This window comes from Poecilia mexicana, unplaced genomic scaffold (assembly GCF_051168715.1).
Source record: "Poecilia mexicana isolate PSO_F unplaced genomic scaffold, ASM5116871v1 scaffold_21, whole genome shotgun sequence".
NCBI lineage: Eukaryota > Metazoa > Chordata > Actinopteri > Cyprinodontiformes > Poeciliidae > Poecilia > Poecilia mexicana.
The window spans coordinates 4,401,367-4,689,724 of record NW_028263390.1 but is presented as its reverse complement, the minus strand read 5'-3'; the positions used below and the strand labels follow the sequence as shown (position 1 = coordinate 4,689,724).

Genomic DNA, 288,358 nt, shown 5'->3' with positions numbered 1-288,358 from the left:
TATGGACAAAAGGAGAACTATATTTACTCACAGGACATTTAAAGTATTGCATACAATTAAAGCAAGAAAATACGTACATCCAGGCAGCGATTTGGAACTTAGGTCTTAAAGGGTTAACAATCAGGAGGTTTTTGAAACAGCTCATCTTCCAGACAGCAAAAAATGTCAATCACTGAACAGCTTAGCACCACAATACACTACAGATCTGCTGTTGTTGTTTCAACCTTCTGGTTCTGGTTCTGCTCTGCATCCCCAGAACCAGAACCAAACATGGAGAAGGAGCATTCAGCTTCTATGAACCATAAATCTGGAACAAACTTCCAGAAAACTACAAAACAGCTGAAACACTGAGTTCCTTAAACCCACCTGTTTACAGTTACTTTTGTACCATAATAAATGAATCACTAAGCAACATTTTGATGTATAATGACGGCACTCGGCAAAATGCAATGTTTCAATTGTTGATGACTTTGTATGTAAAGCACTTTTTTATGAAATGTGCTATACAAACTTGAATGATTAATTGATTATTGAAAAAAAAAATGAGTTTTTGGGGGGGTTTAAACGGACAGTTTTTAGAAGCGGTAGAGGAAGTATAAAAATGTCCAAAATGTGAAATTTGCATAACAGGTCCTCTTCCAAACCTCTGAACAGACGCTAACCTCAACAGTTATGAACCATCCCTTTAAGCCGGCTGCAGCAGAGTGCACCACAGATTGTAGCATCCATCCAAAGCAAAATACGAACAGAACAGCAGAGCATCATCTAGCTCTTCACTTTCACTCACACACGTTCCAGACCAAGCCTCGCTATTTCCTCCCCAAGTGCAGATCAATAGCAATCACAGGGTCACAGTAGCAGAAACACACGCTCGACTCACACTAACAATACACACTCTGCTGCAGTTCAGTGCTGGACTGTAGAACCGTGAAAGTGAGCAGAACTAAATGTTTTGACTGTGTGGAATATTGTGCCGTCGCTGCCATCACGCCACACCGACCCCCCCTAGAGAGGTCCGTTTGGGAATATCCAAATATACATTCGAGCGCCGCCTCACGTACAGATCTACCCGGACCGTAGTCTCCCTGCTTTGGCGCTGAGCAGAGCTGAAAGCGGAGCGGGCCGAGAGAAAGGACAATAAGAGGATTTCACAGTCTGGTGTTATGACACAGTGCCGTGTTATTGTTTTCCCCCCCTAACCCTGAGCAGCTCTAATTAAATTGGCGATGACTGAGCAGCAGACCTGTCTGGGAGAAACAAACAGAAGCGTTGGTTGAGTAAACGGGACCCGAGCTGAGTCATGACAGCAGTTAGATCAAATAAAGAGACCCCGGTGTGGGAGGTGGGATGCTCTGCAGACAAGCTGTCCGGAGCTCTTAGCGAAGGTTTGTTGTCGCCTGTGGGCTTGGCTTGGATCCAACATTGCAACTGATGTCAAAGCCATTGATTGATGTTTTTCTTTGTTGATAATATCATTATAAATATGTCTCACGCCTTAATATGCAAGTGTATCTAAAACCCCTACATCACTGCATACAGTCCTACTTCTTTAATCTTCCTAATACAATTTACAAACAGTTTGTCGTGATTCCTTTAAGGGAAGAGCCATTCCTCCTCTCTTAAAGCTCGTCAGCTCATTAAGTTGCTGTGTAAGAAGACCAGTGGAAGTCCCACTTATTGCCGGACTGTACAACTACAGTTGTGTTAAGGTTCCCACTAGAGATGTGTCAATCAGGTTTGTTCCTGCCGATTCCGATTCCGATCACCCATGAGGGCCGATCTCGGCCGATCACAGATACCGATCACATAATTATTATTTTTTTAATCATAAGCACTACCGGTTACATTATGTGGAAAAAGGAACCATGAATTCACCTTAATTTAGACAAAAACTTGTTTTTAATAACTTTTTCCAAGAAAAAAAACGAAGCAGGCATTGTGGAAATTATACTGCTATCGGTAATACTATCTTTAACAGACTGACAACATATGAAGGCTCTGAAGAGGCTAAATAATGCAAAAAGTCAAAATAAAACCTCTCAACATTGCCAAAAGATTCAAGTATAAAATTTAACATTCAAATACAGGATCCATTATAATAAACAATCCAGAGTTACTGAATGAAAACTTCCTGATAGCATGGCGGCTAGCTGATTACTGCTAGTTCTGATTGGCTGTTTCTGACTGAGTGGAGTAATTATGCAGAACAGGGAGGAGATCGATTATTTTTTCAGAGATTATTTGTCTCATGTTAGGACAGCGAAAGTTTTAATACATATGTAAAATAAATTTTTTTAAAGTTAGATGCTGCAGCTTTAAATAGGTTCGGTGTGAGAGTCACTACCAGGTGGAGCAGAAGCGGCGCTCCGTCTGTCAAATATTACTACTTGTATCGTAGCAGCGGTTCAACAGAAGAGCAGAACCAGCGTCTTACATCGCAGCTCGAAGACTTAAATAATTTTGCAGGTTATTTGTTTAGCTTTCTGACCGTCATACTAATCCGGGTGAATGTTTGTAGCTGCTTTACCTGCTAAATGATTCTCCATATGTCTGTTTTTTACTGCAGTGAGCCTAGATGTAGCCAAACTCCGTCAAGTATGGCATTGTTTTTATGCGCAGTGATCACCGATGATATACTTTTTCACGGAAATCGGCCGATTATGATCGGTGGCCGATCGATCGGCACACCTCTAGTTCCCACTTAATCAGGTTCACTGTTGTACTCTGTGAGCCGCACAAGCTGCGTTTCCATTGACCATATAACTGCACAGTTTGACATTTCGAAAATAAATTTGCTTGATGGAAACACAACAATTCTGAAAAACTCTCATTCATCATCCTGCCGCTTTAGGATGGTGTATTTATTTTTTTGTTGTTTTTGTTTTTTGGCCATTTCGAAATTTCGCAAAACTCGTAATCAATAATCATGATGTTGCTACTGGCAGAAACCACAAAGAAAAAGGCAACAGGAAGTAGTTGGAGGATGACAGCGAAGCATGCTTTTTAATGTCTTGATGCGTGAACAAACACATTTGTGTATGATTTTAATTGGGTTTCTTATTTAATGGAAACACCGCAATTGCGAAATTGTCCTTTTGACATTAGTTGAAAATTTTGCAAACATTCGCAATGAAAGTGCAGCTACTGACTCCTCACATACCGTCAACGGACGGTTGACATTTCATAGTCGAACGTAGCATTTGTCTACATTTCTTGTGACAAATTCCTTCATTTCCCACAATGCAAATGGATGCTAGCAAGTTTGACCATTTCTTCTCCACCAATGCAGCCACCATCAGCAGTCACACCACTCATCCTACGACTATTTAGTGCTAGATCTCAACTTTATCAGCTAGGTGTTGTATACAAAACATTTTAATGTGAGCACTGTTTCCCGCCGAATATTTTACTTTATGACAGAGAGTACGTGGTTGTAAAATTTTACCTTCATGGCATGATGGCTTCTACTGTCCACAACGTCAAGTGTTGTGGGCATCAGTGAATTCTTTGAGAGAGTGATGAGACTGACAGATATTTTTGGGAGTCCAGATGAGTGTGTGGTGCCTGAATCAGGGCCGGGGCCTATCAGCTAAAAGAATGTAGGTGGAACCATTTAGTAATGGCCTGAATTAACAACAGAAATCTCCCATAATTCCATTATGGTACTTCATTACTTACATGCTTACAGTACCATTTTAATCCTCCCACACTCTGAACGCTGGCCTTTTGTGTCCCAGCTGTCTCCCGAGCTCAGATTTGATACTAAATACAACACTCTGCAGCTCAAATATGAACATTGTAGAGAAAAAAAAAGAAAAGAAAAGAAAAAAACACATTTTCATCAGAATCGGTGACAATTCAAGAGGACGTTTAAAGCCTCTAATGGATGTCCGGTGAGTGCGGAGTCGTTCCAAATTCTCTAACATGTTCATGCGGGGCCGATTAAAACAGAACACATTCAGAGTGTGCGTTCGCACTGTCACTGAGCTGACGTGAAAATGAGGGGCTGTCATGAATTCCCAGAAACCGATGACTAATCGCTCGCTGCCTCTCAGCTAACCCTGCAGGCATGATGGGAAACGGCGGTAATCTGCAGAGGATACTCACTGGGGAATTTGTCCCCCCTATCTTCGGGGGACCGCGGTTTGGTTTGTTAATCCGGGTGAAAAACAGACACCGTTTTAATGAGTTGCCTCTATTAATAAATGCTATTAACCCACAAGTCAGACGCTAAACATCACGGGCCACGAACTGGGGAGTTAATCTATTTTGGAACGACTCCCGCCGACCGACTGCTGCAGAAATGTGATGCTTTAAATAGTATGACATTAGCCTCTTCTTCTGAAAGCTGACCCCGCGTTACAACTGGGAATGTACTGAACGGAAAACGGATGCTTTTTCTGAGTAGATGTGACTGCTGCCGGCTTTCCGAGACGGTATTATCAAATATTTGATGGCTGAGGCAATCAAATAATGCTTATTCTGTTGTAGGGCCGTGGCTTAGTGCACTCGCAGTGTGATGCTTTGGAGAAGAAGGCTGCAGTCAAAAATAGATGACACATCAGCAGCTTCTCTGTTTCTGATCAGATCTAGGATTGTTTTTTTGTTGTTGTTTTTGCCGAGCTCTGTGAAAAGTTTACCTAATAGGGATGCCAGGCACACACCTCTTGTCTGGTGAATGATATTTGGACTTTTTCCTCTTGAGTAGCCAAAAACTTTTTAAACTAAATCCTTATAAAAAAAAAGGGCAGCTTTATGCATTTTCCAAGCACATAGAGCTATTTTGTACACACAGTCAAGTAACTATCCTAACTTCAGTTCAGAACACCTGTCCAAGACATAGGTAAACTATAGACTAGGGTCCGCTTAGTGGAATTTTTTTATTTTTGTAATGATTTCTATATGATTATATGGCCAAAAACAATTTTATTACAAACTTGTGGATTTTCTTTTACATAATAATATATATTTGTACAAATTCTTTATACATGCAAAAAGAAAAACAAAATTGCTCTTGGGGGCCCCCTGGTGGCTGTGATAGGTCACGTTCCACCGATAATATGAGCTGCCGTTGAAAGCACCGGTGGTACGGAGGACCAAAACCGACATAATAAGAAATAAAAGCATAAATATATGTTTTAATAAGAAATAAAAGCATAAATATATATTTAGTTTTTCCTTTTCCTTACATATGAGTTTCCGTCAATTAATGTCTATATTTTCTTTTTTATTTCCCCTAAACATGCGTTTCTGTCAAGAAAAATAGATATTTTGCTTGTCTTTTCTACTTGGTAAGTTTACAGAAAATCAGAGGAGAACTTTTCCTTCTCTGTAAAGGAAAAGTTCTCATCACGATTCGAAGGTTTTATTTTCAAGATTCCTACATGTGGTAGGAATTGTGATGGAGAGCGTCCAGGCGCCGCCATGATGAACTAAGAAGGTGTGATGGAGACATCAAACCCCTGCTGTGCAGACAGGACCACAGCAACGCAGCTGCACTCCACGGGTACACCAGACATGACCAGTCCGGTGCACGCACACCGCCAAACTGCCAACGGTTCACGGAGGTGAACTGGGAATGATCATCTGACTACAGAGAGGACGCTACTGGCGTTCCCAAATCGGTTCAGGAGTGATGGAAGCAGATCACCAACAACTGGCTACAGAAGTCAGGTGAGAGGCCCAGGCCCGGTGTTTAATCAACGGGGTGCAGCCCCTTCACCCCCACAACTAGTGGGTCCCCTGTCTGATGATCCTGACTTTAAAGTAAAAGTAAGAATCCTACATATAATAATTAAAAATGTACATCATCTAATAATGAGACTGAGCATTATCCGCTACTGAAACTCGACCAGCATCTGACCGCAGTCATGGTGTCAGCCTTTCCGTCTCAGCCTACCAGAGATATGATAGCTGGCAACGCAAAGGACTGGACTTTCACCAAGAGACCACTACCAACACTGTTTAGACTAGGAGGTTCCGACTTCATTTGGGTTTCAGAAAAAAGACTGGGAAGCCCCATTTGAAGTGGCCTCTAAGTGGACCAGGCGTAATTTGGTCAGACGCCTTAAAAATTAGACTCCAGACCACGTCAGGGCCACCATTCTGTCCAGGTTGTAGGAGTGGGAGAAAGACAGAGGGGTGGAGGGAGCAACAGAGACAGGACAGAGCTGCTGGGACCAGCAGAGCCACTGAGACTGCAGGTCTCACTGAGTCAGGTGGGGACGCAGGACTAAATAGATGCACACCGACTGGGTCCGACCTCAACCCCTGAACTCCATCACTCCACCATCCTGCGACTGGGTCAGCAGATTGGATATAATGTAAACAGCACTGTCGGAGATGCAGAGAGTTTGTAGCAGGTGTCCGAATGATCTAATCTTATCACAACACCCTGTGATGAATATAACCTGGAAAAACTGTTTCTGTCTGGTTTGGAACCAGAGACCTTTTCCGTGTGAAGCAAACATGATAATCACTACACTACAGAAACTGATCTTCTATGGCTTGTTCCTTTAAGCAGTCTCCTGAATCTAATCGAATCTCAAATAAATAGTAATGTAAATACCCACAAGGTATGCTGCTGGCCTCTCTAAAGAGGAAACAGCAACAGAGAACAGAAAAGCAACTTTGTCCAAATTCAGGAAACTGCTTCTCTTAAGTTGATCCACAATGTCAGGGAGCAGTGTTCAGTTATCCACCAAGTGTAAGTGAGTAGGGATTATCCCTAATACCCTGAATTTGTCCTGCCTATTAATGTAATTTGCAGTTATAAAGTCTTTCTCCATCACTGCAATGGAGTAGTCAACAAAATACTGTTATTTACACCCTTTGAACTGAGTCATAGTTTGTCATGTTTCACCTATTGGTTGTGTATTATAGTTTAATACTGATATTTTATTGGGGAATCAAAATAATCTTATAATTTTACTTATTTATTTTTTAATTGAAAAATCTGGGGTGCATTTGAGTAGTCTTTATTACTTAGATACCCCAAAATAAAATTGAGTGAAATCAAGCACTTTCAAAGGTAACCTGTAATAAAAAAGTCAGTCTTTGTCATAGCATAAACACCAACGTTTACACTGTTTTTCAATGCTTCCATGCAATGCATGCAAGGCACCTATTACTCTACACCTAAAAAAACACAAAATAATTAATTTGGTGTTAAGAGATGAGCGTTTTCTACTGGTACCACAAAACAAACAAAAAAACAATACTTTTCTGCAAAATTCACCAGCTGCACAATTGTTATTAAATAGTGTAAGATAAGTAGTATTTCAAAAGAGCAGAACAAATTTTATGTTTTTGAACAATAACAATATCTGTTGGTAATCTGTTGCTAAGAGATTGAAATAGATGCACTTATTTTGCAGGAAAGAATTTGGGATTAAAATAATTACTTATTTAAGCAATTAGAAATATTACTTAGAAAACGGTTTGGTATTCCACTGGTACTTTACTTCCAAATACATTATTTCAAATTTCTCCTTTTAAAGTTTTGTGAAAGATGACAAAACATATCGATGACTGTCTCCCTTGCAAGGAGAGGTTGCAGGGTAAATTTTCCCTAACAGAAGTGAAACAATGAATGGATGAATGCCGGTAGGTTTTTCGTATCCTGCGTGTATGTTTTTGTTTCATCATACAGAATAATGTTTCAATGACTGTATGAATATGTAATGTCTTAAAATGTATGGGGTCATTTTTCATTTCTCACCATAAAAATTGTAGAAATGTCCTTTTATATAAGACTCATGTGTTATCTCTGCCTGGCAGAGCTTTCTATCCACAATTGCTTCATGAGTTGCCTCTGAGTTGTGCACAATTCATAAATAAACCTGATTGAGTGATTTTACCTGAACAGTGCTTGGTAGTAGTTTTTTTCCACAACAATGGACAAAAACATTAAAGGCACTCAAGTAAAAGGCGTAGCAGTTTTAGCTAATGTTGGACCCAGGAGCCCATGCTAACATTAGCATATTAGCCTGCAAAGAGTTTTATGCATGATCTTTTTAAAGAAAAATCAACCTGTAACCATATATGCGAGTAGTAAAGGCATACATGACACATGAAAATATATTGAAGACGAATAACTCACCTTTAGAGAAGCTCTGCTTCTTCCAATGTGCAAGTCCACAACCGTTCTGGAAGCTTCCTGTACTTTACTGTGCACTGCTGAGCTGAAGCATTTGCTCCAGTAACAAAAATAATCAAATCCAATTTACTCAAAATGACTTTGTCCTGTACCTTTCTCAGACCAAACATGTACATTACTCACATTACTTGAGTTGAATAAACAATATAGTGAGACTTGAGTAAAGCACACAAACCTAAATTAAGTAAGAATAGGTATTGCCTTTTAGAGACTCTAAAAGGCAATAAAGCACACTGTTTTATTATGGCATTAATGTTGTTTTGTAGCTGTCTGACATCTATAATAAAAGGTTGCTTTAGACATAAATATACTTTTTATCGTGGTGTTAGCCAAGCAGCTGGATAAAACAGTTATTTTTTCATCAGACAAGGTGAATTTGCCCTTCATGATACTTTAATCCACACATACAAGCCAATGCCTGTTCGTTCTCTTTTTCTGTGAGAGCTTTACTTTCAACATTTTCTTAAAATGAAGCTCCTGCAGTCCCCATTTCTCCTGAGCTGTGTGGTTGTCCTGTGAAGCCTAAGCAACTGGGTCCCCCTAGATCCAAACTCCATAATGGTGAGCCAAAACATGAGGAGGCAAAGGTGATGAAACATCCCTTTTTGCCAGGCTGAAAAAGCATTACAGTTTCCATAGGAACAGATCTAAAAGTAATTATGCATGACACGCAGAATGAAGCATGATGAGCCATTGTTCAGGACTTGTTCTCAAAATTCCACTGCAGACATGTAGAGTGTGCTTCTAAATCCTTTAATTTCTTCATTTTTCGTTATTTGTTTCTTCTGCCTTCACATTCCCCCACTCAACAGATGCCATTGTTTTAAATACGCTTTGGCCCTTATGATGGGGGCAACGCATCTTTTGACCGGCCAGCATGTCTGAAGTAGAGATTGATGGGATCGTTGTTGGAAAAGGGGAAAAGGATGATGAGGTGGGCCGGAAAGCCTAAAACGGTGACTTTTGGAGGCAAGGGAGGAAAATTAAAAAAGGAAGAGGGTGAAATTGGGACAATCCCAAGAAACTGAACAAAGACTTGGACGAGGAAAGATGAGAGTTGATTGTAATACAAAGCGGACAAGAAGAGTGATCAGTGACCCTTTATAGGGGCTGTAGTCAAGGCTCCATTAAGCCTCATTTCCATAATGTTTCTCATGGCCCCATTAGAGATAAGCAGAGGTATTGTTTTGTATTATTCTGGCAGATATGTGTGATAGCGTCTTCTCTATCACACATATAGCAGCAGTTGGTTTCAGTTACACTCTAAGTTTCGGCAGTTGGAAATTTCGCTCGTTTTTTGCTTTTTACTTCGCCATGGTAACTCCGATTCCCAATAAAAATAATAGCTTCGCAAGGCAGTCACTGCCTTTCCCTATGTAATGCTATGGCAGGCCCCAATTAAAGAAACGCCTTATTGGGTGAAGAATAATAGGTTCCTACCATTCATTGCATGGGCAGGCCCCAATCATAAACGCTGTCTGTTTTCATCTCCTACATTTTCTCACAAGAAAGTCTAAAAAATATATTAGTTGCAGTGATACGTACATCGTTTTTAAGAACTGGTGCATAGAATGATCACACACTAAAATCACAGCTAAATCCAGGGTTGATACATCGTTAGAGCTGCTGAGGTGACACAATTAGGAAGCACTACGCTCAGCAGCACACCAGTATTGATTTTGATCAGTAACGTTTGATTTGTTCAGAGCTGCTCCAAATATTATCTGTTGCTCGGTTTTAATTTGTTTTGCTCAGAGACTCTGAGTCAGCTTTCCTCCTGGTACTTAATTGGGTGTATTTATTTTATTTGTGGAGCCGAGGGAGGCTGACGGCGTTGTCACCGAAACCGTTTATAGCCCATTGATTCCACGGACGTATTCTCATTCCACACGAGCCCCCGTGATTCAGTGCTCCCTCTCACCTAGCCGATCATTGATCTTTGTATTGCGCGGCAGTCTTGGCCAAACATAGCTGGCCTCAGATGCCCCGGGCCTTTAGAAATGTACAGATGACGGATGTACGCCGGTCAGCCGGAGCATGAGATCTGGACACTGCAGGTTAAATGAATAACATTGATTATCCTGTTACAAAATCATTTATCAAATGTGTTTGAAATACTAAGCAATGTGGAGGTGGTTTGACAAGTGGACGAAAGGAAAATCAGGCAACCACGACAAACATTTGAGTATCACTTGATGCAAACTTTGCTGTGACAAAACGTTTTGGGGTGTCATCTGCTTCCTATTTTTGGAGCAGTCTCCAGTCCTTTTGACAGTCGAACTGCACCAGAGTTCACTTCACCCAAAACAAGACCTCGGTTTTTGGAGGACCAGAGTTCGCGTTTTTGGTCCACATCAGAGTTCGGTTCAGCATTCATGCCTCCCCAAACAAATTGGACTTTCTAGACAAACAAACTGGACTTCGATTAATGCAGATTAGACAGGACTGGTGTGAACGCTGACAAAGCAATGCTGAACTTTTGTGGCATGCTTCACAAACAAGGAAACGTATCACCTCAAGTGCTGTTAAGAAATCTCCTTCCTACCTCCTCGACTATGGGTCTTTCCTTGGCAACACCAACGTCAGTGTTAGAAATTATGATTTGGATGAGTTGTGGAGGGGTAGCCGACCCTGAAAATGAAGTGTGCTTTGAAGAGCTCTTTGAAAGCTGCCAAGAATGTCAGTGCCTTCCAAAGGGATGGCAGTGATGACATTGTATCTTTGGATACTGCTCGTTTTCACCAACACACAGGAAGGAAGGGCCGTCCCAGTTCTATACCAGAAAGGAAGGTTTCAACACCACCTTCTGCCTTGAACAAAATGTAAAGAAGAACCACAGCTACAATATCAGACAGCACAGAAGTATTTGACGTCCTCCTGAGGTTTTGTTGAAACACTGACCCAACATCACACTTGTTGACTCGCAACTGTCCAGGAGATGGCTGATTTACCGCGCAGGGAGAACGAAGTGTTGGAAAAATCTTTGTAAATCACAGAGAAGCAGACAGAAATTCTCCCAGATTAAATGAAAGGTTTTTGGGTGGATGCCTGTGTTAGTGCAGAGGACTAATATACTGCCTTGGTCTGGATGAAGACATAAAAATCCCTAGGAATGTGTGAGGTATTAGCGCTTTCAATGAATTAAAACAGAGTTTCAGCGGATTTATGAGTCTATGGAAGATAAAGATGTGCGGTTATGAGACTATTTTTTTTCCCCACCTCAAATTAAAAATGGAAGAATCTAAGAAGAACATCTCATCAATATTTATATTCAAGCAGAAGTAAGAGCAAAACGATAAATCCAATTCAGTCTTCACCGTGTGAGAATAAAACCTCTTTAATTCCAGGAGTTAAATCACTCTTTAGACAGCCACGTTTTTTTTTTTTTTTTTAACTCTCGCTCCTTTCCAGAGAGTACACCATGAGGGAACTTCTGCTGCAATGCAGCAAAAACAAATAGCATGAATCTATTAAATGTTTGTGATTGTGCGTACTGCCAGCCTCCCCCTTGCTTCTCTCTCGTTTTCACTCTGCTCCGTCCCCTCACCCAATCAAACTGAGGACAAAACGTTACCGTAATCAAACACCGAATATTTCCCTCTCTTTCTGTTTGGCACGAAGGTTGTGTATGCATAATGAAGAATCTTTACGTATGCCGCCCACATTAGTTCTGCGGTGTTGCAGGAGCACACGCCTTCAGGGCTTCCACGTGTTCTGCACGTAGAGTTCCTACACTCAGGGTTACCAACAGGCCAAACCTCAGATAACAGACTGCTCATGATAAATGCTTTCATCTGAAAGCCTAAAGAGAGAGTAAGAAACAATGTTTCATTTTTGTCATTTCCATAGTACAAACTAGGGCTGGACATTTTATCTCTTTGTTTATTCATTATCGTGAAAATTTTCTTATCAAAATAAAAATAGCGATTTAGTGTTGTCTCGATAAATTCCAATAACGTAAAGAAAAACATCGGAAATGTTATCTTTACTATGTTCTCCACTTTCTGTTTCACGAGAGCGTCAAGGAATAACACTTTCTTGAAAACATGATTAAATGCTGATTTAAATCACACCTCTTTAATTATCCAATATGAAGAATCCCATTTCAAATGGGAATGTTTTTCAAGAACAATATTTGTGTTTGTGGTGCTATGAATGCTGTGCCATGCAGTCACAGCCATACGGTCAGCTAATAAAGAAGCAATGATGGTTTATTTTTAATCATTTTTATCGTTAACACTATAGTGCCAAAAAATCAATTTCTCTCACCACTAGTGTGAACCAACAATTGATTTCCCAAATTCTTGCTTCGGATAGAAATTTATTTGAACTGCTCTCTCAAACTTAACCTACTTTTTTTTCCTACATGTTTGATGCAATAACTCTGCCATGACAGAGTTTAGGAAACGTATACCATAGAAAATGTTCTGTTTCTTCTATAGTCTTGTTTCCCGGTGGACTCTTTCTGACATTTCCTGCAGGAATGAGCCTGCATGTAAAACTCGCCTGGTCTTTCGTTGACCTCGCCTACATGTGCCACACAGAGCCCGTCAATATTTCTCTCTGCCTCAGCGCTCGCAGTGGCAAAAGGCCACATGGTGATGGGAAGCAGAGAAGCGAAGCAGCCGGAGTTGTAGCAGCACGCAGGTGTACAGGGTAAAGCCTCTGCAAAAGCTGACATGTACGTGTGGATAAATGTAAATCACCACAGCGAGATGTACACCCACTAATAGTTGAGTGGAACATTTTTTTTAAAAAGATATAACCTCTTATGAGGAAGACATAAATTTTTAAGGTCGGTTCTAAGGCACCTGTACAAAACACCCGTAGTGACATTTTAAGCTGTTCTAATTGATATCTATAGCATGAATAATTTGTGGAAAAATGTGGAAAAATTGTGTCACATCAAACTTTTTTTGTTTTTATTCTTTGAATTGCTAAACCATTTCTGTGTCAGAAAAGGTTTGGCCACTTCTGACTTTAAAGTCTTTTATGCTGTTTGAGTAAAGTCTGGTGCGCAGAAAAAAGAGAAGAGAAACTTAAAGGTTTGACTGAACTTATGAAAAAATATTTTGGGAAAAGTGATTAAGACGCTGAAAAAAAGGAGAATGTCAATCTACAACGTCAACCTTGGGCGAAGTTTGAAATAGAGCTGCTATTAACATAACCATCTTATCAGCCAACTCTAACTTTTACATCTGTTATGTTTTTCACATTGCTCTCTACTATTTAATTATTTTTTGTTCATAGAAATAAAAAAAATTAAAATCAGAGCCCTGTCAATTACAAAATTAATCATATTGTATTTTCAAAGATTGATTTTAGCAGTAAAAACTTAATGTTCCAACTACCAGATCAAAAAACACACATCCATATTTGCCCTGAACACCCCCCCTATCTGCATTAAATGGTTCGTTCCTGGTTGGAGCGCTTGAGAGTGACGTCAGTGGAACGATTGTGGCAGTTACTATGCTGCTAAGAAAAGTTAGAAAATCAGGTTTTCAAAAAAAAAGAGAGAGAGAGAGAAAGGCAAGAGTGTTAATTTATAACCCAGTTTTTCTCCAAGAGAGGGTAGATTGTGTAAGATTATCAACCATTTAGCATAATTAGCTTAGCTACAAACTACTGTTTACCTCCTTTTCATTAGCATTTAATGAATTAAGGAAAAAAATGACCAACATATTCATATATTGAACTTGTCCCTGGTTCCTTTTACCACTTAACAACAGATGAGTCGAGTCAGTCAGCAGCAGCTCTAACCCACGTCCCTCCTGACCTGTTCTCGCCTAAGTGAAATTAAAGCTACAGTATGTCACTTTTATATAAATATTTTTTCACATATTTTTTTAAAACTGTCATTATGTTGTGACAGTATGGTATGAGAGGTAATCTGTGAAAAATCTATTTCCTCTGTTTTCTCCCAGTGCTAAAAACAACCAGTCAGTGGCAGGAGAGTTTTAGTGCTGTCAATCACAATCTCATATGGTGCTGCTCATCTTTCCTCCCCTTTGATTTGTGCTGAAACTAGCATTGCATAGAGCTGTGCAGATTCAAACTGTGAATGCTCAGTTTAGTTAAATTGTCGTGGCAGGAGATGAAGGACCCCCACCAACCCTCTGGAATGCCTGGTACGCTACAGTCCAACGCTGTTGTCACAGTTGCCTAGAGACGGACACTACGCAGCCGCGGTGAGTTGCTATCAACCCACGTCTTTTAAAATGTCCTCGACCCGATACTCCACCGTCCTTAGAATAACTCTGGCAGAAATACAGACGTGAGTGGAGAGACACACATTCCAGATTGAACAATGTCTGATTCCAGGCTAAACAGGCAGTTATTTAAAAAATGTGTCCATCGTGATGCTGTGTATGATGTGAGGGTTAGGTGTATTTTTCGGCCTCCCTCTTGAAGTAGTCCAGCTGTTGAAGAATACTCTTGTCGGTTGTAACTTTGGAAGAGCAAGAAACCTTTGATACACCTGTAATCTGTAGTACGTTTCTTCCATGGTCACGTTTGACTTGCAAGCGACGTTCTTTTTCCAACATTTTTTGCAGTTTTTGAATCTCCTCTTGCTGTGATTTGACTTCAGCCTGATATGCAATCCTTCGGTCTCTTTCCTCATGGAGTTCAAAAAATCTTACTCTGCACTTCTTTTTTAAGATCATCTACCTGCTTTTTGAGATCTTTGAAGTGTTGACTCGTCTCTTTCAAGTCTTCCACTAAGGGGGTGATCTTGAAGCCAGCAGAGGGAGTCGTTTTCTGCTCGACTTCCAATAATGTTGGACTCTCCAAGTCGCCGGAAGGACCCGATTCCCCCTGGACCTCTGCTGATTCATCTTCCGGCTTAATGGGGCTGTCGCTGTCATCTTCCAAAGGGAAAATGATAGCACCGTAGTCGACTTGGATGTTGAGGTCCATCATGTCGACCCCATGAAAGCTCAGCTGGAAAAGCTTCATGTTCACAAGCAATCTGCTGTTGCTTCATGTCGATATTCTGGTAAATTCTCACTTCTCTGAAAGGCGTGTAATATCTGGAATCGATATCCGGCTCTTTTCGATAAAATTCGAACGTGCTCTGAAGAGTGATCTGTCCTGATAGAACTGTGGAACAGGTCTGAGAAAACGCTGCCTGTGAGCTACATTCAAGAGAGAGATTCCCTTATGATATCATAGAGTGATGACATCACTGCTGATGTCATTGATACCATTGGAACTGAACATTCTATTGTAGCCTGACGTAAAAACATTTTGCTAGACAATGTCAAACATTGAGAAGTTTTAATTTTTGTTATCAAACATTATGAAGCCAAAAGAAGAAAAACCTCAGAAATACACAGGGTAGGGTTGCCACCGGTCCGTAAAATACAGAATCGTCCCGTATTTGATAAATGTTGTGTCCCGTATGGAACCGATATGGGACGCGATTTGTTCCGTATTTCTATAAATGTCCAACAAAGTTTTTGTCAGGGGGCCCAAGATTCCTGGCAGCTTCCCTGCTGAAAATTAAAACCAATCTACAAAATCTCATCCAGCAGGGGAGGTTATTATTCTATTTGAACATTTGTGCCATCAACCTGATACAAATTTCAACATTATGCTGGTTCATAAACTTTCATTTGACGAGAACTTGAGCACTCTTTAAATGGAGAGTGAAACCATGATGTTTAGCTGAGACATTCAGTTGACGAGAAATTCTTCCTGTATTTGTTATTTATGTTCCCCAGCTTTTTGAAAAGCTGGGGAAACACCCTGGTAAAATCCTGCATCACCGGATAGTTAATCATTTGAACTCTTACTGTGTTCATTGAACCAACTGCTTGCCACTCGATAAATCGTCTGTTCATGTTTTTTTTTGTTTTGTTTTTTGTTTTCCCTGCCAGAAGTAGATACATGATTTGACAAGACTGGAGGATTCAAGGCTATACATTTTCTGCGACTTTGCTTTATAGTCTGCCGTTCTGCATATAGTTTCGCTCTCCGCCCGTGGTTCACTAGCTGTAGTTGTCTTTCATCTCCCCAACATCAGCATCAATTTTTCACCGCCATAAGTCCCAGCCACAGGCGCATCAAGCCCCATTATGCAACGGGATTCGTGTCAGCACGTTTTTAACAGCAGTGAAACGTATTCCTCCCAACAGCCCGGGATCTCCGGAGCATAAGTTACAGCAGTGTGAATATAAATGAGCGCCGTGACTAAGCATTATCTCCCGTGTCAGCGTTCAAGCAAACAGCAGATCTTGAAGTATCGCCGCTATTATGCGGTTGGATAAACCCACTTCGCCGCGCGCGTGAGGCAGAGGCGGCGGAAGTGAAGGGAGAGGAATCTTAATGTCAGAACCGGAGGAAAAACCGGCTAAATTACGTTCGGCAGGTCGACGAGGAGCTCATTGCCATGGTAACAGGCCATGTGCCACACCACCTCCCGTCTCCAGCCTTCGTTCTCACTCCATTCTTCCCTGCTCGCCTCCTACAGCCATCACTCATGAGAGGGAGATGACACCGTTGTCTTTCGGCTGTCGCTGCTCTTATCTGGCCGCCGCATGCCGAACATCCAACCCGAGCGACCCACCTCACATCACACCCTCTCATTAACGGGACCCTCCGAGTCTTTGTCTCTTCGCATCCGTCTTTCACGTGTTATCTGCCCTGGCATGACATGCTTTCAGCAAAAAACACTAAATAAATAAATAAATAAATACCACCTGTTGACATGGTAAACAAAGGGGAAGCTTCATGCTTGTTTCTGTGCAAGCTCTGACTGGTTTGTAAAATGCCTTGTAAAGGTATTTCTAAAAAGTTTTCCACATTATGACATTGCATTATGTATTATTATTGGATTTCCTGTGATAGACCAACACAATGTATAAGGTGGAAGAAAAGAAAAAAACTTATTTTTTTTTTATCTATAGATAAAAGTCAGAAAAGTGTGACATGCTTTCGGGACTCCACAATAAACTTGAACAAACAGATGCTTTACCCAGAGCTGACCTAAGGCATATGCAAGTTAAACAGCTGCTAAGGGCCTCCACACCACCAGGGGGTCACCAAGAGCACCAAGTTGGCATGGTAAAAAAAAAAAAAAGATATATAGAGCGCTGGAAAAAATGAAGAGACCACTTTACTGAACCCCATTGAAAACCTCATGGTTATTCCACCAAATATTGATTTCTGAACTCTTCCTGAGTTAAAACATTAGTATTGTTGTTTCTAAATTAACATGAACTTGTTTTCTTTGAATTATTTGACGTCTGAAAGAACCGCATCTTTTTCGTTATTTTGACCATTTCTCATTTTATGCAAATAAATACTACATTTTTGCTTGGAGATGTTGTCAGTAGTTCACACAATAAAAAAAATGTTCATTTTATTCAAACATATACATATAAAGACTAAAATCAGAGAAATTGATAATTAAGTGGTCTCTTGATTTTTTTCCAGAGCTGTATAAATATGTGCAGGACACTATTCATGCACAAACCACCAATGATGGTGAAGAAACAGTATCATGACCAAGCAGACTTAGGAACACATATCATTTCGACTAATATCAAAAAATGGAGAGAAACCATCGCTACTGCAAAACGGCCGACACATGGCCGTTCACCTGAACTGACAGGTTGAGCAGGAAATTAACGTTTTGATCATTCCCACATAGATTATTCAAGTTCGTCTAGTCCAGCAGCTTGCAGTGTGAACATAGGTGTGTGTGTCTCCTGCCTTGCCTTTGAGACTCTCCAGACAATTATCAGCAAGTCAAACACAGAAGACGCAGCTATAAATGAATGACGTCTTCTGTTGAACTCGGCTTACAGCTAAATTTCAGTGACCCTAAATGTAGCTGGGTATAAGCAGGAAAGACAGAGTCAGGAAAAGTGGAGAGAACGAAGAAAAGTGTGTAGCTGGCACATGCTGTGTGTGGGCAGCTTAAAGCTTCCGTTGAGCTTGCTCAAAGACCCGATGAAAGTTTAATGAAGTTCTGCTGCTGCAGCATAGAAATGCTCAGTCTCAGGGGTGTTGGAGATAAGGACTGGCTGGAGCCTGCCTCCAGGTTTGTGTTTCAGCTGCCACTTTGCTACTTAGAGCAGTCTGGTCACTCCGTTTAAAGTGTCTCTCCTTCAGGGCTTCACTCCGCTGAGGGCCCATAGATGAAGACGGATGCCATGTTGGTTCTGAGAGAACAGCTGGCCTTGTCACTTGTCAAACAAGATGATAAAAGACAAAGAGATTGAGAGATGTTATTCTGCTTACCTGATTTCTGGACAGGTGAGCAGAAAGTATAGGAGGTGGACAAAGAGACAGAAAGTGACATGATTTTTAGGAACAGTTTAATAGCTATTACTGATGATTTGCACGATAAATCCCTGATTTATAATAGAGTTCATCTGTTGTTTAATTTCATTGTCAAGTGCAGCCAAGTGCCAAAGTCCCCTGGCTGAATACCAACCCCAAATCATAAATCCCTTGACAGTTGGTATGAAGTATTTTTGCTGATGTTTTATTAGTTTTAGGCAAATTTTCTTGTACTATGAGGTGACTTGTCCAAAAGAAATTCTTCTAGAAGTTTTGCTTTGCTGCTGTTATTCGAGAAAAGATGGTGTCTTGTGGTAATACTCGCAAGAAACTCATATTTCTTCAGTCTTTTTCAAAGTGCACACTTCTGCCTTGTTCACATGGCAAGGTTTTTATGTCTCTCTCTTTTAACCACAAACTGTCGCCATTGCTTCTTCCCAGTCGGGCATGTTTGTTTCCTCTGGACTCACGTTTGGTTTCAAGAGGTTTTGCGAGATTTCCCATTTCAACATTGGGGATTGAAATCAAACCGACTGTGTTGTGTATGACCAAAGCTGTTATGATTTTTAGCGGCGTCTCTGGTTTCTCGGATTTTGAAAATCTTGCTGTGTGAAGCGGGCACTATGGGAATGATTCTGAAAATTCTGATAAATGTTTTTGGGTTTTTTTGTGTGTTTTGTTTTAAACGATCTAATTTTGGGGGGACTCATCTGCGATGTACTTTTCTGGGAAGCCTAATAACTCTCTTTTATAACTGTCTTACAAAAATACTGTTGTGTTGTAATTGGTTAACTTTTGTCTCCATCTGGATTTTTAAAAAAGAAAACACTAGTGGCCTTCATAAACAAGAAATGACCTAAGACTGGGAATGAAACCCAGGACAACCACATCGAAGGCTAGAACGTCTACACATGGTGTGTGTGTTCTAGCAATGGATCCACCCAGTGCCCTGTTTTTTGCACCATCTGTGTAGGTCTTGTAGCATCAAAACAGCTCAATAAGTCAATATAAATGATAGTTTTTAATGTAGCTCTGCAGATTTTTCCATGGATCCCCATAGAAAAAAGCCAACATTTGCCACCAAAGTCTTATAATGTTGCAATTATAAAACATTGCTGGAGCTATTATGTAACTCCAGCTGAAGTAAAAAAAGAGAAAAAAAGCCACTTATTTTAATCAAACCCCAATCCTTTACTTGCCTTCTTCTTCCTAAATGCTTGATTAAGCTAAAGGTCACAATATATTGCACCAGCAAGGCGACTTTTTCATTTCCATCTCTCTCCAGTGACAAACTGATGCTACACCAGCCCAGTCAAATAGAGCTGAATGTTATGGATTCTGTGTTTTCCTCAATCACTTTTATCCTCTTTTATCTGCTTACACGCACACGCTGCGGCTTACATAACCATGTTTTTGTGTATCTGTTCCATTTGTATGACATGTTTGGCTTGTGACATTTAATCATTTTTCAGCATTAAAGCCTGTTTTTTTTATATATATAACCAAATCTCATTATTTCTCAAGGTAATTTACACTGAGGGGTTCTGGTCGGGTCCTGAAACTGGTAAATAAACCCAGTTGGTGCACAGAGACTAAAACGAATGAACTCCAGCACTAAGTTGGAGGAGATTTTCTTAGTCTGTATTAGAAATGACACTTTTAGAATATAATGCTTTTCCTAATTACTTTTTTCTTTTCTCTACAGAGTAAAAATGGATTCAAAGCAAGCTGCCCCAAGCCTTGAATTACATTTACTCAGCGAACTTAAAGCGCCACTCAGTCCATGTGCCTGTCCTCTCTGGGGTTCCTTTCATATGAGCAGTAAAACGAGACTTTACCTTTCTGGAACACATCTGTGAAATAATATTAACTCTAAGCTAGATTGTGCAATAAAAATACATTTAGGCTTACATATATTCCACATATGATATATTAAAATAGATACAGTATGAGACATACATTCTAAAAATTATTTCTAATTCTGGGTTTGTAGCTTTGGAGTGACACCAGGTCACTGAATACTAGTATTCAGAAGTATTATGTATAATTTAGATATAATTGAAGAAATATTAAATTCAGTGCATGTATTTTGATAATGCAATCACAGGATTACTTCAGATTTCACAAATAATAATGCATGAACAAACATTTACATAATTTCATGCCCTAATGTGATATATTTTATTGTTAAATAGGAGATAAATTCTTCTAGAAAAGTAGTGAATGGATCTGTTAGCACTATTAGTACACTACAGAACGAACACCAACGACTGCTCAAAAACTATATGCTGAAATTCAATTTGTAGCTTATTTCATATTGCAAAATTGTGCCTGAAGGTTTTGTGCAGTGAAAGACTTTTGCAGTATTTAAAACGTTGCTCAAAAACATGTATTTTAACTCAATTTCAGTTTTCTTTGAGCAATAGCTAAGAAATACGTTGAATGAACAGTCTGCTTCATTCCTTTGGTGCCTTCTGAACCATACCTAAATTTACAATAATGGTGAGTTCAGTGATCAAGTTAATAATATCCAAATTTAGCATCTCATTGACAGCAAAACACAAGCAATATTTATGTATTTTTATTATTTTTGCACAGTTGGATTTATATTCATATTAGCAATAAGGTTTTGATGGTTCTTTTTCTGGCTAATAAATAAAATCAGTTGAAAAGTCTGTTTCTTATCTACTCAGGTTATTTATTCTGATATTAAAGTTATATGTAGTATTTTAAAAATTTGGTTTTTATGAGGGAAGATCTCACAGGAACAACATCCAAATTTGAATAAACTAAAATATGTTCTACCTTTTGAGCTACAGTTAAAGATTTAGTGATGAACTTTGCTGTTTTGAGAACGATGCCGTATTTTATTGTTCTTATGTAAGCCCTGCAGTGTTCAGTGGAGCAGACTGGATTTAAAGGTGCCCAGCTACATACAAATAGGAGAAAGGTATTTTTCCATCTCTGACTGATGAAACTAAACACAAATGTGCACACACAACCTTCCAGACCGCATATGTTATGAATGCAGAAATGCCTTCGCAGGGTTAGGATGGCCTGATTGCAAGCTTTAAGTCAGCAGGTGTTCACGCGGCATGCGAGGATTTCTGGGTTAACCTCATGCCTGCCGTCTGTTTTACACACAAAGCATGAAATCCCCACAGTCCGTGTTCACACAGCTCCTGGCAGAAGATGTTCTTTCTCCAGCCAACATTTCATCTGATCCCGTAGTGCTGTGGGTGGCACTTTGCTCGTCTCCTTTCTACTGTTACGCTGCAAGAAAAAAAAAAGAAAAAAAGGGAAAATGCAATCAGGCCGGTATGACGACTCATCGCTTAGCAGAAATGCATTTCATGCACGTCCAAGTCAAACGCGACCGACAGAGACGCTCATATGAAGAGACGGGGTAAATACGTGCTGCTCCGTGTGATTTCACCCGGCAAATGCGAAGCGAACAAATTAAACCTGATGTGTTTGGGAATATAGCTAAGCTAAATAAAATGTGACTGGATGAGTCTGATTATACCACACTCTTGTATGTCAAAATTTGGGGTCTTGTGTCAAAGGAATGTTAAAGCATTCTGTTATTTTCAAGGCTCAACTCTGTTCTTTTCACTTGCATCTATATATTCTGACCTAATTTGCTTTTAAATGGCAGCTTAGTTTATGTGGAATAGCCGGGAGTAGTGACTATCTTACCACTGGTAAAAGGAGAAAAGCTAAGCAAATGAAAGTCAGGAGGAGGGACAAAAGTGGAGGGAATGGCCTGATCTAAAAAAGAAAAAAATATATTAAAGGTTAAAATCATGTTTACACCTTATTACTTTTGCACCAGACAGTTGCTTATCTTTCATTATTTTGTAAAACAAACTAGGGCTGTTTCACTACTTCCTCATTGGATGTGCTGCTAAATGCCAGTAGTTATAAATAACATTATAAATATATATACATATACACACACACACACACATCTTTCATCACTAAAACATCAAGAAAGGCAGGACAGATTTCCATGATTTGCACATGTTGGTGGGAGGCATTAACATTTAGTTTATTTATGCTACTGGCAGACTCTCTGTTGCCATTTCTCTAACAGGATGAAGTGGAGTGCAAACATATTATCCTCAAGTACACTTTTTGAATGCATCATGATCATCAAGCCTGAAGCCTGTGTCATCTCAGCAGCAAGCTGAGTAAATGCGATGCGCTCACTGTAACAGCGTTTTCTCGTATCTTTTCTCCAAAGGCTGCTGAGCGGGAAGAAAAGAATATCTTGACAAGAATTGTGCAGTTCTTGACATTCTGGTCTGCTCCACTGAACATTACCCCATAAAAGCCATCTGTGGGTGTTTCGATTGTGAAGGAAATTATATTAGATTCCAATAAAAATTCAACATGGAAGAGATTCATGGCCCATTCTGACAATAAAAGTCATATTTTATATCCCCCTAGAACTCTTTATACATAAAGAAAATAAATAAAAAAAACACATAATTAATCCACAATTTCTAAATCATCAATAAAATCAGATCTAAAATCTTTATATGTTTGTGCCTGTGTTTGTGCTTTATGAAATAAGAAACAGAATTAGCACAGCATAACGTCGACACTGCTGTACGCAAAAATGAAAATGGAAAAATGTGTGAGGAAGCTGTAGGACGAGGCAACCAGTTCACAGATCTTATTTAAGGGGGACATTTGCTCTCGCAGCGTCTCTCTCCTCACTGATAAGACACCAGAGCTGTACACCAGGTGTAAGATTACTGAACTAAGCAGACAAAACTGGAAAATGAAGAATCTCTCAGGGTAGCAATACAGCTGCTCCCTGCTCGGGTTACTGCAGCTGGAACCGAAGGCAGCAGAGAGGAAAAAGCTGATACTCTGCAGTGCTTCTAAAGCACAGCTTCTCAGATAGAGGAGCATCAATGTGAGTGCTTGGACCTGAGTAAATTTTATAATGATTTAATTGTAGGTCTGTGTACTTTTTTATAACATGTATTTTGTGCTATGCTGTACGCCAGTGTGGCTTTTGGTCAAGTCTCCCTCAATAAAACTATTTCATCTCAAGGGATTTTCCAGAAAAATTGTGTTTAAATAAGGTTGTTTTCACTCCAATAGACTTGGTTTGATTGGTGGACCGAAATTCCAACTTTTGTTATATTTGTCGAAACTCTTTGAAAAGTTTGTTCCCCTTCTCACCTGTGGTGGCGCTGCACCAAGAACCACTCCAGGAAATGACATGAAAACCTCCGAAGAAGACACAGTGCAAAATGTGAACAAAACTTGAGCGCTGTCAGATTTTAGTGGTTGTAGGATTTCACTTTTCTCTTTGGTAAAAGACCACAAGCCATTTCTAGTGCTAGCGCTAAGCTCGTGTTTATTTTTGGTTGTATTTACCCAGAATGCCCTGCACTGTAGTTCACTTCCTAATTCCCTGTCTGCTTGGCATTCACGTGCTAGCGCTAAGCTCGTGTTTATTTTTGGTTGTATTTACCCAGAATGCCCTGCACTGTAGTTCACTTCCTAATTCCCGGTCTGCTTGGCATTCACAAATGTATTCAAATTGAGAAAAAGTTCAGTTCAGCCAAACCGAGACCTAGGTTTTTAGGCGAACCAGAATTCACTTTTTTGGTCCTTTTTTTTTTTTTTTTTTAAAGAAAAAAAGATTATATTTATATGTGGTTTTAGCATTTTAGCATTACTATCGCTTGGCTTTTTTTTGTTGTATTTTGGCTTTTGTATCTTGTCGGCTATTTTGGGCCATTCTAGTTGCTGCCTATAATGAATAAAGGCATCCACTCAGCAGGGAGTAAACATGCTAACATTAGCTTAGCTGTTCAGCAGTGGACTTTAGATGCAGACACTTTCAAAGTCAGGCTTTCCTACATGATTTAGGTGTTCTTTTTGCTGCCACTTACCAGTGTTTTACATAAACTAAAAGTTAAAGCAAATCTTGGCAAGTCTTAGAACTGCTTCAGTTTTTTCATTTTCCTTGTTGACCTTGTTGATTTCTGTGAAATCTCTATTTTTAGGAACATTTAGTCTTTGTAATCAGTACAAGCCTTACATTTGTTTCTTTACATAATCGATTGGCATTTCATATAACACAGCATTGATTCTGCATATCTTACCAGTATTATGTAAGTATGATTCATGCTTGTGTACTTCATGCACAACAGTCTGTTTTAAAAATGCATACATACTGGAATACAGCAACATTTGAAGAAGTAAACGGCTAATTCCTGTCAAATGAACACAATATGGATCCGATGGCTTTGGTGTTAGATTTGTACTTTTTGCAGAGTTTCTACCAGCAATTGATGGAAAATAATTGTGACGTCCAAGTTTTCAAAGAATTTACCAGTTGCATTGTTTTTACTAGATTTCTGTTATTTTCCAACATGTTTTCGTAACAGCTTGCTGTAAACAAAGTACGGCTCTCAAACGTAAAATTTACATACATATTGTGTATGTTGCCATCGCATCTTTTCTGTCCATTTTGTTCTCATTCATTATTCACAACGTGTTTATACATCCATGGGACGATAACCTTGACTCCACATGTCTGACAGTGGTAGCGTTTTATAATGACATTGCGTAAGAATAACGGGGCCAAACAAATTAATTCAGCCCTGATCGACTGAATAGATACTTTATTTTTTACCTTCATGAATACTGACTGAGATAAAACTTAGAGTCGACCCTAGTTTTTAATTTATCTTGTCTTGTCCCCTTGGGCTGAAACATGCTGCGTTAAATTGGATCTACACTGTAAAAAGTAAGTTATAACTGAACTGGCAAGAGTCCCACGCTGAGGAACAGCAGATGCTACTGTAGCCAAGTCGGGGTCTATGAAAATTGGTTGGGTTATTGTTGGAGTACATTGTGTACTTCTGGGGAAAAGCTCCAGCTATGCTGAAAGATTAAAGGGATAGTTTATATATTTGAAAGTTAGCAGCTTTCTTGTATTAAGGAGATGATGTCATATTGAAGAAAAGAGAATAAATCCTCAGAGATGGCTCACATTTCTAAGTGAAACATATAATATAGATTATTTACTCACAGACTGATGTTTCCAAGCCTTTAATTATGTTCATTATGATGATTTTCTGCTTATAGCTAATGAAAACTCAATATTAAAGATTAGAATATTACGTCAGACCAATAAAAAGCATCAATTATAATAAAATGTGAGCTTAATGAAATGTTCATCTGCTTGAAATTACTTTTTCAAAAAGTAATTTCAATCTGATCCACAGACCTCATCAGAACTTATGTTCTAATTTATTGAATATGACTGTATTAGCAGATGTTAACATGTTGTTAAATACTGTTTGGTATTTTATAACCAAACAATATTTGTGCTGCTATGGTGAAACAATGTTAGCAGAAGGAACTAAATCAGTCCACTTTGTAATTAAACTTAACTGTCCTATGAATATGTAGATGGTCAATTATCACTAATATATTGCTTTGTCCTAAAGATGATCCTTGAAACTTTTGGTTTTTCAGTTTGAAACCGTTTTGTGGTTTTGTGTACTTTTTAACTTTTAAAGTATTGAATTAGATTCAGACGTAATTGTACTTTTCAGCTGGCTTAAATCCATCTAGTCATCTTTTTTGTAATATTCTTGTTTCTGGGCTTTATGCCACGTTTTTTTCTGGGTATTGTATTTGGCTGTGGCATAACTTTTAAGTTTTGCTTTGTTCTACAACACAAGTTAATCATTAGGTGGAGAACAGTCGTTCAACAGGCTGTTCCTGACAAAGAAAAGATGTTGATGGGATTTTATTGACGTTGGATGTAGCTCAACGAGCTGAACTTGCGACTTCCTTCCCTCCGGTGGATCTGTCAGATTTCTTCCTTTGTCCCATTTTGAAGAACAGCTAAGCAAAAGAGGCATGTATGTCCCATCATATTTATGTTCCACAGAATTGAGAAGTAGAAATTGTTTGGTGCATTTTATCTTTAAGGATTAGCCGTCCATTTTTTAAACGGAACAAAACTAGAAGATGGAAACGTTCCTGCCGTTTGTTTCTAATCAAACCGACCAATTCCTCTACGTGGCCCATTGTAATGAGCTGCGCAGTGGCATCATTTGCTTCATCAAACTCCCTGGGAAATGATGCTGACATATTGAAAAAGTGGTCTGGGAAACGAAGCGCTAAAGCTGCACAGTGAGGGAAACTGGCAGGACGGTCGGTGGGGGGTGGAAGAGCTCAGCTGCTGCTGGCTACGTCCGCATGGTTATGAAACAAAGATGAAGACTCAGTGACGTGATGCCTTTCAGACCAAGCTGCTGACATCCTCAAGCTTTAGCCTGGAATCATAGTAATGACTTCCTTCTAAGACTAAGATTCAATACTTCAAATGGGTTGTTCTGTAGTCGCATTTTCCATTACAAATGTGTGCAAAACTTTGCCAATGTTCCTCAAGTGTTTCCCGAAAATGCGAAACCACAATTTTGCAATTGCATTGTTTCCATTAAATAAGAAACAAAACAATCACATGTGAATTAGTTTGGTCACATAAGTCATTAAAAACATGGCGCTCCATCATCCTGCCACTTCCCATCGTCGTCTTCTTCGTAGTTTGTACCAGTGACAACGTCCAGATGTTGATTGCATGAAGCAAAAAAAGTGTTTTCTACTGCAGTTTTGTAAAATAAACCAATTTTTATATGGACAAGAAACCCAGCTCACCCTACCAGCAAAACTTTTTGCTGAAAATAGAGGATTTTTTTTTTCTCAAAATTAATGTTTCCACTAAGCAAATTTATTTTCGAAATGTCAAATTGCACAATTATATGGTCAGTGGAAATCCAGCTACTGTAACTTACAAGATGACTCGGAAACAATGTTTATTATTAAAATCCAGTCAGCCAAATTAAGAATGATATAAAATAGTTTAGAGCTGATCCTTCATTTGGTTAAAACTGCCTCCATACAAGAGGCAAACAGACAAATTTAGATACCCAGCTCAACAAAAGCAAGTCATCAGTCTATGGATTTTTCTGCTAAGACACCTCCAGTGTTTATCGTTGAGTAATGCAGCCACAGGTCGCAAAAACAAACCCCAAACCACCAATATGACAGTGACTCATCCGTTTAAGCAACTTATATCGACTATAAAAATGCAGCCACTGGTGAGGTGAGCTCTGGTGAGAGTGGTGCCAGCTTCCTGCTGTAGACTATTAATGATACACAGCGAGCACGGTTAAAGAGATCAAATCAATGGTCGGCATTTTAAATGGGTTTCTAAAACATAGCTCTACTGTGTGGCTTCTAGATGAAGGTAAATGATATATCACTTTGTGTTTGTTGGTGTTAAACATTAGCATGAGCAAAGCTAATGTTTGTGGTTAATGATTTAGGGTTAGCGCAGCTAACTTTTCAGTTGTCTACCACTGGTGACTCATGTTTATTGTAAGATGTCTCTTTTCGGGGAAAGTTAGCTATGCTTAAATTAATAAAGATGTATGCTAGCTAAATGTGCACGGACAGTGACTCCCACATTAGTTTTCATTTTCCTCTCCTGGCATTTTGTCTTTTGAGCTTTTAAATTTGCCTTGCGGTCTCAGGGCAAATTTCAATGCCAGGTGTAAAACACCCGTTGTGTTTTTATTCACCTGATCAACCAGGACACGTATATGACATCTGAAAAGTTATTTGCAATACCCATTTTTAAATCTACATGAAGTAGGATAAATTCAACCAGAGAGCAGCTTGTTTTTCTGCTTTAGATTTTAAACCACGAGTATCTGTATCAGACCCCTGATGGTTCTAACGTGAGTTGTGGACAAATCCTGGCATTTATTCTCAGTTCTGTTTCTCCCCCTCCGCCGAACCCTCATTAAAACGAGGCGAAACACGTATTTTGTGTTCCAACAACACAGCTGGGTACGTCGAGAAGGCCAGACTTCATACTGACTGATTTTGACAGCCAGTGCACTGAGCGCCACTCCGCCAGATCTAATCACACACCAGTCTAATTTGACGAGGAAATGTGAACGAGGACTCTGATGAGGCTCGGAGCACCAGGGGAACCGCGGCTGCTGAAATCTGTAATTACAGCCAGACAAAGAGAAGCAGGAGTGGGAAAAGGAACCAGCCAGTGATCTGACGACTTTCTGATGGGAAGGCCTCACAATGCAAGAGACTGATTCTTAATTTAGGGAGACAATTTATTACTAATTAAGCTTTGTGATAGGTCTTCGCCTACAATGAGTCGACAGTGAGGATTTTTTTTTTTTGTTAATTTAGTTGGTTTCTGCTAACAACTTAGAAATAAAATCGAGGGTGTTGTAGTGTGAAGTTACAGCTTCATTCCCTCATAAAGACAAATTATGAGATTGTTAAAACTTTTACATGTCTTAAGGCAGCTCCAACGACAAAAGTTATTTAGCAGTTGAAACATGGAGCTATTTAATGTGCTTGCGCATTTTTAACACATCTGAAAATCACATTATTTAACAGATGATGCTAGTGCTAGCAAGCTAGCGCTAGCATACTCAGCAGAAGCCACAGATATTGTCTGCTACAACTTTGATACACCAGAGTGCTGTACATCTGATATTTTTAACTTGGGTACAAAATGGCTGAGTTATTAGGTATAATGTTTAAGTCAATAATGTCTTCATGGTAGATCAAAGCTAAATGAACAACAGTACCTCTATCAGAATCAAAATACAAACACACATTAGAGTGCACCAGATTTGAGTCTGGTTCTGGGGCGTAAAAGTTAGCTTCAACTAACCTTACTGAATTAGTCTTTACAGAAAGGCTACAAGAAAGCTAAATTCTGCCTTGGAAGAACGAGCTTCGATGTGTTTCTAAAAGAGGATAATGAAGGAGATATCAATAAGTTGCCGTTCCCAGAGCATCTACTTCTATGTTTTGTGCCGATAGGTTTTGTTTTTTTTCTTCAATAATCACCAGGACTTCCTCTGGTAATGAACAAGCACTGGAAGGTTTGTTATTCAACCACACTAATTTAGTTTTGACGAGTACAACTTATATGACCGTATATTATTACAAATAATATATGCCAACCGCTGCTAGCATATGTTATTTGTAAGAATAATATATGCTAACAGTGGTTAATTCGCAAGCAGTGATCTTCCACTGAAAATGTGTAAACACATAACTAGTAATTTGATGAGCCCAGTTGTACTCATGAGTCATAAAAACTCTTTTAGTCTAAATTATGCTGCAAGATGCTTGGCAGTCTGATCATTTATGGCTTTTTATCATCGCAAACGCTTTCTGAGAACATCCGTGGAAAAAGTTTTAAGACGTCCCTTCCATATTTTACCCACATTTTGCATCCGTTTAAACTCACAGCTGAATAAAACATTACTTGTTGTGAGTTGCGTTAGCATATCAAGTCGATTTGTTTCTAAAGCTGTTGTCACACACCCACTATGTTCCCACTAGCATTAGTAGGAACAAAAGACAATTTCCTACACAGCAGTGTAAATGTCAGTGCAGGAAAAGCTTTTACATCAAATGTTACAGCATTAAATTTTGAAATCTTGCCCCTCCCTTTAACATTACAAAGCTTTATTGTTTGACCAAGGCTTGCCTTACACTGTGAAAATGATGTATTTCTTGTAGTTTCTGAGACTAAGTTGTAAAAAAACCTCATCTGCTGAAGTGTTCATTAATAAACCATCATGTGGTCTCTATGTTTATATTAATATTGTTGTCGTTGCTGCCCATAAACACCACCTCAGGCGCTGACAGCAGTAGGTAGAATATTGTTAAGCTAAATGAAACGTCCCCCGAGGGCAGCAATAAAATCTGCTAATTTATCAGAGTCCTCTAACATGAAGTCAGATGCCGGGTTCTTTTTAATAGAAGTAATAGATCAACATAATACTGTAACAAACTGTGCCTCCAATCTCCAGTAGCAATTTAAAGCCTTCAGCAAGTGGAGCATTTATTTTCTCTGCAGCCCTGCGTGAGTGTGTGTTTGTGTGCGAAAGCCCGCATTAATTATGGCATGCATGCCTGGCTGCAGGAAAACAAGAGAAACACTAAAAGTCGTGGGTGCAGTGTCCACCCCCTGTGCCGCCACCTATCAGTCGTTGTGGTTTGCCTGACCTCCATTGCTTCGTCAATGACCCGTCTCTGACCTCGTTCCGTTACGTCACACAACCCAGGAAGAAAAGTGCAAATACACCCACTCATTCTCCTTTTTTTTCTATTAGGAGAGTGTTGTATGTATGCTTTTTTTTTTTTTTCTCCAACTGAAACAGCTGAATAGCATGTCTGGCGGCTTTTCTTCTTCCTCAAGTCTTTCTTTCACACCAATGCTCTGATGAAAATCCTGAGCGTGCCTCACTGTTCGTCAGTTTATTTTCAGCACAGGAGCAGAAGGGCACACACACTCAATGGAAAGGGGGGAAGAAAAGAAAAAAAAAAAAAAACGAGCTTGTTCCTCCACTTAACAGCTTGTTTGGCGCCGAACGTCAACGCGAAATGCCAGCGAGGAAAACTTTCTCACTCTAGTCTGAGCAAAGTGGAGGGACATGACGCCTGCCCACGCAGAAAAGCTCGAGTGGCGAAATAAATGTGTCGTAGCTTCATGAGATTAAAAACTTGACAGGTGTGCTCCGGCTAATGAAATAACTTGCTAATGTGGATGTAATGGGTCGTGACAACACATTTTCACACTTGCACTCAGAAGAGAAGGCGGTTCAGAGCAAGTACGCCTTGGAATTTAATGCGGAAACCAACCTTTTCGCTGCGCTGCTAACTGCTGTGCTTCATCAGCCTGATGCCGGGTTTATTTCAGGACGTACTTCGCTGTTGGCTGCTGGTGTAGGTGTTGGGGAAAAAGAGCAGTTGCAACATCAAAAACATTAGCGTTCTGGTTTAGACATAAGTCATGTCCCTTGATGACAAGGGGAACCATTGTATCTCTAACTATTATTCATCAGAGGAGAAACTCCTAGCCACTGGCGGTTCTTGCATGAGGGCAACAGTGACAGGAATTCAACACACAATCAGTGGATTGCCGGTTCCGTCTATTTCCATTGTTACGTCCTTTGTCAAGACGCTTTACTCGCCTAGCCTGCTGGTGATGGTCAGTCCCATACTGTGCAGACCATTTACCAAACAATCGAACAATCAAAATGCTAAAAGTCATCTGAAAGAATCATAAAATCCAGTGTGGTCTCATTCAAGCCCTTTCTTCACAGACTTTAACAGGCTTTTCCCCAGTCATCTCTGATCAGATTCATCTCCATTCACAGGTTTTTTTGAAAATGCCTCAAGAGTGGTAACAGCCAGACCTAGCCGGTCTGTTACCTGAATTAGCCGGGTACTAATTCGGCTACTGTGAATTAGTACCCGGCTAATTCACAGTAGCCGGGTACTGCACGCAAGCAATTTGATTGGCAGAAGACCGCATTCGTTGATTGCCCCATGGATTTACATCAAGAACGACATCTCAACCACCATTTTCAATCCGTGATGAAGCGAGATGGCGAGCAGCAAATCAATAATCACATGGTCAAACTTTGAGGTTCAAGCCTCTAGTAATTGTGGTGGAAGACCACGTACAATGTCAGCTAGATAAGGCAATTTGCTACGCACAAATAGACCCAAGAGATTTGGAGAAACTGGCCACCCAAGGGTTACATGTGCAAAATGTCATTGGAGCATCAACCTTCGCGAGAATCAAACCAGACATTCAATAGAGAAGGGGGTTTGGAACGCATAAGCTACTAACCTTATATTTAACATTAAGTAGGGCACTACAACTCCCCATTGACTGCATGAATAAGTGCAATACAATAAATCAATAAAATTCACTACTTTCAGGGTACAACTGGCAGAAAAATAATAGTTGTTTCCATGTGGTGTTGGTGGAAATGGGATTTGTTAACCAACTGCAAACCTACATGGTCAGAAAAGCAAAGAGTCTGGAGCTTTGGGTGGGTCAATTGGTAGAACTGGCTATAATCCTTGACACTGTTGTCCTAAGTTTGATGCTCAGCCTTGGGCCACTGCAGCTCATTTTTCTCTCCACCCTCTTTCCTGTCTTAGAAACTAGCAGACCGTCTTCTCTGGTTTAGACCAAGAGGCCCATGGCAGCTCTGACGGGGCTGAAGAGATCCATAGTCTGGTTGGGAGGATCTTTTAACAGGACAGCTACTAATCAGTCACTGCACAAATTCAGCCTCTACTGAGAATTGCTTAGAAAAGAAAACATTGTTGAGTTAAAGCCATAAGAAGTCCAGTTTGCAGTGAAGTCGAATGAATTCCCTCCTCAGCATTGAGCCACTCAGTTCCACAGAGTCCTGGTAATGAGTCATTCATTTGATTTGGACGTGACGAAGAAGGGACTCATCACAAGTTGATGGATAGTATCTCTCCAGGATTGGAGCTGGGGACCCTTTTCCTGGATGTTAGCTTAAATGTGGGAAGTAATAAACCGTGCCAATGAATGTGACTCATACTATAGTTTCCTTGTCAGCACAGCAATAAAGCGGCACTTGAAAAGGCAGCAGTACTGAAAGTAGACAGAAAAACTTTGTCTACCAGCCTCTTGGAGAGAAATAAAGTTCATTTTAAATATTCAAGATTTGTGCATGTTTATGAGAAAGCCTGTTTTCCGTTTGGTATCTATCTAACTGAATGTCAAGAGAGTCAGACTGCAATTTTCTACCCTTTCCTCTAAAATTTATGTTAATAGAATTTTGTGCTCGGTACAGCTCCTGCTTAGATAATACAAGGATATGTTTTAAAGCATGTTATCTGGGCCATGTGTTTGAATATTTCATTACAAGGTTAGGCTGCTCCATTAGGCTTGCAAGCTTGTTGACAAGAAGAAAAGGAAGTCCTGAAAGGTCAGCGGACCAAAAGCTGACAGTTTGAGGATACAGCTCAAGCTACGAACATTTGTTCTTAAAATACCAACATCTTTTCATCACCGAGTTTAACCTGTCAATGTAGAAAAAAAACAAAAAAAAAAAACACAACTAACCACAAAATTCTTCAGACTTTCATCTCAATGGCTCATTCCCTTCACCTTATTTATCTTACTCAGTTTTTATGAGCTGCTTTACAAAATAAGATGCACCATTTCTGATGCTGTTTGTTGACGGCTCAGTTGTGGTTATGTTGCCGTTTTTTTCTCTAATCAGTCAAAAAGTTCTGTCAGTAGAACAACTTTATGCACTGATATAGAAAGTCGAAACTCTAATAAAGGCCTGCAGGGTTGTGTAAAGTTTGACTCCCTCCACATGTCGATGGAACATGTTGAGAAAAAGCTGGTGCTTTGTGGGGGGTTTTAATTCCTCTGAAAGCACCTTATCTTTTTTTTTGTTATTTTGATCATTTTTCATTTTTTGCAAATAAATACTACATTTTTGTTTGGAATTTCAAAGACATGTTGTCAGTAGTTCATAGGATAAAATAACAGTTGAGTTCATTTTACTCAAACATATGAAGAGTAAAATCAGAGAAACTGGTAATTTTAAGTGATCTCTTAATTTTTTACAGAGTTGTACGTAAGGAAGCAAAATAATCCAAATTAAAGTCTGAATGTGAGCAAGAACACATTTTTTCCCCAAATATGAACGTGTTTCCAGCCTCCAGGGATCAAACAGGGATGTGTCTAATCAGGAAATTCATATATGAATCCAACAAGTTCAGATATAAAACACGCTGGGAGGTTACCAGCACCGACTGCAGACATGAAAAGTAACAAGCCTGGCTCTTACTAATGTCAGCCAAATATCTGTTTTCCTCATGAAGACCTAAGAAGCTGCATCACTTCACTTCTCCAGCACTAATGAGAACATCAGCCAGTCTATAATTACAGTTTGGATTATGTTCAAAAGCCTGAAAAGTTTCAGCATCTTAAATGATGCTTTGATTTTTTATTTTTTATTTTTTTGCCCAGCAGCTCTTTCATACACACAGATCTGCTGATATGGTCTGCAGTGGAGGCAGTGAGATACAAACAAACATATGAGCTGGGATAAACAGGGCATGTGTAATAAGATCTAGCAGTGAAATCAATAGCATATACCTCTGTTCTGACACGAGCAGCAGATAGAAAGAAGGGAGCGTTTGACTCCCTGACACTGTTTCACCCGACCTGGAAGGGAATCCCCAAGAGAATAAATCAATTACAATAGTATTTTTCTTTTACTCGATTATCTGTTCAAACTTTTACACATTACATATCATCTGAACACAAAAATGAAAAAATAATGAAAACGTTGCAAAATAGAAAGTATTTATGAGTCGCGTTTTTAGGGGGAGGGGGTTTTGTATTTTAAAGAAATTGTAAAACACATTTTATTGATGAGTTTTTAGGTCTTGTACCCACATAGCCTAGCCTTCATAAAACCACATATGCTTGCCACATGATTCTAAAAAATAATATCGTACACACGAAATCAGTTTCAGAAAGGTTTTCATCCACATGAACCTGCAGAAAGCGTTGTTTTAAACATGCCAAACTCATAGGGGGCAGCGCAGCAAAAAGCTAAAACCTATGTCAGCCAATTAGATTGCTTCAAAACAACCACAACTTCCTGTTAGGAATTAAACATGGAGCCAAGAGGTTTGTTTGTGAAAACAGATTTATAGGTTGAACTACAATTTAGTAACACATTAGAATATGAAGCTAATAAAACACAAGACAATGCTGATTGGGAATTGTGTCAAAGCCAGTGTGGCACATTATTTGTCGCAGACTGTAATTCACGGCTAAAAGAACTGCTACATAAGGCCAAAAATATGAAAACCAGCCTTCAGATGTTTACTTGCAAAAACATTAAAAATATTTTTCCTTCCATGTCATGTTTGGTCAGTGGTTTGCATTAGCCTACAAAATTAAATCCCAATTAAACATGTTGAAATTTGTGCTTTTCTACCATTTACAGCACTAGAACAGCACCGCTTTAGTGCAGTGTGCTGTAAATACTTTTGCAAGGAACTGTGTATGTGTTTTTCCAAAAGTGCAACAAGCAAACTCCACGCTGGAGGTTGTTACCAACTGCACCGCCGTTCATTTCAACAGCAAGCCAAAATATGTGTGTGGATTCACATAGTTGTTCTCAGGTTCCAGTGGTGAGGGATGCCGGGTTCTCTGCCAGCAGCCCTGAAAGAGGCAGACCTCTTGGATCCTTCATTTTGTCCTGAAGGATCCAGCTCTGTGTGTGTGAGAGCTTATCGTTGGGGACTGAGCAGCGTTGTTTTCCAGGAGGCTGTTTTTCCTTTATAACCACTGACACTGTGACATCAGCGGTTAAATGGCTTGAATTGTTATCTAACATCGCATTAGAGGCGAGTTATAACCTTTCTCAAAGATGCTGGCTGCCTGATGCTGCGATGCTTTATCTGTACAGCACATATATAAACTCTATAAAAGGCATGCTTTGCAGCATTACTTCAAATTATGCGAGAAAAACTGCTACTACATGAAAAAAAAATCCATTTATATTCCATTCTGGCTGTTATGTGGTCAGTCAAACTAAAGAACAAATTAATTTTGCATAATTTTTATAATGAAATTCTGATTTATTGAAGGAGGGAATATAAAGCCTGGTAGATAATTGCAAATTAGCCTCAAAGTCTGCTGTTGTTGTCCAACAGGAAAAATCCCCATGTAGTTAATTAGCTCTGCACCAAGAAAACAGCACAGAAAATAAGCAGCCCAAGGTTTTTATCATAGTTTATAGCTTACATGCATGACACGACTGTCTTCACGTGTCTAAACCTGGTAGTGCATCTGGAAAGCATTTGCAATGTGCCACTTTTTACATTTTTGTATGTGTGGCAGCCCTATATCAAAAAGGGGTTAAATTCATCCTGAACAACCTCAGATCAACACATAGCCAGGTGAAGAGGTTAGCTTAAAAAGTTTGCTAAGTTATTAAAAAAACAAGAGCAGAGGAAAAATCTTTCACCTGAATCTCCAAGCTTTCTTGTCTCTAGGCAACCAGGCATCGCATGGCGAACAACATTTCAATAGATTAAACATATGTTTTACAATAATGACTACTGATTAGATTAGATTTAAAAAAAAGATTAAAAATTAATTTTTTGAAAATTTACATGTTTTTTTTTTCACTTTTTTTCTCATCTTCTCTCCGGCGCCCCCTGGTGCCCCATTTTAAAATCTACTGGTGTCCATTGGTATTTGGGTCAGCTTGCTGGCCGAGTCCTTTCTTTCCTGTGGTTTAGTACAAATAGTATTTGACTTACAATCAGGAAGTTGGGGGCACCTAAACCCAAGTTGCCTCCTAATCTGTGAATCAGTGTGTGAGTGTGTGGGAGTTGTGAGAGCAGCAGGGTGAAGCGTTTTTTACTCTGGAGTAAAAATGCTTGAAGTGGTTGCCATAACTACAGTTCATTTACTATTCCCTGAATAATCTGGTCGGGATCGGGAAGCCGTTTCCAGGGAGGGTCCCATTGGTCACCACCAATACGACCAAATAAAAATATCGTATGTGATGCGATATTTTTCATATCAATCTAGACTCAAGACAGTTTCTTTGAATCCCTGTTCCGATATCCACTGATGACTCTGAAATCTTATAGAGATAAATCTTCAATTAACTGATTTTACCACAAGCTTTTTTTTTAAAATATGGATGTCTTTTTCATTTTGTCATTACGTGGCATTGTTTGTAGAATTATAACAGACTTCATAACTCAAGTTGTGTCTGGAAGTTAAAGCCTGTCGCTCTGAGGTACACTTTTTGTCATTTTGTAGATTATTACCTTCTATCTGTAAAAACTTTGACACCAAATACACTGTGATGAATTATTAAAGCTGATCATGTGTCTGGGATGAGCGAGAAGATTTGGTGAAAGGATATGAGCTGCAAGTCCCCTTTACCGACCTCTCATAAATCAGGGGGTGTGGGGATATTCAGGCGAGTACAACTGGTGCTCAAATGAGCAGAAAGCAGCAAATCATGGGTTAATGAACATATGTGACGCTGAGCACTCAGATTCATTCCTAAACTATAGTTTTAATTGGTTTCCTTCTGTTTCCTATGTGAATTAATGCGGATTTTTGACCAGTGACTCATTCTGTGTTTAATATTTTGATTTATATTTAATATTCTATGGACACAGATCTATAAAGAACTGTCCAGGTGTCTGTCAACTGGTCAACTGGTTCAGCCTGTTTGTTTTAGGGTCTTGCAGAGCTCCATTAAAAGAACATGAAATACTAACCTGAATAAACTACAAGTGTATCACATAGCTGGAAAACTATCTGATATATAGGAGACACTTTTGACAAAATGTAAGATTTTAAGCTTTTAGCAACAAACTTGGCAATTGATTTTAACCCTTAACTCACCTTGACCAGGTTGTAAGATTTATTTTTATGCAGATATTCTGTTGATATCCCTCCAGGCCACTAGGGGTGTAATAGTGCCATTTTCAACGTTCACCTCTACCAAAAATAATGAAATGTTGCTTTAAACTCTCAAATGCAGAACATTTATAGACAAAGTTAGATGAAGAAATTCAGTTTTTTTTTCTCATAACATGGGATACCCCGCATACTTAAAACTGAACAATGTTAGCACTTTATTCGGAAAGACCTTTTCTGGTATTTGCTAGCCTTGTGAGGTATGTTGTGGGTTAAATTTGGGCTAACATTACAGTAAGTGTTAGCATAAAGGCAGGTGATTAAATAAACAGATGTTTATTTTGTGTTGTGTTGCCCCTGAGAAAGTGTGGGGAATTTGTCTAAAAAAAACCTAGAAATGTCACAAACCTGTAGCGTGGACATTCCAAGTGTGATGATGGAGGGGAAACAAAAAAAAAAATGTGGTCGTGTCACATTTCCTGACACCAAAGCAGAAACTGTACATACACACTTAACATGCAGATAATCAGAGTAGCTGTACCTTTCATTTGATTCTGCATCAGGGAGGGAAGAAAAGCAGTCACAAAGTCTCCCGATTTCATTACTTTCAGTTCAAATTGGACCTCTTGCAGCTAAGCTACCAGTCATTATGTACAGTGCTGTTACTTTAAATCTAAATTGTGCTCTCAGGGAATAAAAGTGTCACTTATAAATAAAAATCCTAATCCTGCTGGAGACATGGAGATAAAAACGACTGGCTGAGAGCAAGCAGCCGAGTTTCCATTAAACATTAAGTCCAAAAGAGCAGCGCTGCCATTTAATGTCCGCTCATAAACCAAAGTCATAATGTGGATCCTCTTCGCTCCATTTGGCTTGCAGTGTTCAGACTCCACAGTAACTCTTACGTAAAGGCTGCTATGAAGAGAGAGGGAGGGATACGCAGGGTGATGAATGGGTTCAGTCTGCAGAGACGAGGATGGAGATGGAGGAAGAAAATGTTCAGCGAAGCAAATCTGCCTCTATCCAAACCAGCGCAGAAGTATCTTTGTGTACACGCTTTTTTTTTTTTCATTTGCACTCTCCTCACAGAAATGCCTCAGAGTAACAAGCAGCATCTATCTGTGCTGTTTGGTTTTTTAATAAAGACAAATCCTCCTACAGTTATATATTCACGCGCTTGTGTGAATAAGGCCCGCTGGGTTATTCAAGCAGGATTATTTTATCCTCAGATGTTACACATGTTACCCATTTTAACGGCACTGCAGCTACTTCCCCATTAGCATTTAGATACGTCTGATTACTGCAGTGCCTTTCACCCTCCAGATCCGTTCAAGTTATTCAAATGTTGAATTTCCCAGGCTCTACATTTGGAGGGTTTGGCCAGCCTGGAGACAGTCTGTGCCCAGCTTGGTGAAATCCACTCTGAGGAGGAAGCTTTCACACATCGAGCTCCGATGTGTTACCGTGGAAATCATTTCCAGCTACTCCCTTTTTTTTTGTTTTTCTTACTTTGGCGGATATGTTCAGATTGACAACAGTACGGCTGTTGTATTTTGTAGAAGTTTTGTTTATTATTACAGCAGAACAGCTTCAAAAAAAAGAACATGAAGGTTGATTGTAAAATTCAAATTAGAGTGGAATAAGTACATTCATCTGTGGGTATTTTTATTCCCATAAGAAGAATGATTTAAAGGGGCAGTGTTATGCAAAACCCACCTTTTTGAGCTTTACATCATGTTAAAATGTTATTCCCTCATCAAAAACACACAGAGTGTTGCTTTGATTCTTTCATGCATGTTTGAGAAATCCTTCAATCTCCATGGCAACCACTCAGCTGTTCAAAACGCCTGGGTGGACCTAGCCCCGCCTTTGATGACGAAGCTCCTCTCAGTTGCAGTTTCTACGCTTCAGAGCTTCCTCCTCACAGAGCAGCCCTTCCCTGCAACTCCCCCCCACTCAGCTCCTTCAGACTAGCCAGCAGCAATTAGCAAACATTTAGTGGAATATCTGCAGAGCTCATTATACTTCTCAGTGAAACATTAAAGGGTCAATAGAGGAGCCATGTTGTGATGACTTCCTGAAGGTGGAGTTTCAGAAAGTTCAGAAGGTTTTAAAGAAACAGAAGCCCAATTTCAAGGTGTTGTATTATAAATGTTTCTTTTAAGTCATATTTGACACATGTAGCATTTTTATAACAACTGAAGGTAACATAGTTACATGATGTTACTATTAAATAGCCCCATGTGCCTGGAAAAACACATAATACCGCTCCTTTAAAAGTTTAAAGGGGCAGTGCCTTGAAATGGTATTCCTACACATAGAATATAGGATAAATGCTAACCCACTTTGGCATATCTTGGGTTCTTTGAGGAAGGAGAACATCATTCATTGAAGCCAAGAGACTCATAGTAACTCTGGATGAACTGCAGGAATGTAGAGCTCAGGTGGGGAAAATCTGTTAAGAGGACAACAGTCAATCATTTTTGGCTAAAATGATTGACTAATCGTTTTTAGTCAATGACTAGTTTAGTCAATAATCTTTCCTCAGTGATGTATCTAAATTGAGATGAGTACAAGACCTCAATAATTTCTGAATTACTTTGGTTAAGCCAACAGAACCCCTGAGCTGTTACGCTGACTTCTTTATCTACTCATATCCATTATATGCTAATGCTGTATAAAATATTCCCTCATTTGCTCTGTGAACCGTGCTACAATACCAGGAAGCAGAAAACAATATTTCAGCACTGACTCAAAGGTTGAGCTGGCTTCTGAATATCAAATAACTTCTCTCCCACACATCAGATCCCAGTCTTAGAGTTAAAACATTAAGAGGCACAACCGTTTAGTTCAGATGTCAGTTTAACAGAGGCACTATTTATAACTGTGTAGAGTTGTTTTTCTTCATACCTAATTGATTCAGCATAAGAAGGATAAAATTGCATTTCATAACCTTCTTCTGGATATAAAATCCATTTCTAGGCAACATCTGCATATCTATAGGAAGAAAAGATGCCACAGTACTGTCCACACTGGGTCCCAGCTGTTCTGTTTTGGTCAGCTAATAACAGGAAATTGAAGCTGCAATTCACACAGGCGTACCAACATTGAGCAAACACATATTGGAAAATTGCTGCCTAGTCCAATCACTGCTTATTTCAGCTTCAGCATTTGTTTTATAGAGCCAGAGTTTGGTGAAAGCTTAGATCCATTCTGCCTTGAATCGACAGTTCAGGCTGGTGATTGTGATGTAACCGTGTGCTTTGGCAAATATTGTTTAAATGCCATAGAATTGCTGCTGACCCTGTCCGTTTCTGCATGACCGCAGTTTACCAGCTTCTCCAACTGCTTCAACAACCTTCGGTATGTGACAGAATGGGAGATTGGCATCATTAGACAATTTTCAATCCAGTTGTCATAAGAATTCTAAGCAAACTTTTTAAGTGTTGCAAAGGAAAATGTGAATTTGGCGTGTTTCCATTTGGTTTGGAGCGAATGAAGCACCCCAAACCTCTGTAACTTTGCAATTTACAATTTGTGAAATTCCTTGAGCTTGAACTTAGAAATTTCTTAGAGTTTGTGTGTCTGGTAAGGCACAGACCTAACATTGGACGGGAACATTCCACCAAACCCGTCCCTTTTGCCGGACACCATAGGCTATAGTTCCTCCCTCCATGCTGGAGGTTTGGACTTTGAAACTTTCAGAATTTCATGCCTCTGGTAAGGTACAGACAGACCAACCAGCAGATGGGAAAATTTGCTACATCAGAGCTTATTCTATAAATGTGTTTCTAACTCCACTTTTGCTAATTACCGGTAAGTGTTTTTCAGAAAAGCCAAAAAAAAAAAAAAAAAAAACGTTTTTGTGACATTAGCTACATTTGCATTACAAATGTGCGCAAAACTTTGTCGATATCCTGCTAAAAACACATGGAAAGCGTACCTAATAAAGAGGCTGATGAGGATATAATTTAAACAGCTCCTGAGACAAGATATGAAGAATTACATTTTGGTATTATTTGACTCCCATACAGTTAACACTTAGTTACTCCTGCCAATTTAACCCAAGATATTACTAAAACTACATCTACAACAGGGCTGCACAGTGGCACAGTTGGTAGCGCTGTTGCCTTGCAGCAAGAAGGTTCTGGGTTCAATTCCTGGCCCTGGTCTTTCTGCATGGAGTTTGCATGTTCTCCCTGTGCATGCATGGGTTTTCTCTGGGTACTCTGGTTTCCTCCCACAGTCCAAAAACATGACTATCAGGTTAATTGGCCTCTCCAAATTGCCCTTAGGTGTGTGTATGCATGGCTGTTTGTCTCTGTGTTGCCCTGTGACAGACTGGCAACCTGTCCAGGGTGACCCCACCTTTCACCTGGAATGTTAGCTGGAGATAGGCACCAGCAACCCTCCTCACCCCACTAAGGGAGGAAATGGATGGACATCCATCCATCCAAAATCTTGTGAAGATTTTCATCTTTCCTCCCAAGAAATGCGCTCTCTTCATTATGTAAAAATCATTGTTATGCTGGAGCAGCTGCACACTGAGCAGTAGGATTAAATAAAGCTAAAAATACAAGCATGACTCAGAATCACAGCGGCATCTTTGGAGTATTTTGGAACGTTTTGGACAAACTTCTTGTAATCATTTGTGGTTCACATCCTGTAAAGCACGTTCACCTCCAGATGGGAATGATGGTCATTCATTCAGAACACAGCTTCAAACCTCATTATTAACATGTATTCTTCATTGAAACGATGCCTTTGTTGGGCCTATATTAGCTAATTTCCTGAATGCGCCTAACTTATTAAACATGTTCCTGCTTATTAGAGACACATAAACTTTGATAAATTTAAATTGACAACACTTTGGCATCGAGCCTTCATTAGGACAACAGGCATTTTCATTGAGAGACACTCAACTTGTCAACAGGGTGAAACTAATTAACGATGTCTCCTCCATTAACGCAACCAAAAACGTTCTCAAACTGGTATTCAGAAGCCAGGTACTTAGAAAGTCAAATTGTTTTTTCTTAGAAAGGCGCAAAATCGTATGCTTTTTGTCATAATGTGTGTAGATAAAGTAGGAAAAGGATTTGTGAAAGGTTTAATGAAAGACAAGAAACATAGGCAGAGTAATGAGAAGAGAAACAGAAGAATCCAGTAATGAATAATGGATAAAGCAGGTGCTTGAATACTGAAGCAAGGGAGAAAAAGAACAATAAGAACCAGACAAACTAATCATAGGGAATGAGAAACAGCTGTGGGAGAAATGCAAGCAGGGAAACTGAGGGAGAAAGACTAATGAACAGAGGGAGATAAACTAAAACTCAAGGGATCTACAAACCAAAAGAGAAAAGGCCAGACAATAATCTCACAGAAATACTAGCAAGTTCAAATGAACAGAACACAAAACACAAGAATAAACTCATATGACAAAACCTTACAAACAATAATGAACACACAAAAAAAGAACTTAACATGAAAAGCAATGTAGGACATAAATACGGCAACAAGGGAATGATCAACACAGAAAAACTAAACCTTGACTCCTAAGGATTGTAACTAACAGTCTCAGAATCCAAACTTCTATCTCCTCTGTAGCTGTTTCCATTAATCATAAAATTGCACAACTTGAAATTATGGAAATAAATTTGCTTAATGGAAACACGTCAATTCAAAGAAAACACGTTTTTTGATAAAGCTATGGTGCGAGGATGAACGTGTTGATTCTACAGCTCTTCTGTAAAATTGCTGCTCAAGTAGGCGGGGCTTGTCGCTCCAATGCTGAACAAGACGCCGACGTCTCCTCTGATTGGCTGATAGTTGATGAGAGCCTGTGCCATGGCTGAATTATGAATATATCTTATGTAACTGTGTACACCTGTCACCACCGTGATTTTTAATGACTTATCACGTAAACAAGCTTATTCACGTGATTTTAGTTGCATTTCTTATTTAATGGAAACACCGCAAATGCAAAATTGTGTTGTTGTTTTTTTTCAATATTAGCAGAACATAGACAAAGTTTTGGGCTCATTTTGAAGGAAACGCAGCTGCAGCTTTTTGGTTTTGACCAAAAGATGGATCTCAACTGTATTGACTGGGTGATGGGCTAACAGGAAAAGTGACATCCTGCGTTGATATGACGATCTAAGTGCTTACCTCCGCCAACCTCCTATCTGTTGTTATGTAACCAGGTTTTTGAGCTTGTGTGTGTGTGTGTGTGGGGGGGGGTGTGTGTGTGCGTGTGTGTGTGTGCGCGTGTGTGTGTGTGTGTGTGTGTGTGTGTGTGCGCGCGCGCGCACAGGCTCTAATCTAAACAGCATCTTCATTGAAAAACTGAAGTAATTATTAAACAGAGGTGCGTCAAGCAGAAGGTTGCCACATAACAAGCACCTGTTTCTCTTTCAGTAAAGTTTTGTCTTCGTCGCTTTGTGCTGTTGACAGTGTGATCCAGCGTTAGATACTTTACTAAGAAATACCCATTTGTTTTCATGTTACTTCCTCTTAACGGTCCTATCCTACATCAGAGGATCCGCAGATAAGAAACCAGCAGAATAAAATAACAAAACACAATTTAAGTAGGAAGGAACAGGTAATGAACCGGGTAGTTTGAATTTATTGAATTGCGTTTCTGTGAAGGTGATGTCAGCAGTGAGACGGGGAGCTGCAGAACCAGAGGAAGGCTAATCAGACGGGAGCAGGTCTAATAATTCACCATTTTACATTTTGCCACATTACTTCCACAGCAAAACATACATTTCAACTCATCCATTTTTTAACAAAAATACATCTCAAAATTTATTTGATTCATAGACTTTTTTTTTAATAGGAAACAACAATCATGTAGTCATTTGAATATTTAGCATTTCATGAATGGCTTCTGGTGAGGTTACAGAAACATCCACAGACACTTAACAGACATTTCGACATTCATTTAACTTTCTTTGTGAAAACAGAAATATCAAATTCACCTTCATATGCATTAATACACACAATGGAAACAATCTTGGCACTCCATTCTTAGAGTTACAGCCAATCAGCTGCAAAGAAAATAGATACTGTAGTGTGTCACATTATGCCTCAGTATTTCTGTTTGCTAAATTGCATTTTTTTCTTGAATATTTTAAATATGCTCAACATATATGCTCTAAAAAATTGGCAAATAAGCAAATTTTATACAAGTAATTTGAAGTTACAGAGCCACACTGTTTAGAGCACAACAATGGAAAAAGCTAAATATGACACAAAGTGTTTGTCTTTTTGTAACCAAGCTTTTATAATAAGTAGACTCTACTCTACTCTACCTAGTAGAGCTATGTCTATCCAGAGACTTGTACTGAAAGTCCGACTTTGCTGGACCCAAATCAGCTTGTATCAAATTTATTACACTTGGTTAAATATAGCAAACATTTTGAAATAAATCCTGTTCTTATCGATGAGAATGAATATGTTCAGTTCAGCCCAAAATAATTTGAAAACTAGATGTCTTTCTTTTAATGAAATCCTTTTGAAGTTTAAGAATGAATAACATCCATTTCCTACAAAAAACAAACAAACAAAAAACAATCCAGAAAAAAAAAATCACACTACTTTATTTACTTGATTTTAGTTTTAATAAGTATTTTTGACTCAGCAATTTTGGAAATAGTGACAAAAAGTTCACAAAACCCATAGTTTGTAATTTTTTAAACTTAACCTTTATTTGTGAAAGCCCAACAAAAAAAACATCTTGAAAAAATACCAAAACCTTACATGACTTGTTCTTACGTTCCCATTATCTCGTCTTGGATCACAACAGCCAACACTTTAGTTCCTGTTCTTCTTTTCTAAGTAACCATTAGCACGGTTGTTCTTTTTTGTTGTTGTTTTTTTTCTTTACCATAAGACTGTTGCATTTTCATAAACTCCATCAATGCAGCAGATGTTTTAAAAGCACCTTCAGACCGGTGAAAAACATATCGTAACGTATCGACTGTGACAAGAACAAAACTTCCCTGCTTGTACTGTGTGTGGTGCATAGTTGGCAAAAAAAAGAAAACACAACCAAAAGCCAGTTAATTGTTGTTTTGTTCTGTTTTAATGTAGCCAGCTTGAAATCTTTTAATCAGAGTATTGATTGATTGACGCTCATCTGATTGAACCTCATCTGCGATGTAAATTCCACTTTCTCCGGGAGCCTCCTTCACTCAGCTGGAGTGAGCAATGCATAAGAACAGCTCTTTCTCCATCCACCACGAGTTGCTTAAGATGCGGCACTGAATATTTAATGGAGGCTCTCTCTTTTGAATGCCTATTTTTATCGGCTCGGCTCAATTATTCAAAGCGTATGTCTCCTGTCCTCGTGTGGAACAGAGTGTGGGCTTTGTCTCGTTGGGCCTGTATTGTTGTGTTTGTCTTTGTGAATGTGTGGAGACCATTTTTTTTTTTTTTTTTGGAAAAGGTGTTGCGGTAAAACAAGTACTTAGTTTTGTTTTATGAAGCAGTTATGCTAATCCATGCGTGTACGCGGCCATTGCTTTTCAGACGAAGAGACATCGTCAGGAAGATGAGCCAGCGGCTGAAAGGAAACACTTTTTGTGTGCTTCAGTCACTGACTTCCCCCACCCCCAACACTCTGGACTCCCCACTGTCCAATCAAAGACACCCAGCCGAGGGAAATAATCTAAAGATTTGCTTGGTTCTGATCCATCCAGCTCTGTGGGGCTTCCTTCATTTCTCCTTTTTGAAAATCTGTGATCTTAAGGATATTTCAACAGGGATGAGAGAACATCATAATGGCAGACTGAAACATTTATTTTATTGTAGCTTTGAAGTGCAGCCCCCCACACAAAGTCGGTCTCCCCCTGAGTCCAGCATGTTGAGCTGATAATGGTCCGTTTTAGAAAAATAAAAGCCTAATCAAGCTCCGACAGCCACAAGCCTAGCACTTGACCTACAATCAGTCGGACAAGGGAGTAATCAAAGAGCTTGTTGTCTCTTTTTTTCCACCTCCAGTCCAATCAAGACTGTCAAACAGTGTTCGAACGCCGGAACAGATCACATTTAAGATGTGATATCAATCCCGCCGTGCTTCCGTCAAAACTGTACCGTAGCATTTCAGGTCGTATTTAATCAAATTAACTCCAACTATGTTAAAAATTTGTGGCCAATGGTTAAATAAACTCTGTCAAAGGGGCAGTATTATGTGTTTTCCAGGCACATAGTGTCATTTTAGAGCACAATCAGGTAACTGTGTTATCTTCAGTTGTGATAAAAATGCTGTATATCAAATATGACTTAAAAGAAATTTGACTTAGTAATTTAAAGCCTTGAAATTGGTCCTCTGTTTCTTTAAGAAGCTCCAGCTCTTTTTGAAACCCCGCCTTCAGGAAGTCAGCATGAAGGCATGGCTCCTCTGTTAACTCCTTATCAACGTTTTTACCAGGGATCCATCTTGGGGCCCCTCCTATTTCATATCAACATGCTCCGGTCAGTTCAAATAGATTATAAAAAGTAATATCAATTACAATAATTTTGCAGATGACTATGAATCATTTCCTTTAATGTGCCACTGTGATGTTTTTTGTTAGTTAGCTGTTCTGTCTTCATCTTGTCAGGCACTTTTTAACTGCTTTGTTGCTGAAACGTGTTAAACAGATAAACTTGTCTTGTCTAAGCTGTGAAGCTCATAATGGGGAGGTGTTTATATAAATTTGAGCAAGTATGTTTTTAATTCTATTTGTTGTTTAGAGAAAATCTACAATCAATCCAAAGTTGTGCAGCAGCTTCTTTTTTTCTTTTCTTTTTTGCAAAAATGACTGAAGCTATTTGTTGCATGATCATTCCACCATGAAACTGAATCAGCTCAAACAAATCAAAGCCCAAAAGTCATTTGTTTCTGTTTATCCCTATGATAAGTGTATGTAAAGCTCTCCCAGGAATTTGTAATTACCTGCGCAGGAAAAGAAATTGTGCATACAAATGAACTTCTGCAGTAGCGCAGAGATGGAAATGTGTGCACTTGGCTGTGAAAACTGTCGTGTTTTCACCCGGTTCTAATAGAAACAGATGGCTCAGGTTCCCTCCACGCCCATGTTTGAGTTCGGCTCCCGCCGGGGTATTGCGTCGCTCGCTGCGTGCGCGTTCTGCTTGGCGTGTGTTCTTCTTTGCGTGTGTGTGTGCGCGGTGGCGTTGTGCGATTCTCTGCAGAGACCGGGATGGGTGCTGCGGTCCCTGATGGCATCAGGGAGGGAAGCGCCAGCAGACGGGGGAGCCTGGACTCACATGGGAACGCTGCAGACTGCACACAGGGAAGGAGATGGTACATTGTGTTTTATGGTAATGTTGTATGCAAAACGACATTAAAGCGAACCGATCCATTGCCTCGCTGTCATTTTTGTTGCATATGATTCTTGAGAATAGGGACAAAATGGGTTTTAATTTTCCCATATTTTTTTTATTATTTCTCAACCTTATGTATGCAAATATGACAAATAATGTTTAGAAAATATGAAGATGCTAAGGTACAGGCTCCCAGTTGCGAATTTTTTTTAAAAAAAATTACATTTTTAATTGACCTGACCCAGAACTTTGTCATCACCATCTGACAAAAATAAATCTAAAATGATTTTTAAAATACCCCATTAGTGATATTTTTACTCAATTTACAGACAAATGCTTCTCAAGAAATAAAATAAATATTATTTAAAACAAAAAACAAGAAAAAGTCCATCTGATGGAGTTGACAGTGCATGACGGAGTTGACACAGAACTGAAGGTGGTGACAAACTAGTGAATAAAATGAAAAACTTGGTACATGTGAAGTAATGCAATTCATGTAAAATAATGTATAGCTATGACTTAACAGGATTCAGACAAATGACAATATGTCGCTTTGTTGCACTTTAGTTTATTGATTCCCCTTGTATTGAAGTAAAAAAATGTCCACATTGTTGCAGTACGTCTTGGTAATGTGACGGATGGCATCCAGTCAACATCACAGTAGTTTAAAGTTTTGAGAGGTTCAGGATCTAGACCTAGGTGCAGAAGAAAAGAAGGTACGCTTCAGTTGAGGTAAGTGAACGTAAATCTTTCACGAGAAATGGAAGAAAGTTGACTTGAAGACACTAGAAGGCCAGAGACTTCCAATACGGTTGATCACCCAGCAGAGAAAGCTTGACAGCTCCTTAAATCTTTGGTGACTTGAGGAACACATAAGGTGTGCAGGCCGCACCGAGTCAGTCGCAGCCCCGGCAAAGATCCTCTGTTGAAGTGAGACTCAGAAAAAACCCACTGACACATGAGAACCATGTCAGTTTCAGTGACCTTGTTGAAACTCAATGACAGAAAAGTCTCTGCTTACCTTCGCAAAATATGAGGGCAATGTCAGAAAAGTTGTTTTGAAAAATGAACAGGAGTGTTGTCTTGTGATTCTGTGTTGATTTTGTGTTCTTTGTTTTTTCTCCACATTTCCTGTGTGTAGTGTGAATCTCCCTTTGCAGACGGAGTCAAAGAGAAGACCAGTCACAGTTTTCTCTTCATGTTTGCAGTAATCTAGCCTTTCTGTTTTGCTAACTTCCTACTCCCCACTCTCTAGCAACACTCACCTGCAGCTTGCCTCATGCCTCCTCTGGAGCTTCCTCTCAAAACTGTCATCCCTTCCTAGTTCTGTCCTCGCTAACCTGCAAAGAGCTTTCCACTGGTCCTCCATGTTCATTCCACTCATCTGAAGGTAAACTGTCTCCAAATTCATTAGAAACAAGTTATCATTTATGGAAAGATTCAAACCATTGTCATCCGACATTCTTCCTCTAAACAGATACAAAGAACCATTTGCTTAATAAACAAGAAACACTCCAAGAATGATACAGTTTTATCAATATAAATGAAACGGAGCCAATGAGGTTTTCTTGTCCTTCAGACCATCCAGGCTTTACGGCTTAGTCACTGTTACCCGGAAATTAAAGCTGGATCTTTTTTTTGCCTCAAATTGTTTTTGTTTTTTTTGTAGCTGGGTTATGCATCACATGAATCTGTTGTTTTGATCTCCACTAGTCCATGTAAAGCAGGGTACACAACAAGCAGATAGATGCCTTTAATACGGATTTAAAGGAGCATTTGATTTGATTTTCCTTGACCTTTCATTCCGTTGGCGAGTAAGCACTTCCACAGTTGGTGATGTGGTCAGTCATAATGGTTTTTTAACAAGCCAGCACTGAGATCTTATTGCAATGTAGTTCATTAGGCAGTCCTCAAAGACATCCCACAGCAAAATGTAAAGTTATTTCTTATAAATCAAGAAAACTGAGCTGACTTGAGCCGATTAAGATTCTAAGAAGTTTTTCGAGAACACTTGGGAAATTAAATTTCCTAAATCTCCTCTTTTCTCTTGAATATGCAATAAACATTCAATACAGAATGTGTTTGGTTTAGCTAACTATAACTCTGTAATACAGGCTGGAGTCTGCTTTCCCACAGCTGTTGCTCATTCAATTAACTAGAGCACCTGCTGATTGTGCCAAATATTACTTGGGAAAACATGAGTCATGGGAACAAAGTGGAGACTGGGAGGCTTGCCATCACAGATTTGGATGGCAAGTGAGATGGTAGTGAGAAGTTGTGTATTTGGTGTCATGTGAAGATGCTAATAAACACGATCAAAAACCACCTGCATGTTCGATGAAACAACAGGATAAGGTTACAGGGGTTAACTAACGTAGGGACTTTTGGTCACCAGGTTATAAGAGACGGAATCGGTCTGTGTGCATTACGTTTTTGTAATTACAGGGTTGAAACTTTGAAATTTGTTGGACATGTCATTGATGTCGAATATGTGCATAAATATATGAATGTGGAAATGAAAGACTATTATTCTTCCCTCAGTTACAAGCTGGTACGGAAGAGTTTAAAAAGAGGGAAACTATGAAGAACGACAATCTGTTAATCTCCAAGAAATTCTTTTTATGTTTGCACTTCTCTGGAACAGCAGTCAACACCCATCTCCCATTCTGTTTTATTATTCTTATTATTATTATTATTATTATTATTATTATTATTATTATTATTATTATTATTATTATTATTATTATTATTATTACACATGAATTAATAATTACTGCTGGTTTTAAGTAGTTTTCATGACTTTCCCTGATATAGGTATTTTTCAAATTTGATTCAAGTAATATAAATAGGTAATTCTAAAGTTTTAATATCTAAGCTTTTATTGACAGTTTATATTTCACTCTTTTGGCACAATCAATCAGTCAATCAATCAAATTTTATTTGCATAGCACATTTCAGCAGCAAGGCATTTCAAAGTGCTTTACATAATTAAAATAAAAACAGCATGTGATAAAGAGAAAAAGATTTAAAAAACACAATTAAAACATAAAAAGAGAAATATAAAGCTGTAGAACTTTAGTTGAAACGCCGTCAACTGGGACTCCAACCCTTTGGACTTTAGTCAAAACACCGTTTGACAAGGACTCTAACCTCTCGAACTTTAGTCAAAACACAAGTCAGTTTTGTGTTTGGCTGGAAAAGTAGAATATTAACCATTGTGTGCTGTCTGGTAGCAAGTTGGTGTTGTTGGCGATCCTCAAGGAGCCGTGTTTAGTCCTTTTTTCTGGTTATGTCAGAATTAATTTTAGCTTTATACCAATTTATTTTTTACTAGTCAGTGTTAAGATGTTAATATGTGAATATGTGCAGACGACATCTGGAAGTGAATAAGACTGACTCCTCATGAATCCTCATGTCTCAAGTCCAGCAGGAAAAAGAAAGGTCTCTTTTTCTTCTTAAAACGATAGAATCGTCTGGTGTACATATTCTTATTACATGTGGAATAATGTAATTTATTTTATTTTATCCTAGTTTTGAAATACTTGACAACAGACATGCTCCTTTTTAGAATCAGGGAATATAAAACTGGAGTATCAAAGCTAAACTACTGGAAAATTAATGCAACGTAGTGAAAAGGGAAATATTGCGTACAAAATCAGAAAGTTAACTATATGTGAGACTAAATTCAGATATAGAGAAATTTATAATTGACAAAATGATTTCACTAGTGAATGTGTTTGAATAAAACCTCTTTCTTTCATGTCCTTGTCTAAGCTTGCTTGCCCTTCACATACGTCATTATCACTGCAGGTAAAATCTTCCTACATGCTTTCTGTATTATTATCCCTGCAGGGAAAAGACTGAAGTGAGAGCGGGTGTGACACATGTAACCATTAATGAAGAGAGAATTGGGTTGAGGGGGCGAGGCAGAAAGACAAACACCAATGAGAGCAGGACAGTCTTGGAAGACTGGGGAGATTTTTTTTCTAAGGTGACACACGACAGGTGAAGAGTTGCAAGGAAGAAGCAGATGAAGGTCACACAGAGGCTGGTGTAATAAGAGCATTAGAGAGAGCGAGGGATGGATAAAGGATGAGACAGGAGGAGGAGGAGGAGACAAGACATAAAATAAAAGATGGCAGATGAAAGAGTGAGAGACGGGACTGTAATAAGGTGAAAACGGTGGGAGACCAAAGGGGAGAAGGAAAAACTCAGAGAGGCTTTAATGGGAGAAAGACCAAGAAATAAGTGGCTTCATCGAGGCAGAGACAGATGGAGAGCGAGGCTGTTGGTGTGTGTGGTGGGAGGAAAGAGGCAGTGCAGAGAGAGCGAGAGAGGGGGGAAGCCCAGCAGATCTTGTCTAGAGGGGAAATTGCATTGCTAAGGATTTATTGCTTTGTGTGTAATTGGGTTCAACTAGCGCCAGGAGAGAAAATCCATTGAAGTCTCCTCTCTGCAGTGGAGAGCGAGTTGTTGATCTGCTGCTGCTTTCCAGAGACGCTACTGCACAGATGAAGCAGGTATCATCTGCCTGAAATAGACACACCTGACCAGGAACGAAGGAGCAGATCTAATAAGAAAGACCAAGAGTTTTACATCGATGTCTCTAGACATAGAGATAGGCTGCTGTTGGCTTGCTTTAACTATATTCTCCCATAATGTTGTCTGCAATGTTCTGAATTCCTGCCCAGTTACCTGCAGTGTCTAAATCAATTCTGCCTTAGGGTCAAAGTTGTGATCTTGATGGTTTTATGTTTACTCTATTGAGATTTAGGGGTTTCGCATTCTGACTTCTCGCAGTCTGTGCAGCCTATCTAGTTAGGTTTGTTTCTTCCTTAGTTTTTCTTTGGCTCCTTGATGCATAAGAATCATTTTTTGTCCAGATTTGTTTCAGGAAAATTCAGTTCAGAACTTAACAGTGGCATTGCAATTTCCATCCACTAATTTTTAACCATTTGACAATTTTTTGTATGTATTTTCTGAAGAATTTTACAATCTACATAAATTCTCATCCCATCTGATAAACACTTGTCAGAATTATTCATGTTGCCCACAGATACAAAAACCAAACGATGGATGCGGCGGACTAGTTGAATATCAACATTGCTGCCTGAGCACATTTCCACATAAAAAATTTCCGACCAATCACAACAGGCCGCACAGAGCTGTGTGCAAAATAGCTTGACCATTGCCTTGTGTCACGAAGGGGAGGAGAGTGCCTCCCTACAAACAAGATTACACAATTTAGGTCACGTAACTCCGTCGATGAGCGTCAATTTTGAGTCTTTAAATAACCAAAAGGGGACATTCACGTCTATAATGTCCAAATACCCAAGTATACTTGGAAATACTTGGGTATGTTCACGTGAAAGTTGGGATAAAGGTTATTGAAGATCTAAGAGAGCGGTTCTGAATCTTGGTTCTAGGGATCCACTGTCCTGGATGTTTGGGTGTTTCCAGGGACACCTGACTTATATGAATGGGTGATTAACAGGCTTCTGTTGGTGTGATGACGAATTAATGGAAACATTTGAATTAGGAGGGAGGGACAAGCATTGCCAAGTAAAGAGTTTTGGTGCCTGTTGTTCAACAGTGTAGAGAATCCCTTCATTCATTTAAACTACAATAAAGTATTATGTCTTTAATGTAGTGATTTTCTTTATATATTCTCCGTCTTCATTGTTACTACTTTAAATATGACATTTTTCCTGACCTCCCGAGAGATTCAAGCCTTGTAAAGTAGAAAATCAGTCCGAATTAATATCCCGTAACTAAAGTTAAGAGAATTGAAATAGAATAATCGATACTTGCCAAGGATTGTGTTTCTGAATGCGCAATAAAACAAGATCAGATCTTCAGTTTGAATGGCAGCAGGAACATGACTCAGTCAGCCAGAAAGGCTTCCCTGGGGATGCACAGCAGGGTTTTTATGGATCTATGGTGTGTGTGTGGGTGTGTGTTCACCGCACCCACCTCTGCAGTGCAATTCCCTCTTTTTCTGACATGCAACAACGCTCACAAACCCACACTGCAGAACAGAGAAGGCCTGGTTCTGCATACCAATCATAGGATAGGACTGAGAGCAAGAGAGAGAGAGAGTAGGAGAAAGCCTGTAATGCTGGGGGACAAAGAGCACAATATGAAAGAGAAACATCCCCTCGCCTCCCTCCTCTCCCCGACTCTCCTCGTTTTCACCTCTGCAGACAGTTTTTCATCCCGCTCGGCAGAGCGAGTGGCAGCTCTGCAGTTAATTCAAAGGGATTCTCCTTCCCAGGTTTTCCCTTGCTGAGGGTTGGGGGAAGAGCCTGAGGAGGAGTGGGGAGCGGAGAGGAGAGGAGTATGTTACTGCGGATGCCTGGCAATCAGACGCCGCAGTAGAGTCTCTCTGCTCTGTCTTGGTATCAACTGGCTCTAAAAATGGAAGTGCCATTGATTGGATCCCAGAGTTCATCTGTCATAGTCGACCAGGGATTCAGAGCTCAATTTATAACTTTAATAGTTTGTTGGAACATTCACTGCCATTCGCTTCTTTTGGGAATTTAATGAACAAACTCTCATAAAGTTGGGCTTTAGCAAGCACTTACAGTGAAAATAGGGAAATTCCTTTAATGTAATACAGCAGTGATAACATTAAAGGGGCTGGACATGTCCACTGTTCAATAAATCATCTAAAAATTAAAGGAGTAAGACAACTGCTGACCAGTTGACCAAATCTGTTAAGGAGATCTTTAATCAGAGAAGCAACGAGTTTGCCAGTAGTACCTGGAGGAGCTGCAGGCATAGCTAGGTGTGGATAGTCCACAAATCCAGCCTGTATGGAAGAGTTGCAAGAGGAAAGCCAGTACTGAAAGGCATCTGAAGAACTCCTACTTAAATTTTGCTACAAGCCTTGGAGGGCACACACCACATATGTGGAAGAAGTTTTCTTGGAACCAATATTTAAGTGGTTCTCTGGATGAGCCTCTTCTTCTGCAACCCACAAGTAAATGCTAGAAACTATCTGAAGTTTTGGGGTCACGTAAAATGCAGTGAGGATCTGCAGAAAGCATCTGACTCATTCTCCCAATTCCTTGCAGGAAGCAGGGATTCCTTGTTTCCATTGAGCGGTATGGCACGGGTTGGTGTTGTTCAGTATGTTGCTTCATCTGTTTCCATTGTAAACATGGACCTGACAACAGACCTGTACCACATCATTCCTGGACTCCCTTTGGTTGTAGGTCGATAGATCAATAGGGCAACGGTACAGTAAGGGTCGATCTACTGGTGTCACACAAAGCAGTACATTGATTGATTGAGGGACAGAAAAAAGACACTGCCACATTCATGAGACATACTAGTGCTTCAGATTTGTTGTTGTAATAATAAAACGCTGCCTGTCCAGTGACACTCCAAAGCTTCCCACATAAGCAGGCGTTCTGTGCATTCTGTGTGAGCGGCACGGACTCTAAGCGCATCCTCCATACATGGTGGGGATTTCACAGTTAAGTGTACCAATTGTTTACATTTCTTGTGATAAAGTCCTTTATTTTCCACAATCTCAATGTAAACTAACAAGTTTGATGAGCTAGTTGGGTGGCTAACTTTGTTTCATCTCCATCACAGACACCTGTCAGTACGGCACAGAGAGTGGCAGTGTGGCTCCTCCGTGTCCTTGCGACTGGTTACCCTGACTCTCAACCTTATCAGATTGGTGTTGCATACAGAACAGTTCGTTGTGCAATACCAAGTACACTTATGTGATTGTAAAAGTTGACCTTTGCACAGATGTCTCAAGTGGACATTTGCTTTGGGTCTGTGTTGAGTCAGCCTAGAATATGTTAGAGTGGAAAGGCTCTCCTGAATACACCCTGTCTCTTGGGTTAGACATATTATTACATCCCTAATATTTTTGCCAACTTTAACCCAATGAAAGTGTCTTTTTAAAATAGAATATTGTTTAATTCTGGGCTCATTCTATTACGATTTCCCTGTGTTTTCAAGATTTTATCAGTTTTTTTCCCCCTACGTCTTCTTAACTCCTCTGGTTTATTATTTCTATTTGGGTCTTAAAACCTTCTCTGTCTTTGTTTTTCTGACAAAATCTTTGAAAATACTAATGATACGGTTTGAGAACCTGAAGAGTCAGACTGGGAAAAGGTAAGATGAATACCTAAAGTAAGAACAGTTTAATAGAAGACAAAATTCAGAAAAACTTGTTTGCACTCTCTGTTCATGTAGTAGAACATTTATACATATGAAAATATGATTAAAAAAAGATATCAGGTGCTTGAAGCTACCAGCTTAGATAAACTGAGAAACATCTCACAGCAAATCAAAACCTTGTACTGCAATAACAGTTTTTTCTCATCTGTACAACCCTTCCCCACCTGCTCTATTAAACAGTGTTTGGACAGCTAGATATTAATACAGTGAATGACAGAAAAGCTAACTTTTTAAGCCCTTTTGTGTGTTTTTGTCACTTTCTGTATACTAAAAGAACCGTTGATGTTTCTTTATGATTTGATTTAGAGGAGAATGTGTAGCATTCCCAATGAATTAGCGTTGTTTGCTAACAAAGGCTAGTAACAGGAATTTGAGCTCACTTTTGAAACACATGGCTCAACAGAGTTGAACATTATATCATTATGTTGAGCTCTCTCTGAACAATCACCAAGTCTGACTCCTTCTTACCGGTGATTAGGTTTTAGCGTACACAGCAAAATGTAGCTCAAAAGTAGGATAAACAATATGTTTTGTTCATGCACTCAGCTAGTGGTCTATTCTGCTGTTGACTCCAGCTGCCATTGGCTAATTAGCTCCTATTCTCTGTATGTCATTGCGTCATTCAGGGAAATATACAAATTCACCACAACACGTCAGTAGCTTTCTGTGCAGGAAAACCTTCCTCACCTCCAGGTCCCACTGATGACTGTTCATTTATATTCTATTGACAGTGACACCACTTTGCCTTGGATATTGCTCCTGGGGACAAAGGCATCGTGTTGCCATATGACAGATATTATTGTGGGGACACATCTGTGCGTTATATTGCACCTTCTGAAAGAAGAGTTTCCTCTGCTTGCTACTGCTTTCAAATCATAACACTTCCTGTGCAAACCCCAAGTACACTGAAATTTTTCAGATTTTTTCATTTTTTCAATGTATTTATTAGGATTTTATGTGATAGATGAACAAAGTAGTTACATCTTTGAACAGCACTTTTTGCCACATGGAGTCAGGACAGAACTTTGACAAAATGCTTTGATCCAAACCATTTTGTTACAGATGTTTAAAATGGCTTTATGACATTTTAAACATCAAATTTATTTGTATAGCACGTTTCAGCAACAAGGCAGTTCAAAAATTGTGAAAACCAGTAACATAGATTATATTTTGTCAAGTTCTATCATTAAAATCATAAATACGCATTTAATATTGTGGTGAATATCCCATTTTTTATGGTTCACTAGCTGGGTTTTTAGTCTTGATTTAAAGGAGCACAGTGTTTCGGCTGTTTTGCAGTTTTCTGGAAGTTTATTCCAGATTTGTGGTGCATAGAAGCTGAATGCTGCTTCTCCATGTTTGGTTCTGGTTCTGATGGAGTGCAGACCAGAACCAGAAGACCTGAGAGGTCTGGAAGGTTGATCCAACAACAACTGATCTTTGGGTTATTCTGGTGCTAAGCCGTTCAGTGATTTATAAACTAGTTGCAGTAATCAAAGTGACTAAAGATAAACGCATGGATGAGTTTCTCTGGATCTTGCTGAGACATAAGTCCTCTAATCCTGGAAATGATCTTCAGGTGATAGAAGGCTGACTTTGTGACTGTCTTTATGTGACTCTGAAGGTTCAGGTCAGAGTCCATCTCTACTCCCAGGTTTCGGACCTGATCACTGGTTTCCAGCTATAATAACTGAAGATGACTCTAGATCATTCCTCTTTAGGTCCAAAGATAATAACTTCAGATTTATTTCTGTTCAATTGGAGAATGAATGGCACATCCATACATTTATCTGTTCTAAGCATCTGTTTGGTGCATGGATGGACTCAGAGGCACCCGGTGGCATCATAATATAGAGCTGTGTATCATCTACGTAGTTATGGTAACTATTTATAACATGATTAAGAAGGCAAACATTCTTGCCTTTTTCTCACACTTTGCAGTCCTCCAATCATGTTCCGCCTTCAAAGCGTGCTTGAATCTGGCTCCTACATTTTATTGGACTAGAATTGGAAACTTTTTATCCTCTCTGACTTGTTGGCAAGTTCAAATGTTCTGGGAAACTTTCTGTTGCCTAGTGGCAACGGTGTGCTGTAGAGAGTAATTAGCTGATGGCATGCTAATGATCAAGGACAGTAGAGTATTCACAACATCTGTCCAAGGCGCTGTGGTCTGTGGCTTTCACACCCCAGTCTGCCCCAGCCAGAAAGGTTTCATTGAGACGAAGAAGTAAAAACCTAACAAATCTGTAAGAGGTAAATACTTGCTCACTGCAGCGTAGTCGGACTTTGTCACATTCCTTCAGTTAAGACTCCAGATTGTCTCAGAGAAGCAAAAGTTGAAAACTCGTGGACTCTTTACGTCAGCAGCTGTCCAGTGCAGTTTGCTGAGTAGTCATCGCACGAGTTCAAGGAGTGCAGAAGAAGACTCGCACAGAGAACAAGTCCGGCGAGTAGCAATTATCACTTTTTATGTAATACTCTTAACAGCTGCTCATGTTTGGCGCCGGACGAAGCAGTTTGTCTTTAGTCGAAATAATGATGAGGCCCCGGGGCCTTCCACATCCATCTCCAGCATTACGCAACGCTGCTCAGGATTAGCTCTCTGAGCGCCGCATTATGTAATTCAACTGCGAAATATGGACACTTTCATGCATATTTCAAACAGGTTTTTTTTCCTCTCTCTCTGACTACCACGGGAACGTTCCTTCACTTCTTTCTCTCGTGCTGCTTTTGTGGAGTTAATGAGGAGAACGTCTTTTATTCTCGGAGATGCTGTGCAGGAATTTCCCCTCGGCTCTAGCCGTTGTCGTGCGTTTGAAGACAAAAGCACCCTTTTTCAGAAAACCACACTGGTTCTGTTCTTAACACAAGGCTCCCTCTGATGAGAAACAAAAAACAAAAAAATTCACAAAACCATAATATGTTACAAAGCAAATCATCCACTTTCTCTATAATTAAAAAAAGAGGTTCCTTTGTTGAGAATGCTACTATGATTTGCTTAAAGGGAGAGAAAGATGTCTGTCATTAGGAGAAATTACTCCTTGATCTGATAGACTAAGAATCATCTCTTGTTGCTTCTTGATATTAGGTCAAAGATATACTTTCTCTGTCTAATTTTAAAACTTAATCTTGGTCAGTGATTGAAATCGTCCTTCTCATCTTAATAACAGGAAGTCTTTTAGTGTTTCTGTGTCCTGGAGAAAAGCATTAAAGGACCTAATAGTGCCATAAACTATGTTAACCTATTTATTATAAGCTATAAATAGTACCACAGCCTCAGTGTTTGTTTAGCTGTTTCTCCACAAGACAAACCCACTAATTGTTACTGCAGCCATTATTTCAGTTTTCTTAGATTTCACCCTCTCCACCTCTGTTTCTGTGGTTTTGTTTCATCTTTCTCGATCTTGTTCAAAAACAAGATTCTTAACTCCATCACCTGGAAGTTATTAATTTGCTTCGCAAATGCACCTCAGACTGTGAAAAATGTCGGTATGTTTTTGTCACTCTTTCTGTGAAACTCAAATATTACATAGATTCATTAGCTATAGAATGAAACACTTCATGTTTTTAGGGTTTTTTTGTTTTTGTTTTGTTTTTTTGCAACCTTGACGACAATGGCTTACAAATTACTAAAACACAAAAATTCAGTGATACGGACTTTTGAAAATTGTTAAAACGTTATAGCATATTGAAAGAAAGTTAAGTGGAAGGGGACGGATAGGATGAACGTTGGACGGGTGGATTGGGTTGAGGTAATAAATATTTCATGTGATTGTTAAAATCTGAATTTGTCTCGGCAGGAATTATTTGATTATCTTGAATTTATATGAGAAAGAGTTGGTATGAGATCTTAAAGCACCATTATCATCCCTTAGTCAGACCAGTCCTGACATTCCTCGCTGTGCAGCCGTACAATATGTGTGTGTTAAAAGAGACGGATGGCCTGTGTTTTCGGTGTCATTACAGTGCACTAATTAAGACATAAATCAATGCTAAGGGTGACTGCGGCAGCGCTTGGTGTGACCTTGCAGCCCAACAGGATTTTTACACTTTGTGAGATCTTTATCTGCGCTCTTCTTTCCCTCTGGTTATTTACCGTCTTGTGTTTGGGTTTTTTTTTCCATTTCCCTCCATTTTTACTGAAACCTTTCTTCTTAATTCAAGATCTTCTTTCTATTATCTCATTACGGTCAATCCTCCTTATCCACCTTCACCTCCACTTTCTTCTGCCTCCACCGCTCATTCATTGCCTTCTTCTCTGAGCTGATGCACATAGCTCTGAGTTGTTTACTGTAATAAATTCATGTTTTTTCTTGTTTATATCCTGAATTCTCATGTGAATGAATCCGATGCCACTTGCAAGTTGGCAACCAGCAGCCAGCAGCAAATTGGCCATCAGAGGACGAATCAGTGCTAAACTTTTCTAAAGTTTAGACTTTAGAAATGTAGAAACTTTTCTAAAGATATATAAACTTTTATATCATATGTCATAAGAGACTGTTCTCCAAAAACCTTTTAGTGGTTTTTGGAGACTTCATTTAGCATCTTCTGGTCTGCATTCAGGGTGAACGTTAGTAGATAGCCAGAGCAAATTATGAGGAGACTTCACCAGACTCATAAACTTTTAATATTAGTTGTGAAGACCTCAGCTGTTTGGATTTCACTGTGAAGTTCACTCTCACCTCATTCACACCCAATTAAGCCTTTTCGAAAATAAGGTACAATACTTTGGTTCGACTCGTGTTCTTTTTGTTCACGTTTGATCCAAATATTAATGTTAGATTTAAAATCAACTTCCTCTTTTGAATAAACTTGAGTCCAGTGATAAAATAGACATTATCGTGTAAGACTTCTTTGCAAGTCTTTTAAAAGTTCATTACAGTCGTGTACAGCTCACCTCACACGATCCTCCAGACAGCAGCCCGTGATGCTTTTTCACACAGCGATCCCACAACATCAAAACAACCGATGATGTCCTTGCTTTGCTTTCTGCTGCCACCTCCCTCCTGTCTCCCCGTTGTTCACACCGAGCAAATCAATCTGATTTCATCAGAGCGTGCTTTGAAAATGAGCCGCGGCGCTGCAGAAACAGAGCGCTGTGTTCTGCCAGGTCTCTCCCTCGCATCGATTTCTCTCTCTCTAAGTGCCTCCGCTGCCATCTCAGAGGGGAGTTCACTTTGACGTCTCCTTTTTGCCTCTGAACCTGCAAACAGAAGGGTCAGTCGGAGCAGAGGTCCCGGAGTGATCCGGCAGAGTGTGAAACAGACTCAAGGTCACGGCGAGTTCATCAGCGGAAGAGATTGAAATGTCCTGACCGAGATAAAGAAGAAGCTAAGAATAGAAAAGTTCCGTTTTCTGGTGGAAAATACAAAGAAGAATCGACCGTTCTATTATTTATGAACAAGCAACAAACTTAAGTTAAATTGGATAAAGAATAGCCTTGTAGTAGCTTGTTTTTATTTCCAAGTCAAGAATGAGCATAGTTTGTCATTTAGCTGACATGTTTGTGTAGATAGGATTACATTCTGTTAACTAGAATGTCTTTTAGGGGTTCCGCAAGGCTGCGTTTTCGGACCAGTCTTGTTTTTCACTTATTTTTGCCTCAGACATGAATGATATACATATTTTACACACATGAAACATTTTTCAGAAACAGCAATAATTTTAACATCAGCTCAAGATTATAGTTTTAAATCATGAATACCATAAAAAAACAATCTGATTTTTTTTCTTTTGGAAAAAGGAGCTTGTTAACCAAAGTGAATTTTATAACATTTCTATCCTGTAAAAAGGTGGCCCAAACAAAACCACTTTAATCTTCATTAAATATTCATTCTTAAAATATTTTATATTCATAAAAGTACAGGACAAACAAATCTTATTTGAGAGTTGGTGTTGTAGTATATATCTATATTTAGCTTGTGTTTTGAAAAAATCTGTTATTTGTCTTTTTTTATCCTTTATTATTAGCTTCCCTATTTATTCCTCATTTTAATGATTCTCTCAAATAACATTTGCTTTTCAAAGCACTATGGTTGAACTAGATTTTATGCTTAAATCTGCCACACATGCTTTTGGTGGCACTTTTTAAAGAAATAAAACATCATAAATTATTAAATTCCCCCTGACTCCCTTTTTCCCTTTGGTTATTATTATTACGATAAAAAAAGGTTTAGATCGCTGCTTTCCAGAGAGGAAATGTCCTTTGCAATCACACACTGTATAAAAGAGAATTATGAGAGAAAAGCATGAAACCTGAAACTGCTATTGTTCAGTTAAGATTAGAGTTTTCTTTCTTTTCTATTGTTTTTCCAAGTGCAGTGGAGCTGACTTGATGTTCCCAATCTAAAATAAAAGGAAAACTAGAGAGGCAATGGGGAAGAAATAGGCCACAACATCCCTCAGGATAGAACCACTGTGAACGTTTTGTAGAAATTTGAAATGGACCTTCATAGCAAAACTGGATTCAATTTGGCTGAGTTTTATATATATATATATATATATCCAATTTATATATATATATATATATATATATATATATATATCCAATTTAACTTTATATAATTATTATCTCCTGATTTGTGAAACGACATTTCATCCCAGGTATACAAAAGTGGACTCCAAGATGAGTACACACTTTCATTTTCAAGGCAAATAACAAATGCTTATCTCCCCACACTCCTGGCGCCCAACGTCTGACGCTAATCTGATGATAGAGCCTGAAATGTGGGTACACAATAACTCAGTGGTGCATTGGGTTGATTCTCTCCCCCCCCCTCCCCCCCGCTACTGTTTTCTTCTAGATTCTATTATTTGCCTTCTTTCCTCACGAGTTTGCCTACACAAACCCTTCATCACATATATTCTCACTTTTTCTGTCTTCTTACATTTCTATGTGTGAGTTATGGAGGGTGTCACTTATATGAGTCACTGAAATTACTCGAATTTAAATCTAGCATATTAGTTTGTTAAATGTTCAACAGTAGGTCGAATCTAAAAATCACCAGTTGCTTTCTTTTGCTAAAATAAAACAATCCTACCTAAAATTTTCATTTCTAATTTAACTGAAGGTGTTGCTTCAGACAAGTGTTTCTCTCATTTGTTGTGCTTGGTGTTCAACAGGGAACATTATTAAGATGTTTTATGATTGAATACAGTGGCTCTGCTCAGATAAGCAGGAGACAGTGTATGGTTCTTTCAAACATCAATTTCTGTCTAAACTCTTCTTGAGTCGGCGCTATAGCCTCAGGGTGGCACTATGGCTAAACATTTTGCCACTATTAGCCACAATTTTTTGAAAGTGTTTCTTATTATCTAATTTTTTCATACAGTAAAAATTGTGGGTTATTTTCAGAACTCAGTCCTTTGGTTGTACTGTGGGTTGGCAAGTTGTGATTCAAAAAAACAAAGCAAAAAAAGTGATTTCAAAGTCACAATGTAAATTCATATTATTTGTATGGCACATTAGTTGTGGTTGCTATAGATTCGGTAGGATTTCAGTAACAAAGTTTAATCACAAGATCATTTTAATTTTTGTGTCTTTTTAATATAAGAGGTTAAAGTTAGGGATCTAAATCAGAATTGAACCTCTTTATTTGAGTTAGGACATCTTTAAAAATGATGCTAATGCTATTATCAGCATATTCTTTTTTTTTTTTTAAAGATTTCCTGATATGAAGCAGGTTTTTTTTTTCAAATTAGTCTTCAAGGGCTCACCATGGATATAGGAAGTAAAAAATAATAAACAGGAGGCGACAGAGATTCAGGCGTGGAGTTCAAGAAGAAAGGTTATGGCCTAGAAAATTACATTAAATACCAAGAAAAATCCAACGAGAGCTCCAAAAGTCTGCGCAGTCTGGCAGATCAGAGAACGACTGTTTGCTGTTTAACATCAGCATGGATGTGAATGTGCAGCTGGTCGCCACGCTCTGACAACAGAAGCCTATTAGCAAGGCACAACAGCAGGACACTTGGGAGCACTTGGTCTGGTCTAGTGGCGGGGATAAAATCCAAACAGCTTCCATCCACTTTAGAGGATTCATAAATGTCGTAACTGTTTACTAAAATCTCAAACAATCTTTTTCAAGAATACCTTAAAACATAAAAAACCTTTTTTCTTGATTCTGGTGTCAAACGCATAGCAAGTCAGATAGAAATTGGTCATTTGAATGCGGTACTTACAAAAGGGGCGCCGCCAGGAATCTTGGGCCCCCTGACAAAAAGTTTGTTTGCCCCCCCCCCCCCCCCCGTGCAGCTGCTGTTACAATTTTTTGAGTCTATTTGACCCATAAAAAGCATCACAATTTTAAAGGCTTACATCTGCGCTGCTTTCTATGGTTCAGTACTGATAATTAGCACAATATTTACTGCTAATGAATTTAACATCCAACAGTCCACATCCAGTATGCAAGTAGGTTGCTTAAATTTTTTCTATTAGTTTTAGATACTGAAATGTCTCTCCCCATGAGCAACAGTCAAAAGTAACGTGTAACTACACATAAACCAATCCAGACTTCTCAAAAATGCTATGTAGTTGCATTTTATTCAAGCTGCATTTAGGGTTGCTACCTTTCAGAAATCAAAATAAGGGACGCCCAACAAAATTGTACTCCAATCAGAGTAGCATACCTTTAACACATTTATACTCGAGTAGATTTATTTAAGCTTTAATGAAGTAGGTGTAAAATGTATTTGGTAAAAATCTAATCAAGTACTGAGTAATTGATCATAACACCTGATTTAATATTCAAAATGTGTCCTCCGTCAAAACAAAATATAAAAGTTATGTAAACATTCTGGTATTAAAAATAGTATTACCAAAATATTTATACAAATAAGGACTTAGGTTTGGAGGCTGGTTCTAGACCAAATGTACCATGAGGGCCAGTGTAGTCGGTGTTTATTTGTGGAGAGCACTTAAAAAAAGAATGAAACAAAAAGTAAAAAAAACAAAACAAAAACAGAGCAATATATTTCATCATTTAATATTCTGAGCCAAAGAGCCACTTGTGTCTCCAGATTCAGGTTGAAGATCCTGATCTAGCTGATGCAAAAGGAAAATGTGATCCTATCTCAATACAGCAGCTAAAAGTACAGAATTCAATTTTTTATTACTGGCAATTGTGAAAGTAAAATTGTGAAGGTTAAAAATATCTACCACTCAATTTCTTCAGTTCCCCTGTTGGCCCCCGTCTAGAACCGCCCCTGGGCTGCAGGTCTGTGTCTGGTGTATTCTTGGTTAGCATGTTTTTTCTCCATTGATAGGAAGTCAAGTTATCCAAACTGGTAAACCACGTTAATAAAATAAAAGTTAAATAATACTTTAAATGATCGCTGAACAATTATTCACAAAATGTATCAACATTTCTAAATAAAACATACAGAAACAAACCGTTTTAAAGTAGGAAATATTTAGGTTCGTACTGTTAATCTATTAGTATGATTTGTTCTTTAAATTGCCATTCATATTACTTTGACTGATACTATTATACAGGTGCTGGTCATAAAATTAGAATATTGTGATAAAGTTCATTATTTTCCATAATGTCATGATAAAAATTAAATTGTCATATATTTTAGATTCATTGCACACCAACTGAAATATTTCAGGTCTTTTATTGTTTTAATTTTGATGATTTTGGCAAACAGCTCATGAAAACCCAAAATCCCTGTCTCAAAAAATTAGAATATTATGAAAAGGTTCTCTGAACGAGCAATAAAAATAATCATCTGAATCAACAAAGTAACTCTAAACACCTGAAAAAGATTCCTGAGGCCTTTAAAAACTCCCAGCCTGGTTCATTACTCAAAACCGCAATCATGGGTCAGACTGCTGACCTGACTGCTGTCCAGAAGGCCATCACTGACATCCTCAAGCAAGAGGGTGAGAAACGGAAAGAAATTTCTGAACGAATCGGCTGTTTGCAGAGTGTTATATCAAGGCACCTCAGTGGGAAGTCAGTAGGAAGGAAAAAGTGTGGCAGAAAACGCTGCACAACGAGAAGAGGTGACCGGACCCTGAGGAAGATTGTGGAGAAGGGCCGATTCCAGACCTTGGGGGAAGCAGTGGACTGAGTCTGGAGTAGAAACATCCAGAGCCACTGTGCACAGGCGTGTGCAGGAAATGGGCTACAGGTGCCACATTCCCCAGGTCAAAGGTCAAGCCACTTTTGAACCAGAAACAGCGGCAGAAGCGCCTGACCTGGGCTACAGAGAAGCAGCACTTTGGACCACTGTTGTTCAGTGGTCCAAAGTACTTTTTTCGGATGAAAGCAAACTTTGCATGTCATTCGGAAATCAAAGTGCCAGACTCTGGAGGAAGACTGGGGAGAAGGAAATGCCAAAATGCCAGAAGTCCAGTGTCAAGTACCCACAGTCAGTGATGGTCTGGGTGCCATGTCAGCTGCTGGTGTTGGTCCACTGGGTTTTATCAAGGGCAGGATCAATGCAGCAGCTATTAGAAGATTTTGGAGCACTTCATGCTTCCATCTGCTGAAAAGTTTTATGGAGATGAAAATTTAATTTGGTCTGGAATTGGCCCTTCTCCACAATCTTCCTCAGGGTCCGGTCACCTCTTCTCGTTGTGCAGCGTTTTCTGCCACACTTTTTCCTTCCTACTGACTTCCCACTGAGGTGCCTTGATATAACACTCTGCAAACAGCCGATTCGTTCAGAAATTTCTTTCCGTTTCTCACCCTCTTGCTTGAGGATGTCAGTGATGGCCTTCTGGACAGCAGTCAGGTCAGCAGTCTGACCCATGACTGCGGTTTTGAGTAACGAACCAGGCTGGGAGTTTTTAAAGGCCTCAGGAATCTTTTTCAGGTGTTTAGAGTTACTTTGTTGATTCAGATGATTATTTTTATTGCTCGTTCAGAGAACCTTTTCATAATATTCTAATTTTTTGAGACAGGGATTTTGGGTTTTCATGAGCTGTTTGCCAAAATCATCAAAATTAAAACAATAAAAGACCTGAAATATTTCAGTTGGTGTGCAATGAATCTAAAATATATGACAATTTAATTTTTATCATGACATTATGGAAAATAATGAACTTTATCACAATATTCTAATTTTATGACCAGCACCTGTATATGAAATAAATTATCATCCAAATTCAACATCCTAAGCAAATAATCAATTCATAATAGTCTTTTAAAAGCACAATAAGAAACTGAATCAATAACGAAACGTTCTGTAGCGTATCAGCCTCAGGAGATGATTGAGGGATAAAGAGACGCGAACGGGTCTGCAGTGTTCCTCTCCTGATCCATTCTGTCTGATATCAATCACATCACACAGCAGCAAACGGCACCACGATGTTTTTTAAATAACTGCCTGTTTAGCCTGGAATGTGTGTCTCTTCATTCACGTCTTTATTTCTGCCAGAGTTCTTACTTCTAAGGATGGTGGAGTATCGGGTCGAGGACATTTTAAAGGACGCAGGTTGATAGCAATCCACCATGGCTGCGTAGTGTCCGTCTCTAGGCAACCGTGAAACATCGTCGGACCGCAGCTGACCTTAATATTTCCTGTGTTTTATTTTGGTCATTATTGTTACACTTAGTGTTGATATGTGTGTGATAGGCGTGTCTGTTTCACATTTATGGAAACGGAACAAATCGCGTCACGTATCGGTTCAATACGGGACGATTCTGTATTTTACGAACCGGTAGCAACCCTACCCTGTGTATTTCTGTCTTCTTTTGGCTTGAAAACAAATGTTTGAAAACAAAAGTTAAAACTTCTCAATGTTTGACATTGTCTAGCAAAATGTTTTTACGTCAGGCTACAATAGAATGTTCAGTTCCAATGGTATCAATGACATCAGCAGTGATGTCATCACTCTATGATATCACAAGGGAATCTCTCTCTTGAATGTAGCTCACAGACTTTTTTCTCAGACCTGTTCCACAGTTCTATCACAACAGATCACTCTTCAGAGCCGGATATCGATTCCAGATATTACACGCCTTTCAGAGAAGTGAGAATTTACCAGAATATCGACATGAAGCAACAACAGATTACTTGTGAACATGACGCTTTTCCAGCTGAGCTTTCATGGGTCAACAGGTTGGACCTCAACATCCAAGTCGACTTCGACGCTATCATTTTCCCTTTGGAAGATGACAGCGACAGCCCCATTAACCCGGAAGATGAATCAGCAGAGGTCCAGGGGGAATCAGGTTCTTCCGGCGACTTGGAGAGTCCAACATCATTGGAAGTCGAGCAGGAAACGACTCCCTCTGCTGGCTTCAAGATCACCCCCTTAGTGGAAGACATGAAAGAGACGAGTCAACACCTCAAAGATCTCAAAAAGCAGGTAGACGATCTTAAAAAAGAAGTGCAGAGTAAGATTTTTGAACTCCATGAGGAAAGACACCGAAGGATTGCATATCAGACTGAAGTCAAATCACAGCAGTAGGAGATTCAAAAACTGCAAAAAATGTTGGAAAAAGAACGTCGCCTGCAAGTCAAACGTGACCATGGAAGAAATGTACCACAGATTACAGGTGTATCAAAGGTTTCTTGCTCTTCCAAAGTTACAACAGACAAGAGTATTCTTCAACAGCTGGACTACTTCAAGAGGGAGGCTGAAAAATACGCCTCCCACAATAAAGATCTGATAGAAGTTATAGTTGAAGAATACAGAGTGAGACTGAAATATGAAGAGCAGCTCAAAAGTCACTCTGAGCAAGCTTCCAAATTCAAAGCACAGGAGGAAACAGTGAAATCTCTGCAGGGTCAGGTTGCAGACCTGAAGGTGGAGTTGAAACTTGCTCTGGAAAATAGCCATCATAGAGTCTCCACCCAACCAGAGGTCCCCCTGCAAACAGAAGACTCCCTACAAACAAAGACAGACCTTGAATCAACGAGGGGTCTCCATGCATAGCCTGGCTTGGCCTTTGCGCCGACCCACATCCAGGTTGCAAACAGAAGGCTCATTACAAACAGAGGAGACCAAACAAAGACAGACCTCCAATTAACCAGGTAGGTCCGAGGAAAGACTGACATTCATGCGACCAACCTCCACTGCCTGCATGGAGGGTCTTCATGTTGGCATTGGCGTGAAGGCCAGTCTATTCCCAGCTCGGCCTTTACACCGACCCACACCCAGGTGGCACTAACCCAGGTCACTATCCAAGCCCAGGTTTTGCCAATACTGGGAATTATGTAAAATTTACACAAATTTAGGAAATCAAAACAGACACAGGCAAATGAAATTCATATTTTATTTGTTCAATGTCTATTGGACATTTCAATGGAGAAAACACAAGATCAATTTTTAACTCAGAGTTAAAAACACCAAAAATAACATTATTAAAACTTCCCTATATAAAAGCTGAAGCAGGTAGAATTTCTAAAAAACTAATTGGTCTCTCTAACTTGTCCTAAGGTTTGAATGTGTGTGCGCAAGGATAAGTGTGTTAGATGATGGATGGATGAATATTTGTTAAATGTGTCTGACAGTAGAATATGAAACAGAGAATTTGTGAAAAACCCTCTGGCTCTGCTGCTGTTCAGAAACAACCAATCAGAACCAAAAGGAGTGGTTTCTAATGTGTTGAGTGTGTCTCAGCACATAGACTTTAAAAACCAAAAACTTCAGAGCTAAATGTGTTCAGTAAATTCTGTCCTCTTTGCAGGCGAGTTAGGAGGAAACAGTTCCTGTTCCTCAGGGAGACAAAAAGCCTTTTCATCAAACTACGCTGATGACATTTAGAAACCGCGCATCCTCACATCTGCCTGGGCACCTTTTAGATTCTGACTCGCCCAAATGTAAATGTTGACATATTACTCAACGTTTTCCATGCTCACTGCAGGAGCTTTTTAAAATCTCCAAGAAACAGTGAAAGGAGGAACAAGGAATTTACTGTGGCCTGAACTTCTTGGTGACACAGTGTGGCCACTGTTCCGCACACAGGGCTTTACAGAAGTATTCATTCTCTATCAGATATTTTTCACAGTAAAACTGCATTTCATGTAATGTTAAGTTTTTTTTCTAACATCTTTTACAAATTAAAATCTTAACTCGCATTCAGTAAGTACTACAATTATGTTAGGGTTGGGCTGCACAATGTATTGCAAATATATTGTCAGTGTAATATCAGTTTATGCAATTTCCATATTGAAAAGAACTGTTTGGAGCACAACATTTGTTGGCTAATATATTCCAAGTGTTATGAACTTGCATGTTTCATGCTAACATCACTGTTAGCATGAAACATGCAATGATGTTGTGTCTTCACAATGCTGCGCTATGTTGACTCCGTCACATAAAATAAATTGAATCTCTGACAGAATTGAAAAAGTTCAGGGGGTGTGAATACTTTTGCAAAGTCATCCAAATGTAATTTTTCTAACAGAGATCAAAACAAGTTTATGTTGCAATTAGCACAGCACCCCGGCCTTTAACCAAGCATGGACATCAGCAGAGGAAAGAGTGATTTTCTGATCCGCACAGTAACAAAGGCGAACTCACGAGGGAGTGCCAACATTGGATTTTGTCTTTGTATTTGCTCTCACATCCAGGGTTTCAATGTTAATATTATTATAGGTGGGACGTGGGGGGAACCTGAAGTCACCTTTGGCTAACAACAACAAAGTCGTCCACATTAAGCTTATTTCAATCCCCATCCGGGGAGTAGATTAGCACAGATGGTAACCAAGGTTTGGGTGTCCTTTCGTGGGGCCACCACTGGCCTTGCTCAGCTCTAACTTTTGATTTCCTTTTCATTATCTACCGCTGTGACGGATAGAGCACAGCTACTGAAACAGAGGCCATTGTGAGGTATGAGAGTTGAAAAGCTGTGTAAAGCAGCTATAAAATTAATGCAATCTACTTCTTTCCTTACAGGTCATTGAAGGAACATAGCACAGAAGAACATAATAAAATATCTACCAATGATAAGGTCTGTCAGAATCCAATGTAATGTTTCTGGGTTATAAAAATGTAATCGCCACCTTTTGCTAATTCTTACATCTCTAAATCTGAACAAACAGGAAGGCAAGATTATCATCTCCACATCTTCCCTGTCTCAGCACCCCCACACACCCACGCCCTGCCACTTACTCGAGATTGTCTCTAATTACTAATAATTACTTATTCATCACCACATAATGATGTTTTCTGTGTTTGCTGTCATGTCATTAATAATTCCTACATCTGTGAAGGCATCCCTGATGCCAAATGAATGATGCATTATGTTTTTCAAGGAAAGGTCTTGCTACTTTTACCTAAACAATCCAAACTTTTAACCTTCATCTGTTAAAACATTGAAACTCTGCGGTGAGAGAGTTCAGCTAACCTGCATGCAGGACACAAATGAAGAAACATAAATGACTGTTGTTAACTGGTGCTTAATTAATAAACTGAATTGCAGTGCTTTTCAAAGGTTTTCATTTTGTGACATGGCAGCCACAAACTCTAATGTGTTTTATTGTGATTTTATTAGCTTAACCAATACAAAGTGTCCCACAGTGTTAAGTGGTTATTGAAAAGGTAAAAAAATGGTTTGCCTTCAGTCAGAGGCTTCTGTACATTTGTTGCAAGATTGACTGCTACTGGAGATCCTTTTCTGCCCACAGCATCACCATCAACCCTTTGAAGATGCTTGAATGATATGAATTAGGACATTTAATTTGGGATTAGAATTGTGCCACTTGGCCCTTCACAAAAACCAGCTGTAAATCCAGTTTACCCAACATAATGCAAATTCATTAATTTTCATAGCTCCCCACCTAAGTATTCTGAATCAAGTTCAAAGCTATATGTGAACTAGTTTGTGTTTATTCATGTTAGGTCTGAAATGAAGTTCAAAACTTGACATGCATCGTCATTTACAAATCAGCATCTTCATTATGTAATTGCTCAATATTTGTAACACAAGACTTTGTTAGCTCATTTGTTGTAAATGCTCACATAATTTGAATTGAAAATGTTTGAAACCCAAAACAGTTGCTCTCCTTCACATGTTTTAGGCTCCAATGGCCTTTATGTGACAGGAAGGTGAGTGAGGAAACTTTTGGGAGAGGACTTGAACACGACGGCCACGTAGAGGATGGGTCGCGCGCGCTACCCCTGCATTGCCACCGCGCTAATGCCTGAACTTTTTTGTACCCAAAAAGCAATATAATCCCGAAATTTTGACTGTTATTGCTCCATTTAGATACTTTTTTTTAATAGTTATTATTACTTTTAACACTACAAGGTTGCAGTTCCTCGCAACAAAATCCTAATCCTGAGTAGGGTCCGAGTACCGGTTTGCTATCCAATTTTTCATTTTGGTTTAAACTAACTAAAAAGCTAACGTTTTTTTGTTGTTGTTGTTGTTGTTTTTTTTTTGTTTGTTTTTTTTCCATTTTTTATTTCAAGCTAAAAAAAACAAAAAGCAAAACAAACAAAAAAACAAAACAAAAAAAAAACAGAAGTGCCTGAATGTACGGGGAACGAGTTGGTATGTAGGTAGGCAGGTAAGTTAACATTTCCTGTATCTACTAAAACTACTAAAAGATTATTCTACCTCGTGTCTGATATTATCCTGGTGTAACAAGGACAATCCTTCAGTATTTGCTGTCAACTCCAACCCCAACATCTCATCAAATAGGATTCCATGCTAGTGATGCAGCGAAAAACATTTAAATTTTAAATACAAACCAAACAGCAGGAATGCAGTAATGTCATCAACACCCCCAGAGTGAAATCAAGGTGAGATTGTTTACATTTCGCCGGATTCCCTTGGCAAAGTTTGAGTCATGCTCACGAGAGTCAAGTGATGAGCTGCTGCCACCTAGAGGTTGAGCTTCTTGATGCATGTTGAGTAACCACAGGTAGACTTTAGACATTTATTTTGTGTAGATTGAAATAATCAAACATGAACAATGGGATCTTGTCGTTAATTTTAAAATGGTATAATATAATATTAGCATGTAATTAATATGTGACTTCAGATAGACGTTAATACTAATACTAATCACTCAGATGGACATGTTTGCTTTGAAATATATTCAGCTGTGTCCAAAATAGGTTTGACATGTGTCAACAGTATTATTTTTCATTATGTTGGCGATTCTCTGCTGTGTTAGCATAAATCAGTGGAGACAAAATAGTTCACTCACAACAACAAGGGAAAGACATATACTTGCAACTTAAACTTAAACATATATATAGTAGAATGCCCATGTTTTCTGACTGAAACAATATTTAATCACTGTCTTCCACCCATCTGTCTGGTGTGATTAGGAGATTTAAATCTTCCACTTGCTGTGATAAAGTATTTATTCTCACAGTGTGTTTGCTCGAACCGCCTGCAGCCATCTGTTTGCAAAGTGAATGAAAGGCGAGATTAAAACACGTTTTCCTCCTAATCTCGCTGCAGTGTGAGCTTGTGTAAAAAAATCTTTGATCTAACTTGATTGAGTGTCGCAGTGAACCCACTACTGCGGTGGCAGACATGACAATAACAATGACTCACCGCCAGGTGTCAGGTTTGGACAGTATCAAATAAAACTGTTCAAATATTCCTTCATAAACGAAATCCTTCCTTTTCAACTCCAAAGATTGAAGTTTTTTTGGTTTATTCCTTCAACAAAAAGGTATGTGATTTAATTTTGAATATTTTTCATCATCCCATTTGAATGCATACACCAATTAAAGTGGATTGAAATGGTAAATATGCAAAAACTTTACTGTTTTTATGCAAATCATAAATCGAATCTTTATTTGTTCAAGTCTGGCTTTGATAGATAACAAGCTATTATTTATTATTATTTATTATTATTCAGAGTACATTAATCAGATGTATATTAGAAACATTTTATTATATGTTAGAAAAAAGAAAAAAGCAGCATAGAAATACTTACAAACCTGTAAAACGGGAATAAGTATGAGGAGTAAACAAAAAATAAATAACTAAAACTTTTCTGTTTTGACAATGTTTTAGTGTAAAAACATTAACTTCATCAAAAATCTATGGAAAAAACCCCTCAGGGAATGTTGGAGTTTTTGTGTGCAGACATGTCAAAACATTAAATATTAGGTAAGGTTCATTACATTTTTTTTAATTAAGGTGAATGTAAATAACAGCGTAATTTGTCACCAGTGTTAGAGGACATATAATTAGTATTATTAATAATGATTATATTTTATTCTAAATCCTGATTTATTTAAGAAGCCCAAAAAGCTTTTCACAGCACTTCAGTAAGGACATCATTTAATGCATAGCCATTGGGCAAAGAAAGTGAAAACTCATTTTAATTGGCCCATTTTGCTCTGTTCCCAAATTTGACCAATCAGAGAAGAGGAGGCGGGACTTAGTTGTCTCGCGGTGGCCCAGCAGAGGGAGGGGAGGATTCTCAGTCAGTTGTTGTCTGTTGCTGTTGGGGACGCAGTGAGTAGGAAAGGTCTGTGTGTGCGCGTGTGCATGGGTGTGTGTGAAAAGTGTGAACTTCCTAAACTAAACCAGACCACTCCACGCTTCTCCGCCTACTTCAGCGAAAATACTACCCAGTGGGACCAACACCAACAGGTGAGTTCGCCCTATATTTTCATGTTCCCAGGGCTTTAGCTTGATTTGAGTTAGAACCAAGTTGTCTTTCCCTGTGAAATCAGTGACTGTCAAACGGGCTCCCAGAAGATGGGTTACCGCAGGGAGGAAGCGCTAACAATGCTAGGCAACTTTCAGTACTAACTATATGGAGGAATTTTTTACGCTGTATAATTATGTCGCGGTTAAAATATGAAATGACCCGGTATTCATCCCGTTACGTGTCCATTTTGAACCTTTTCTCTCTCTATTAAACAGCAGCACTGCTAGCAGCTAGCCCGCAAACTTAGCTTGTTACTCTTCAGCTAAATTCCACTTTTCTCCTCTATTTTCCTTTTAATGGAAGCATTTAGCCAGCTGTATACAGCTTTGTTACGACTGGCTGAATTAGTCGCCGTGGGAAAAACGTTGGGACTCGAGTGTGCAATAACTTATAAGGGTTTACTAACTGTTTTACAGCCTCAACCTGACAGCATAGCATCATACTTTTCACAGGCAGGTGGTTTATAGTGAAGTACTTTGGACTGCTGGACTATGTCAAAGTCATAAATCAGAACAAAAACTATGTATAGCTTCACTTTAGTGTATCAGGAGCAACCAGCTCTTTACCTTAGCTGCTATCATTAACTCAGGGACTAGTTTAGTCAGTCTTGCACCACTTTGTTTTGTCTCTGAGGTGATGAAAATAAACTCCTTCAAGTTAGTCCTGTTGCTTGTACGAGAACTAGGTCACATGGAAACTTTGAACTGCAGACTGGATGGGCGCTTAACCAAAAAAACTGGTGCCTTCTGATTGGTTTCAGTGGACTGAACTGGCGCTCTTTTGTTCAAGAGGACATACAGCAACAGCTGCACACCCCAGTAACAACAAACGTATGAGTGTGTTTTCCCACGTGTGTGTGTGTGTGTGTGTGTGTGTGTGTGTGTGTGTGTGTGTGTGTGTGTGTGTGTGTGTGTGTGTGTGTGTGTGTGTGTGTATCTGTCGTGTTTTAGTCAGAATAAGGCTTGCAGGGTGTATTCGCAGCATGCCTGGCACGCCAGCTGAACTCAAGGTGCTGTTAAACAGGCAGAACAATAGCTGGTGTGGATGAATCCTGATCTCTGCTGGAACGCGCTGTCTTGTTTTGCATGTTCGTTGGACAGATTAGCCTAGTTGTGTCTCTTGGCATTTACGTGGACACTGGGGACCCATAGGCAGCGCTTGTAGCGTTCTACTGATGCAGCGTGGAGCAGCCGGTGGGGGACCATTCAAACAAGCAAGAACATGTAATTTACAAGTTTGCTTTGGCAGAACCTGAGCGAGCGTAACGTGTGTGCGTGCGTGCTGTGTGTCCCCGAAGATTGCATTTTGTATGTGACTGTGCAAACTTTTCTTCTTGTTGCAGAAAAACAGGATATGGTCTTGAGTACAGCGTTTATCAGTGGCATTTTTCGCCTTGTGGCTTTAACCTGCCTGAGTCTGGTGCACAGGAAAGCCTTTGTGTTGCAGCGCAATGTATCTTGTAGTATTTTACCACTGACTGACGCTTAAAAGAAGAAGAAGAAGCAAATTATAGATCTGACAAACAAAGGGATGATTTTACTCTAATTTCTGCAAAAACAAATAGCCATCACTCCCATTAGAAGAAAACCAGCATGCACCTGATACAAGGCCAGCAAGCTAGTGTTGATACTTCCCTTTGATGTGGGGAAATGCTTTGGCTGCAGCTATTTGGTTCAGATTACAAAGAAGGCATCAAACTACTGAAATCTGCTACTTTAGACTGCCAATGGAGCTGGAAAGCGAAATGTGATATTTGCTATAAAGCTGTTCCTAAACGTTTAAGTGAAACTGCTGGAAGCAGCATTTTTTATTTGCAGAACTCTAGCTGTATGTCAACAGATACAGTATGATGCTGCATTTGAGGTCTCACGGTGGGAGGACCAGATGATGCAAGTGAAACCATAAGATTTGTGTAGAATAAGCAGCTCAAAGCCTCAATAAACCAGTGTCCTCTTTGTTGCCTATACCAAAGTGATTTGTTTTTATGTTCTTGCGTTGTAGGCCTGTTGCAATAAACAATAAAAAAAAAATTGGATAATAGATTAAAATGAGCTCAGTCATTGCCATTTGCAATGCTTTATTTTTCTTTAGTCTTCAGTCCATTGTGATTTTTTCTCAACTTGCTCTTTTTTGAAGAACAGTTTTGTTTACAGAGACTTCATAATTCATTTTGTTTGTTGCTTTGTTGTTGTTGTTGTTTTTTTTTTGTTGCTATTTTGGATATTTAAAATGTCTCCAGTTCCAGTGATAAATCTTCATTAGAATTTAAAGTTTATTGGCTTTTGAGAATGTGTTCTTGCATTATTATGCCATTACCATTATATTACTTGAAAAAAGTCTCAAAACAATAATATTATCATTTATTGCAATAACTTCTGGGACAATATAGTAGCCAGCAAGATTTGTTTTTTTGACAGGTCTACTTAATTGAAGACCTGTCAAGTAAGTAGACCTTTGAGAACACATTGTCAAATGTGTTTTTTTAAATGAATTAAAAATAAGAAAAATAACTAATTCCTGTATATTTACACTGCCATGAATTGTGGTAATATTGATTAATATGCAGCGTCCTAATCAAATTAAATAAACCGATTTCTGCCAGTTTCAGTATTTGGCAAGTTTGTTCAGCGTGTGCTCACTCTAGGCTCAGGATATTTATGTTTTGATGCAAACTTTGCTTTTTTTTCTAATTTTACAGGTTGTATTTCCTCCATAACTTGTTTTTGTGATTATTATGAAAAAATAAATGATACACCAATAATCAGCTGACCGATAAATTGATTTTAATATTAAATAATCAGCTGATATTTATGTGAAACCGATCTTATCTACTTCAGCAAATATCTGAAAACCATTAATGAAAACAATAGTCATCCCACTGTTGCCAACATAGTGATTTTTGTCCACACATTTGGCAACATTTCAGATAAAAACAAAATCAGTATCGGCCAAAAATGGACTTGGCTGGTCAGGCTTTTTTAAACATCAATGATCGGCCAGAAAACTGCAATCTTTGCACCCCTAAAAAAATTAAAGTCAAGACTGAATTTAAACTAAGCAAACTGTTAGAGTTTTAGTATTCACACCCCTTTAACATGTCCACATTGGATCATATTACAGTTATTACATTTTATGTGTTTAATATAATGGTATTGGCATAATAATGCAAGAACACATTCTCAAAGTTCAATAAACTGTTTGGCACCTGAAAATAAAATCCAATGGTTTCCAATAACAGGATCCAAAACGGTGGGTAACCTCTCAATACAACTGAGGCCCCTACAGATCTGCTGCTGAACATTAAACTAACATCACCGTGACGACCAGACAGATCAAGAACATGCATAGAAATCTCTATTTATGTAGAAGTGAAAACACACCACCTCCATGGTGAGACACGGTGGTGGCTGTGTCATGCTGTTGGTAGACTTTTCTCCTGCAGGGATAAATTCAGATTATTGTGTTAGAATGGCCCCATCAAAGTCAAGACCTGAATCCACCTGAGAATCTGACAAGACATGAAAAGGTAATATTTGCAGATGCTTGTCATCTTTTTTTTTTCTCTTAAAACCAGACATGATTGTACAAAGGTTTGGCTCAGGGAGGCTGAAGACAAATTTAAATCATCACTTGGTAATGTTTTTAAAAAAAAAACAAAAAAAAAAACTAAATGTATCCTTTTGTTTTCCACTTCACAAATATACACTACTGTTGTCCCGTCACATCAAACCCCAATAAAATACACTTTGTGGCTGACACGTCGCACAGTGTGAGAAAATCTACTGGATTTGCAATGTTTTTGTGAACTTCAGCATGTCCCTGAATTCCTCTGATGTTCTGTCTTTCGTGCCCTTATCAGCTTCTAATCGGCCAGTTGTATATTCCCCAATGATCGCTGCTTACTCAGCCGACGCTGCCATCTGGGCTGGACAAGGGGGAAAAAAAATTAACACCCTCACTGGAGAGCCGCTAACAGATTTTGTGGGTGTGTAACAGACACAATCCAGAAAAGGTGTGAAAAACTATTTTACACTCCCTAGGAGTGGCCTAAAAGGCTTCAAGACAAGTGATCACCATGAATTATTTCATTACATTTTTCTAAAATCAAAGCTATTTTAAAAATGGCTTATATTTTAGAGACTACATTATCTTCAAAAGCTCCAGCTTTGCTAATACAAAGAGTAGAGCCAGCTTTTTATCCGTTTCTCACTTCTTCTCTGCTTTGACTGGAAGTCAGCATAACCATTCATTCAAGGTTATCACCCTCCAATGGAAAAGCTCCCCACCTTCACGAGCCCTTTCATTTATTTATTTATTTATTTATTTATTTATTTTTAACAAAAATCCTAGTTGGAAGAACAAGCTTATTGTCTTAAAAGCTTAAAAATGTTTTTACCACATAAAACCCCGAAGGTTCAATGTTCACCAGCATTAATGTTTCACAGCCTCCTGTTTTTTTTTTTTATTATTATTTCCCTCAAAATAATGAGTTATTTGTCTGTCGTGGACCAAGGCTGCGTCGCTGTGAAATACCAGCCCCAAGCTTCCTGTTTTACCCCAAACTAGCCGTCTGCATGCCGCTTTATTTGTCACTGAGAACAAGTGTGTGTACAACTGTGCTGCCTTGTGACCCTGCACACTTCCCACTCACGTTTCACTTTTTATGCTCACATCCTGTCAGGTCGGCGGCTGCTCTCTGTGAGTCTGCTGTACGGCTTTGATAAACTCTGCCTGGCTGTTCTAGGTTCTGTTTGTTAGGTGTAGATCGCCTCTCCGCTGTTAATGTATTTCTCCTTTTTATAATAATAATTTTGAAAGAATGTTGGGAGTTTTTTTTTTTTTTTTTTGACTTGCCACTTTACAAAACATTCTACAACCCTCTCGTCATTGCTATGGTTTACACATCAACATTTTACTCAACATATAACTTTGCATATAACTTTAAAAATTGGTGTGTGGCAATATTGGCTCAATTGGAAAGCTTAATCCTCAATTACGTCAAGAAGAAAAATAGCAATGTGTCAAATCTCTGGCAATATATATATTTTTTTTTCATTAAATCAAACGTCAAGTGCTTTTATTGTGGAGAACTAAACACTAATTAACAGGGGTACACAGATTGCAGTTTTCTGGACGATCACCGATCTCTAAAAAGCCTGATCTGCCGATACCACTTTTGTTTTTCTTTTTGTCTAAGAAATTGATAAATATAACACTTCACATCCAATGCCAGAGCCTTCAAATTTAAGTAGATTGGGGCCAATTTAAATAATTAAACATTAATCTAATTAACCAAACTGCTCAAATTGCTGTACATTGTTTTTTTGTTGTTGTTTTGTCTTACTCCAATGTATTGAGTGAATGAAGGCACAGCTATAATTTCAGAACAATCAGTACAGGAAGCGCTTTTATTTAGAAAAATGAGGCACATGTTTATTTAGTTATGAAATTATTTTTACAAAGTTATTTCTTACACAGTTTCTGAGATGTCCCTGTGGTTGGTGGCTATGAAGCTACAACTAATATGAAAGTGTTGTTCTAAACTAGAGCTGTGACATTAACACACTGATTTTGATTTATTGTTACAGGAAAAATAACACGTTAAAAAAATGAACGCATTTAATCGCACTGCGAGATGTGAACACATAAGCTATCTAAATAGATATCTGATATGTGATATCGTGAATGCAGCACAAGGAGTGAAAATAAACCACTATGAGCGTAAGCGTCACTATAGACGGCCAGCATTTAAAATCTAAAGCCAGAAAATAGCTGTGGTGAAACGAGGCGTCCTGACCAGGCGAAAGGGGAAATAAAACAGCTGAAAATGTGTTGGCGTTGCCATGACAACATGCTTTCAGTCCAGAAAGTTTACCTGTTTTTTACTTTGTTGCCTTTTGGTTCAGACTGTGGATGAGGTATTGAGAAAAATCCACTAAATATAGAAGATTTAAAAATCACATTTCCTCTAAAATACCAGTTTAAGTTGATGTTTTTAAACTCGACTCACCATCTCTACATCGTGCCAGAGAGAGTTAATACTGGTGGCAGAAAAGTTCTCCATATGGCAGTTTGCATAGAAATGATTTGTGCGAACCTCTTTCTTTGGCAGTTTGCATAGAAATGCCCAGAGCATCATGCTTTCTGGGACTCTGGAAACTTGGAAAGTCACAGGAGGAAAAGCTTGATTAGACCGTAATCTGGATTTGGGCTATGCTTATCTGTTCATTCTTTGCATTTCTGTCATGCCCAAAAAGTCAGTGCTGCGCACCACAGTTTTTGCTCTCAAGTCTTGCTTTGCTGACCTGCTGTGTGCTACTTGAACAGCAGAAGGTGTGTCACTTCTGCTCTGTGATTTCCACTTCTGTATTTATCACCGCTACACAATGGTGAGAGGCGCAAATATGCAATAATTTGCGTCAAATTTTAGCTCGAGTAGTTGACAGAAATAATCAGCTTGTTCTGTGTTACTATTTCTGGTTAGTTTTCACTCAAAAAAAAGGTCTGAGTTTTTATGTTTTTTCTACATCAGCCTAGAAATGTGTTCTTTATTGTTTATTGCAGTAAGATTACTCAGTCATATTATGACATTCGGGACACCCGTCACACTTTAGCAAGACATAAGGCAGAACAATATGACAACAGATTGGGTTGGGCGCACAGTTTTGAAACTATTTCTTTGTGAGGCAATTCTGCAAAGTTATTGCTTCAGTGCAGAAGCTAATTAAAATTAATCTGTTTGATGATTAGGATTTATAAGGAGTGGTTCCTGGACTGATTCTTAATTTAATTTGATACTAGTTTAACACTGAACATGCCTTTAAGCACCATTAGTTCTCTGCTGTCCAGGTTCCTTTTCTGTCACATTGTGTGCTGTTTTCACTTTGTGTAAGCACCTCATTTTGTAACTAAGTGTTGGTAACCACCCAGGCGGGGATACTAAATTTACAGTGGCCACCCCAAAAGCTGCATTTGTGTGTGTGCATGTGTGTGTGTTCAAAGAAGAAAAAAAGTGCTGATTATAGTGACCCAACAGCAGAGCCAGTGTTTGTGGAAAGTTGTGACTTGGTTTGTTTTGAAAAGAACCACCTCCATTTTCCCTCCGCTAAATGTACAGTTTGGTTCATTTTCTATAATAACTCGGCAACAATTTTCTTGAGTTTTAAACTGTTGAACTTATTTAGCGCAGAAATCTGGATTCAAATTCAAATGCATTGCAGCACATCAAGCTGATAGTTTTAACTGCCTTGCCTTCTTTAAAAGGTAAGGTGGTTACCTTTTACGGAAGGTAAAATTTTCCAAATTTTCAGTAGGAATATTTTTGCTGCAATAGTTTTATTAGGTTTGCAGACTACCTATATTATTGTATAAGTCAGGCACATGAAGGCTACTGGAAGCAGTATTCAGCAGCTTCAGACAGAGAATTGCCCCCTCACACTGAGTGAAGGAGGGGATGTAAGTGCAAAACAAATACCTGAGGCAAGGGCAAAAAGAAAGGAAGTAAATCTTTCATTAAGTAAAACTGACATGCTTTTGGAACTTTATTACACATCAAACTAGTTGTAGCAATGTACAACTCCCCACCCTGAAATTATTAGAATAATATAGCATACTTATTCAATGTTTTAAAAAATTCCATGTGAAAATTAAAACATATTCACTAATATAATGAGATTCCTTTAGAAGAAGGCCCACCACTGAAATGTTGCTGAAATGATTTCACTTTACAGACGTACGCGATCATGATTGTAGGACAGAAAAGAACATTTCCCTGGAATGCTTCTTAATCTGTTGGCCTCTAGATGGCATCTAATAGTTGGTAGACTCTGTTCGATTGGGGACAAAAATTGCAACATTTGTTACATTTTCAGGTGTTGCGTTTCGCTTTCACGTTAAAACGAACCAAACCCTTTGAAAGACTTGTTCCCCCTCTTGCCTGTAGTGGCGCTGCACCAAGAACCAAAGAATGAAATAAAACAAAAAACACAGAAGAAGATAACTTCTTCCTTCACAATAAGTAAATAAAAATGTCAGATTTTAGCAGTTCATCACAAGCTTTTGTTTTGGTTGTATTTACCCAGAATGCCCTGCGCTTTAATCCACTTCCTGTTTTTGGAGATGTCTCTGGCCCCCTTAAAGTTCACATTTGCATTCGAACCACAGCTTACTTCACTTCAACCAAATCGAGACCTAAGGTTTTTTGGTCACACCTCCCTAGTTAAACCAGACTTTCTAGGTAAATGAACTAGAGTTTGATTAAAGTGGATTAAACAGGATTGTGTGAACACACCCTTAAAACAAGTATTAAAACATTACTTCAGTTTTATTTATTTTGTAGAACCGAGTTGTTCAGAATTGTGACATTTACCATTTAAAGACATGATTTTTTTGCTCCTGCATCTTTACTAGGTAGCCAATAAATTTTTTGGGCGCAAAATGAACAGGTCACTTCAGCACTGCTGTGATTCTGACTTGGCCACCTATCTCTTTCAGAGAAAGTCCTCTTTGGTGACGATTGCTTAATGCCGTCCCATACACACATGCTGACAGAAGTTTCACACAAGAGCCCGTCTCACGCAGACATGGCTCCTTTGTATCTCCGCTGCTGTTGACATGCCGGACTTGGCAGAACAGAAGTGGCATTGAACAGAGACGTAGGAGGAATTTCTACGCCTAGAGTCCTTCTCTCTATTGCCAGTGGTATCCAGCCTCCTCCTTCTCTTCTCCAAATACCATCCGCCCAATTTTTTTTTTTTTTTTGCTGTCCTACTTACTTTTTGCCTTGATTTGAGCTATTGTTCTCTCATCACACTTTGAAATACCTTCCCAGTGTCTCTCTATCCCTACTTTCTCTGTCTCTGTGTTGATTGAGGCCCAATGAGTCCATCACTAGGGTCATTGACAATCCCTTTCTCATCAAACTGAACACTGGGAGGGTTTTGTCCCGACGCGCCAGAGGCCAGATGTGACGAAGGGAGTTTGTATTGAGCATGTGTAAAAACGAAGCACCAGGTCCAGCTGGATGAAACGAAGGGCATGCCGAGCCAGCAGTTTAACAGAGTGGAGTGCTGCTGTGAGGACGAGGAGGAGGTGGAGGCTCTGTCCTTCGTTTAGTTGTCACAAGCAACTGTGTAACTGTGTGTGTGTGTGTGTGTGTGTGTGAGAGAGAGAGAGAGAGGGAGCTGTGTGCTGCATTGTTTCTGAGCGGGGGCTTGTCTGAGAGCAACAACAGAAATGAACTGACACACGACTCGGCACTGACTCCCAAAGAGTTCTCCAGGGTGGATTGAGTGTTTGTACCGCGGTTGGTGGACCGCACTCTGTATGAGGTGGGATTAAAAGTATCAGAGAAACAACAGGGGGAAGCAAGACTGCCATTGTGGTGGCACTGGGCAGGTTTCCCCTTCTCCACCCAGTCTGCCCTAAATCCACCCACCCTCTCACCCCCCTGGCCTGTGTCCATATTAGGGCAAAACTCAGCCAACCTCCCCACAAGCTGAGCTCAGACAGTGGCCCCCTCCCCTCCTAGCACGCCCTGCTGTCACATTTGCTCTGGCAAGAGAGCCTGAAGGATACGCAGCTCGCCTAACCCAATTCAAAAGGCCACTTGGGCAGCCAGTCAAAACAGCAGAGGGATTTTAAAAAATGGATGCAAGAGTGCTAACGTCAGTTTGCCTGTTTCTGTGTAATGTCTGGGCTGTTGCGTGTGCCCGGTTGCCAAGTAGCTTTTAGTACATACTGCACATGCTCAAATTTAGTGTGCAATCACACCAGCTCTAATTTAGTCCACTTTAATCAAACTTCAGTCCGTTTGTCTAGTAAGTCCGGTTTGTTTGGTGAAGTGTGAACGTGTAATCAAACTCTGAGGCAGACCAAAAAAAAAGCAAACGATGGTCTGCCTAAAAACCTAGCTCTCAGGGTTTTCCCCAGGGTGTTAAAAGCCTGGTCCCCCACCAGGCTTAGTGTTGTTTGTTAAATTTAAATGGGTTTTTTTTGTATATTAGTGACAGTGACAGTAAAGATAGATTTGACGCATGGAATTACACCATCCCTGCACCTGACGGTCGGCCTCGCATACTATCATTTCCAAAAATTTGATGCCTGCTCATGCGAATCCAATTTTTTGAAACTTGTAACATTTTTCACTGTGGACCATGGACTATCCCAGCACTGCTTAGCAGGTTTTCAGGGAGAAACCCTGTAGGTCTTTGTATCAGGTGTGAAAACACCCTAAATGTTAAATCAACCTGTTCAGGGGTCAGAACTTCTAGTTTGTGTCTGTAATTGCACTGAGACTAGGGATGGCTGTGCTACCATTTTTGGGTGTGTTTGCCATAAATGACCACGGTAGCATATGGAGCTCTAGATTCTAATATCTTTGGCTGATCTTCTTTCAGTCACACAGACTCTTTTTAAACAGCCAGTTTGTGCTTCCCAGACATTTTCCAAGCTACTTCCAAACAGAAGTTATTTTGGTCGTCGGTGTTGATTTTGGTTTACCACAGGTATACAGTGGTTTGAATTGATAGAGTCAAAAATCACTAGGTGAGCACCTAAAAACATTACAACACTCTCAAATCACACACACAATTATGTATATATATTTTCTGTCTCCATTACCCATTAAATGGCTGTAGCATTGCATAGTTATAATCTAAAGATGGCACAAATCATTTGGTCAATACCGATACTGATCTTTGCTAGTTTGATTAATTAGCCGTTGAATTGACTTTTGTGTGCAGTCAACTGCTTTTAAACACACAGCTCGTAGCTAGTGTAATTTTAAAACACTATGACCTTAATAAGATTGACGCACTAACCTTGTCTTGCTTGTAAGCAGGGGAGAAGTCAGTCAGAGGCTGTCTGAGTGCAGCAGTAGGTTGGTCAGGGGGGAGTGTGGTCTTACTCTATGCTTCAAAGAGTGGGATAAAACATTTTCATCTGATTATAGAGCCTTTAAGGTGTAGAAACATTTTGATGTAAAGTTAAACTTTTAAACAAACTTGGCATAACCAACAAAAATGAATTGCATTCAACTGAACAGAACAAGACAGATCTTGTAATTTCATGGTGACACTAATGCTAGCCCTTTTACCAGACTGCTCTTTCAAAATACATAAATCTTCAAATTGCTGTCAGTGCTTTGAGGCAATAAGAACCAGCTGATGCCTTGACCTTGAATTCACAAATGGGCCATATAATCTTGTTTTAAGCTGTTTGAAAATGTCTTCACCTGCTTCTCTCAAATGGGGTTATTTTTCTTATTAACATTAGCAATCCTGAAATTGTCCTTCTGTCTAGCTTCTTCTGTCTCAGGGATTTATCAGAAGTATAACAATCAGATTTAGAGTCTTGATGATCCAGTGGTTATATCTTAAAAATGAGATGTGTGTCACAGATGACATTAGTTATGTGGTAAATATAAAGGTATCATTCAGATAAATACCAGGCTACAGGCAAAATAAAAAAGATCAATAAATCATGTCAGTTTTCCTCTTTTCAATGTTTTGAAGAGTTTTTTTTATTAATTAATATTCAATGTTTATCTTCTTTTTTTTTCTTCAAATCATTTTCATTTAGAATTTTGGCTATTTGTTAAATTATTTTTCATCTATGTTCTCCTTTTTATAATTTAGATTTCAGTAATAATTTATATTTGTTGTAAAATAGTCAGTAGTCATTTAGTTCTTGTGGACATGGATGTGCCATACATGGTGATAGAAGTTTTAATTGGACATTGTTGTCATTGATAGAGTTTAATGTGACAATAAATTGGAAACCACAGAGTTAGAATAACTAGTGTGAAAATACCTCTTTGTCTGTCCTGAACTAGAAAAAGAAGTGGATGGTCACTCATGTCATGTCCGCCTGCATCTTGTTGCTTCTTATTGGTTCTTTCTGTTAGGTTGAGTTACACAATAACAGCATGGACGCCAGACCTCCCCTCTCTTTTGCTTTCCAGGTCAGAGGTTGGGCCACCTTGTGGAAACTTTGTACCGTTTTCTGTGTTTTGAACGCTCACTGTTCCAACTTCAAATTGGTGATTAATAGCTCTAAAGATTTTAATGAGCAATAACTACACTTAAGCACTGAAGTTTAATAATCATGTTTAGTTCTTGGACAAATTCTGAAATGTGCTTCTACGGTATTTTGTTCACTTTGGACTTCGGCTGTTCTTTAGTTATAAAGTAGTGTGTCTTTCAGCTCTGTTGTTATATATGAAGTTGTTTCACTTGTACTGATCCCAAACACATATTGACCTGCTCTGAGTGTTAGATTTACCCTTATAGTAAAGCTTATTTTTGGAGTTCGCTATAATTTAATTGCAGAAAATCAGTATAATTTTATTTTATAACATTTTTAATAACACATATAACCAGAAAGTGTGTTATTCTTATAACACTGAATACAGAAACAAATACTTTAAGGATACTGTGGTACTTAAAAGCCCAGTAAGTGACCGCAGCTATGTTGATTATTGTAGAAATTCTAATCAACTGCCCCACTTCACACCTGCTCCCCCACTCAGCTCAGGAACCACCTTCTTTTGTCATCCAAAGTGTTGCTTCCAGATCGCCTTCAGTCCAGCATTACGTATTATTAGTAAAAGTTTAGTTTTATTAAAATTATCTTGAAGTCCCAAGGCTTGAAAATAGTGCAATTCCACTTCTTGTTTCAGCATTTGTTGGTGCTTGGACAATATCTTCTCTCAACTGTGTATGTTTCTACTTTCAGGACAGGAATGTAAACTACTTTATCTACAACCTTTGGACATGAAAGGTTTAGAATGTTTAAGACATTGGATTGTCTTACAGCTAAATGATACAAAAACAATGGCGGCTTGGATATTACTGTCAGCACAATGTTCCCATGCCTCTTAAGCCCCTTTTTCACAGGCGTAGCTTTAACCAAGTCTTCGCCAGTCAGCCATGGCTGGATTCATCTACATTTGGAGGTCCATGGTTCCTCCCTGTTTGGAACCACCTCAGGGTGCTGTAAGCCAGACTTCGCCAGGTGTTTTGCCTAAGTGGTTTAATTGGCAGCAGACTGCATTCGTTGACCAGCCCATGGCTTTACGTCACTGTAGGAACAAAAGCGTTACTCACGGAAGACTGAGTGGGGCAACCTTCAACAAACAAATGTACTGAGAGATTTCAGAGAAACTGCAATGGTATACACACAAAATGACACCTTCGGAGCATCGACCACAGCTCCCGCTCACTCACGTTCCCACATTCCTATTACCATTCCTGCCCATATTCATGCCCATTTAGAGGAACAAACTGCCATTGGAGACGCCCAAATTGGCTAGACCTAAACCAGACATTATCCGATAAAGCAAGGGGCTTTTGTGACCTTTAGCACCTTGGTTACCAGTATGTGTGTGATAGTGTCAGCATCAAGGACAGAAAAGTGTGTTGTTGGTTCATGCTATGTTGTATTAAACAAATTGTCTAAATTTGGATCTAGGGTGAAAAAAATGGGTATGTCAGAAAATACATAACCAAATGAAAGTAAAATCCAAAGCAAACAGCTGTCTTTGGACAGTTAAAGATTTGAGTTATGTACACCATTGTTTTACAAAACAGCATCGTTTCACTTCATTACATGTCAAAGAGTCATAAACACTTTCAATTGGTCATCGGCTGAACCAGATTCCTCAAACTGCAGATCAAGTTCAGCTGGTTCTGAGCTGTGCATCCATAACTTCCTGGTAAGCGCCTGAGCTATTTTTATTTTGAGAGTTTTAATCATTTAGTTTGTTATGCTAGAATCGTAATTAACTAAACCCCAGCAAACAGAGATAGGTGTTTTTGTAAAGCGGAAGTAAATCATTAAAAATATCCTGATAATAGTGCAGTAAAAGTGCACTTTACACACAGGAAGCTGTGCTGTGCTGGTGTGAGAACAAAGGAACTTAAATGTGGCTCTCACACATTACAGTTCATGAGGTTTTTTTATTCAAGGGAGTAGGCTTACAGGTTTCCTGTTTCACTCCATTATCATTTTTTTAAAAACATAGTGCTAGGTTTTTTTTAAACCAAATGAATGAAGTCAAATATGATCAGATTTGTCCTTGTTTACCCCTCCACTCACAGCTCACTGAGCTGTTATGAATCCATCATCCATCCATTCGCCGTTGCCAGGCAGAAAGGAATAGTGATGCGTCAGACACGTTTATTTACTACACTGGGGTTGCTGCTTCCTGACCCGTTCAGTGCTCTTTAAAGGTTAACCCATGTTTGAACTCTTCAAGGGTGTCGGCAGCCAAATGTGTCTCCTCCACCCACCCTCAACCACCCATTTCCTCCATCTTTCCTAAATACGTTTGTGCTCTTGTTTCTGTACGTACTGCAGCTAATCTGGGATGCTAGCTTGCTCTTTGCTGCTTCCCACAGTAGCACACCAGCTGTTGTTGCGTGACCGGGAGTCCTGCTGGAAATGCGCCTTTCCAAGTGGTTGACATGATGCTCATCCATGGAAAATAATCGATTTGTGGCTCAATCTTGCGAACATCAGCAGCTGTGTCACCATCCAGGGTTCCTGTTGCAAGTTACAAAGAGGGGAAAACAATGTATTTGGATCTAAGCACAATCTGTAAGACTGCAAGCAATTTTCTCTTAATCCTCCTCTATTCTTTTGATTGTGATTGAGCGACTATTTCCTTGGCTCTCTATTCAAGGAAATATGTTTACCACAAGATTATCACTTCTTTGAAACTCCCTGAATTTCATTCAATAAATCAATTGATCAGTTTGTTCACTCAATTTAACTTATTTCATCATTAATTCACAAGTACATGCTCTTACAACACCTGTTAATAAAAGAGTGAAAAGGGAGCCGGAAGAAGAAAAACCTGCCCCTTTCTCAATAAGTAGAATGTAAATTTTAGTGGCCATGTAAATGAAATTAACAATGTAAGTTGAAAGTCATTTAATTCTCCACATTATTAACTCACAGATGTATAAGACTTGATCATTTTACTCTTGTAGAGTGTTGTAAGGTAGCTGGTGGAGTTTAGGCGCTTTCCTATTGTAGGAATTTAAATGGAGCATTAACGAAAGAAAACAATAGGTTTGTTTTAGTGAAAGTGGGTCACAGTCTGGTCCTCCTTAGGAGAGCTGAATAAGTTGATTAAATGCAAAAGATCTTTATTCTTGAAGCCCAGAAGAATTTTTTTTCTTCTCAAGACAGGGTGTTAATTTTCCTTTTTTTAAAAAGTCAATCCATCTTTCCTAAAGCCACAGGAGATAACAGATGAAACATTAGTTATTTCCATAGGATATTTATGGCTGGGAAGTATGACAATAGTAGACTGTGAAGGATTGGAAAATGTTCAGAATCTGCCAAAACAAGGAGATATTTTCATCCGGTCTCACAATTTTCCTGTTATGAATTTGTTATTTTGTCATTTTTTGGAAGCGATCTTTCCCACCTGAGTTTTCTCTGACAATCTAAAGCATGTTTTTCACTATTTATGCTGATATTACCAGTGAAGGAGCAGCAAAACAAAGACTTTACTGGTTGCTGCAGCTTCAGAAAAATGTGTTAAGAAGCTCAGCTCAGGTAAAAGACTCATGAATGTTTGTTTTAAAGCTCCATGACCTGAGAGAGTCTTCTGTTTTCTACTGTATTTGTTGATTATTAAAGCAGAACATTAACTAAATGCATTTACATGCGAGCATCTAGTTTCTTGGATACACCTAACTTTGTTGGCTGTTCCTAACTTTTTATTTTTTTTATTTTTATTTTATTCAGTAAACTTTTGCTTTCATTTTCCTAATTATCCTGATCACACCCATAAAGTCTCCACCCAGTTTCTATAGTGGCCTCCTTGTCTTACCAGCAACCAGATGGCAGCTGTCATTATGACACATCTTCACATTTCACTGTAGGTGTGTCTTCTGTTCACTGCTGTCCCACTTTTTCATATTTGTGTGGCTCCTCTTACCGTAGCTGATGTCACCATTTGTAGACACAACCGTAGAGGGAAATGTGACACATGTGTGGTTCAGACAGAGATTCAAGTACAATTGATTTGGATTTAAATCCCTGCATGCATCAAACCACCGGTTTTGTCTGTAAACTGGTAAATGAGTCAGAGCAGATACTCAGAGTGCTGTATTTCTTTGTTGGTTCAAGGTGATCGTGACAACATGAATTAATAGAAATCTGTTGTTTTAAGCTTTTAGGTGCTAAGATGCAGTGTCTTCTCTGCATGACGAGTTCAAACAATGTGACTGAGATTTGATAAAAATCCAACATTCAGGAATCCTTCAAGGTAGATGAACAGATTTCATTTGGTTCTGCACATACCAATCAGCCAGCCATCAGAAGGATGTTACTGATCAATTGATTTATTGTATGCACTAAATGTTAATTCCAAAATAGAAATAATTGCATTGTTTTGTGACTGTTACCACCATGTGTTTTTTTTTTTTCTTTTTTTTTTTTTTTGGGGGGGGGGGGAAGGAAAATTCAACCGTAGCCATCGAATGTCATTTCCTGAAAAACATGTTTATTTTTTCGATGTCTGCACGCTTCTCCCTCTGCGCTGACTGGCTCCACTACATGCTGGGATGATTGTCAGATTTACTGACTTAATATGCCCAACCGACTGGCTCTTACGCCGGCTGCACGCCTCAATGTGCCATTGTTTCACTGAATGGCTCACTTGCTGCGATAACTACCTGGCTGCAGTGAAAAGTTGGATAGATGAGCAACTGGCTCATGGCAGGACGGGAATTTCTATTTTTTCATTGGACATGATGTGCGCTGCTTGGTTATGATGAATGACCATTCTGAGTGCTCTGAAGTCTGGAATGGTGACACCTGTTTGGCTGGAAAAACGAGAAAGATTTTTACTTTGAGTGGAGGACAGAAAAAAAAAAGATGAAGAGGGTTGGGTAGGAGGAAAGCAGGAAGGAAGCTGGATGTATGTTTGGAGCTGTTGGTGCTGCTCTCGTCAGTCTGTGCCATCCACATGGTGTTTTGGAAAAATGTTGGAAACCTCCAGAGGGAACACAAAAAGTGTGACATTATGTGCATTTGCCTAGACATGGAATAATGTGGTGAAAGTTACTCCTGTGACAGACCACAGGAAGTTAACACGTTAACCATAAAAGGTCTTCACCATCCATTGATTCACCCTATAGAAGATTAAATACACTCTCGACTACAGTAATCTTTGAGCAAACCATTTATGACTTTATGGTTGTTTACAATAAATTTAAATACATTTATTACTGGTATTTTAACTTGAAATGGCCTGTTCTGGTTCAGTTTGCTTTCATTCTCATGAAGTCATTGTATTTTCCAGTTTTCGGGAATTTGGACCAGTGATGAGCACACTTCCCTAAAACACAAATAGCACCTTTTCCTTTCGCGCTTTTGCTAACTTTGAAAATATTTAGCATACTTAGCTTCCTCTAAATTAATTTCCCCCATAAATTATAAAGTGTTAATTTACTTGACTGTTTTATAAACTTTTAGGTAAATAAGGTTCACCATCTGTCTTAATGTTTTGATCATCACCTGTTAAGAGTTCTTCAAGTAGTTCAATGTTTATACCAGTGCTCTTATTTTGAAGTAGCTGGAGATCATTTACACAGCAGTTCCGTTTCCTCTTCTCGGGTCCACTCCCATCCCCCATGATTTTATTTCAAACAAAAAACATACACAACATGTAAATTATGCCAAAACTAAATCGATGCTTGAGGGTTGTAGTCCTTAATGGGCAGATATCATTTGGATTGAAGCTAGCGCCATAGCATTAGCTCCTGCTAAATAACCGTGATGGTGTACTGCGTTACTGTTAGCGGAACTAATGTTTGTGATTCGCTCATTAGGGTTATCGCAGCTAACTTTTTAGCTAGCAGTGCCCACCAGTTGTTGATAGCTTTTCCTGATATCAACAGTGTAAATAGCCTGAAGCTTGCACATGGCGATAAATTAATGGCTGCTTTTGTCATGTATTCACCAGCTGTGCTCTTTGTTTGCCAGAGATGTTGGTAAAAACCTTGAGTTTAATTAATCTCAAGCACTCATGGTTATCATGTTTATTGTGGAGAGCTAATGAGAAAATGCTAATGTGTTGTATAAATCTACTCTCACTGGCATTTCTTCATTTTTACTCTATTGGCTTGTTACAGTTTGACCACGTTACTTCTCCCATGAAGACAAAACGTTTCAGCCATGCTAATAATAAGAAGAAATATATTCTAATCACCATACGGCGTAGTATATCTAAAACAGCTAGATAACATTTAACACTTACAAGTTGTAATTCTTTGTCAGAGTTGTAACCAACAATGAATTACAGCACATGGGTCTATAAAACAGCATTCCAAGCCACAACCCTGTAATATAATGTTGTCAACTATCCTTAACAGCTTTATTGTTGATATTTTTGTTTATTCTGCCTCCTTAATTTAGACCTGCTTGCATTTCAGGGAGTCTGTACGTATAGACTCGCCTGCAGTCACGTTTCGACCGATGTGTTGAATGATGAGCCTGTCATCTGTTTGTTTATCCCCTCCTCTGAGTCTGGATGGAGTTACGGCCAATCATGGTGACCAGCAGCAGCCACAGTTTGTCTCAGGCTATTTAATACTCCGATAAACACACAGCAGTCTTAACTCTTCTTCCACATGACACACAGGAGTGTAGGTTTCACCACTGAATAATTCAGTTCTGAGTTTTTATCTCTGTATTGTTTGTCGAGTGCTTGCTAGTAGAGAAGAGAAAGGTAATTGGATAGTTCATAACGATGAACAGCTCATGTTGCAGTTTTCTTTCTTTTTTTCTTTTTTCTTTTTTCTTTTTGTATTTCCAGTCTGAACATGTTCATGCAGGAAATATTGTTTGAACTTATGTCTTCTTCTTTTTTTTTTCTTTTTTTTCTTTTTTTTTTAGGGAACGGGAAACGAATGATCTAGACAACAACCTGAGGTCCTCCACTGGAGAAGGTATGACTAACACACAGACTCCTCCACATCTAAAAAGAAGAGAAATTTTTAACCAGCTTGTTTGATTTGGATCATGATCTAATCCCCCCGCTAAGGCCCATCAGCTTGCTAACAACACTGCAGTTTACTTGATTATAGCCGGGATTAGGCTGCCCTTCTAGCATTAAGCTCCGACTCTTTTTTTTTTTTTTTTTTTTTTCCCCCAAGAAAACACAGAAGAGAGTCCATTTTTAAAGAGAAATTCCAGTTTTCTTCTAAAATGTACTGCAAAATATTAGACTTTTTATGTCGGGTATCCAAATGTGTCTGGGTCCAAAATGAATTTTAAAAAATGACAAGTGCACTGAAATGAGCATGTGGGATGTGAAGGCATTGCTGTAAAAATGTAATTTGTAAAACTATTTTTTATTATTTGTTTTTCAAATAAGCCTAATGATCTTCTAAGAACATTTTAATTTGGAGGATTATTAGTCCCAGGGTACAGGGCATAAAATTGCTTCTAAAAATGATTGGGAAAAGGTGTGATGTTCTTTAAGTTTCCATCACTACAGTTCATCCAGGTTAGCCCAAAACTGTACATACCCCCTGCAAATTTAGGTTTAAATACTTGTTTGTTTTAAACTATCATGCCTTTTCTGAATGGAAGAGATTTTGTTCCATTTGTGAAGGAAGCTAAAGATTAGGGTGATGGCAAAGAGGCCTCCAATGTTTTTTTTCCATTGATTATTGAACATGCCTTTTATTGTGAAATGTTTTTGTTTTTCATTTTATCCATAACTGATACTCCTTTGTCCTACATTATCTCTTAAAATGAACAAACTTCTCGGTTGAACAAAAATAAATTAAAATCTAACTTTGCAGTGACGAGAATACTTTCGACTTGATCGTATCTGTCTAGTGATATGTTCTTAAGCTATGACTTCTTGTACATTGAAATACTTTTTTAGTTTTCAGTTGTTTCACAAACTCTCTCTGTATTTTTGTGAATTGCCCCTTTAATTAAGCCGACTTAATGGTAGACACTCTGGAAAAGAGGAAAGTCAAAGTTTCCACTTTCAATCCAGGCGATGCAGATGAATGGTTGTGAAAGAGGAACTGGCTACACTAGAAAAATTCCCTGAGTGTTTTTCCTGCCCTGTGGTATTAGGGCCGCTGCCTGGAGAGGAGAACGTTTCACGTAACAAAGTGTTTTGTGTTTCTGTGAAGCTCAGCGGATATTCAGCCTGCATTTGTTTTGCCACAGTTTGTTCCTGAGTGCTACTTTTTCTCGGAGACTGAAGACAGCCGGGTTTAATGTGCATTTGTTCTGAAACCTTGGATTTACACAAATACTTTAAGTTCATTTTCAGGTTTCTGCGCACTTCTGCTGTTGAGCAGTTTTTTCATTAAAAAATTTTCTTTCAAATAATTAAACAGGCAACATGGCATGTAGGCATTCAGATACATTAAAACTCCTGCAGGTTTTTTCATTCTGTCTCTTTCTGTCTGTCTTATTTTGTCTCTTTGTTTTTCTTTCTCTGTCTTTCTTGGTTTAACTATGAGCATACATCCCACTATTGATCAGCATGTTGCAAAAAACAAACAAACTGATTTTTGTTTTCTGAAGCAGATTTGTCTTTTAACTTTAATAAAAACATTTTTAGCTGACGTTGCTCTTAGAACTAGTCCTAATATCCACCTGCTGTACCCAAACCAAAACCTTGGTTGGTGTGTTTTTGATATTATTGTCCCTTTTAAAACACCCAGTAATGTCCATATTTCAATTGAAAATGTTTCATCTTAATTATTTCATCATTGTTCCCTGCCCCATGATGCTGTGGGGCAGTGAAACAGCCCTACAGCATCATGCTGCCACCCCCAGATTTACATCTGGATAGCTGTAGATGATGTTTCTTACTCGCCCTGAGATGGGCTGAATGAAAACTGAACAATTTAAAGGAATTCTGCTCGTTCTGTCTAGAGGAGCGTCAGAAGCTTTTGGGGTCAATGTACAACTTGAACAACAGATTAATCATTTGACCCGGGAAGAGCAGTTTAAAGGCAAAGTTAATGACTTCACTGCCAGTGAAGACTGTATATACAGTGAACCTCTGACTGGAACTATCACATATGAACATTTATGAGCAAATTTCACTGAAATATACAAATATGTATTTCTACAGTCCAACCAGCTAACTGCTTTAGTGCTACTTCTTTAAATTATGCAGGGAGACATTTCTGTTGTGAGGTTGTTGTTATGGCAACAGACTCTTGATGCATGAATGAAACAGAAAAGAAGTCAACTCCTTCAGTTTATGATAAACAGTTATGATTATACAGAAAAATATCCACAGTAATAGTAATTTTTTCTTTCTAATAGACCCATCAGTGAAAAAACTCTTAGAGTATGTTCTATAAGCATCTAGAAATAGCTGAAAACAAACACTTGTTTGATCACATGTTCCACCAGAACTCGTATTTATCTGCGGAGAGGCCATGCGATCTTTATCTCTGATGTTACTTTCACTTTTTGTGATTTATGAGAACTGGAGGAGGTGTAGTGAGTGAGTGTGTGTGGAAGAACTTGTAGCTGCAGGTTAAGCTCTGCCCGGAGAAAAATCAGGCTCATAAAGCACATGTACATACATGATACCCTTATAGCCCAGCTTTTATCTTCGCTGCTTGAATATGTAAACGAACCGACACTGCCCCCTTGTGGTGCCTTGTCGTGGCTGAGACTGGAATGCATCTGCATAAAAGTTATTAATCGGTTCAAATCTGAACATATTTATATTCAAAAGCGTCAAAGCAGGTCCTGTAGGGAAAACTGTGCAGGCTGTTACAATGAAGGCTGAAGAGTTTCTGATGAGGATGGGCTTGGAGGCGGGGGGGTTAGGAGGGATGAATCCTCGGCGGAAAAATAGTCGACAGCTTGCTGGAGGCTGTGCTGTGTGATTATCATGCGCACACCGCAGCACAGTGTGTCTTTTGTTGCCACTCCACCATGAACCACGAAAGTTCGAACTTTGTGTGTGAGAAAGATGTTGGTGTCTTTCGGCTCCTTTACACAGAGCGCCAGCTTTGGACATCCGACCTTAAAATTCCTTCTTAAAAATCATTTTTTGTTTGTTTTTAGTTACAATTCCAGCACCAGTGTGACGTCAAAGTCCTAACCGTAATGCTCACCCTCTTGTTGGGCTACTGTACGTTTAAAAACCTGCTGTGATTACAGAGTTTATGACCACCCTCCACTGTTGGGGACTTTTGCCTGGAAATTAGTACCTACCTGCTGCTTTTTGCCTCCAGTAAAAGCTTCAGAGTGCACAGCTGTAATTTAGGGCTCCACCCCGGTGTTAAGCCACAGACACAAAATTCAAAACAGTGGAGAGGCTGGTTCAGATGCTCAGAGGGTTTTTGGGGTACATTTAGCTCTCCAAACCTCTTAATCGATCTGGAAACCGATTCAAACTCACATGTACAACAAACAGGAGGCTACTTGTGTTTGTATGAAATGAGATTAAAATCAAAGATGAAGCAGTTGGTGAAAAAAAAATAGAAAAGTAACCATTTGGCAACAAATGGGTCTGCCAAAATGCAGAACATGAAAGGATCTCAGAAAAAGTGGGAAAAAATGAAGTTCAAACTACTATATGGAGCTTATTCTTTAATAAAACGAACTGTATTTATAAAGCACATTTGTTGCAACCAGGGGTTAACCAATAAACTGTAAAATAATAACAAATGGACACAAAATATTCAGTTTAGCTATGAAAGACAGAAATAATGTGTGCAGCAACAAATGTATAACGAGCAACAAAAAAGTGACACCAAAAAAACTGAAAGGTGACAAAAAATAGAGTTGGATGCATCATTCAACCAAGAACTTTGTCGTTTGATAGAAAATAAGAAAGCCATCTTTCAAAATATATTTCTTGGCAGTTCAGATGAATGGTCAACAGGACATAAAACTCTGCATATCATCTGCACAACAATGAAATGAGAAGTATTCATCAATGATGTTACTCAGCGGACTGCCTGAAGAAAAGCGGTCCAAACATGACTCCCTGAGGAACTCCTTAACTAATAGACACTGGCAGCCAGAATAGTAACTCAGTTAAATAAATCTCATCTCTGACTCTGGGTGATTACCATTTTATGCCAGTGAATGTGTTGTATGTAAACATAGACTGTCTTATTGTTGACTTGTGTGCGTGTGTGTGTGTGTGTGTGTGCGTGTGTGCGTGTGTGTGTGTGTGTGTGTGTGTGTGTGTGTGTGTGTGTGTGTGTGTGTGTGTGTGTAAAAATATATACATATATATATATTTTTAACCCATTTATTTTGACCATCAGGTTTGCTGGAATGGGTAACCTGCTAAAAGTCCTTACAAGAGAAATAGAGAACTATCCACACTTTTTCCTGGACTTTGAAAGTAAGTCTGCGGTCTGAGTTGGACGCCGTGTGTGGAGGGGGGTGAAGCCTAACCTACTCCTGTCTCTTTTCTGTCAGCTGACTTCTGCGCAAGACAAAACAAAACAAAACAAAACAAAAAATAATAATTTCGTTTCACTCTCTGCTTCTGCACTTGTTCCTCCTTTCTCGGCACAGCTACGACCTCCTGCTCTGTTTATGACTCTTTTTTTTTTAACATGAACTCCTTTTCTTCCTTTCCCTGTGTTTTTCCTCTCTTCATGTCTTACAGAAACCAAATGGGGAATCTGTTAAAAGTGCTCACTTGCACAGAGCTTGAACAGGGACCAAACTTTTTCCTTGACTTTGAAAGTGAGCACGACTTTATTCCTGTCCCTTTTCTAAACTCCCAACATGCCTACCTCCCTTTTTATTTTTTCCCCCCTGAACATCTTTCCTTTAGTGTGCCTGTTCAGGGGTCAGCCTATTCAACGTCTCAATTGTCTCTTTGAATTTCTAATGTCTCCTCTGTTATCTTTCATTCATCTTTTTGTGAAAGAAGGAGCCTGACCTTTTGACCTGTGCCGTCTTGCTTTCGCTAAGTTCTCTGTATGCATTTTGTTCCTTTCTGCAATTAGTGTACACATTTGCATAAGTGTCAGTTCCTCTGTGATCCGAGGCAGTAACTAGGATAAATCTAATATAGACTGGTGGATTTTGGCTTCGGCCTTCTGCTGAGACCTCCCACAGAAGAAGAAGAAACTTACACTACACCTCCACAGTGGCATTTCAGCTGTTCTCCCACTGCAGTCAACCTCAGGCTTTGTTTACTCAGCAGAGAGGAAATGATGGGAGTAGAACGTTTTTGAAATGCAAAACAGACCCGAGACACAGTGTTAATGTCAGGGATTTTCTATATATAGAGCTGCTCCAGGAGATTCATGCACACATTATACTGTTATATATGCAAGTAGCCGATATTAGCCTACATGCTAGTTTTGTAGACCTTTAATTTTCAAGCTTATCTCACTAATCCCAAACCATCTAAAGCTCGTTACCAGTTACTGCCTGCATGCATTCAGATTTAATGAAAGATTCACATTCATCATTATTATTATTATTATTATTATTATTATTATTTATTGTCTTCATGGTAATGCGTTTTAAAAACAAGAAACGGGTGCACAAGTTTTAATTAATGTCCACATGGAGTTCAAAGCTTTATGTTTAGACTCAAATATATACATTCACCTGGTGATATAATCGTGATATTTAGGGTTGTCCCAATCCGATATTGATATTGATATCAGCCAAAAAAATGAGTATCGGATTATATTGGCCTACATCTAAGCTACAAGAACTTCGCTCCAGCATTTAGTTAGTAATAAATAGGTCAGTTGTCCTCATGCTTGTTGTTGTTGATTATTGTTCTCCCTTTAAGTAATATGACTTCATCAAGCCTCTTCTAACATTCCACATGACAAAATGAGTTGTAAAATCATGTCTGATACATGCTCATATCGTCAATGTCAGAATCTGCCAGTACTCAAAGCTGCAGCATCAGTATCGGAAAAGAAAAGGTTTTATCGGGACACCCCTACTTGTATTTAGATTAATATCCTGTCAGAATGTGCTGAGAAACATCTCACTTTTTGATGTGATCAATTAGATTGTTGCATAATTCTGCATGGATGTGGGAACTTTAATTTTTGTAAAGAACACTTCACATTGGAACTGGAAGATGTTTTCCATCCATCCATCCATTTTCTGTACACCCTTGTCCCTTATTGAGGTCGGGAGTTGAAGATATTTTAAATATCCAAAATAAAACATGACAATTAAAAAAAAGAAACATTTACAAGCAAACACATAAATAAAATAGATTATGATGTCTTTGTAAACAAAATTGCCCTTCAAAAGAGATTAGTCATCTGAATGGAAATTGTCAAACTCATTTTAATTTATATGCCATTAATAATTGATTATTAACTCATGTGACTTGTGCACCCAGTTCTTGTTTTTAATGCCGTTTTTTCCCCAACCCCATCTAAAAGAAATGGTTGAAATTAATGATAAAATCCCCAAAGCTAATATGATATTAAGTGGATATAAACTGAGATATTTACTTCAGCTAAGAATAAAATCCTGTACAGCCTGAAGTAGTTAATTGTAAAGGAGTATAAATGACTGGAGTTTTGATTTGGTCGTAGATGCACAGCCGACAGAAGGCGAGCGTAAGGTGTGGAACCAGGTGAACTCGGTCCTGCAGGACTCTGAGAGCATCCTGACGGGGCTGCAGGGCTACAAAGGGGCGGGGCTGGAGATCAGAGATGTAAGAAAACACACATCACACACACTCTTTAGGATTTGCTTCAAAATGGGATTGAAGATGAGGTATTTAACTTTTATAGAAAGTATGTGTTTTACATATTTGTTAAAACTGTCACCATGTCGTGACAGTTTATCAATCAAGTTTATTTCTATAGCAAGGCGGTTGAGTTTGCTTTACAAACTAAAAGCACAAAGTTATAAAGAAAACACCTTATGTGATGTCAATCATGCTCATGTTCACGCTTCTCAATGTGCTAATGGAGGAGAAATAACTTATCTTTACAGGAAAGTCGTTTATCCATCATCATCAGTGGCTATGCTAACTAACCTTATTATTCACGACGGCAGCATAGCAGAGAGCAAGAGATGGAGAGAGAGGGGAGTGGGAGGGGGGTTGGAGTTGTGCCACGAGGGTGGTGATTGACAGCGCTAAGACCTGGTTGTTTCTAGTTAGCACTGGGAAAAGGCAGAGGAGCTTTTTTATTACACAGATTATCTGTTTCATACACGACATAGAGAGTCTTAACAAATATGTAATAAAAAATATTTTCTATAATAGTTACATACTGCAGCTTCAAATGATCTGACTAATACTTTTACTTTTTGCTTCCTGCCTCTCCAGGCGATCCAGAATCCCAATGACATGTCGCTGCAGGAGCGAGCCTGGAACTCCGTCTGCCCGCTGGTCATCAAACTCAAGACGTTCTACAGTTTCTCCCTCAGACTAGGTGACCCCACACTGCCATGCACTTAGTCACACAATGCTGTGAACGTGTCATTTCACAGCCAAACAGAAATACTTTAGTCTTATGAAATGCCTTATGCTCTGCAGAAGAGGCTCTGAAGAGTTTGCTGAAGTCGCTGACTTGCCCGCCCCTCACTCCCACTCAGCATCTGGAGAGGGAGCAGGCGCTGGCCAAACAGTTCGCTGAGATCCTCCACTTCACTCTGCGCTTTGACGAGCTCAAGGTCTACTACACACACAGACAACACACTCCCACCCTCACATAAAAGCGCTGTGTGTGTTGACCGAGGATTGTTTGGATGTCTTGACACAGATGAGGATTCCTGCCATCCAGAACGACTTCAGCTACTACAGGAGGACCATCAGTCGGAACCGAATAAACAACATGAATGTAAGACGACTTTTTTCTTGATCATTGAACACACACACACACACAAAAAAATAGCATTTCATCCCGTTAATTGTTGTGTGTTTTCATCCATAGTTGGACATTGAAAATGAAGTCAACAATGAGATGGCCAACAGGATGTCTCTGTTCTACGCTGAGGCCACACCCATGCTGAAAACACTGAGCACCGCGACAACAAACTTTGTGTCGGAGGTGAGAGCGCTGCTGCAACATAACCATCTAACTATCCTTTAGTCAAACGTACAGGGGGACTGGAAGGGAAATAAAACTAGTGGTGTAGAATGGTAATAGTTCATTTTAGGGCCATGTATCGACAAAATAAGCAACGTTTTCAGCTCAAATACACTTTTTGCTTCTAAATTATTGAATGAATAGACGCATGAGCCCAAAAACAAAGATATTTATTGTTTTTAATCTTTTACGTAACCATTATGGTAATGGTAACCATTACGTGCAAAGTGCTTATTATACCCAATCAGGAACCACCGATCATTGATGGATATTCTTTAGAAATATGGACTGTGGATGCTAACGTTATAATTGGGGACATATGTCCTGCTACAACATGGTTAGCACTGAGATGCTACTTTAGGTTTGAATAGCTGATAGGCTAACAATAGTTCCTACCAGCATCCAATCAGATATTTTTTAAAGCAGAACTGAACCCTGTGTGGGCCAGGAGAAGCAGCATTGTGGTCCAATGCCGCCGCTAGCGGATGTCGCTTGGGTGTCAAATTTACCAGTGTACAAAAAATGCGCACGAATGTAAAGTTCCTGCTTGGAAATTTTGTCTATTAAAGAATTTTTAAAATGTGATTAATTTCTCTAAAAAATTTTCATGTGTTAAAATATATGTAATGAATTAATTGAAAAATAACACGTTAAAGTCCCAGCCCTAAATAAAAACATATCTAAAGTCTACTTATGGCTAATTGATTTTCAACAAGAGTGACCACTGCTCTAAACAGAAGTTGTAGTTCTAGAGAGTACACTGTGTGTCTTAGCAACACCTCAAAGGGAAAGACGTAAGCAGTGACTTTAAAGAAGCAGTCGCAGGAAATAATGTCTGTGATGCAACGATGCTAACAGTAAAGTTACAACATCTAACTGGAACGACTTGTATTGAGTAGAAACGACCCTTCAAGATTTTTGTGGACTTTTATCTTGAAGCTACATGATTTTCTACATAGTGCAGAACTTTGATTTTTATTCATTTCATCAACTCAAGATTAAACTAAGGGGTGAAAAACTGATTATTATCAGTAACAAAGTGTGTTTTCTTTGACTTTTCTAGAACAAAACTCTTCCACTGGAGAACACGACAGATTGCCTCAGCACCATGGCCAGCGTGTGTAAGGTCATGCTGGAGACGCCGTGAGTTTCTGCACTAAGTTCAAATCTTATCACACACACTTAATCTGTTTGTTAAAGCGGCAGGATTAAAGGTTAAGTTGGCAATAATCCTTTTGTCTGCATTCATTATAAAATTAGATGGCCAGTTACCATATGAAGAAAGGTGTAAAATTGTGTTTATGTTTAAGTTGAAATATGTTTAGACTTCACTCTTATTGCTGTTTTACAATTTCCTTACAAGTGAAACAAAACAGCGCATTACATCACTGGAAGTCACAATACCGTTAAGTTAATTTATTTCAGCTCCAGAAATTAAGCTCATGAGTTTTATTGATTGATTACAAACAGACTGGTATTTTTTAGGTGTCTATGTCTGACAATTGTGCCGATTTTGGCTTACTGCTAATGAAAACCAAAATTCAGCTTCTCAGAAATTCACATTATGACATATGATGGGTAAAAAACAATTTTTAAAGACAAAAATTGTCAACTTGGTGAACATTATGTCCATGTCCTGTTCAGTATGTGGAGTCAGTGGTTGGTTGCTCAGGGATCCTTTTGCATGAGTTACAGTCAACTTCTTCACCTTTTGTGGTTTAATTGAGTGTCTTCTGGACATCTGTCAAATCACAGTTTGGTGTTTTGTTGTTAAGTAATTTTCTAAGAAAATGAATTTTAAATAAACTTTTTGAATGATTTTTTTTTATTTTTTTTTTTAGGGAATATTCAAGTCGCTTCAGCAGCAAGGACACACTCTTGTTTTGCATGAGGGTGATGGTGGGAGTGATCATTCTTTACGACCACGTCCATCCAAACGGTGCTTTCACCAAGTCCTCCAAGATAGATGTAAGAAGACATTTGTTGTGCTTCTGTTCTGTAAAGACGAAGTCGCCTTTTGATTCCATGTGATTTCACTCGGACTTATTTCCTCCAGATGAAAGGCTGCATAAAGGTGCTGAAGGACCAGCCGGTCGACAACGTCGAAGGACTCTTGAATGCTCTCAAGTTTGTACTTTTTATTAAGCAGGTTTTAATTAGAGACGCACCGATCCCATATTAATATCTGTATCAGCTCTGATATTGGAAAGAAAATCTAGATTGGGTATCCATATAGGCCAATCTATTCAGTCTAATTCTATGCTTTGTGCTTTGAGCAACATCATGCTCTATTATTTACTTTCTGAATTATTTGAAAGAAGGTTCGCTGCAGTTTGTTTTTGTCAGTTTCAGTTTCTTTATTTATTTTACCTTGGCTGTTATGTTTCTAATTGCACTGACTGAACAAATGAAAGTTATATTTACACATATGACCAAACTTGTGAAGCTATTGGTGTATTTAATTGTGCTGTACTGGTTCAGCGTTATCAAATAAATGTATAATTCAGTACATTTATATCTGCGTTTAAAAAAAAACAAGCGTTTTTAGTCAATTCAGCTCTATTTCTCTGTAACTATATATGGATCGGTTTTGGACGATAACTAAACTGCAGATATCAATATCTGTATCAGAAGCGGAAAAAAAGTGAACCGGTAGATTCCTAATTTTAATAGTATTGTTATTATTTCTAATCTAAAGTCCATTTTGTCTCCTCAGATTCACCACCAAACACCTGAACGACGAGTCCACTCCAAAAAACATCCAGTCGATGCTCCAGTAACATTTTTTTTCTTTTTATAAATATTGATATGAAGAGGATCATTCTGCTGACCTCAGACGAGATGTAAATGTTTACATTATTTAAAAAAAAAAAAAAGGTTTGTTCATGCTTGTGTGTCTTGTGCAAAAATCCTACACTCCGGTTTATTTTCACCCTGCAGATTTGATTACTTTTCACTTTCCCACCATAAAAAAAACAAACAAACAAACTCAAAAGCATCTTGTGAAAGGCTTTTAGAAGTTGATAACGTTTGCCTTCCCGGATGGTGAAAAATGATCTCTGAAAGCTGCTGCGCATGAGCAAGGCAGCATAAAAATCCCAGCTGACAATGAAATTTAATGTTGAACTTAATATGAGATTCTGATGCAGAATAAATTTGTTTTTGGGATACCAACTTTAGAAAATCCAGCTTCAGTTCACCTTTGCACCACGGTGTGAGATTTCCGAGAAATGCATTAAAGTCTCAGGAGTCAAACGGACTTCATCTCTGTTGGAATGAAGAATCGATGGAGGGTGGGTTGTTGAAAGTGATTATAAATGATCCTATCAAATGTTTTTTGTTTTTGTTTTTTGTTTTTAGCTTATTTTAAAAGCTACATGCTGTGCCATGTTTTTGGGTTAATTTCATCGTAACTGCTGCCTGTTTTTAGTGGCACCACCGGTTAAAATCTTTAAAGGCTTAAAATAAATCCATCTTTTATCACAGCAGCATGATCTTACATTGGAAATACTTGAAAGTTCAATCATTTTTAATTTATCCTCTGGCAAAACTACAAATACAAATTTCAGTCTTAGTGTAGTTTATTTTGAAAATAATAAACTACATATACCCACCACCTGACCTGCACCAAATTCAACACAATGGATACTAATTCTCTACCCAATTTTTGCAAAAAAAATTGGGTAAAATACCTCTACAGCGCCCCCTAGGAGCATTAAAATAGTCAGCTACAACCCATGCTTTGACCAGTGCTTCTGAAATTTGATACACTTGTGTAACTCCTCAAGACCTACAAAGAAAAAATTCTTGCAGCCAATTATTGTGTAACACAGTTTTTCAATTTAAGATGTTGCTACTTGAATAAAAGATGCATTTATACACATCTTTACCATGTGGGCCAATATTTTGCTGGTAATCGTTCTTTTACCAGAAAGACCAAAAATATTTAATTCTAAATAAATTATAATTAGTAAAAAAAAGGAGATATTTTTGACCCTGTTGTTGGAAATTTTAAATGAAAAAAAAAACTCACTTGTTCTCTGAAGTGCCCAGTTTTTTTGTTGTTTTGTTTTTTACATTTAATTTTAAATGTGACCTTTGACATTGCGCTACTCCTTTCTGATAAATCAAACTATGGAGGTGAAGTGAAACAGTTCCGCCGTCACTGAGCAGATCCTCCGGCTGCCTCACCTGGTTGTGTCTGCGTGTGTGTGCGCGTGTGTGTGTGTGTGTGTGTGTGTGTGTGTGTGTTTGGGTGCTTACCTTACACTGCTCTCAAACTAGGTTGGACAATCTGTGACTGTTAAACTTTGGTTCTTTTTTACTATAAACTCTGAAGACCAATGAAAGATGGAGAGAGAGAATATGTATTAATGGACATCAATGTGTAGGGTAGTCGTTTAAAACTTTTGTTGTCTTTTTATTTTACCACAACGTAAATCTGGAGCTCACGATGGAAATGCCAGAGGGCCACCTTGATGCCATGCATTGCCTTAAATAAGCTGACAAAGGTTATGGTGAAGCATGGAAAAACCTGTTTCAATTGTGCCGAATCCATAAAGCCATACTTAACCTTCCTGGGGTCTTAGAACGACGCCGAGCAAATATCACGGGCAGGACAGTGGATGGGTTATCCCGTCAGATTGTCAGTTTCCAAAACCACACAAAAAAAAACCCGTAAAGGCGCAGGCGGGATCAGTGTGGACCACGCGCAGGGGCCTAACTGACCCCCCTCTCCTAAGACTGCAGGAGGGTTAAAATGAGTCGCAGCCACTCCTGTCCCTACATTAACGCTTCAGACTAACATCTCTTTAACATCTTGTATTTCGACATGCATCCAATCATGGGTGCGAGCCATATTTTTGATGCAATGAGATTGCAGTATCATATAAGTCTCATTTCTGACTGAAGAGACCCGCCAACGTCTTCCGTCAGGGACCTTCTTCGGCCCCAGCTGCTTGCTGAATGAAAGACTTTGTTTTAATTATTAATCTTTTTGTTTTTGTCTTCAACTGACAGTTATTGTTCAATATTGTTCAGATTTCTGCTCACTGTTTATGGAAGTTGCTTCAGCTGTGTTCTTGCATACTGGATGGGAGTTTTGAATTGGATAATAAAGGTGGTACATTTCTTAAAGGCTTTTTATTCTTATTTACAACATTGCAAATTTTTATATCATTAAAACTCCTGTAATAAAAAATGGTGAAAGGAGCAAATTACTAGCAGCAATAAATACATTATTTAAAGTTTATACTTATTTCTGTTTACTATACCCTCTTGTGGCCAGGACAAGTATTACAATTAATCACCAAGTGAACAATTTGGATGGACAAAATAATGGAGAAAGAGACATGTCTTGGTTTTGCAGACGTTTTAATTCTAATTCCATTTGGCTCATAAAACACTTTCTATGTCACATAGACATTTGAAAAAATAAGTTTAAATGTCTCAAATGTCTTCAAATAAACTCAAGCCAAATGCTTGCGAGGTTCAGGTAAGACTTACCAAAAGACATTTTTCCAGAAACTCTCAACTTGATCCCAAAAATACATTGATTCCTTGCAAAAAAAATAATGCGAAAGGTTTGAAGGAGATGATCAAGATCAATTTTAGATTAAGTTCTCCTGAAATTCTGCTAAGTGCTGATATCATTGTCCTGCTGGGGGCAGTGTTGAGCTGCGCCTCAAAAGTTGAACAACCGTATACCTGCAAGCAAAGACAATCAAGTTTTGTCATGAAGATTTTTTTTATATATATATCAAAACTTGACGCATCAATTAAGCTCATTCTACTGCTGTCTTAATATCCTACTAACAACTTTCTTTCAGAAAGTTTTGCCTGTCGTTGCATCTGATCTGAGTCAAATAGTAAACTCATCTATTTTATCAGGTGTTTTTGTCCAGGATCTAAAAACAGCAGCTATCAAAACACTGATAAAAACAGATTGGTTAGATCATTGATTGGTTTAGATTTTTTTAGGTTCTGTTTTGTTTTTTCTTTCAAAATGATGGAAATTTAATTTCAGTATTTAATCGAACAAAACACATTTCTGTCATCTAAAAGCTTATAAAGTTGGACAACTTAGAAAATTAGTAAAAAAAAAAAAAAAAGATTACGTTCAAAAGAAATAATAATGAACTGAATAGTGAACTGTGGGGAATGCCAGGCTCAATGGTAAATGAGTTTAAATACAAAGCTCTTTACCAAGGGTAAAAGGCTTGAACTTCTATTCAGATTAGGTACATTTTTGTACATTTTTTAAAGTCACCATCTTATGTCCCTCGAGTGAGAGCAGAATTAGCTTGAGAAAATTGGTTAGCTTTTTCTCCAAATCATTCAGAATACCGTATGGATTTTTTTTTTCTCCCAGAGTATCAAGAGGTGGGAGTTTAACTTTTAGAGAAACACGTCAGGGTGAGTATGCATTAACATGCTAGTGCACCACTAAATGATATGCCATGAGTGATTTACCATTGTGGTTAGCTAAAAATGTAATATTCTCTAAACTATAGGAGATGATTTGAAACCGGTGAAAACTCAACAAGGTTCTAACATTTCTAATCGGGTCACAAGCAGCTTGCAGGTGTTTCCTTGCAGAATTACTCATATTCAGTCTCTAATTTCCTGTGGACGTTTCTCTTACTATACAGTTACATCAGATTCTGCCTAAAGAATCAGAACAAGTGAGACTGCTTACTGGGAGTGCTCCGCTGAGAGCGCTGGGCTGCCTTGAGGGCCTCCAAACTTAACTGGGGCACCGCCGTCCTCACTGGCCCGGGTCGGACCCCGGCGTTCCACCGGGTCATGCTGAGCAAGTTCATGGCTGTCGCAATGGTGATAGGGTGGTCCTGAACAGGAGATGCCCATAAAGGGCGGGTTTGGGTCCGAGGGTCTGTGGGGAGACGATTAGTAGGAGCAGGTGGAGAGGAGTCCTGGGCTCTGAGGAACATCTGACAGAAAAGAGGTACAAACGCAGAAGGCTGTTGTTGATACACGTTCACAAGAAGTCCCATTTACAGTCAACCCCATGATGACACATGGTGGTGGCTGCATCATGCTATGGGGATGTTTTTCTTGGTTGACGAAACACAACAAATCCCCTGAAAAATCCATTTTGTTTTAGGTGGTAACATGATGAGATGCCTGAATATATATTCTAGGTATTTTAATATGTGCTACCCGTTTCATCCACCATAATCAGCAAAACGCCTTCTCTCTCTCTTAACATTAACATGATTAAGTTTTAAAATGCTACTTCATAATGTATGATGCCTCCTGGTAACACAGTTGCATTGCTCATCCCTCTCTAAAATTCAGACAAGAAGGTAAACCGTCACCGAAAGCTAATGGTGGAGAATTACCAGAGACTTAGCTTTGCGTAGTTTGTATGTGGCCTCAGACGGTGTTTTTCTCTTTCCATCACCGTTCTGGGATGCACCACTGCGGCATGTGGAGGTTTTACTTCTCATTTGCCTGGGCATAGATTTAAGTATTTTAGTCTAAGAGTTCAAAAAACAAAAAGGTGTGTTTCCAACATCCTCACTCTCTAAAGGTCTGCTCCACGGGATCCAGGTTGTCCAGGTAGTTGAAGCGTATTGTATCCTTTGGGTGTCTGTCTGAGTCTCTCCATGGTGGCAGGGCTTTAACCTTCTTTTCTGTTTTTAACCCTGAGCTGGAGCTGGATTCAGGAGGCTGGGTGGTGGTAACTGGATGCTCCTGGTTGTTCTTAGCCAGTTTTGGTGGTTCCTTACGTCCACCGCTGATGACTGAAGGATTTTCAAGCTCCGGTGGCATTGACGGTGTCTGGAAACACAACACAGACTTTTAATTCTGTTGCTCCATTGGACCTTTTTCACATGTAAGAAAGTCCACTGACCTCCAGCAGTCTGCGTTGCAGATCCTGAACAGTCTCTATGTAGTGTCTCTTCCAGACGCCCTGCTCAAAAGCCAAGGGGGAGAAGGTGATGCACCAGCCGAACCGCAGACACTTGGCCATCCACAGTTGGTCCAGCTCCACAATGCTCTTCCAGTGCCAGCTCACCTGTCACACACAGAGGGTAAACGTCTTATTCACCCTGATCCTGGACCTCCTGGATCTGCTCCAGCGATGTGTACCTGAGCACATCGGCAGAGGCTGCGGGGGTCCAGGAAGGAGAACAAATAGAGGCAGAGGGCTCTGGGCAGCAGGCAGGTGAAGTCTGCAGCCTGCAGGGGGAGCCGTCTGCTCACAGTGAGGCTCAGGAACCTCAGCTGCTCCACCGAACAGCGGATCACGAAGTCCTGCAGCACAGTCTTCCTCTGGCTGTCAGACCAGCTGCCAAACTACAGAAGGACATAACTCAGTTCACCAGAAGTATCAGTTTTACATGAACTCAGAATAAGTTATCCTCTTAAACTGACCCATTTTGCCAGAAGCTGTCTCCTCTCATCAAACAGCTGGGAATAAGAGGTCATATTTAGTTAAATAACATGAAACATTTGAAGTTTTTGGCAGTTTGATAATCTTTCTAAAACTAAATACTTTATACTTTAAAGGGGTAGTATTATATAAAATCAACTTTTTTTTATTTTTAGATTTACATCATGTCATATTGTTATCCCCTCCTCAAAAACATTCTGTTTTCTTTTATCTCCCGTGGTAACCACGAGAATGGTTGCCACTCCCGTTACCTCCAGGTTCAGCTCCTCCTCAGAGCTTCAGTTTCCCAGCCTCCGCCTCACTGAGCAGCCCTCCCCTGCAACTCCCCCACTCAGTTCCTTCAGACTAGCCAGCAGCAATTAGCAAACACCTGGTGGAATTGATAATCTGCTGAGCTCATTAAGGAGCTACTTCTCATAGCAACGCTGGTAAAAAATTTGTGGTTTCATATAGGAGCCATGTTGTGGTGACTTCCTGAAGGCGGAGTTTCAGAAAGAGCAGGAGTTTTTAAAGGGGCACATGCCCAATTTCAAGGCATCCATCCATCCATTTTCCTTCACCCTTGTCCCTCAGTGGGGTCGGGAGGGGTGCTGGTGCCTATCTCCAGCTCACGTTCCGGGCGAGAGGCGGGGTACACCCTGGACAGGTCGCCAGTCTGTCGCAGGGCAACACAGAGACACACAGGACAAACAACCATGCACACACACACTCACACCTAGGGGCAATTTGGAAAGGCCAATTAACCTGACAGTCATGTTTTTGGACTGTGGGAGGAAACCGGAGAACCCGGAGAAAACCCACGCATGTACAGGGAGAACATGCAAACTCCATGCAGAAAGACCGGGGCCGGGAATCGAACCCAGAACCTTCTGGCGACAGCTCTACCAACTGAGCCACCGTGCAGCCTAATTTCAAGGCATTGAATTACTAATTCAAGTTTGTTTTGAGTCATATTTGTTATAACATTTCTTATAACACCTGAAGGTAACATATTTTTGATTGTTATATAAAATGGTCCTGTGTGCCTGGAACACACATAATTTTGCCCCTTTAATAGAATAACAGAAAGCAGTGTTAATGAAAATGAGCTGATGTTGACCTTGCTGTTCATCAGCGGATGGTTCAGTGGGGTCCATGCACTCCGCTTGGTTTGCATTTTGGCATGGCTAGACGAAGGCCGTAATTCAAGTGGCATCTGGAAAACAAAAAGGTGAGCCTTAACACCACTAAACCGATTTTTCTGCCTTATTAATCTATTTTTTTTAATTTATGTTATTAAAAGACCCAATGACGACCCGGTAGTTCATGAATCCACAAGATTTTCATAAAAAAAAGTCCCTGTATTTTAAAGACTTTATGACGTCATGCACTCTAAACAAGGTACCCGAAGCCTTTGAAAGAGAACTAGGCCCACAGCATCACAGATCCTTCCCCGTGAATGATAGTAGGGAAGAGGTTCATGTTTATTAATAGAATCAACAATATACTCTAATGTGTTTCAAATCAAACACCAATGTTCACCTGTAGCCAAATCCCCTTCTCCCCCGAGGTAAACAAAGAGTAGTCACTAATTCGTGAACATTTATTTTGAAAGAACTGGTGTCCTATTCATTTGACAGTCCACAACAATATCCTATTTACACATACTACATAAAGCAAGTTTTCTGACTTCATGCTTATTCTTGTATTTAAAAACTGTTTAAACCTTACCATTAACAAATTAAAAAAATTAAAAATAATCCAGCTCCGGAACGCACTTTATGCACCCGCGCACCTAACTCCTCGTCTTCTTCTCTTCTTCCCATGTCCCTCTGCACAGTTGACTTGTTTCCATAGTAACGGCGTGTGAACACATATTGCATGAATTGGCTGCTACACACCAGGGGGAGTGCTGCAATGCAAAACGGAAAACCGCTGTGGAGTGTGTTTCTAATAATGGCAAGGATAGTACAAAAGCTCAGAAAATACAAACCTAAAGACCTTTACCCTCTATAAATCTGTCTACTTGACACTGTGGTGCGCATGAGCAATTTGAAACTACAATATAACACGTAACTTAGAAAACTTTAGAATATAAAACTTTACTTAGGTATTAGATCATGTGCTGCAACAAAGGGACCAAGATAAATAGTTAATATTCAGAGGCAGAGAGCATTGAGTGTTCTCAGACGGGCGGTAACACACAGCTGCTGAGGAGGGGGATGATATCAAGTTGCACATGTTCACGCAGCACAAGACCGGAAGTACCACATAGAAACGTTCGGAAAAATAAAACAAGAACTTTTGAACTCGAAGTGTTTGATTATAAAGTGCGGTTAGAAAAAAGACAAAGAAGAGGACTATACAGCCTCTTTAAAGCGATGAACCGTAAATGTGAGTAAAAGTTACTGGGATATCTGCCAGGCCAAATAAAGTGTATTTTCGTTGTTTTAGTATAAAACGTGAATTCTGTCCAAAGAAGTGAACAAATGCCATTAAAGTTTTTAGAAGTTCTTACCGAAACGGGTTGTAAAGTTAATTTCTTCAAAGCCAAACATCTAAAAGCAAAATACCAATAGTGACACCTGCTGGGCACAGCGTGTTACAACTTCTAGTTACTAATCTGAGTTTGGATACAAGATATTAGTGTGGGGAAGAAAAGAATATGCAAAAATTCTCACAAAAAATACGTATGTCATGATTTGTAAAAAAAAAAAAAAAAAAAGTAAACAAACAAAAAAACATCATGGTCGCAAAGATTTTGGGGAAATTATTCTATGGACTCACGACACAACAGTGGAACTTTATTGAAAGTTAGACAATGTGACGGTGGTAATTAGCGGTGGCACAAAATCCTAAAGGGAAACTTAAAACCATCAGTATATAATATAATATAATATAATATAATATAATATAATATAATATAATATAATATAATATAATATAATATAATATTTTGTTGACATTAAGAGTCTTCTATTAAATCGATAGGGTTCGGCGGACCGGAAGCCATCTTGAAAGTGTCGGGGGCTTAACGGTGGGAGGAACGTGGGGGTGAAGGAGGTGAGGAAAGGGAGAAGAAGAGGTGAGGGAGGCTGGAGGAAGAGGAGGAGGAGGAGGTTAGCTCATTGTTACGGAGAGGGTGAGCTGCTGAGACCACCGCTACTGCACGTGAATTTCCCTGGAGAACATTTCGGTAAAGTTTTGTCCATTTAATTCCTCCATTTTTTCTTTCTTTGTAAATATCTGGGCGGAGTGTTTCTCCGGAGCGACCACCTCCGAGTTGCCGCCCCGGCGGCTCGTTGCGGTAAATGATAACACCGGTGAGCGGAGCTGGCTGTCTCTGCTCCGGTTACTATCAGCCCTGAGGACGGACCAGCCGTCATCTATTGTTTGCTCTGCGTTACTTCTCTCTGCTTGATCGCGGGTTTTGGTGACACTCTTGCGGTTAGACGAAAGTAGCCGCGTCGAGCCTCCTGGTCAGGTTAGTTTAGCTAATTTAATATGTGGAGAGGATAAATGAATCTGTAGATAGAGGAGCAGCTCTCGCTGATAAACAGGTAGGCTAACCGCGGAATTAACTAAATAATTTTCACTCTTTTATATTCAGGTTTAAATAAAACAAATTTTCTGAGAATTTGAAAAGGATTTCTCCATTACAAGTTTATTATTTATGTTTTCATACGTGTCAGTAGAAAGAGTCTGTTCAGGCTGTATATGGGTGTGTGCTGACATGTTAATAAGGCAGGCTAGTTATAATATTTAAAAAAATATGACGAATTAAAAGACAAATGACAGAATTATGTCTGAAAGGACTTAAATACCACATAAAATTTAAAGTTATCAAGCATGAAGTTGGATGTATTGAATATTATTGTGATTAAAATACCACATAGTATTTTTATGCAGTATTAAAGGTTTAAATTACCATTTTTGTTTATATTGATGTTTAAATTGTATGTTTTTTAATGACTCAATATTTGTTATGTTTAATGCTAAGTTGTTCAGCTATCAGAGTGAACCTTTTTTTTTAATCAACAATGGAGCCACTTGAACATCATTAACAAAAACAACTATTTCATTTAAAAAAATGTCCCCTGAATTGCTGTTTTTTTAAAAACGCACTGCTTTGTTTCGTGAGCTTTGCTACAATGACTTATTCTATCTCTGTTGTGATTTTTCTACATGCAGATCATTGACTGGTTTCCATCTCTGGCTGTTGCTGGTACTTCCTTTTGAAGGCACGTTGGTCAGAAGCTCAGCCTCTCTCAGGTGATGGACCTTTAGACAATGATGATGGATGCAGCCAGCTTTGATCATGAACTCGTTGGATGGTCCCTGCCAGCTTGGACCATTTCTCTGTAATCTCAGAAGAGACTCTCAGGCGATTTTCAAACGTTTTTTTTATTTTTATTTTTTTTATTCCTGACCTGGTGGATGACCCTTACGGTAACAGAGAGTAACCTCTCATCCTAAGCAGCCGTCTCCTGGGTGTCTCCAGGTGTGGGGAACCAGTGATGGATCTCCTGTGGGTGCTCTCCGTGTCGATGCTCGCCGCCTGCGTGGCCATCCCCATGGATGCTGTGGCGGGCAGCCACAGTCTGTTCACCTGCGAGCCCATCACCCTGCGCATGTGTCAGGGGCTGCCGTATAACTCCACTTTCATGCCCAACATCATGAACCACTACGACCAGCAGACGGCCGCTCTCGCCATGGAGGTACGGTACATGATACGACATGTGAAAAAGCTTTCAGTCAACACAGCTTCATAATTTACTGGAAAATACGTCTCTGTTTTCAGTTTAGCTTGACGTTTGAGCTCTAAACACATGTAATATATGTCTGTGTTCAAAAAGCTGAGATGGGACAAAAAGGTTAGGATAAAAAAAAAACTCGATTACAAAGAAAGCATTTTCATTTATTAGGGAAATGTAAAACATCGCCTTTTCACAAGCCCTGCTCAGACTAAACCCCGTAAAAAGATATTGATATCTTTTTTTTTTATACTTGTAAAAAAAACATGAAATTCTTGGTATTTCTTTAGGAATTTTGTGAAGGCAAAACAATTTTAAAAATTGCCCTAAAAATATTAATCGAATGTTCTAGGTCATATTTTTTATTACTTTTCTAGTAATATCTGCTTTCAGTACAGGACTCTCTGTTTCAGCGAGGTCAGTGATCTACGTTGTAGGCGTCACAGAATAGAGAAACACCTCAAAAATAGCATTATTATTGTAGAGTATTATTGAATTATTTTAAAGCTGTTTGAAGAAAAAATAAGATTTAACATTTGTCTTAATGGTGCCTTTTAGATGAGCTTCTTTACGCTTTTAAGACACATTAATAGAAATTCTGTGACTAATGTTCACATGCATTTAGCTATATTTCTTTTTTATCTTATCAAAAATAAACCTAGCTAAGCCAATTAATTTAATAGTTAATGGTTACCAAAAATACAGTAGCAAACTGTAAATGTTTCTGTGTAATTTTTGAACAGAAATGCTCAGTATGTAGCTTTAACTAGGCATTAGTATGAATTAGTAGATTCTTAAATGATTTGGCTAGAAGTTTGTTCATCTTTTCTGAATTTGACTAGTGGATCAAGTCGCACATAATTTTAGATTCTCTTTTTTATTCACTATTTCTTTTTAATCATGGAAACCATCAGAAAATTCTTCTTAAAATTTGATTCTAAACTTGAATTTTTAGGTCGAACCTCAAACAAAACCAGGAATTGGTGCAGTTCTTAAAGATAGACACAAATATTTGCTGTGTATAACTGATGGCTAATTAACTCTTTTAACATTATGTAATTACTATAAGTAGAGTACATAACACATCAGATTTTTCTTTCCTGTCTCTCTCTCTCTCTGTCAGACCTTCTGTAAAGTATGTTTCTGTTTCTGCTTTTGTGAAACCAATCTCAGACCTTCATAGAAACGTTCTGAACCTCTGCCCATTCATATCCATATTTACGCTGCATCACTCAGGTTAGATTAAGAGTGTATAATCAAACTAGTGCTGGTTATGTAAAGCCTTCATTGTGTCCGCTCTGTCTGCTGGGTGGGTCTGAGGACAACACTAATTTGGTACTGAGGATGTTCAGACAAACATTCTTTCAAAGATGCCTTTTTTTATTTTAAATTTTTTTCTCCTGTGCTTTGTGACCTGAACGCCACAGACGTTCTGCTGTGTCGCTGTGCTGCACATTTAGGATGTTTACAGATGTGTGGAGGGATTTCCCAGTCTAGCACCTGGTCACCAAATCTATTTTATATAACAGGCTTTAGAAAAATGACTCAACCACACATACACATACACATACACACACGGAGGGGGAAAAAAACCCAAACCTATTTTGGTTCTGGTTCAATAACGGATTAAAGTTCACATTTCTGTGTTTAGAAGTCTTTATTCTTTTAAAAACATTCATTTTAAACAAATGGATCGATCTATGGTGCATAGATGCCCTCTTGACCAAACACACTCCTCCTGTGTGTGGATATACTGGCCGTCTATATTTCACAAACATTGTTCCAGTTTGCTGATCCCCTCCATCATCTCTGGCCACCGGCCCCACCCTGCTGCCATGGCGATGATGTGGCGACACTCTGCCATCCATCTGTTGGCGTCGCCATGCTCAGCAGCGACTGTTGGAGAGATGGAGATGTGGCTGCCGGCAGAAGCAGCTTGCCGCTAAGAAGCCGGGGTTATGTAACCTCTAAACACGGCCTGCCCAGCTGTGTGAATGTGCAGCTACATGTGATGGATCACAGCTGCTCTCCTGAGCCGGCTCACACACCATCCTGTGTCTTACTGCTCACGATACATCACCACAGTCATCTTATGAGCTACAATTCATTTAGTTAAAACACAGACAATGTGCAGTATACATTAACCATCAGAGGAAACTGTACCTGGTTGCAGCTCTGGTGCTAATTTCCAACCCCGATCTTAGCTAGTAACTTTAAAAAATAAAAGAAGAAATGCATTAAAACAGCCGAATGGTATCCAATAAATATAGTAATTTAAACATCATTAGATATACAATCAAATGGGATGCAAACAAAACCATATGCAGTCACTAGCTGCACAGCTATTAACCATAAAATTGCACAAATTGCAAAAATGAAGAAAAAACTAGCACAAAAACTGATAAAAAGTTTTTGTGCTCAGATGTTTTTTTTTTTCCGGCCGTGTCAAAATGGATAGATTTCATAAAACTAATGGAAACACTTTTTCCATTTTCCATTTTTCAATTTTTCCTGATCACATGTCTCAGGAGTCATGTGATTGACATCCAGATGTTACTACTGGCGGAAACGTTGAAGAAGATGACGGGAAGTGGTAGGAGGAGAATGGTTTGCTTTTGTTTTTGGACAATGTGCAACTGGCTCCATCAGAGCACTCACAGCATCGCACAATTCATAAAAAGTTGTCATTCCAATGTGTTGAATCCATAGTTCTGTAAAATCTCCGACCACAATTTTTCCAAGATGCAGCATACGTAGCCGCTCTCAGGTATGAGGTGCTTGTTGCTCCAACACCTGAATAAGACGCTTCTGTAGACATGACCTGCTGGTCGAGTCAGCCCTCTTTGATGGAAGAGAGAAAGCAGACAGCGGCTGATTTTCAGACCTTTGGAAAGGTGGACAATAATCAGCGCATAAGATTGGTTCCTCATATAAGTATCGACCAAAATTAAGACAATCTGGGTCGATTTATTGGTGCATCCCTACTGACTAACCTGAAAAATAATGTGTAGATTTATTGTGATGAAGGCCTCGTTGGAGCTGCTGAGGGTTTAGATGTTCTTCAACAGAAAGAGGTTGTTTTGGTTCCAACAGCGTTCACTTTGATTGGTCACAGATTCACAATTAGGTCTCTCTTAGTGCCCAGAAGTGCTTGTCAGTTTAGGATTTCACACAGGAAGCCGGTAGTTTCCAGATGGCGGAGACTGCTCTTCTGTTCGGCTCTTGTCTTCCCGATAACTCGGCCCGGGATCCAGTCCTTGGGAGAATTGAAAGCCTCTAAGACGTTGAGAGCAGCCAAAAAGAGCGCTGATGGTTGATTCTTAAAGAGGAATTAGGCCTGCTTAACAGCCATGATAATAATGATGAATGCCTCACACCGTGGAGAAGCTGGGAGTTGGACTGGAACCAACGCCTGCCGTTTCTGCGCTCTTTCTTCTAACCTCCTGCAGTGGTGTCTCTTCATGCCTTCTTTTCAAAAGATTTCGCCTGGTGTTAGTTTTATGGGAAAGTAGGACAGTTTATCATCATGGCATTAGTTATAAATCCCCATATCTATATTAGTCTTTTTGTTAGAAGCTGGGTCAGTAAAAATGTAAACTCCTGAATGACTCAAACCATGAAAATGCTAAGTTACTGTACTTTATATTCTGCTTTTTATCCTCTTCCAGTCTTTCATCAATGACCGCTGAATGACCTCGCAGCTCAAATGGGACATGGGCCTCGAGGGTTTGGAATCTTTTTTTTTTTTTACCACAGTGATATTGTGCCGCACTTGCATAAGTAAGAGCGTGGCAGATTTTAGTGGCATTACTAAATGGGTTAAAATCCTCTCATTTAGACATGGATGCTCTCTGTGGCTCCCAAATGGACTCATGGAGGGAACTCAGTTAAGCTGATAGAGACTCTGATGCCTTCTGTAGTGATCTACAGTTTTTGTCTGAGGTAAATTATTAACCCATCATTTCTGGCTTTATGAATCTGACAATTTGTGCTTCGGCGGAGACAGATGCTGTTGTGGCTGAGCGTTGTTCCTGGCCTGTGTTTTTGAAAATCCACAAATACAAACTGTTAAAGGGGCATTATTATGCAGAATCAACTTTTTTAATATTTACATTATGTTATAATGTTATTCCCTCATCAAAATCATACCTGGAGTGTTGCCTAGATTCCTTCATTAATGTCTGAGAAATCCTTTAGTCTCCCATGGGAACCACTGAAAAATGCCTGGCTGGACCTAGTTCTGCCTTCGAGGACAAAACTCCTCATGAGAGCTGCAGTTTCTGAGCTTCCACCTGGCAGGGCATCCTTCCTCTGTGACTCCCCCACACAGTTCCTTCAGACTAGCCAGCAGCAATTAGCAAACACCTGGTGGAACTGAGCATCTGCTAAATTTGTTATAGGAGCTACTTCTCAGTGAAACGCTGGTAGAAGCGTTGTGTTAATGTTGTGATTTCCTGAAGGCGGAGTTTCAGAAAGAGCAGGAGCTTCTTAAAGGGACATAGGCACAGTTTCAAGGAATTAAATCACAGTCAAATTTCTCTTGCATCATATTTTATATATTTCTATAACAACTGATGGTAATGTAGTTACTTGATTGTGCTATAAAATGGCACTGTATGCCTGGAAAATACCTACAACTGCCCCTTTAAAGGGAACATTTTCTCATCTCATCTTTGAAGTTCATTTTTTCGACTTGACCACAGCATGTAGAAGAGAAGCTGAGCTTTCCCTCTGAAGGTCAGGGTTGTGTGACGGTCACAGCAAGAGTAATAACAGGAATTGCTCAGAGGTCTGGTTAAGACCAGATGGACAAAGCGAGGGTCAGGACCAACTGAAAATGCTAATCATGTTAGATTGCTAACCGGGTGTTAGCCAACAAATCACCGCAATGACAGCTATGTAAAAATAGTCGCCATGGCGAGATGGCGGCCTGGATGCAAAGCACCCCTTCAATCTCACCTCAAGTCAAACCCATTTTGACGTTTATTCCATGTTGCCCGTAAACAGAAACCACCGACACAAAGCCTAATGGCCTGTCTGGGTTTAATCTCCCCGGTCCCAGTCCTTCCTTTGCCTTTCAGCCTGTTCTCTCAGTTTGGCAGCCCGTCCAGATAAACCGCGTCAGGTTTCAGCTGCTGTGTGGACTAACCCAGAAACTCCACCCTGTCGGTGTGAATGAGGTTGTAAAGGAGCGCCGAGGATTGTGTGTGTGTGTGTGTGTGTGTGTGTGTGTGTGTGTGTGTGTGTGTGTGTGTGTGTGTGTGTGTGTGTGTGTGTGTGTGTGTGTGTGTGTGTGTGTGTGTGTGTGTGATACCTCCAGTTCAATACAGAACAACTCTCTGCGTGTTTCACCAGAGAGTACTTGACGTATTGCGCTCTTTGTGCCGTAGTGAAGATGTATTCGATACACACAACGCGGCCTGATAAATCCTAGCCAGCGTGACCTGCACTATAAAAGAGCCTCTTGTTTTATTTAATGTCCGACACCGTGTTTATTGGCAGTGCCGTGAATGCGGAGCACATCGAGAAAGCAAGGCACTGCTCCACAACAACCCTTCTCTCTCTCTCTCTGTGTGCGTGCGTGTGTGTGTGTGCGTGTGTGTGTGTAAATGGATATTACCCACTGTCAAACACAAACACTTTCTTAGCGGCGAATGACACGGCTGCTTGGTCGACCCATCACTCCTCTCTCCCTTCCTCTGCACCTCTTTTGTCCTCCCCCACCTCCCCCGTTGGCAGGACTTTACCGTTGCCCAGGAAACCGTCCCGATTGTGCTGTTAACAAAGGAAGCAGCGGCTTTTTTTTTTTTTTTTTTTTTTTGGGCCTCCCAGGAGGTGGTCCCCTCCGCCCTGCACCCTGACCTCCTCAAACCCTCCTCTTCTCCATCGATGCATCACCCATCGCCATGGTACCAAGCTCTGAAATTTGGAGCTCTGGAATGGCGGTAGAGGAGAACTGGAATGCCAGGGGGGCTGTATGAAGGGAAGGGGTAAAAGAGGTGACCGGGAGGTATTTATAAAAAGAACAAATCATCACAGACCGGGCGGCCATGTTGGGATCTTTTGTCGGCGGTTCACAGAACCTCAGCAGCCGACTTGAGTCTCCATTAAAACCCAATCACTCTTTTGTTTTGAAGGCATATCCAGCTGCCAATGGCTGCTTTTCATTTCATTAGACTATTAATAATGAAAATCACAGTAATGGGATTCAGGACAAACTGCATATATCAGCACAGCGTGGGGTGAAACGGAGGTCAGGGATGTTTCTCTTCACGTCTTGAATATCAGAGGGTTTCACCGCCCGGCGTTATGAAGAGCTCTGCAGTAGAGGAGGGAGAAATTATGCTAATTCTCTCTGCACTGTGTGGCAATTTAACCACAGCACTAATTTTCACAGCTACGCTGATGACACAGCTTTATGTCGCTATGTCTTTCCTGATGACCAGTGACTGATTAAATGTATTTTAGATGTTAAATCAATCTGAGAAAATATTTCTTTTTCAGCTCAATTAGGACTGAATTAAATATGTATTAATTGGCAGTGACGTTCAGAGAGAAACGAATAGTGAAACTATAAGCTAAGGTTTTTATTTTGACTGTAGAACTGAGTTTTTGTGCTGCTATTTTACTTTTAATTTTACTTTAAATTGTTATAAAATAACTTCTTTTAGTAATTTATTTCAATTTAAGTGCTGAAATTATATTTTTTATCACTTGTTTATATTAAGCAGAAATTTATGCTAGTTTTGTTTTTAATTATTTCAGGACTTTATAATCTCTGAGTTTAGTTTTTCTTTAGTCTACTTGTAGTTTCCTCTGTAATGTTAACATAATCGTTAGCACCTTTATATCGTGCTTTATGTTTAAGTCTGATTAGTTTTTTGTGTTTTTGTTGGTTTCTGTTAGTAGCTGACCTTTTGTTGCCTCTTCGTGTAAAAGGCGCTCTAGAAGTTCAATTCAGGAATACGTTTGATCAAAAGGAAAATTAAATGTTGTAACTCATTTAAATAAAGATTTATTATAGATGGTGATGGCAGAAATGTTTCTAGTTATTAATAATAATCTATCACCTTTTTGTACCAGTGCTTTTTTGGGGAGGGGGAGTAAGCAATGCTTAAATGCTTGATATTCTTTAAATATCACTAAATTTGGCGAACAATAGTCCTTTGCTGTTGCACATATAGATACTGTGATGTAAATAGTTAAATGACTCTTATATGGTTGGTTCTGGGTTGAACATGGCTTTCATGTTCATTGTAATGATTTTTTTTATTAATTTGACCATATTTAAAAAAGAATAAATTTTTGAGCAGAATGTTTTTCCCTCTGTGGGACAAGCTGTTCTTTTAGCTACATAAACATGAAGTAAATAAATTAACATGTAGCCTTTTGACAGAAATGTGTTTTACATCCTCAGCTCCCTGTTTTGAGGCTGAAGAAAAAATCTCCACAATAAAATTTTAGCCATTTACCGAAGCACAGGTCTCCAGTTTGACCAGTCAATCAATAAGAGGGAGTATTAATTATCTGTAATTGGAGGTATTGGTTGTGTGACCAACCATACGACTAAGTTATCATTACTACGGTTGGCTCTTCTCTCACTGCTTCATACTGGATAAAGGCTTGTTGTAGATACTGAAGAGGAGCTGGAAGATAAAAGGGTTGAGGTATAAAAATAGTCTGAATAGGACAAGAGTTGAATGCGAGTCCTGATCTGTGGTGAATCATCCCAGTAGCCTACATATTTACTCAACCGTTTCTCCTAGCGCTTCTCTGTGCGGCACAGCGGAGTACAGTACGTTGTTCTGTAGCCTGCAGGAAGCCAAACGAAGGATAGGAATGAAGATGTGAGCTCTAGTAACTGCAGTAGATCAAATTGAGCGGTCTGTTTTTGCATCACCGACGAGTACTAGATGTTCAGAGACTAATCTACACGCTTTTGGTTGTTTGAAATGACATTCAGGATTTCTCAGCACTTATTCCTACAAAGAGCAGCAGACTGTAGTTTCCTTTATGTTTTATAAGATATAAACTTTATTCAGAAAGGGACAATGTACATGTTTAAAAGCCTTCAGAATTGAACCATTTAATACACCAAATCAAATCACATTTATATAGCACATTTCAGCAGCAAAGCATTTCAAAGTGCTTTACATCATTAAACACAGTCATGCAGCATTGAATCAACAATCAAAAACATTAAATTGGTATGAAGTTATATCAAAAACATGCAAAGTCTGACGTAGTTGTTCATGTTTTCTTCTGTAAAGTGAAAGGCAGAAGAAAACATGAAGATGAACATAGTGGTACATCTTTAAAACAGCCAGTAGAAATGGTGAGTAACTTTTTTCCTTGACTGTTTTTTTCTTCTGATTTTAAGATAATAATTGGTGCAAGAAGTTCTGTTTTTTGTTTTATTTCATTAACTTTAGCTTATGAAAAATGGATTTCCCGATTTAACCACTTTTAGTTAATCATTTCTGTTTAACAGTAGGCTAAAATTCTACTTGTCACGTTTTGCTACTTTAGTTTCTGTTTCAACTCAAAATTGCCAATAAAAATCATCACAAAGTAAGTTCTGAGTCTAGTTTGGGCCTGACTGATGGTGCTGTACTATTTGTAGTATAAATAGAGCAATTTGTGATGATGTGGTCTGATGGGTGCATCTGAACGTTACCCACTTGTTTTTGCTTCATGGAGGATTCTGGGTCATGACCTGCTCTGACTGTGTGCGTTTCTGTCCCATGATACTCGATGAAGCGTGACGACTTCAGTTGCTCAGAGATTACACAATTGACTGCTCGATTAATCTTGGCAATGACATGTAAGAAAATGATTGTACTAACATTTAGCTTGGGGTTAACGTCAGCTTGAGAGAGCAGATTGTTTTGACTGTAGTGTGAAACTTTAGTCTTTCATCAGTCTCTGCCCTCTTTCAGAAGCACAAGTGTGTGAATCTTTTTTCACAATAAGCCATTAGATGTGAGTGGCTGAAAAACATTCTGCCAATGATGTAGACAAATGCCAAGGATGAATGTAGCAACAGTTTGTTCAGCTCTGATGTTGGGGGATAAAAGAACAGATTAAGAACAAATCCAAGAACAAATGAAGAGATGAGAAGCAATGTTGCTTCTTATCACTTTATTTGTTGTTGGATTCTGAATTGCAGATGTTTTATTATCAGCTGATGTACAATTTTAAAGAAGGATTTAAGAGAATAAAACAGTATCATCTGGGTTTTATTTATTTAGTATTTTTAACCATATTTATAGAAGTGTAACCTCCCAAAAGAACCAACAAGTAGCCTTAGAAGATAGTTGAGGAAAAACTTAACATGTTCCCATGAATATGAATGACTTGAATTTTAAATCAAAAATTTGATTCCACAGTTTATTGTAAATTACTTTTTGACTCATCGTGTCAAAAGTATTCACACAGGACAGGATCATTACTTTTGCTGGATAGTCAACCACCCTGCTTATCAAGGACATTTAAATATGTCAGTTTGCTGGGATGGATCATTTTCTCTTAAACTTCTCAATCCTTATGGATGCTAAATCTGAATTGAACAGTACCCACCTTTCCATTACAAATGTGCTCTAAACATCATGTCAATGTTCTTCTTTGGTGTTCTAATGAGCCATCATTTGATCCAGGTGCGTTTAACCAGAGAGAGACCTAAAACATGCAGGATGCCAGCTCTCGAGGGCCGACTTTGGGCACCAGTAGGATTTCTCCACAACTTGCTAAGGGACAGTTGAAAAAAGTATTGGTATATAGTGGAACCATTATGAACCATTTCGACCCGGCGTGAAATAGAGAACATCCACTATCAATCCACTATAGCCAATTCTTGTTTTTAAACATCCTGTTGTGTACTAGTTCCACCACTGGCAAGAGAACGGTTCAGACGTCTCGTTAGACGTGAAACATGCTGAGGATGAGTGGAGGAAAGTCAGATCTGGGCACTTGGAGAAATCAGAGCGAATATTTAACTAGATTAATACCCATCCGTCCTAACAAGCCATTTGCTGCCCGTCCTGTCCATCCCATCCCCCTCTTCTCTGGGCCTGTCTGTCATTCAGGCCTTCTGTCTTTACATTATGGGGGAGGGGACATACTGTGCGTCTGTGATTTGACTGGGGTGTGGTTAGAAGTCTTGATGCAACACAAACACATGTAGGTGTATGCAAATGAATCCATGGAAAGCCAGTGAGGCTTTCTGCACTCACACTGCTTCTTGGCACAATTTCTCAGTGTGTGAGAGCATCACTGCACTGCTCGGTGGGTGTGTTAGCCTGTGAATAATATACTTCCGTTGGTAGTTCTCCTTGTGAGCAAGTGTGTGCATGTTGTCAGTGTGTGTCAGTCAGCCACAGCGTGGTCCTCCCTGGAACACAAAGGGGCTTGTCTGCAGCAGCGCAGGGAGCCCTGTGGAGGTTCGAGTGGGGGAGAACGGTGGAGGGGGGGAGTGACATTATTGGGGTGCAAAGGGGGGATTATCAAGAAAGAGGCCAGACTTGTTTTTATGAACTCATCTCCAGAAATTGTCACTCGTCCTGCTCCACTGATCCCTTTGTTTGGACCGAATCCTGAAGATGGAGCCTCAATGAAGCCTGAAACCGGACTGGTATTTTTTGTTACCTTGTAAAATAAGCACATTTGTTTTAGGGTGCATTCACACCAGCCCTGTTTAGTCCGCTTTAATCTAACTCTGGTTTGTTTTGCTAGAAAGTCTGGTTCTTTTGGGGAGGTGTGAAAGTGGATCAAAAAAGTGAACTCTGGTCTGCCTACAAACCTCGGTTTTGGTTTGTTTGAAGTGAACTCTGATGCGCTTCGAATGCATATGTGAATGCCAAGTGGACTGGAGACCAGGGGCACCGCCAGGAATCTTAGACCCCCTGACAAAAACTTTGTTTGGGCCCCCCTCACCCCCCGTGCAGCTGCTGTTACAACTTTTTGAGTCTATTTGACCCATTTATACTCAAGTAGATTTATTTAAGCTTTAATGAAGTAGGTGTAAAATGTATTTGGTAAAAATCTACTCAAGTACTGAGTAATTGATCACAACACCTGATTTAATATTCAAAATGTATCCTCAGACAACCCAAAATATAAAAGTTATGTGAAAATTCTGGTATTAAAAATAGTATTACCAAAATATTTATACAAATAAAGAGTTAGGTTTGGAGGCTGGTTCTAGACCAAATGTACCATGAGGGCCAGTGTAGTCGGTGTTTTTTTGTGGGGAGCACTTAAAAAAAGAATGAATCAAGAAAAAACAGAGCAATATATTTAATCATTTAATATTCTGAGCCAAAGAGCCACTTGTGTCTCCAGATTCAGGTTGAAGATCCTGATCTAGCTGATGCAAATGGAAAATGTGATCCTATCTCAATACAGCAGCTAAAAGAGCAGAATTCAATTTTTTTTTACTGGCTAAAAATATCTACCACTGAATATTAAAAAAGACATTTATTTAGTATAATTTCTTCAGTTCCCCTGTTGGCCCCCGTCTAGAACCGCCCCTGGGCTGCAGGTCTGTGTCTGGTGTATTCTTGGTTAGCATGTTTTTTCTCCATTGATCGGAAGTCAAGTTATCCAAACTGGTAAACCACGTTAATAAAATAAAAGTTAAATAATGCTTTAAATGAACGCTGAACAATTATTCATAAAATGTATCAAGATTTCTAAATAAAACATACAGAAACAAACCGTTTTAAAGTAGGAAATATTTAGGTTTGTACTGTTAATCTATTAGTATGATGATTTGTTTAAATTGCCATTCATATTAATTTATTTAATATATAATAGTATCAGAAAAAGTATCATCCTAAGCAAATAATCAATTCATAATAGTCTTTTAAAAGCACAATAAGAAACTGAATCAATAATAAAACGTTCTGTACCGTATCAGCCTCAGGAGATGATTGAGGGATAAAGAGACGCGAACGGGTCTGCAGTGTTCCTCTCCTGATCCATTCTGCCTGATATCAATCACATCACACAGCAGCAAACGGCACCACAATGTTTTTTAAATAATTGCCTGTTTAGCCTGGAATGTGTGTCTCTTCATTCACGTCTTTATTTCTGCCAGAGTTCTTACTTCTAAGGATGGTGGAGTTTCGGGTCGAGGATATTTTAAAAGACGATAGCAACTCACCGCGGCTGTGTAGTGTCCGTCTCTAGGCAACTGTGACAACATCGTCGGACCGCAGCTTTCCGAGGATTTCGGGGGTCCTTTATCTCCCGCCATGATAATTTAGCTGACCTTAATATTTCCTGTGTTTTATTTTGGTCATTATTGTTACACTTATTGTTGATATGTGTGTGATAGGCGTGTCTGTTTCACATTTATGGAAATACGGAACAAATCGCGTCCCATATCGGTTCAATACGGGACACAACATTTATCAAATACGGGACGATTCTGTATTTTACGGGCCGGTGGCAACCCTACCCTGTGTATTTCTGAGGTTTTTCTTCTTTTGGCTTCATAATGTTTGATAACAAAAATTAAAACTTCTCAATGTTTGACATTGTCTAGCAAAATGTTTTTACGTCAGGCTACAATAGAATGTTCAGTTCCAATGGTATCAATGACATCAGCAGTGATGTCATCACTCTATGATATCATAAGGGAATCTCTCTCTTTAATGTAGCTCACAGGCAGCGTTTTCTCAGATCTGTTCCACAGTTCTATCGCGACAGATCACTCTTCAGAGCACGTTCAAATTTTATCGAAAAGAACCGGATATCGATTCCAGATATTACACGCCTTTCAGAGAAGTGAGAATTTACCAGAATATCGACATGAAGCAACAACAGATTGCTTGTGAACATGAAGCTTTTCCAGCTGAGCTTTCATGGGGTCGACATGATGGACCTCAACATCCAAGTCGACTACGGTGCTATCATTTTCCCTTTGGAAGATGACAGCGACAGCCCCATTAAGCCGGAAGATGAATCAGCAGAGGTCCAGGGGGAATCAAGTTCTTCCGGCGACTTGGAGAGTCCAAGATCATTGGAAGTCGAGCAGAAAACGACTCCCTCTGCAGGCTTCAAGATAATCTCCTTAGTGGAAGACGTGAAAGAGACGAGTCAACACCTCAAATATCTCACAAAGCAGGTAGACGATCTTAAAAAAGAATTGCGGAGTAAGATTTTTGAACTCCATGAGGAAAGAGACCGAAGGATTGTATATCAGGCTGAAGTCAAATCACAGCAGGAGGAGATTCAAAAACTGTTAAAAATGTTGGATAAAGAACGTCGCCTGCAAGTCAAACGTGACCATGGAAGAAACGTACTACAGATTACAGGTGTATCAAAGGTTTCTTGCTCTTCCAAAGTTACAACCAACAAGAGTATTCTTCAACAGCTGGACTACTTCAAGAGGGAGGCTGAAAAATACGCCTTCCGCAATAAAGATCTGGTAGAAGTTATAGTTGAAGAATACAGAGTGAGACTGAAATATGAAGAGCAGCTCAAAAGTCACTCTGAGCAAGCTTCCAAATTCAAAGCACAGGAGGAAACAGTGAAATCTCTGCAGGGTCAGGTTGCAGACCTGAAGGTGGAGTTGAAACTTGCTCTGGAAAATAGCCATCATAGAGTCTCCACCCAACCAGAGGTCCCCCTGCAAACAGAAGACTCCCTACAAACAAAGACCAAACAAAGACAGACCTCCAATCAACCAGGTAGGTCCGAGGAAAGACTGACATTCATGCGACCAACCTCCACTGCCTGCATGGAGGGTCTTCATGTTGGCATTGGCGTGAAGGCCAGTCTATTCCCAGCTCGGCCTTTACACCGACCCACACCCAGGTGGCACTAACCCAGGTCACTATCCAAGCCCAGGTTTTGCCAACACTGGCAAACTCTTTGCCAACCACAAGTTTAGGAAATCAAAACAGACACAGGCAAATGAAATTCATATTTTATTTGTTCAATGTCTATTGGACATTTCAATGGAGAAAACACAAGATAAATTTTTAACTCAGAGTTAAAAACACCAAAATAACATTGTTAAAACGTTCCTATATAAAAGCTGAAGCAGGTAGAATTTCTAAAAAATTAATTGGTCTCTCTAAATTGTCCTAAGGTTTGAATGTGTGTGCGCAAGGATAAGTGTGTTAGATGATGGATGGATGAATATTTGTTAAATATGTCTGACAGTAGAATATGAAACAGAGAATTTGTGAAAAACCCTCTGGCTCTGCTGCTGTTCAGAAACAACCAATCAGAACCAAAAGGAGTGGTTTCTAATGTGTTGAATGTGTCAGTGTATTATAAGTCTGACGGGCCACCAGGCTTTACTTGTGCATTTTATTTGTGTGTTTTTTTTTTTTTTTATGTTTACATTTTTTAACATTTATAGCCGGTGTTCAGTGATATTTTCAAATTTCCTGTCAACCTTAAACAATGTTTAACTCAAAAACACAGTGGGCTGTTAGATGAATGACTGCCGAGTGCCCCAACCACCAGGCTTAGCAAGTTTTCTGGGGGAAACCTTGCAATGAATTTGGTTTGTTTGACACAGAGAAGTGTGAAAGCAAACCACATCAGCTGAAAACTTAACAAATGTTGCAACTTTGGTCCCCTATCAAACCAAGTCTATCAAACTGTCAGGTATAAAAACAGCCCAAAACACTCTTGTCTTTTTCTCTGCCTGATTCTCCAGCCGTTCCATCCCATGGTGAACCTGCAGTGCTCTCCAGACCTCAGGATGTTCCTGTGTGCCATCTATGCTCCGGTGTGCACCGAGTACGGCCGAATGACTCTGCCCTGTCGCCGACTCTGCCTGCAGGCCAGGAGCGACTGCTACAAACTGATGGACATGTTTGGGGTCAGCTGGCCAGAGGAGATGGACTGCAACAGGTTGGAACAGCAGTAGTTCTTCTCTGGATTTATGTTGGCAGGGTCAGCTAATTGGCTTTTCTGGGTTTGCACGTTGAACATATTTTGACTTGAAGTCAGGTGGAATGGAAGAAACTTATTGGACTCTTGGTCCAATCAGACCTCAATAAGCAACAATCGTGATAAAAAGAAGTGTAGAAAGCTCACCAGCTGGAATCACCAAGTCACTGCTTTCTTCCTCCCTCAGGTTCCCAGACTGCGATGAGCCCTACCCTCGACCTGCAGACCTCCTGTCCACCTCAGACTCAACCGAGTCCCCCGTCTCCGTCCAGCGGGACTACGGCTTCTGGTGTCCCCGGGAACTCAAAATCGAGCCAGAACTCGGCTACTCCTTCCTGGGGGTTCGAGACTGCTCCCCCCCGTGTCCCAACATGTATTTTACTCGTGAGGAACTGACGTTTGCCCGCTACTTTATCGGAGTGGTGTCCATCGTCTGCCTGTCGGCGACACTCTTCACCTTCCTGACTTTCCTCATCGACGTGTCAAGGTTCCGCTACCCGGAGCGGCCCATTATCTTCTATGCTGTCTGCTACATGATGGTGTCCTTGGTGTTCTTCCTCGGCTTCCTGCTGGAGGACAGAGTTTCCTGTAATGCAGCGAGTGCTGGAAGATTTAGGGCGTCCACAGTGACTCAAGGCTCCCATAATAAGGTCAGATCTTCACCTTGTGTTCTCCGCTGTCTTTATTCCCTCCTGCATGCTGATTAAAAATCTGTCTTTCTCTCGCCTAGGCCTGCACGCTTCTCTTCATGGTGCTGTACTTCTTCACCATGGCTGGCAGTGTGTGGTGGGTCATACTGACCATCACCTGGTTCCTAGCAGCTGTTCCTAAGTGGGGCAGTGAGGCCATAGAGAAGAAGGCGCTCCTCTTCCACGCCTGCGCCTGGGGCGTCCCAGGTGTCCTCACCGTCACTCTGCTCGCCATGAACAAGATAGAGGGCGACAGCGTGAGCGGCGTGTGCTTTGTGGGGCTTTACAACCTGATGGCACTGCGTTGGTTCCTGCTGGTCCCATTGGGCCTGGACGTCGTGGTGAGGAAGACCCTTTTAGCAAACTATGATGGATTTTATTGCTCTTCTTCTGAGGCAATAATCAGGTTCCCACACATCCTTACAAATAATTAAATTCATGCATCTAAATTATGGCCTTAAAATGACTTAAATTCATAAAACAAAATTTATGTTGTCTTAAATAAATGAATCACAGGTCATACATTTTATCATGAAAGCACTGTTTAATCTTTATTCTCATGTGTGTTTTTTTCTTGCTCAGCATTTCTGTCAGGTAAAGGTTGAGTTGGGTGCAGACATCTTCATTGAGGCTACTGCTAACTAGCTGCTAATACACATTAGCTAGCTTGATGTCCTGATTTTTAAAAAGTCTTATATTTATGAATTTAAATTTAACACCTTAAAATGTCTTAAATCTGTTAAAGACAATGTAGGTTGGCATTAAATATGGCAATCACAGGTCTTAAATGTTGTGGCTGTGGAAATATTTTCTCTTACAGAACTTTGTATCAAGCAAACGTTTGAGTCACACAAAGACGTTGTCACTCATTACATTCTGTTTGTTGAGGCAATTAGGACTACCAGTAATGAGCTGCTAATATGTGCCAGCAATGCATCACCAGTTGGTTGGATGAAGTTAGTTTTTACCACTGGCTCACTTATGTTGCCAACCCATATGATGCTAAGTGCATTCTGGGCAAAAAAATCAAAACCTTTCAGTCTTGTGGAGGTTCAGGCCATAGAGAGCTGCTGCCAAAAGCTGCAAACAGACCCCAGAGATGTCCGTTTTTGCTACGGTTTGATTGTAATACTACAGCATCCCTTATTATCCCCTGTAGTTATAGTTTTGTTTACTCTTCAGTTTCATTCATGGTGGCATTAAAAACGTCTTAAAAGCCTTAAATAAAACCCTGTAAATGCAGCTCTTCCTTCTGCTGCATGAACAGCTACATTGTTAGTTCATGTAAGGCACATTTAAACCTTCCTGCTTCTCTCCTCCTAGGTGGGAGTTGTGCTCCTGCTGGCGGGCATCGCTGCCCTTAACCGGGTCCGCATGGAGATCCCGCTGGAGAAGGAGAACCAGGAGAAGCTGGTGAAATTCATGATTCGCATAGGCGTGTTCTCCGTTCTCTACCTGGTTCCCCTGTTGACCGTCGTGGCCTGCTACCTTTATGAGAGCAGCTACCGGACCGTCTGGGAGACTACCTGGGTGCAGGAGAAGTGCAGGGACTACCACATCCCCTGCCCATATAAGGTAACCCAGCATGACTGTGAGTGAAAAACACTTCACTGTCACAGAAAGCCTCAGAGTAACTATTCTGGTGCTCATAGAAACTGTTAGCATTAGGCTGTTCTGTGCCTGAAGCTCATTGTTCATCCATAAACAAATGTTTGATTATATTTCACAATTGAATGGAGTGTAAAACCCAGATGTTAAAGCCTCTAAATTTAGCTTTTAGAAGCTAATCACTGCAACTGAAGTGATGAGGCGTCTTCTTATTCACACAGTCCAGAACTGAAAAACATAAAACTGTTTCCTTTCTGACAGAAGAGAAAAAGAGTCATTTAAAGCTGAAGGTTGTTGTTGAAAAGTTTCAACGGTTTAAACTGCAGAAATGAGTTTAATTTAGAAAGTCCTGGCACACAGCAGCTGTTTCTTCTTACTGCTTCCCACCATCGTTTGTACTTTTTATGACCTTTTCTACAAAGATTGAGGAAAAGTGTTAGAGAAGGCTGTGGACATTTTGTTTTTGTTTGACAACATTTACGGTGTCAAAAGAAACCACATTGAAGTCGTTTGTAGAGCAGCACCGGGTTTTGTGTTGTTTTCACAGTGATGACCTGCTGATATGATTCCCATTAAGACCTAAACCAGCTTTCTGCTTCATTCAGTCTTTAGTTGTTTATGTGCAGAGCCACTGCAGCATCACAACGAGGGGATTTACTAATATTTACTCATATTTTCAAAAAGGTAAAATGATCTGGAGGGACTTTATGTCAGTGATGTCTAAACTTTTTGCCACAAAGGCCAAAATCCACATTTGTTTTCATACTGAAGTTTTCTTGTTCCTTTTTAATTCTTATCTGAATAATAAATTAAACATGTAACATTTTCTTGAAGCAAACAAAAATAATCAGATGGTTTTAGAAAAGGGATCTTTAGAACATTGTAGATCATAAACGTATAACAGATTTCACACAATTCTGTTTTTATAGGACATGATTACAATTAATCACAGTTAGTATTAAGCCATTGTAACTCCATTTATTGGCATTGAATATTCGACTCCTTCCTTGTTTTGTTGACCCGCCCAGGGCTGTTTGTGTCGGTTTGCTCTGATGTGCAGCTGGGATGTTTGAAGGGAAGCTCGTGTTGACGGCAGGCGGCGGAGCAGCTGGGTGGAAATGTGTGTGAGGCGCACAGAGCTCCATGTGGGATCTGATGTTTGTCTCAGTGGAGTCTCTGCTGCCTCCAGCGCCGCGGCAGCACAGATAATAAAGCTGTTAATAATTGATAGAGCGCCGTCTCCTTTCAGACGGCATCACCTGACCAGTCCTCCCTGAGCGCCTGTTGTTGTTTTCTTGATATTATGAACACTGGATTAATGCTCAGATGAGTCCCGGTTTTAATCTGTGCCTGAAACGCCGCGGTAATCCACCGTGTGTTTCTGCTGGGGTCGCTGGGGTCAAACCTCTCCACGGCAACAGCACATCTGAACGTAAGCAACATTATACAGTGGAAATGCTGCTGGGTTGTGGCAGAATATATTAATAAAACCCATCAATAAACTGTTAAGATGATAAATAACCTGCTCTGCATTCAATGAGTACGTCTTGATGTTAAATCATATTGATTGTCTTTTCATTTATGTCATCTGGCAGATGAAAACTGCTTTGATTTGATGGAAAAATAATGTTTAAAAACATAATACCATTACCTAATAATAATATAGTAAATACATGCTGACATGAGCAGGTTTTTCATTTTTGTCATGGAATAATGACATTACATTTCCACTAGAAAAGACTATTATTAGATTTAAGTTTTGGTTTATAGGTTTTAAAATGTCAACATTCCACAGAAGAAAATCCTACTTCTACAAAGTCTCACATTTTTCCTCTATTTTAAAACCTATAAGAATAAAAGTAAAACAGTGTTTCTTTAAAAAATAACAACAAAATTCCAACAGTAGGTATTTATATTTATCTAAGTTTCATTTCTCCGGACAAAGGACAGAATTGTCTCTTTGGATTGTAAAGGTTGCAGATTCCTATTCTAGAGCCTCGAGGGCCAGATTTGGCCCTCGGGCCTTAAGTTTGACCCACAGATGCATTCACACTCAGATACATTCCTATGCATCAGTACGAAGGAAGAAATCCAACATGTCTTCATAAAGCCTGACAGGGCCAAGACGTCCGCCATGCGGAGCTCCTCTGGATACAGCAGGGAGCAAAGCTGCGTTTCCAGGCTGGACAGAAGCTGACTGAACCAGGTTACCTCAGTGAACCCTGAGGCTGGAGCTGACGGTCTGATCCCTGCTGTAATGAGCGTGTCTGTGGGTCTGAGCTGCAGCCCTCCTCTAACGGTGTGCAGCAGAAACCGGAGCAAAGATGGCAGACCGACCAGAGGCAGGACGCTCTTCTCCTTCTGTCTGGCTCGATAACCAGATGTGTCAGTCATGGTGCTAACACGGTACGCAGAGAAGCTACCGTTCTCAGGCAGGAGGGTAAGAGTCAGCCGTCAAATCAGAGCAGATGTCTGCTGATTGTCTCTGCCTCCAGCATGAGACGTTCAGCTGTTAGTGGAGAAGTGGAGCACATCGATGTTTACACACAGTGGCCTGTATCTGCTGCATGAGCAGCTTCACCGGCTCATCATCATGCTCTTTATACAAATCTGTAGCGCAGCCGCTTTCCTACTGAATATCAGCTGCTATTGTCCCATTAAAACACAGATCTGATTCAGTTTGAGCACTTTCTTTTAGGTTTTGGCATTTTTGAAAAAGATTGAAAACAAAACAGTTTTTGCAGTCTGGTAGAGACTTAACTAACATGGAAGACTGAATAAAGATTCTTTCATCTGATTGTATTTATGTAACATGTTACATATAGAGCCTTGATAGCTCTTGACACAAGGAGGAAGTGGAAGGAAAGTGAAACATGGCATTTAAAAAACAGATAAGAGTTGTATTCAGACCAGAGCTGGTGCTTTAAAGCATTCATTTTGATTTATTACATAGATTTGACCACATAAAAAAATGTTATCAAAATGTTGATGTTTTTTTTCTTGGCACACATTTCTGGTAAATCACGGCGTAAATCTGGCTCACAAATGACAGGCAGACAACAACAAGCTGCTTCTTTTGGCAAACTAGGGGTTAATTTTCACTTCAACAAAGATCTGACATGTTTATTTTGTCAAAGTTTGTGACTATTTAAAAATCACTACAAATCAATCAAGTCACATAGGTTGGTCAACTGGTCAACTGTCAACTGTATAAAGGGGGTCAAAAACAAATATATGCCACACTTTTCAGACACTTTATCATCTGTAAGAGAAAAAAAAACAATAACAAACCTTTCATAATTTACCTTCCACTGATGAATTATGTTCTACATGGTGTTGCTCTACCACACAAACCCTAAAAAGTAGATCCATTTTCCTTTTTTCTGTAACTGTTTCACTGTATTTTTTTCATTTTACTTACAGCTTTACAACAGTGTAGATGGGGAAAAAAACAGTAAATTTCTGTCAAAATATTTTGAGATTAATTAAAAAAAAATCTAGAATTAAAACTTGGAAGTCTGATTTCTTTCTTGCTGCATGTTTTCAACTTTTGGAGCTCAGAAATGTCCTCATTCTTCCTAGGAAAATTTCTGACATTTTTCTTGTTGTTTTTGGCAGAAATTGGGCCTTTTTTCTCCCTATAAAGGCCCTGATGCGTACAGTTCTCCTCCGTCACCAGCTCCTCCTGTCTTTCAGGTGGAGAGCACCAGCCGACCCGACCTGGCGCTCTTCCTCATCAAATACCTGATGATGCTGATTGTGGGAATCCCCTCTGTGTTCTGGGTGGGCAGTAAGAAGACCTGCTTCGAGTGGGCCAGCTTCTTCCACGGCAAGAGGCGCAAAGAGTACGTACCCACCAGACCACGACACCATCAGGGGGTACATTCCATAAATTTTGTCGTGGCAGGACAATTTAATCTAGAATATTTTCTTTTTATCACTGAACTTTTTTGTCAGAAAAAAGTTTGAGGCGACAAAAGCTGAACATTTTTCCAGCTTGTGCATGTCTCACAAATTTCTGCATCCAAAAAAAAAATAAATAAAAATTAGTGAGAAAAATCTCAGAAGTTCTGAGATTAATCTCAGAAATTTTCCAGAAGTTTTTTTCTCACAAATTTTTGACTTTAGCAGCTCAGACATTTAAGTTTTCTCAGAAAATTGTACTATTATTGTATTGATCTTCAGTGGCCCTAATACGCCCCCTTCAGGCGGGTCGCCCTCTAGGCCCAGACTTGTGTCCATGTTGGTTCTGGTGTTTGCTCCAGAGTTGTCAGGTTGTTGGTGAACACAAGCCCCTCTCTGCACCCCCCCTCCTCCAAACTCAGAGCATTAACCCCCTGTCCCACTGCCTGCTCCACCCACTCCTCCATCCTCTCCTACCACACCCACCGCCCCACCACCTTCCCCTTGTCCCTCCCCACCCTTCTGCGTCTCTCCCTGCCCACCTTCTCGTCGTCGTCTTCCTCCTCCGCCTCCTCCCTGCCCCGCCGCAGTGGGATGGTCAACGACAGCCGCCAGGTTCTCCAGGAGCCCGACTTCGCCCAGCTGCTGTACCGGGACCCCAACACGCCCATCGTGAGGAAGTCGCGGGGCACGTCCACCCAGGGCACCTCCACCCACGCCTCTTCCACCCACCTGGCCATGCTGGACGAGCCGCCCAGCGCCAGCACCAGCCGGGCCGGATCGGTGCGCAGCGCTCGCTCCAAGATGAGCAGTTACCACGGCAGCCTGCACCGCTCCAGAGACGGCAGGTGGGTTTCCCCCGTCACCTCTCCAGATGTTTGGATGTTGGTTGCTGAACTCGTCCCGGGTCTCCCTGGCAGGTACACGGCGTCCAGCATGCCCCGCCTCAGCGACCAGTCCAGACACTGCAGCACCAACCGACTGGACGGCCTGTCCAGACACGACTCCGCCTTGCGCCTGGACAGCCAATCACGGCACAGCAGCACCAGAGACCTGAGTGGCGCCGCGCAGGCCGTCCTCGGTGTCCCCGGAAACGGGATTCACCGGGTGTTGGACGAGGATGGAGCTGCAGCCTGAAGGGACAAATGAAGGAGGGAGACCCACCCCAGGTCAGAGTGGGACCCAGAACCAGACTGTTGATCCAGTCAGAGGAAGGGAAGTACTTTTGGATCTTTGCCTTAATGTCTCTCAGCTTTATCTGCCAGCCCAGCTGATCCAAAAAAAACAAAAACAGAAAAAAGACTCTCCAAGCTGACTGTCACTGGGTTTACAAATGGAGACGAAACTTTGGACCTAAACTCCTGAGCCTGACAAAAACAAAATGTGAATTTTATTTTTTGTTTTGTACTTGTTTAACTTGTGACTTTGAAATGGATTTAATGGATGAGACAGGAGCTTTGTCCTCAAGCCTGGGCATCTTGGCACTCAAAATATTTAAAGCCTGATTTTCCCCTTTAGCTCAGGCATCTGCTGCAGTTTTGGGTGTCTTTATCTTCATGTGAAGCTTTGTGTTACGTCAGCCTGTTTTACACCGTCCCGAACTATAGCTGTGTTTCCATTGGCCATATAATTGCACAAATTGACATTTTAAAGATAAATTTGCTTACAAAAACATGCTAATTTCAAAAAACTCTTTTTTGCTAAAACGTTCTAGCACTCTGTGGTGGTTTTGTTTTTGGGAAATTGGTATATTTTTACAAACCTGCAATGGAAACACTTTTATTGCATCACATGATGCTGCCACTGGCACAAACCACGAAGAAGACGACAGGAAGTGGTCGGAGGATGATGGTGCGGCATGTTTTTAATGACTTATGTCAGCAAACTTATTCATATGTAATTTTTATTGTTTTATTTAATGGAAACATCGCAACTGCAAAATATAGACACACTTTTCTGCACATTTGTAATGGAAACTCAGCTACTGATGCACAATTGCACTGACAGAACAGAGGAAGTGTTTCAAATTTTTTGATTCTTTGCGTCAAAACCCATTTAATGTTGAGGGACAGGAGTTGAGCCGCACCATCTTCTCAGATTGAGAATCAATTCTCAAAACCTTTTCTACCTTTATTGTAACGTATATCCTGTACAACTAAAAAAAAAAATCTGTTCGAGGGAGAAAAAAATAAAGGTGCAACTACCTTTGAACTAATATTGTACTAATAGACTTTAAAAGCATTCAGTCCTTTTTGTGTATGAGTCTAGCAGCTTCGGCCCGCTCTGCTTTGGAGGACGTCTCTTGTCTACATCAACTTATCAACCCTCCAGATTTGCAAACCCTTCTGTAGATTAAGATGTATACTTGGACTCATTGGGATGCTGAAAAATAAAATCCATCTTCAACTTTCTAATTGCAACTTTAACGACCTTCATTGAAAAAAACATGTTTCATATCAAGAAGAGTTAACCTCAGGATCATTTATTCCAAGTTGCTCCCTTTTTTAATTCTATCAAATGTTTTAGATTGAAATGTACAGGATGAAATGTACACTATATGTGGAGAGGTTTTGAACTGAGATCGTCTCATATCATCAAAAACAGATTGTGTACATTGGAGGACCACCTGATGCAACAGTGCTTAAATCTCAACTTTGGTCTCTTAGCAACAAGGAACACTGAGCTTAGGTGAAATTTGGAGGTGTGTGTGCCCCTTTCCCTTGCTCCAAGTACAATTTCAACTGCTTGCCAACCTAAGAAAGTAGCTTAGAAAAAACACGTTTTCTTTTGGTATCTTAGCAACCAGCACTATTGAGCCCAGGTGCAATTTGGAGGTGTGTGTCCTCCAGGCATTGCTCCTGTACAGTGAAATCCTAAGTAGTCTGTTTAAATGTGTCCTTACTTGTAGCTACTGTAAATGTTACTGATGTTTTGTTTATAGATGTAAAAAGTTTTCATTTGTAATAAAAGCTTTTTAAAGAATCCATTTGGAGAAATGACCACACGGCAACAAGACGGGTGTGTATTTGTAACAGCCCTCCGCTTTATTGAAATACATCGGAGTCGGGTTAATATGAGTTCTCCACATCAGTGTGGCAGCCAGTTCCATACATTATTTTTGACCTTACACCTTAAATATTTTTGTGCAAAAAGGAATCTACATCACCTGTAGTGGGTTATCCTCAGTAAAACGCCCAAACCGTCCAAAAAAGGAGCAAGTAAAACAAACAAACCAAAAACAAAATGATTACATCTAGAACATGCAAAACTGTACAAATTATTACAAAGCAATCCTAGAAAAAAAAAAGTGTAATATGATATGAAAGAGCAAAAATAATATAGAAGGTACTGTAGATAAGACCTCACTGAAATGTAAAGGCGTTTGATTTTGTTTAGGCCTTCCTCCACAGAAAACTGCGGCACTTTGGCCATCGGATCACCTGCCACCCTTCGACTCACGCCGTCCGTCCCATAGGCCGACCTCGACACATTTCCTGAGATTTCCTTCCTCACTCCAGAACGTCTGGGATCAGTCAGTTTTTTAATTTTTTTTAAACATATCGACCGATGTTCAAACACCCCCCGCCCAAACAAAGTCTGCTTCCTTTACCTCCTACTGGACACCACTTGCAGGTGAAAAACAGAGAGCTGCACGCTTAAAAAGGTTCAGGGTGTTGGAAAATAAGCTTTGAGCTTCAAATCACAATAGAAAATAAAATCCATAAACAAAACACTTGGAATGAGGTACAGAGAGCTAATTTGTTGGATTTCAACAGGGGGAAGCAGCAGGAATGACCACTGAAGTATGTAATGTTTGATTCCCTTATATGGAGCTGATCCTGGCAGGCTTCAACTTGGACTCTGCAATGGGGAGGAAAGAGAAAATACTGTGTACAATAGGAATGTTTGTTCTAAGTTTATCCAAAAGAAAACTGTTCAGCTTTAAGAATGTGTGTTTTAAATAACAGAAAATGGTGTTTGATTTGTGTCTAATCCACACAGGTTACTGTCAGATTCTGCTCCATAAATTGTCAGATTTTGCTCCAAGAGTTGTTCCTTTTGTAAATGGGGTTCAAAACTGTCAAAAATAAATGGCAGAAACTGCTAAACAGATACAGTAAAATACAACCAACAAATCCCCCTAAAACCAAACCAGAGAGCAAGTTTAGAGCTCCAACCCAGTTAATATTAGCAAAACAATCAGAAATACATCGGAGTCAAGCGCTGGTTTAAGTGTTTACATTCCTTGTTTTAGTGTTCTGTTTCCATCAAGAGCTTTTAATTGACATTTTAGCACATTTTTAACAAGCAAAGGCTGTGACAAAAGAAAACATGTCACCAAAATGTCCCTCTTTTGTCCATTTTTGGTTAAATAGAGCTTATCCATCGGTAGAGGGGTCGACCTTTTCTCCATCCCGGTACCACGGCCCATCGGACGACCAGAGGAGCCTTAGGGATGAGGCGTTTTGCTGCGTAAAACCACCACCTCAGTGTACGAGAGCGTAGATACATGTGTAATAGCAGGTTGGTGAGAAATGCAAATTTTCCACTAGATAGTTTGAGCAGTAGTGTCAATCCATAAATGGGGGGTGGAGGAGAAAAACACAAAAACCAAAAACACAACACAACGTGTCAGACGTAGAATATAAAACTAACTCATAAAACTGATTAAAAAAAACAACAAAGTGGTTTAAAAATGGCTTTTTGTGTGAATAAAAACTCAAAATCACTCAAAACAAAAACCAGAAAACCAAATCAGGATTTCTTTGCTCATTCCCCGTGTAGTTCTCTATAGTATTTTCCTTATCATATATTACTCTACTTTGAACCTATGTACATCATCGCGATGGGAATCAGTGACTTGGTCAGTTTGGTTGCACAGCAAAGTGGAACGTCTAACGCTACGACGACGGAGGACGCCTCCCTGGATGAACCAATGAGGAAGAGAGTAAGTAGCACAGTAGGAAGTAGGAAGGTTTTTTGCAAATGCTCAAAATAACAATAATAATTAGAAAATATAAAGTCACTGCACTGAGTATCAGGAGAAAACTAAAACTCATTCCTTTTCTTTCTCACTTCCTTTTTTTTAAATATGCGACATTTTTCGCAACACCCAAAGAAAAAGTGACTGTGGGAAAACGTTTGCTTCATGTCGCGTGGAAGCAAACCTAACCTTCCCCATCTAAGATCGATAAATAAATTAAAATTGTCCCCCTGAAACCCGGCTGGTCCTATGTACAAATACAAATCATTTTCTCTCATCGATTATCCGCTTCTTATTTTTTTTCTGTTGCGTCGTAAAGTTTGGCGTCTCTATGCGAATCTCTAAAGAGGGAAGGAGGGGCTGGGTAGGGAAGAGTGTCAGTGTCTATTCTGGATAATCATAGCGCATCTCTCATTCACTCATTTGGGGGTTTCCCCTCGAAAAGGCCCAGAGTTGTAGTGTTTCCGTCCAATCAGGAAGCAACGTCCAGAGGCAGTTCATCAGGAGGAGGGAGCGGCAGATGGGAGGTGCAGTTCTCTGGGCAGTGGAGGTGAGAGGAGGGGGTGGTGTAGGGGCGAGGTTAGGGAGTCCTGTGCTGAATAGGGAGAGGGGAGCAGGGGGAGGGCTCATGTGTCCCAGCCCATCCGGTCTGTGCTCTCCAGGGACAAGGACTTGGTCTTGTGTGGGGACGCTGGGCTGGGGGGACTGCTGAAGGTGGAGCTGTTGGAGGCCGTGGAGTGACGGGGGGAGTCCGAGTCCTGGAGGGGAGGAGACAGAAAGAGAGAGAGGAGGAGTTAAAAACGTATAATAAAAAAATGACAGGAAGGAGGGCTAAGATTCAGATTCTGTCATCAAAATACACTTAAAAACACAAAACCTTACAAGTATTTGCTCTAGTTTCTGCTGCAAATATCTTAGTAAACATGAAATAGGACAAAATTAACTTGCAAGTTACTTTTCAGCAAAACATAGGAACTTGTTTTAAGTTCCTCAATATTCGCCCAATATTCCTTAATATTGATGAAAAAAACTAAGTAAAATAATCTTCCAGGGGAACTAGTATTTTTTCATCAATATTAAGAAAAAGTTAGTTTTGTCTTATTTCAACCGTGATGAGATATTTGCTCGAGGAACTAGACAACTTGGTGATATTTTGTGTTTTTGTGGTGTGAAAACTTTGGGTTTTTCTTATGACTTCTGAAAGTGGAGATGGTGCCCTGCAAAGTATTCACACCCCCTTCAACAATTCCTCACTTTGACACCCACAAACTTTAACTTTGAGATTTAGTACGACAGACCAACACAAAGAAGTGCACAACTGTGAACAATGTGCGTTTCAAAGGATTCATCACACCCAAAGTGGTGAGTTCAGCTACTCAACCCCATTTAGTCTAATACCCCAAAATAAAATCCAGTGAAACTGATCGCAGTCTACAGTGAACATGGAAGAAGATCCTCTGATCTAAAGCGACATATCAGCCTGAAAACACCATGAAACACGGCAATGGCACCATCATGCTGTGGGGATAGCTTTTTTTTCCCCCAGAGGTGACATGGAATGGAGGATGGAGGACCAGCCTGGGCAGAGCTTCACCTTCAAGCAGGAAACATGCAGCTAGAGCTTCTGTAGGATTACTTTAGTAATCGATTATTGTATCAATTTATCGATTAATCAGTTAAAATTGGGAAAAAAATGGACACATTCTACAGATTTTTCATTTAACCACATAAGCCTTTTTTATACATTAAAATATATTAAAAGATGCAAATAAAATAACTACTTCACTTTTTGAAATAAGAAAATAAAACATTTTATTGCAGTAACAGCATTCCTTTAGTGAATTTGAACTGGGTGAAATTAAAACTGTGCCACTTGGGGAAAACGTATTTACAAATCTTCTACAAAATTTCTTTTTGTAGAGTTCTGGTTCAATTACTGCTCTAAATATGTTAGGGGTTTTTGCAGCAAATGGCATTTTTTGTGCCTATACAGTTAACGATTAATCGATTACTAAATTAGTTGACGATTACTTCAATAATTGATTTATCATGACTAATCGTTTCAGACCATTCTAAAGCTGGTTGTTACAATGGTTTAGTAAAAGTCCAGACTTAATTTAGAGGTCATATTATTTCCCAGTTGTCTATTTGTACAAACTACACATCATTTTCTGTTCACAATAATGCCTTACAGTGTTGGTCTATCACAAACGTCCCAAGTTACCGTGACGATTACAACTCAGCATGATTCATTGATCTGCTGTGAGGGATGCAGTCCAGCACTTCACCAGCAAATCAACACCTCAACTGACCAGGAGGGATCAGCAGAAACCAAACATGCAGGCTGGAGCCGATGATGGAGGAGTGGAAGGTTTCCGATTCACCCTGAACTCATCACATACAGTCCGACTCGCAGGAGACCAATAAATTACTGCGACTGACTCTGAAAACGGGACGATTTGGGCCAAACAGGAAGTGTGGCGGCTTCAGCCCGAGTGCTGGGTTGAAGTGTGTGTGATTCCACTTCCTGTCCTCAGGTCAGCGATGCCATCCTTCTGATTCGTTCTGGTTTAAACCCCCTAAAACCCCACAGATCCTACTGTGACTGCAACACAACACACCGTGGAGCAGCTTGAAAACACTGCAGGAACTAAATCTTACCAAGTAGTTATGCTCTAGTTTCTACTGCAAATATCTTAATACGCTTCAATTAAGACAAAACTAATTTAAAAATGACTTTTCAATAAGAAATAGAAGCTTGTCTAAATTAAATAGTTATTAATTAAAAATTAATAGTTTCACTGGCAATTATTTAACTTCTAACAAAACATTTCTATGTGTTATAAGTGGAATAATCTGCCAATGGAACTCGTAATTTTTCAGAATTATTAATGAACTATTTACCTAAAACAAGCTTCTAGTTTTTGCTGAAAAGTTACTTTTTGTTCCGTTTTGTTTTAATTGAAGTGTGTTAAGATATTTTTAGTAAAAACTAGACAAAAATTCTTTGTAAGATTCTGTGTTTTTGCAGTGAAAGTGTCAGCCTTTGTGCTGTAATGTACCAAGAAAACGTGCAGCAGGATTTACCCAAAGCATGCAACCTCACTTCCAACCAGTCTACTTCACTTCCTTCATCTGGATTTTGCTCATTTAGCCAGTAAACACTGAGAAGATCCCAACTTATGCTTTGTTTTATCCTGGTTGGGAACATGAGCAGGCCACCAGGGGGCGGTATGGAGGCAGACATGCTGTGATTCAGCAATGAGAAGCAGCGTAGTCACAACAGAAGCCTGATGGTGCAGAGAGAGAGAGGGAGGGGAGGCGGCGTCGTTCCAGTGATAACACGCATATGTGTGTGTGTGTGTGTGTGTGTGTGTGTGTGTGTGTGTGTGTGTGTGTGTGTGTGTGTGTGTGTGTGTGTGTGTGTGTGTGTGTGTGTGTGAGATCAGCAACACGGTGCTCTCTCGCTTCTGTGTGTTTGTCGTTGCAGGTTGAACACATTACCTTCATCTTACTAAGCAGGGTCCTTAAAGCCCTTTTCAGATCGGGGGTCTTCTCCGACGGCGAGACCGCCTGCCACTGCAGAGGAGAGTTCACACTCAGCACCCAGACAACATGCTGGGGAGGGGGGGCAGGCATGGGGGGCAGGGTTCAGCTGGGTCAGGTCAGGGGGGCAACAAATGTGGCGAAATGGGAGGCGGAAACATCCAGGCTCATGAGGATGGGACAGCCAGGAGGGGAGACGCTGGCCGGCTACCATAGCAACAACCTCGTTATGATCGCAGAGAGGCTAAAACACCGGAGAGCTGGGATGAGGTGGGACGGCTGAAACAGCTGCTGGGATGACTGGGACTGATGGGAACCAGTCTGAGGGAATTCCTGGTTCAGCTAGGGGAACTTTCATGGTCTCAGTCTAGAACTACAGCGCCTAGCACAAGGATTCAGAAAAACCAGAGCTCCTTCACACCCGTCGCGTCACAGCCACAAACTTCACCAGATCCTAATGCCGCTTTGCTGAGAGGGCAAAGGAGCAGCATCATCAGGAAGTGGAGAGAAGAGGATGAGTGGTTTAAAAAGAAATGACAAGATAGAAATCTTCTCCGCCGGAAAACATGGTGGAAATCTTTACCAAAAATAAAAAATAAAAACAAAAAGAGGACTGATACATTATCTTCTATAGGATGTTGATGTTTGTGAAAAAATATTTAAAGAAAAAAAACAGCTTTCAATGTAGTGAGGAGAAAAATAATAATTATTATTTTGTCATTCTGCAGTGGAAATGTAATGCAGGATATATTCCATGCAAAATAATAAAAAAAAGGCTGAATCTCCATTTGTTGCATTACATATATATATATATATATATATATATATATATATATATACACACATACATACATACACACACACACACACACACTTATTTTTAATAAGTTGGATTCTGCAAATTATTTTTTGCCAAACGATTAAAAGCCACTGTGGAAGATCCACAGAGCCACAGTCTCCAGATCAGAAAAGTACACACCACCTTCAGTCCCTCCACTATTAGCAAGTCTGTGATTGTGGAAATTCACACAAAACCAACAGATTCAGATTCTTTTTGTGTGTCAACGCTCAATTATCAGTTTATTGCACATTTTCTGTAAAAATGTTCAAAACCACTGGCAGTGACTGCTAACTCCCACCTGCAGGTGGCAGTGTTTCTTACTCCTACCACACTGCTTCCCCAGCTGTACTTGACGGCAAACTGTTTAGTGATCTATATGTTGAGGAAAAATGTACCTAAATGTACCTATTAATGTAATTTTTGCACCACAAAATCATTTTGATAAAGAATCACAAAAACTATCATGACATCCTGGAGGTACCAATGCTTTCATACAAGGATTTGAAAGTCAAATATTTCACAAATTCCTCCAGCATTCCTCACTCCTCTGCTGATCCATCATGTAAATTGAACAGGATGGAGTTTGTGGTTGTGACAACATGTGAAAAAGCTCAACACAGTCGGCTGGTTTAGTCTCCATACAGACTCTAATGCTTCTGTGGAATGATTGTTTTGAATGGTTAGTTAAAGTAACTTCAGTCTTGAGGGGTCCAAACTGGAATGAGTCAGATGTTGTAGAACTGACCACACATGCAGCTGCATGTCGGGGTTCAGCCCGCCTACTGACCTCTCTGTCGAACTGGGAGAGCGGAGCATCGCCGCAGTCCATCCCCCCGCCAGAGGACAGGGAGCTCTCGGAGGGCGAGGTCATGGTCTGGCGTTTGGACCCGTAGCTTCCCCCGGACAGCTCCCTGCGCAGAGCGCTGCCGTTCTGAGACGACGAACCTGGACCCGGAGGAAAACATGTCAGCTAAAGGCACCAAACTGAGACCACATCTGGAAACGTCAGCCTCCAATACTCACGTATGCCCAGTCCACTGCTGGCGCTCATGGAGCGGCCCGGCTCCCCCCGGTTCTTGGTGATGGAGGGGATGCTGACGGAGCCGCTGAACCCCGCCCGGGTCTCCTGAACACGGACGTTCTGCTTTAAACGCAGCAAGTGGACAGGAGGGGGGAGGAGGGGGTGCAGTGTGAGGGAGGGGGCGGCAGTGAGTGCACAGCATGCTCAAGCTAAAACACACACACACATACACACACACACTGTGGTGGATCTGAACATAACAAGCTGACCTTCATTCCATCTGCAGCTACATAACATGGTGAAGGATGGAGCAGCTCCAGCAGTGCAGAAGTAGTTTTGTTTTTTTGGTCTAAGTGAGAACTAAACCGTGAAGAAGCTTCTACAGCAGGGGTGTCCAGAACTTTTTGTCACAGGGGCCATAAATAAATATTTTATAAAACTAAAATCTCCAACAACAAAAAAAGATAAATATGACTTAAAAGAAATTTGACTTACAAATTTAAAACTTGGAAATTAGGCCTCTGTTTCTTTAAGAAACTCCTGCTCTTTCTGAAACCTCGCCAATGTGGCTCATTTATTAACCCTTTAAAAATGCTTTAACAGAGTCACATTGAGAAGTAGCTGCTATAATGAGCTCAGAAGATGCTCAGTTCCACCAGGTAATGCTAACTGCTGCTGGCTAGTCTGTAGGAGTAAGTAAAACAGCCTCTGACAGGCTTTTAATTTAATTTAATGACATGTTTGATGTGCTTTTCCTGTGTGTTTTGTGAAGTGCTTTGTGATTTTATCTGTGAATAGTACTCTTCTAATAACATTTTTACGTACTTGAAGGATTTCTCAAACATGCATGAAAGAATCAAAGCAACACTACATGTATGCTTTTGATGAGGGAATAATAATATAACATGATGTAATGCTCAAAAAGGTCAACTTTACATAGCACTGTCTCCTTAATATGGTAATTAAAAGGAGATTTTGGTGCTCTAGATGTGGTCTCAGTTACCATGACAATAAAAACAAAGCATAAATCTTTGAAAAGATGCTCACTTTGTGCGCCATCTAACATTTTTGCACAATTTTGATTTAAAAATGGCAGTTTTGTCCTAATTTAATTTTTAATAGTGAGAAGGAGAAGGCTGAAGAAAATAAATAAATAAATAAATTTTAAAAATCAGTCCGGATGTCACAACATTGAACACTCTTGCCCTGCGGTGTGTTTCCCTGTGGTCGGTGTGTGTGCTCGTACCATAGGGAGATCTTTCAGGATCTGGATTCCATCTCCTGGTCCCATGTGGGCCACATGGTTGAAGTTGGTGGGGTTGGAGATCAGCTTGTTCCTCATTTCTGGATCTCGCAGCATGTCTCTGTAACCGTGACGACACAGGAACAAAGGTGAGCGAACAGGACCCGGAAACAGCAGACGCACAGATCAGAACCAGGGCCGGCACCGGGCACTACCTCCTCTGCTGCAGCCGCTCCTCCTCTGGTATCCTGAAGGAGAAGCGCCGCTTGTTGTTTATGTTGCGCACCATCTGCTTCCTGCTGTTGTCTGACGTCTCCGGGACGACCAGCTCATCCCCCTCTGAAACACCAAAGCAGGAGTCTTCCTCACTTCTAGCCAACCACTGAGACACGAACACCTTCATCTCCTCTCATTCACTTCAGTTTAAGTATTCACACCCCTAAAACTTTAAAGTCCTACTGGGTTTTATGTGATGTTCACTTCCTGGTTTTTAACTTTATCTTCATGAAAACTGAAAATCATGTTGCTCATACGCATCAAACCGTCCAGAGTCAAAACTTTACACAATCAAACACAAAGAGTGAAAACTTTCCTGTTAGTTTTACCTGCTCAATAATAAACTGCATTTTTATGAAATCTCTATATCTTAAAATATTAAAGATGAAAAACATAAAAAGGGGTTTGACCGTTGTCTTGTTAAAAAAAGAAAAAATTAATTTCCAGATTTTTTCTGCCATTGATTGATTTCTATTTTGTTGGCCAAATAGCAAAACTGAGGCCTTTACAGAAATGTATTAAGATTAAATTACACAAAGCTAGACTAATTATTTGACCATCAATAGCAATCAGTTATGTTGTAATTTATTTAGGGGTATCGGAGTAAAGGGAGCCGATTTTTATTTGCCAAAAAATAGGAACCAACACATAATTTTATTTAAGTGATAAATCCTAGTAAAATAGTTGTTTGTGATTCAAAGGTGACTAAATATGGAATACTGTGAGATATCAATCTTTTCCAAGGAATTTTACTCCAAGATGCTTTCTTGTTAGTAGGAAGAGTTTAGGTCAACGCAGAAAGCGCTCTTACCAGCCATCTTGTTTCTAAAGTAGATCAGGCGCACCGTTTCCAGGCCCAGCAGGTTCAGAGATCCATCAACATTCAGAGGTCGCACCTACAGCAGCAGCAGAAGAGAAACCTGTCGTCATTAACACTGAGACGGTGATGAACATTATTCTCTCTCCACCAGATGGCGCCCCAGAGACACAGACCTTCTTCAGAGGAATGGTCTGGATCCACTCCATGGTATTCACATCAAACACATCCACGGCGTTCTCACTGTACACCGACAGGTAGGGGGCGTTGTAGCCTGGACATAAGAACACAGAGCTACAGGAATCAGGTTTTCCTTTTTTTTTTTTTTATCTTTTTGTGTGTGTTTGAACCCGGTCCAACTCACAGGCGGCGCTGGGATGAGCCGGCCACATGAGCTCCTGCTGCCGTGACCTCCGACCCTGAGAGTCTACATAGACCCCGATGGAGCTGAAGCACAGCAGCAGCTCCTTGCTGGAGATCTCCACGGCGCACAGCGCGCTCAGGCCCTGCTGCGGGATGAAGGCCAAGGTGTGGTCCTCATGGTGCAGCAGGCTGACCGGGGACACGTCGCCATGGACACTGCGGACGGCATTGGGTTACTTTGATGGATTCAACACATGTGTGTGTGTGTGTGTGTGTGTGTGTGTATGTGTGTGATGAACTGTAATCCAAAAGAAGGAAACCTGTAGCGTGTGAAGCCGGACTGGTAGCCCACGTAAAGACGCTCGCTGAGCAGCCCCATCCACTGGACGGGCCCCGGGGCCTGCAGCTCCCGCAGCACTCGGTGGCGAGATTTCCCCTTATTCACCTGCAGGAAGGGAAAGTCTTTAATTTCACATGAGCTCAGGGTCAAAATAAACCTGATGATGTCACTGCATGACCCATAGCATTAGCTAATTAGCACAGGCGCTAGCAGAAATACTTCCAGAGATGGCATTTTTATTTCTATTTTTTTTGTTTTATTTTGTATTTTATTATAATTGTAAAAATACTATCTGATTTAGAGGGAACACAAGAATTAAAGATAAAAAAAAAGGTTTAACCTCATTTTGCTAGACTGACTCTTTAAAAAAATAAAACAAATCAAGTAAATATATGTGCCTGTGTACAATAATCAAACGTGAGGAAAGAGAGTAATAAATTAGTGCTTCTCGTGATCACATGGGTTCACTGTTGTATAGTTTGATAACATGTTTAGTAAATCTCATTAAAGATGTGATCAGGGCATCTGCAGCCTTCAGCAAATCAATGTAAGAGTTTTTAAGACCTTAATGCTACCTTGAATACAATTTAAGACTGAAAACACTATAAGGGAATAGTTGGTTCATTACAATCAAGAATAGCAAAAACTGGGAACCTGGCATTATGCCCATAATAAACACATAAAAAAAGCTTGCTAGCTAGCTAGGAAGGGTATATTAGCAGCTAGTTAGCAGTAGCCTCAACCACCTTGAGCCAGAATGTAATGAAGATGGTCACATGTCTCAAACTTTTGCCTGGCTGAATTGTCCAATGAAAAAATACTACGTCAAATAGTCCTGCCACAACAAAATATAAGACCTCCATTAATGTATTTAAGGCCAACTTACATTTTTTTTATGTATCAAAGCCATTTTATGGCCTTAATTTTAGATATGAATTTAAGACTTTCTAAGGATGATCAGACCCTGGTAATTATTATAAAAGTAAACGTCTTGTTATGTCAATGTTGAGTCCACCAGAGGGCACATCCACGGCATAATTACCTTACAGTCCCATGAATTCAATACACAATTTTATACTGCATAATAACCTTTGGACTAAATTATGACAATTATTATCCATTAAGAGAATTATAACATTATCTAGGAAAATAGGTCCTGCCATGCGGATCGTCCAGAGCCAGTCCGACTCCTCCTCACCTCGTAGCAGATGACTTTACTCTTCATGGCCACACAGAGGCAGGTGAGGGAGCCGTTCCGGACCGGCCCCGACACCAGACTCTGGCAGTTTTTCGTTTCGGCCAGCTTGTTGGATTCGGTCTCGCGGCCGTCCAGCGCCTGGGTGGGTATGAGGCGGACGTGGCGGTTCCGCCCCGAGATGACGGCCAGCAGCTGCTCCTGGGGAATCAGGTCGATCTGGTAGACCTTCTTGTTGTCTCCCACACGGATTATTTCTACAAAAAGAGTTATGTCCATTATGGATTAAATTTAAGACCTGTAACACAGGTCTTAAATAAATATATATTTATGGAGGAAGAAATGTTTCCAGTTGTTAGATTAACTACAGAAAATGTCACATTCTTACTTCAGAACTTCAGAAAACAGAATGATCGCCATCTGAGGCTCTATTTTGCTGTGGTACTATGCTCTGCTCCTTTTCCTCAATCTCCTCCTCCTCTGTATTTCCCTCAACAGTAACAGTTGCGTTGAAATAAAATTCTTCAGTATGTAGGAGTTTTGACTGACCACCTTGTTTGAGTCGCAGCAAATACTAGCGCTAGTAGTAGCCGCCTCCACCGTTTACTGTGCAAAGCTTTTTGTACATAATGCATGTAGCATCGCATGTGTTGGCAGCTGAAGGCGAAGATTAAACGTCATCCTGCCAACTGGCGATCATTAATGAACCACCTCGAGTCAGATACATAAGATGTCTGCATGCGACTCAAACTATCAGCTGACGGAAAGTCCTGTGAGGTAAAACAAAACTACATAAAATATATGAGATTAAGTAGTGTTGCCATGACAAAGCTGAATTTTTAAAATGCATTTAAGGCAGTTTAAGACTTTAAGAATGCACAGACATCCTCTTCCTCTTCATCCTACCAGTTCAGAGGTGAATGAACCAGAATGATAATCATGTTAACGTGATCTTACCATCTTTGGTGACATGGATGACAAAGAGGCCTTCTTCGTTGCCGAGGGCGACGCGCTCATGATCTGAAGGCAGATTAAACGGAGAAAGACCACCATTTAAGGACCCGAAGGGTAAAAATAAAAAACGGAGGACTCCAGTCCTTTAACTGTCTGACAGTAGGAATCTCTGTTGGCCCACCTATGATAGCAGCAGACTGGGTGGTCTTGATGAGGGGCAGGGTGCAGTCGTACGCCTCCTTGGGGACGTAGACGAAGCGCTCCTTCAGCTTGTTCTTCTTCAGGATGCGGTGCAGCTCGTTGAGCAGACACACCCACTTGTTCCTCTCTTGGTCGCTGTCGGCCAGGATCAGGATGGACGCCTTGTGGCTGCTGGAGGGGGAGAGCTGGGACGCCGTCACCTGGAGAGACAGAGAGAGCGGAGGTCAGAGGTCAGAAGAAGCACAAATCAAACAGTGTTTTAAGAAGGAAGCAGCAGCAGAGCCCCTCACTCTGAATATGCAGGGTATGTCCTTGCGGCTGGCGTGGATGACATCCGATTCCAAGACCGAGCTGACTGAAAACTCCTCGTCCCTGTGAGATAGGCAGAGGTCAAAGGTTAAACACTCAGGTCAAAGCTTCTCCTATTTAAACTTGTAGCTAAAGCTCTTGAAAATTGCCCAGCAACAATTGAATCCCTGCACGAAGGATGTCCAGTTCTGGGTGCATCGTGATTCAGTGATAATTAGTCTGAACTAAGTTTGCTTTGGCAGAACCACAGACAGACATGTACTCATAAGTAGTAATTAGGTTTGATTCTGTTCTGAACGGTGACTTTGGTCATGTTACTGGAACTCATATTGTTGTTGATGCTGTTGTCCTCGTCTCTGTCGGTTTACCTCATATCCAACACCTGGCTGACGACGACGCTCGGTTGGGCGGCCTTCCCTTCGCCCAGCTCATAGAGGAACAGTTTGAAGTCGCACACCACAGCCATGGCTCTCTGCCAGCCCTTCTTCACGCCGGTGGGTTTGGGAACCTGCAGATGGAGCGGAGCTCAGCTTCAGGAAAAAGTTTGGCTCTGTGGGGCTCTGGTTTCTCAGATCACTCACCCTCACATAGCCCTCGTACGCAGTACCGATGCCCCTCTGGGGGTCGATGCCCAGCGGGCCCTTGGTCTGGTCCTGGGGCACGGGACACACAGCTGGAGCTTTGTCCGCACAAGTTACGTGGCAGGAAAAATTACACACTGAACACACAACAAACACAAAGCAAAAACATGAAGGTGCATCAAGAACTCAACCTGCAAAATGAGAAAAAAAATCAGTAAAATTCAAGCACTTTCAAGGTGAATTTTCAAACTTTTCCAGCACCACATTTTGGAGACAAAAATAATAGAGATTAACTAAAAAAAATAAATAAATAGATCACTATTATATAATATATTACTAATAATGCCTTGTGATAGTCTTATACAATCTACAGAAGGGACAATGTAAACTAGAATATAATAAATGTTATGTTTTTAAATGTCTAACACACAACCTACACATCAAATAACATCTTCCAAATTTAGGATTTCAATCAAGCATTAGATTGCGTTTTATTACAAAACAGAAATCAAGCACTTTCCAAACCTTGAAAATATCTAACATCAAGAGTTTTCAAGGATTTGGAGGATCCATATGAATCCAGTTTATTGTCAGGTTGTATTTTCCAGTTTCTTACCCTCACAGGTGCAGCCCTGACGGATGAGCCCCACCATGAGGGAGGTGCACTGGTTGCACTTTGTGGGAGCGTTGAAGGACTTGACGACAAACTGATGTGCTTTGGGCTGTTGGAGGCGGACATGAGAAACAGTGTTTATCAAAGTTTCAGCCGGGAGAGATCCTAGATTACTTCCTTAAAAAAAAACAACAACAAAAACAAAAAACCAGCCTAACCTTTGGTGAGGAGCGTCCGATGCTGCCGTAACCTCCTGAACGCATGGTGGGGGTCTGAACAGCTCGGCCTGGGTGGTCTATCAGCTGCAGAACAAAACAGAGATAACTTTAAATGCTAATGAACGATCTCTTCAATGCAGAGCTTGGATTTACGGCCAAAATTCTGGCCAGAATTATGTTGAGGAAATAAAGAAAGTAAGGCTCAGAAGTCAATCAGACTGTGACAAGCGGCTCCGCTCCCATCAATCACACATCCCAGATGATGTGCACACGACTCACAACAAGCAACAAGATAGAACTGGAAGACATTCATCAAAAGCTAAAAACGGAAAAACTTTAACAGCTTTCTGACTTACATGTTGGCCTAAAAACAAAAGCAGTAACATTTTAATTAAAATAATGAGTCAGTTGGAGTAATTCACATGTTAAGTGAACACCACTCATCCTCTTTCTTATTCTACTTTATTGTTTGTTTGTTTTTTTTGGAAATTTGCATGCAAGTTTGTTTATGTATTTGTAGTTATGTTAAGGAAAGCTTGGAGAAATGAGAAATAAAACGTTGGGTTTACTTTGCGTGTATAATTTAAATTAATTATCTGGGTTGGATCGGGCTCTAAACTCCAGTTCAGTTCAACAACGTCTAAACTATTATAAACCCACAAAAAAAAAGTCTAAACAGAAAAATGCTGATTTGCTCCATCAGACATCGTTTCTCTTGCTGTTATTGTGCTGCAGGATTCTTCTCCATAACTAAATTACCTGTAATTCATAGTGGATGACTGAGCCAACAGTGGCAGCACTATGAGATGCAGACGCTATTTATGCCACTAACAATTGTTCATCAGGATATTTGGAAGTGTTTTGTGCATGCCAAACATTCCTGTCTAATTCCCGTGGGCGGCTCGGCTAAAACAAGTTGGATTATCTGACCTCTATCGGCTCCATGTCGCTCGCCATGGAAGGGGAACGGGAATGCGACTTGAGATGGGACTTGGGGTCGTCTTCCCGAGACGGAGTGCTGGAGGGGGTGAAGTTATCCATGGAGTCCACCTGAGGAGAGCAGAATACAGAGAGGAGGGGAGAGGAAGAGTTGGGCGGTTAGGAGAAGGATGGACAGAGGAAAATTAGCGAGCAGGAAGTAAAACGGATCAGTAGAAACATGCAGCAGTCATGCTGACAGAGAAAGATGGTGGACAGGACAGGAGGTGGTCCACTTAAACTGACCCCAATTTAATCACCTCATGTTCTCTAACATCACAACACCACGACCCTGTTAACTGCACCAAATACACCACACACCATGCAAGGCCATCACACACACACATCATACACAAACAGGTAGACACCGTGTCACTGAGGTATTCACATCCCTTTAACTTTTCCACACCTTGTTGGGTTACAAACTTCAATGTCATTAGTGAGATTTTACCTGAGAGCAACACGATGTAGAGCATAGATGGGAGGAAACTGAAGAATGGTTTCATAAAACTCAGATTTTCTTTATTTAGAGTGTCTGAGCATCCTTTAAATAAGACATTAAGGCCTTTAAAGATCTTACATTTGTTTAAAAAATGTAAGTCGGCCTTAAATCACAGGTCTTACATTTTGTCGTGGCAGGGCTATTTACTCTTATATTCTCTGTAGTTTATTTTCCTTGTGAGATTTTTCTGTCAGATAAAAGTTTGAGTCGTGGGCAGACACCATTATTGAGTTCAGTGACTTGAAGGGGGACAGGCTACCGCAAACTAGCTGCTAACATGCCCAAGCTAGCTAGCTAGCTTTTTAACTTCATCAAAAAAAGTGTAAATTATCTCCAGTTGCCAGGGCAACGTTTGTTTTGCCACCGTCTCTTTTCTGTTGCCAACCTATAAGAAGCTACGCTCTGGACAAAAATATCATAACTATATGAAATACATGATTTTCTGTTATACATTTCTGTTGTGACAGGATAATTTTGTTTTCAGAGACTTTGTAATTCATTTTATTTGTTTGTTTTTTTTGTCATTTATTTTGGATATTTAAAATTTCTTCCAGTTCATTGTTAAATGTTCATTAAAATTGAAAGTTTATTGATATTTGAGAATGTGTTCTTGCATTATACCATTACACCTGAAAATGGTCTCAAAACAACAACATTGTCATTTATTTCAATAACTTCTGGGACAATTTAGTAACTGTGAAAGGTCTAGATTCAAGTCTTAATAATGGTCTTTAAAAAGTCTAATATTGGAGTTAATGAAACCTGAAATGCTGTTATGGGTATCAGAGTGAAAAAGGGCTGAATGTTATTCTTTCACTTTATAGCTACTCTATTGTTCCAATACTCAAGTACCAAAATGTTAAGTTCAACGGATGTGAATACTTTACAGCAGGACACACAGACAGTTTTTCTCCACTGCCTGCAGACAGCCGGACACACACACACACACACACACACACACACACACACACACACACACACACACACACACACACACACACACACACACAGAGATCAACCGACAGGAAACAAGTTGACACATTGAGAGAGGAGCTGCAGAGCTGCAGCGGCGGTGCTTACACGTCTGCCTTTAGTCGGGCCGACGGACGGCGAGCGCTTCAGTGGCAGGAAGAGAGGCAGAGAGTGACAGAGACACACAGCGGTGATTATTACGCAGCTGAAAACACATTTCAACAGACCGAGGGAGGAAACGTGATGATGGGAGAGCGGGGAGGATTCGGTGACATCAGGCAGTGCTTACCGAAACCTGCTAGTCTGAAACACTCAAGTGTTTTCAGCAACAATGTGAGGTTTTTACAATAGATGTATTCAATATTTCAGTTACACAGGTCTCATTTGGGAAGCACTGCATTAGATTGTTGTTTGTACAACTGAGGGGCTCTGATGACGGGAGCTAAAATGATTACTGATGTAAAAAACACAATTACAGGGAAAAGGAAGTACAGGAAAGTAAACATAAGGTGCTGTTATGTCTAAGATTCTAGCTAACAAACTAATAAACAGCAAAAGGAGGATATAAACAAGTAGCTGGTAGATTCTCAGCTCTGTTATTAACAGATAATAAACATACCTCTTCCTAAACCAACATGGCTGCCCTCTGAGTGTCCTACAGGGTAAAGTTACGTCTACACGAGTTTATAACACACCCACGATTAAACTTACATCTTCCCAAAACTCAATTAAAGAAGATGAGGATGAGGAATAAGAGTCCTGATGTACCAGAGTGACGCAAAGAAAGAAACCAAAAACAAATAAAAAATAAAATCAGAAGAATTCACATCAACAAAAATCATGTGGGCGACATAAGATGATTGTTAGCATTTCAGATAACGGCGGCTTTATTCAAACTCACATCGAACTGGTCGAGGGCCGAGGTGGGGGCGTTGAGGAAAGCCAGGAAGGAATTCTGGGAATCCTGGTGCTTGACACCTATAGACCCGGAGCGAATAACACCGCTGTGGTTAGGAATTAGAGCATCAAAGGCCGACTGGAACAGAACGGGTCACAGGACCGTTTTTAAGAATGCAGAGCAGGTTTCATATGACCGGAGCAACAATGCATGTTTGTGTCGCGAGCTCAACACCATGTCTCACATATGTGTGCTGGAGCAAAGCCAAATCCTCTTTCACTGAGGTAATCTCTGAAGAAATGTGGTATCCATGAACACACAGCTCTTACTCAGAAGAAGGCCATTGTCGTTATCAAAAGATGCATTTTTAAAGGGTCAGTATTATAGTGCCATACTATAGCCCAATCAAGGAACTATGTTACCTTCAGTTGTTATAAAAATGTTGTATATATCAAATATGATTTAAAAGAAATCAGGCCTCTGTCTCTTTACAAACTCTTCCTCTTTCTGAAACTCACAACAAGGCTCCTTTTTTAACCTTTTTAGCAGCGTTACTCTTAGAGGTAGCTCCTCTAATGAGCTCAGCAGATGCTCAGTTCCACCAGGTGTTTGCTAATTGCTGCTGGCTAGTCTGAAGGAGCTAAGTGGGTCTGAAGCTTTGAAGCTCAGAAACTGCAGCTCCAAGGAGCAGCTGTGTCTCGGAGGTGGGGTTAGGTCCCAGTACAAGGGATTTCTCAAACGTGTGACGGAATCGAAGCGATACTCCAGGTATGTTTTTGATAAAGGAATAACATTATAACATGCTGCAAAGCTCAAAATAGTCGATTTTACATGATACTTCCCCGTTAAATAACAGAAACATCTAGAATAGATGCTAGAGTGCAGGGATGAGGCCGTACCTCTTCGCAGCCGTAGCTCCTCCGTCTCCTTCTTCAGCCTCTCGATCTCAGCCAGCAGCTCCTGGTTTCTACTCTCCACCTCCTTCAGTTTACTGTAATGAATCACATTTGGTTCAGGGAGACGCTTACAGTACGCCAGGCTGTTAACGCTAAAGTAAGGCGTACCATTCGGTGGAAATGCCGTCCGCCTTGACTTTATTCAGCTCGTCCTGAATGCTCTGCTTGGCTTTGATCTCCGTGTCCAGTGCCGACTGCAGCTCCAGACGGGCCGACATGTCCAGCTTGGCGAAGCGTCGCATCTTCCACGGCATGTCCTGAAACACAGAGGAAATGATGCGTTTTTAAGCCAAACTTAAAAAATCACAGCCTCTTTTTTTGTGTGAAATAAGTTAAGATCAAGATGATCAACAAGTCATATCACAACAGAGAGTAAAAGGTGCTTTATTATCATAGCGCTTCACCAAAAATGCTGCATATGGGAAACAAAACCAGAGATTTTTGAGGACTGAAGCTATACAAAGTTATGCTTGACGTGTCGACAAAACATTATGTAGCTTTTTCTGCTGAACCGATTCATTTTGGAGGAGCATTTTATAGAAACTCTGGTTCAGATGAGCGTTTTAAATAAATGTTGCCGCCAAGAAAATTAGGGGCTTGGATGGGCTTTATTAATATCCGCCCTTGTTAAATGACCCATGTCAGAAATAATGCATCATAATAGTTTCATAAACCATCATCAGGTAGTGTTAGACTACAACAATAACATGGCAGATCTTTAGACAAAGTGTCCCCTGAGAATGATAAAAACAGTTTGTGTTTACCGTTGCTCTCGCTCCAAGGCTGGTGTTTCTCAGACCTTCCAGCTCCTCGGTCATCTTAGTGGCCAAAGCCTGAAGGTAACCCCGAGCGTCCTTCTCATCACTCACCCTGCAACACACACACACACACACATCCTCATTTAAAAACTGCTCCATTCTTTAAAAGCAAACATCTACAGAACATTGACTTTTGCTCAGAACTTTGAAAGTTGATCAATTAAATTCAGTTTGGTTCAGTAAATGTTGTTTAGAAACACCCAGAAAAAAAAAAGCAATGGAAATTTATTTGTGTAATATGATGGAGTGGTAGGGTTAGACGAAGAGTTTTTTTTTGTTAAATTATGAGAATAAAGTCAGAATATTGGGAGAATAAAAAACACAAAAATAACTGGAAGAAAGTTGTAAAATTACAACTGAATTTATGCCTGTATTATTATGACTGTTCTTGTAAAATAACTTTATTATTGTCTAATTATGACTTTTTTCTTGTATTATTTTATCTTACTGCTGTACAACTTTGTCTTGCAATATTAGGGCTGTTTTCTCACCAGTAAAGGCCAAGAAAAAATAAAAATGTAATAAAAAATTCTTGCTCTAAATGTCTACTGAGAAATAACTGAACTAATACAGACATGCAGTTCCTCCTGTGCCGTGGCAAAGCTCCACCAGCAGAGGGCGACATTGGCTACCAGATTCCTCCAGAGGAAACGTCCCCAGCTCAACATTTGTATGTGCATGTCAGGAATGCGTTGCGGCTATGGAGCTGAAAGCGTGTTCCTGTGGTTCGGCGTGTCTGTGTGGGGTATGCACGCTATGCCAAGACTTCAGGCCCGTCCAACTGAGAAGAGGGGAGGCAAGGGGGGGTAGAGCAGTTGGTGAAGTGTCAGCTGTGATGGGAGAGGATCTGAGAGGAAGGGAGGGTCAAGCGGCTTGACCATCTTCAGAGGTATGCGAGACACGCCGCAGCTTTACAGTGAAGAGGAACCCAATCTGTGTGTGTCTGCGTGTGTGTGTGTGTGTGTGTGTGTGTGTGTGTGTGTGTGTGTGTGTGTGTGTGTGTGTGTGTGTGTGTGTGTGTGTGTGTGTGTGTGTGTGTTCTACGCCATGGCTCGAGTGGAAAAGTAAGAGGCCTGTCAGGGCTGCGCTTTGGGTCACTTGAGAAGGCGGCTGTGTCTTACCACTGGATGATCTCGGTGATCTGGGCCTCCCAGTGGGCCACGCTCTCCTTTTTGTCAGCCAGCTCCCTCATCTCGTCCTCCAGCTGCTGGTTGGAGTTGTTCACCTTCTCAAACATCCCGCTCAACTGGGGGGAGAGCAGCAGAAAACGTCCCCAATCATAAAGCTGTCGTCAGACGCCTGACATCTGACTGATGAAACACGTTAAAATAAAAGTGGGCTAATGAGTTTAACAGACTTTAACTGGACCGCATTAGAACTCTGAGTCCGTCCGTTTACACACCAATGTTAAGAGAACTCTGTTTTGATTCCTTTCAGCGATAGGGGCTTGTGTGTGTATGTTTATGTAGATGTCACCATGGCGACATCAATGCAGGTCTCAAACTGCCTGACTGTTTTTCTCAATCCTCTTTAATTTGTGGACACGTTTATTGTGACGCGACGAGCAAGCAGAGACCAACTTCCTCTTGTTTTGGGTTTCCTCTCCAAAGAAACGTTCCCGTCTAATTTCACAACAGAAAAGCTTCACAGAAGCTGTAGAGAAAAAAAACACGTCTTAGCATGGTGTAGCAAAGAATCATGACCTCACATCCAGACGCAATGAGGTCATTGTAATTACGGCTTTTAGAGGCATTTTAAAGGTTCTGCCAGGTGATGAAATGACCACTAGAAACTCTTAGTGAGTAATTATAGAGTTGTGAAGCTTCTTGGTAGCTTTACTGGATAGAAAAGATTTAGGGAGTTGGAAAACACCTTTTTGCTTGTAAATGTTTTACAATCCCAAAGGTGGGTGGCGGTCAACCATCCTTTGACACTTCATGTATTTGCTATTTCAGCTGCTTCATATTTAATTTTCATTTTTGAAATGATGCCATGAACTGCTGGATGAGTCTGGAATTAAACCACTATTGAAAAGTGATGATCTTAATCTGAAACTTGAACTTAAAATAAATTATATAGATCACCAGGAAGTTGTTTAAAGTTCTTCCCATTTAAATTGTCGTATTTTATTGTCAGTTGGTTTAAACATGGACCACAACCAAAACGTAGTAAAAGGTTTTAGCATAATTTACAAAGTAATTTATCTTCTCAAATAAATGAATGAATAAATAAATAAACAAATAAATAAATAAATAAACAAATAAATAAATAAATAGGGCTGCACTGACTGCAGTTTTCTAGCTGATAACTGATCTTTCAAAAGCCTGACCTGTAGATTCCAATTTCAGTTGATACTGATATTTATGTTTTTTGTCTCTGAAAAGTCACTACATATAGTGACAAGGTGGCTAATTTGGCAACACTGGCATGACTATTGTTAACCACAAACATGCAGACATGACCTGGTGGCCAGGTCTGTCAATCAGCTCTCTTTCATGACAATCCCAAGTTTAAGTAATCCAAAAAGTAAGGAAATTGGGGTTCATTTATCAGTATACCCCTATAAATAAATATGGCAACAATTTGGGTATAAAATTATTTGTCTACAGGTACAAAATCATCAGGGTGTCACAGGTTTTACCAACTCTAATTTAATGCTTTTCAAGACTATTCATATTTTATATTGTAGTAGTGCTGAGGTTCATTGAACCAAATATACGTGACATCGTGTGGTTTGGCAACAGAAGTGAGCCAGTGACGAAGATGAACTTCGTCCAGCCAACTGCTGATAAATTTACACTTTCAAATGAAAGCTAGCTAACTAGCAACAGCATATTAGCAGGTGGCTAGCGATAGCCTCAACTATTTCCATTCAGAATGGAGTGAAGATGTCTATGCGCAACTCAAACTACATAGATTATAAAAGATTAAAAAGTCCTGAAACAACAAAATTTAAGACCTGTGATTAACTTTTTTCTTTTTTTTTTACTGAATTTAGCATTTTAAGGCCTTAATTTTAGACACACGAGTTTAAGACTTTTAAAGGGTGCTCAGACACCCAGAAAGCAATGAGGATGTTCATCATAGAGGAGAAAACAAGGTCTTCATTGGCATTCAGATCTAATCAATCCAACACAATTCAAAAACCTACAACACACTTCAGTGATTTGACTGCAGTGGCAGCCATGATTCTCCTGATTTCCCTCTGTGTTTTATCACTTACAGACTTTAAAAACACACTCAGATTGTACTCCACAGGTCAGAATGCCTTCCAGTTATTAGAGACCATTTAAAGAGGGAGGCTGAAGGGGGGGGGCCTTTTTGAACTTCCAGGAGCCGGTTCCAAAGTCAACACAGCTAGATCCAGCGTCTATCCGAATGTGCTACAGGCTACAGGCTGTTTGTGAGCGGAATATTGTACTGTGATTTCTTTGGCATAGCTGGGAGAGAGGGGGTGGAAGGAGGAATGTGACAGGCTTTCCAAGAAGGGTTACCTGGGGTTACAGCACTAGGGGTGGGAGGGGGGTCTCAGAGTGACTGTGTGTGTAATGGGGACAAACAAATCATGGAAAAGCTGACAATGCACTACAGAAAAGTAAAAATAAAAGCTGTTTTAGACTCGTATGCATTCATAATGACTTCTGTTAGACACAGGAACACATACTGTACCTTGTCTAATTCACTGGACAGCTTCTTATTCTCCTCAGTGAGGAGGATTCTTTCACGCTCATATTTCTGCTTGTACTCCGTCTCAAACTCTTCACGCTCATTTTGGCTGCAAAAAACACAGACACACACACACACACTGTTACTGTAGGAACTTAACCACCATCTGTTAGTGAGATCCTGACCTCTGGCTGTGGCTGCATTGGAAAATATTCCTCAAATAAACTTGGTAAATATACAGCCGAGTGTTTCAGCTCGACTTTTCTTTAAACTGTGACTCTCTTTGTTCCTGAGAGTCGCAGCTGAATCAAAGACTGAACCAAAAGCTGTCGCTCGTTTTTTAAGCCCGACACATTACTGCAGTTAGAAGCTGATCCAGCGGCGTGCTTAAAAAGGAATTAGGCAGCCGTGAAAATAATACATCAGCAGCAGCAGGCAGGAAGGTAAGTCTACGGGGCTAAAAAACAACCTCTAAAGCTTCCTGAATATAAATATGAATCATGTGGTGTCAGGTTATTTTTTCTGTCAGGCTGAACGCCGTTCTGGAAAACGCTTGCTGACGGATAAAATGCACTAACAATTACGTCTCCTATTGCGATGGGGGTTTTCTTTGCTTGTTCAACAGAAGTCTTTTTGGAGAACTTACAGTTAACATCAATTATCCCATAGTGACAACCATGTTCTCTAATGTTAATGGACTGTACGGCTAAAATAAACTGAAACATGTGGGGTGTAAAAACAACTACTTCTAAAAATATATCAAGAAAACATCATCCACCCTTATTTTCACTAAGGATGCACCGATTGCAGTTTTCTGGCCGATCACTGATTTTTAAAAAGCCAATTCAGATTTTCTTTGTCTGAAAAAACAGCGGTGGTGACTACTGTTAGTTGCGCAGAGTGTGGGTAAGTATCAGCTGATCACCCAAAATTAAGGAAATCGGAGTCGATTTAGTTATATTTTCATGGTCAGCTGGCTATGTTTTACAGGAATTTAAAGAAAAAGTTTCTAGTTTCAAAGTGTACAGACACCATAGTGTGGAAACTAAAAGGACAGCCTTCATCTTCTTTGTTTTTTTTTTGTTTTGTTTTTTTTGTTAATATCATAATAGAGCGGCGGTTTTACTGGAGGCTATCGTAGCGTGAAAACCTCCTGCTAGCCCACGCAGAGCGCAGAGATTTGCAACACAAAAAGCAGTGATGTGACTCACAAAGGCCCCAGATCAGTTCTGGGGCCCCAAGCAGCTGAATAGTTTGCTGAAGCCTTGAGAAGATAAAAATTAGATTATTTGTGCCAACAAATCAGAACAGGGCAGCCATCTCTGTGATGGTATTAATGTTCATACACATATCTAACTACGGAACGTCAAAAGGGACTAAATTAAATAAATAACATCGTTAAATCATTTATTAAATATACCGTAAAATAATTAAGTGGTGAATTAAAGGTAAATTATGTATTTATTACACATTTTATAAAACATGTTTTAAAAATCAATAAGATTCAATATTATAATAGTGTCAAATAGTATAATTAATTGTGTATTTAATTATTTCACGGTTTCTGCAGAATCACCATGAAATACTTCGATCTGTTAAACTTGCCATCAAAGTCGAGGGGTGGGGTTATGGGCGGGGCTAAAACTCATCTGATGAATTCCACTAGTTCAGTCTGATTCTGTGAAAATGATTCCACTTTCTGTCTAGTCTGTTAATTGTAAAATATCTTCAAGGAAAAGATTGTGAATATCTACCATCTGAAGATGATTTTCAAAAAATTAGGCTGAAGTAGTTGAGTTTAACAGATCTACCAATATAAATTTGCATTTTAATGATTTAATGACATATTAAATATTTAATTAAGAATTTATATATTTCCTTTTCATATTTAATTAGTAATCCAATTATATTTTTATTTAATTTTGTTCCTTTTGGTCCTCCGTATCCAACATGCTTAAAATGTAGCTATACAAGAACTCTGAGAAAAGACAGTGATCAGGACAGGATCCTCTGGGAGACTACAGCAAATACATCACAGCTATTTATCTGGATATGTTAGACATCTTTCTGTAATTACCTCACAGTATCACCACTGTAAAAAAAAACATAAAACAAAATGAAAAGTCTTGATCAGATCAGACTGCTGATTAACAAGCCAGAGCAGAGACAGAGGCACAGTCTCACCTCTCCCGGCGGATCTTGTCCAGTTTGTCTTTCAGCATCAGGATCTCTTTCTGCAGGTTGAGCTGCTGGCTCTCGGCGTCCCTCAGCTCTTTGCGCAGCGCCTTGAGCTCGGTGCTGTGCTGCGCCTCTCTGCGCGCCAACTCCTCCTCGTATAGCAGCGTCTTCTTCTCCATCTCCGCTCGCAGACGCCCCACCTCCTGCGTCTGGTCGGCTGAAGCCGGAGCAGCCGGAGAGCCGACCTGCTTCACCTGGAGAGCCGGAATGATTAGAGATTTAAAAACAGAGCGGCAACGGGATTCCTGGGATGGGACGTGCTGTGCTGCATCCTCACCTTAAGTCCTTCCAGTTCCTCCTCCAGCTGGCGGCTGTACTGCTCGTTGCGCTCTCTCAACTTCTTCTCTTTCTGAGCCTCGGCGGCTTGCTCCTCAGCCTGAACCTCCATCTGGTGACGGACATACACGGACTGATTGGAGACCAACATTCAGCTGATATGACTTCCTGAACATGATTCCTACACGTTTATCATTAAAACTAATTCCTTAAAGGGGCAGTAACATGTGTTTTCCAGACACATGGTGCCATTTTATTTAACTATCTAGTATCTATGTCACGTTCAGTTATTATAAAAATTTGATATATATAAAATATGACTTAAAGAACTTTGATTTTGTAATTTAACGCCTTAAATTGGATCTCTGTCTCTTTAAGAAGCTCCTACTCATTCTGAAACTACACCTGCAGGAAGTCATCAGAATATGGCTCCACAATTAACCGCTCAACATTTTTACCAGTGTTTCACTGAGAAGTAGCTCAGCAGATACTCAGTTCCACCAGGTGTTTGCTAATTGCTGCTGGCTAGTCTGAAGGAGCTAAATGGACAGAAACTGCAGCACCAAGGAATAACTTTGTCCTCGAATCCGGGGCTAGGTCCACCAAGACAAAACACAGCTGAATGGTTGCCATGGGAGATTAAAGGATGTATGTTTGAGGATTTCTCAAACATACAAGAAAGAATCAAGGCAACACTCCAGGTACGTTTTGATGAGGGATGAACAACATGATGTGAAGCTCAAAACAGTCGATTTTACATAATACTGCCCCTTTAAGCGCATTTTGGATAAACGGATGGGCAGATGGATGGATAGGTGGAAACGCACATCTGGAAATAAATTTTTTTATCCTTCATTTTCTTTATCCATTCTTCCCCAATCCTAGAAAATACTTTAATTCCACATTCTTTCCAGACCATTTAGGAACCTTGAAAGAAAACAACACTAACCTAGAGATGTGTCAGAAAACATGCGCAACTAAACATAAAATATATATATATATATATCTATATATATATGTATATATATATATTTTTTTTTTTGGTAACTATATTCTACAGCTTTTCTGATTATGGATGGTGTCCGGACTTGGGAGTGAAACTAAAGAGTAAAAGAAAGCCACGCCTAGTATCTGAGGAAAGGCAATAAAAGTGGAAGGCTAACCGGAGGTTGAAGTGTTTACCGACCAGCAGGTGCAGACACAGAAAGGTGTTGCTACCAGTCACAGGGAATCTACTCTACCTCCTTCTTGGCCCTCTCAGCCTTTCGCACCTCAAGGCGGAGAGCCTCCACCTTCTGATTCTGGCTCTCCATCTCCTCCTCCTTGTCACGCAGCTGGCGAACCAGGCGCTGCTTTACAGACCTGCCAGGACAGTTCAAATCTAAAGGTTGCTGGTTTTATGCACAGGAAAAAAACCTTGTTTCAGGACAGAACAATCAGTCCAGGAAAACACAAGTGCGCAGGGTTCTACCTGAACTCTGTCAGCTTCTCATTGAGCTCAGAAAACTCCTGCATGGCCAGCTTCCTCTGGCTGTGGGCCTCCTTCAGCTCTTTAGACTGGGACTTCATTTTCTCACCCGCCTCCACAAGACCCTGCTCAGAGCGGAGAGAGAAACGGGAATCATTTCACATATTCAACAAAACTTTGAAGTTCAATGTTTACCAAAAAAAAAAAAAAGCTATCTTCATCAGGGTTTCTGTAGGTTTCACCAAATCAAATTTAAGACACTTTAAGACTTTTTGAAGACCATTATGAATTAAATTTAAGACATGAACCACGACAGAAATTTAGAGAAGAAAATTACATATTTTGCAACATTCTCTACAGTCTGAACCCCCTGCAGATTTTTTGGGACAGAACGCAGCTAGCCTCGTATTGGTTAGCCAACTGGTAATCCACACTTACCAATGATGGATGCAAAAAGCCCAACTACCTAGCAAAGGTATGCTAGCAGCTACTTAGCAATCATGATGTCGGCTTGCAGCTTAAACTGATGCCAAACAGAAAAGTCCAGCAAAAAAAAAAAAAAAAAAAAAACTACATACAGACTAAATTGTTCTATCACAACAACATTTTAAGACTTCATTAGCATAATAAGGCTAAATTACATTTTTAAATTAAATTTTAAGGCCTTCATTTTGGATACACTAGTGTAAAACATTTTAAGCCTTTTTAAGGATCCCTGTTTATACAGATTTGTGTATAACTGGATTACGGATGCAGTGAAAGTGTAGAAATAAACCCTTCCATCACTGATTAGGTCAGAAAACCTGAAATAAAAATCAGACGAGCAGCAGAGGTGAGAGTTTTTACCTTCTGTAAGTCATCCCTCTCCTGTGTTAGGCTTTTCATCTGCTTCTCCAGACTCTTGATGTGTTTGGACGAGTCCTCCAGGTCCCTGCGAGCCGACGTCACGTCCTCCAGCTGCTTCTCCAGTTGGCCTGAGTCTGACACAGGGATGCATTTGAGTGAGAACATGAAGTTTGACTTTCAGTGTGGGTTTCTACAGAGGCGGTCTGTTTTTACACCCTGACCTGCGATCTGCTTCTTGAGAATGTCGATCTCGCTCTTGAGGCTCCTGATCTCCACTTCCTTGTTGGAGCTGACTGGTCCCTCTCCTGTTGGGTGCTGCAGGGCCTGCACAGCCTGAGTCGACTCTGTAAAGGGGAAAACGACCGGGTTTGTTGAACCAGTGGAGGTTGGATTCACCACCATACACTAAGAACAGAGGCATCAGTAGAAGCTCACCTTGCAGTTTGCGACTCAGCTCTAGTTTCTCCTGCTCCAGGCGACGTATCCTTCTCTCATAGGCCTCAGTGGCCAGGCTGTCCTCTAGCCTGCGCTGGACATCCAGGTCCAACTGGTCCTGCCCTGCTTTACCCGGATCCACGGCCAGCTGTCGGAGGCAGCCCCGGTCCGACAGGGAACTACGAGGTAAGTAAACGGTGAAAATTAGATTTCTAATCCAAGGTTTCACCAAATTACCATGGAGATAACCCTGATTATCTGACTAACGCTCTCCTTTCCTGGACTATCAGTTTAGGAAGATGAATTCATTCATTTAGCCATATCAGAATTAATAGGGTCCAAAACAAATGTGTGTTATACTTGTCAGAAAGATTGACAAAATAAGAGAAAAAACAGAAGAGAAAGAAAGACAAAGAAAAACAAAGGAAGGAGGAAAAGAGGAATAGAGAAAAAAAACACTAAGAAAAAAAGGCAGAAAGAAAGATGTAAAAAAAGAAAGAAAAAAAGACTGAAAAAAGAAATACGGACAGAAAAATAAGAAGGAAAGAGAGTTGTAAGGACAAAGACAGGCGTAAAGAAAGAAAATAAAAAAAGATGGAGAGAAAAACAGACAGAAAATTAAACAGAAAAAAGAAAGCAAGAAAGAAGCCTTCTATTTCTTTTATTTAAGAAAAAAAAGACACTTTTTATTTTAACAGTTCATCTGACCCAGTTAGAGTGAGCTCAGGAACAACTCCTCAAAAACACACACATCACCACAGCCTGAATCTGGCAGTGATTCAGAGGATTACACTCACCATTTACTTGTATAGGTGAAACCCACAAACGGCAGGTGATGGCCAGAGAAGGCAGTGTGAGAGGGAGGAGGCATAGTCTCCTGAAAGTCAGGAAACAACAGGAGAATTAGGTGATTTTTACAAAATATAACAAATACTGCATATATTTGTTATGGAGTATTTGGTCTTGTTTTACTACATAAGACCTTACCGAATTCTTTAGACAGTCGTCGTCTACGTCAAAGTTAGAGGTATCTGTAGGACTGCTGACTTCTGGGATGTAGGGGGCCTCACACGTACGAATGTTGTCCCAGTCAATGCCTGAAAGCAGCAACAACACGAGTTGGTACAATTAACAACACCACACAATGACACAATGAATTCTGATTAAAATGCTATAATAATAATAATAATAATAATAATAATAATAATAATAATAATAATAAGTTATTATTATAATTCATGATATTGAGGTATAAGTGATGTCAGGTATGTAATTATATTCACACTGAGTATCAGGATGAGGAAGAACTCTGTGTGTACCAGTGAAAAACGTGTGCTGTTTGAAGTCCTCAATGCCGTTTTGACCCAGCCTGTGTTCCCGACTGCAAATGAGGCGGCGAATCAGATCTTTCGCTTCCTCCGACACGTCTGTTATCTGCTGTGGGAACTGGAATCGCTCCTGTTGGAAGGAAATGACATCAGACAGCTGAGAGTGTGAGAAAACAACAAACGAAACCCGCCAGCCGGCTCCGCTAAACTCCAGTCGGCTCACCTTGTGGTTCATGATTTTCCCGTAGGTTTCCACCAGGGATTCTGCATAGAAAGGAGTCTCCCCGTACAGCATCTCGTACATGCAGACGCCCAGGGACCACCAGTCGCACTCGGGTCCATACTTGCCCTTCCCGTCTTCCATCGCCTGGAGGATCTCGGGGGAAATGTAATCTGGAGTTCCTACTGCCACAGAGGACTGGACCTGGCAGTGGAAAGCAAAACACCACTTAGGATCCAATGAATCCACTGAATGGAACACGGCAGAGAGAGCGTAAACATAAACACACCCTACAATCACACAAATCTGATTATTTTTTTTATTTTTTTTGCTCAGATCTGACACATCTCTGACTTTTTCACCACAGTCTGAATGGCACAATTCCAGTCTTTTACAAAAACATCTGATTTCCTCCATTTCTGGATGTGGTACTGAAACAGATACATAGTTTGTAGTTTTCAGAGCGTCTGCAGTCAGAACAGTCATGTTAATGTGAGACATGTCAGAATTCTGCAGCAGCAGAAGAAGTCAGTGAAGCATCACATCACAGTCCCACCACTCTTAGCTCCAACTACACACCCAAACACACTTCTCTACAGAAGTTGCAGTCAATGCTCCACAAAAGACCATCGCTATTAGTTGTGCCATATTCTTTTTTCATCTTCGTTTGCCTTCTTATGATTTTGTGACAATTCTGTCAGCTCCTGTTGCTGAATAAACCAACATCAATCCGTTGTTACTTCAGTAAACAGTGTGCTGCTGTGCGACGTCTTTGTTCTTATTCTGCACAGTAAATCGTTCACACAGGAGTCTGATTGCAGTCGCATCATTCAAAGAGTTACTTTTGAGTCATAATAAAGGAAATGCTGACCAACATATTTGATGTGTATTGATGATGTTGATGATGTAACGTTTGTAGCCGTTTTTCTCAATTTTTGACCGAGTGGTGTCTGTTATGAGTTTGCATTTCTGTGTTTTTATGATGTGAAGCACTTTGAACTGCATTGTTGCTGAAATGTGCTACACAAATAAACTTGATTTACTGATTGGTTCACTAGTATTAACCACGACTAAATAAAAAAAAAATTGTATTTCAGCGAAAAACCAGAATAGAGCATGAAAACCTGCCCTGTGCCTTAGAGAAAGGCAAACATCAAGACGAAGGATGATGAAGTTACATTTAAAGACTTCTCAGAGTATAATAAAAATAAATGAATGTGAACAGTGAGGTTTCTTTTTTCAATTCATTTTATAATGCAGATTCATGGCAGTGTTACAGTCACTGGTTATGACTTGGGTTTAATTTCATCAGTGGTGGCTCAGCAGTAGCAAGGCAGACAGGAGAGGCTCACTGCAGTGTCCTGACTCGGTTCAGGATTCAGTGCAGGAGCAGGGCTGTGATCGTCGTCAGAGGATCTTCAGACCGACTAAATGAACTTTATGAAACCGTTAGCCAGGCTGCTCAGCAACATCTAAAGCACAACCACACAACTCCTACACAGATTTCTTCCTTCAAGCTGTCAGAATGCTGTAAAAATGAAATAAAGATATCAACTTTAGGACCACCTCATTTTTCATCAAAGTTATCCTGGTTTTGTTTAAAAGGTGTAGCATATTTGCTCATAGCATTATTGCGTTCACCCAACATTCAGACTCCAGTAGAGAGAGGATCCTCTTAGGTGTTTTGAATCATCAAGTACAGAGTGATGCATGAACGCTTCGAGGCTTAATTATGAAGATTGTTTCTCAGTTTTCCTGTATTGACACTTATCAAACTGCTTTAGGCTACAACAACAACAAAAATACCCATTTGAAAAGCTAGTGGTTAGTGGAGGAGGCGGAGGTTCTCAGGGCTTTATTCTATTTTATTGAACATCTACATGCTCCTGCTACATTAGATTATTAAGCACTAAAACATCTCAATATCAATTGTACACTGATGACAACTTCATAATTCATAAAATGGATCACGTTTCTCAGCTCAATACAGAAAAAACATGCGTCATTAATTTTGGTACGTGAAATACAAGGTTAAAGATTTGGACTATTATACATGGCAAGGCTAAAGGCCATAAACCAACTTAGATGTATTAAATGAGTCTACAACCTGTGTTGAAGTTTTGGTCATTGACTGTCAAGAACTCTTCAAATAGTTGGATGGTTATATTCATGCTCTTATTTTGAAGTGGGTGAAGACTGTTTACGTAGCAGTTCTGCTTCCTCTCCTCATGTTCTCGTATTTTCTTAAACATAAACATCTTTTTGTGCTATTTAGTAAAGTACACCATTTAAATGAATTAATGTAACTGATTAAAACAAGGAATCTTATTTTTTGGGTGGTAACTGGAGTCTCTGCATCACTTTCATCCTACTTTCAGACTTGGAGCTGTCGCCCTTATTATTAGCATTTTCCGCTCTGTAATCTTTCATTTCATCTCTTCAGTTTTCCTTCCTGTAACATCAGGAGAATCGTCTGAATCGCAACCTGCAAGCCAGGCCAAGCAGCCGAACCGCACACTCCTCATGGGAGACCCCCAGGGTTAAGGCAGCGAGGTTAGTAAAACTCTGGTTTTGTTTGCTTTGGACCGGGAGGAACAACAGCAGCAGCGGCGGCAGCAGCGCAGTCAAAACCTACCGTCCCATCCTCCATGAGCTTCAGGCAGGAGCCGAAGTCGGCCAGGCGGATGTGGCCGTTCATATCCAGCAGAATGTTGTCAGGCTTGATGTCCCTGAAAAGAGAGAGAGGGGAGAAAGGGACGAAAGGAAAGAAGGGGGAAAAAAGTCAAACTGAGTGAGCGGTTCCTGAAAACGCCTTCCAATCAAAACACCTTTTAGGACATCCAAAAAACACACACTTCATCATCTCGTATTCCTGGGAGCTGCGATCGGTTCTCATCAGGAATTCGAGCGGTCTTGATTTGCCTGTAAATACGGCGGATAATAATTCAGCCCAGTTCTGTGATTGAATTAAGTGTAATTTTCCTTTGGCTCCATTTATCAGCAGTAGGATAAGTTGAAATTGAATACAATAAAAAAAAAAGAGAAAAATGAGTTGAGTGTATGATTTGGGAATTAGCTTTACACACAGATAAAAGAAAGATAAACCAACCTACTGCGTTATTCCTTTTCCTGATGTTTTTGTGGAAAAAAGGAGGTTGCCAAACAGTTTCTGTACGTTTTCGTGTTCCCTGCATCTGTTCTGCATTATTACTGCTGATGGTGAGTTTACATTTTCACATACAGCCTGTGGTTTGACTCCAGTCAGCAGAAAATAATTCTACCTTAGGATACAAGGTTTTCTTTCCTCCCTCTCCACCACCTAAACTGGCTGAATGTTTTTTTTGTATCAATCAGCATCTTTCACCCTGACCTCCCCATTTCACATTTTCACACTTAAACCAAATCATTATTTCCCTTTGATCCCACAGTCATTTAGTTAAATCGTCCAAGTCACGTTTTTTTTTTAAAAAGATATCCAGTTCCAAACGGGATTTTAGTCTGAACAAGACAAAAACACTTCTATCTGTAGTTTATTCAAACTTCACCAGGCTTTCTCATTTTCAAGAAACGCCTCTGTGTCACCGTTATATTTATACCCAAGGAAAACAAAAAGTATTGAGTTACTGACTAAAGATTCTCCAGCACTCTGATCAACTTCAAAGGACAAAGTACCCATTGAAAAGCTTCACCTGCTTTAAGGGTTTCAGTAATGTTGCTACAGCAGATTTGCTGGAAAAAAAAATATATATTTCTTAACAGTGGAGTTTGATCCCACTGGATTAAAAGTTTGTTTTTCAAAATTGTCCCAACAAAAAGCAGAAGAGCATCAAACTGGTACATAACGTTTATGGAAAAATTCAGCTAGTCGGTCTTCTCCTAGTGCTAACAGGAAACAACCAATCAGAGCGCATTGGCGGAACTTATCACTGTCAATCATGCTTGTGTACTCGCTGCTGACATCCTCCCCTTACTCTCTGCTACGCTACTGCTAGTTCCCCACAACCAATCCTGTCATGAATGCTAAGGCTTTATCAGTTAGCATTTATAGTTTTTCTGTAACAGTTATGTTGCGTACACTGGAATGATTGACAGCACTAAGCTCCTCCTCCTGGCTCTGATTGGTTGCTTTTGAGTGAGAGCGGTGCATTTCTTCAGATGACAATACCAGCACTGGGAGGAGGCAGAGGAGATTGATCTTTACACAGATGATCTGTGTCGTGTTACACAGTCAGGACATGGTGACAGTTTTAACAAATATGGAAAAAACATATTTTTGTAAAAGTTACATACAGCAACTTTAGTGATGCCATTTCTAGGTGCTAAGAGGAGTCAGGTGTGTAGAGAACAAGGGACAGGACGTCAAATATGATCTCTGACAGGTGGTCAGGGGTGACTTTAATTGAGCCCTAGACTGCTATAAAACAGAAACACCACAGTGACCCACTAACCAGACTAAATATAGTCTGTCCTTGTCATAAAAGCTTTCTACAAAGGAGTGTGTGTTAGAATAATATTTTCTAACACACGGCACAAAGCAAAACTCAAACATCCCCAGTTAGGCTAAACGCCCACTCATTTTGTTTCATCATGGGCGTGAGTGTTTCTGTCCGGTGACTCAAGCGTGTTCCCGCTTAAAATAGCAAACCTGAAGCTTGAAACAGGAACACAGTCAACCAGCGCGGCTCCCAACTCATGTCAGCTTTTGCTGTTGTGATTGGCTCCGGCCACCGACCATACGCCAACTAACATCCGCCCTAGAGACGTTCACACCTGCTCTGATTTATAAGGCTTCTCTGTAATCTACTGCAAGGAAAAGGTGGCAATGAGGCTACAGGAAGTGGTTTCTGTCAGCATACAAAAAGTACTAATTAACACACAGTAAAACTAATTAAATTTGACATTTGAGAATTTTTTTTACAGCTGCATGATATTAGAATATCAAGCAATGAGGATTCTATTGAGAAATATTGGATTTTCTTCACACTTTGTTCCCCATTAACTAAATGAAACTGAATCTCATGTGGAAACTGAAGCAAGACAAACACTTTACACTGAAAGTGTAAACTGAATGAAAAAGCCAGAGCTTATTATTTATTTATCCAAAAAGCTGAATGTTACAGTAATGTTCTGCATCTAAAGTGTCAACCTGGACTAAATCAGTCAACGATGTTTTCCAAAAAGCCTCCAGTGATATTTTTACTACACCCACTGACACTGAGTTGACGATTTATTCGCAACCATAAATGGTACGATTACTTTTCTTTGTAATTGTCAATGAAATGGATAATCCTCCACTAAGAAACTGAGTGAAATTGATTCGCAGTGCTTAAGCAAAATGTTTTTTTTACCTAAGAAAACGAGACATGACGAGGCGGCTAAAAACACAAAAACTATTCTGAAATAAATGACCAAGCCAAAACAAATTTGGATGATTTGGTCTAATAGATTTTGCAGTAAGTGACTAATTCAGGCTGAATATAGCTCTCTGTTACCAAACATCAGGAAGTAAATAGTTCAAGCCAACGAGGCACCCTTATATTAGTTTAAGTTCCCCAGTGATGCAAGTCCTGCCCACACCAGGGAGATTTTCCATCTTACAGCAGCGACAGACTTTCAAAGACTGCTCTGATGTCAACCGAAGTCTCTTCAAAGCCACATGTAAAGCCCCCATCATTTTCTGCTACCGTTAATGCTCGCATTTTGCGGGTCGGGAGCAGCTGGATAGACTCGCCATCTCACGACACTAAAACCTCGGTGCAGAAAACCACAGGTTAAAGTGACATGAGAGACGACAATTATGTAAACCCCACACTTGTTTCCATTAAACCTGAATCTACATTAGACTAGAAAACTTTCAGAAATGTGCCTGACCGTCACAAATGTGTCATCTGCCATAGATATCTGATTTTAAATGAAAACCACAAACTCCACTGGAATGCATTCAAGTCTGGAGCAACCAAACCTCGTTTGATGGAAAAACATTACACACAAGTCCTATTTTTTTTTTCTTATTTATCACTAAAAGTACACTGTTGAATCATAAAATATCTTCATGATACAGAAAATATAAATCTGGAGATCTCTGAGGGACCTTTTAACATCTAAGCTTCACTGTTGCCAGGCTTCATAACATTCATCTAAATGTTAGAAACCAACATTTTCTTGACTCCAGAACCTCACAAATCATAACCGTAAAACTTGGACCAGACGACAAGCACGTGGCTCTGCAGGGGATGTGTGTGTGTGTGTGTGTGTGTGTGTGTGTGTGTGTGTGTGTGTGTGTGCGTGTGTGTGTGTGTGTGTGTGGGTGTGTGCGTGCGTGTGTGTGTGGGTGTGTGGGTGTGTTCCAGTAGCTGGAGAGTGTTAATCTGCTCCTAAGACCTCTGCTCTGCCATAGAGCAGACAGCATAAGTTGACCTTAGCTTGCTGTATCAATGGTACAGAGGATGGAGTCTGCTACTGATAAACCACTTAGCGCTAGCCCACGTCGTCCCACTGCTACTCAACTCATCTGTTTCCTTGCCTCAGATTTACCCGATTACTAACCTAATAATCTATGGCCCACCATATATTTGTGTGGGTCACACAAATATATTAGCAGATGTAGGCTGACAGCATATTAGCTGCCTTCCAGTTGTGAACAAAGCAGAATAGCTGTGATTCCATGCTAGGTGAGTGATCACAGTAATTGGGCTAGTGTGTCACGGGGCTCCAGCAGTCTTAAGGAGCGTCGCAGGGACGGGAATAGAGGAAGGTAATCTCTGCTAAGACCGCAGCATCCATCTGGGAGGGCCATCTGGATGGCGCCTCACGCTTTGTGCACGCCAGCAACTGGAGGACCTGCAAAGACGGCTACGCGCTAACAGGATTCCTGCTAATTCATGACGTGAAGAGCTGGTGTCACACCAGATAGAATCTCCAGGTGAAAACACAGATGGCTGACAAGCCATTCATTCTCTAGGACATAAAAAATATGGAATGAACTATTGGAAAACTAAAAGAAAACTATGAAAGAATACGATTTTTTTTAAGGAAAAGGTAATCTCTTCAAAGACATGATACAAACTAAATACACCAATTGTTTCTGCTCAAATTTTCTGTCAAGCGATTCCTGAGGTGTAACGTCTGATTTAAAATGATGCTAAGAGTTTTGCTAGACGGTGATCTTTATCTGGATACAAAAGTCCTGAGCTGGAACCTTTGTATCTGCATGTTTCTGGTACACCCACAAATCTGACGCACAAGTTACAACTGCAAACAGCAATGAATGACGAAGTCACTTCTCCTGGCGTACCGTGGGTTAATTTTTGCTTTAAAAAAATCTGATTGGTGTTGGAAAAGACTATTGTTGTGTTCAAATTGTGCTAAATAGAGTTAGACTAGCATCTCTATGCTAAACATGTTGCAGCAGCACAACGCTAATGTCAACGTCTAGAGTTAACATTTCTAAAGAAGTTCTAGGAATGATCAGGTCCCTGAAATACTGGAAAACAAAATGTCTAGAATAGCACTTTGCACTAATCTGGTGGTTGAATAACTTTAATAAAACGCTAAAACAATAAACATCCTTGCTGATGAGCTTGTGTGTCTAGTTATTCAATAATTTAGCAACAAAAAAGGGTCTTTGAATTTAAAATTTTGCTTATTTTGCCAATGTATGTGGCTTTCAACTACAGACCCTGAAATTAACTCAAACATTTAAATTAAGTCCCAGCACTGATTAATACGTCAGTTTCTGAATGATGCAAGAGGAGTTCATGAACTGATGCATGTTGATGTAGAGTAACATTTCCCCAAAGGAGGTGACCGCTATGCGGCTAGCACATTGAGAACTAGTGGAACATTGGACTCTATTCAAATGCAAGCTAACATGACAGAGACCCTTTCACAAGCAGTGATTGAGTACGATCAGCAGGTTCTAAGGAAGCACATGGCTCTGATCAATAGGAAAGCAGACAAAGACCATGATCAATAGTTCGCACATGAGCAAATGCATCGGCGACCGCGCAGATCTGGACCAGACGTTACATTAAAGTTAACGTAGCTTTTCTTTAAACACACAACAGAGTTTATAATGTGTGTTTGGTTTCTTGGTCATTACAACAGATCTCCACAGCTTTCTCTTTACAGCCTGATGCTTGTTCCCCATCCCCATCCCAGCACCCTCCCCCACCCGCCTCTCCAATCAGACTCTAAGCATCAGTGTTGGAGCAGACAGATGTGGTGCTAGGCAGCACAAAGCCTGCTGACATGGTCCATTGAAACATTTGTCAGGGTCCTCTGGGAGGCCACGCAGACCACTGACCACTGAACAAATGAAGGCATGCGCGCGCGCGCACACACACACACACACACACACACACACACACACACACACACACACACACACACACACACACACACACCCCTCTGCATCCGACTCTCATGGGATTCAACTGAAGGAGACAGAAGATGGACCTCGAGGCCTTTTTGCACCTCGTTTCTTTCATCTGGTCTCCTCTCAACTTCATCAGTGTCAACAGGAAAGGAAGAATTCGTTTTCATTAGGCTGACATTTTGGGAAGCTAAGAAAAAAATGAACACAAAAGGTTTAGATAGTTTTGTTTATGTAAGAGAAGTTGACAAATAATCCAGATTCATTCAGCTGTTCATGATAGGCCCATTTTTAAATTAAACCGACTGAACAACCTACATTGTTTGCTGTAGCAGAAGTCCTCAAGATTCCCTCAGTCACATAATCACAACAACTCCTGTAATGGTGCCGACTGCTACATATGAAGTAACTAGCGATGCTAATCTTACTTACTAAATCCATTCCTACAGCTTAAAATGCTTTTAATAAGATGTGAGGACAAGGAATGCACTGATCCACTTTTTTCACTTCTATACCGATGCAGATATCTGAGGATTAGTATCGGACAATACAACACAAAACAGTGCTGTATTGACTTAAAATGTTTCCTTTAAAAAAAAAAACAGACATAAATGTTCTTAATTAATATTTGATAACTCTGCACTGCACAACAAACTTAAATACACCAATAGCTTTACAAGCTTGGCCAAACATGTAATCACAATTCAACTGTAATTTGTTAAGTCGGTGCAATTTGGAGTACAACAGCCAATTAAAAGTAAATAAAAAAAACTGAAAATGATTAAAAAAAATAAAATAAAATAAAAAAACCAACAGGTTGACTTTCTTGGTCAGAAATATTAAAAGTATTTTTTTTGGTAGAAAGAGACAGAAAAGCAAAAAAATTATAAATCATGAAAATGGAAATTACTGAGTTTATTTTAATTTATCATGTGATTAATTGATTTACTGCGACATGCTCAGGACTGGATCTATCACGATCTGATAAGGGCTTCGTATGAGTCGATAATTATCGACTGGTTTTGGGTTTAAAGTATCTGAAATGCAGCCAAACTGGTGACCTTTACTGTTTCATCTCAGTTTCCTCTCGAGCCGTTCTCATTTTCTCCTTTCCCTCCACTCTTTATAATATTTAATCAGCTATAAGGCACAGTGGCGAAACCTGAAACTTATGCTGAAAAGGCTGATTGGCTATTGGCCATCCTTTGCACCCGATATTGCACAAATGACACTGGAATGACAACTGTGATGCTGTTAACATAAACTGAAATTCATACACTGGAATATCATCAATCTGGCTCCTGTCTATTTGTAGTAGTGGTCATTTAAAAAAGAAAAAACTGCCAGATGAGGCCAACAATGTCATTAAGAGAAGGTATTGATGTCGTCAGATGCTGTTCAATTAATAGAAAGCAGCATGTGCCTCTAGGGGTCTTTAAAGTGGGCATCTGTGGCTCAAGCATTGGAGTGGTAATGCGTCACCTCAGTGGTCTGACCTACAGCCTGTAAGGTTCATGATGATAAACTACCTCAGGTATTCTGGCTCTAGTCTAATCTTCATGCCCAGGAGCAAACATGGAGAAAGCAGCATGCAGTTTCTATGCTCCATACATCTGGAACAAACTACCACAAAACTCCAAAACCGCTCAAACACTGAGTTACATTAAAACGAGGCTAAACCCCCGCTGGTTTACAGTTCATTTTGATTAGTAGTTAGTGGAGCATCGATGAACATGTTTCATGTAGGCCTGTTGCGATAAACGATAAATCAATTAATCGCACAATAAATTAAACCTATCAAACTCATTTTAATCGGCTTTATCGTCTCTTCATGCCGTTTTTTCTTTATGTTGATGACACTGAATGAAAAAGGCTCAACTCCAGTGCGCTTCACTGACCCTCCCTTCCTATTTCCTTAGTGTAATGCCCAGCGCACACTAAAAGAGTTGTCAGCCCATTTTCAAAACCTGAGAGACACATTAGCCAACACAAATCCTAGGTATAACGGTTCGATCGGGTTTGTCGTGCCGTGTGGTGTCCAGCCACATGGGCACAAAATAATGGCTACAAGTCCAGTTAACTAATTTTAAAACCAGGTATTAATCAATGCTTTACTAGAATCTACCTGTGATGCATGTGGTTAGAGTCAGGGTAAAGTCCTGGCTGAATGAAAATCATTGTAACCTATTTATGTCACGTTAACAAAGAACAGCTGTTTATCAACTGCGGTAGCAATTTGGCTCCAACTCCTCCCCTTCTCATTTCTATATTCTTTGCACGAAATGTTGTATAAATATTAATGTTGTTTCCACATATCATCTACAATGTCCGCTGGACTTCGGGTCAACGTGTCAGCTGTTTGGGATTCCCCTCCGTAATTTCCCTCAGAAAGCAGGAGGAGAATCCGTGCTTTCTGATTGGCTACCTGTCACATTCAACAGGCTGCCTTAAGCTCCCAGTCGGGGAAAACCCCTGACTTAGATCGGAGAGGCCACAACGATCTACAGTAACACACCACACACTGCAGGATGATCAGTTACGAAATCACCAGCGACAATCTTAGATCGGCCAACGTTCTAAGATTATCGTAAGGGGAAAATAGGGGCAAAAAATTGTGTAGTATGATTTACTGTATTAGGTAGTCGGATGTGCCCATCTTCTCTATTTAAATCTAGTGATTACTGAAGGGCAATATAGTATACAGACTTCATATCTGCACTCTTTTGGTTGAATGCAGTATTTATTTCCACTTTGGCTTCATGTTGTTTAGTTTTTATTAAAGTACGTTTTTTGTTAATGGAGACTGAGAATCCATTTTATTTTTGTTTTTGGTTGTTTTGTTTATTTAGTTTAGTTTATCAGTTCCAGTGTTATGTGTTCTTTTGAAAATAAAATTTATGTATCTATGGCAGGAAATCGCATGCATTATGTCATTTCCATTAAATAAGTGTCAAAAGGTCTTGAAACACTATTATCATTCATCGCAATCATTTTTTAGACAATTAATCGCTCAGCAAAATTTGTTATCGTGACAGACCTAGTTTCATGAGTATCTGCTTGATGATTCTGATTATGGCATTTGACAAAATGTTTGTTAGGGATGGTTATTTATCGTTTATCATGACAAATTTCTTGTCATGATAAAAATTCTGATTTATTGTTGTTGTGATAAATTCCAATAAAGATATTTTTAAAAACCCCAAAACTGTTAGTACTGTCTGGATTCTTAAATTAACTTTTGTTCACTGTTTGTTCAATGAATATCAAATTTGAAAATATGACTAAGTACAGTTACTGTGTGCAGCTTAATGAAACGCATCACTACTTTCTGTGCCTGGAGTCCTAAAGAACCACATTAATGGGAATGTTTCTCAACAGCAGTATTTGTTTGTGGGGCAATGATTCTGTACAATTACCTAAAAGAGAACAAATAAATGGTTCTCATTGTGACTTTTATCATTATCGCAATCGTACCACAAAATATTGTGAACAAATTTAGCCACCTCTAGTGGTTAAACTGTTTCACAATTGGTGACTGTATGATGTGTTTATGATGTAAAACATTTTGAACTTCCTTGTTGCTGAAAAGTGCTATACAAATACACTTGACGTATCATACCAGGTGTGTGTATAAGAAAAATACATCATGTAAACCACAGCTAAATCAACTACAATATCCCGTATTTTCAATTAAAAACCATTAGAACACAGAACCATCCAGGGGTCAGAGCAGCACGACACAGAAAATAGCAATGAGATAAACACACATCCGGATTCGCATGCTAATACACACACACACACACACACATGCAAACACACACACACAGTCATCAGACGGCGCTAGCCAGCAGGACACACCCTCCTCCACTCCCTCCTCGGGGGACCTGCCCGGCCGTCTCCACCCTCTCCAAAAGTCAGCACCGAAAACTCCCACGAGAGTTGTGTGTGTATGCGTGTGTGTCTGTGTGTGTGTAAGTGAGAGCAAAGGAAGGGTTGGGGGGGTGGCTGGTGACAGCAACCACACCCCCACCCACACACCTCTAAAGCCGGTCATTAGTGTCCCAAAGTGTCCACAGGCAGACCAAAAGAGAAACGGCGCGGCCCCCACCTCCCCCATTCCTTCTTCTTTCCATCCACCAACCCCAACCCGCGGCCCCTAGCAACACCATGCAATTAGTGGCTCCCACTCGCCGCTATTGGCTCCCTTTCTTTCCATACATTTATATTTACATGCGTCTTTGGCTCTGTCATTGTCACCCAGTGTGTCTGAGTGAGCGGTGGTGTATTACAGACAAGGGGGGAAAAAAAAAAAATCCTGGACACACCCAACATACCAAGTCGCCGAGCTTTATCTCTGCCTCTTTCTGACCCACCCTTCTCTTCTAATTATCTCACATTATTCCCTCCGTCTATCCATCATTCTCTCGCTCGTTTGTGCTGTGACGGGCCCCCGGCGAAAGTAAAGCTGTAATTATGTTAACATGCCCATGTGACTACTTCCTGTCTAGAAGAGCCTCATATCCTGTTCCCGAGGGGCATCTTTAGTCGGCAGGAAAAAAAATTCTTTTAGCGCCCACGTCAGAGAGGAAAACAGTTTCCCAAGCTGTGCCGTGTCAACAGTGAGCTTTGAGGCATTTTGTTTGTCAAGTGAGAAGTAGCTCCACCTTTAGACGCGACGAGATGAACAGCTAAGCAAAAGAGACGAGGCAGGAACCGGGTGACCCTTCCTCACGGAGAGAGGAAGGAGAGAGTTCTTCAGCTCATAGTAGCTGCGTTCCCATGACAAATATATGCAAAACTTTTTCGATATTTTGCCAATGTTGAAAAAAATATCGAAGAGTTCACTTCAACTGGACAGAGATGGAGGTTTTTAGGCGAACTACAGTTCTAGACTCTACTTGCTGGTTGACAGCTGGGTTTTTTTAAGGGTATCACTTTTTAAATCTTTTCTGAAAATAAATGAAAATAAATCAAATTCCAATTAAATTCCCTGAAGTTTGTTTTCGCGACATGACAAAATCTGAAGAACTTGTGAATTCTTTTGCATGTGTTCAAAGTATTCACTCTAATTCACTACTCAGGTATGTTGGACCATTTGTTCTTCTATAACACATTATTTTACCAATCGAGCTTTTCTCCTTTAACTTCTGTCGCCAACTGATTGCAATCATTTTCCAGAACCCTGACATCCTGCCTCTCCAGAGGCCGAAGTGCCTCCCCCCAGCTGGAATATTTCCCCCAGCTGCAGCACTAGTGTAAATACACCAAGCATCCATCATCAGGAGTTATTGCTCCGTTAGCTTCATGCTTACAAACGGCTGCATATGTTCCAACAGGAACCTTCGCATGTTATCCCGCCACCTCACCTGTGGACATAGTGGAGCTGGTGAACGGAGTCGATGGCCAGCACCATCTCAGCAAGGTAGAACTTGGCCATTTCTTCAGGCAGTCGGTCCTCAAACTTGCTCAGCAGAGTCAGCAAGTCGCCACCCACGTAGTAGTCCATGACCAGGTACTGGAGAGCAAATAAACACATTAACGATGCAGGAAAAACACACACACACACAAAAAGAGAACAGTAAATACACATCTTTATATAAACGGATATTAAACTTGCACCTAAATAGTTTCATGTGTTTGGGTTCACCTAAAAATAAATGGAAGGATGGACCGCGGTGAATATCTTTAAAGCCTTAGGGAGTTGTCGAGCATTTGTTGTGAGAATGTGGGAAATGGAATGACAAGCAGTTCTGGCATTTCAGCTCAGGGTCATGCAGGGAGGACTAACAGTCCGGCTAAAGGGAGAAGGAATGCCTGCAGCTACCAATTAAAGCGAGACAAAGTTCGTCTGACCAGCCACACACTTCTTTTTGTGTTCTACATGAACTTATATGACCTGTTTATAACCAGGCTTCCCGTTTTCCAGACTAGTTTTAATCCTGATCTTCACCACAGTGAGGAATCAAAAGCACTGATCCCATCCTGGGGAGATAGAAAAATATATATTTTTTAACTAAGAACACCCTAAAGGGTGAAATAGCAAAGTGACTGACGTGGGGTGGGCATTTATCATATTGTTTGTCATGTTTAGATTTATCTTTGATGTGATAAATTCCAATTAATGATGTTTAAAAATCAAATATGTAAAAATATATATTTTTTTATTAAAGTTACATACTGCAGCTTTAAATGCAGTTACCGTGTGCAGCTTAGTGATACAAATCACATTCTTTTGTGACTGGTGTCCTAAAGAAGCAGATTACAAATCTGAATGTTTTTCTGGAGCAGTATTTGTGTTCATGGGGCTTTGACTGCTGTACCCCTAAAACTGAAGTCACAATGGTTCTTATTGTCACTTTTATTGTTATCAGAATAATACTAAAAAATACTGTGATGCAACCCCGACACCGATGTCGTTACTATGGACACAGACGCACACAAACAGAGCTGTTGCAGCATGACAATGCAATGTTCGTATGAGCAATAGTCACAATGCAGGATGTGCAACGTCAAAAAGCGTAAGCTGTTTATTTATACAAGCATCACCCACATTAAGCCCACTCCACAGGAAGTGAGCCGTCAGGATGCTCTCTTAATAAAACCGGATTCTTTTTCGTGTTTATTGCATTAGTAATATCTCTATAATGATGACATCAGAGATGAATTATTCATTTCTTTCTATTATTGATTCCATGCAGGTCAGTTGCTGAAAACATGTTTCTGTGGTACTGCCCAGGCTGCAGAGGAGGAAGGCTTCTGTGTTACCAGGTTGTTGTCGTCCTGGAAGGCGTAGTGCAGGGTGGTGATCCACTGGCTGTCCCCGTTCACCAAAACGTCCCGCTCCTCTCGAAAGCACGCCGTCTACACAAAGATTCAAAGACGTTTTAAAATCTTCTACATTCCTGTAGACATTGGCAGTGTGTGTGAGTGTGTGTGTGTGTGTGTGTGTGTCTGTGTGTGTGAATCCTGTGTTGGTGACTTTCTGTAAACCGGAGGAATAAATCATGGCAAAACAATGTTTTTTCCATGCTACAGTAAAACGGTGAGGAAGTTTTGGTAGCTGACCTGATATCACAAATTTATCTTGAATGACCTCAGAGTCGAAAAAAACCCGGTCTGTACCTTTCATTATTTTTGTTATGCCACTTATTTCTCTGTGTTTCAGAGAAAGAAACAGATGAGGACCAATTGAAGGATTTTTTTTTTTTCTTTTCAAAAAAGGTCTTCATATTTGTATTGTGGTCGACACAAACATGCAAAATGAAGAAATAACTATCAAAAGAAATAGAAAAACACTTAAACTTCATCACCATATGTTCTAAATCTATATCACCTTCCTAAAATAATGGCTTGTTATTTTTTGTCAAAAGATGATTTAGGTAGAAAATTACAAAATCATTTTTGGTAACAAAAAAAATCAATTAGGCTATTAAATTAGGAAGGTAGTGATGTGTACATCTAAGAGGGACTGAAGCTTTTTGGCTCTGAATCATCTCTTAATAATTTTGGTTAAAGTGTAAAAGAACCTACTAATATTTTAACTATAGATATGATAATAAATGAAGAGTTTTAGCCGTTTCCTCCTGCAATATTTATGTTGAACTTCCACAGAGAATTAAACCTAAAGTATGACATACATGCTTTGTTCTGGTTTTTTTTTTATTTATGTAGGAATAAATGTGTTTTTTTTTTATAATTCTTGTGCATAATTTTCCACTGAAAAAACAAGATCCATCCTTTTTTTTGTTCAATTTTATATTTATTTTGAATCCAAAAAAAACTGCCAAAAAAAAAAAAAAAAAAAAAAAAAAGGTGGTTCATAGAAATGTGTAAGCTGTCTTTTAAAAGTGATGTGACAGTTGTGGCTCTAAATGAGTTTTATTTGCCTGAGGATAAAAACACCCCCATCTCTTTGGGTTGTAGCAGTTGCAGATTTCTGCAGATCTCGTCTGTGGATCTGTCACATTTCCTACCTCTGGGCGTTTTGCACGTACGTCTAAACACTGTGGAGTGTTTTTTTTTTTTTTTTTTTTTGCTTTGCGACATGTGAGCCGCTAGTTCAGAGACCCAGCAGGCCAACAGGAATGTGAGGATGGTGTCAGGAAGGAGATGATGAGAAAAACACGCATGGGCAGATCAGGCTGCGACATGTTCTGCAATCCATCAACAAATGTTTGATTCAAATGAAACTCCACGGAGGATGTGGGTTTTCCTGACAGGAGGCCCTTTCTTTCTTTTTCTTTTTTTCAAAACCTTCATCATTATTTTCCTTGAAGCATTTCCATGATTACTGCAGCAGACTGCTTCAGATAACCAGAACTAATAAAGTTGGTGCTAACCTCTGCTCGCTTGAGCATTTCCCACTTGTTGAGAATCTTCATAGCGAAGACCTTATCTGTGTTTCTCACTTTTACCACCGCGACCTGCAAAAAGAAGGAGGAGGAGAAATGTATTTTTAGTTGACATAAGAAAAATATCAAACTGCATAAGCATCATCTGTATGTATTGCATCTTATCCTGGGAGGAAATGGGGGTTGAAGCTGAACAACTGCAACAGTTTAAAGAAACAAACGCTCTCCTCATAAAGGGCATTAGTGTGTGAACTTAGCAAAGAAAAAAAAAAGAGTCCTGCAGATAATTATTTTAATAAGAGATAAATTCTGAGTTAATCATCTGGGGAAAGAAAGTAGAGAAATTTGAGATAAGGATTCAAAAAATAAATACATTTAAATTTGGGGTTTAAAGCCAGAAATGTGAAAAGGAAACCCTGGGGAAAACTGCAGACAAGAAAGAAGTTTTAACTTTCTTTAGAAGTAAATGATGGAGTTAGGAGGAAATCAACAAAATGTCACTAGAGTATGCGTTCTAGATCAATTCATAAAAATTACAGAGTGAAACATTAAGCTCAATTTCAGATTATATAATGAGTCGTTTTATTTTAACGAAGTTTAAAATCCTTCCAGATGTGTGACTTTCCTCTCTGCAGGCTCATAACTGGGATTCTCCACTGTTTCAGCTTCTGCTCCAGATCTTCCAGCTCCATTTAATCACTTTTAATTGTTGCTTATCAAGTAATGACATGAAAAAAATATTTTAGAAATATCTATTTACAATTTTTGCCACTTTATCAATCTGATTGTTTTGAAGAACTTTATACTTACTAAAATTCAAGATGATTTGTATGACTGTGATTTGCTGTTTTGTCTTTTGTCTGACCAAAAGACAAAACATTTTGGCATTTAATTGATGTATTGTTTTGTGCTGTTTTGTCATTTGTGTTGTTGTTCTTGTACAGCACTTTGGTGCAGTTCTGTCTTAAAGTGCTATATAAATAAATTTGACATTTGAAAAGTCTATAAGAGGAAGAATAAGTAAAAAAAAATCTATTTACATACTTCAAATTTGAGACTGAAAGTGAAGTATATTATAAAAGGCAGTTTTATTTTTTATTTAATGTGAAACCTTTTTTTATCTGTTTCTGCACTTTAAATTATTACTATTTAAATACCTCAAACTTGAGACCAAAGTAAATATAATATAAAAGTTCATTTTTACTATTGCCTCAAGCTGAAATTGAGGCATTCATCTTTTTTAATACTTCAAACTTGAGACAGAGTAATGTCTGAATCGTTGAATCTTAACTTTTTTCCTTCTTTTTGTTTAACAAAAAGGAACAAAACTGTTTTATTTACTCGCATTTTCTCATATTTCTTTTTCTAGCTTAAGTAGCTTCTACAGAATGGTGGAATTCTGTATTCAAGGTCTAAATTAATTGTCACAATAATCAATTACCCGATTATTAAAATAATCATTTATACCTGGGCAGACCCAGAATGAGCAGCAGAGAAGGTCCCCCAGCTTACCTCTCTGATTATGTGTGAGTGCGCTGGCTCCCCAGTGCCACAGAACTCTTTAAGAAAAGTTATTTCCTGCTTAAATAACAGCAAAAAAAAAAAAAAAAAAAGTTCTTGAATTGTTTCTCAGCCTCAGATAAGCAGAAGGACAAGGTTCGCACGGAGGGATGTTTTATCTCCAGACACTGATGTATAGGTTACTGCAGGGTTCACCGTCTGTTTGCCTCCGAGCTGCACAGTGATCGATGAAAAAGAAACATTTGCACATTTCTGTACAACTTTCACAGTTTAAAGCCTTCCTTTAAAAGAATGGAAACAGTCCTCTGTCCGGCAGTTTGCTGCAGCCTCAGGAATGACAGAGTCTGCAGCAAACCGCCTTGACTGTCTACACAAGCTGTTTGTAGAAGGAAACACTGTGGAAGAGGTCAGGTAATGGGTGCATGATCAACTTGTTGTGCCTCTAGTTGGACCAATCACGTTGCAATGTACGCTAATTGATTCTTATATCAGGAATGTAACAGGAACAGAAAAAAAAACTGTTTTATTCTTATCCACAGCTTCTGTAAAAAATAAAACACCACAAGAACAGCCTTAAAGGAACAGCGTCCAAATGTACTACTTTTTTCATTCATCAGGTTACGATGAATGTTTATGATGATGTTTAATGTGTGCTGTTTTTCTTTAAACCACATTTGAATTTTTATGGACCACACAGTTTTTAGTCTTATAAACCTCATTACTTATAGCTGCTATCTACCCAAATGACGGGTTAAAAGCAATAAATATCTTTGTTGCTGAGCTCAAATGTCTAATTATTCAATCAATTAGCAGAAAAAAATTTAAAATGTTGTTGATTTTGTCAGTATATAGATTTAGATTGAAATGCTATTAATTGTGATTGATAAAGTACAGACCGTGCAATTAACCCTATTAAAAATGTTAATTTGAATCAAGTCCCACCGTTATTAGTAATATTAGAGACCTTTACATACAGTAGTTTTCTGTAAAACATGACAGGAGGAGGCAATAAAACCATGCATCTTGAAATAATGGGAGGAAAGTTTAAATGGATTTTTTAAAAATTAATGCCATCAAATCCTTCTGAACCTTGGATTTTGCCCCGGTATGTACACATACCATGGAAATCGTGTAAAATTGATACTAAATGGAAGTAAACAAGTATATTGAACTTGGAGACTGATTTCCTGACCCATACACATCATTTCATTTCCATCTCGTCCACTGAACCGGTGGCGATTGTCTTGAAAAGAACAGAGAACATCCTGAAGCTCCCCAACGTTTCCTTTTATAGCTGCTATTTGTCACCAATGCCTAAAGATCACGCTGCCGTGACGACCCACCTCACCATCCCACATTAACAACTGCCAGCTTTCCCTGACTGCTAATTGCTAAACATAGCCTTGAAGAAGAAGAAAAAAAACTTCCTCGGCTCCAGCTTTACAGTTTTGCCAAAAAAGGAGCTGCACAAGCAGCAGCGACAAACCGCTGTGAGCAGACAGCCAAAGCACGAGTTCACACAAACTCAAGTTATTCCCATTGCTTTCAACGGACACTGTTTATGTTTTTTTTTTCTCCATTCTTTACAAAAACAAGATTTATTAGAGTCTGAATCGCTGACATAAAGAAGGACCTGAAGAATTTTTTTGAAAATTTGAAACAGAAGTAGGAAGAAGGGAAGCAAACAAAGCGGCGCTATGAAACGGAGGGGTCTGCATCCTATTAAATTAACCAGGGGAATGCTGCTAATGCAATACAATGATAACATTCCTGCAGTGTTTGGATTTCCCCCCAGTGATCTCTCACTAGAGGAGGAATGAGGGAGGACAGAAGGAAAGGAGGGAGAGCAGTGATCTTGGCAGTGCCTCTGTTTTTGTTCTTTCCTTGACCCCTCTCTCTTTTTTTTCCCCTTCACCTCTACTGCTCTGATCTTCATCTCTGTTCAAAACAAAAATCAGATCCGATTCTAGGCTGCAAATAAAAATGTCAAAGTGGTTGACTCGAAAGAACTCTATGCAGTTAAAAGAAGTACATTGCACAAACATTTTTTTTTCTTTTCTCTCAATATTGATAAAGCGATCTCACAGTCAGTGGGCCGGGACAAACCGCTCCATTCATCGGTGCAGATCCACTACGTCACACACCTGGCACCGTCTCTCTTCCTGCTGCTGATAATCGGAGGATGACATCAAACTGTCCTGAGCGCACACTCCCCTCCTCTGACTTTAAAACATGTTTTTTTCTCACAGTTTGCCCTCATCTATCCCTCCCTGCACTCATTCTTCTTAAAATAAAATACACAAAAAGACAAAAAAAAAATAAAAATAGACGACATCCAAAGACATTTTTCACTGATGAATAAAAACGCGGTTCCAAACTATGTGTGGTTTTTGTTGCCTAATGTGACACATGTCAAACTACTGCTGGACAGCAACAAATGAGTTTTACATAACATATGGAAATATTGGTTTCTATTTGCTTTAGTAAAATGGAGAAACTTGAGCCACTCTTACATTGTTTCCTATAGTCCCATGTAAGCTGGCAGAGTGTTTAGCAGGTGTAATTATTAGGATATGGCAACTCTTTGATTGTAGCATCACAATAGTACGTGTGCCGCATTACTTTAGTTTTTCCCTCCATATCTAAGGAACGACTGACGATGTGAAACTCGTAACTTGTAGCTCCAGCAGTCTCCCCCGAGTGGTCGGAAAAAATGTTCCCAAATTAATCAGAGAGAAGGTCTAAGCCAAGATAATTTTACTGAACCAGATTTATTTTCCAATAAGTTGCAGTTACATTCATCCACAAAGTAGAAATAATTAGCAGATGTGGGCAGGCTTCTGCTAATCTGCTAATAGCAGAGCTAATTTATCTACGAGCGCTTTAGCATTTTTGCTAGCTTTGAAAACAGTTGGCGCACTTAGCTTCGCCTAAATTCATTTTTTGGGATGAATAATAAGGTGCCAACTTAGCTAGCTTTCAGTTCAATAAAGTTCAACATCTGTGTTAAAGCATTACGTATCACCTGTTCTTCAAATAGTTAGACATTTATAGTTATTATCTCTGAAATGGATGAAAACGTTTTACGCAGCAATTTCCTTTCCTTTCTTTTCCTCATGTTCTCCACCCGTGATGCGAGATATCTAGAATACATCAGTGAACAGTTTCAAACCTACTAATGTCCTGTGTGCTTTCTGTCTGAATCCCTACAGTGGTCAATTAGCCAAAAGCAGCCCCAGAGTTTGCAATACTCAACAATTATAAACCTAAAACCATGAGTGAAAGGTTTATCACATCACTTTGAAAGTGTAACAAATTTGATCCTGTTGAGGTCAATAAAACATGTGTCAATGACACATGACGGGTATCAACATGGTTGAATAAATGCTTTAGCATTAGCTTCCACTCAATACCATGCACATTAGCATTAGCGGAACTGATGTTTATGATTATTGCTTTAAGGTTAGTGTAACCAACCATTTAGCTGGCGGTGCCCACAGCTGTTCATTAAAACTCTAGAAGTGAGTCAGACTTGGCAAAAGACATGTCGGAGTTGGAAGAAAAAATAAAATGAAAAAAAAAAAACAAAAAAAAAAAACTTGAAAATTAATCACATCATCTCTAATCAGTACATCTCTACTGAAAACACCTGCGAAACAGTCACCTCACTCCCACAGACACAAACTAGAAGTCTATGTGCAAGCTCCAAAATCTTGGGTAATATTTTGTACATGACGGTGGTGGTGACAAGGAATTTGCTCTAATTTGTAAAGGAATGGATTAACTATTTTAAATACTGGCCACACAGCACATCTAATTAGAGAAAAACTGGTTCCAAACAACTCTAGTAAAAGACCTGACACCTTGAAAATGTCCCATTTTAGCAGCTAAGGACTCCAATACTTGTCCTTTCAGCATTCCTCTTCTTTGACGACATTACCTGAAACTCAATGACATACATTTTTTTTTTTTTTTTCAAACTCCCTCACCTCCCCAGAGGCATGGACATATAAAATGGATTTTAAAATCCCTTAAATCACACTTCCTGCTTCCTAAGGTTGTCTAATTTAGAGTAAATTCAAAGATTAGGAGCAGAAAAAGGATTCTGGGAGCTCCGTTGGGGAAGCATGTAGAGTCATGCTCAGGTGGCAGACTAACGCTACACACTGCTGATGGAATGCAGCAGCAAGGAAATCACTGTCAAATGCAGAAACACTCCAGTCTTCTCCCATTTGAGCAAGTAGCAATAAAGGCTTAGGAGAATCTCTTCTAGACACCTGCTGACCTGGGAAATCATCAATGCCTCAAGTTAAAACCGAGGAAATTCCAAACATTTGCAGACTTTTCAAATGAAAAACAAACAAGTTTATCTCATTCAAGTCACGTCACGTCACGGTGGTGATCGCCAGGTCTGAGATGAAGCATGAAGATTGTTTCGATTCCCCTGAATGTCTTTAAAATAGATTAATCAAGCACATAGCATTTCCGCTTTAGTATTGAGCGGTGGTCTGTTTTCAAAATCGGGGTGGAAAAAAAATAACAAAATGGTCCGTTACCTCGCCGAACGCTCCTCTTCCAATAACCTTCAGGATCTCAAAGTCTTCCTTGTGCAGACGCATCTGCTTCACTTTGGAAGTGAAAGGTTTGGCTGGAGACACAAAGAAAGAAGAGAATCAAATCAGTTGATTGTTTTCATTAGAATGTAAAGCAGAAGACCGTTCTTTATCTGGTGAGACGTACAGGAATTAGAAGAAAGTTGCAGCAACAATATAACAAAATCAGAAAAATATTTAATGCGTATTTATAATTTGTTCCCGTTGCATGGAGACAGCAAAATTTCCCATTATTTTAGTGGTAGCTGAGAGAATAATCGATTGCGTAAACAATCATTTAGTTGAAGGCTTAGTCTATAGAAGGAAGACCTGTAAAAACCTTAAATCTCTGAGATAAGCCCCAGAATATCACAACAAACTTAGCAGTTTCTCACTTATTCGCGAAATTATTTATTACAGCACAGGAAGGTTCAATTAAATAATCAATGAGTAAACCTCCTTTAGAAAAATCAGCTCAAAACACTTTTATTTACTATTCATCAACAGAGGTGATGATGTGTTAACAAGCGATCTGTTGCTATAAATTATTATTATCAGTAAAGTCTGCAGTCCCCTGCATTGTGTGTGAATAAAACACGGGCAGCTTGTAGCATTTAATCATTTCCACACTAGGCCCAAAATAACCGGCTCATGGAACAATATAAAGGACAACACTCCCATATCTCAGGCTCCACGTCCTTCTAAATGGATTTTATCACAGAGTTGGTGACCACCTGGTTCTCTCTGCAGTAAATGACACCGGACGCAGAGAGGCTGGATGATAACGTTTGCTATTGTTGTGCCCTCAGTTATGGTTCCTGATGGAAAAAAAGGGATTAGGGAGGGATCTGCGAGAGCTGCCAACGTTCTCTCGCAAATGTTCGACAGATTTGATCTATGTTGACAGAGTCAGCATTTCCCTCATTTGTGGAGAACTATTCAGGCCACTTCCTGGTTTACATGCTCCCAGCATGCCAAGGACAACCTGGATTGGCTGCAAGTTCGCAGGGTCAGCAACCTTGGTGAACTGATATCACTTTTTTTTTTCAGTTAATAATAACCCAACTACAAGATGTAGTGCTCGTTAGGTTTGCCAAACGTCTTGGGGTTAGTAAACAATGGCATCTCCATGGAAACATCCTCTTGGTGTTTCCAACTACTGTGTCGCAGTAAGAGGAGTTTCACCAGTCAAGCTAACACTCTGGCCCGTCTGTGATCCCACCGTGGCAAAACACTATCTGGCTGCCTCAACTTCACACAACCTCCAGTGCTGAACAAGAGGATGTTCTCCCACTGTGAAACAGGGAAATGCCTGCTGAAATAAAACAAACAGGTCACTCATTGCTCAACAATCTCTCGCTCCCAATTCTTCCCTCAAAGCTACAGCCGAGTCCGATGACAGCCGGGGGTCGCAGGGCAGAGGGAGAGTTGCTTCTAGCAGAGCAAAGAAATGCCAGCAACAACGCTGCCTTAGCAGGTAAGAAACACCTGACCAACGTTGGAACACTGTGTGGCCAGATTCTAAAGAACAACCATGGGAGCACAAAAAGGTACTTGTAGAGTCCCTACGTATCTTTCTTGTCAAATATCTGTACTTTTCCAGTATATCCAAACTTTCCTGACCCTTTTAGCCTCATTTTAGACGATTCCAACCTGAACCCACACAAAACACGAAGGAAAGAAGGAAGACTGGATGGATCGAAGGAGGGACGGATGGACAGATAGACAAAAGCATAAATGGGTGGATGGATGAACAGATGAAAGCATTAACCCTCCAGCGGTCTACAGAGATTGGATCATTTGGGGCCCACAAGTTTTTTTATTCTGTGTATAGTCCAGCAGGGTCACACTGTTCCCATGTGCGCTTTTACAAGGGCTTTTTGTGTGTGTGTAGTTTCAGGAACTGACGGTCTGATGGGACTGCCATGCTAAGGAAGAAAAGAATGAAGGAAAGGATAGAGGGAGTATAGATGCATTTATGGATGGGTCGATGGACTGACGGATATCGTCATCTATAATGTAAGGAACATAAAATCCCAGAATACCACCAATACCACCAGTGGTTTAACAGTCCAATCAAATACTCTGATTGGACAAGTTTGCAATTTGATATTTTTCACAGAAACTGATTCTTCTGTAAACTACTATAATAACAGCAGCTTGGTCTGCAACACACACTGGCACTGATTAAACTGTTGACTTCAAGGATGTATAAACTGTTAGCAAGTATGTTTTTACCAGATCTCGTCACCATAAATTACGACAATAAATAGTTGGACATTTTCAAGTGAGACCCCAGGCCCCATCCTTTTACTGGTTTGGCTCTACGATCCTCCCCAACTCTTGGCAAGAGAGTCTTGAATGCTCTCTGGGATACGGAACACTTTCCATCTGTCTTTTTCTTGGCGATCACTAACTTGTCATTTCTATTTAGAGGGCTGCCTCTGTCAAACAAACTGGGTAAGCCCCCTCTGTACTCGCACAAAGACCCACTGGTACCATTCAGCCCAACATCAAGATCACACAACACCAGACACTGTTGGTATATTGAATTCTACAGCCATCATGGCAGAAACATATTCATTTTATCTAAATTTAATCCAAAGTGCAAAATCAGTAAATTATTATGTCTTGATAAAGTATTCACATCCTTTGAAAGTTTACAAATTTTGTTACGATAAAACCAAAATGTGTTTTGGTTCTTGCATTATTAAGCCACTATTCTATAGCTTGTAAATGGTATTGAAATAACATCATCATTTATTGCAATAATTTCTGGGACAATTCATCATCGAGCAAAATTTGTGTCTCTCCAGCTCCTCCAGAGTTACTATGGTTCTCTGAGCCGCTTCTCTAAATGTTCTCCAAACACATTCTTTAGATGACTTCCAAAGGAAATTGGGTTTTATTTTGTTTAGGGGGAAATCAGAGAAAACTTTGTGTCCTGTTATTTCCCCTTTACAGCTATGTACTACTTTGTGTTGATCCGACACATAAAATCCCAATAAAAACTCCCATTAAAGTTTGTGGTCGTAACATGACAAAATGTGGAAAAGTTCATGGCGCATAAATGTTTTTTCAAGGCGGTGTAATTGTCAATTACACAAGCTGAACTGAGATGTAGGCCATAGAGAGGGGAAAGGAGAGTGGGGCTCTGAGAGGGAGGAATTAGTGGCTGCACGCTGACTCAGGAGTTGCACTTAAAGCAGCCACACGAGAAATGCCTTTCATCTCGGAGCCAGGAGCCCACAGGCCCCTTTCCACAACAAACTTCATGTGCAAACATAGACGTACACAAATATGTGCATGCAAAGTGAAGGGTCGTGGTGCTTACACCTGACGACTAACTGCTGACTATATACTCCTCAAAGTTTGCTTTTAACCGCTGGCATATGTGGAAATACTGAGCCAATATATCAATCAATTTAGTCATCTCATATAATACAGTCTGAAGCAACAACAGTCCAGATTTACTTTAGGATCAGTGTGTGCGCTTTGAAAGGACTCGCCGCATCCCTTTCAACAGCAGACGAAATGAAAAGTACAACAGCTTGGTCATACATCTTAGTTCATTAACAAAATATACACCTCACCTAAACACAGCAACCGTTGCCATGACACGGTGCAGCATGAACCAATAGTAACACTCGGGAAGCCCGACTATCCCAACTTTAGCATGACTGGTATTCTTTGTTTTCCGGGTTTTGCAACGCACGGCCCAAGTGAGCCAAGACTGGAAAAAATGCTGGCATGTCATTCTGAAGGCATTGTGGGGGTGGGGTGTGGGGAATAAGGCATTGATCTGCGCACAAACTGGAAGGTTTACCACATGTCAGGTGCAACACGAGGGCAGGTGATCTCAGCGGTCGGTGTTTGGATGCAGTGGAACTGGAAAAACATGAGCGACGCCACCTGCGCCACACGGCCAGACTGGTTTGGCCCAGAAGTACTGGAGTGCGGCTTATCGAACCCATCTCACTCCATTACCGGCAGTGGAGTCAAGAGACATTTAGTGTGAAATTGAGCAACAATGGGTGAGCGTGTTCACTCACCGGAACAGGCCCGGGCTTGGGTGTGTTCATGTGAAGTATGTGAACTCGTGTCTGTGCATTAGTCAAACAGCTATTACATCTAATACATAACCATAGCTGGTGTATGTGACTCAGTGCTGGGTGGAACAAGATTCTGTGTAAATAAAAAAATAAGTCATAACCTTAAATAAATCTCTTGTTCTGGAGTAAGCGTTGCCACATGACATGGTTTGAATGTCTGCAAAAATAAATTAAGAGTGCATGCTTGTGTAAAAGGGGCTATTTGTGTGGGATTAAGTACAGACTGTTCAACGGACAGTGATGGAGTGAACAGAACAACCCAATGCTTCTTTATTTGATGGAGATTCTAAAAATGTCACAATGTGTACCAACTCTAGCCCAGAAAGCTTTTCAGTGTGGGGGAGGTTAGGTTTTGTAACTCATTTAGGTAGAAAAGGAGGAAATAACTAATTTTATTAGCAATTTTGACATATACTGCATGATAATGATAGCATTTAAAATAATGTTAACGTTTTTAGTTAATTTGGACTTAAAAGGAAAAGTTGACTTGCTAAAAGGGCTAAGATAATGTTACCCGATATATTTGTGTAATTCAACATGATGATAGCATTTAAGCTAACATTAACTTTGTAGCTAATTTGGACTCAAAAGCAATAATTGACCTACTAAATTGGTTAAGGTAATGCTACTCAACATATGTCAACATAAGATTTAAATCTCAAAAAATAGCTTATTGAATGGATTAAATTAATATTAAGTTAATGTTGCTATCATGATAATGATTGACAAAAACATAAAATTGATCAATATTTTATTCAGCACATTATTTTCTTAATTTTTTTTTTCTTAAACCATTTGACCAATGTTACAAGTGTATGTTTTTAACGCTGAATAAGTGTGTGACATCAGTTTGAGTGTGTGTTCATGCTCACTACATCAGTCTTGTTCAGCTACAGTCATTGTGGGAAAAAGTATATGATTCACTGACAAAGGAGCCAGGTTGCAAATGTTATTTCAAGTTTTTTACAGCTCAAATTGGTTTGAGAAAATATTTCTTGAATTTGTGAGGAAATTCAATTCAGAAATACCTTAGCCCCAATAATTATCTACCAATTTGGAAGCGTCCACATGTTTACATTTCTAACTACAATGACTTATTATAAAAAAATAAAAACCATAATGTCCAACAGCGCTTGGTATATACATATTGAGTAGCTTAAGTTGGACATGTTTGTTGGCATTTTATTTTGCAGTTTGCAATAAATGTGAAAAAATAATGTAAGGAAATGAAACAAAATAGCTTTTTGGAGGAAAAATAATGAATGTAATTGGGGAAAATAGAAAATCTGATGATAATAAGGGTCATCGTTGCAGCCATAATTTTCATAAAGAGATAAGTAAAAAGGTGCAAACAGAAAAAGGCTTGAATGGAAGCGGTCCAAATTACAGTGCATGTCCGAGAATTTCACCCGCACCGCTCTCTAACCCCATCTCAAAATCCTGAGTGCGACTGAGGGACATCTGGAAGCCATAATGGGTGAGGTAATGACACAAAAATGCTGCTCACAAGAAAGACAAGGGAGACAGGGAGATGGAGACAGGATAGATAGGCTTTCCAGGATCTGACACGAAGAGAGAAAACAGCAGAGAGAGGAAAGGAGAACGACCCAGGGATGGCCTTTCCCTCATTATGACCGAGGCAAGCCTGTTGCCGGTAGGAGCCAAAAATCATAAAAACAAATAACTCTGCCCTGTAACATAAGATGACAAAAAATTTTAGCCCAGATTTCATCATCTCCTTTTTTATGGAGATAATTCCTCTAAAATCTGACATTTATTCATCGAAAAAACCTTACGTCCCCCTCTTTCATCATCTGTTTACACAAAAATCCCACCTGAGAACAACATTAAGCTGAACTAGTTTCATTCGTTTACGGCTTTATCCACTCCCATCTGTACTGTTGCATAAAGGACAAGGTTTTCATCTAGTATGAATAACAGCTGTTTTATTCCAAAGGTATTTCTAAGTTAAATAAAGGACAAGTAACTACAATTAACAGAGGACTGAATAAATAGCCTAAGAACGTCACCAAAGGAAAAACTGAGGCGGTGTGTTTTCAACAGCCTTGTCCTAAAAAGGGAAAGCGGCTCGGTGTTGGAGGCACTTGAAGCTGGCGCTTTTAGCAACTCGACTGCAAAGTAGCCCAAAAAACACTCAGTAAATGAGCCAAATTACAGATTAAAATGCAACCAGACGCTTTTATGTCTCGACCAGAGGTTCCCCCTTCAGATGTGAGCCGGAAGGCATCATCAGCCCCAATGAAAAAGTTTTTACTATCCAGATCCACAGCCCTGCACAAGTACTCACACCTTTTAAACTTCAAAGTATTTTATTGGGACTTTTTTTAATCACACCAACACAATGTAGCATCAATATTCAACCATTTCTGCCTGTTCGTGTTTGTACAACACTTTTAAATCAGTCTGATTGGATGACAACAAGCACTATGAATATCAATTTTGTAACAGTCTCAATTTTATTTCTGTCTAAACTTTGACTAGACCTTTCTTAACACAAATATGCTTTGCTCTAAACCATCTTTTAGATCTAAAAGATGGCTCTATTTTTCTATGCTATTTGGTGTGGAGGTTTTATATAGGCCCATTGGATTGTTGCCTTTTCCTGCACTGGTATTTTTTTTCTCAATATCTTTTGATCTGTATTTTAACTGTGCAAAGTAAACTAAACTAAAAATGTAAAAAAGCATGTCATATTTCAGATTTTCTAAAAACCATCTAATATTTTCCTGATCTGTTGTCACTTTGTGTTGGTCTATGACATACACATCAAGCACTATTTAACACTTCAACTGACATGTCGAGAGACGCCGACAAATATTTGCTTATCCATCAGGAATCGCAAATATGAAGCATTACACTCATTAAGGCGCCATAAATCCATCAGAGACAAACGGACGATGACTTCTATACTATGTAAACATGCTTCAGAGCATTAAATTGCATTAAATGCAAGACTGAACGCCAGCAACACCAGAATTCCCAGCGGTGTCGGCCTGCAGTAACCCCTGGGGCCCCCTCCGCTCCACCGCAGCAAACCACATATTCCACTCAATGCGGTGTTCTTCACATCTCAGTTTGTCTCTCTTTCTGCATCATATCACGCTCTGTCACAATAATGAGAGGGCAGGGCTGGTTGGAGGTTTCAAAACTGAACAATCTGTGCCCCCACAGCGTTAAAACACACAAACAGGATGTTCCCGAAATATTAAGAAACCACAAACAGCAAAAGAAAATGAAGGAGAAGGAGAGGGGCCTGACTCGGGCCAAAACAATGGAGGAGATCCGGTGTGAAACGGTTTGAAGCCTGCTGCGGAGCGTGTGGAAAGCAGGCCACTTCTGGTTTGTGTGAGGAAAGTTTTTCCCCCTCGACTTCAAAGGGTTCTCCAAGACGGCGCGTAGACGTGTCCGACCCGCGCCGCAAACCAGCCAATTTAGACGGCTCTGTCAACGCAGCCGTCTGATACAATCTGTAGATAAAGGGTGTCGGGATCCTTTCACGTTCGCTTAGCTTGACGGACGATTCGCCACCCTGTTGGAGATGCTGCGTCGTTTCCTCTGCTACGGACGTCGATAAGCCTCATGTTGCACAACTAACCTTTCAGATCCACTCCTGATGAATCCAGAGATATTTTAACAACTGAATCAGATCCTCCTGGAGAACAAATCTGCGCTTTGTCATTCAGCGTGTTTTGATAATAATCTAGCACAAACATTTTTTTGCTGCTGGAAGCCGTGTGCCCTGCTCAGAACACGCTGAACTGCTCAGCGTTCAGCAGCTTGGTCAACCATGGTTTCTGGGACGTCTGGCGTTTGGATAATGAAGGAGGTCTTTGTGACACTTGCCAAATATATAACAGTGTAGTTGCATTCAATTGCAAAAGTGTTCATACCAATGGAAACATGAGCTTTAATGGACTTTATTGGGTATTGTGCAAAGTAAACTAAACACAAACAAGTTAGGCCTGTCACTTTAATCAATAAATCTATAAATTGCATGACAAATTAAAACAAACTCAATAACTTCAATTTGCATGATTTATTGCCTTTCTCTTTTCTCTCTTTCAACTAAAGACCGGATGACAAATCTCTTCAGTCTGGTGCATATCTGGGTTACAACATACATGTTGAAGAACATGAAGTCCAAAATCAAACCTTATGGACTTTATATAAAAAGCTTGGCAGAAAACTAACACACTAAATTATTAATAAAACCACCCTTAAAGATGCAGGACTATATATATTACATGCAGGCACATAATGCCATTTTATACCACAATCAAGCAACTGCTAACTTTGGTTACAAAAAATATGACATATATCATATATGGCTTAATAGATATTTGACTTCATAATTTGCGCCTTGAAATTGGGCCTTTGTCTCTTTCTGAAACTCCACCTTCAGGAAGTCATCACAACATCACTCCTCTATTAACATTTAACAACATTTCTACCAGCTTTGTTCTGAGAACAATGAGCTCAGCTGATGCGCAGTTCTACCAAGTGTTTGCTAATTGCTGCTGGCTAGTCTGAAGGAGTTAAGTGGGGGAGTAGGGGGTAAGGGGGGACTGCTCTGAGGCGGGAGCTTGAAAACTTCAGCTCTGAAAAAGAGCTTCAACCTTGAAGGCAAAGCTAGTCCAACCAGACATTTTACGCAGCTGGTTGCCATGGAGATTAAAGTATTTCTCAAACGTGTATGAAAGAATAGAGGCAACACTGTAGGTATGTTTTTGATGAGGAAATAACAATATAATATGATGTAAAGCTCAAAAAGTTGATTTTCAATAATATTGTCCCTTATCCCTTTGATACATAAACATTAAAGGATTGGTCCTTACAGATGTTCCCGATCCAGTCAGAACAAAGAGATGGCAAAACCTTCACTCTGGATGTGTAAAAGTAATAGATATACTTCAGAAGACTCTTAGCTTTACAAGCAGCAGCAGGTGGTTCCACAAAGTGCTGACTGGATAAATATAAATACATTTCCATTTGTACTAGATTTTGAAAACCTTTCCCTACCTCTTCCCATTCATCCATCCCTTAAAACCCCAATAAAATAAATTAAGGCTGTAACACTAATACTCTTTCGAGTGAAGGGGTATGAACACTCGTCCATGTCACTGTAGGTTTTCTGCAAAGCACCTCTGAATAATTAAGTTGGCCTCAGCAGAAAAATATAAATATCCGTATCTGACAACATTAGTCAGACCATAATTCTATCATGTGTAAAAAGTCAGGCTGCTTTCCCTGGAATATCTTCTCTTGAGAGAAACAATAAGTTGTGTTCGCCCCGTATCCAACTCCACATTACACAGAGATGCTTGCTGCGGAGGAGGCTGCCAGAGGAACAGACACTGACAGCTGTATGAATCTTCATCTTTTACTGCCAGCAGTAGGAACACTTGCTGCTCAGTCCAGGGAACAATCGCTTTTATAAGAGTCTTCTTAGAGCCTCCATGGGCCAGAGCTCTACATCAGCCTGAAAGATGCGGCAGGGGGATGAGGGGAGGTTGGGAGGAGGAAAATCTACTCTGTGGTTACGAGAGCCGTAGCTTTGGAATACCGGGTATGGGCTGTGGGAATGTTCGGGAACACGGATGTTTTCCAACAGTAAAGGCAGAAAAACTCAAAACACAGAGGCCTTCTTAAGTTTACGAAGGTGTTGGTGGAAGTTAAGTATCAAAACTTTCACTGCCAGTGGGTCTCCAGTACTGTCACGTCAAAGCACAGCAGGTTCCCTATTGCCTTTTCTGGGCTCATCCTCGCTCTGTTTCCCCTCCCCTCAGCAGCCTGTGAAAAATGAGGGGGGGTTTGCTTACAGCTCTATGCGGCTCAACTGGTACAGCTCAGCACTGACGCTGCACCATTTAAGGATTTGATTCCCATTGGGCCACCCATACTATAAATGGATCCAGACAAATGGATGAAAGCGAGCGCTTGCTGTCTGTTTGGGAGGCCTTCGAAGCGGCGAGCCGGATGGAGGCTGTCAGATTGGTTTGGACGTGTTTAATGTTCAGGGTGACAAAGACGGGGAAATTAAAAGTAGATATGCGTCAATCCGATACCAATATCTGTATCGTCCTGATGTTGAAAGAAAATTGTAGATTGGGTATCGGTGACAATCCATAAGGGCAGACTCCATCTAATTCTATGTTTATGCTCTGAGTAACGTCATGCTTTATTTATTTTTGACAGAATGACTAATTGTACTTTCTGAATCAACTGAAAGAAGGTTGCAGTTTATTTTTTACGTTTGATGAAGACAGTCAATATATTGATTTTGTCGGTGTGTTTATTATTTACTTTACAATTGGCTATTATACTTCTAATTGTGCTCACTGTTTTTACATGTTTGACCAAACTTGTGAAGCTATTGGTGTGTTTAAGTGTGCTGTACTGCTGCAGAGTTATCAAATGAATTTGTAATGCAGCATTGTTTTTCTGTATCGGTTCATATCGGCCGACAACAAACATCAGATATCAGTGGATCAGTGCTTCCCTAGTTAAAAAGGTTTGGGGAAAAACAGAGGAATATCACTGGACACATTAACCCAAGGTATTTTATATTCAGTGTGAAGATATGTTCATAGTTCAGGCTCCCTGTGGCTAATGTGACGTGACAGCAGTAACTCAAGATCTCTTTCATTCACAAGAAACCTGCCCAGCTAGATGTGCTTGACTTTGGAGGCGACAGGAAGGACCCGAGGGAACAACAAGCACAGACGACAACACAAGAGCAGCCAAGAACAAGTAACCAACAGTATATCTACATATTAAACAGAGGCTGGCTGGTTCTTTGCAAGCTTTGATGTACTACAATCTACTTGTGTCATAACTGCATAAAAATAATGGCATCTTAGCAAGAAATGTAGCACATGGTGAAATAATAATTAACTACTTCCAACTAAAACAACCAAAGGGTTACTGGACCGTGTCTAGACACTCACGGCCTGTTATTTTAAAAACTTACTCCGAATATAACAAAGGACAAACCCAGACAGATACTACCGTATACGAAGGCATATCAGCTGTTCTTGTAAGTTGCCTCAACAGAACAAGACTTGGGTCGGTGCTGCTCATGTCATTCCTTAACAATTGTGACTAGGGTGTGCCGATCAATGGTTAAGCGATCACAATCATGCGATTTTCGTGAAAAAGTATATGAACGGTGTTCGCCGATAACAGTCTCTTGTTGCCGATCACATGTGTCATACTTTGCAGCCTGCAGAGGTCCTGTATGCAGCATTTCTCCCTCTTTCCTTCTCACTGCGCAACAAACCAATGTCGTGTGGAACTTTAACCCTGAGAGTGAATGGGGAAGTTTACAACTTGCGATGGAAAAAAACGTCAAATTACATAAACAAAATGAATTTAATATGACATTTAAAAAGCAAGCACTTGACGGAGTACAGCTATATCGAGGCTCACAGCAGGAAAAGACATCCGTAGCGCTCAGGCACCAGGTAAAACAGAGCACAACTGCCGACACTCACACAGACGAGCATGACGGTCAGAAAGCTGAGCAAATAACTCAAACAATAATTTAAATCGTCGGGGTAGCGGTGTGAGACGCTGGGTTCTGCTTATGTTGTCGGACCGCTGCTATTGCTAGGAAACTTGGGTTTCAGCGTCTTGTTTGAGGACACTTCAACAAGCAGTAGAGGAAGCTGGAATGGAACCAAAAACCTTCCAATCGACAGGTGACCCATTTTTCCTATGAGCAAAATCTGTAAGGGTTTATGGCTTTTAATGCCAACTGTGCTAATTGCAAACATAAGATGCTAAAGACTAAAACAAAAGCTTTAGAGTGAATGCTCTCTCACATTCAAAGTATTAAGTGGATATGAATCAGGAAAGGTGGAAAAAATATTTTGAGTCCCATGTAGGCATATCTTTATAAGAGAAGTCAGAATCATGTAAATTTAGTATCAACAGATGGCTAAAAATGGACAATGGAGCTAAATTATTATGATGGTACATAAAAAAAATATCTTAAATAGTCAACTCAATAACTTGTAAGATTTAGCTGGCTCCGGGTTTTAGAAAAGATGCATGAAATACTCCGTCTAGCCCAGTTTCACCATTTCCACAACAGTTTGGTAGTAAAATGATTACAAGCAAAGGAAACATTTACAGGGAGAAAATCCTGCCAGCTGTGCTGTTATGTCGCTCCGTCCCCAAGGATGCAGTTAAAGTAGAACTGCGGGGACTGAACTGGCAGAGGTGAGATATGCTTTCAAGGCCGTAAAATGCAACCTTTAGGGCTCTGACACAGGAAACGCTCTCTTCCATGTTTGGCTCAAGAGGGCAAATAACACACTGCCTCAACAGCATGAGGGAAAAGCCAACAGAAAAATGTAAACCATTAATTCTACAACAGCAGCTTCCCATTTCGAAAACCCGCACTGATGATTCTGGGTTTGGCAATTTGTACAAATAAAAAAAGGACTTGTTTTTATTTGTTTGTCCAAGAAGAAACATCTTCAGCAACTTGCGCAACCTTGTGAAGGAGAAAATAGCACTTCCTGCTAACGGTACAACAACCGTACAGCATTTTAGAGCAGACAGTGGATTCTTATGTTACAAATAAAAGAAAAAAAGCCATTTATCCTGCAAAGTCAACGCTCACTAAAATCTGGAGGAAACCGCTAGATTACAACTTTCTTCTTCCAAAATAATTGGAGGGCAGTGAAGTGCTATGTTATATATACACTCCCCTCTGCTGTAGCTGAGTATAACGGAGGCTTTCTAGGCCACAACTAGTCCCCGTCACAGTGAAGGGAAAAAAGAAAAAAGACTGACTTGGCTACTAATTATAACCTCCAGAATAAAAAGGTGTCAGTGCTGGGACTTGTAACCAAAAGCATCCTGAAAATATCCATCTGGGAACAGCTGGGCGTGTCGGGACACACCGCGTGTTCGCAGCAGGAAGAGGATGAATATGTAACTGCATCAAGGAGGACTTAAAGTAAAACAGTGGGAACAAATTTTCTCTGGAACTGCTCCAATTTTACGTCACAATATTGTTCCATCTACAACACATTTCCAGTTTCCCTTTTATGAAACTGTGGTTAGTGACATGTAAAAGGCAGATCCATTAAAGATCTGCCTTTAATGGCAGATCTTTAATGGATCTGGAAAACACACAGAGTTGTGTGTTTTCCAGAAACATGATGCCATTTTCCAGCACAATTAAGTAACTATGTCACCTTCAGTTGTTATAAAAATGCTGTATGTACATGTGTATCAAATATGACTTGAAATAAATGTTACTTCCAAAATTAACGCATTGAAATTGAATCACTGTCTCTTTAAGAAGCTTGCAAACTGTACCTAAGAGGAAGAGCTTCATCCTCGAAGGTGGGGCTACGTCCAACCAGACGTTTTGCACAGCTGACTGGCTGCCACAGGAGCTTGAAGGATTTCTCAGACATGCATGAATGTTTTTGGTGAGGGAACAACATCCTAACTTGAAGTAAAGTTCAAAACAGTCCATTTTACATAACGCCACCCCTTTAAGAAATCCACCTGTTTCCGATTAATTCACTTAAGGCTCTGTTTCGGAGTTACCCATGCAGGAAGCCTTATCCATTTAAGCCTCGTCCAGAAGCTGAGGGCCGACACTGTAAGCTGTGAGAACAAACAGCGGCCGAGCAACAGCAGCCAGACACCTAGATAACAGTTAGGAGGCTAATCACCTCACTGATAAGTAGATTGAGTCGGCGTGGGAGGATACGGGGGCAGTGGGCGGCTTCTTGTTGAGATGAGGGTGTGAGACGTGAAGGAAGTCGCGCACACAGACACACAGACAGACTTTCTGTTGAAAGCAAGATGTGCTTTACAACAGAAAAAAATAATAAAAAAGAAAAAAATTTGGTTCATGTGGGACTGAGAAGCAGAAAACTGACTAAGAACCTGAATAAACGGAGCAAAGAGGTGGTAAAATATAGCTCATTTAAAATATTAACTGGTATAAAAATGCCAGTAATGATCAACATAGAAGACGTAATACGAGTCATCCAGCAGAGGCAGTTTCTCTTGCTAAAAAGGAGCCATTAAATACATAATAGATGAGATAAACAGAAAGGTAATCTAATTTCTAGCCAGCTCCGTCAGCCCTGAATACATTGTTTTTCTAAAATATTCCAAAGAAAAGCTGAAGTAGTCACAATGCTACCCTACATGCTATTCGCTAGCATTTGTAAAGCAACCAATCCATGAGAGGCATTCATTTTTCCTTGATACTGATTGGCTGTACCCCAAAAAGCAGTAGACTGTAGATGTCAGCTTCTACAGTAGTGCTAGGACAATTTCCGCTGTACTTTATGCAATCAAGTAGCTTCTAACCTTCAAAGGTCTACAGCAAACATTGCAGCTCTTCTTGAACAGGTAGACCTGTTGTCACAAGTCAAAAATAGTTAAATAACTCGTACATGCATGCCAAAAAGAAGTGATGTAAAAAGACTAGCTTTATTGAGGATTTTTGGTTTTTACCAGCTCAAAAATCAACTAAATGTGTAATTTTTTTAATAATATATTTTTGTAGAAAGAGCTTCTCTGGGTCTCAGTATGAAATATAAAAAGGTCCTTGTATTTATTAAAAAAAAAAAAAAAAAGACTTTAATGAGTCTGATGCCCAACATCCTCCTGTGATAAAAGTCGTTGGATGTTTGGGCTTCTATTTACAACAAGGTCCAAATGAAAGCAAAATGCACAATTAAAGCCATATTTGTATACTTCTCATTATAAGAATAAAGTAAATCTCACCCTAAATCATTTTTAAATACCGGCCCACACGCACCAAGTAGAAAAAATACGTACTTTTTTCAATTGTGATACAAAATCTCACTAGCACCACTTTGAACAACCTAGCATTAAACCTTTAATGACATTTGCACAATGTATTTCATAGTAGCATGTTAAATCTATTAAAATACAGACATAATGTTGACAAAAGATGGACTTAGACCTGTTTGATTCTAATTTGATTTTTCGATCATAAACCCAACGTCTTGTATCGTCTCTTCTGAGACGCAAACCTGTCACTAAAATTTAATATTTTATTTCTGATCAGTTTGCAGGCAATCCGTATCATTTAGAAATAAATTGTGGCAAAATTGGATCATGGATGTTTTAATTATTTCTCTGAGGTCTCTTCACTTCAGATGAAAGAAATGAAACGTGGTTCATCTGATCTCGAGAGGCCACTAAGAGCAAAGAGAGGTTTCACCAACCAATAAAAAAGGGCAGCAAAATAGCTCGCAGTAACAATGGAATTGGTTCAGTAGTTAATCCAGTATATTGGTATTAACTATTCACGATCACTTTTCAAAGCAAATTACATTTCCTTCCTCAAAATGATTAAGTTATCCTCAAATGATCTCTAATTTTCCCATAACGATGAGTGTCATCAATAAACAGGAAGCAAATAACTAAACGAAGCAATCGTCCGCCACACTTATCAGCCTAATCCCAAACGCCTAAAGGGGAGAAAATTGAATTTAGGGGGGTTGACAGATTTACTCATCGGCAGCATGTCAAATTGTTGTGTCTGCATCATGACCTTCAGCTGAGAGCCACAGCAGTGATGCGGCACTCGCCAAACGAGGTGAAAAACATCTGCAAACAACGATGTCGGTGGCAATCCAAACAGTCGCAGGATTTCCTCCACTGATCCCTCCGGACAGAGACGAGGATGCAGGAAGTCTGGCTGCTTGTGTAGAGTTGTCTTCTTTTCTTCTTCTGTCCCAACAACAAATTCACTCTTATGCACTTTCTTACAAGCCACACAACCTCGTTTGTAACTGGATTGTGAGAGTTTGCTGAGAATCCACCTGGATGGACGGCGGTTCAGACGTCAGCTGACGGCGCAATTAGATCAGCGACCCGCCAGCGTGAACAGCTGCCATTCAGGTGGAAAACGGATGAATGGGGCTGTAGGAGCACTCAGATAAACGGCTAATGTGATTCCAGTCATGCTTTTACCCCCATCTTTCACCCCCCAACCAGAAAAACAGGAAGGTCAGGACAGTGAGTGCAAGACGAGGGTAAACATAAAGCAAAAAGGAGAGGTGACTAAATATAGACCGGGTCGCTGTCAGAATCCCAATCAGTAAAGAAGCCAAGGTCAGGGCTGCATCAGCTTTAGAGAGAGGCTCAGAGGCACAGACAGACACGATGACCTCAGCAGATCTAAACCTGTGGCCTCCCCGAATCTGTCCCAACTATTCCAATGTGTCCTCAACTCTTCCTCTCATGCTCTCTCTCCTAATTAGTCCCATTACCGCTCTAATCTTCACTGGAGGTTGAATAAACCTCCAATGAGGCAGGACATAAAGCTGAGCTACAGTGAACACAAAACCTTTTCACCGTTTCAACTGCCTTGGAAATTTTAGCAAATCCTGTGTTTGCAACCCTGTTTACATCAAAATGTATAATGTTTGCCTCTTCACAACAACTTAAGCAGTCTTCACCTGAGTCTAAGGTCTTGTCCACATGCTGCCAAGTCTTTATAAGAACTAATGTTTCAGCTACATTGTTTAAAACAACAAACAAACAAGATTATACACACGAGATCGGTTTCTGAAAGTTTTCCAGACCTGAGTTTTGTTTTAAACATCCCAGACCCTTAGAGGGCAGTGTAGCACAAAGTTGAAACCTACATCAGCCAATCAGCTTGCTTTAAACCAACTAGGACTTCCTGTTAGGAATTAATCCAGGTTTGTTTGGTTGAATTTAGAAGTGGGAGATATGAAGTAAAAATAAAATCTACAATTTTTTTCTGTGCCAGGTCCAATTCCTGATTTTAATCTTTTTTTTTCTAAAAAAAAAAAAAAATCAAAAATAGAACATACTTTTAAAAAGTGGCTTTTATTTCAATCATCCCTTCTGTGAGTTGTACAACAGAGTATTAGTGCGAGCCTAGAAGAATTTCTGTTTAATTATGAAAATGTAAAAATAATACTTCATTCTACAAATATTACAACTTTATTCTGGTAATATTAAAATTTTATTTGGGTATTATTTTGACTTTATTGTCATATGACTTTATTCTCATATTACTACAACTGTATCTGTGTAAAATCATGACTTTAATTTTGTTATTTAAAAAATAATAATTTAAACCCACCTCAGCCTGATCTTTATATTTCATCAGAATTGACCTGAATTCAAAGTCCAAATAAACTGAAACTAAGAGCTTGTGGTTTAAATAACAAAAATATGAATAAGTTGAAGGTGTATGAAAGTTGAGGTGGGTGGGAGGACAACTACTGTCTGATCAGAGGCAAAACTAAGGAGAATTTCAGAAACGACGCTCCGACGTTAGCTTAGCATAAATTAATCGGTACGTTTCCTGCTGAACGACAACTTTGTCTCAAAGCAGATTTTGTTTTTTTGCATGACTTGATGCATTTACAGTCATGTAATCCATGCATGAGGCAGCTTAGTGGGAATGTCCCTCCTCCTCGCAAGTGGACGCATGTACTCCATATGCAGAACACGCAAAACCGCAACACAGCAGCCAGGCTGTGTCTGTCACTAGGTAAAGCTGGGATGCAGCAGGCGGAGAGGCAGAAAGGGAGGGAGTAGAGGAGCTGTGAAAGGCAGGAAGAGAAGAGCAAACACAGGAAATAAAAAGGACAGGACGAGAAAAGAAAGATTGATTTAACCCAGAAGAGGCTTGGGGAGGATGGAGAGTGTAAAAGACAGAAGGAAAGCAAGAGCAGACGGAGAGAATAGGAAGGGAGACACTGAAGGACAAACAGCTGCGGTTCTCCCCAACATCGCACCTCAGCTCCAGATTCCACAGACTGCGAGGGGTTGGGGCCTGAGTCAGCGCTTTTTACACACACACGCACACAGAGCCGAGCCCACCGCTCTGCTTGAAGCAGTCGGCGGATGCACACAGGCTACGGCAAGTCCAACAGGACAAAGTCTGGAGCTCCTCCTTGTTTTTTTCTCAACAAAAAAAAGGTTGGCTAAGACAAACAGCAGCTGCACATGTGAAGCAAAACACCGATCAGATAATAAAACTCCACTTTAGCATTAAGTACCTTTGAATCTGTTGTATTTGTTCCGTTTTCCCCGAACAGACAGAGGTCACAGTGAGTTTAATGAAGAGGCAAAAGTCAAACACAGCAGTAAGCGACACATCCCAGTGAAAGATGATCAAGGCCTCATGACAGAGGCACAGATGGCACAGAAAGAGAAGAACGAAATCCGCATAAATAAAACACAACAGAGGAGCCGACCTCAGACTAACTCAATTAATGTCTTGGCTAAAGCTTAGCTGACATGAGGTTTGAGTCAGATACAACCAGAACAATATGGAAACTAAATTATGTCAATAAATACAACTGGAATTTACCTGCTAAAATGTGCTAAGAGTTCCTTTGAACCAAATCAACAAACCCCTCTCCCACATGCTTGAAATCCTTTGGAACATAAAACATTTATAAACCTTCTGTATTTGTGATTGTTACTTCAGAGTCCCTAGTCTCCATATTTTACGGCAGAAAGTAGAACATTTTCTCAGAACTTCTCACTTCACTAAGCTTCTTTTGGCATCCGCAAAGGAAGGAAAGTCTTGGATTGTTTGTGTTACCATGAAGGAAAAAGCATTACAATAGAAAAAACACATAACCCTTTAGAAACTTAGCAACACAACAGACACACTGATCAACGTGATAATGTTTCAGAAGGATATTTTTGAGCTACTGAAAGCTTTGTGAGCGAAGAAAACAAGAAACGTTTGTGTTATACATTTTCTGGTGTCACTAAATAATGGCCTTCGCAACACGAAGCTCTTGCCTCTGACGCAGGGCCCCCGGTTCCAGGACTATGGACAGAGACGAGACTGAGCGAGTCTTTGCCAGCTGGCCTCGGGACTGTTCCATCTAAATGGCTGAAAGTGTTCAGTATCTCGAAATTCATCCATGGACAACAACAAAACAACAGCTAAGAGAGGGAAAAAAAAAAAAAAAAAACTTAGTGAGGAAACAATGTGACTGTCTGTGGCTTTGATGAGTGTATCACTGGTTGCCAAAATGAGGTGTTTCTAATCGCTTCACTGAGACCTAGCATCACAATAGAGACAGCAGACTCGTTTTCTGACATTTCTACAAATGACCCAATCCTCACGTCGTTTCAGAGAAACATTTGCATGTTTGTGGCCATTGTGTGACGTTTTATTCGGTTTCTAAAGTGGAAGCTGAAAATGACCCGGTAAGCTGGAAGTAGCAAACAGAGCAGCCTCGTGCTCATTTGGTTTATTTATGTGTTTAAAAAGCACCAGAACAGAAAACCACCAGAGAACCAGCATGCAAATGGAGTGTGCCCTGGAGTTTATCCAGCTGGCAACATCATAGTTAGCAAGGAAAACCCAAACCCAATACCAACACTTAGCGTCGGCATCGCCCTGTAAACAACCTGAAATCAGGCTGAGATGGTCAGTAACGTTTCATTTAAATAATAAATTTGCCAAATGCTTTCGTTTTGAAAAATATGGGGAAGAAATGCTGACAAGGCACATAATTGCATTTTTAGATTCAATAACAGTGAGATTATTTAATCCATCCATCCATTTTCTGTACATCCTTGTCCCTTAGTGGGGTCAGGAGGGTTGCTGGTGCCCATCTCCAGCCAACGTTACGGCGAGAGGTCGGGTCACCCTGGACAGGTCACCAGTCTGTAAATAAGTGAAGAAGAGATGCTGAAATTCAAACTTCTGACCCATAATCTAGATAATTTTACTGAATTTGGAGATTTCCCGAGATGCAGGGTAAAAACTCTAGGGTGTTTTTTGAGGAATTGCTGCTTTTTTCAATGATTTAAGAAGTTTATATATGTGGTGAAATGTAGTTCTCATTGACAAAATTTGTATCTTTGAGTCGGAGTTTTGCAAAAAAAAAAAAAAAGTGATCAGAAATTGGCCACAAAAATCACTAATGAGTGCATCTGCCGATGCTTCGGTATCACACAGTCAGCTCTAAGAGCCTAACAAACACTGCAGGGGGAATAGCTGACCAGACAAGAAGAAAGAAGAGATGAGAGGTAAAAGGTAAAAAGGAGAGGAAGAGGCTGTGGGGAGGAGGGATGTAGAGATCCCAGGAGTCCTGAGAGGCCGGCTAATGACCTGTGCTACAGTGTGTCCTCTGGGAGACGGAGGAAGGAAGCCAACCCTGCCCCTGCCACTTTCTGATGACGCAGCACAATTAGCAGCAGACATTTATGTGCCTACAACAGATGGACTGAAGGGGTTTTAAAGGCCAGATGTGAACACGCTCATGATAAAACATAACAAGCAACTTCACGATATGCTAATGAAGGTTGGATGTCTGCTGCCTGGACTCAGACAGCAGAAAACTCACAAAACTCCAATTAGAACACTTCTTTTGCGTCACATTAATCATGTGATTAATAATCAGATGTTGCTACTGGAGGAAATGACAAAGACGACGACAGGAAGTGTCTAGTTTATTCACATGTGATTTTAACTGTTTCTTTTTTAATGGAAGCACTGCAATTGCGAAATTGTGTTTTTTCCCCACTTGAGTGGCATATCAGAGATTTTTGCCCATTTGTAATGGAAACAGCTAAGCTTTTAAAACATTAGAAGAATTAGTTATAAAAAAAAGAGAGCAGAACATCCAGCTGCTGATGGTGGACTTCCTCCTTTAAATCACTGAACACTTTTATGCAGCAGAAAAGAGGATGCTACAGCCCCTCTGCTGTGTCTGTGTGTGTGTGTGAGGACAACGGAAAAAGCCTTCTCTCTGTGTATGTGTGTGTGCATGAAAGAGTGACAGACGGGCACTGGTGCGATCTGGGAATCCACCAGCGAAGAAACAAACGGCTCGACGACCTTGCACGTTCCCAGCAACGTTCGAAAACAGTGGATGTGAGTGATGTGCAGAGTACACAATGACACAATGCGACGCAGCTGTCCCCACTTCCTGGTGTGACATCATGCGGCCGGTTTGGTCCTGACTAGCTCACAGAGTCCTGGTGGTTCCTTCCTGCTCTCTCGGGGGGGAGGCCGCTTCCTGCGGACAGCAAGGATGTCCTGGCAGGGGCCGCTCCAACGTCCAAAATATCACACGCAAGCTGTTATGTAGCTTCTTCAAGAGACCCTACACAGGTAGTTATTGATCCCAACATGCTTCAACCTCAAGGTTATACAGTATTTTTTTTTTGTTTTTAAAAATAAAAATAAAATTGTTACTGCTTTTTGGTCGATACCGATCTCCAATGCCAATCCCCACCCAGCCACTATACGTAGGTCCAGATAATGTTTAGACGTGTGGATGTAGAAGGGCTGATGAAAGTCACTATAGGAATGCTGTTATTGCATTTTAGGCAATAAAAAGTTTATTTTCTTATTTAAAGAATATCAATTAATTTGGGTTTTTTTGTATCTTAATGTATTTCTAAATATGTATAAAAGAGACTTAAGTTGTTAAATGAAAAATCTGCAGAATTGGCCAATTTCATTAATCAATTAATCATTTAGAATAATGGATTAGTAAAATAATTGTTAGTTGGAGCCCTAATAAAGTTCCCAGTATCACAGAGCTGCCTGCATCTGATGGGAGTAAACTATCCTCCAGGCTGAATTTAAAACCACGTGACGCAAAAAATTCTTTCTTGAAACAGACACAATTAAAACGTTCCCCACTCCCGCGTACGCGGAGGCGGCTCTTCTGGTCTGTTTAGTAACGGGAACAACAGGGAGGTACTCCGGTCTGTGCTCCATGAGATAGCCTAGTAAGGCAAAACCACAATAATGTGTGTGTCAGTGTGTGTTGTGTGTGAGGCGTGTTGCCAATGAAAGCCTCGCAGGGTGGAGCGCACATCAGCTGCAGCTCAACAGCTGGCCACTGTGGGCCAACGCTGAATGCGGACTGGGAGAAAAGGTCAGGCGAACTCCCCCGGGTTGGGTCGCTGGTGGCTTGGCACCGGTGCCCCTTTTCATCCAGCTGCCCCAAAACACAGGAAGCAGTGTAGGATTTGACAGGAAATAGCGTTTCTGATGCATAACTTAACACTATCTTCAGCTCTACATGCAATAGTATCAATTCCCTGGGCTGACATTGTGCAACTTTTCGAAAAGTAACCCACGTTAGAAAATGAATCAATGTGAAAGTGAAAGTGTCTTTATTTGTTGGCTTGATCTCTGGAAAATTGAGCGGATTATTTGTCTCCGGGCAAAGAAACGTTTCAGATTTTATTATTTCTACGCAGAATTTGCCAAAGCAGTCAAACTAGAGAAAGGTTAAAGAGATGGATCAGATACAAGAGCTGCGGTTGAAACTGGTTGATGCAGGAGAACAGGGGGTAGCAGTCAGGAGTCGGGATACAGCGTACTTCCCTGCATGGTTACGGTCAGGCAGGGGTCTCCATTTCAGGTCGATGCAAAACAAGAAACCCAGGGTAAATGTTTGGCTCCCAGGAAAAAGATGGTGTGCTTTTATACTGTATGTTTGCTCCAATCTGCTTCCAAATTGCTACAAGTGGGTTTGTGTTAGTAAAGTACAACCAGACAGACGGTGTTGCTCTTTGCCTTCCCTTCCTGGCTCAGACTGCAGCCCCTCGGTGTGTTACACATGTAACAGGTGTGCATTTTTTCCCTTTGACCCTGTGACTGGATGTTCTTCCAAAGAACAAAAGAAAAGATGGGAGTGGTGACACTTTCAAACGCTTTTTTTTTTTTCTTTAAAGGACAAGACAGGACTTGACCCTAATTCTATCCCAATTTTGGTGCCGGCTGTGACACCAAGGTGCGGTCTGCTGTTTTGTGGAGTCTTATCGCAGCGCTAGGATCCTGTCAGAGTGGGATACAGTTTCCTTTTGCAAATGACGGAATGCTTCCTCGATTATTGTTAAAGCCCCTCTTCCAATCTTTGTACTTAACTGCTGATTCAGCCAAAGTAAGCAGATAATGTATGCTCTAAGGGTGGGACGGAAAGGTTAGCTAACTAGATGGGACACAGTGCTGGGATCTCGGGGAAAAAGGTGAGATGTGATTTTTGTCATGTTTTCATAAAAACTGGGACTCTGAAACAGCAGAAACCATCGGGCCACTGGTACTGGTCCTTGAGGCTTTCATTACCGAGCCACACATAAACTAACTTATTATATTTCAGTTTTGTCATCAATAAAATTTCCCAGTAGCATATGCAATCTACTGGGCTATTTTTGTGGGGGCCTCATCACATTTTGCTAAAGAGGAAACGCCTGTCGCCCCACCCAGTGCCTCATACTTTGTCACAGAGAAAATATCCTCCATTGTCACATCATACTTTCATGTAGGGGAAGCTCATCCTCAAACTCCCCTCACTATCACACTTGGTCATCAGGGGAAGAACCGCCCCACCCCCAACACACAGCCCGTCATATTTTGTCCAAAAAGAAGCAACCACATCAACAAAAGACAAAGAAGAATCAGATTTGGGTCCAGTCCGTGGCAGAAAAAAAGTCCAGGTTTGAAAAGTCAATACGTCACTAGTTTTTAATTCCAAGGTCGTCCAACTTTACTTATTAGTTTCACCAACCAACATGAGGGTGTATTGTCATTCCCAGATGGTATGGATTTGTGCTTGAAAAGAAAAATACTACTGTTTTTACAGAAGTGGAAGAAACTGTAGTAAAAAAAGAAACTGCCAATATCTGATTCATATTTCATTTTTTTCACAGCCCAATTCCAATTTTTTTTTACCCCCCACCCTACCAAAAAAGTACAAAGTCAGATATGAATCCAATTGTTTTTAAAACAGTCTTAACAGTCACGTCACATTTAATCCGACTTCCACGTCAATGACACCAGACAAACGTCATAATTCTGCACCAGAAGAAACCAGATGTGGTAAATCTGGAGTTAAGCAGTGGCTGAAAACATTTGAGTCCATTTTGTAAAAAATTATGGGTAAAGTCAATAGACTTTAGCTAACCTGCACAATGATCTTATCTTTATGATCACAAAATACAAAAAGAAGGAAACAGAAATCAATTGTCTTATTAAATTATGTTTAGTAAAGACTAAAGCCAGTTAAAGATTACCCTCCAACCTACACGGAACAAGCTGCTGCCTTCCTCCAATGTGACATAAAAACTCTTGAGGTTACCTGATATGAACAATCACTTAAGTTTGTTGAAATATAAACACAAATAAGCCTTGAAGCTTCATTACACATAATCTCATTATTGTACAGTTGCTGGAGACTCATTAGCTGTCCCTGAAGAGCGACTTGGGACCTGAGGGCGGGTATGGAGGCTCAGACGCATCCGAGTGGCGTGTGCTGTGTTTGGCTGAGACCAGTCAAGAGTTTCTGGTGTCAACACAGGAAAACGTCAGGATTAAGTCACCGAGCTGGCACTGCATCTTAAAAAGGTCAGCGGCACCTCTGGCATTGTTGCGAGGCTCCGGCTAGATGCTGCCGATCAGCTGAGAGGCGGCGACTGGCGTCCAAAGCCGAGCGTCCTCAAAGACAAGGACCTGCGACAGAACTTGCCTGCGCCTGACTTCCACACCGTTTCAGGGGGAAGTGGGGAGACCAGGTGGTACGAACTCAACCAAATTATCCCCCCGTTTGACTGAACTTTACTGCCTCCTTGTGCGCCTTTGTCAGAGCCTGTTGCTACCCGTTTAACCCCTCGGCCCAAAACCATTCCTGCAATGCAGTCCTTCAGACGGCATCCGCCAAAGCAACCCGTCGCTTTCCATTATGCACGCATTTCTTAATGCCTCCTGTATTATTAATCTGTCTTGATTCATGTTTCTGCCTGTGAAGGGAACAATCTGCTCCTGCACTGCTGCACTTCTTTTTTTTTTTAGCTTAAAAAAAGAGAGAGAATAAGAGAGAGAGGGGCGAACAAGGCAGCCAGGCATGCTCCGGCAGTGAGCTGGGCCTCTGCGCTAGATAAAAAAAAAAAAAAAAAAAAAGGTGAGTTGTTCACATTCCTGCTTCATGCACAAACCAAACCCCAATGTCACACACACACACACACACACACACACACACACACACACGCACACACACACACACACACACACACACACAAAGTGCTTCTGGCAAGGCAAAAAGGATTGCATTGTTGTGTGTGTGTGTGTGTGTGTGTGTGTGTGTGTGTGTGTGTGTGTGTGTGTGTGTGTGTGTGTGTGTGTGTGTGTGTGGCCCTTCTGCCTCCTGTGTTTTACTTCTTGCCCAAGTTTGATTCGACTACAGCGCGAGACGGTTACAAAACCTGATTAAATGTGTGCTGATACGGACTGGGTTCACCTCACCCATACAGAAAAAAAACATAACATGGAAAAACATTTTTAGTATCTGCTTTGAAAACCGATTATTGAAAGTAACTTTGTGTAATCTATTCCTGGTCTACTGTAAGAAAATGTGGTTGTGCGACTTAAATTTTTGGTTAAATCACAAGGAATCATCAATGGGCAGTTTGAGATTCTCATTGTTTGACACCTTGAGTAAAAATACAACTGTTTCGCGGGGTGTCCACAGTGATTTTAAAGGAAAATACATAATAAGACTGAACTGAGAGAGGGGAGAGAGTAGCCACCTTATTTCAGCCAGCTGACTGGCAGTGCACAGCAACAGGTTGGAAGAGAAGCAGCACTGCATCTTTCTCTAGTGTCTAATTACAAATATTTTAAGAAGTGAAATACCTTTATACCACCAGTAACTGGACTGTTTTTTACAATAGAAGATCTTTAGAAAATAAAATAGAACTACGCAACATTCTAGGTGAAATTTGGGGATTTTATTGTTATTAATGTCCAGTATTTTCAAAAAAAAAAAAAAAGAACTAGACAGAAAAATAAATTGCCTCTGGTTATATAGTTTGATTGCAACAGAGAACACAAAGTACAGGTAACAAAATGATCTGGACGGTATATATCAAAGTATATTTTTTCCCCATATATCATTATATGTTCACCTGGACACACATGGAGTGTGTGTTGGCCCAGAGATCAGAACCGGACACTTTCCCCTTGATTAGCTCTAATCAATGGTCAACAATTCAAATACTGAAGATTTTGATGATTTTTTTCCCCATTTCAAGACATAAAAACTAAGATTTCCCATCATTTTATATCGATAAACACAATCGACCCACTACAGGTACTTTTGATGCACTTTTTCTTTTCTTGCTGGTATTGCACTGGTCAGCATGTGGGAGTAGCTCTTTCTATGCTAGCTCAGTTTTTGAATAATAGTGTGATATGCAGCTATAAGGACTTTTACACTCACTTTTTTATTTTTAGAACCATGGCAACATGTTGTTTTGTTTTGCAACTAGGAGCAGCTGATTAGTATCTAAAAAGCTCAAATAAATACCTATGAGACAGTCATACAGGAACAGTCTTCAGTCAGAAGCCTCTTTGGATTTGTTGCAAGTCTGACTGCTACTGGAGATCCTTCTTGCCATCAGAATTTTCATCCAAAAATTATTTTGAAGGTACTTAAACAATAACTTTTAATTTCCCTTTGGGATAAATAAAGTATTTTCTTTATCTGAAATGATCAAAAATCAAATATATCTTAAGGATCTGTGCAGGTTAGACCCTCCCAAAGGAAATAATTTCTGGATTTGCATTAACAAAAAAAAAAAAAAAAAAAAAAACCTTTACAACCTTTTCTTTACTTTACTTCAGTTTAAAGGGATTTCCCCCCCCCTGTACTCCTGACAGCTTGCCATGCGTTACAACTTGCCAAAACCATATAAAACTTTGCATTACACAAGAACACCGAGGCCTTGCAGCAAGGAGAAGAAAGAGAAAGCCGAGCGATCCCATACTACTACTATAAAAGGAATGTGATGGTGAAGGGAGGGCCACTGCACCACCAACATTGTTATTATCTTTCCCAAAGAGTCAGGGAGGCTGTGTGCACGAAACAAGCCAAACGATAAGTCAAAAAAAATTATATATATAAAAAAAAACTAATGAAAGATAAGAAAAGATAACTCACCCCAATCCAAAAACTCCAGGATATTTTTCTCCCTTCTGATGGGGGAGTTGTTGCACTCGTCGTACAGACACACCAGTATATCCAGCAGGGTTTCCACACTCAGACACTGGCCATTAGACTGAGCTGGGCCATCCAGGAGCAGCTTCTCCAGCTTCTTCAAACGCACCTCTCCCGACATGTTTATTCAGGCCTGTTAGCTTCTGAAGGCAATCAAAAATAGTAATAATAAAAACGGTAATATTGATAATAGTAATAAAATGAGGAGGGGTGGGGGTTGAAAACCCCACCTTCTGGCCCTGTTAGTTGGCGCAGAAGGGCCTGGAGAGAAGTTCTCTCACCTTGAAGATGTCTTGAAAATATTCAAACTTTGTGTTGCGGACACAATGGAGCTCGTTCCGTTCGCAAAACCGACCCTTTCATGATCTCCCCGTACAGATCCAGTATCCATAAGGTGGGTGATATGTGAACGACTCATCCATTTCTTAACCCCCCCTGTACCTACTCCCCTCCGGGTGCATAAGAAAACAAGCAGGCTAGTCCCAGGCTGCCCCAGGCCGGTGGATTCCTGCAGCTCTCTCCGCTCTTCTCCTCTGAGTGTTGGGGGAAACAGTATATAATCAAGTTGGTGCCCCCTTTTTAAAAAGAAAAAATTAACAGTCTTCCCTGAGCTGGTGCCGAGGCAGATATTTGTGGTTCTCCATTCTTCCAGCGAGCCCTAAAACGCAACGGCAGAGCCGCAGTGCTACAGAGAGCCCCAGCGCCCCTCCTCTGCTCCAGGAATGAAAGGGCGACACAGGCTTAGTGAGCAGCCCGCTGCTAGCTTAGCTCCGGAGCTAGCCAGGGAACTGACGCTAACGCTACTTTTCTTCCCTTCTAAATGCCATCTTTCCCCCGCTGCTTCCCCCCCCCCCTCACCAAAGGACACGCAATAAGCACACACTTCCAATATTTCTACGATAGTTCTTCCTCCTTTCTTGCAGGGATACGTTCCCCTCGTTTGCCTCAAACTCACTGCTGGCAGATATGTTCTTTAAATCCCATTCTTCGTCCAGAAACCAAACGTCTCCTTAGTTTGTCTGCAGTTACTTTGGGAGTTTCCAGTCCAGTCGGTAAAAAAAAAAAATGCGGCTCTTCTGTTGAAGGTTACAAAGAAACTCGTTTCACGCCAAAAAGAAATAAAAAAAACTTAAAAAAAAAAAAAAAGACTAACTGTATTCTGATCCTGGTTATTCCAAATACGGGACACTGCCTGAATGTTCCCCCCTCCCGTCTTTTCCTTTCCTTTGCGCCGCCTGCCTCCCCCGCCGGTCTGTGTCGGTCGCTTCTTGCCGTCTTTGCACAGTCAGTCTGTCAGAGACTGTAGACAGGAGGAGACAGCCGAGCGGACCGCTCCTTCTGCAACGCCGAGGTGGATTATGGGAAAACCAACCAGTAGCTATTAGTTAGCCTTCAACACGTCAGAAATCACTAAACGACACTATCTAATTTGAATATTTTTGCATTCACATTGGTGTTTACGAGACAGCAACAGGAGGCTAGTATATTGTTTTGAGAGAGGCAAAAATGAAGGTCAAAAACCACCCTTAAAATCTTCAGGATGACAAAATAATTTTCTTTCTTTTTTTAAAGTCACAATTCCTGCCTTCCTCCTGTTTTCTTATTATGTTACTTACATTACTTAAGCCTTTTGGGTAACACTTTATTTGAAGGGGTTTGCATTAAATTATCATAATTTACAAAACCATGCAAAGTTGGCACTTTTAATGGACTTTTAATGCAACTTTTACAGCAACTTTTCATTAAAAGTCTCATTATTTACTGAATGACACTTCATGACAACTGTCATAAACATTCATAAAGACTTCTTTATGTTCATGACAGGTGTTATATCGTGTTTATGAGTGTCATGTCAGTCATATGCACACCCCTTCAAATAAAGTTAGTCTTTTGCTGCTTATTTAGTTTAGTTTTCTTAGATGTTATTTACTTTTTCTTGTCTTGCTCTATCAGGAGCATAAATTGTCAACAGTTATGATGTATGAACATTTATTTATCAATATTGTAATCAGATTTTTATTTTATTTTATTAATTAATTTATTTATTTATTCAAAAATTGACATCAAGAATTTAAACAGACCAGAAAAAATGGCAGTTGAGATTCTTTGAAGGAAGCAAAATCTCAGTTTGTTTGAAACCAATGCTCATCATACTGGATTACTTTTATTTTTAATCCCAGTTTTTTCTGGGATTATGTATATGTGTATATAAATTGTACCAAAGTTTGAATGCACAGTATTTGGCTAGTCTAAAACACTCTAGGAATATCATATATTAAGTACTTTAAGGTCTTTAGACATACTCTGCTGCACTCTTCCCCTTGTGCTTGTTCTCTGTCTCACTCAATGGAGTAACAGCAGAGAACCTTGCACATGTGTCCATGAGAAATGCTGTCAAAAGTTAATTTTGGCACCCAAATGCATTTTTAGCTTGTTCATAGAAATGTAATTGTAAGTCTTGGTTAGCAACAGGGGAAGTCCAGCTTTATGCCACTTTCAGTTGTCAGTTAGCCCATTCTCGGAATCACATCAAAATCAATTTCCAAAATGGAAAGCCAGTGCGACTTCCGTAGCATTGGGATGCTATACTGGTTGACCATATAGCATATATTGGTAATTTAAGCAAATAACAGTTCAATTTCTATCTGTTGTGTGTGTGTGTAGGTGTGTGTGCGTGTGTGTAGGCACTAAAAAAACATGTTCACAATTTTAATAATGGTCTTTCTAATACATAGAAAATTGAACACTGATGCTGCAAATTGAATTTTTGCTCAGGCGCTTGGTGAGAAAGCCCCCAAATAAAACTTTATTTAGACCCTAAAACCGGTTCTTCTCTCACTATACTGACGACATTGTTGTCGTCGGTATCCGCCATGATTATTTTCTGTGTGCCTCCACAGACGTCTTTTCCTCTATCAGCTCATCTCCCCGTGTTGCACGATTTCTGGCGGCTGCTGCAGGCAAAATCCCAGCTCATCATCATCATCATCATGGCGCCCCCGTCACAGCATCTGCTGTACAGAGGGGGCTAGGGGGAGTTGGACTGGTTGTGGTGCGGGTTGTCAATATTGTGAATGGAAACTGCGGATTGTGTGTCTACTGCTGCTGCTGCTGCTGGTGGTGGTGGTGCAGCGAGAACACGATTTTCTCCGTGACTGACTGTGCTGTCCCTTTAAGAGACTATATTACACTGAAGTTATGGAGATATACCGTTGCAGTGGAGTGGTCTGCGTCTGACACCTGGCCCTCTATGGAAGCCCCAACGTGACACAATTTAGCAAATTTTTTGATTTATTAAGCTTTATATAATATTTGCTAATATTCATCAGTAATTTATTAACTATACAAGTAAATAAAATTAGTTGCTACAAGAGAAGTTGTCTTTGTTTTTCACAGTGTGTATAAGCACTAAAGAAATGTTCACAAATCGAGTTCTTCTGTACTGCTGCTTTAACAGTATCTATATTTAACTGTGCTTAAATATAGTGCAATAATAATAATAATAATAATAATAATAATAATGAAAACTCAGTTTAATTAATTATATATATCAATATCTATACTAAAATTGTCCATGTCACATACAAAAGTTTTAACTCTTGTTTCACCAACTGAATTCCTAAACTATGTTTGTATGGTTATGGAAGACCATAAATGCCATTTCTTTTTAAAAAAATATACAAAACAATTAAAAATAAGTCATTAAAAATAACTTCAGTGGGTCAATATTTCATTCAAAATTTAAAAGAAAATGAATAATTTCAGCAAATATATAAATAAGAACTACACACTTTTACTATTTCAATAACATTTTGCACATAGGTTCAAATTGAAGTCTGTCAATTCAAAACTAGTTTTTGTGTATTCTGACTTTATCTTTGTCTGATATTAAATGATCTGACATATGTGTGACAAAAAGGCACAAATAGAAGAAACCTGTAAGAGAGTTTATACTTTGTAACAGCAAGTTTTTTTCTTCTTTTTTTTTGCTTTGTTTTATTTACATCTTCAGATCTCATTCTGCACCTTGTACACTTTCTTGTCTGGGGATTCATGTCTTTCTGTACATTTTTATATTTATGAAGCTTTTTTTAATTTCACACATTTTTTGAAAGTATTTATTTGTTCCAAGAGAGTTTTGTTTGAATTTAATACCAAAAAAAGATATTTCATTAAGAAATAAATATATATTGCATCCAACTTTGCCCATGAATGAAAATGTGAATGAATGAAAACGTTTCAGATGGGAGTTCTCTTTTAGAGAACAACAGCGACCTCTGGTGTAAGCTATGTCTCACTGCAACCCCGGTCAGTTTATGTTGTGATTTTTTTATTATTTTTTAATCAGCGGCTTAAATGTTGTTTTTGTGGCTCTAACACTTTTAAGTTTTTCTAACATATGTCAATAATATACTGAATTACAACTCCAAAACATTAGAGAGACCTTCATAAGCAAATTAAATAAGTATATCATATTTTTTCATAATTGATGCAAGTCACCCTATAAAGTAGATATTAGCTTCTATATCAAATTCTGACTGATTGGGACCCGTCCTTGTCTTATTATCAGCTGGATTTGAAAAGTACCAAACAACAAAAAAGACCCTCTATAATGTTTAGTGCCATCCTGTAGTAGAAATACTATGTAAATGTAGCATAAAACAAAACAAAACAAAAAACAAAACAAAAACTGAGAACATTTTAAAACTGACCTTTTGTGCTACCTTTAAACACTTTTCAGTTCTTCATCATCGAGCCAAGGTTAGGATGTGCTGCTGTCGCTAGGCTACAGATTCCCGGCCCATAAGCTGGCAGGCAGGGCAAGGAGAGCTTTAATCAGAGAAGGCAACTCTGGAAGAGCTGCAGAAATCCACAGTCTGTCCAATATGATCTTGAACTGGTCAGCTGGGACTAAAATGTTACTTTCTTCATCCATTCATCCATCCACACACACTCATACCTAAAGTAAATCAAGAAAGACCAGATTATATAAGAGTATTAGAATCTGTGAGGAAGTCAGAGGACTTGGAGAGAACCCACACATGCTTGGGCAGGACAAAAAAAACTACATAAGAAGAAAGAAAAAGTATTATGGTCTGGGGTTACTTTCCTTCCACAGGGAACATATCCCCTTTAAGTCTATGATTAAGAATGTTGTCTCTAAATCTTGACCTAAAAAGGCTCATCAACTTGATAAAGAAGCCTGGTTCTGTTCTGGTTCTATTCTGGGGCCAACTGTGGAACCTCTGGAGATAACGATGCAAAGAAGGATCCTTCATAAAATCAAGAAAATTAACTCTGACCATCCTCTTCATGAGACTGTCTTGGGAAAACAGAATGTCTTCAGTCAGAGGCTTCTTCTCGTAATACAGACAGCTACAGGAGAGCTTTCCAGCCAACAGCCATCACTGTCTACAATAACTCTTTGAAGAATTACAACAACATTTAATTTCCCTTTGGAATCAATTAAGTATTCTGAATCTAACTTTTTTGGACAGTGTAAAGGTTAGGTCGAAGTATATTTATGTGTTAAAATGGTCCAGTCAAAGTCCAGACCTACATCCAACGGAGAAAGCCGGAAAATTGGTAGAAATATCCGTGTCTAATTGTAATCTGAAAGAACCCGTGTTTTCTGTACGGGCGGAAGTATCCAGAATGCTGACTATTAATTAGACGCTGACTTAAAAAGGTTAAGTTTTCCTTATTAATCACGTCTGATCCTATTGGGTTAAGTCTACAGAGGGATTTAGTCCGTGGCCCTGGCGTCTCTGGCCCTCATTATGCGTGTGAAACGCAATTAGACCGTCCAGTAGCAATAGGCGCATAGGGCTTTTGTGTCCAAGGTCTGGCGGCTTTGACTCCGATCGATGATTATTGGCAGGCCAGCTCGATGGATCCGACTCCAGACGGTGCTCTGCAGCTGCGGGGACATGCACAAAAATGCCTATTAAGGTGCAAAGTGAGCGGTTCATTTCCTCAAATATTTGAGGTCGAGATAAGGCGAGCGGCAAGCAAGTCAGGAAGTCGGTGACAATGCGAATAATGGGGAGTTTGCGGGGAGGCCACCAACACAAGTTCAATATTGACTTTTTTTGGAGCATGCGGGAACATCCCCTTCACTACCCCTACCTTGTTTCCCTGGGAGACGCAAAAAAAAAAAAAAAAAAGATGCCGCAAGAGAAAGCGCAAACGCATGCCGCGACTTGCACAGCGCCTCTCTGCAAACAGCGGCTTTTGTGGCCAATGATTCGCAAATGGAAGGGAATGAGCTATAAATTGGACCGCTTTTCAATGCAAATGCCTGGATGTTAATTATCACCCGTGTTGTTGATTGCAGGAGTTTGGGGTTTCTTTTGGGGGCGGGGTGGGTTGGGGTCCTTTGATTGAAAAGAAATGCCACCTCGGAACATCAGTTGGGATCTTTGAACTCTGCAACCTATCTTTGATTGGCGATGGTGGAAGGAGGAAAGGCTGAGAAATATCACACAAAAGGCATCCTAATTTCCCGAATTAGAGGCTGTAATGTGAGCGCCGGGGTCTTTGAATAGGCCTGTGTGTATTTTAGGCTGCGGAGAGACACAGGCTTTTTCGGCTGGACTGGACAACAGATCTGTTCTGAATTTCCATGCCTGCTATGTCTGATGGGATATGAAACGTTTTTCCGGTGTTGATCAAGATATTTAGAATGGCAAGCAACTGCTTGATTGTTTTCCTTACAGTATTCAAATTACATAAATCCATTCGTAGATATTTTTACAATTCAAGAGTATGCTAACATGGTTAAAGGTGTTATGAGGGCTTTAAAAGTGAGCTCTGAATCTAAGTTTCTTACACACTCATGAGTTTTAAACCTCATTGAGTTTTGGGTCTACGATAAGAGACTTGAAACTAGAACTGCACTAAAGGAGCGATGCTAAATGAAAGGGACCCGAGGATGGAGACTTGGGGAACCCCACATGTAATCTTGGTTTGTGTAAATTTCCAACAAAAAGTAGCTCTAGTTTTCCAGTTTTCTAGTTTTTTTAGTCAGTATGCTCTATCAGCATTAACATGTTTTTGGTCACAAGTCATAACTTAACATTTTGATTGTAAAATGTTTTGTTGCTATGTTCACATGGGTTGCATAATCAACTTTTTAAAAAACTTAAGTAGGGTCATAAGATTTAAGGAAAGTTAATAACTTTTTTGTATTGGAGCAATGGTTCAAGTTTGTGTCCAGCATTAGCTAGTTTAGCAACAATGCTAGTGCTAAAGCCATAAACATGAGGCAGCTGTTGCAGATGAACATCACTGTGGTTGCCATGGAGGGGATCCTCAGAATCCACAACGCCTGACTCTGCACCGAACTATGATATTGCATCCTTTTTAACCAGCTGTTAGTTGATTTTTTTATGTTTATTATCATGAAAGATGATTCTGAATTGGACCATGTGCAAGGGATTGCTGCAAAGTTCATGACACAACCTAAGAGATTGTTGCTATTGGTGCTGAAAGCTGCAAGTCGGTGACTCTCTTTAGATAAATCACATATTGATCTCCACACTGCTGATCTTATTAGATGAGTGTAACTTCTGTTGGAAAAATCAGTCATTTCAGGAACAATACCAGCATGATCTCATAGGCCGATACTGGCTTGTTTCGGGGAAGAAAACTTAATTAAAATGATCAAATCAACCAAAAAAAAAAATTCATTTTGGATTCTTTTCTGAGCATACAGAGGCGGAGCAACATATACGCAATGTCTGGCCCTCTGTATGTGGACAGTTGCAGTGTATTGCAGCAAATTTAATATTTTTTGTTGCAAAAAGTTGAAACACAGATCACAGTTCTTTGCTTCTTTCAAAAGAAGCAAATGTAATGTGCAGACCAGTGCAAATGTAATGTGCAAATGTAATGGCAGGAGATCTGTCCACCTCCTTTGTTTGGAATCACCTCGTGTGCTTTTCTCATCGTACTCCAAACCAGCGGCGGCGGCGGAGGGTCCCATCGCTTCCCCTGCCGCTAATTAATAATTTGTCTTGTAGGAAAGCTGCTGGCTGATGAGCGCAGGTCTGGCAGTCATCTGTCATTTGCTCTTCCTGTGTGCCCCCTTCAGTCTGTCTGACATCTCTGGGCAAACGCGGGCCCAATACACAACCAGGAGGGCCCACGGTTCTGGGGGTTAGCCAGCGAGAGCTCACCGCTTCTAATGTTTGTGTGACAAAAAAGGCAAGGCAAATCCTCGCAATGGAATCAGATAATCACCCGCCTGTGAAGAGCCTGCCTCAATCCACATCCATGGGCAGGCTAGGAGCTAAGGAGAGGGAGAGGGGGGCAGTGAAGCGGTGTGGGAAGGGATGGAGGGGGGCTGGATTAACAGTTTGTTTGGCTAATAATTTTAATCTGCTGGACTGTTTCAGAGTGTGGAATAAACATCTAATCCTTCTGCTCTCTTTCGTTTTCTCCTTTCAGAGACAACTTCTTGTTTCTGTTGCACGTTGATCAGATGCCTAACGCCCCACCATGAAGCCTCTGCTGGACAAAACTGGCAACCCAGACAACAGCAAGGCCCCGCTGAGCGACGGGCTCCTGCCAGACCGACCCGGGCTGACGTCGTGCGGTGGAATGTACGCGTGGAGAGCGTGGGCCGCCGAGGAGAGGGCACTTCAGGGTCAAGAGTCTGTCTGTCTGTCTGTCTGGGGGGGGGGGGGGGCGGGGGAACATGTGCAGGGAACACACAACTTGAAGGATCATTTTGTAGAAATTCAAGTTGCAAACTCTAAAAAAGGATGGTTAATTTTATAGCCGAAACAATATAGTCAAAAACATTCACATTTTAATAACCACTCGATCTGGATAATTTAAAACAATATATATTTAATGGCATGCTCATATCCAAAGATATAAGTATACAAAGCAGCTACTTTGTAATAATAATAATAATAATAACAGATTTTATTTACAATGTCCTTTATATTTTGAGATCTCAAAGGGCTACAAAGGCCTAAAAAAACAATGAGTAAAAATAATTTTAAAAATGAATACATAAAATAGTTTAAAATAAATATCTGAGAAAGTGAACCTGAAAAGATGAAAGAACAAAAAATAATGAGCTAATTACCACTTTTGTTACTGTTTGAGAGGGAGTAGGGAGAAGTGAACGCTTCTTTAATCTGACCCCCTTTATATCAGTGTAATACATCACTTAATGATCAGAAACATGTCATTAAAAACATATTGTGGTGTTCATATGCCTGCTAAAGAACCAACAAATAAATAATATTACATAAAAACAGAATTGTTACAAACTGACTCTAATAGCAGGACAAGCAAATTCATTGACCAATAATAATACTCAGATAATTATATGTCTATGAATAGTAAGAGGGTAAAAACATGTTTTCAGAGTAAAAATATTCTAGTTGTAAGTCAGTTAAAATGAGGTACAAGGCCCCAAATGAATTCTGCCTGGGAGCGCCTCTGTCATTTTAAAAAATCTCCAAATGGGTATTTTTGTTTCTAGAGACTCGTGAAAAGACAACACAACGATCCCAGGAGCTATGTTTTTATAACAGTCCCACAAAATGCATGAAATCTTTTAAGTAGCTCTTTTGTTTCCAGGATAAATGTCATATATGGAGGTTAAACATATTTTTAGTGCAGCTCTGGTGAATACACGCCTCCACATTGTGCATGGCACTCAAGTCTAGGTAATGGTCTCTGTTTGAAGTATGGCCACTTAGATATCCTGTTTAAGATGGGGCTGTATTGTCGCACCTTTGTTCTGATAAGATGGGGCCCCCGCCCCCATCGACAAAGTGAGAACCGACTGGGAGGGCCGCGGCGATATAAAGGGGGGCCGGTGAAGTGTCACGGACAAGCCGTGCTTCTGTTCAGTGACTTGTGCTTTGGTGTCGCGCTGTCTAAAAAGTCTCATCATGTATTTCCTCCGCGCTTTTTGCGTCCTGTGCGCCGCGTTCCTGGTTCCCAGCGGCGCGTTTACGCATGAGGATATGAAGGACGCGCTACTGCAAAAGCTCGGCCTGGATGAAGTTCCCAAAATCCAAAAGAGGGACCTGGAGAATCTGGTAGTTCCGGCGCACATCAAGAACAAATACCTCTCCATGCTGAAGACGCACCACAGCCGGAGGAGACGCAGATCTCTGCCCAGCCTGGTGGGCATCCTGAGGGGGGTTCCCGGCAATGCAGGTAACGCACAACGAGAGTGGGTGTTTTTATTTTTTAAAGTCATTTAGTTAAATACATTAACTGTGATTCTCGTGCGTAATTTTGCGCAAACTACTCATTTTTGGCAACAGGGGCGGAACTATGAAAATAGAGACAAGAAGAAAAAAAAACAAGTTACGAGAATAAAGTCGGACAAGAATGAAGTAATATTACCAGAATAAAGTCGTACGAGAATAGTCGAAATAACACGAGAATAAAGTCGTAGTATTAGCAGAGCTACTTCATTCTCAAAATATTATGAGTTTATTCCCATATTATTACGACTTTATCCTCGTAATATTATGACTTTATTTTCATAATACTGTCTTTATTCTCGTAAGAGTATGACTTTTTCTCCTTTATTCTCATAATGTGAACTAAAATAATATTTCCGTCATCTGTTTCCCTTCTGGCACCGGCGCCCCCTACTGCGTCACCGTAGCACATCCAAACGCGACTAAACCGACCAAAGCGCACAAATTTGCTCTCGCTGTTCTAGATATCTCCGGGGAGTACGTGTACTCCGACACCACCCGGCTTCGTATGGTGTTCGACATGGAGGCGAGGATCCCGGATAACAGCGAGGTGACCATGGCGGAACTGAAGCTCTACCAGCGGGCCTCGCACCACAAACGGTACACCGTGGAGAAGAAGAACCACCGGCCCGTCAACAACGCCCGGGTCAGCATCTACTGGGTGGAGGTTCTGCCCAGCGGCTCCAACAGGACCTCCCTTGTGGATTCGCGGTAGGGAGACGCGCCTAAGCAGCACAACAAAGAAAAAGTTTAGACTCTCCTTCCGAAAGTTTTTTTTTTTTTTTTTTTTTAATTGATCGCCCTTATCGTGTTTCACAGGTTGATCCCAATTCACGAGACCGGCTGGAAGAGCTTTGATGTCACCCAGGCCGTGCATTATTGGTCCAAGACGCAGCAGCAGAAGGCGCCCATGCACCTCGAGGTGTGGATCGAGGGCGAGAGACCCGGCAGCTACGCCGCGGAGATGGCCAGGAGTGTGCGCTTTACCACCCAGGAGCAGACTGATAACGCCCTGGGAAAGCCCGAGCTCATCCTCTACACACTCAACCTGGAAGAGTACGGGTGAGCGCGAGAGCTATTTGATATCTGCTCGTGTCAGTGTGAAAATGAGGCCGCGTGATCTGTTTTGTTTCCTACCTGTTACCATTTGGCTCTGGTTTGGAGAGACACTAAACGCTTAATTTAGGAATAATAAAATCAGATTGTCAATAGTTGTAGTTCTACATTTCTAGTACTATATTTCTTAGTCGTGATGTAAATATGTTAAAAGAAAAAGAAAAAAAATGCTGTAATGTGTCCAAACCAGGAGTGCAGCTGTGCAATTCATGGCCTTGAGTCCTTTAGAATTGCAATGTGACACATCCTATCTAAAAAATCAGCATCAGGCACTTAAAGTTAATATTTAAATATCAACTACTTAAATTATTATCAATTCACATTTACATTCACATTCTTTTTAGCATCCATTGACTATATTGGCGTTCTTTGACTACATTAGTCACAGCTTCTATTAATAATTAGAATCTGCGCTCGTAGCAGATAAAAAATGTAAGGCCTTTTAGCCCTTTAGCATAACAACCACCCTCCCGCCCTGTCTGAGGTCTGTTAGCCTCGGTTAGCTAACTTTCCTCGTTTTTTCTCCTCCAGCTCCGGCGGCGACTGTGATGCGAACCAGAATAAGGACACCTGCTGCAGAGAACAGCACTTCATCAACTTCCGCACGCTCACCTGGACACAGTACTGGATCATCGAGCCGGCGGGTTACCAGGCCTTCAGGTGCACCGGAGGATGCAAGCAGCCCAAACGCAACTACAGCTACGGAGAGCGGCGGTGCGTGGTGTCAGAAAGCTCCCCGCTGCCCATCATGTACCTGGTGAAAAAGGGAGACTACACTGAAATAGAGGTGGCCGAGTTCCCCAACATGATTGTAGAAAGGTGTGCGTGCATGCTGGACAACGTCTCGGTCGTATGAAGGCAGCAGTAGTTACGGACTTTTGGGCAAAATTACAGGGAAATTATAATGTTGTTTTTTTTTTTTGTTTTTTTTTTGCTAGGTATTGTTTTATTTAATGTTTTTAACCAACTTGTCAAGTACTTTCTATTTAAATGGACGTTCGGATGGAGAGCTTTATTCCCCCAACAAACAGAGGTGGGTGGGGTAGCCAAAAATTATACTCAAGGACGAGTAGCACTACTTCAACATCTTTTTATTCAAGTAAAAGTAAAGAAATTACTCAAGAGTAAAAGAGTATTTAGTAAAAATGCTACTCCAGCTCTAAGTGTTTGAAACATAATCTAGTATTTTAACATTACATCATCAGAAGGATCAGAATATAAAGCTTTGTGGAAATTTTGGTATTTTAAGGACCAAAATTAAAATTATTCATAGAAATAACATCATTGCAAAATAGCAAAATCAGAAAAAAATAAAAAATACAAATTCAGAATCAATTTCTTTCAATATAAATTTTTAACAAAAACTGCAGATGTGTGTCTGTGTTTGGCGAATTTTTGGTTAAAACAAACTTGTTCTTCATTCTGTGGGTAGATTATCCAGAATTTTTACTCAAGAGTAGCAATACTTCAAAATAAAATTACTCAAGTAAGAATTAAAACATCTTTTCACTGAAAGTTGCTCAAGTAAATGTAACGGCGTACATACAACACATTATGACTCACCTCTGCCAGTAAACTCCATTTCCCTCCACAGTCCACAAGCACTTATATAGATTTTGTAAGAATTGTTTCTTTGAAATATGAATTTGTCTGAGTTGTGTTCACTCTAGTGCAATCATTCAGATTCTGTGTTAAGCATCCCTTTTGTTAAAAATAGCTGAATATATATATATATATATATATAATATGAATGAGGTTATGTTTGTAAAATAAAATATTTGTTCCTCACGATTCTCCTGCTGTCCTGGTTTATCTGTCTGCCTCAATTCACATTCATGATTGGATTCCAATGCCGTCATGGTTGCAGCTGCCTGCGTCTTTCACCTTCAGGAAGCAAATAATCTCCCTAATGACTCATGTTATCCCGTCTCGGCTTGTAATGCTTTATTTGCAATGTGAATGAAGGAAGGAAAGGTTTTTGCCGGCGCATACTGAAAGTCAATTGGCATGACGCTGAGCTCTTTATGCAGTTTTCATCGACCTTAGACCGGGCCAAACGTCGATCATCACAGTCAACCCCTAATGTAGTGTTTGCTCTCAGAGCGGGGGGTCTTGTCATTTACTAATCTGCTGCTGATGAGGGTCAACACAGCAAAGACTCTCAGCAGTCTCCTGTCTTAGTTTTGCAGCATTCTGTTATTTTACAGCCACAGCCTGGGTCACTAATTTGTGAGATTTAGCCAATTCTAACTGATTTAGTCAATTTAGCTTAATCTTTGGGTCAAAAAAATATGAGATTTCGCTAATTTACTCATTCTAGCTAAATTAGTTAGTTGGTCTTTGGGTAAGTAATTTGTGAGGACTGGCTAGCTAATTTAGCTGATTCTTCTTTGGGTCAATAATTACTGAGATTTAGGTAATTCTAGCTAATTTACTCATTCTAGCCGAATTAGCTAATTTTTCTTTGGGTAAGTAATTTGTGAGGTCTAGCTAATTCTAGCTAATTTAGCATTTTCTAGCTAATTTACTTAATTCTCAATATAACCCAGGTTCAGTAATATTTGATGGATGGAGGTGTCTGTGAACATCAACTTTTAATTCTTTACAAAGATCCTGAATTACATGATTTTTTGGTGAACTTTGTCTAGGCCATCTCAACACATAAGTATGCTTTATTCGCCTGCTGGTCATTGAGCCTCTGCTTCATCCTCTTACAGGTTTTCTTCCAACTCAAATCAGTATGATGCTGCTGGTACCATGTTTCATCATAGGGATGGTGGATTTAGTTTGTTTTCCTTCACAATATCTTGTATGGCATCACTCATATTCACGCCAAAACTCTAGGAGCAATATTGCCATGAGCTTTTTACCTTTTTTGTGTGGTTTCATGAACTGACAGTCTGATGGGACAACTGCATTTTTCCCCATTATCCGACTGTGCGCAGCAAAGACCACAGGAGACGTTAATCATCATGGGTAAATGTGTCTACTGTTGTTTCATACTGTCCATTTTCAGATGACGGATTGAATAGAGATTTGTGAGATGCACAACTCAGAATGTAGCTTTGTTTACACCGAGATGAAAATAAAGCTATTAAAATTCTTACATTTTACCTGTCTGCTGGTGGTCATGGTGCTGGTTGTTCTCTAACAAACCTTCAAGGTCTTCATAGAACAAGAGCCTTTATACTGAGCTGGAGAATTAGATCACTTTTAAAGGAAGTTTGTGGTTCAGAATTTTAATTTAAGGTGTCACAGTAACAAATATACACCACACTTTTCAGCTTTTTTTTTGTTTGCCAAAACAAAATTCCGATCAATTCCTTTATACCTGCCAAGCCCCAATCAGATCCAATATAGTGAAAAGAGGCCAATTGGGTAATTAGCTTAGAAATAAAATCATATTTTAAGAAACATTTCTATAAATATAAATTACAAATGGCACAAAAATATTTTCAAAAAGTGGTTTTTATTTCAATCATAATGCTCCACATTCCTCATTAAAATTTATTTTTTTTGTGTTGGAGTATTCATAAAATTTCTACTTCATTCTCTAAATATTACAACTTTCTTCTCATAATCATGAAACAAACAAAAAATCAAAGCCTGACTAACATTTTGTCATAGAGTTGACTTGAATTCAAAATCCAAATAAATACAAGCTGTGCCTGGGGCATGCTGAAATCACTATGAATTATCAAAACCCATAGCTTGATGGAAAAAAGAGAAAAATTTCAAAAAATTAAATAATCAAGTCAAAAAACCAATCTGATAAAAACCGGTCTCTTTTGTATGAACATTGGGATTGAACTTGATTGAACTCGTTAGGATGTACTGGAAAATTGGATCGGAGTGGTGGGAATTTTTTCCAACAGCAATCGAGCATTAAAAGCTCTCAAGAGGAACTGTATTGAACCAAATCAGTTTATTCCAGTGTCTTTTTCCATAAGACAAAAAAAAGAAAAAAACAAAGACAATTTTAAGTTTAAAAATCAAAATACAACCATTAAATGTAAAGGAACACATTTCGAAATGTCTCAAAATGTCGGTTTAGTAGTGAAAAATCAGCAACAATAAAAAAAAATGTTTGTTTTTCCAAAGTCAAGCCATTAATTTAAATTTTGCATTCTGCTCCATGTATGTAACCTGTACAAACTCTCCAGGCATTTACAGTCAAGTTGGAGGGATGACCTTTAATTAGTTACAGTGTTAACATTCATGCATGACTAAAACAATCAGAGAAAAACAGCTGGAAACCACTGGATTAGTCCGGGCTAATTTGACAGCATGTCCAAGCTGGGAGGGGATGAAAACAAGAAGAGATGTTGGGTGTAAAGACAGTATGAGCTGGTTAGGTATGGAGAGGGGGAGCTGCCCTTATTGCCAGGCCACAGGGTCACCAACATGAACGGGTTTAAGCGCTCACAAACTGTTGGTGATGCTGTTGAGCCCTTTAGATTTGCTGGTGAATCTGAACTGGAATCAAAAAATAAAAGGAAAATGTGTGAACTTGCGATTATTTGTGCTTCAGTGCTCGCCGTGTCTCAGAGGACTACTGCAGTAACGGAGCATCTGATAGAACCGAGAAAAGATCCTGAGAATGAGGTGGAGTCTATGACGGGGGTCAGGGCCATTGTAGATAGAAAAAAAAAAAGAAAAGATAATGGTAAATCTCTGGAAAAAACAGAAAGAACGTTCCAAGAACAAACATGGAAATTTCAGAGCTTGAAAAGTCAAAAATTTGCTAGAATTTATTTAATTAATTTCTGAGTTTAAAGTAAAAAATTCCAGGTAAAACATTCAAATTGAGATGAATCTCAAGTTTTCTAGAAAAAAAAAGCAAGTTCAAGTTTTAAAAGTAAAACATTTTTTTCCTACAAAATGTCAGATTAATCAACATTTCAGAGTTTCAAGCAAATTTTCAAACTCAGAAATTTCATTTTCTAGAAAATGTAACTTTTCGATCTCAAATTTTCTAGAAAAAAAGGGAAAATTTTTCCTAGCAAATTTTTCAGATCTTCTAATTTATGAGTTTGAAGCAAATTCTCGAAATCAGAAATTTCCTTGTTTTTTCAAGGAAAGTCTAAAGACTTATCAATGTTTTAGATCTAAAAAAAAATTGAGTTTTTGGTAGAAATGCATTTTTCTCCCAACTATAATGGCCCCAACAAGCCATCATAAGATTCAGTGCACACATACACACAAAATATAATTTAAAAAGAAAAAGGCATAATGGAGTATAAAATGGCTTTACTGTCCTGAAAACAGCTTAGCTGAAATACTTTCTAAAATTTATTTACAGCGAGAGAACGGAAATATGCGACGCTAACGATTCGCTTTGTTTCTTCAAAGGTCATTTACTCACCTTTGACATAAATGAAAGCCATAAGCCGGGATGAATGTAAAAAAAGCAAACAAGTAGTTTATTGTAGGTCTATGATATTACAAGTTTGATGGTGGGAACAAATAAAGAAAAAAAATCATTAATCTACCATCGTCTGTTTAACTGTTGAACATTAAAGCGCTGACATGAACAGTCTACTAATAGAAGCTGTCCTGCTTTCCTGTTTATGTCAATCGTCACATTTCTTACAGTCTGACAAGCTACAGAGAAAAAAAATATTTACAATTTGTAATAAAAAAGCAAATCAAAGCAATCACAGCACAGATAAAATGCACAACCCTGAAGAACAAATGAAAAAAAAAAAAAAATCAGAAATCACCCCACTTCTGTTTCCTGTTCCTGATTTTACAAACAATTTTTTCTAAAAGCATGTCATTTTAAAAGTGGTTGAACAGGGGGGACTTTTTTTTTTTTAAATGTACAACAAATGAAATAAAATAAAATAAAAAAATACCCAAACAGTGTCTGAATGAGACAGAACCCACAATCAAATAGACTTTATAAAGCTCTGATTACGTTTTCTGCTTCCTGCTCTCCTCTGGTGGAATGTTCTGGATCCAGATCAAATCGCCTCGCGCTGTTTTGGAAGTCGGTGGGTTTTCGACCTTTAAAAGTGGGTTTTAGGGGAACAAAGTCAAACAGTGAAGGGGGGAGGGAGAGAGGGGATGTTCCGTGGCTAGTGGTGGGTTCTCAGTGTCGGCCACCAGTCCATAAGAACAACTGTCTTAGTAATATCCAGGCTGGTACTGCTGGCTCCAAGGTTTCTGGTTCCAGAACTGCAAAACAAAGTTTAGAGTTAAAACTGGACCAAGTCTAAAGAATGCTCCTTTCATTTCTGAAAATAAATAAATAAATAAAATAAAATGTTGCATTAAAAACACAAACAATGTATTTCACATGATAAATTAGCACAAAGTAGCTGTGAAGTGGAAGGAAACTGTATGTATTCCACTACTTGGACATCTCCATATAAAATGCAGAGCAATTCACTATATTAAGGTACATTTTCTCAGCTTTGATTCATTTTGTGGTGCCCTGAAGATGCCCGTTTCAAATGGGAGTATTATTCAGGAGAAGGATTTGTGTTTGTGACAGTATGAATGCAGTTATAGCCATACAATTACCTACAAAAGTAAGAAACAGACTGTTTTTAATAATAATTTGTCATTACCACAAAATATTGCAATATAATTTTGAGTCCATATTGCCCAGTCCTTTATAGACCCAATGGTTCTGTAGAGAGCAGAGGTTCAACCTTCAAACGTCAGAGCAAAAAGGGAATGGTTGAGATCCAAGAAAAGTCAACATTAAACTCTGATCTGTCACATTGAAGTTTGTTTATAAAATGTGATGGAATAAGAAAAGCTTTAAGGGAAATAAGTGCTTTTTAGCAGCCGTTTCATTTGAACAGAACTCCAGCTGTACTAACATGACCGGACACTAGGGGGTGCACTGACTGCAGATTTATAACCCCTCACTGACTTTAAAAAGCCTGATTTTCTAATGGGCTCTTTGCGTGTGTGGTGCATGAGTGAAATACAGCGTTCTTATTCCCGCTTTGAGTTACCCTGACAGCTAGAAAAGACAAAGTCGTATTTCAAACACAAATAAAGCAATACTATGAACATTGTTGTCTTCCTAATATAATGGACTTTTAAGTTTTCATGGATTTCCAAACGATCCTGAATTAAGAAGATGGTGGCTTGTAAATATTCGTCGCTACTAGTTAAAGCTAACGCCGCACAGCAAAGTTTGCAGCCTTCACTTCACTCCGAATCAGCTTCTTCAGCCTAAAACGACCGGGGGGAGACGGATGGTAAATAAAGGAGCTGTCCCTGTGTTATTTCCATGGAATCACTTCTGTATTCAGCCTGAAAGAGCGAGTTTATGGGAACGAGTGAGCAGACCAGAGCCAAACAGCCGAGCAGCTGATCCACCTGAACACACTGCTGTAAACACCGTCCTATCTGAGCTCTTCACAAGAAACATGCAAAAGTAATAAAACAAAATAACACGGAGACCTTAAAGAACAATGTAGCACAACAACTTTGAACTGAACTTGAACTCTGACACCAGAGCTGCTCTACTGTTAAGCTATGGGGTTTGTTGTGCTTCCTCATGCTTCAGAAGCAAAAAGCCCAAACCATAACCTCCCCTGTTACTTGGTCTCTGACAATAATAACTATGAACAAACATAACGTACTTGAAAATAAATACAAAATAAGGTAAAATCATTGTCCATTAGAATGGATTAAAATGTTTAGATACCATCTGTGAATGTATAACGAGGCGTACATCTTAAAACCTTTCTCCAGCTTACTTGTTGGGGCTTCAGATCGGTCTACATCATTAATTGTTACCTTGCCCAAGCCCTGCAAGCAGCTAGTGTAAAATGCCATTTTCAATAAACTGGAAATGCTTTTCCCCAAATGCTGAAGCTGACATGCAAAGAGCCCATTCTGTCTTTGTCAATATGATTTTTGGTCTGAAAAGTTTGTAACTATAGCAACAAAGTCACCAAGTTGGCAGCAGAGTAACTAGTATCTATGCCTGAGGAGAAGTGACCTAGCAGGGTGGGATCACTGGATAAGATTGGATTTTTTTGTTAAAAGTATCTTCCGATTGCAGAATGAAGGCTGATTCATCGTTGCATCCCCTACTGAACACCACCATGACGTCAAAGCTGGAAACACTGACCCCTTGCTGCCAGCTCTGGTTGAAGGCCTGAGCCTTGTCCATGCCGTTCCTGTTGCCAAAGCCCCCGCTGTTCCTGTTGTTGCCATAGTTGCTGTTCTTCTGCCCGAAGTTTCCACGGCCGCCTCCTCTCTGCTGGAACTGGAGGGAGAGAGAACGAGCAAATCGTCAGCACATCTACAACCGCCTCATGATAACGACAAGGTAACATTGTGAGGAAGACACCTACGTGGGCAGGGGGCCCCCTGTTGGCGTTGCGGTTCATGTTGCCTCCACCTCTGTTCATCTGACCCCCTCGGCTCATTTGACCTCCTCTGTTCATCTGGCCACCACGGTTCATGGGCCCTCCTCGGAGTCCCATGCCGCCCCTCATGGGGCCGCCTCTTGGGGATCCGGCCAGGCTGGGGATGGGGCCGCCACCCCGGCCGAAGCTACCGGGCCGGGGGAAGCCGCCCCTGAAGGCTGGTGGAGGAAGAAAGCCGCGAGGAGGACGGTTGAAGCCGCCACGTGGGCCAGGGCCTAAGGAGAGCAACAAACCACCGTAAGCTGACATCTAAAACCAGCAAACATCTCCATTCCGGCTGATCCTACCTCCTCTGAAGTTGCCTCTGTTCTGGAAGCCTCCACGTCCGCCGCCGCCCCTTTGTCCCTGTCCACTGCGTCCGAACTGATTCTTGCCTCCCCGGCCGCTGCCACGAGGGCCTCCTCCTCCGCCGCCGCCTCTTTTTGGAGTCGTGCTCCCTTGGTTGGGTTTCTTCTCAGCAGGCAGGGCCGTCTTGCTCTCCTCTTTGTACTGCTCCAGCAGCTTGGCGGCATCATCCTTTGGCAGCTCAGCATACGTCACCTCGTTGAAGCTCTCCCCTTCTTCCGGCAGGGCGTAGAACCCTGGAAGGTCAACCAATTGGGATCGGTTAGGAACGGAAGAGGTGCTATTAAGATGAAAAGTGGGTGAAGGAGTTTTACCTTTCATTTTGAGCAGTGCATGCTCAGGCACTTCCTTGCCATCACTCTCAACCTTCTTCTGGACCCTCATCTTGTATTCCTCGTCTGTGGGGAAGACGACCACAGCCTTGCGCTGGAACCCAGCAAACAGACACATCTTCCTCTTCTGGCCCGGTGCGGACAAGTTAGTCTGGAAAAAGGAGAAGAAAATTTTAATTTGCGCCTTTAATTTATGCACGTTTAACAAACTCAAATTTAAAAATTTAATACAACTCTGAATGAAATTTAAGACTTCTCCAGAGAAATGTCTGAACTTTGTCCAGTCAACTGGTGATAAATTTGCATTTATCCATGACATACAAAAAAGAAGCTAGCTAGCAAGCATACACTTTCTATCTAGAAACTAGCTAATAAAACTATAACTAGCTAGATCATATCCTATAGCTGGCTAGCAAACTATATTTTGTTAGTTGGTAGGCACTCTAGTAAGCTATAGTTTTTTCAAGATTTTTAGATAAGTTAACTAGAAAGCATACCCCTTCTAGTTGCTCTAGATAGAGAGCTAAACTAATGCTAGCTAGAAAGGGTCAAAGTACGTTTTTTGTTTTTCCCCTCTTGGCAAAGCTTTTCAGGCTACTGGGAACTCACTGCTAATATACTTTTATCTTTTTCTAGCTACCTAGAAAGGATATAGCTAGCTGGAAGACTAGATAGAAGGTAGCCTCAAAAATCTTGCAAGAAAAAATCCCCACATAGAATATGAGATTAAATAGTCCTGCAAAGACAAAACTAAATGACCTGTGATTAATGTATTTAAGGTCAACTTACTTTTTAAATATGAATTTAAGACTTTTTAAGCCTTCAACTTTAAGGATAAGCAGACAGCCCAGCTCTGACCAGTCAACTTACATGATCCAGAATGTAGTTCCTCTTCTTGCGAGCAGCGATCTCAATGAATTTGCCCAGGAACAGTGGAGCTCTTTGGGAAATGGCACTCAGCTTGGTGATATCCTTGGACTGGCGTTTCAAACTGTTGATCTGCAGTCGAACGAGGCAAACAGTGATTAAAATCTCAAAGTGAAGTCTGGAGGCAGCATTGGATTTCTGACAGTACTGACCATCATCTTGTCCACAATGGTGTCACTGCTCAGGATGTAGTATTTCCCAGGGTTCTGCTGGACTTGGTTCTTGACCCATGTAGTTTTGCCAGAGCCAGGCAGACCAACCATAACGATGATCTACAAACAAGATGACAGTCAGATGCAAACCAACAGAGTAAATCCTCCCCTGACGGGGTCCTGTACTGACCTCGCAATCGGCCTTAGTCTGGGGTCCCTTCAGCCCCCTCACTCGCTCGCTGACAGGGATTTGCTGCAGGAAGGTGTAGCCCTCTGGTGTTGGGAAGTACGGCGTCTCCATCTGGCCAAAGTTAAACTCCACAGCGCAGTTGCGACAGATGACATGTGGGAAAAGGGCCTGGCCGTTTAAGCAGTCCTTGAGGACCCTGAAAGCGACGGCTGGTTCCCCACCGTTCTTGGCGAAGGACAGGACCAACTCCTCGCCCTCAAAGTCCTATACAGAAATAAAACGGATTTATGACCACCAACATTTTTTTCCAATTAATTTAAGACATTTTAAGGCCTTCATTTTAGATGACAAAATTTGGACAAGTATGTGCAGAAACTTGTCACACACCACTTGTTTCTTTTGATTCTACTGATGGATACAGGAAGGGCAGAATAATATTTTTTCATCTTTTGCTCATCTTACAGTTAGCTAAAATGATCACTTGGTCAAAGCTTTGGGAGTGGAAATGGGCCACAAAATTCTGCTTGGTGCACCTCTAGAGAATTATGAAATGGTGCATCGACATCATGTTTACATTTCCAACTTATTCCAAACATTCTTGGAAGTGTTGTCTTACAATGAGGCAACAGATGACGTCGTTCTCCTCATATGTTTCCCCAAAGTCTTCAGTCACACAGTTGGTGGTCTTCTTCCCTTTGCAGGAGTAACCATAGGAAAACTCTTCCTCACCTGAAGAGTGAGAAAAAAAATTATATTATGGTTGCTTGAAAACCACTAGAGGGCAGTGTTCACACCCACTAAAGGTGTTTCTCCCTGATTTAGCGACAACTGGCAGCACTGGACAGAAAGTAAGTAATTAAATTAATCAACAAGGGACCGTTAGTGCCAGCCTTTCATCCAGTTGTATTAGTATTAAAATCTAAACAGAACTTTTGAATCAAGCCAATCAGGACTGACCCAGCAGCAGCGTCCCAGTTGACAAGGACCATCCAACCTGAACATCATGGATTTCCAAGTTCTTGCTGGAAATGTGCTTCACTGAAATCTTCTCTGTGAGCTGGAGTCACAAAATCAAAAATTACAAGTTTGCCATACCACACAGCCAGGTGTCTTAAAAGAGAACAAATAAATAAAAGAAACGGGGTTCGTACACTTTCCTCACACCACTTTGGGGATACAAACAATCCAAATGAACCAAAGACGGTTACAAATCACTATTATAAAAACATAGTTCATCACAAAGAATGAGTTATAATATTCTTCATAGAAGGGACAACATTTTAAAATATAACAAAATATTATATTTTAAAATGTCTTTCACACCTGACTGGTCTAAGAAAAAAAATGAAACAAACAGTAACTTAAAATTTTTTTTAAATCCCCCAATTTCAATTGTTCATTCAATGTAATGAATATTTAATCCTTCTGCTCAAATTAAATGCTTAAACACAATATATAAAGAAAGTTACAAAAGGAATCTAAAAAAAAGAAGAAATAATTGAATAAAAGAAATAGTTTTGCTCATTCTAACCAACTTAAAACAATAAATGTTTGGTCTGATTTAACTTCAGACAGCAAGGAAAAAGTCTATTAGCTGTACAAAAATATCTGGTTTCAACTGAAAAAGTTAGGCTTTTAATCAAACGTTAGATTGCACCAAACTGTGGAGTTTGAATATCCATCACTTTCAATGATTTTATACAGAAATAAAACACTTTCCAAACCTTAATTACGCTTAAAAATTTCAAGTGTACAAACCCCAAAAAAGGGAAGGGGGGGAGGGGGAGAAAAAACACGAACAATGTTGGTAATGATAATTATGAACCTTCATCTCAAAGCAAGCTTTGCCAGAGTTCACCCCATAGGTTCCCTTTCCTCCAGACCACAGATAAGCAAAGCTCTCCATGATGAGCGATGAAGCACTGTAGCGGTCACGGGACACCTTAAAGTGCAGGTCACAGTTATCTAGAACAGACAAAAACAAATCAAACCCCATTTATAAATGTGTTAATTGATCTACATGCTGAATGAGAATTGGTGAGATAAAGAAGAGAAAACCTACAGGTGTCCAAGCAGACCTTGGTCTCATCACACTCTTCATCTTCTTCCTCCAGCGGTGGTACGGGAGACTTAAAAGAGGCACTGGAGAAATAAGAGAGCAGCAAGTCAATTAGAAGACTGGAACTTGACCACAGCTCCAAAGAATTTTCATGATGCAGTCAGGACCGCTTGCTGAGAGATGGTGGGAACAGAAAGTGGGAAGCCAGACGAGAGAGGGCCAAGAAAAGGACATGAACTGGAAAATGAGCCTTTAACCTTTTCTGACAGTGGCCTGTGTTGTAGACCTGGACAGGTAACTTACCTTGGAGCATCCAGCGAATTCTAAAAAATAAATGTGGAGAATACACAAAGAAAAAGCACTGCAGCTGGTCTTATTGAGCAAGGCTGATGGACAAAAGTATTGGTGGCCATCTTGCTTTCAGTTGAGTGTGTTTGTGTCCTTTGGACTGCTGTGGAGACAGCCACAACTCCAGATGTCTAACAGTCATGCTTGGCTTTAGTGCAGGGAGTGTATTTACACACTGATTGCAACTCTTTGACCCATTTAGACAGATTGAGAATGGTTTTAGCTCAAGAACTTACAGGTGCTGGTCATAAAATTAGAATATTGTGATAAAGTTCATTATTTTCCATAATGTCATGATAAAAATTAAATTGTCATATATTTTAGATTCATTGCACACCAACTGAAATATTTCAGGTCTTTTATTGTTTTAATTTTGATGATTTTGGCAAACAGCTCTTGAAAACCCAAAATCCCTGTCTCAAAAAATTAGAATATTATGAAAAGGTTCTCTGAACGAGCAATAAAAATAATCATCTGAATCAACAAAGTAACTCTAAACACCTGAAAAAGATTCCTGAGGCCTTTAAAAACTCCCAGCCTGGTTCATTACTCAAAACCGCAATCATGGGTCAGACTGCTGACCTGACTGCTGTCCAGAAGGCCATCACTGACATCCTCAAGCAAGAGGGTGAGAAACGGAAAGAAATTTCTGAACGAATCGGCTGTTTGCAGAGTGTTATATCAAGGCACCTCAGTGGGAAGTCAGTAGGAAGGAAAAAGTGTGGCAGAAAACGCTGCACAACGAGAAGAGGTGACCGGACCCTGAGGAAGATTGTGGAGAAGGGCCGATTCCAGACCAAATTAAATTTTCATCTCCATAAAACTTTTCAGCAGATGGAAGCATGAAGTGCTCCAAAATCTTCTGATAGCTGCTGCGTTGATCCTGCCCTTGATAAAACCCAGTGGAACAACACCAGCAGCTGACATGGCACCCAGACCATCACTGACTGTGGGTACTTGACACTGGACTTCTGGCATTTTGGCATTTCCTTCTCCCCAGTCTTCCTCCAGAGTCTGGCACTTTGATTTCCGAATGACATGCAAAGTTTGCTTTCATCCGAAAAAAGTACTTTGGACCACTGAACAACAGTGGTCCAAAGTGCTGCTTCTCTGTAGCCCAGGTCAGGCGCTTCTGCCGCTGTTTCTGGTTCAAAAGTGGCTTGACCTTTGACCTGGGGAATGCGGCACCTGTAGCCCATTTCCTGCACACGCCTGTGCACAGTGGCTCTGGATGTTTCTACTCCAGACTCAGTCCACTGCTTCCCCCAAGGTCTGGAATCGGCCCTTCTCCACAATCTTCCTCAGGGTCCGGTCACCTCTTCTCGTTGTGCAGCGTTTTCTGCCACACTTTTTCCTTCCTACTGACTTCCCGCTGAGGTGACTTGATATAACACTCTGCAAACAGCCGATTCGTTCAGAAATTTCTTTCCGTTTCTCACCCTCTTGCTTGAGGATGTCAGTGATGGCCTTCTGGACAGCAGTCAGGTCAGCAATCTGACCCATGATTGCGGTTTTGAGTAATGAACCAGGCTGGGAGTTTTTAAAGGCCTCAGGAATCTTTTTCAGGTGTTTAGAGTTACTTTGTTGATTCAGATGATTATTTTTATTGCTTGTTCAAAGAACCTTTTCATAATATTCTAATTTTTTGAGACAGGGATTTTGGGTTTTCATGAGCTGTTTGCCAAAATCATCAAAATTAAAACAATAAAAGACCTGAAATATTTCAGTTGGTGTGCAATGAATCTAAAATATATGACAAATTAATTTTTATCATGACATTATGGAAAATAATGAACTTTATCACAATATTCTAATTTTATGACCAGCACCTGTATGTACAGACACAACCAAGTGTGTTGGTACCACTGGTAAAGATGCAAAAAATGTTTAAAGTAACATCAAACACTCATTTTTAGAAAAGTCCCAACTTTAGCTTGAGTAAATGTATACAGGGAGAGAGAGAGAGAAAAAAGATCGATATGTGGCAAAGCTGTTCGTTCTCCCTGCTTTGTAGCTGTGAGCCTGTTTTAAAGTTGCAGTATTATACATTTTCTAGGTACATGGTGCATTTTAATGCTCCATCAAGTAACTATGTTACCTTCAGTTAGTATAAAAACTATATAAATATCAAATACCATTTGTTAACTCCTTGAAATTGGGCCTCTGTCTCTTTAAGAAACTCCTGTTCTTTCTGAAACTCCACCCTGAGGAAGTCATCACAACATGGCTCCTCTATTAATCGTGATGAATTGACTACTGAAATAATAGTCAACTAATTTAGTAATGAGTTAACTGGAGTATACAGACTCAAACAAGAAGCCAAAAACTTAAGTCTGTAAATCTGTTTTACTCAGAACTAAAGTGGTGGTTTTAGTTTTACCTGGTTCAAATTTAGTGGGGGTGGGGAGGATTCTACAGAGTAGAGTAACACCTTTACCAGGAGTACCAATAAAATGGTTCAAGTCAGTAGTAGGAATAGAGGGAGTAATTCAATCTGTGTTGCGGTTTCTAGATTTCTTGATAACCAGAGTTTTTTTTTCTTTTTTTTTTTTAAATCAGATTCACCCACAAACAGATCTGAATTGTCAACATGTGATGGGGGAGAAAGTGGAGGCGTCTATATTTGCATTTTCAACACAATGACTTAGATCTCCACAACTGTGTTTGAGGGTGACGACCATATAGCAAACAAAACAAACAAACAAAAAAAAAAAACAAGCTAGCTGTAATTCTTAGTCCCGCCCCCTAAGACCTCACATCCAATAAAAATAAAATAATTTTTTTTTTTAAGTTTCCAGATGTATTTTCACTTTTGCCCGTTGATCCTTCCGTGTACTGCAGAAGCAGCGCAATGAAAACAAAACAATAAGAAAAGAAAATACACTGACCAGGAAGAGTAGGTATATGTACACACACACACTCACACCCTTACATGCAGGCCATGCGTGATGTCACCTATGAGGGAGGAGGGGTAAAGAGGCCACGCCCATTCACACAGGCAGCCACACCATGAGGACTGACAACAGGATATGATACAGAAATAGCATTTGAACATCATACAGTCAGTGAAATCAAAACAAAAATAGACTACTGCGAGGAAAAAACGATGGACGACCAATAGCGAGCTCCTCCGTGGGAACTGACCTACATCCTTGAGAGCTAGCCCTGTAGCTGTGGACTCCTCATCCCCTCGCCTCTCAGCTAAACCCTGACTTATTTAAAAATTTTAAATTAAAGGTATACATCTGATACTTTCACTGGGATCTATGACAGCAGCTTCCTAATACCTTGAGGACACAACGGGCTTTCTAAAAAATAAAAAACAATAAGTGGCATGAGGAACAGATGTGAAAATTCATAGAAGTTATATAGATGCACTTCTGCTACAGAACTGCAGTCACCCTCCCCTCGACCCCTCCCCCCAAAAAAAGACAAGACACACTTGTGAGGTGGGCACTGGAAGACAGTAAACGGTAAGGCTCTTTACAGCTTAAGTCAGGGGATAACCCTCAAAATACATGTGTGGAAGAAGTTGTGTAGTTATACTTTTCAATAAAGAAAAAACAACAACAAAAATTAGAGGATTCTGACCTCTTGCTAGAGAAGTGCATTGGCACTTAAAGCCAATACAAGTCAACAAAGCTACGCATGGCGCTTCAGGGATGCCGAAGGCCATATTCGCTCTGTCCCGTCCTTACCAGCTGTATTTGTTCTCTTCAATAAACTCAAAGTAGCCCCTTCCATGTTCCTCCCGGCGTCTCTTAACACCCTTCTTATTCTTCTGATCAGCATTCGTGTCTTTGTCCGCATCCCCTTTGAAAATAGAACAAAGATATAGAATGAGGTGCTCCTTTTTTTTTTCTCTTTTTGAGACAGAGAGAGAGAGGTCGGACTGGCAGTGGGGGTTTTGAGCCCACAAAGCCCGTTCATTAGTTACACTTGTGTCCAACGTAAATCAGCATTGCTTTAAGAAGAGGCGACGCCTCGTGGGATACACTTAAAAACAGCACAATATGTCATGAGTTGGTAACAGTTCTTAAGACCAGGTAGTATTTAGGACATAAACTGGTCCAAAATGGACAATAAAGAGAGGTGCTTACTGGGGCTGGAAAGTTAAAAACAAAGAAAATCTAAATAAATTAAGGAATAACCCTGAGAAACAGGGGGGCGGGGGGATAAAAATACAAAATGTGTTCTATATTTTAAGAGGGTCTACAGTTATCAGGGATCAATGCATCATGCAAGTAAACCTACCTAGATCTGGATTAACCTTACCTCCCTTGTGTTTTAAACTAACTGATTCTGGTGATCCAGTGTTCTGCACGCCCGAGACGAAACGCGGAAACCAGACGTTTCGGTGTCGCTTTGTTCTTGAAGCGTAGCTTCAGGGTAGCCACTTCAGAAATTCCCAACTCGGTTTGATTCAAAGTCGAGTGTGAGAGGTTGGTTAGAAGGTTGCGAACTTCTGGGAGTAAAGGTGGGGGCCAGTGTGTGATGAACACACACGCCACAAAAGTGGAAGCAGATAAAACAACATGCTTATTTATGAATGAAAATCAACTCGTGCACAGACTAGGAATCTGCTCAAAAGTTAAAAACCAGGTTTTTTAATTTTTGTGTCGTCTCCAAAATCCAGAATATTCTGGCAGTTTTATGTGTTAGTCTCTTATTAAAAAACAGACCGATAATAAAACCCAGTTTTCCTGTTTCTTTCTTCTTTTTTAACAAACTTAAATTAGACTGAAGTTGGCTTTTAATTGAGTAAAGTTTTTGACATGTGGACAAACTAATCTGTTCAATTCTATAATATTCAAAAAGATCAGTATTGGGTTACTCTATATTGTGCACAGCTCATTAAAAACTATGATCAGTATTACAGTATTCCACAAATAGATCGATAAAACCATTCGATGATTCAGTTTTGATTTAGTTTAAAATCTCAAAATAAAAAGCAGAAATTTTCTTTACTTTTTTTTACTTAAATGAATTTAATGGCATCAGTACGTTTTCCAAAAGATGTTTTGTCAATATAGGGAGTCCTCCAATTATTAACCAGAATAAAAAGGTTTTTCCAATACTCTGATAAAGTTTTTATCTTTTAGAAAACTGAAAAAAGTATGGAAACTGACTTAAATTTTCAATACTGCCTGAGTGGCACCACACTTTTACATAACTTCTACATTAACTTTATAAAGTATTCAGACACTTCAGACACTCGGAAATAATTTTGTTTTAGCTTTGATGTTTAATTCCTGATATCCAAGCCTTTAAAAACCACCTTACAGCAGATGGAGACTAATAAGCTTTGCTCCATTTAAAACAAGTAGTGGTTGTCCAGTCATATAGATCTGCAGTTTTACACATGCACACCTTTAAGTGTGCCACTTTAGAAGCAGTACACTCATAATTATCCAACATAAAAGTAAAAATTGTGTGGAATAAAAACAGTAATGCGAGACGAATATGGGCAGTACGAGAAAAGGAGGTAAATCTGACTCTCGCTTCAGAAGAGCAGAAGTTGGCAACCCAGCAGAAATAGGAAAGTCTATTTCACAAACAACGTGAAATAAGTTAAGTCTACATTAAGCCAATTCACATTAATTTTAACACAAAGCTCTCATTTATTGCTAAACATCATGGTTGGGAATCTCTGAAATGGCTAACAGGCTTAGCTTACCGCCAGACACAAAGAGAATGACGCTTACTAGCATGCTAACTCCTACCGAAAACGAAACAAAAAGTAGTAAACAGTTACTAATTTCTCGGTAGTCATTGAATGTCTAAACGTTGGTAAAATATTTTAGATAACACAACCCAAAAAGAAAAAACGTAACTTATGCTTTGGGAACGTCAGCCACGTCGAGATATTACGCGCCATAAAATAAGCTAACTAAGGATGCTAGCTTGCTAAGTGTTAGCGTCGACCGCGGCCTAGCGGGGCTCACGCTGTGACTCAACATGGACGCTGAGCGCTGAACGCTTTCGAATCTAACCGGCCCCATCCCTTCATCGAAGAAAAAAAAAAAAAAAAAAAAAAAAACCGGCATCCAACCACGGCCCATACAACCAGGCATTTTCCTGAGCAACTCTCTGTAACTCACCCTCTGCAGCGTTGTCTCCGGGCTCACCATCTTCAATTTTTTCCATGTCATCCACATCCGCCTTCAGCATGGGATCCATTTCATCGTCCTCGTCCCCGTCCCCGTCCCCTCCGTCTTCTCCCTCACCCATTTCTTCGTCCTCGGCGACGCCGTTGCCGTCGTCCTCATTCTCTGCTTCTTCCTCGTTGGCTTCCATGCTCTCCTCTACTGGGCCTTCACCTTCGCCTTCCTCTTCTTCTCCCATTCCCTCTTGGTCAACAGACTGGTCGAACCCATCATCTACCGAGCCTTCCTGAGCCGCCGAGGTGTCCCCGGCGAGGGCCTCTTCGTCCAGCGCGGCCTGCAGGCGATCCATCAGCTCGGCCTTCAGCCCCTTGTCCGAGAGATTTCGCTTTTTCAGCTCGTCCTTCAGCTCGTTAACTTTGAGCTTCTTCACGTTAATGGTGCTCATTTTTATTGGGAAACGACAAAAGGTTAAAATTCGGTAATTAATAAATAATATGTCGCCCTTAGTTAATAAATGTAGCTCAAAGCCACGCCAAATGTCACCGGCTGTACAACCAATATCTCAACGGCAGAGAGCTGTGCCGAGGCTGCGCCAGAATGAGGAGGAGGGAGGCGAAGACTACCGTAACTACACAGAGAGCAGCGCAGCTTGATATACAACTATCTGTCGCTCTCTATACAAGAGATCAACCCTTTCGCAAATAGATTGATGTGGAAAAAGCGAGTCAACATATGGTCCACACAAAGAGAAATAATTGTTTTAAAAAACATCAAATTAATAATGTTTTTATTACATCCAATCAATTCTGGTTGGATTTTACCAGAAGGAAGATATCGCGCCTTCTGTCACATCGTAAACACAGAACACAAACACTATATTACGGTATGTATAAATGGGGATATTTTCTGAAAACAAAGAAGCTTTTAGACAAATCAAGAACGCGTTTTTTTTCGGTGGGGGCGGGGTGGGTAACTTGCAAGAAAAATAGTATTACCACAAGAACAGCAACAAACTAATACATTTCAAAACCACTTAAACGCCATATTATCATTCTATAGGCCATTGCCTTTTGAAGACTTCAGAAATCAAAGACAATCTATAGGTCTCTAGAGAATAAACAAAAAAAGTTTAAAGTTGCCACACGAAAGGCAACTTTGAAAAAAATATTATTTTGTGCCTGTTTATTTAATAAGCATTACAGTACAATTTTGAGGTAAGCCCCAATATTCTATGGAGAGAAAATAGTCTCAAAATACCTGTGAGTAATACTGGATTTGTAATCCGTGTAAGCTGCTTTGTGTGTAACTTTGGATAGTTATATCTGTGAAACATAATTTGTGAACTGTTAAAAAAAAGACTGTACGTATCTCCAGGTACTTTTAAATATGTGGTCAAAAACACACAAACTATTACATTGTGAGTACAAAATAAAAGTACACACATACACAATTTCTATAAACATTACAATTCTACACACAGATTTTCTTTAACTTCAGCCTCACAAATCTGATAATTACAAATTCAAACCTTCTACACCTACAAATCATTAAATACGTACAGACAAAACTAAACTTACGTACAGATCAGGTTACAAGTGCACGAGGATTTTTGAGACTTATTTCAGCTTCCAGGGAACGTAAGTGATGCGTTTAAATGCTGGTGGAAATCGAGTCATCTGAGTTTTGTTCAGAGTCTAGTAGTTTTATCCTCTGAACGTTTGTCGCTGTATTTGTGCTGAAGTGGCAAATATGTTTTATCTGTGGAAAACGGAATACCTCACCACACCTTTTCAAAACTTATTTTTTTATGGACATATAGGGCTTCTGGGACACCCCCCCTCCCACCAATTCCTCAGTCATGTTGCTGATTTATTATATTTGTGCAATGTGTGAAATATTCTGATATGCCTTTGTTATATTCACCTAGTGAATATAATTAAGTGAAATAAATTCCCTTTCAATTCTAATTTATTGAATTTGTAGCATCTGACATTGGCTTCTACACAGGACAGAGCGGGTGACTGATGGATTGAGTGAGGTCTGGTGTTATTTTACTTACTGGAGGATCAGGACCTTTCAGATTTGAGCACCCCTCTGATCTGATGGAGTGGCTGCGGGAACACACTGACCCTCTACAACAGGGCTCCTCTGCAACATTTAGCTATGCTCCTGGTCCAACACACTTGAATCAAATGGCAGTCAAGTTCTCCAGTTCTGCTAATAATCTCATGATATGACACAGGTGAGTTAAAGCAGAGACATTTAAAAGTTGGAGGACACCAACCTTCCTCAGCTGGAGTTGAAGCCTTGCTGCACATCTTTCAGTCAATTGCAATCTCATTTACTTGCATACAGTGCAGTATGTGAACATTACTTGTGGCGAGGTGGTTCACATAGTGTCTTTACTTTAAAACTATTTTTATGACCATTTGTTGAAAGTCAGACCACTGCTATATGGCAGAAAAAAGTGTGTCACATGATATTAACAGAGGCATCATTCGGTTTATACTGTAGAAAGAACATGACAAAAGTGTTTCCTGAATTAACTTTAATGTACACCACACCTCACTGCACACAAAGGACAGATGTAATATTTAAGATGACCCCTAATCTGTTGAATCTTTAACAAAATAGGCTCAAAGATTTACTTGGGTGGTTGCGCAGCTACCCAAAGTTAACCGTTAAATGTAAAAGCTCCTTTTAATCGACTTGGAGAGAGTGAATAAAAGCGCACGCCGCACTGCTTAGATTTTTATTAGTTAAAAAAAGTAGTTTAAAAAATGGCTACCTATTTCTGCACCATGTTTCCTGCTGCTTGTTTTTAACGCCGCATGTCTGCTCCAGTGTTTGTCTATGATGCCTGCTCTTTACCGCCCCCCCGAGGCCTTTACCTGAACAGCAAGGTGAACGGGAAAAGCGCTCCTCTCCTCTCTCGCGCGCTCACTCCTTTTCCACCGCACTGCCGTCATCACACGCCAACCTTCTTCATTTGGCGTCTCCAACCGGTCGACTTTGGCAAAGTTTTTTCACCCCAAAACTAACATGAGTCAGCAGCGTTTGTTTTTGACGTTCGGAGGTTTGTCCGGGTTAATTAAAAATTCGGCCCGCCTTTGTTGGAAAATCTTTTTAAATATTAACAAGTTATGTCCTCTGTGACTGGAAGAGGGGAGAAATTTCCTGCCGCCATCCGAGGAGCGCACTGGGTAAATGTGATTTATTTATGGTTGGGAAACATTAAAAAACCTGAAGCTGCGAGGTTGATGAATTTCTTTCTTTTGTTTTTCTTTCTTTCTTTTTTTTTTAAGATAAGGTTGCACTTGGGGGAAAAAATCATTAGGGTGTGGTTACAGTTGCCCACGTCGATTGATATCTAATTTGCCTCTCTGCCAATGCCCACATTCATCCTCTTTATGGTGATTTATTTCTCATAGAACCCAGAAGTGCAGCATCACTGTGACTCCGGCGGTTTTTCTTCGTTCGGCAGCCGGACACGGTGCCAACCGGAGGAGCGCCCCACTCCCGAGGGCTCCGGGGGGCCCACCAGGGACGACCCGCACGGGAATATGTGCCAGAGAGCGAACGAGGTCCCGTCCTACAAGTCCCTGCCAGGGTCGCTCGGGGAGCGGATAAGGATGTCGTTCGGAAGCGGGACGGTGTGCAGGGGCTCTGCCTTGGCGTTGCATCCCGGCTCTGGGAGGTCCGAGAGGAAAGTTGCCTGCTGCGACAAGTGCTCAGCGGCTCTTGTTGCTCTGAAGAAGCAGGCTCTGAGCCTGGCCGTCCACCATCACTTCTCCTCCAAGGTCAGTGAATGAGGCGGTAGTGGATTAGCAGCGCATTATGCCGTCAGACTACAAAAAGATAAACATGACGATAAATTATAATAGTTTTAAAGGACATCAGTCACCTATAGGTACTCCTTTTACTCACATACCCTGAGTAAAGTAAAGGAACCCAGCATGCCTAGGTGGGCCCCATATGGGGGAAAGGTGGGCAGACATATGGGTCCCATATGGATTTGTCCACGGGTTCCACGGTGGCCCCACATGGGTTTGCCCATGTAGGACCACAGCCTACGTGGGCCCTAAATGGGAAAACCCATGTGGGCCCACCACCATGTAGGGCCCATGTAGGGCCCATGTGGGCTGTAGCCCTACATGGGCAAACCCATGTGGGGCCACCGTGGAACCCGTGGACAAACCCATAAGAGACCCATCTGGTCTGCCCTCCTTTTCCCCATATGGGGCCCACCTGGGCATGCTGGCAGGGATAATGGCCATTTAATAAGAACATTAATCCCCGTCGCTAACAAAATGAATTTTGTCAACATTTTGCCATTACATGGAAAAATCTATCCAAAATCAGATATATCTCATACTTTATATATATTAGAAGTGGGTGCTTCTAATCAGTCTAAATAAGCAAAATATATTGATTGACATGCTTGTGATATAGTGATACCAGCACTTTAAAAATGAGTTTAAAAATTTTATTTTCTTCTAATAATTTTGTTTTCTATATAATGTTCAATAATGGTTGATTCTGTAAACATTTCATTTGGATTAAGGTCTCTTCATATGTGATCCAGTTTTAATCCTTACACTTTAGTTGCAGTTGTCAGGTAAAATGTTGAAATTAAAAAGATTAGTGGTATTTTGGTAATTTTTCATGGTTTAATCATAAGCTGATGCAGATTTCTTTGTTCATTTGGAAAAGAAAGGAGTAAAATTATCTTCAGTATTTGTCTCAAAGCAAATTGCTTTAAAAAGTGGCAGGAATTGCCACTTTTTAAAGCAATTTAAGAAAGATGATAAACCTTCAAGGTTTCTATTTGGGAAATATTGATTAAAATCTGCTCAAATAAGACGATTCCACCAGTTTTATTGGCTAAATTCAAACTGTCTTATCAAACGACGAACAGTCACACCTATAACGCTGCCAGTATAATGTAAATATTTGATGGCTTTCTTTGTCTTCATCTGTGGTTCATTGAAATGAAATGCATAACTTGAAAATAAAAAGCAATATTTACTTCTGATATTAGCTTTTCAACAAAAACGTAATAACCAATTAATTTTAAGAAAACTGAAAGCAATTCTTTGGTTGCAGAAGTGAGATAAAGTGAGAAGTGCTGACCCTCTTTACACACTTTCTGTCACTCATTCGAAGGCTGTTAACTAGCATTTTAAAGCTCATGTGGCCACATCAGTCTCACCGTCTCGTCGCCTCTTAGAGGAATGCACGTTTGTGTGTTCGGCTCGGTCACCTTCCATCACTCAGACCCTAACTCACCAAGTAAACCCACGACATTCCTGCGTGAGTGCTTTCAGATGGACATGAATATTTCATGGCGACATCTCTGTGTCATCTTTGGCCTTCCCCCCGCTGAGGAAAGGCTATTTATTTTTGTCCTCTTAAGTGGGATGCTGGTCCTGATGTTTTGGGGAGAGAGGGCGGGAGCGTGCTGCCATCGACATGTTGGGTAGAAACCCAATAAGCCTGTTAGCTCCTTCCAGGCTTATTGATCTAGACTGTGACTTCTCAAAAGCATCACGGCTCTATGATATCATCTTTTTTTTTTTTTTTTTTTTTTTTTAATGGGCTGGCAAAGATGGGAAGCACAGTCACTGGAGTGGTTTAGCTTTTTATCTTGGGATATTATTGTTCTAACTATCTAACGGTTCTCTTTCTTACAGTTACCAGGTTATGCCACTTGGTAGATTCCATTGAAATCCCAGAGTTAATGTTGAATAGAGGCACAGGTTGCTCTGGGATTGACCAAATTTAATGGTTCAAATGTGTTTTTGTTAGTGGTGGGATTCGATTAAAGTTTTTCATTAAGTTAATTGCAGGGTTTGTTATTAATTTATCAAAATGAATCGCATTTTAAGTAAAAAAAAACATAGAATAAATAGACATATGAGCTCAAAAAGAAAAATGTTTGTTTTTAATTTGTTATTCAGATTATTTAGCCATCAGAATGGTGTAAAGTACTATTTTATATTTAGCTTTCAAGTGTTTCAGGAACACTTAAAAGCTAACATGGAAGTTAGCCTTCAACTGAAATTCATGGCATCTCGTTCTGTCTGATTATTTCAACTAAAAATCTAAGAACTAGGAGTGTCTCAGAGTTCCATACTGTGCTACGCCAACGCGTTACTCACATCAGGATACTGGATGCTTGAAACTGAAGCTGAAATTCATGGCATCTTGTTTTGCCTGATGATTTCAACAAACAATTTAAAAACTTGGAGTCATTCAGCGTTTCGTACTGTGCTATGCTAACGTGTTACTCACATCGGGATGCTGAATGCTTGAAACAAAACTGAAATTAATGGTTTCTTGTTCTGCTTGATTATTTCAACTAAAAATCTAAGAACTTGGAGTCACTCAAAAAGCCTTGACATTCAAACTGACTCTTGACCATGAAAAAAATGAAATTAAACAATAATGTTACGAAAATTGAAGTGTAACAACACCTTCAGTTTCACACAATTGATTTAAGTATAAGGGAACTATTCAGAACAGTGCTCTGTGAAATATTCAAAGCTTGGGAGATTTATTTAGAAGCTAACCTTGCTTTGAACGTCTCCACAACTTTCTCTCTGTTTACTACGTAAGTGTCTTCTGAAAACATTAAGGCTTCTCTGGATTTTCTTTAGGGGTATCAACGCAAAGTTGATTAAATACAAATGCACACCACAGTTCTCATATTTTTACCAGTTTAAAAAAACAATTATGTATAATTTTCATTCCACGTCGCAATTATCATATAAAATACTAGAGATACTCACAGAAGTTTGCAGTTGTGAGGTGACAGGACGTTCAAAAAAATGCCTTTGTCAGGATGAAAAGTGAGATGATTGTAGAGTATGTGGTTGTTAGCTTTGACAGGTGTTGCATAGTCTCACATCTCACTTGTCAACAGCAGTTTTTTATTTGACACTTTGAGTTGATGAGCCGCACTGTTTAATGGCCGTCTGTACTCGGAGGGGAGGGGGTTCAAAAACATGTTTGATTTCCATGTTTCAGTGGAGACAGGCAAGTATGTAGTCATGCAAAATGTAATACTGAGTGACTGCTCATCTCACTCAAAGACACAGATATAGACACATTGTTTGCCTGTTTAACTCCGCAGTATTTCAGATCACCTTAACTATAATCAATGCTGATTCAATCACTTTTTTTATGATGCCATGAAGTAGTCTAGGGTGTGGTGTAGCGACAATTCTACTCCTTTTTGATGTGTTGGTTTTATGCTCCCTTTACTAAAGGTGGTCAAACTTTTCTCACTGCATCTTATTCATGTTGTTTGCCTGCCATATATATATTATATATATAAAAAGCTGGTAAAGATGTTTATTTATTAGACTGTTGTGTTTGTTTTGTTTTATTATACATTCTGTAAAAATGATTATCCACCATTATGCTCTATGTGAGAAGGCAAAGACATAACATGGAATTTCTTTTTATTGTTGCTCATTTTTTATGTTAGAGAACTATTAAAAGACTAAATTTGCACCTAAAGACTGAATATGTGTAAAAAACCATGGACTAAATCCCTAATTTACTTAGAATATTCTCACAATAATCATAGGAAATCTAAGCTTTAACTTGAAGAAATTTATGCAGTGCAGGGACAAAAAAAAAAAAATCCACATTAAGCAATAATTGTTTTTAGCAAAATCCCAAGTGGGACAATTATTGGTTATTGTACCTAAAAAAAACAACAACAAAAAAACAACAACTGAAAAAACAAATTCTTATTTAAGCATTCCTTTTTCTTAGTTGATCAGAGTTCAAATCGGTAAATATGTCAATCTGGACATGACAACATTTTTCTGGTATAAAATCTCCAAAGCTTGCAGTTAGAGAACAGCAGGAAATGGTGTCATCTGGGGACCTAAAAGTTTCCATAGCAACCGCAGATGCTATCTATCTGCTAACCAGTTTGGGAGTGACGTTAGGAAATAAAACTCGTCTGACCTATCATCACAAACATAAACACGTAGAGTTTGAACGAATCCGACTTCTGCATTTTTCCACGTCAAAAGTAGCATGCGCATAAAAATGGATGTGACATTCCTATAATATATTGGAAAAAAAAGAATCTTTCTGGATGATTGTTGTATTTAGTTTTGTAGCCATTTAGGCCTGTCATGATACATTTTGCTGGACAATAAATTGTCCAAGAAGTTATTGCGATAAACGATAGAATTGTTGTTTGGAAGGCATTTTTAAGTTATAAGAAGGAAATGGCATAACAATGCAAGAACAGATTCTCAGAGATCAATAACTTCAAATTCTAATGAACGTTTAACACTGAAACTTGAAGACATTTTAAATATCCAGAATAAATAAAACAAACAACAAATAAAATGAATTATGAAGTCTCTGTAAACAAAACTGTCCTTCAAAAAAAGTAGCCATTTGAGACCAAAGCACTAAACTGAAGACTTTAGTCATCCAGTTTTTGGTAGAAAGAGAGAGTAAACAATAATAATTAATTTGAATTAATTATGTCATTAATTGATGTATTGGTTATCACAATAGGCCTATAGCCATTGCATATTTTGCTGCAGGAAAGTTGAGTATCTTACAGCTTCTTCTTCAGCTTGTAATTCTAAAAAACTCTGCAGGAAACAAGCGATCTGTCAGCCTTTCTACACGACAACCTTCGTGTCCACGGCCATTCCAACATGGAGTTCAGAGAAGGGGAGCAGGGCCAGTGTGGGTCCTGCGGCGCCAACCTGAACCAACTCAAACAGGAGGCCATCCTCCTGGCTCTGAGTCGTGGTCAGTCGTTAGCCAAGGCTCCCTTTGGGGCCGGCCTCGGCGCCGGCACGACACTGGGACAAAGCGGGACAAAGCATGGAGACAAGTCCTCCAGGGAGGTGGTGCATTCGCCATACAGCCTGCACAGCCCGCACAGCCCCCGAAGCCCCAGGACGCCCCAGAGGACTCCCCAAACACTCCGACGGAGAGGACCCAAGCTCCCCAACCCCGACATGGACCGCTGGGTGGAGGAGCAGCAGCAGCTGGTGGCCTCTAAATCGGCGTCCAATCCAGATGGTGTCACCATCAATTCTCACCATCAGGTACCCTTAAAAGCCTTCTCTAAGCTCTACACCCTATATAACACATTTCCTAGTGTCCTCCCCTCTCCGCCTCCCCCTGCTTTAATGAGCTATATGGATAATGCATGCCTTTACGAGCGCACATGTCGGCAGGCCAAGAGATTCATAGTGCCCAATCAGAGCCTATTTTGATCCCGTGGCCGAGTGCGTTCTTTAAAAGTCCTTCTACTAATGGAATGGAATAGGGTCATGATTTACCCGTCATAAAAGCTGGCCAGTCAAAAAGCACTTGTGATCAATATAGAGGGAGAGCCATATTTAAAATTGCAGCTTTTGAAATATGCATTAATGTGATGGAAGCTCCCTGACCCCCACGCCAAGTGATTGGCTGTTATAGTTAACGGGACAAGGTGAGTGGCAGGAGAGTTTTACTCGCCTTAATTCTATTGATGCTATAATTATTTCTACTTTATTATTATTATTTTACTGAGAAATTATTGAAGTGCATCTGTCTCCTGCAGTAGCTACATTCATAAGTTTATGACATTATGAAAACTACAGTGGCTCTCCAAAATATGGACGCCCCTGTCAGCATAGCAGGCTTTTGTGATTTAATTAAAGGACAACATGATAATCCTTTCAAACATTTAGTCTTTAGAACTGCACAACTTTGAGAACAACTGTATGTTGCATAATGTTAATGGGAGTTTGCTTCATAAAAAGCCAAATGCGATGAACCTGCCTGATCAGGGTAGCTTTTATCCAGACAGTCTGTAGATCCATGTTCTGTGAGCAGTTGGGCATTGACCTGTTAAAACACTGTACCAGGGTAGTAGATGCTGTGTTTGTGTGCCATCTGAATCACTACCAGGGGTGACCACAAGTTACACCATGGCTCCTTAGACTAGCTACCAGAAGAATGACATTTGTAACTCTCAAGATCTTTGGTAATATTGGTTGCCTCCCCTTGACACTAACGTGACCACATAATGGTAAACTACGGGGATGCACAAACCATATTTATTGCTAAAAATTACTCAGTACCTCTTACCACCAGTCCACCAGGCTCTGGTTTATGGTGTAGCTTCAAACACAAATTAAAGAGAGTCTTCGTGTTAGACCTTGAACTCTTAATGAGGGTGAATCCCATTATTGACATGCCATGTGTTGTAATCCTTGCCACACATAAGATGATCCTTCCTTGGTGGGGTATGTCTTGGGCAACTGAAACCTTCCGGATGTGTGTGTGAGTCCTCATGTATCTGTACATCAGACATTTGCTCTATACAGCCACCAGGCCTCATGCAAACCACAACTAAAGTCCATCTAGTTCCCGTAATGCTGTCTAATGTATCTACGAGGAATACTCTTTGTCTGGTGAACTTCACTCACTGCTTTGATTGATTGTGGGATGCTCTAGCAACAAACCAGTAAGAGTATTGGCTCAACGTTTGATGCCACTTGCTATCTCCTCTCTTACCACTGCAAACACCCCACAAATTCAGTCATTTACAGAGCAGTCTTTAGTCTTGCTCTTGCACCAAACTGCTACCAATGTGGGACTCTTCTTTCATGTCGGCTAACTTGATGCACAAGTGAGACAAACTTAGGCTACTTAGAAAAAGTATCTAGTCAGAAAAAATGTCCTAATTATCCATGAGTGTAAGATTAGGAACACATTAGGGACACAGTGGGATTTGTTAATGCAGACCACATCAGAGGTGGCATATGGCCACATTCCTTTAGCAGTATGTGCCCAAATGTGTCCAGGGGAACATCGAAACACTGCCAAATGTCATACTCTGAACTAGGAGTTAATTTCCTGCACATGGGCCTGCGAGTGCACTGGAACCTGTCAGTGCAAATCAATGTTTACATGCAAGTAGAAAAAGGATGTACAATCTGATCAAAGTTTGCACCTTTCTAGGGGTGTGCACCGATTCACTTAGCTGTTGCCTGCTGTTTGGATCAACCAAGGCGGACCTTGATGGCCAAGTATGAAAAGGGGGGAAGAAAATAAATTCGCAAAACAGTTTGATTTCTGAGAAAAGTGGTCCAACACATTAGCGGGAGCTGGGAGCAGATCAGCAGGGGTTTGATTCCTCTGGGATTAAAATCCTGCAAAACAAGCAAATGTGGAGGTCAATGCACAGCAAGGGAGAGAAAGACTGGAGAGGGAAAAACAGACAATACGAGGACGTATGAGCAGCTCACAAGATGAGAGGAAGTAAAGATGCAAAAGCTTATGACTGAGACCATGAGTCATGAAGTCCAAAAGGGGAGGGCCAGGGAGGTATTTATAATTGATCCATTTTACCTTGGGTCTCCATCAGCCCTGCGTCATTCAAAACCACTATAGGACATCTCTACTGGCACTAATTGGCATGTAATGGTTGGCTGTTACTCACGGAAAGCTGAGCTCATGTGGTTGCCCTGCCTCTAAAACAGCTTGAGAGACAGAAGAAAATGTGAGCTTTGAGAGCAACTACCCAGACAGGCAGAGCCCCATGAGGGCTGTGCAATGAATCAAATTTGTATTTAAATTTCAGCTTCTGCTCCGAACTGTTTCGAAAACAATGTAACTGAAATTTATTTAAGTTAGTTGGCCAGACTAGTCCAACAACACATGGGTCTTGCTAGACTGTTCTTGATGCTGCAGCTGAGTGCACAGCGAAAACATCAGCCAAATCAAAATGCAAAATTAATAAAACGAGAGAATCACTTTACTGTAAAAGTAGCCTGGTTTCCATTGTTTTAAAGTATGTTAGAAACTGGATTATCAACAAGTCATATCAAAAACAACAAGGGATATAGGGTTGCATCGGCAGATAGGGTTAGCCTGTTTCTTCACAAACCTATGCAAAGATTGTCAATAGAAGCAAGATGCGAGTTTACTGAACTATCTGACTGTGTCAAACCAGGTATTCCTATTAAAATGAATGATACAACTGCTCCTGTTTTTAAAGTTTTCCTGGAGCGATTTAAAAGCTTTCTGAAGCCAAATTGAAAGAAAACGAAGAGAAGAACACAATGCTACCTGATTGGCTACCTGTTGCAATGTAGCCAATTGAAGGCCGACATTTTCCTTCATTTTCCTTAATGTTGACTGGCAGAAGACGTTAGCTTCTGCAGCAGTGCTAAGACAGTTTCCATTGTGTGTGTTAATGCATATTAGGTATATTTTGGTGTGTGACTAGGCAGTTTTAAGCAGTTTTAGAGGGAGACACGAGAATTTGCTGAGTTTAGATGCTATGTGGTCCATGACCTACACAGGGGTCCACTGCATGGGTCCCATAATTACTTTTATAGAACACATTTGAGCTAAATTTGTTTTACTTATAAAACTAATTTATTTTTAAACAGGTAGATTTTTAGGTATAATACACATAAACATTAAATTTCAAGTATTATCAAAAAAGCACTTTCTGCTGTATTTTTATTGCTTAACTGAGAAATTTCAGAGTAATTTTCGGATGACTGTTAAATTTGGGAATTTGATGTTCAATTGTTAAATAAATGTTTGGATAACTGTAAGAAAAAACGGTTAAAATAGAACTTGGAATTTGGATGAACATTAATCTGACATTAATATTAACCTAAATATTCATAGTTATTGTTTTCTTTATAACTAAGTGTTGGTGGTTTCTGGTTCATCTGAAGTTGAGCAGACTGGGTTCTCTTAGATGATCACACTGCAGTTAAAAATAAGTGCCTGTGTCTTGCACTGGAGCTCCAGCTGAATTGTCTGAATCCCTTTACATAATGTCTTGTTTCTTGTGGACCGTTGCGCATCAGAGACATGGGCAGCGTTATTAATCGTAATCCTCTTCATCTCTGAGTCACTTTTCTTACTCCAACTTCACAACACAGATGCTGCACAACATATTCCTCCTATTCCAAATACAGCTGCCTCTGTCCATAACGGGTCAAATATAGTGTTTGTTTACAGCATGTGCTCTCAGCCTCAGATGGCCTACTTACACAGAAGCACCTACGTGATTCCCTTGATACAACTAGCCTCCTTTGTATTAGATTTGGGAGAGTAACTTTGGATATTTATATAGTGAGTGATGAGCTCTCTCCTGAAAGCAGAAGGCAGACGATGCCACGCTGACCTGTGGCGTCGCTGGGACTGTTCAGACGACCTCCAAGATCCCTCACATCTCCAGAGTGGTGACCATCGCCAACACTGCCGCTATGTCCCTTCTGGCCAGGTAGGTTATTATAAAATAATAGTAGATGTTATGAAATTTCAGAAAACGCAGCATGGGAAGCTGAGATACCTAGCAGCAATGCAACTTGACACGCTACTGGCTGGCGATTGTAAAGCAGCCAATCCACGAGTGGCTTTAATTTTCCTCAGAGCTGATTGGCTGTTAGTTTCTGTAGTAGTGCCAAGACAGTGTGCGTATTGATCCATATTAAGGTTTTTAGCAGTTGTGGGGGTGTTGATCTGAAGTTTTTGTGGATTTTAGATATTCTCAGGTCACTGTGTTTCCTAATCCTGTGAATGCTGAATTCCCATGGAAACGTTCCTCTGGAATATTTGCTATTTTCATGCTTTTCTCCAGTTCTCAGAGAAATCACAAACACCCAGTAGCTCCATTTCAGATGCCCCAGTTTTCAGATATCATAGAAGTGTTGAAGTTAAAGGAAGGACAAACAGACTGAATAAGTATGTGATGCATAAAATGGCTGGCTGAATAAAGTCTCTTCCCTAAAAAAAGGACATGGCTGCATGACTTTAGATTTGCAAGATTATGTTTAAGTGAACCTCAAAACTTATGGAATATTAACCTCTACAATCAAATGTGAAAACTTGACCCAGACTGGGCAATAAAGGCAAAATCCATCTACAATGAACCGAGAGTCTGACAAAATCAGACAGAAACCAACTATGTAAAGTCATTGCTACTAAAGGGGGCTTAAAGATCTATTGAACCATGGGGTGTCTTTACTTTTTCTATCACAACTTTTCAGTTGGAGTTAATAAATACTGAATGAACAAGGATCTATTTGTTGTTGTACACTTGAAGTTCAGTTTAAGTACCTCGTAAAGACCAGAGGCTGTGCTTTTTTTCACCATATCAGTCTCTATTATGGGAAGGACATTTTTATAGTTCGTTTTTTTTTTATATACACATTTCAGTTCCAGGACTTCAAAATGTGGTGGGAGTGTTTATGCAGTGTTGTATTAGTCACTCGGTACATCCCCCACCGTCTCCCCTGACAACGCCTCCCTCCGTCCCGGCAGGGCGGCCGAGAAGCTCAACTTGACGTTGAGGAAAAAGGGCCAGGCTTCGGATCCAGCTCCCTCCAACCATTCCACCTGCTTCAGAGAGATCATCCAGAAAAACCCACCGCCGGCTCCCCCCTGCCTGCTCCAAGCTGCCGCTCGAAGCAAAGACTCGCCCGACGTTGGCAAGGTTCAAATTCTGATGCATATGAGTTCTGCTTTATGGTTTTATAGTGTAGTTTGTTTAAAATACCAGAAGTTGTGTTTTTTTCTAATTTTACTTGCTCCCACAACTGAAGAACAAACGAAAATAAACTGGGATACCTGGATAAGTTACCAGAACTCAAAGATTTTGAGGCAATCAATTACCCCAAACTTTTATGTTAAACTTAAAATTACAAGTTTTTCAGAAATTACATTTCCTATTAAGCCATACTTCTTTATTTTGATTCTATTTTCACTGAAATTACTCATTAGCTTAGCTCATAAACATTCCCTGATCACCATTTAAAGTTCTTAGTTTTATAAACTCAAGCATTTTCTTTTACCAAGAGTTTACATTTTCATTGTTTTACAAACATAGTGGAACTGCTCATTTGTTGAGCTCGTTGTAGGAGCTACTTCCCAGTGAAACGCTGGTAAAAACGTTAAAGGGTTTATAGAGGAGCTATGTTGTGATGACTTCCTGAAGGCAGAATTTCAAAAAGAGCAGGAGTTTCTTAAATAGACAGAGGCCCAATTTCAAAGTGTTAAATTATGAAGTCAAATTTCTTTTAAGTCATATTTGATATGTACTGCATTTTTGTAACGACTGAAGTTAACACATTCCCTTTTTTGTGCTATAAATGATACTTCATGGCTGAAAAACACATGAAACTGCCCCTTTAATAAAACCAACACAGAGTAAATTTGCACCATACTCTACATTCTGCCAATAAATGCACTCATTCTGTGTTGCTGCTGTTGCTTGAATCCCCTTCCTTTCCCACAAACTATACCTTGGAAGTGTCTTCCCACCACCTGTGTTGCAGCTTAAAGAGATCTCAGTCAATTTAGCAGAGATCCTATATCACACCTCCTTCCTGATTCGTTGTAATGTGGTGCTAATGTCTCCATCCTGTTCCTGGCCGCCTTTCTCCTCACCTCCTCTGGGAGAGAAACCGAGGAGATCAATATGGCTGCTTGCCCTCCCTTTGTCTCGGAGATGGACTCTCTGGTTTAGTGTAGAGTTACAGATGAGGACAGACCCCACCTCGGCCCCGCCGCTCAGCTTTGAGAAGCCACTCGCTCCTTCTTCGCTTGTAAAATGTTCTCCTCAATTATTCATCTGTTATGAATAGAGTTTAACGCACGTTTAAAACGGTTAGGGACCCCGCTCTTGCTTAAGGCTTGAAACGTGTGAGGAGAGAAGCTGGAAGAAATCCTGAGCACTCATCATGCTGCAGGAAACGCGGCTGTCGGGTTTTCAGATTCAGACACTAAGGGGTGATCTCATAGCGGTGTAATGCGGTTCTGTGCAACATCAAGATAATTATATTCATCTGGGCGTCGAGATGGGCATGTCTACTTTGGATCTCGCAGAGCTAAATCACGAACAGAAAATGATCGGCTTCATTTTGCGTTGGAATGAGAGCGTAGTAATGGAAGAGGAAAGGAAAGAGAAAGTGGGGTAGGGAAAGATACTAATGGAGAAGATAAACATCAGAGTCATCTACTGGCCTGGATAATTGACTCTGGTTACCTCTGCTCACATTCCTGCATGCCTTAAGCTAAGTTTTTTTTAGCTGAGTGGATGCAATTTCAACTACATGGAACCTGCAATATTTCTCCTTCAACTTATCTTCATGAAATTAATATTCAGAAGCCTCCAAGTGTTAAATTAAACTCTCCTTTAACAAAGCATACAACAAGCATTCCAACCAGTCTCCCTGTCCCTGATAAATCTTCATGCCACACCTTTCAGATATTTGTACAAAATATTTTTCGATGTCAGTTTCCTTCTGCTTCCCAGTTGTGGACTGCTTTGTGTTTATCAAGTACAATCCCATTTAAATGTGCAGTTGCTATGTAACAAAACATTAAAAAGTGGAACTGCAAATACATTTTCTCTCATTTCAAACATTTATCTAACTGCTGCAGGTCATTCATGAAGAATTTAAATGTTTGTATCTGGCTGTGAAAGAAAAGCGCAGTGAAATGATGTCAGTTACAACGACTCGCACTGCTTAAGTTCATTATCTTAGCCCCGACTCCCAGGACTCAATGCTAATCCTTTTTGACGCCATCGCTTTGTTCACTCAAGCTTTTCTGTCTTTCCAAGCTGAGGTTTCTGGCAACATAACTGAAAATAGCATCTCCCCTCTGCTGGCTAACTAAAACTTTGAGGCGATGTTCAACTACTTCAGAATACAACATATGCTTTAGTAAACACAAAGTCATAAGCCACTTTTTAAAAGCTACAGTAAAGCATAAATAACAGTATGCTGTTTTCAAAGAGCTCCAAACATTAAGCTAGTAGTGGGCTAACAGTTAGCTCAATTAAACACAATACTTTGTAGATTGTTGTTGTAAAATTCATCCCTTTGCTGCATGAATATACTTTCCCAAGTTACTTTTAGCAACTTCCTCTTAGACAATTCCATAATCAGTTGCTGCTACTTGAAAGCTGAACAGTTTATGGACAAATAAGTTATATTTTTTCTTGTACATTATTTTCCCAGTCTACATTCTTCTCTGAGGAAAAAACACGTACTGCCAAATTGGTTCAGCCTGTACCCAAACATCACTCATCAATCAGCAGTAGCTAGCTGCAAAAGTAGTTGACTGATATGCTAGGCTAATTTAGCTTTGCAGATAAAGTGGATTCCCAGGTGAAGTTAGGGTAGGCATAATAATAACACATGTGTAGCATGTAGCAACTCTGTGATTTCTGTTTCAGTCTTAGTGGTGAATAGCAGGGTATTACTGTAAGCAGTAGAGGAAATTTGCACATTGAAGGTTGGCTTATTGCTGATTCATGGTGGTTGAACCGTCTAATGGATATCTATATTTGAACCCAAATGCTTCTCAGAATAAATCATTGACTCCATTCAAATTCAGATACAAAAGTAACCTGACTCTGATTCAGCACAAAAAATACACAAATAGAATAATGCAGTGTGGGCAGAAAAACTAAGTACAGTGGATGCCCTCCTGTTCACAGTTCAGTATTCCCAGATTCACTTGTTTGTGGATTTCTCTGTGGTTTCTCATTCCAAATTATTCATGAAAAATTAGCCCATTTATGGATTTCTTTGGAAGACAGCACTGCTTAGAAAGCTGAATTACTTACATGCAATGTTACTTGACGTTTGCAAAACAGCCAATCCAGGACCACCATTCATTTTACTTGCCGGTGACTGGCTGTACCTCCAAGAGCATGTATAAGGAAATCAATGGTCGCTAGCTTCTATGGTAGTGCCAAACATTATTACAGAATAGTTGGTGTTTGAACTATTAAAATAGGTAGTTATAGATGTCTTTAATTGTCCCTAACCACTGCAAATACAGGGGGTCCACTGTGTCATTCTATTGTCCGTATGCAGGTTCGTTTGTTTGTTCACTTCTACAAAAAAAATCCAATAACTACTTTTTTCTTAAAGTACAATGCATGATGGATACCTGCAACCAGAACATGTCCTTATGGAAGACCTTACAGACACACCAAATGTTCAAACATTTAAGATATTTTTGGAAAAACCCACCAGTCTAGTATTTTAAAGATCCACTTAACCTTCCAAAAACCATAGTACAGGGATACTGATACTTACTGTACTTGTGGTTCTTCTGCCATTGGATCAGGACCTTTGAAATTTGGCTGTGGTGAGACAAAGCTATCAGACTAACAATCTGCAGGGCAGATCAGATGTTTCACAGCTCACTCTTGGACAGATTTTGTAGTTTGGGTAAATTGTCCTATCTCTGGCACAACATTCTTCTCTTTCTCAATTCAGCTGATTTTCCGTGTGTAATCTGAGATTTAACAGGGTAATCATCGCTCCGCAGCCTGGTGTGTACAGCAGATAATCAGCATGGCTCTCCTTCTCATTCCCTTCCACTCTCAGGTCAAAGTCGTGCTGAGGGTGAGCCGATTGCTGTCAGAGAGCCACGGTCAGCCACCTGTTCTCCGGATCGACCCGTCCAGGAAGAGAGTCACCATCATGGATCCAGTCACCAAACACTTATCCTACAGCACAATGACTCTAGGCAGGGAGAGGAGAAGTCCACTGAAGACCTTCAACTTTGACGCAGCTTATTCTCAGGATTCAGGACAGGTTTGGTTCTTCATACTAACAATTATAAGCTGTGTTTCAATTGCAAATGTGTGCAAAACTTTGTCAATATTCTGCCAATGTTGAAAGAACACAATTTCGCAATGTGGCGTTTTCATTAAATATGAAACGCGATTAAAATCCCACACGAAGAAGTTTGTTCACGCATTATGTTGTTGAAAACCATTCTGCTCCATGATCCTCCAACTACTTCCTGAAGTTTTCTTCTTCATGGCAACATCTGGTTGTTGATCATGTGACTCGTTGATGCAGAAAGTGTTTCTGTCGCAGTTTTGTGAAATCAACCAATCTTGACACGGCTAAAAAAAATTCTCTTCATCCTAATATTAAAACTTTTTATGGAAAAACCAGAGATTTTTCAAAATTGACTTTTCCATTAAGCAAATATCTTTGAAATGTAAAACTGGGCAATTATACGGTTAATGGAAATGCAGCTAGAGACTGGTTGAATGATTCTGTTTGGATTTTAATGTAACTGCCATTTTGTGCTAATATGTCAGATACAAAAGGCATTCAGAGCACAATTCATCCTTCTGTATATTACTGTACACCCCACTGTGGTTCCCCCCGTCTGTCTAATGACCAGAAAACTGACACCACTCCCCCCGGTAGGACTCTCCGGCTCGGCTTACACGTGTCAAAGCTCGAGGGAAAACCCGTGTAAACTGCCCTCCTGCTTCTGATTTTCAGCTGGACGGCGCTCAGATTTTCAGCGTTGAGATCAATCGCCCTGTCCTTTGTCCCGTTTGCCCAGGCTGAAGTTTGCACAGGCATCTTGGCTGACGTCATCCGTTGTGTCCTCAGCGGCAGTGATGGATGCGTTTTGGGCCTAGGATGTGCTGATGTGGGTAAGTCATCGGAAGCAGCGAGAGGTCACAGGTTAAAATCTTAAGCTGGGAGTGAGACGCTGTTATAAATGTTAAAAGCCCCTCTGTACCCTTCCTCCTGCCACTGTTATCATCGTTCAATCTTTCCTTTCGACTTAAACTCCAAGCCTCCATTGCCTCTCTGTGTCCTTGCGTTAGTCTTGACATATTTCCTCTGCTTTTTTTGTGGATTTTTCTTTTTCCTGAGCCATATTTATGTCATGCCATTTCAGCTATTTGACTCTTTATCATTCAGACCATACATTGACATTTTTCAAATTCTACTCCTTCCATACTCCAAAGGACACTTTTTCTAAGATTGACTGAAAACAAAGTGGGCTGTGATATGTTTCTATTAGGAAGATGGGACCCTGCACTTAGCGCTGCTGCAGGGATTTAATAGATTTTTTTTTTTTTTTTAACCACAGACACCAAGATACACACACACATACACACACATGTGCGGTAAGGACAGAGTCTCCTTGTAACTGCTTTTTCACATGACGCCACCCTCCGTAAATCTGATTGAATTAGTCGGCCGATACGGAGTGCATGTGGCCCACGGCCAGAGGGATATCAATCTCCTAAACAGAATACCATTCCCCCTGAATAACGGCGGGCAGCTCGGCCTTTAATTGGAGTAAACCAATTCTCTTATCCTCATTCAATTAGACTTTGGATAAGACAAGAGAAGGTAAAGCCAGACCTATATCTCACAATGAATGTAGGGCAAAAGTGCAAAAAGAGATGCAACATGGCATCTGTTTGGGGTTTTGTAGGAGGTTCTGGACTTTGGCAAATACACACCGCTGATAAAAAATATTTGAGCCTAGCTTGGTTTTATTTCTTCAATTTTTTTTTGTCACACAAATGTTTCTAATAAGCAAATAAATGGTAACATCTGACAAAGATAACCTGAGTGAATGTGAAATGTAGCTTTTAAAATAATTTCTTTATTGAGGAAAAACAAATGGATCCATACCAATTGCTCCATAAGGATGATAACTGGTTGTGTCACCTTTGGGAGCAACCAAGTGTTAATTAGCCGGATTTATGATCAGACTTTGACAGGGCCAGTCAAAAATCCTTCTATTTTCATTTAGTTTTGAACAGTTTGTGGTGCTGCTGTCCTTTAATCACAGTTTCAGACAGGAAAAGAGCTGAAAGAGAAGAAAGATGTGCAGTAAAGTTACTCAGGTCAGGAGTTGTTGAGACCAAACAGCCTTCTTTAATTGATGAGCTGCTCTATACAAGTCTCCATCATTTTTTAAACCATTTAGAGGTGGACTTGCAGGTGTGCTTTTTTTTATTGTCCTTCTGCATACCTAGCTCAAATATTAGCTCATTAGCAGACCTCCGTAGAACTTGACTAAGTAAGTGAACGAAGCCATTCAGTCCGTGCCGTCCACGCTTCCAAACACTGAGCAATTAAAATCGCAGCGAGATGAAAGTTTAAGACATTTTATTCTCTCTGGGTGCTGAAGCTTCCTCTGAGTCTAAAAGCATGACTGTATGGTCAACTGGTCTTTCTAAATTGCCCTTGGGTATAAGTTTGTGCGTAAATAGTTGTGTCCTGTGACGGACTGGTGTCAACCTGTCCAGGGTTGCTCAATTACAGCTGGAGATACCGTCTCCCCTGCAACCGTTTAGACATGGGATGGATGGAAAAAATATAAAAAGCTCTAAAGATCAGAACATAAAGAACCTATGGGCAGAAAATGATTATTGATATTAAAAGAGATGTCAAGTAACATTTTCATGTTTTGGCACAACGCTTGCTAACACTCATCCGCCTGCTATGTTGTTTTCCTCAGCGTCTTGGTCCAGCATGGTGGGAAGCAGTGACAACCTGCAGAAGCTCGGCCTGATTCCCTGTGCCATCTCCTGGCTGTACAGCGCCATTGAGCGGCGCAAGGAGAAGACCTGGACCGAGCTGACGGTCTCTGTGTCGGCCGTGGAGCTGTGCTGTGGCGAAGAGGACACCCTCAGAGACCTGCTGGGGGAGGTGGTTCCCTCGCCGAGCAGCGTGCAGGGCAGCCCGAAGGCCCACGTTAGAGTCACCGAGGACCCAGTGAACGGAATACAGGTATGAGGGCGTTTTGCGATTTGTGAGGGAAAATACGTTTTACAGGTTGAACAAAATCAAATTCAGTCCTTTTAAGAAACACGTTTTTTTATCCAAATGACTTGTTACAATCCAATCAATCTTAGTAAACGAGGTTAAATCCAGCCACCAGAGAGTTGTGAGGGTGTAGCTAACTGGTAATGCAATGGCTTCTTTTTGGCTCAGCTTTGTTGGCAATGCATCAAAGACTCCATTTAAAGAATTAGAATCTAATGGAGAGCTATTTTACAGTTCCTGTAACTGCTTGAAACGAGAAGCTGTATCATGTAGGGAGTGTTTACATCATAATAAGATTTATTACCAAGCCAATAATGTCATTTTAGTGTATTTATGCGAAACAAATTAATTTTGACAGAAACATTTGTTAGTTTGATTTTATATTTTTTACTTTCTCTACGTAATGAAATAAATATGCAATACAATTTGAGATTCATTTTGTCATGGTAATAAAAATCTGGATGGGATATTAAATCTTAATTGCTACATTATCATCATCCAATACGGCTGCCTAATAGCAAGAAGTTCAGGGTTCAAACCTGAGTTTATGCCAAATAGATGCTTCGTCAATATCTGATTTTGTGATTAGATTTCAATTTTTTTAGCATCTATGGTTTTGAAGTTTGCATCACTAATTTATTGGCTTTATTTGATAATTAGGTTATTGGTTTCCAGTAAATAGAACTTTAATTGTTAATTCAATTATCAACAGCAGGTCGCTTTCCAAACTGAACAAGCTTGGTATGGAAAGAAATAAATGATACAAAAAATAAATAATAAAGAAACAGCTAGCATAAGCAGCTAGCGTCATCTGAACATTTAACTTAATTTGGTTGTGAACATTTCTGCCAGCTTCCAGATCAAAGCTTTACCACGCCTGAGCACTGCCAATAGTAACATAGATATGATAGCTACAATGCTAACATGCGTCCAACACATGTACAAGCTAAATACTAATGCTATTTTCTGCTGTCTCTCTAGCTACGTAACCACAACCGTGTGAAGGCCCCCACAGCAGAGCGAGCCGCCTCTCTCCTGGACGCAGCCATTGCAGCACGGCGACACACCGACTTTATTACATACCTGTGTCACAGCTCCATAATGTTCTTCACCCTTTACGTCCAGCCACCTCGTACTGAGAGCAGCACCATTGGAAAAGGTTTTCATGGAATTTCTTCTTCCAGCTTTTTTTTTCTGGTGAATTACAGTAGAGCTACCATGCCTATCTTATATTTCCAACTCGGAACCCAAAAATTCCTGACATTGGAGTTAAAATTGGAATGCTGCATGAACTGCTTTATGCATTTTCCAATATATTATTTTCCATGTTTAGTTTAAAACTTAGTACTTCCAATACTTAGTTATGTAATTTATAATGGTTTCATTTACACAAAATACCAACCCTCTTTTTCTGTTTGATTTCCATTCCCAGGTTCACGGGGAACCACTAAGTTGACCATGATTGATGTCTGCAGTGGGATGAGGGGCGTGAGCAAAAACAAGCTTCCTCATTCTGACTTGGGCTCCATTGTCCTGGCTCTCTTAAGCGGGAATAAAACCATCCCCAGCAAGTAAGAGTTTATATGCACACTGACATTGGTGTAAACATTTGCAAAATATATGTCTCTAAAGTCAACTGTGTTACTGTCTAACTAATCTTTCACAAAATGTATACCTGGAATATATTCATATCCCAAAATGATTCACACCACTCCGCTACCTTTAGTATCCGAAATTTAGTATTAAGTATTTTTTTTAACTTCACCAACATGTTTCTTTTCACTAATACAATGAAATGCTATAGACATGTTGGCTATGCTAGTGACAACATCTCAAAGCAGATAGTTTAATGAATACTGAATAGTTGTAGATTCCAAGGATGTAGAACAAAAGGGATGCAAGGTAAACAGAAGCATATATTTAGGGCAATAATATTTTTTGGGAAAAGCCTGTCATTCACAATCATAAAAACAAGCTCTTAATTGAATAAAATAACTTTAAATCCAAATCTACCAGCGATGTGGGTAATTTCCGGTACATTTATACAATTGCAGAACAACTGGATGTCTGAAGTTATTATCTGAATATATGAATATGTATTTGCTCAGGTGCAGTAAGTTGGCGATGCTCCTTCGGGAATCCATGCCTTCAAATTGCCACATTGCTGTGATTGGTCAAGTTGCTGACTCATTAGCACATCTTCAAGAGTCCTTTGCTACCATTCAGCTGGCTTCTCGCATTCGCAGGACACAGAAGAAGACAAAGGTACAACACAATACCTAATTACTGCCAGCTAATTGATCTAGTAGAAGTCTCAAATTATCAGTCTTTGTGGTGGTTATATTAACATTATATGTGGATACAATCAAGTTTTACATCACCATGTATTTAGAAATTTGTAGTATTGGGTGAAACAAACAAAGCTCTAAATGCATAAACTATTGATCACTAAGTTTTCGATCACCCTTAGCCATATTGTGTTATTATTGTGTCTACTATACTGCACAGTCTGTTTGAACCAACAACATATTTTATCTATGTCTTACAGCAGTCGACATCATGTTCTCCTTGTGGGCGGAGTTTGACCAAAGATAAAAAAAGTCCTCGTTATTTGGCTCTGCGAGCATTCCACTCCACAGAAGAGGTAGACGTGGACTTCCCGTCTTTCCGGCTACGTGGTGAGCTGTATCGCTCCAGCAGTGACCAGTCCTGTGACACCGTCATCCAGATAAATTCTGATGGCTCGGTCCACTCCAAGACAGCCCCAATGCTGGCACAACCCGAGTTTGTGCCGATCATACCTTCTCTGCATCCTAACAAGTCCGACTTGGATGACCCAGAGTTCACAGCGCTTCTCCAGGAACTTTTGCTAATTCCTCAGTTGCACGGAGAAAAAAAGACAGAGGAAACTGTACAGGGGAACATTGAAAGACTGAGAGCTGAAGGGAAACCACCGGAGAGAGACTGTCTTAAGTGTGACACCTTTGCTGAACTTCAAGAACGTCTGGGTTGTATCGATGGAAGTGAGGTAACAATGGAAGTCCTCAAGTCCTCCTTGAAAGGTGCTACTCTTCAGAATATTTTAGCCAAAACACAACCCCAGAAAGAAGCATCCAAAGCCCCACATACATTGTTGAATGTGGGTAAAGGCTGTACTCAGGCGTCTTTTGGGGAAAAGCAGACAGATGGTGCTGTCCTGACAGACAGTTTTCAGAGGGAGGATTCCGGTTTGTTTGACTGTGAGGAGTGTAGTGCAAACAGCTCCAGTGAAGAGCTGATGAATCAAGCTCTAGGACTTAGCATGACATGCCCATCTGAGCTTCCTAAAACGAGAGCAGTTAAGTCATGTAACAATGTCCTATCCAAACGTCTTGAAGCAAATTTCCATAGCAAGGCTACTGCCAGTTTATCTGAACACCCACCACCGGAGAACCATGAAGCTGCAGACTGGTTCAAACCAGATAAACGCGCTTCACCCATCGGTAAAAGCTCTCCCATATCTCCTTCATCCTCTTGCTCCTCTTCACACTCTATGGCTAAAAGCGTTGTGATTGGGGATCACAGCGCAAAGGACAGTAAGGAAATGAAGGCCACCATCACGGTGACAGTTCAACAGCCATTGGACAAAATGGGTCAAGACGAACTGGTCTTCTCTATGGTAGAGGAGGTGACCATCAGTGGAGCATACAACAGCGGGAGCACAGGTGGGAACATTATTTGTATCAGAGAGCCTGCACAGTCACAAGAACATGGTCAAACCTCTGCTAGCTCCCAACCTATCAGAATCATTGGTGACATCAGTGATGACTGTTCAGCTTCAGCGCCTCCTGCTGATCAGTCTACAAACACAGAACAATGCAATGAAAAGGGTCGAAATCATTTCAAAAGAGAAATTAGGTTCTTACCTTCATTTATTAACCCTATGTTGATGAATATGGACTGTGATTTAGATGATGCTAAAGAAGAGAAAAGTACTCCTGAAACCTCTAAAGATGTCAACTCAGCTTCTGAACTCAAAAGAAAAAACACCAGAAGTGCAGAGGACGATAATGTAGATAAGCAGACTCAAAGTTGTGCTTCTGAGATTCATCATCTTAAGAAGCCTGATAGAACAAGTAGTCTAACTTCCTTCAACCAACCGGTCTCAGAAGATAAGCATATCTGCAAAAAAGCTTTGGAGAATAAAATGTGTGAAAAGAGACTTGAAAGTACAGATAAAGGCCACCCTCGAGATTGCAAGCATGTTTATTCCACACACAATCAGAAGGTCTCAGAGGGGGTAGACACTGCTTGCAGACATGTTGGAAGCAACCACATGAGAACTGGTGTTGCACCTGGTTGCTATGAAACCATACCCGTTTCCTTTGTGACAGGTAGCCTGCCGAGAGCCTGGCAAAATCCCAGCCACAAAGAGAACCCCTCAAGGGGGGTGACATCATCTACTCCATGTAGCCCTGGGGAAACTCTGGAGAAAAGGCACGGCAGACGGCAGTCTACTGAAAACCACTGCCTCCACACCTCCTCTCCACAAAAATACATCCCAGAGGTCAAACAAGATTCAGCGTGTGCCCTCAGAAAGGGAAATGAATCTCTTTTTACCCCAAGCCCCACAAGGAAACATGACAATTCGAGCAGCAGGCATAGGCCTCCTGCCGATAACAGCAGTAGGCTTTTTAATACCAAACTGGAGCAGCTGGCTAGAAGGACTAATTCTCTTGGAAGAATCCCAAGAGATTTCCCAACCATGGAAAGAGGCAGGAGTAACACTTCTATGAGTTCCAAGGAAACCTCCAAGGGAAGCAATCAAGCTAGTTGTAAAGGAAGTCATAAAGAAAACTATGAAGGAGATTGTACCTATCCAAGGGCCAATAGGAGCCCTAGGAGAAATCCACGTTCTGACCATAGTCATTACTTTTTTCACACCGAAAATCCCCCGTCTCAGTCTGCCAAGCATTCTCATTCCAAGCTTTCTGCTGTTGGAAAACTCAAGATCGCAACTCCCAAAGTTCGTCGGCAGTCTTCCCCCAGCATCAAGACTCTAAACATGTCCCACATAAGTCTGCAACATTCCAGCCGCAGTGCCAGTCTGTCACCAGACAGTAAAATGGTTAGCTTTGAGCGAACGTCCTCATTTTTTCCCTCTTCTCCACCACGGTCTCATCGTTCCATCAGTCGGACTCCAAGCCAGAGCTCCACATGCTCGTCTACAAAATCCGCCATTCAGGGAATCATCAACGGCCGGATCACGGACCTTCTTAGGGAAAGGTCCTCCAGTCCCTCCTCATGCGGACCGGATCAGATGTCCCCTCTTCCCTCGCCGTACAGCCAGGTGACTGCTCCTCGTACACCGGACCATTTAAGCGGGCACGCGAGCGACACCACTAGTGTGTTGAGCGGAGATTTGCCACCAGCCATGGGGAAGACGTCCCTGCATTTTTCTAACCGGAGCAGCCTGGTTAGCAGCGGTTATGACAGCTTAGTAAGAGACAGTGAAGCCACAGGAAGCAGCACGTCAAACAGAGATTCTGTCAGCGACAGGAGTGGATCTCTGCTCAGCAGCCGATCATCACGGAGGAGAGGAAACACAGGTAAGACCCCTGTAGTAAAGGCTTTTTAAAACCTGACTCATGTTCTCTTTGGGAACCTATTTGTACTTTAAGACCCTGACAACATTACTCCAAATATTTTCTTAGATGTTTCTAACTGTCCAAACAGGCTGCTAAATTAAAACAAAAATACTGAAGTACCCATGTCTTACCAGTAGATAAATAAAATTAACATTAATACTATGAAAATTTCAGAAAAACATTTTTGACATGGCTAAAGGTAATGCTAGGCTTTAGATTGTTACAAAATTATAGGTTGTGTTTTGTTTCACTGCCTTTAAGAGTTATGTGCTGTGTTTAAAAATATTTAACATGGCAATGATGTTTGTGTTAAGGCAAAGAAAGTATTTAAAAAGTTGAAGCGAAGATGAAATTTGACCATTTCCTCTCAGGAATCAACTTTTTCATCTTGTGTTTGAACTGAAACTGAATCGTAGTTTCAACACCTTTGTAGGCAACCTTGCTATTTCTAGCAAGGTTGCAAGAAATAGATTTCCTTTGTTGTTTTGAGATGACAAAATCTGTAACAAGGACTGATATTTTCACTGTAGTTAATTTCAAATGTAACTGTAGTTAATTTTTAATTTAACTTCATCATCATGAAGCTTGTGAAAACATGAACAGATGAACAGAAAAAGAATGGAAAAAATGAAAAGGTTTATTTTTTTCTCTCCTCAGTTTACAAACTAAACGCTCTTTTTTGAATAAAAGTGATTTATAAAAAGTCCAAGCCACCACAAAATATTTCTACATGAATGGCAGTTCCAGCCAGAACAGCTCTGGTTTGTAATCTGGCTGCATAACATATTTATGTGACATTAATTAGACATGACATACAGCTGTAAAGGCCTAGTTTCTTAAAGGCCTCAATGTCTAATTGTGTATGACATGACATCATTAATACATGAAGCCGGTGATGGCCTTTACTAATGGAAGCATAAACGCAGAAACTTAAGTGTGTTTGGCTGATAAAGTAAATTAGAAAGTTGGGTGTGTGCAGTTACACTCAGACTTGGTGAAGGAAATATACTGCAAGCTGGTAGAGATGATTTAGAGGAAAAGAAAAGGACTAAAAGCAAAATTCTTTTTTTTTTTTTTAGAAAAATCCCATTTTAACATAGGAACATGAACATCATACATACTGTACTTACAGCCTGTTATTCCTCTTTCCCTCAAATTAATTCACATTTCTTGAACCTGTCCACACTTTGACACATTTCAACCACAAAATTGATGTATTTTATCAGGATTTCATGTGATAGACCAACACAAAGTCGTACGTAATCCAGTAAGACATTTATACATGGTTTTAAAAAGGAAACTGATGATAGATTGGATGGAGCGTGACTGTGCATCAGTTTTCTTGACTTGGCAAAGATTCTCAATTACATTTCTGTCTGAACTTTGACTAGGCCATTCCACCTCATAGATATGCTTTGATTTTGTTTACTGCTCCCTCGTGGCTCTGTTTTTATATTCAAAGTTTTTGTCCTGTTGAGATGTGAACCTCTGACCCTGTCCTGTTTTTTTTTCTAGGATTTCTCCTCATTTAGTCCAATGTTTCCCTTAAACCTGCCTTAGATTCCCTACTGAAGCTACTGCTGTTGCTAGAAATATATTTTAAGTGGAGATGTTGGGGAATGTTTGATTTTGCATGTGAGGATTTTTTAAAATTATTTTTACTTTGCTCTGACCAGATCATGTTGTTCCACACTTGATGTTACGTCTACATGGCTTGTAGAAGATATTAGAAGGCAGATGAAAAATGTCCTTTTAACAAAACTAACAATTTCAGAAGTACTACTACTGAGAAGAAGAATGGTCCAGAGTGATCAGAATCAGGTTATGCACTATATATGACTCATATGGGCGCCACACATGAGGGGCGCCAAAGTGGAAAAATGATTTCTATTTGGCATTTTCTGTATTTAAAGACTGTGCATGTGTGAATAATGTGATCAATAACACAACCGTGATTGTTTCATTTGAACCGTGTTATCTGATGAGGGGCAGGCTCCTGTTTGCCTGCATACGCCTCAGAAAGTACATAGCTGTGCCCTTGTTTATAGCCCAAGATTGTGTGAACAAACAAGGAAGTTGTGTCTGGTTTCACTTGGGTTCAGAACGCAAATGTTAAAGCTGCAGTATGTAACTTATAAAAAATATTTGTTGAAGAAATGAACTGCTCCCAACCAAAAATGGCCAAACAGAGCCAGGGGGCGGGTCTGAGCGCTGTCAATCAACCTAATGTTCGCTGATAAATGTGTCGATGGTGGAGAAACTACTCACCGTTCCAGGAAAACCGCTTTTCCACTTTTATCGATGACCATGCTAACTAGCCTTAGCATGCATTCATGAGAGGCTGTGCTAGCTGCAGTGTAGCAGAGAGCAAAGGGGAAGAAAGAGTGAGGGATGGCCAACGCCACATGAAGCAATAAGACCTGCCTCCTGGCTCTGATTGGTTGTTTCTAGTTAGCAGTGGGAGAATGCAGAGGAGCTCGATTTCTTTAGTTCAGATTATCTGTCTCATATTACACTGTCACAACATGGTGACAGTTTTAGCAAATATGTAAAAAAAAATAAAAATGTATAATAGTTACATACTGCAGCTTTAAGAATTGGTGAGGCTTCACAAAAGAGCTGGATTTATACTGAGATTAAATTATACACAGATTGACTTGATTTACTTATTGTTAGACTCTTTGAAGACAACTGGCTGCACTGAATTTTACACGTTTAATTGAAAATGAGGATAAATACAAAAATTCCACATTTTCCAAATTTTTATTTGCAAAAGAAATGTTAAAGCCATGAATACTTTTCCTTCCACTTCATAATTACACTCTGCTCTGTGTTGGTCTGTCACATAAGATGTCAACAACCGTAAAACGAAGCGACTCAGTGGTAGCTGTAACACGGCTGTGTGTGAAAAGGAGGAGAACGTGGTGGGAAAGCAGCTCTTCACCGCGCTTCTGCTCCCTCTCAGGTTCCTACCAGCGCCGTCCGTCCCACAACTCCGCCCTGCCCCTGAAACGGTCGGCTAGTGGTCTGGGCTCCCACTGGACAGAGCGGGAAATACCGGAGGCGTACGAGATCAAGGTTTATGAGATCGACAATGTGCACAGGATGCAGAAAAGAGCAGGTGCTGACAAACAGGTGCTGGTTTCATTTTCAGTTTTTTTTTTCTTTTTTAAATTTTTGCCTTTGGAGGTTAATGGCAACCAGCACGGAAGAATTTGCGGTTTTTCTTCTTTTTTTATATGTAAACGCATAAAGTAGCCATTTTGATAAATAATGCATATAATTTTTTTTACACATAGAAAAAAAAAGAACTAACCTTGCTATAAAATCAAACAAATACCTAAAAGTGTAAGGAAAGTGGGAACAAACACAACCCCTAGCTGCTAGTTGTTAGTGTGAATGGAATTTAAACAGATTGTTGCTGAGCTTGGTAAGGTGAGCCTGGATAAACAGCTAAAATGTGCCTAGAAGCAGAAAAGCGGTGCATGCGGTGACGTTATGTCCCAGATGACGGTGGGTCAGGCCTCCTGAGACTCTGGTCTGTCTCCGCCAGTCTCAGACACGGCCAACTTTAATACAATTTTAATGAGCACATGGGGGAAACTGGGTCAATGCCCCACAACCGAGAGAACAAAGAGTCACTCTGGAAGCAAAGATAACTGCAGGTAATCCTTCCTCAAGGAGAATCACTTAAATGTATAGTTTTACACACTGCTTCGCTGTCGCAGATTGATACAAAAGACTTCATACCTCTTGACCCTTTTTCACATTTTGTCTTGCATCAATCCCAAACTTCAACGTACGTTATTTCATGTGTTAGACCAACACAAAGTAGGGTATAATTGCGAAAGCAAAGGAAAAGGATCCATGGCTTTCAAAATATTTCACCAGTGAAAATCTGAAAAGTGTGGCAGCTTTTGCAATCTATTTTTGAACTGAATTGAATTGAATATGTTGTAGAATCACCCAGTGTTACCTCTCTACAACATTTGTACATCTAGAAAGTAGCTGAAGCTGTTCAGATCAGATGAAAAGTCTCTATGATAATCAGATTTTAAAGTGTTGTCCAAGAGTCCATTCCTATTGTCTTCTGCTCATTCAAGATTTCCATTGCCGGGGCAACAGGTCCAGGGATATCTGCAGGATACAGACATCCTTGTATCCCGCAAAAGCAACAGACCAAAACTTACCACAACAGACTAGAACAGTGTTTTTCAACCTTTTTTGAGCCAAGGTACATTGTTTTAATTGAAAAAATCACGAGGCACACCACCAACCAAAAATATAAACAAAGATACTCTGTAGCGCCTATATTACATATATGGTTATTCTTATCAAAGTGTCTTGAATAGGAATCAAATAAACACAAAAATTTATTTTTATCATATTTTACATTTCTTATTTCAAATTGCACTTAACATGTCCACTTCAAAAATACACCTGAACAGAGCCACAACACTGTCGTGCGTTATACATGAATGTAGTAACATTCATGAATCACTAATTCTCTTGTTTTAATGTAAAATGCTCTGTACCTACTGCCATCTAGTGATAATAAAATTACATGATTACGCCGCTAGTCATTACTACAGTAAAGACACTCAAAGATGGCATTATTTGCAGATAATTAATTTGTTTTCAAAAAAAACTTTTAAGACCAATTACCGTATTTTCCGGACTATGAGCGCACGATACTATAAACCGTACCTTCAAATTTTTTCAATCCCTCCACCCCCCGGAAACTTACATATATCAGCCACACCGGGCTACAGGCCGCTGGCATCTCTGCCGCTCTCGGTTTCCCATAAGGACCCACCAGAGGGCTGCGTCCTAATAACTGCTGGATATATTAAGGACGCAGTTCTCCGTCTCCAAATCCGGTTTTGTTCACGCCGAGTTTACGTGCACCGGCTCTATTTCCCTCCTGTCCTGCCAGATCGGCACTCCTCAACTTAGAAGCTGCATAATATGAGTTTGAAAACATTTCTCCGTCGTGCCTGCTGCTAGCATGCGCTTGTTCCAAATGAAAATTAGCACGTTCTTCTTTGATTTACAATTTTGACTTCCAATGATTCACTTCCTGCTAAAGAGCCCCCTGGTGGTTGAAGAAAAATCCACAGAAAAGCCGCATGTTCAAAGTGAAGGAAAAACGTAGCAGCAATAGTCCGGAAATACGGTAGGTGAAATTGGATCATTTCCACGGCACACCTGACGATCACTCACGGTACACTAGTGTGCCGCGCCACAGTGGTTGAAAAACACTGGACTAGAGCAGCGGTGTCAGAAAATTTTATTTTAGGTCACATCAAGATCATGAATGTTTATGAATGTTGTGGCAAATTGTATTAATAAAATAGAAGAAACTGTTAAAAATATTAACCAATAGTAGTGTCTGCATTCAACATTTTTTCACGTGGATCAGTCCCTCCAGGATTTTATAATTATTTTTTGTGAGTTTTTGCGATCAAAACCACAGATTGCGCTATTTTAGAAATATTTGCAAGGAATTTTGCGATATTACTTTTGACCGATAGGACTTTTTGTCACTTGCAGTCTATAACCTGACATCAAGTAACACTGAGGCACCAGTGTAAGAAACAACATCACGCTTAAACATGATGTTTTTGAGATTAACACAATCCGACCGTACATTTTGGTCTTCAGATCTATGTTGCTTCACTCCCCAGAGGTTTTATCTGTGCACTCTTCATCCTACCTTCAAGACTCAGGAGTTAACACAGGCCTAACACGGAGGTGCAATAAAAAGCCAACAATGCAAAGCAGCGTATGAGGAGAGAATGCAGTAGTGAAATGTTTGTGTGAACTGGTGGTTTCAGGGCCGTGGATGCTTCAGCGCCAAGCTGAGGTTTTTGGAGCATCGTCAGCAGAGGATCTCAGAGGTCCGAGTCAAGTACAACAGACTGAGGAGAGAACTGGAGCACGCCAAACACAACCTCATGCTGGAGCCCGCCAAGTGGAACCAAGAGTGTCAGTAAAAATGTCTCTGGTTTCTGTTCAGTGTTATCCAGGAAGAGTATCTTTTGTGATCTTGCATTGGCCTGTCACAATTGTTCTAGTAATTATTGTTATAAATTATATTATTTTGATAATGGCATATAATGCAAGTTTGCCCTTTAAACTTTAATTTTGTAAAGGAAAAAAACCACAACACTGGAAGACATTTAAACAGCCATAATAAAACACAACAACCATAAACAATAAACAAAAAGGAAATAAAAACTGGAGACGCACTGATCCAATATTAATATCTGTTCCCCTATTGAAAAAAATTATAGATCGAGTATCCATAAGGGCAGATCTGTTCAGTCTAACTCTACGTTGTGTGCTGAGAAAAGTCAGGCTTTATTTATTTTACATTATATCTAGAACAACTATTTGGACTTTCATTTGAAAGGTTTATTGCAGTTTATTTTTATATGCTTGACCAAGGTAGTCAAAATATTATTTTGGTCAGTTTCAGTTTCTTTGTCATTTATTTTTCATTGGCTGCTCTACTCCTAATTGCACTGACTGAACAAATTAAAGTTGTTTTTGCATGTTTGACCAAGCTCGTGAAGCTATTGGTTTATTTCAATGTACTGTACTGGTGTAGAGTTGTCAAATTTGTATTTCAGTACTTTTAAGTTTGTGTTTTAAAAAAAGAAAGAGTCAATTCATCACTGATTTTCTATATCGGATCGATATTAGCCGATACTAAACCTCAAATATCGGCATAGATATTAGAAGTGAAAAAAAGTGAATCAGTGCATTTCTAATAAAAACCATAAATATAAGAGGCTACAATGTCTCTGTAAAACGAAAAAACTTCAAATTGATTAGAATGGAAGTTATTCATGCGTTTAATTGATTAGTTGCTTATTACGACTTAAATGTGGCATGTGTATCAGCTGAACAGCACAGCCCTGTTCAACCACTCAGATAGAGTTTTTGACAATTACATCAGTCGATTTGAATTATTTATTAAACACCACCAGGGGTGAATTGTTATGGAAGGAGAAAGCTGTCAATGAATCATGGGTATTGGGTTATTAAAGAGTGGCTCACTTACACTTTAAGTATTCAATCAATCAATCAATCAATCAATCAAATTTTATTTGTATAGCACATTTCAGCAGCAAGGCATTTCAAAGTGCTTTACATAATTAAAATTAAAAACAGCATGTGAGAAAGAGATTTAAAAAACATCATTAAAACGTAAACAGTGAGAAAGAAAAATAAAAAGCTGTATAACTTTAGTTGAGACGCCGTCAACTGGGACTCCAACCCTTTGAACTTTAGTCAAAACGCCGTTTGACAAGGACTCTAACCTTTCGGACTTTAGTCAAACGCCGTTTGACAAGGACTCTAACCTTTCAGACTTTAGTCAAAACGCCGTTTGACAAGGACTCTAACCTTTCGGACTTTAGTCAAACGCCGTTTGACAAGGACTCTAACCTTTCAAACTTTAGTCAAAACGCCGTTTGACAAGGACTCTAACCTCTCGGACTTTAGTCAAAACGCCGTTTGACAAGGACTCTAACCTTTCGGACTTTAGTCAAAACGCCGTTTGACAAGGACTCTAACCTCTCGGACTTTAGTCAAAATGCCGTCTGACAAGGACTCTAACCTCTCGGACTTTAGTCAAGAGTATTATTGCCCAGTGAGCATTTTAACACAAACTCAGAAGAAATATGAAGGATGGGCTATTTTTTATTTTTTTTGCAAATATGAATGGAGAAATCATAACTTTCTTATAGAGATTAAGCATCAAACTGTTATATTTCATGCAATGGTTACATAAAATGAGATGTAAGCAGCAGAACATTTTGAAACTAGAGTAGTGGTAATAATTTATGACTTGTACATTTTTAAGAAGGCATACAAAAAACAAACTGTAAACAATATGAAATAACAGATAAAATTTTATTTGTTTAAAAAAAATCTATTTAAAAAAAGAAAAGCAATTCAAACTTGCTACAACACTAATTAGCCTGACTACACTGAACAACTAAATTCATTTTTAAATAAATACTATGCAGAACTTCAAAGTCTCTCGGGTGGCACAGTTTGCTTATGGTCTGAATGTAAAATAAAAGGACTTTTACTGATTAAACTGGTCAAGATGATAAGAAATGTGCCTTACGAAGGCAGCATATCATCTTAAAAAATAAATAAATGAAGTTAATTAAATGGGACATTTTTTCAGTTCAAGAAAAGGTAAAAGAAATTATGAAATCACCCTGTAAATTGCTCTTCTGAAACAAATACCTGCAAAAGGTTGAGAATGCAAATGTAAAACCAGAATGGATTGTGATTGACAGCGCTAAGACCCACCTCCTGGCTCTGATTGTTTTTTTTCTAGTTGGCAGTGGGAGAAGGCAGAGAAACTCAAATTTTTTCACAGATTATCTGTCTGCTACCATACCAGTTTCAACAAATATGTAAAAACAATATATATATTTTTTTTAAAATAAAAGTTGTATATAACAGATTTGAAATGGTACAGCAGCACAAATACAGATATATTAGTAACTGCGGTCAGTGTTAGACATTAAGTGTCACCTTGTTGTCCCTCTCCAGTCGACGTGTGGCAGACTTTCCAGGTGGACTCTCTGGGGCACCTGGAGGCCCTTGAGGAGGTCACGGCTCGGCTGGAAAACAGGGTCAACCTCTGCAAGGCCAACACCATGATGGTCACCTGCTTTGATGGGTCCACCAGGAGGCGCCACAAGAAGCGACGAAAAGCACAGCAGCAGCAGAAAACCTTGAAGCAATTCTAGCTTGAGAAGTTGGCTGATTTATTCCTTTTTAGAATGTCCTTAAACCTGAGCAATTAAAACTGAGATTATTGCTGAATCTTATTTCAAATAAGTCTGATGGTTTTAAATTAGTCACGGCATAATGCGGAAGGAAATTTCCAGTCACCAGACTCACAGGCCCTTTAGAAGATTACAAGCACTTATCAAACACATTATACTTCTATTAACATTGGCCTTTTAATAACTAATTTTAACCATTGTTTTGCACTGATATTTGGTCAAATATTGCTTAGGAAGTTTCAGACAAACTAAATATTTTAGTGACCATCCGCAAGGGTTAGGCAGAATTCTGGCTGCATATTTGACAGTCAATGGGGAATTGGTGATCCCATAAGTTGCATAGGTGTTCCCCCTTTTTTTTTAAGTGTAGGGAGACTAGGTTACCTGCTCTGTGTGGGACTTCACCGCAATTATCCCTTTATGTTCGGCATCTTAGGGTGCATTCACACCAAACAAACTAATCTGCTTTAGTTTGTTTGCCTAGAAAGTCAGTTGTTTTGGGTTGGTGTGAAGGCTTAACCAAACTTTGATGTGGAGCAAAAAAGCTAACTGTGGTCCGCCTCAGAAACTCCATCTCATTTCAGTTGAAGTGAAGTCTTGTGCAGTTTGAATGCAAATGTGAACATCAAGCGGACCATAGATAGCTCCAAAAGCAGGAAGTGGACCATAGCAAAGGGCATTCTGGTTAAATATAACCAAAACAAACGTGTGTCCAGCACTAGCGGGAGAAATGGCTCCCGCTAGTTGTAGGATTCCTCTTTTGCTAAAGACAAAAGAGGAATCCTACAACCACTAAAATCTGACGCCAATCTACTTTTGTTTACATTTCTGAGTTTTTCATATCGTTTTCTACAGTAGTTCTAGGAAACTATTTTAACAAACGGTGGTCAAATATTAAGGCGGAATTGTGCTGGGAATTTGTTGGTAGCTATAAAAAGTATGTGGTTCCTCTGCACTTTAGTAAAGGGCTATTTACCCAGATATTAGTATATATAAGCCTATAGGAATCAATTTGAACTTTGTGAAAGAATGGAAATCTTAATCATTTTTTTATAATTAAATTCATTGAGGTCATGTTATCAGTCCATCCTGGAAAACAACAGGAGAAAAGAATCAGTAAGCTGCCTGTAAACTTCTGACTGGTGCTGTGGATAACACATTGTTCTACTGTCTCCTAAACAAAGACAGAACATGTCTTTTGTTCTGCTAGTATTTTCCAGAATTTGTGCTAGCTACTTTACTTCAGTAGCATAAATGTATGCTAGCTATAGGAGTAGCTATAGCATACATTTTAGCTACAGAAATAGCTAGTAAATTCTAGTAAATTGTATGTCTACAATTTACAAGTTAGAAATATGCTAAGTATGTTTGTAGCTAGCATACAGAAGCAGCTAGCTACTTCTGTTGCTAGCATAACTCTTTTGAGCCTTTCCTGTGCTGAATATTAAAAACGTCATCATCATGATGCAAGACCAGAAACCAATGAACACCACAGACAATTAACATCTGCCACACTACCTGCTGCACAGAAAGTCACAACCAAAAATAAAGACTGGCTTGTTTTGTTGTACATTGTTAATATTCTGGACACACTTTTTCTTTGATTAATTTGGTGAGGACCTTCACTGTACGCATATACCTCCACCAAACAAAAACACTTCAGCCATTTTGGACAAGTCGTGTCATTTTTGAATGAGAGGATTCTTGATCATCACTGTTATTTTCCTGTCTTTTTTATTTTTTTATTTTTTTAAGGAAATACTCTAACACCCTTGGTGCCATTTTGTATATACAGTAGACTTTTTTTGGTGCTGACACTGTATGAATTACGCCTCTTATTTAAAGCTCATGCGAAGGACAACAAATGGTTTAACTAAGAACAATCCGAGACTGAGGACAACACTGAGTTTGTTGGAGTTACTACCTACTGAAACATTAATGTGAATTCTCTCCTACCTGTGGTCTTGGATAAATATACGGACACTTTAAATGCGTCGGTAAATAATTTTAAAACAGTGGATTCTACTTCCAGCTTGACAAGAAGAAAAAACTTCTTCTGATGTCGCCACGTGCAAGGAGCTCTCAGCCAATCCCAGAGGAGGAACGGAAGCTCTGTAATTGGTGAGAAATGCTGTAAAAAGGTGAAACACATGTGGCGTGTTTAATGTAAAGCATATGAATCAGCATGTTGTTGGTAACTTTGAAAAAATGACTACAGCTCGATTGATTCTTCAATTAGGGAAAAAAATAAAGTCATGACACTGTAGTCTCTGTTTCAATTGCGTCTGTGTTGTGATTAGAAATGAAATGCTTTGTAATGGATGGATATTTATGTACTGTGTTTTTTGCAGAAGGAAAAAGCAGTAGTGAAGCAGAAATAATTAGATGAATTCCTGGCAGAGAGGGTTTTCCAGTCTGTAGACAGAGAAGAGGTAATGAGGCCAGGCAGAGTTCAGCCTTGAAGCAACCCAATTAGAAAGTCAGCAGAAAGGAGGAAAGAAGCAGGAAAGTTGCACACACAAACACAGATATGTCTGCTTCTTTAACAGAGCCGTTCTTCTTTTTCTGCTTCATTTATTTATTGTTTTGCTACATCTGGGAAGAACAAAACAGATCATAGCTATCTGTGTTGAGAACTGCATGCAGGAAACTCTGGTTAACTGAACACACGAGGGTCCTGACTGAGTCGGGAAAAACGTGGAA

The 288,358-nt window shown here is 40.0% G+C and overlaps 8 protein-coding genes across 16 annotated transcripts; 5 read left to right on the top strand and 3 right to left on the bottom strand.

Annotated features, from left to right (window-relative positions):
• The first annotated feature begins 74,680 nt into the window (after positions 1–74,680).
• Positions 74,681–107,122, top strand: fam49a (family with sequence similarity 49 member A). The gene is made up of 12 exons (XM_015001905.2): positions 74,681–74,854; positions 93,831–93,883; positions 98,213–98,292; positions 100,481–100,602; positions 101,224–101,329; positions 101,434–101,570; positions 101,660–101,737; positions 101,831–101,947; positions 103,050–103,129; positions 103,828–103,954; positions 104,043–104,113; positions 104,703–107,122. The coding sequence occupies exons 3-12, from the start codon at positions 98,223–98,225 to the stop codon at positions 104,764–104,766; spliced, it is 972 nt and encodes a 323-aa protein (XP_014857391.1). The 5' UTR covers positions 74,681–74,854; positions 93,831–93,883; positions 98,213–98,222; the 3' UTR covers positions 104,767–107,122.
• A 547-nt stretch (positions 107,123–107,669) lies between these two features.
• fbxo16 (F-box protein 16) lies at positions 107,670–111,600 on the bottom strand. Its single transcript, XM_015001888.2, has 8 exons — positions 111,505–111,600; positions 110,387–110,422; positions 110,102–110,308; positions 109,863–110,027; positions 109,530–109,789; positions 109,348–109,459; positions 108,684–108,936; positions 107,670–107,692 (listed from the first exon to the last, which is right to left on the bottom strand). The coding sequence occupies exons 1-8, from the start codon at positions 111,598–111,600 to the stop codon at positions 107,670–107,672; spliced, it is 1,152 nt and encodes a 383-aa protein (XP_014857374.2).
• Positions 111,601–113,419: 1,819 nt separating this feature from the next.
• Positions 113,420–139,235, top strand: fzd3a (frizzled class receptor 3a). Of its 3 annotated transcripts, none has more exons than XM_088001876.1 (9): positions 113,420–113,580; positions 114,576–114,656; positions 114,886–115,102; positions 129,816–130,012; positions 130,239–130,701; positions 130,782–131,081; positions 132,064–132,315; positions 136,045–136,193; positions 136,842–139,235. In XM_088001876.1, the coding sequence occupies exons 3-9, from the start codon at positions 114,902–114,904 to the stop codon at positions 137,386–137,388; spliced, it is 2,109 nt and encodes a 702-aa protein (XP_087858002.1). In that variant the 5' UTR covers positions 113,420–113,580; positions 114,576–114,656; positions 114,886–114,901; the 3' UTR covers positions 137,389–139,235. The 3 variants fall into 3 exon arrangements, with proteins under 3 accessions (XP_087858002.1, XP_014857387.1, XP_087858003.1); XM_015001901.2 differs by having other exon boundaries at positions 114,576–115,102; positions 136,842–137,099; positions 137,172–139,235; XM_088001877.1 differs by lacking the exon at positions 113,420–113,580 and having other exon boundaries at positions 114,581–114,656; positions 136,842–137,099; positions 137,172–139,235.
• On the top strand, positions 127,980–128,969 carry LOC148153012 (uncharacterized). The gene has a single exon (XM_088002245.1). The coding sequence runs from the start codon at positions 127,980–127,982 to the stop codon at positions 128,967–128,969; it is 990 nt and encodes a 329-aa protein (XP_087858371.1).
• A 37-nt stretch (positions 139,236–139,272) lies between the features above and the next one.
• cdc42bpab (CDC42 binding protein kinase alpha (DMPK-like) b) lies at positions 139,273–220,776 on the bottom strand. 6 transcript variants are annotated; one of them, XM_088001872.1, is made up of 44 exons: positions 219,643–220,775; positions 219,305–219,504; positions 192,157–192,248; positions 186,068–186,151; positions 184,494–184,589; positions 183,095–183,243; positions 171,990–172,083; positions 169,358–169,558; positions 169,126–169,264; positions 168,794–168,903; positions 168,604–168,683; positions 167,807–167,985; positions 167,593–167,715; positions 167,372–167,505; positions 166,529–166,650; positions 166,299–166,419; positions 165,059–165,169; positions 164,728–164,975; positions 162,547–162,652; positions 159,999–160,123; positions 158,824–158,929; positions 158,168–158,316; positions 158,003–158,094; positions 157,107–157,183; positions 156,314–156,349; positions 154,684–154,803; positions 153,754–153,837; positions 153,539–153,644; positions 152,923–153,059; positions 152,710–152,849; positions 152,323–152,404; positions 152,013–152,232; positions 151,835–151,897; positions 150,881–151,134; positions 149,663–149,787; positions 149,344–149,558; positions 149,156–149,253; positions 148,974–149,058; positions 148,102–148,225; positions 147,890–148,007; positions 146,646–146,748; positions 146,410–146,567; positions 144,740–144,814; positions 139,273–141,993 (listed from the first exon to the last, which is right to left on the bottom strand). In XM_088001872.1, exons 2-44 carry the CDS (start codon positions 219,480–219,482, stop codon positions 141,862–141,864), a joined length of 5,391 nt encoding a protein of 1,796 aa, XP_087857998.1. In that variant the 5' UTR covers positions 219,483–219,504; positions 219,643–220,775; the 3' UTR covers positions 139,273–141,861. The 6 variants fall into 6 exon arrangements, with proteins under 6 accessions (XP_087857998.1, XP_087857996.1, XP_087857997.1 ...); XM_088001870.1 differs by having other exon boundaries at positions 146,646–146,766; positions 219,643–220,774; XM_088001871.1 differs by having other exon boundaries at positions 146,646–146,763; positions 219,643–220,774.
• Positions 220,777–228,251: 7,475 nt separating this feature from the next.
• On the top strand, positions 228,252–232,916 carry lft1 (lefty1). The gene is made up of 4 exons (XM_014993667.2): positions 228,252–229,549; positions 230,067–230,313; positions 230,422–230,664; positions 231,250–232,916. The coding sequence occupies exons 1-4, from the start codon at positions 229,279–229,281 to the stop codon at positions 231,572–231,574; spliced, it is 1,086 nt and encodes a 361-aa protein (XP_014849153.2). The 5' UTR covers positions 228,252–229,278; the 3' UTR covers positions 231,575–232,916.
• Positions 232,917–234,168: 1,252 nt separating this feature from the next.
• hnrnpub (heterogeneous nuclear ribonucleoprotein Ub) lies at positions 234,169–250,183 on the bottom strand. Its single transcript, XM_014993684.2, has 14 exons — positions 249,575–250,183; positions 247,172–247,286; positions 243,129–243,208; positions 242,892–243,031; positions 242,024–242,123; positions 241,683–241,795; positions 241,067–241,330; positions 240,877–240,996; positions 240,668–240,796; positions 239,780–239,948; positions 239,408–239,701; positions 239,046–239,335; positions 238,820–238,957; positions 234,169–236,898 (listed from the first exon to the last, which is right to left on the bottom strand). The coding sequence occupies exons 1-14, from the start codon at positions 250,023–250,025 to the stop codon at positions 236,848–236,850; spliced, it is 2,454 nt and encodes an 817-aa protein (XP_014849170.2). The 5' UTR covers positions 250,026–250,183; the 3' UTR covers positions 234,169–236,847.
• Positions 250,184–252,315: 2,132 nt separating this feature from the next.
• On the top strand, positions 252,316–285,945 carry kif26bb (kinesin family member 26Bb). Of its 2 annotated transcripts, none has more exons than XM_014993681.2 (15): positions 252,316–252,783; positions 253,012–253,380; positions 258,217–258,675; positions 262,747–262,868; positions 263,909–264,080; positions 267,994–268,203; positions 268,976–269,069; positions 270,902–271,173; positions 272,191–272,368; positions 272,642–272,780; positions 273,318–273,474; positions 273,758–276,797; positions 279,802–279,971; positions 282,674–282,824; positions 285,417–285,945. In XM_014993681.2, the coding sequence occupies exons 1-15, from the start codon at positions 252,724–252,726 to the stop codon at positions 285,614–285,616; spliced, it is 5,793 nt and encodes a 1,930-aa protein (XP_014849167.2). In that variant the 5' UTR covers positions 252,316–252,723; the 3' UTR covers positions 285,617–285,945. The 2 variants fall into 2 exon arrangements, with proteins under 2 accessions (XP_014849167.2, XP_087858237.1); XM_088002111.1 differs by having other exon boundaries at positions 279,802–279,957; positions 285,417–285,586.
• The last annotated feature ends 2,413 nt before the right edge of the window (positions 285,946–288,358 follow it).

Coding starts and splice junctions, on each gene's coding strand:
- fbxo16 (XM_015001888.2), bottom strand. CDS start 111,600: ATGCCACTTGAATTACGGCCTTCGTCTAGCCATGCCAAAATGCAAACC. Junction 110,423..111,504: donor ATCCGCTGATGAACAGCAAG/GTCAACATCAGC, acceptor TCTTATTCCCAG/CTGTTTGATGAGAGGAGACA. Junction 110,309..110,386: donor GACAGCTTCTGGCAAAATGG/GTCAGTTTAAGA, acceptor GTCCTTCTGTAG/TTTGGCAGCTGGTCTGACAG.
- kif26bb (XM_014993681.2), top strand. CDS start 252,724: ATGTCCTCTGTGACTGGAAGAGGGGAGAAATTTCCTGCCGCCATCCGA. Junction 268,204..268,975: donor ATTCTCAGGATTCAGGACAG/GTTTGGTTCTTC, acceptor CCGTTTGCCCAG/GCTGAAGTTTGCACAGGCAT. Junction 273,475..273,757: donor GGACACAGAAGAAGACAAAG/GTACAACACAAT, acceptor TATGTCTTACAG/CAGTCGACATCATGTTCTCC.
- fam49a (XM_015001905.2), top strand. CDS start 98,223: ATGGGTAACCTGCTAAAAGTCCTTACAAGAGAAATAGAGAACTATCCA. Junction 100,603..101,223: donor CGGGGCTGGAGATCAGAGAT/GTAAGAAAACAC, acceptor CTGCCTCTCCAG/GCGATCCAGAATCCCAATGA. Junction 103,130..103,827: donor AAGGTCATGCTGGAGACGCC/GTGAGTTTCTGC, acceptor TTTTTTTTTTAG/GGAATATTCAAGTCGCTTCA.
- cdc42bpab (XM_088001870.1), bottom strand. CDS start 219,482: ATGTCGGGAGAGGTGCGTTTGAAGAAGCTGGAGAAGCTGCTCCTGGAT. Junction 192,249..219,304: donor CCTGGAGTTTTTGGATTGGG/GTGAGTTATCTT, acceptor TTGTGTCTCCAG/CCAAACCTTTCACTTCCAAA. Junction 153,060..153,538: donor TCAGGGCTGCACCTGTGAGG/GTAAGAAACTGG, acceptor TTGTGTGTTCAG/TGTGTAATTTTTCCTGCCAC.
- LOC148153012 (XM_088002245.1), top strand. CDS start 127,980: ATGAAGCTTTTCCAGCTGAGCTTTCATGGGGTCGACATGATGGACCTC.
- hnrnpub (XM_014993684.2), bottom strand. CDS start 250,025: ATGAGCACCATTAACGTGAAGAAGCTCAAAGTTAACGAGCTGAAGGAC. Junction 247,287..249,574: donor CGGAGACAACGCTGCAGAGG/GTGAGTTACAGA, acceptor CTATTTTCAAAG/GGGATGCGGACAAAGACACG. Junction 239,949..240,667: donor GGAACTACATTCTGGATCAT/GTAAGTTGACTG, acceptor TCCTTTTTCCAG/ACTAACTTGTCCGCACCGGG.
- lft1 (XM_014993667.2), top strand. CDS start 229,279: ATGTATTTCCTCCGCGCTTTTTGCGTCCTGTGCGCCGCGTTCCTGGTT. Junction 229,550..230,066: donor GGGGGTTCCCGGCAATGCAG/GTAACGCACAAC, acceptor TCGCTGTTCTAG/ATATCTCCGGGGAGTACGTG. Junction 230,665..231,249: donor CTCAACCTGGAAGAGTACGG/GTGAGCGCGAGA, acceptor TTTCTCCTCCAG/CTCCGGCGGCGACTGTGATG.
- fzd3a (XM_088001876.1), top strand. CDS start 114,902: ATGGATCTCCTGTGGGTGCTCTCCGTGTCGATGCTCGCCGCCTGCGTG. Junction 131,082..132,063: donor CATTGGGCCTGGACGTCGTG/GTGAGGAAGACC, acceptor CTCTCCTCCTAG/GTGGGAGTTGTGCTCCTGCT. Junction 136,194..136,841: donor CACGGCAAGAGGCGCAAAGA/GTACGTACCCAC, acceptor GCCCCGCCGCAG/TGGGATGGTCAACGACAGCC.